This window comes from Phycodurus eques, chromosome 12 (assembly GCF_024500275.1).
Source record: "Phycodurus eques isolate BA_2022a chromosome 12, UOR_Pequ_1.1, whole genome shotgun sequence".
NCBI classification, from domain to species: Eukaryota; Metazoa; Chordata; class Actinopteri; order Syngnathiformes; family Syngnathidae; genus Phycodurus; species Phycodurus eques.
The window spans coordinates 4,711,331-4,955,123 of record NC_084536.1 but is presented as its reverse complement, the minus strand read 5'-3'; the positions used below and the strand labels follow the sequence as shown (position 1 = coordinate 4,955,123).

Sequence of the window (243,793 nt, the reverse complement as noted above, 5' to 3'; positions counted from 1 at the left end):
AGGTTTGAATGTTAAAACCTAATTAGGGTCTGAGCAATGGCCGCTTTTGTATCTGCAGAAATTATTATTATCATCACAATGAATCACATTTTCAGGGCCTAAACATGCACCAAAATGAATAAAACTATGCATGCACATTGGGCCTTGTCAAAACTTTGATAGAAATGTCTATATTTGATATTTTAAAGTTGTTATACATGATGACAAAAAATGGCTCTGTAGCGCACCATACACAGCATTATCTATGGTAGTGAGAATAAGCGGTACAGAAAATGGATGGATGTTTGACCTCGGCCTTCAAACATTGGGAGGCACGTGTAGCCGCCTTGTGACATACAAAAAGTCAGTGGAAGCCGTATCCTAAAATCAACAGGAAGTGAGCTATGATTTTTTTTTAAATGTACAATTTTGGAATATCTTTGCACATTCACAGGGGTCATACTTTTGCAAACTTGTCCTAGAGGATTCATCTAATTCACTTCAAACTTGGTCTGTACCATCTCAGGACCTGAGACATTAAAAGTTAATAAAAGCTTTTTATTTCACCATACTATATGATGAGGGCGGGGCATCAAACTTTGCATTAACCTTGATAAATAATAATATATAATAATAATAATAAAATTTGCATGAACCCTGATTGGGTGTTTTAGGCCAAGTCAGTTGTCAGATGTTTAGGCTTGTCGAGGGCTGTTCAGATTTTCAGATAATTTTCTTCGCCAAAAAAAGAGGAAATACTTAATAACTCCCATGTACATGCACCACAAAATACCAAACTTCACGTTTCATAAGAGTCATGGCCTGAAGACATTTGTATGACAATATTTTGACATACGCCACCTAGTCGTAACAAGAAATGTCATCTTTACATTTTTAATTTTGTCTGCCGAGCAAGTTGACCAGATCCACCTGAAATTTTGTCAGTAAATCCTCAAGACGTTGATCATGCTTTGTAAAAAAGAAAAGAAAAAAAAGCCGTGGCTGTCGCGGCATGGCGAATTCCTATGATTTCCCGTGACAACAAAAACTGTTGGAACTTGACTCTAGATGGTTATATCGCTTCACAATTTCACACACACTATAAGAGTCCAGACCCAAAGGCATCTATAGGGGAAAAAAAAAATCTTAGTCATAGTGCCACCTACTGGCAAAAAGAAATGACATGTTTCATACTTTGTTGTTCTCCTCCTAGCAGTTTAATCAGATCTACCTCATACTTGCTCAAAAGAGTGTTAAGGGCTTCGTGATGTGAAAACACAAAGTTTGTGAGTTTTCGCTAAATCTTGTTGCAGTGGCGATGCACTGCTCGCCGCCCTGTTCACCAACAAAACGACAGTTTTTGAGGGTCCAACACATGCATGGGAACTACTGAAACTTTGCACACACATCAAACCGGGTAAAAATAAAATCTCGTCAGATGTTGAGGCATGGTCTGAGGCCTGACCAGATGTTGACGCCACGGTTTCACCATCTGCTGCCACATTTAATCTCTGCGATATCCCATGAGTGTATTCTCCGCTGCAGCCACGATTGCTGAAACTGCCAAGGCACCTTCTCGTTCAGTGGGACGACATCTTAGTTTGTCCCGACCACACTCAAGAGAGATGCACATTTGCTAATGTGTACAATTCAATATTCATTTTTATTCACATACTGTATTCCTTTTATTACTCTGCTTAAATTATCTGCCTCACTGTTGCCTTCTTGATACAATATACATCGTTTTCTTATACTGGAAAAATTAAGAATACACACGGAGGAGGAGCACAGCTATCAAAGGTAGAACACACTTTCAGGAATTGCCAGCCTACAACTAAACGTACGCCGCCCAAAGGGTGCAATAAGGAATACCAAGGGAGCCGACATGAAACCCAGAAACACTCCCAAGCATGAAGGGGTTCGGATCCGTGCACAAGGTCAACAAAAGAGCTGAGCCTCCTGGATTTAATTGGTGTCCTCTGTTCGTCATGTCCAAACACCGAAGGTGAGCGTCACCGGGGAAGAACAACTCAAAGGTTCGTTTTCTAAAAGGTTGGCATTTAAATGAGGCACTCATACACTTTAGGTCAGCACTGACCTTATGCCTTCTCCGATGGCGGCCACGTGCACATTCCCTCAGGAGTTCCCATGGAAATGCGGGAATATCTGGCACGTCGGAAAGCTTATAATGCGCCTTTTTTTTTTTTTGCACCAGCGCCGTGCCCTCAGGGCTAACATTCATCTTCTGCTGTGTACAAGAGAGGAACCGCAATCACAGTTCCACCAACAACAAATAAAGACACCGCCGCCGCATGCTGACCACGTTGTGGTCTTCGTTCCAGCTCGAGTTTTTATTTTATTTTTTTTCAATCCGGGGATGTGTCTTGAGAGACTTCCGAGGCAAGCGTCAATGTATTAGTTGTGAGGGATGCTCCAGTACAACAGACTTGGGTGCTTTGTGTCGGGCAAAGATTAGATGTAGTATTCCTTCATGTTCTCCCGCACCGAGCCATGGGGGCGTGTCTCAGTCCTGTAGTCCATGTACACAGCGGCGGCGCCCTCCCGCTTGACGACGTCGTCACGCCGGGCCTGCCGCCGCTGATAGAGGAGGTGGGTAGTGGCGGCTAGCGCGCACACGCAGATGAAGGCTGCCGCCGTGACAACTCCTAAGAAACAGCGGGGGAGGATCCATTAGTACAAAAAAAAGATCATTAAATCAGCATTTGTGAGGCATCTTTTGCTAACATCTCATAAATAAGGGCTTGCGTGAAATGACTGCCCCCCCCCCACCACCACCCCTGCAAACGCTACCGTGGAAAGTCATTTGGGATAGCACGCTGATAAGCTGTACAAAAGGGCAGGATGTGAGGGGGGGCGGGGAAATAGCGGCGGAGGGGGATGTAATGGAAGAATGAGCAAATGTTGCCGCCACTGACGATGCTGAAAATGATTTGGAGCAGCATGGATCATTATTGATTATTGCCTCGCTTGAGAGGTCGTCACGAATCAACTCATTTCACACAATGTGCCTACGACGTTGTGATGCATGTAACGCTATCATTACCTTCACTGTTTTTTGTTTTGTTTTTTTTTCTTCAAGATAGTCATGCAAGACTTTCAGGTTAAAATTAAACATTTGGCACTATATTAGGTAATACACTGATATCATCTAATACAAGAACTGTATTCATTGTATTCATTCTTCCCTTACAAAGATAATAATGCAGACAGGTATTCTTTCAATAATTTGTTTATTATTGTGGTTGTAGTTTGCACTGACTACTTCACATTGTGATGTTTTCAAATGAACAAGGGTTGATCCGTTGGTTCTACGCTGGCCATTCGTGTCCTTTTTTGAACAATTTTAGCTGTGTAAATGCAAATGTAATAAAACATCTCAAAGCTGGGGATTTTGTCTGATTTTGTTATTTCCATTCTTTTAATATAACATAATATACTCTTTACATCTCTTGGCTTGCTTGTGGAGACTTTTGGCCAATTGAAACCTATGAACCTGCTTCTTTTTCTTTTTTTAATTACTGGATTGAACTATACAACCTTGGTAAAATGGGTTTAATTTTACACACAACGCTTGAAAATTTTAGTTTTTTTTTTTTTTTTTTTCTACCCGATCAGATAATTTATAAATTTTTGGACAAGGGAGGAGTTTCATGTTATATTTTTAGTGTCCGAAAAAGATGTTTAATGGCTTACTGCATTCCAATGGAGAAAAGGAATGATGCAATATCGATTTTATTCCGGCATATACCTTCTGCTGACCATGGAGAAGAATTTGATTTTCTTTTAATAAACAGTGGAAGAAGAAATACATGGGCCCCGGTTTGTTTGGCGTTTAGCATTCGCAAATTCACCTATTTGCAGATTCTTTATTGGAACCTAACTGTTAATCATGGAAAAAAAGGCCTGTGTGATTTTCTGTAACACAGAAACCTATGACCTATCAAGGTCTGAAAATTACATTTCATTTTTGACCCAAAATACTTTCTCGGCTTGGCTAAAAGTGCGCACAGTGACGCACTTTGGCGTCCAACATTAATTGTCCCGTCCCCTTCATATAAGAACTCGAGCTGCCCAGTAGTCGGGCGACCGGCATGAGTCTTACGTTCCCCGCTATGTAATTTCGACCACTACAGTGTACAGTTAGCTAACTAGCTATGCATACACTTCTAAAATGGCTGAATGACGAGTGCTACTGTGTTAATAAATGGTTGACTTTCCCTGAAGTATCTTTATTTTGTGGACCTACACACCAATACTAAAGCAGGTGGTGGCGGTGGAGGTGGCACAGCGGACTCGTCCGCCGCCTGTCCGTGGCGTCCACTCCGTGGAGCCTTCAGTAGCCTGTTGGCTCGCGAGCTAGCTGATGGCCAGTGGTGCTCGTCGGAGCGTAGAAAGCCCCGCCACGGCTCCGTGGGATATATTCCAGCCACCGGAGGCTTTAAGCAAGATACATTTTCGCAGCTCAAACAGGTAAGGACGTGTAGGTATAAGAACAAATTTAGACATAGCGGTACGTGAATGCGCTACGCAGTTTCGGCGCGTTCATCGGACATCCCCACAGAATTCCAGAGCTGAGAGAAAGGGCTGATTTTTCATGATTTTGAAGCCTCATTTTATATACTTGCTGATTTCAATTATTATTCTTCAATCATTCAAGTTTGGCAGGGTTGTTAGCAACACTCTTCTCTGTGGTGTGTCAAATTTACAAGACATTTATTCTCATTTGACAGGCACTGAAATGATTTGAAGGCCGTTGGTAACTGAGGCACTAAGAGAACAGTCAGAAACATATCACACGTAATGGACCCCAAAGTCCCCTTTCTCAAGAAAGCAGATGTTCAGGCCCCCCTTTAAGTTTGCCAGTGAACATCTAAATGATTCAAACAACAACAATGCAAGGAGTGGCTCAAAGAAGAAGCACGTTATGCAAAAGCTGTCTCATCTCTGAGCTTGCCAAAAAAGGGGTTTTCCACAAGTACTAATTTATGTTTTGCTTGGGCTTCAAATACCCTTTTCACTCAATAAAACAAAACAACCTTTTAAAAGTTTTATACTGCGTATTTTTGACTGATATTCTGTCTATTACCATAACCAATAAACAGCTAAAACTTTTAACTTTTAGAGTGTGCAACTTTTAAGCCTTTTAAAGTGTGCAAACGTATGCTACATGTCAACTGTATAAATAAAAAGTAACAATGCTGGAGGCACGAGGTAGTGATGGGAATACTATGCACATAAACCACTTTGGGTTCTATATTAAAAACTGTCACTTTATTGAGCAAGCAACCCAAACACTGTGGAACTTCATCTATTTATTCACTGGCGTAAAAATCCATATTTGTGTTATGGAAACCTCAGTTATGAATGGATTCTCTTCAATTTCCCCGCACGCCCAAACATGAGCGATTTCTCTGTTGACATTTGCAGTGACACTTACAAAGAAAAAGATGACGCTGTGTTGTTGTATGTGGTTAAGCACTCTCACCCTCACAGCAAAATGGAGAAAAAAATAATTACAAAACACAATAATCGAAACATTTTTAACAGATACAGTGGCACCTCAATTTAGGAACACCCCGGCTTGCGAACGGTTCTGTTTATGAATAAAATTTTAGAAGAAGTATTGCCTTGGTTTACACGCTATTTCCAGTTCCCGTATAGTCTTGGCATGGAGGCTCAGTTGTGCTTTTTCTCGTGGCTAGTAATCAGCATTCGAGCCACGTGTCACACATTGTAGGTAGCTTTTTTTTTGTAACACCTCAGTACGGTTGATAACATGGTTAATCTTTTTTTTTTTGTAATTCCTTTTATTATTCCAGTTTTTTTGCTGAGTCTCTTGTTTTATTTTTGGCAATAGTTTTAATACAGTACTGAAATGACTTAATTACACTGGCTCGTAACAGGATGTAATTTTGTCAAATGTATTTGGCCACATCAAAAAACAAAAACAAAAAAAAGCATTGACACACATTATACATTATTTTTGCATTCCACATAATACATAAGCAGCCTATCAACACTGTACATGCCATATTTACAAGTCACTACAAATATGCGCTGTGGGCGATGTCCTCGATGGGCTCTCTGGTCGGAGGAGCTACGATGTAAAAAGGAGCGAGGATCGAGTATTGTGACATTGTCTGTAATTTCCGTCGCTTGAAGTGATAAGAACACCATGACGATCGACAGTAATCGTTGGCCTGTCAAGGACGTTTAACATTATGTTTTAGTATTAACCTAGTGGAGGCATTTGGTTGTTTTAAATGCACAACTGTATTTCTCTTTTTTATATTTAATTTGACAGTAAACTTCAACCGGTAGTAGCCTTAAACAGCTTGAAGCCTTTTTTTTTTGTAGAATTGTTCACTATCTGCCAAACTGCTGCTTAATGGGAAGTGAGTTGAGTTCACTGCCAGCACATAGTGTTTGTATGGCAAGTTTGCGCTCGCAAATCAAAGCAAAAAAAAAAAATCAGCCGAATGACGGCTCATATTTTGAAAAACTCATAAGTTGGGTCACTTGTATCTTGTATCTCAAGGGACCACTGATTAGAGTGCATTTTCTATACCGGCTTGTCCTCTCTCGGTTTGTGGGTGAACGGGATGGAGCCTTTCCCAGCTGACTTTGCCCGAGAGGCGGGGTACACCCTTGACTGGTCGGCAGTCAATTTCAGGGCACATATTGACATACAACCCCGTGACCCTAGTGAGGAAAAAACGGTACAGAAAATGGATGGATGGATGGAAATTGACATCCAACCATTCACACGCACAATGACACCAATTGGCATTTCAGAGTCTTGACTTGACCCAGGAATCTGAGAAGCATATTTTTGGCATGTGGGAGGAAGCTGGAGTACCCGCAAAAAGCAGGGAGCTGAGATTCAAACGCCTCTTGAATGTGAGGCAGACGTCATAACCACTGCACAGTGCTACTAAAAAACAAAACAATGCAATGAAATACACATGGGAGAAATAAAAATGTATATTGTAACTCACTCACAAACTATGTACTCTATGTAGAAAAATAATATTACATTGAAAAATAAAAATGTAAAAATATATGACCTATTATATATATTATATATATATATATGAATACTGTATAAAAATATACTCACATCACAATGTAGAAAAATAATACATAAATAATGTATTGTATAAAAATGCAATATGATAAATTAAAGATATGACACAATACAATTAACAGTGTTAATTTTGTTGACGAAAAATGTTTGTCTTAGTCATAATCAATTACCTTTTTTTCAGACTAAAATGAGACGATGACTACATAAACATTTCCGGGAACTAAGACGATGACGAACTGTATTGACATTTGTTTTGTCAGCGAATAAAAACCAGACATAAATGCCTGCCAGAGAATCCAATGAGAACTAATTTTGTTTGAAAAGGCGGGAGAAGTGGACGAGGGAGCCAATCCGTACGACATGAGAAATTAACAGCCAGTTTGAGATTGAATCCAGCAGCCGCGAGCTGCTGTTAGCATAGAGCTACTGTACTTAATATAAATATAAAATAACTATTATATCTATGGCCGCGAGTGCATTAGAACACGTTGGGGGAAGAAGTTTTTTGCTCCTCTTCCCCTTTTTCCATTTTCATGCCACGTCTCTGGACCTCAGCTGTATGTCACTGGCAATCGGTGTCCATAGGGAGATTAAGGAAGTCGCAGCAGCTGGCAGGGAGTAACTCTCCACATCATGACAGGTGGTGAAGCGGCAGCAATGTTACGACGCTCACTGTTAAAAAGTGCTCGCAAACCACATCGGTGGGTCACTTGCAAGTTAATTTACAAACACAGGTTAAAAGGAATGAAATAAGGATCAATAGAAGCAATAAACAGACCGGTAAGGATGAGAGGAGTGCCGGGTCGTGACCACTCAAATAGCTGCTTGCAGGAAACGACTCCTTGAAAAGAGGTAGATGTTGTTCGGTTGCTGCAATATTTATGATTGTTTTAGTTGACACATCAATTATTGTATGATTATTTTATGCTACAGAAACGTAAAATAATAATAACAACATTTAGTGTGCTTTTTACAACCGCGCTCTGCCCATATTGCACGGCAGAATACCGAATTTACGTGCCATCATTACCGCTACGTCATTTGCGGTGCGCCACTAACTGGGCCAGCGTGGGAATGTATATGGTGGACACTAAATATTGAAAAAGACAGCAAGATGTTAGAGGAGCTGACAAGCTTAATCAGCATTATGTCATCTCTTGTTCTTAGTGGCTTTGGTGAAAAATACTTTTTTTTTTTTAAACAAAAAATTGTTGTGGATTGCAGGCTTAATGTTTCCGAATTGTAATTGAAGGTAGCACGGTGACAGTATGATGACAGCCGAGGGGGGTGGGGGTGCACACGGACAAAAATATTACCGCCAAAGGTGGAAACACAACGTTTCACCAGCAAACGCTTAAACACATGGCCGAATATAAGCAGGCTATGAAGACACATGAGGAGGACATGGAAAAAAGGTTGTGTTGTCCAGAGTAAAATTAAAAATAAAGTTTCAAGCCAGCATTGCTGGAGCACTCACTAGCTACACTCCTTACGTAGCAGACGGTGGCAGTATATTACTGAAGCGGTCGCGTATTGTTTGGCCAAAGACATTCAGAAAAAAAGGAGAGCTTAAAACACTTGTATTAAAAAAAAAAAAAAAAAAAAAAACTTTCTTGACAGCACAAACAGGTGTGTGTGTGTTGGTAAAGTGCCTCCACACACAGCGAACCAAAAGTACAAATCCCATCTTGGTGCTAGCCAATCAAAGGCCGAGTCGGGTGAGTTATTGTTCCATCCAATGGACACCGGAGTTTTTTGTGGACTCGATACATTTTCAATGTGGTGCTTCAAAAAATAAAGTACCGTATTTTCACGACCACAGGGCGCACCGTACTAAAAGGCGCAGTCTCAGTTACGGGGTCTATTTCTGCATTTAACACACACACAAGGCGCACCGTATTATAGGGCGCAGGCATGGTAAAACATACGCTAGTTTAAAACATACGGTAGCATGCATGCACGCTAAAACAATGTTTTTAAAAAAGCAGCGGGAGCAAAACTGAGTTCGGTTGTACTTTACTGAAGTATTTAACAATGTATTAACTTTATTTTTTGATCAATCCTCATCCACAAATCCATCAAAGTCCTCATCTTCTGTATCCGAAATGAACAGCTGGGCAAGTTCTCAATCAAACACGCCATGTTCGAGTCAGTCTCGTGGCCGTGCGAAAGCTCGAACAAGCATCCACAATCCATTCACAAACTATGGCGTAACTCGCCCGGCGCTGCCTCCTAGTCTTAATAAAGCTGTGTTCGCTTTGACTTGGCGATGTGAGTTTTCCTGCTTCCTCCACTTGCGAACCATGGATTCGTTGATCTTGAATTCTCTCGCGGCTGCTCGATTCCCATGTTCCTCCGCGTAACTGATAGCTTGCAGTTTAATCTGTGCTTCGTAAGCGTGTCTCTTCGTAGGGCACGTTTTCGGGGGTCTTTAGCCAAAGCGATGTTGTTTTGCACAATGCACACCCCGGAAATGCTCCCAGTCAGTCAAGCGGTTAAAAAAAAAAAAAGAAAACACCCCCGGCGCGGGGGCGTGGCTTTAGCGTCCTACTTCACGCACCCTCCCCTGTCCTCAGCCACGTCCGCTTTTCCTCTGTGTAAGCAGTGTCTCGGCAGGAAATGCTCCAAAAAAAAATAAAAAAAATAAAATCAAGCGGAGCGCTCATCACACAACAAAATTTATAGATGTTGGAACTCGGTGCACACATGAGGCGCGCCGCATTATAAGGCGCCCAGTCCATTTTGGAGAAAATTTAAGACTTGGAAGTGCGCCTTATGGTCGTGAAAATACGGTACACTTAAATGAGTCAATAAAAAATGCATTGCACACAAAAGTTACATTAAAATTGTACCTGAAGAGATTTGAAAACAGTGATAATATATTAATTGTATATGTATTTAACTAAGTGAAACAGAACTATATGTCATAATAATAACGATAATGCATTTGGGCCATTATCATTTTTAGAACAGTGAACTGAACTTTGACCTAGTTTCCCATCACCTTTCCAATACTATATTACATTTTAGTCAAAACACTAAAACTACATAAAAATTTGCTGTCAAAATTAACACTGCAATAAACTAATAAATGCACCAATACTGTCACGTATCGACTTTGATACCCGTCTTTGTATGGTGAGGAGACACCTCCATTCTGATAGTCAATAAAAAAAAAAAATGTTTTGAGTGAAAACATACCTGCTATGACAGCCACGTCATTGTGTGTATCACGGCCATGCTTCTTCTTTCCATTATTTGTCGTCACAGTTTGATCTGGAAAATCACCAAACACATTTCCTGAATGGACACTTATTCCATCCATCCATCCATTTTCTACCGCTTATCCGAGGTCGGGCCGCGGGGGCAATAGCTTTAGCAGGGATGCCCAGACTTCCCTCTCCCCAGCCACTTCATCCAGCTCTTCCGGGGGGATCCCGAGGCGTTCCCGGGCCAGCCGAAGGACATAGTCTCTCCAGCGTGTCCTGGGTCGTCCCCGGGGTCTCCTCCCGGTGGGATGTGCCCGGAACACCTCACCAGGGAGGCGTCCGGGAGGCATCCGAATCAGATGCCCCAGCCACCTCATCTGGCTTCTCTCGATGTGGAGGAGCAGCGGCTCTACTCTGAGCTCCTCCCGGTTGACCGAGCTTCTCACCCTATCTATCTCTAAGGGAGAGCCCGGACACCCTGCGGAGGAAACTCATTTCGGAGACTTATTATTGTGGTAAAAATGTGGCAATGTGATATGTGTATGTTTTATGGAGGGGGTGTCAGAGGGACTATGTAAGTGCACCGAGGCTCACTCATGCTGCAAATGCATCTCAGCCAGGTGTAAACACAGCCCCATGTTCATAAATCAACATGACATGAATGAAATTAGCCTCCTCCTGCTAGCTGATGCTAGAAGCTGACTCTCCGTGCAGCTGCTTGAACACAAGAGTGCATTTTAACACTGCCCAGCTCCTGAGTGTCATTTCCAACATGCATTTATCTCCTTTAGGGGGAGCCTCGCTGTATGGACAAGTGTGTATACTCATTGCAACAACACTAATAGTCCATCCATCCATCCATCCATTTTCAACACCACTTATCCTGGTTAGGGTCGCAGGGCGCTGGAGCCTATCCCAGCTGACTTGGGGCGAAAGGCGGACTACACCCTGAACTGGTCGCCAGCCAATCGCAGGGCACATATAAACACAGACAACCATTCACGCTCACTGTCACACCGTCACTGAGTGGGAACTGAACCCATGCTGCCCGCACCAAAGGCAGGTGAGTGTACCGCTACACCATCAGTGACTTAACACTAATAGTCTTAACTTGAATATGATTACAGAACCATCCATTAAAAAAAACATTACAGTGCAATGACTCTTGTATCACCTCTGTAAAAAAAACAAGAAATTCTCAATGGGGAATTGTTGTTCCTTAAGTGTAAGGTTAAAAAACATTTCATTTCATTTTCTTTTTTTAATCCAACGAAAATTCTAAAAATAGACCAAAATGTGAAAACAATGCACATTTTGTTATTCCAAAATAGAATAGAATCATCCGTACCTGTAGAACACCTCACTCATAGTGACAACATAATTTGTTTTCCATCCATCCATTTTCTGTACCACTTATCCTCACGAGAGTCACGGGTATGCTGGCACTTATCTCAGCTGACTCTGTGCGAGAGGCGGGGTATACTCTGAACTGGTCGCCAGCCAATCGCAACATAATGTATGTTTTAATTTTTTTTTACAGCTTAATTACAAATGACATATTAAGTATGTTGTAAGTATTTACAGCCTTTGCTTAATACTTTGTTGATGCACCCTGGGCAACAATCTTCTTTGTGATGCCATAAATAGAATTGGCACACCTACTGTATCTTTGGACAGTTTCACCCATTCCTTTGCAACACTTGTCAAGCTCCATCAGGTTGGATGGGGAGTGTTGTTACATAGGCATTTTCAGATATCTCCAGAAATGTTCAGTCGCATTTAAGTCTGGCTCTGCCACTCAAAAGATATTCAGGGCCCAATTTTCATGAGCTGCGTAAATCTAGCGTGGCAGGTGGCGCAACTGTGCGCCAGGGGCAGGCTAGACCGTTGTTGGTCATTTGATAGACTTGCGCAGCTCGTTAGATCTAAGAGTGGGTGGGCTATGCCGCTGTGGGCTTGTATACAGCAGACGTTGTTCACTGCCAATCAAAGTGGAACTTCTCGATCCCTTTAACTGTGGCACAATGACAGTCAGATGTCTGTGTAGACATCTCTGTGCGGAAGAGGATGAAGCGGTAGAGGACGATGCGTATTCGCAGCAATCTGTGTGAGTGGATCATTGCCACTGCTCTTGGGCGGTGTGGCAACAGAGCTGGTGACCTTAATAAATACAGAATGACGTGGTGATAACAACTGGTGTGTCCATGGACCTCAGTATCTGTCTGCCTGTTCCCCGATCAAATTTATCATATTATATGGTTAGACCAGCAGTCTACAGTCTGCCAGTATTTAGACATGGTGTGAGCAGGCATAAGTTTAGACTGACTATTTACAACCAAATTGTCACTTCTTCAGGCGCATCTCCAAGGACACACCCTTGCTGCGCCGGAATGCCCATCTTGGGCAGACTGGTCTGCCAAATTGCGCAGTATGTCTTAAACTTGCACTGAAATGAGAATCCAGTGGCATTTAGGCCCCACCACAGCTGCGATGTCTTCCCCTCAGACAAGCCCTCAAGAGTTGTCTGAAGCTTGCTTGCGTTGTCCTTCTGAAAGATGAACTCTTGCTGTGTCATGTTCTGCTCATTTCGTGCTCAGCCTTTTATTTTGACGATCCAATTCCTGTGACCAATTTCTTGTGTCTCAGCTTTACATGCCTCACTAGGACCTCATTGTTTTCACCTGTTCCCTGCTATATTTAACCAGCCTTTCACCTCAGTGCCAAATTGTCACTTGCTGTTGCGGTACTCTCTAGCCTTTTGACCGTGAACCTGTTTCTGCCCCAAGCTGTTCTCTGATCCTGCTTGCCACCTGACTGGATTTGTAAGTCATTCCTTCGTTGATTATTGACCTTTGGAATTGCATTTTTTCCATCCTGGACTATGTAAATTGACAACAGATACCTGATTACTATCTTTGGACCTGGCTTGGACATTGGTTGGGATTGCGGACTTCAAAGACTCCAATTTAGCATTGCAATCACTAAGCACCACGGTAAACTATTATTACAGTACCTGTCTCCTCCAGCTGACCTGTTATCCTCAACCCTTGCTAAAGCGCCACATCACCCTCTGCCACACCTAATTGGTTACAAGGAAGCCTCCCTCCAGTGATAGTAAGGCCTGTGAGTAAACCTAATTTGGAGACTCGTCATTTAGATTGTACTCACCTGTGCTTTCCTCTTAGGAACTCCATCCACCACTTGGGCCCCACTGGCATTAAAGAAATCTTACGCTCACACTTAGCCAATTAAAAACTTTAAATTTCTCTTGTGGTGGTGTGTTGTGCATTAGAGTCCAAACCGGTATTGTGACACTCTCCTGTCTAAGGTCAAGAGCAGGCTTTCATCCAGGATGTCTCTGTATATTGCATTCATCTCTTCCTCCATCCTGATTAGTCTCCCAGTTCTTGCTGTTGAAAAGAATTCCCACAGCATGATGCTGCCGCCACCATGGTTCACAGTACGGATGGTATTGGCCAGGTGATGAGCGGAGCATAGTTTCCTCCATAGATCAAATTTGGAATTAATGCCAAAGACTTAAATCTTTGCCTCCTCAAACCAGAGAATTTTGTCTCTCATGCTCTGAGAGCCTTGGGCAAAGTGGGCCGACATGTACCTTTCACTCAGGAGTGGCTTCCGTCTGGCCACTCGACCATAAAAGCCTAATTGTTGGATTGTTGAAGAGATGGTTGTCCTTCTGGAAAAGTTCTCCTCTTTCCACAGAGGAACGCTGGAGCTCTCACCGTGACAATCCGGTTACCTCCCGCACCAAGACGCTTCTCCCCCAATCACTTAAGTGTCGACAGGTGGGCAGCTTTCAGAAGAGTCCTCCATTCACGGATAATGAATGTGCTCATTGGCACCTTCAAAACCACAGGCATTTTTGTAAACCATTTGACAGAACTGTGCCTTGTGGAAGTTTACAAACAATTTGTTTGACTTCATGCTTGGTTGGTACAAAAAAACGGAATAACCTGTCCATAATTGTGACAGCGAAACCATGTCTTATATAGACAGGTGTGGGCCTTTTACATTTTGTCCAATCAATTGAATTTAACAAAGGTCGATTTCAATTAAACTGTCAAAAGATCCCAAGGATGATCAGCAGAAACAGGATGCACCAGAGGTCAATTTTTACCTTCATGGCTATGAATACTTACGTAGTTGCGTATGTGATGTCTCTTTTTTATGTTCGGCATTTGCAAAATCTTTTTTCATACTGTCACTATGGGTTGAACAATGAATCAATTTTCAAACAAGGCTGTAAAATAAAATGTGCAAAAAGTGAACCACTGTGAATAATTTCTGGATGTGCTTTCCATCGTCACTCACTGCATGTCAGAATATACAGTATGTTAAAAGATTAAAATAGAATGTAACTAAAATAAAAATAAATGAAATAAATGGACTTAATTAAATACCTACTATTTGTAGCTGGGCAATGAAAAATAAGCATGTCATGTTCTGAAAACTCAACGGTTGGTGTACTGGGTTGATTGTGAAAATGCAATTAAAATCCAGTCTTCAATGTCTTTTGATTGAATGTAATTAAATTATCCAACAGAAGAAAAACAAATTACCGGCCCTTTTGAAACATATTAAAGCCTGGAAAATAATAGCTCACTTGACCCAAAGAAGTCACATTATATCGTTTGATTACATTTTAATCTGTTGACCATATGCTCTGCTATTAAGTGCTAAGAACGTGTGTAAAAATAACAAACAAATTCAAAGATAAATGCTTTTCAATGCAGAGCAAAGATATGTAAAGGTATCATAGTTGTTGAACAAAACAATCAGGTTCCGATAACAAGGTCAGCGTAAATTAAATTGACTCTATGGTACAAAAAAACGGAATAACCTGTCCATAATTGTGACAGCGAAACCATTTTTTGCCCATGTTGAAATCTAAGGTACTGTTAGAAACGCATCAAATTTCAATTTCAACCAGTGTTCACACCTTGCAAAGATCGTGACGAAGAGTCGGGCAGCGCACCACAATTTGACTGGACCAACGGGCCGTGGACCGTGACCAATGAGCTTCCAGGGTTGGTTAGCGCCGCCTTCAGCAGTGCCACTTCGTTGAACTGTACCAACGAAAGGCAGCCCACGAAACCCTTTGAAGCAGCCTCTATTACCTCCTCATGGAATGCGTCTAACCCTGTGAAGATGCAGATAGTTTTTATACGTTTGGCTCAGACACGTTTGTAGCTTTTGTTTAGCACCTTGAACAACATGGAGGACTTACTGATGACTTTGCCCAGTGTCAAAGTTTTGATCAAGACGAGTTCTCCATCAAAAGATAGGGTGTATTTTCTGTGGATGTCTTGGTCCACCTGTTTGAAGAGGAAACAAAAACTACTGTATAACAAAGAAACCTATGTGTGAATACGGCGATGATGATGCAAAAGAATGAAAATAATTGAGTACTATACAGCATATCATAGCTATCCCAGACACCACGCTATGCACCGTAGTGGCTACTGACATTTGAGCAATCTGATTGGATGCTCATTGTTTCTACAGCAATGCTTTTCTGTCAATAACCTCGCCTTTTTAGTGACGAAAACATCCAATACTATGGAACCAATAGATCCTAAGGAACGTAATAGCTCACCTGACTCAAACAATATGCAGATTATTTTGTCCTTCAATTTACATTGGAACCCGTTGCGCACTGGCTGTGATATTAAGCGCTAAAAACAGTAGAGGGACTATAAGGAGAACATTTTTTGATTTTGGTGTGTATGCTTGTCTCTCTGCTGGCTAATGGATGATAATGAAGCACTGCAAGCTTTGAAGCAAGGTGCAATGAACCTAATAATTGCATTTTAGTAAACAGTCAATATTTATTCCCTTTGTCAACCGACTGTATTTTTCTAAACGCAAGAAAATTAGGAGTCATCTTTGAAAAGCATTGATTGAAAAGTATTAGCTCACCTGACCCAACTGCACGTTGCCCGTCCTTTAAGAACAAGTGGAAGGATTATAATAAGAAAATTGACTGCTCGTCTCAGCATTGTGTCCTACTATAATAGCTGGCTTATGGATGACAATAAAGTACCGCAAGTTTAGCTAGTTTACAACATTAACATCTGACCTGAGGTGCTAACTTGGCGTTTGGAGGTGCACCATGTTTACGACGACCACCATAGAAGTCACTCATGTTATCCTTGGCACATTTTGAAGCTGTAACAGCTCCATGATGTTTGGCTACTCTTTCAAAGTGAAAAACTAAACTGGCCGTCCATGCTGCCCTTAGTCAGCAGGTCATGTGACATACTTTAGTTGTCATTGCATTTTCAAAGTGTTTGGTTCCAGATGCCCCACAGCACTTTTTAAACATTTGAAAATATCTTCCCGGGGGAGTTTTTTTCCACAACACGGCCAGCCTCATTAATACCAGGCCATGAGGCCTTTGTGAAAAAGTCTCTATTTGCATAATAAAGTAATTAATCAATGCTAATGCATTCTGACAGACACCACATTGCTGCTGGAATAAAAGCATGACATTTGAACATGGGTCCACCCACACGTGGCTGCCTCACCTGTACGTAGATTTTCTCCTCCACTCTTTGGATTCGCACTCGGTGAAGTCGTCCATCTGCCAGATTAGCGGGAGCCGGGCAGAAGATGTCTGGCTTCCTGTCTGTCTGCAGGTGGTACCAGATCTGCAGACTCCCTGGACACAAGGCACGCACAACGCAAATGTGAACCCTGTGGCCCTTTTGTCTTATTTACATCACATTCACTTTCATCTGATGGAACTAACAAGTGTGATAAACAAGCAGGGTGAGGAAATAAGGCTGCAGTGCTGTAGAGATGTAGGTGTTTTTGTTAACACTGAAGACAAGTCCATCTTCAAAGAACCTAACATTTTTTAAACAGCGAAGTGCTAGAGACTTCATGGAACCTATCATTTTTGGGAAAATGAAGACGAGTTAGTCTTCAAAGAAGAAAACAAAGCATTTTCGTAGACATTGAAAAGGATTTAGTCTTTAAAGAACCCAATATATGCAATTTCGTAAACAAGGAAGATAATTTAGAGTATTCAAAGAGCGTAACATTAATTGTTTTGTGAATACTGAAGACAATTTAGTTTTAAAAGAACCCCATGTTTTTGTCAAAACAATTAAGACTACATTCCTCAAATACCATCACATACATTTTCATAAACATGACAGCCTTCAATTAATGCATGAATTTAGAGAGTTCAAAGAACCCCTGTAAGTTTTCCTAAAAACAAAAAGACAATTTACTATCTTCAAAGAATATACCATACAAGTTTTCAAAAACATTGAAGATAATTTTCTCTTCAATGAACCTAACCTAAATATTGAAGACAAGAAATTTAAATTTTTTGGAGTCTTAATACAATTTACAATACAAAAAACAATGTATGTATTTTCATAAACACTGAAGACAAGTCTTCAACAAACCTAACATAAGTTTTTTTTTGAAGATTTACAACAATTTCAGTATCATATATGACAATTTCATAATTGTAAGTCTTCAATGAAGCTAACAAAGTTTGTTGTGAACATTGAAGAGAATTTGAAATGAATGAAACACAGGTTTTTGTAAACATCCGAGCCTTCTAAGAGCCTAGTTTACGTATTTTTGTGAACACTGAAGACAATTGGCCATCGTTAAAATATGTAACATACTTATTTTTGAAAGTTTGAGGATAGTTATGGTAAGTCTTTTGTGGATGTGTCTCATTAAAAAAACATATTTGTGAAAACAATTCTTAACATGTGTTTTTGTAAACACTGAAGACGATTCAGATATTTCAACTTAACTACAAATATTTAAATGTAGTACAGAGGGCTACAAAAAACAACTCCAAAGTTGTTCCATCCCAAACGATGTAATTCTTTACGTTCTATTTGCACGTGCGAGCCAATCTGTGCACACACCGTTCCTGGCCACAATGACAGCAATGTACTGCCGGCTGAGGGTGCTGACAGACAACAGCATGGCGGGTCTCTGCGAGGTGATAAAGCTGAATGAAAAGTCCTCTCTGGCCCGACTGCTGCTGCTGCTCTCCACCTGCAAGCTTTTGTTCAGCATCACAGAGAAAGGTTCCTGGAGTGTGTAGGTCAGCGATGACTCTTTGTCGAAGGACACCGACACCTCTGTGGAAACACCACAACCACAATTCACAGGTGATTGGTAAAGAACATGTACACCGTGATAAGACTGGAGACAAAAACCAAAGCAAAACAATTTACCATAACTCCTTGTGTATAATGCACACCCATGTATAATACGCACCCCCAAAGTTGACAAAATTCTGGAAATCCCTTCTATCTATGTATAATACATTTTTAAAATGCATGATTTTGCTTCTACCCATAAGATCAAAACATGAAGTATTAACTGTATTTTGTTAGTTTTTTCAAAGAATTATTCTGAAGTTGAGCACTTTATTTGAACATGTAATAGTTTCTTTTTTATTTACTTGCTCTTATTTTGAAATTCACAACCCTACTTTTATTTACTAAAAAAACACACAGTTTGATTACCCACACAGAATTTGTAAGATGGGTACAATTCTGCGGCACGGTGGCCGACTGGTTAGAACGTCTGCCTCACAGTTCTGAGGAGCGGGGTTCAATCCCCGGTCCCGCCTGTGTGGAGTTTGCATGTTCTCCCCGTGCCTGCATGGGTTTTCTCCGGGCACTCCGGTTTCCTCCCACATCCCAAAAACATGCATGGTAGGTTAATTGACAACTCTAAATTGCCCGTAGGTGTGAATGGGAGTGCGAATGGTTGTTTGTTTGTATGTGCCCTGCGATTGGCTGGCAACCAGTTCAGGGTGTACCCCGCCTCCTGCCCGATGATAGCTGGGATAGGCTCCAGCACGCCCGCGACCCTCGTGAGGAGAAGCGGCTCAGAAAATGGATGGATGGGTGCAATTCTTTAAAGAAAAGATGAAGGGCCAGGCGAAACACATTTAATTTTAATGGGATTAAAATTAAATGGTCATCATTAAACAGAATATAACCATAAGAAATTAATGATGTCATCATTCAGTCAGCAGTCATATTTAAAAAAAAAAAGATTTCACAAATTCTGCCAGGGTATGTAAACTTATAAGCACAACTGTACATATATGCAGCCATGGGTACCCCCTGCCATATTGGAATAAAAGTGTAGGCTACACTTTTTCAGTACCACCGGGTGGCGGTGGCTTATTAAAATTAAAGTCTACAGGTTTCTCATAACCTCTAGGTGGTGATGGTATTTTGGAATGAAAGTGTAAAGCTTTTTCATAACCTCTAGATGGCTGCATACAATTATGAAATGTGAACAATACCTATGTATAATGCGCACTATGGACTTTTGACAATTTATTTTTGGGGAGAAATCCACATTATACATGAGAAATTACAGCAATTGAAGTACTTCACTACTTTCACTTTTATGCGCACCAGTAGATAATTTCATTATATGCAGGACATATTTTAAAAATATATTTTCGTAAACCTGAAGACTATTTGCACTATTGGTCAATAGATTTAACGTTTAAGAGCTTGATTTACTAAAGGTTTGTACGGGCAAAAACGGGCACAAACCTGATTGCGCAAACAAACGTGGGAGCTGACCTACTACCCGAGAACAACAAGGTTTGCGTCTGCCAAACACACTAAGTTGCTGCACAGTTTATGGTGTGTTTTTGAGGGAAGAGTATGTAAATACATGCGCAAAGTGATTTATCAAACCAGAGATGAATTATAGTGGCTCATTTTGTGTCTTTAAATAGAACGCTTGAAAAGGACACGCAAACCAGTGCGCAAAACAAAATGAGAGGCAGCGAGTACTCTGGCTCGTGCAAACATTTTTGAAATGGCCAAAAAATTATTGTGGCTTACTGTATTGTCTCTTCAGCAATGCAGTTTGAGAGTTTCTGAATAATCTACAGGCTGATTCACAGTATTCGCCAGTCACGGCCAGTCATCTCATATCTCCGTATGACAAAACTACTTTCAATTCTGAGTTCTGGTGTATCCCTCTAAATCATTTCACTGCACTGTGACAATTGGTGCTAGGCTCTCCCAGGGCGGTCTCCTGGATGTGCATTTTAAACGGAATGTTGGGCACATACATCAAATTGCCATGGATTTGAGGCAGGTTACTGCATATCAAACAAAGCATGGCTTTTATGCGGTTGCTGGCTTCCCCAAAATTACAGCATCTGAGCGATCAATTCTGTTACTCAGTAATATGTTTGCTTGCTTCTACTCGTAACACTTCCCAATTCCATCACTTCAAGCTTCATTTTGCTCTTGTAAGTACTCTCCCAAATGTTCCATGCTGAAAACCATCAAAGCTACCTAAAGCGCAAAACCCTCCTAAAGACTGGATACAAGCCGTCTTGTGTGGAAAAAAGATCACCATGGAAACTGCATTGAGCAGTGAGTAAACACGCAATTTAGCACCTGCAATTTGGGATCTTAGAAAAAGATAATCTTATTACATTATGCGCAACATGCCCACCAACAGCATGGGAATTTGTTAGAGTGAACACAAAATTAGCACCCGCTATTTGGGATCTTTATAAATCAACCTCTTGAGTGTTTTCAGACACTTTTACAAAAAATATACTCAATGAATGTAACAGTTTTCGCGAAACATTGTAAAAATTACACTATTTAGAGTCATCAAGGGAACCTAATGTAAGTGTTTTCGTAAACACTATAGAATATTTAACGAACGCATAAAAACCAAAAAAACAACACCTAATTGAAACATGGAAAGGCTTCTGCCTCCTTTATGCTCAATAGAAAATCCTTTAATTTCTATATATTCTGTTAGGACTCCTGTAGGGTTCACGTTCATTGGACTTCAACCCAACTTCATTAGGTGTGAAAATAAGAACCATCATTAACAGCTCCATTAAAGCTCTCGGTCTCATGTTCCACACATTAAATCTAAGTGTATGGTGTATGGTCTCATCTTGAAACGTTCTCGCCGGGAGCACACGACGTTCTTTTGTTCCCAACCCGACCCACCAAAAAACAATTTGTTTGCCGTAAACGACAGCGGCTGCAAATGAGAATCGAACAACTGTCGTCACGCTGTGAAGTCACACTTGATTTATATCATACTCTCCCCACAACACATGGCTTCTTCCTGTAGACATCATTGGCTTGAATGCCATATTTTCTCTCCGGGCTGGGTGACTGGACTAAGACATTTGTGCAGGACATTTCATGCATTTCAAGCTCTTACACTGTTTGAAATAAGCGTACAGGTCCATGTACTGTATGTAACTCAAGATAGAATCCATTGTAATTATGGATCTCAATTAGCTGTGCCTTTTCCACAGCCCAAAAGTTACAGTTCCCAAAATGTGGAAGTGTCAAGGGTACAAAAGCAGAGCCTTTGAGGGTAATAAGAAATATCACAGTGGTACCTACACCTCATTTTAGCAAACATCAAATAATTAATCCTGCACGATTGACAAGAGTGATTGATATAATGAAATGACTATTTGGATCTTTTGTTACTGCTATGCTGCATTTTATTACAACTGTTTGTGCTGTATGACAAGAAGGACTACTTGAATGAAGATGTAGACTTTTAACGTTAGCTTAACTTATACAAGTCAACAATTCTTGAGCAAGGCATGGTACACACCAGGCAATGATTCTCGACAAGAGACAATTCTAAACTGGTGTGTCTTTACGAGTAGCCAGACCAGCTTTAAGCCACACCTCCAGTCTTGCCTCACTGATTGGACTCCAGGTTAGCTCACACCTGACTGATTAGCTTTTGGAGAATTTGCAGCCAAGAGGTTCACTTACTTTTTTTCCCCTGTCCTGTGAATTTTTGCATGTTATTTTAAAAAATGAAAACACAATTATTAGCATGGTATTATTTTAAGCATATTCTGTTTATTCTTGTGATTTAAGATTTTCTGACCAATTTATGCATAAATTCAAATTCCAAATGGTTCACATAGTTTTTCCTTCCACTGTAAATTGTTATAAAATATATACATTATACACAATATTAGTGGTACACATGGTGGGGTAGTGGTTAGCAGGTCTACCTCACAACTCTGAGATGAGGGGTTTGAATCGCAGCTTTGTTTTTTTTTATGGAGTTTAAATGTTTTCCCTGCGTTTGTGTGAGATTTCTCCGGGTACTGCTTACTTTCAATTCCAAAAACATGCAATTGAAAACTCTAAATTGGCCATCATTGTGACTGAGTGTTAAGGTTTTTTGTCTATACAGTATCAACGGTGTATCATTTGCTGTGAGTAATGTTCTATGCCCTCTTTGCATGTGTTGTTTCTCCGCATGTGTTAAAGTAGCAGTTGTTGGAAGGTTTATATTTACCATAATATCTTTGCTAATTTCTTTTAGCCAGTCTATGTCATTTTGCATCGTATGTTAGCATTAAGCTAGCAGACCTTTATTTGACAAAGTTACATGGTTTGGTTGAACATTTTGGTGTTTAAGCATACATAATTTAATTCTCTTTTGTTTCATGTGTCAGTTTTTTAGTAGACTTCAACTTGGAGTGACAAATTAACAGCTTGAAGCAAGCATGTTTTGCATCTTATTGGAAGAATTTTGCAGGCAAGATTGAGAACATGGGCTGTAAGGAATACTGTGTTGTTTTAATAAATGTGTGTTTCAATAAGTTTAAATGTGTTATAAAGTGTATGATAGTGGTAAAACTATCTCCTTATACCGCAGATTTTCACCTAGTGTGGGTGGGTCTGGAATGTATCCCCTGCATTAAACAAGGTTTCACTGTACTGGATGTGCCTTGCGATTGACATGTGACCAGTCCAGGGTGTCAGGTGGGATAGGCTCCAGCTCACCGGCGACCCTTATTAGGGATTAAATTCGTGGTTGATTTTCATGTTATAGTTGTGGGAGAGATACTGAGGCGGTTCCTCCAAAAGTAATTATGTACTTTTTCTGAGCTTGTACTGCCTTGCAGCACTCTGTAGCCTAAATCTGATAGAGTGCAATCAGTGTATTTTTAACAGAAATGGTCCCTGGTAAAAATGTGGTCACAAGAACGCAAACATGTGCCTTTCTCAAGAGTATTCTCTTGCAAGGAGTGTGTGTATGTGTGGGGGGAATAAAAAAGCCAATGATCCGAAACAGTAAGTCGTTTAGACGAACCTACCGACCGAATCGCCAAGATAAAAGTAGCGGGTCTCGGTAGATAAAATAAATGGAGCCCAACAGTGCCGTTAAAAAAAAATAAAAAAATAAAAAAGGGGAACATGGCCGGGAGAATCTCCACACTGCAGGGAAAAAGGGGAACAAATGATTGGACTTGGCCTTCTGGAGAAATAAGAAGCTTGCCTTAATCCTTGTACGGACGATGGCAAGCGAGGACAAAAATATGTCGCGTAATGTGTTGTCAAGGTGACAACTGCACTTCATTGAATTCACTTCAATAACATGTTAGGACAAATGTTTAGACTTTTGGCTTGTCCCCACCAGAAGTATTTTTTGACTCACATAATACTCCATTCCAAATCCATATGGTTTAATATGATGTTGTTCTACCCTTTGCAACTCTAACAGCTTCAGCTCTTGTGGGAAGGCTTTCAACAAGGTTTAGGAGTGAGTTTATAGGAATTCTTCCAGGAGCATACTGTATTTGTGAGGTCACAAACTGATGTTGGATGAGAAGGCCTGGTTCACTGTCCACTTGAACTCAACCATAAGGTGTTCTGTCAGGTTTAGGGCAGGACACCGTGGAGGCCAGTCAAGTTCATTCATACCAAATTCTCTCATCCATGTCATAATGCACCTTGCTTTGGGCATTTGGTGCACAGACATGTTGGTACAGGAAGGGGTAATCCAAAAACTGTTTGACTGTCAAAAATCTCTTGGTATGCTGAAGCATTCAGAGTTCCTTTCACTGTGGCTCATGGGGTAATATTTTGGACATTTCCAACTTTGTGGCAACAGTTTAGAGATGGTCCCTTCCTGTTCCAACATGACTGTTCATCAGTGCAAAAATAAAGGTTCCTAGAAACATGGATGAGGCAGTAACAGGTTTTTATTTGGATATCGTCGCTGTCCAATAAAGATCAGATTTTTTAAAAAAATGTTGTCCAAAACACAAATTTAAAATGGTACTTTTTAGTTACAGGTTCATGGATAGCTCCAGTAGGCAGTGCTGACAGAACACAGGGGACTTTGTGGATGCGCGTTTGGTGTTCATCAAAGAGCAACAATATCAATACTGGTGCATAAGAACAAATATAGAAAATATTTTAGGAGTGTGGGAAGAGCAGCTAACAAAATATGTTTTCATTTAGATATTTTTGGTGTCCAAATTAATCAGGTATCTTCATATTTTGTGATTTATATATATATTTTTTTCCATTGTAAAGTCATGTTTTTCACTGGACAGCATATTCGTGAAAGAAAATGGGGGACATTATAGATGGACAGATTCACAACACTATGGCTACTTGATGCTGGAATATGCATTTTGTATTGTAACAGACAATTCAGACCACGATGTCATTGATAGCCTTGACTGTAATGCAGTGAATGGCGCATCACCTTGGTTACATGAGGATCCGGCGTGGGCTGACTGAGAGCAATCACATGCGTAGCCGTTGCTCTTCTCGATGCACCGTCCCCTGTTGTGGCACAGGCTGCTGGAGCCACTGCAGTACCCGGGGCACCCGGCGCTCACGCCTGGTGTTACTTTGGCCCGTTCCTCCAGGTCAAAGTTCCGCCCATTCACCATCAGGCTCCTCATGCAGCCCAAGAAGCCACGCTGCAGCGATGTCGTTCCGCCTGCGATGACAGCGATTTAGCCGCATGTCGTGATAAATTAACTGCTTAATTTTATGGTACGTTACTGTGGATTAACTTAATTAACTGCAGGAGAGTGGATCAATTCATGAATTTATTTGAAATGCTGCCTCATTATCTCGTCTTAGACTGAACCATTCTAAATCAATTGGCTTCTCACTCTGACAAATAGAAAATCTGCAGTTTTGCCCAAGTTACAGAGAACCAGCAAACTCTCCTATGAGTATCTTGGAAGAAAATTTGGACAGAAACAAGACTCAGGGATTTGGCCAAGCCTTGACTGATAGAAGTTTGACCTTTAACACCGAGACTGACTTACTGGACAAAGGCCCATGACATTTAGCACTATTCTAACTAATTGTGCATCCCAAAGAGGCTAGAGGCTCAGAGTAGCAGCAAGTGAATAGACAGCATGTGTTAAAGAAGGATTTGCATTTATCCAAAAAGGACTGACCACAGGCCATAATTATACTAGGCGTATCGAAAAGATGTTTAGTATATAGTACTTATTAAGTATGCTTTGGTCTGACTTTTAGTTTAGAATGAATTATGAAACAAAAGCATTTTTCAGTATATGGTATATGTACACAGTTAACTGATATTTAGCTTGATATTTACAGGCATGCTCAAGTACTCATAGTCGTACATAATTACAAACATTTGTACTCTTTAGATGGAATAGCCTTTGAGTGATTCTGCCCCCCTCACAAACATTGGTATGCTTGAAGTATCAAAAATGTGGATTTATGTACATTGAGAATAGAAGGGCTATAAACCCCCGTGTTGATTATGAAGTGTGGGCAGTTTTTAACTTGTACAGGGTTGTAATTTTTTTATTAGTTGCATTTCCCCTCCTGGAAGCCGTCACCTTATCGTGGTGGAGGCGGTTTGTTTGTCCCAATGATCCTAGGAGCTAAGTTGTCAGTGGCTTCACGCCCCTGGTAGGGTCACCCATGGAAAACAGGTCCTAGGTGAGGGACCTAGGACCTCAGTCCCACAATGAGGGGCATGTAGCGGACAATTCGGCCGACACACAGCCCTCCCGTGGACAACTTTGCTGATCAATCAAGTGTGGCATATTACAAGCTAAAGCTGATATAACAAGCATATAACCTTTTTGGAAAAAGTGTCACAGGTCAGAATAGTGGAAACTCGTTTTAAGGGACACCATTTATGTGCCATGTGGCTCATTTACAGCATTTACAGGATGTCATGTAAATTAGCCATGTTCTCGCATGCTGGCTTGCTCCGCTCTTGAAAACGGCCTGGGTTCAAATCCCGGCTGAAGGAGGTAAGTTGAGATACACTTTTCAAACATTTTCAAGCTTTTTTTATTTACAGTAATGTTCTCATCTACCTTCTACCTTGTGTCGACCAATCAGCTCCCTCCAGCCACTCGTGTCTTGTCGAGGGTTATTTGTATTTAGTTCCCTGATTTCTCTCAGTTCCTGTCATTGTCATAGTCGCCAGTGGTGTCGCTCAGTTATATCACTCGTCATATCTTGTTTCCAGTTTTAGGTTTATTCAAGTGTTACTTTGATGATCACTTTTGAGACTGTTTAGTTAGCTTTTTATATGATCCTTGTTTGCCTTTGATCTGAAATTAAATATAATTTTTGAGACTTCAGCCTTGCCTGCCTGCTTCCCTGCACTTGGGTCTTCCACGTTTTGCTTTGCCTTTCTTGCCTTTAAAAAAACCAAAATGTGACGGAATGAACCGACCAAACAAGGACCCAGTGGGAAAACCACGGTGTCACCCTGCACCTAACCAGTCAGCCTCGCAGTGTCCTCAGCTGGCTGACCATACCCACCCTCCTCCAGTAAGCCCCATTGATCTTTCTTCTCTGTCCTTTTCACCAGTGTCTCCCTCTTGTCCTAGCTAGTCACCATACCCTACCATTTTTACCTCCATGTTTTTTTAGATTCTGATTTTTCCGATTGTGAAGATGGCCAAATTTAGTTAACATTCTTTCTGATTCTGACACTGATTTAAATTTTTACCAGTTCCTTCCCGTTTTTCTCGCCCTCGTCAGTTTTTGTCACGTTTTCCCTTTTCCCACCACTGTGAGCCCAAGTCCTTTCCCTCTGACCTTTTAATTGGGCACCTGTTTGGCCATCTATCCGGGACTACCGCGTGCTGGCCAACGGGGGCGGCCAAGTAAAGGTCAACTTTTGTCGTCCTGTTTTTCTGCTCAATTTAATTTTTCACCAGTTTCCACACCTCCACAGTCACATCCATCCAAACCTGCCCCCAAGTCACCCCGTTCCGAGCCTTGTTCATCACCTTGTCTCATACCTCATTTTGGTGGCTTTTTCTTTGTTGTACCTTTTGGGAATATCTAGCATCTGTTTCTTTTTTTGGGGGGCGGGGGGGGGGGGGGGGGGGGGTGTCTAACTGTCATGTTCTATGTTTTGGTTTGGATTGTGTTTGGTTTTATTTCATGTTTTCCTGTGTTCCATGTTTTTCATGTCTTGTGTGCTCATTTATTCGTGTCCACCTGTTCTTGTCAACCTTATACCTTGTGTCGACCAATCAGCTCCCTCAGGCACTCGTGTCTTTTCAATTTGTTTGTATTTAGTTCCCTGGCTTCTTTCAGTTGTCAGTTCATTGTCAAGTGTCGTAGTTTCACTAGTCATGTCTTGTTTCCAGTTTTAGGTTTTTTCAAGTGTTTCTTTGTTACTCTATCAGTTTTGGGACTTTGTTTAGTTAGCTTTTTCCATGATCCTTGTTTTCCTTTGATTTGGAATTAAATATATTTTTGAGACTTCTGCCTTGCCTCCCTGCACTTGGGTCCTCCATGTATTGCTTTGCCTTCCTTGCGTTCAAAAAACCCAAAACGTGGCACTGTAGTTATTAAAAAAACAATTACAGATTCATTCAATGCAAATGTACTGTACCAAAAAGTTAAATACAACTGAACTGTACTTAAATTTACTTAAGAGTAAAAAATGTACTGTTCATGAAAAGGAAAAAAATGGACTGGACTGGATTTCTTTTTTACAAATGTTTGAACAGGCTGTTTGCATGGCTCGATGCTTCATTCTGTTTGATTGTCTCTTGTTTTCAGTGTTGCAAATTTTTTTTAAATTTAATCCAGTGACTCTTTCGTGTACTGCAAGTGGTACTTGTACCACACTTTGAGAATCACTGCTGTATGTGATGCACGGAGTGAACGATGTTTACACCATTTGAGAGAAGGCAAAACTGAGCGTTCCGCATGAATTTATGTCACGGTTTGAGAAATAAAGGAAGCAATATTAATTTGAAAATCTTTACTCGTAAATTGATTGGATCGTGGACAGGGTCATATTTTAAGACTCGGCTGTTTGTTTAAGAGGGTGAGCATACCTACAAAAAGCTGGCTGCTTAGTTTTAAGGGCAGCTGATGGTCTGCGGCAGCTGACAGGAAGCGTGCAGGAAGCTGGTCGACCTGCAGCGAGGCCTCCTTGACATTGTGCTCCGCCCTTACGTAGTGCCACTGCCTGTCATTCAGCGGGATGTGCGACTTGATAGATAGGACCACCGCGCCGCTTCCAACATCGAAGGAAAACGACACCATAGATGGAGCTGATTGGCCACAAACACGCACGCACACACACGCACGCGCACACGCACACACACACACAATAGGATGAACAAGAGTCTGATGAGTATTCTGCCCTCAACACAAAAAACGGCACAATCCACCCGCTCAGGTTTGTCGAGAAAGCTCCACTGTAATCAACAGTAAATAACACGACCACCTCCACTACAACAAACAATCCACAGCTGCACATGCTTTTGAATAGAAATGCATGATACACTTGTCATGCTGGCAGACAAGTACAAGCCTCACAGAGCCCGAGTGCATTCTTTCATTATTTACATACATTTTCATAGCAGATTGCATTACCCTCAAAGAAGGCTTCTAATATTCTAAAGCTCTCGCTGACTTTGTATGCCTTTATCGAGGTCAAATTCAAGCACTTTCAACATTTTTTACCCATTCAGCTGAGGTATATTATATATTTATACACGCACACACACATGGCATGGCATGGCATGCAAAAGTTTATTTCAGTAATTCCATTCAAAAAGTGAAACTTTCATAGATTATAGATTCCAGGCCCACAATTTAAACAATTTCAAGTATTCATTTGTTTATTTTTACATAATTTGGGCTTCCTACTCATAAAACCCACGAAATCAGGAATTCAAAATAATTAGAATACTGTGAAGAAATCACCATTTACTTCAGTTTTTGTAGGAAAAAAGAAAGAAATTAGGGTCACATTAAATCAATCATAATACTTTCAAAACGATATGTTAATCTTCAACCCTTGGTTGGGAATCCCTTTGCTTTAATCACTGCATGGATGCGCCGTAGCATTGAGGCAATCAGCCTGTGGCATTACCTGGGAGTTATGGAAGCCCAGATTTCCTTGATGCTTGCTGTCATTTCTTCTGTTTTTGGGTCTGGTGCCCCTTTTTCCTCTTGATAATACCCCATCGATTCTCAATGGGGTTCAGATCCGCCAAGTTGGCTGGCCAGTCAACCCCTATGATGGCATGGGCATCAAACCAGGTTTTGGTGCTTCGGGCGGTATGGGCAGGGGCCAGGTCCTGCTGGAAGAGGAACTCTGCATCTCCATACAGATCCTCAGCAGAAGGAATCATGAAGTCCTCAAACACTCTGGTAGACTGTTGCGGTGACCTTGGATTTAAGAAAGCAGAGTTTACCAACACCTGCACTGGACATTGCACCCCAAATCATGACTGACTATGGATATTTCACACTGGACCTCAAGCAGCTTTGGTTCTGTTCTTCACCCATCTTCCTCCAAACCCTTGGACCTTGATTCCCGAGTAATAGGCACACTTTACTTTCATCGGAAAAGAGGACCTTGCACCACTGGCCGACAGTCCAGTCTTTCTTCTCCTTGGCCCAGTTGAGACACTTCCTACGTTGGCTCAAGCTCAGAAGTGGCTTGACCTGAGGAACCCGACAGTTGTAGCCCATCTCCCGGATGCGTCTGAATGTGGTGGTTTTTGAAGGTGTGACTCCCTTCACATTCCACTCTGATAATTCGCTGAAGCCCATGGCCATCTCTTTTGCTGGTGCATCTTCTCCTGCCACATTTTGTCCTTCCATTGATATACTTGGACACAGCAGTCTGTCAACAGCCAGCCTCCTTCGCTGTGAACCTTTGTGTCTTACGCAACCTACGGAGGGTATCAATGATGGTCTTCTGGCCAGTTGTCAAGTCTGCAGTCTTCCCCATATTGAACCCAACTGAGACAATTGAACCAAACTGAAGTAATTTAATGACACTTGGGGAAACCTGTCCAGGTGCTTTGAGTTTAGTAGATGATTAGTGTGTGACACATGAATGGCCTGCAACATTTTGGCTGATTTCTTCACTATTATAATTTTTTAAATTCCTGATTTCGTGTGTTTTATGAGCTAGAAGCCCCCATTATGTAAAAATAAACAAATACATACTTAAAGTTGTTTAAATTGTGGGCCCTGTATCTATACTATATGAAAGTTTAACTTTTCAAATGGAGTTATGGAAATAAATAAACTTTTTCATGATATTCAAATGTTTTTTTTTGAAAGGGTCTGTGTGTGTGTGTGTGTGTGTGTATATGTATACAGTGGGTACGGAAAGTTTTCAGACCCCCTTAAAGTTTTCATTCTTTTTTTATATTGCAGCCATTTGTTACAATCATTGAAGTTCATTTCCCCCTCATTAATGTACACACAGCACCCCATATTGACAGAAAAAAAGCATAATTGTTAAAATTTTTGCGGATTTATTAAAAAAGAAAAACTGAAATATCACACAGCCCTAAGTATTCAGACCTTTTGCTGTGACACTCATATTTAACTTGGGTACTGTCCATTTCTTCCGATCATCCTTGAGATGGTTCCACACCTTCATTGGAGTCCAGCTGTGTTTGATTATACTGATTGGATTTAAATAGGAAAACCACACACCTGTCTCGATAAGACCTTACAGCTCACAGTACACCCTGCACTGTTATGGAGCACGACTGTTGACTTACAGGTGAGCTCCACTCTGACAACATCTTTGAGGCCCAGGCTCTCCACAAAAACTCCTGAGGGGGCGCTGGTTTTGAAGTAGAAGGAGACGTCTGAGGCGGGCTCAGGTTGTGTGGTGGGGAAATAGAGGTAAGACGACTCCTGGTAGAAAGTGGCTGCATTCCACATGGACACTGAAGTAGAAACAGACAGAAATAAATCCATATGTTGTAGATAAGTAGGGTGAGTGTAGAATGAGCACTCCGAGAACTGCCAAGTATTGAGGAGTAGCCTACTAAGGCCACAATAAAATGAAACAAAGGCACAAAAGACCCAATGTTCCAGGAATATAGTTGTAATATTGAGAGAATAATGTTTTTTTGAAAAATAGTTATATATTTTAAGCAATTTTTTTATTGAAAAAGTAGTGATATCATTAATAAAGAATTTGTAGCCAAAAGTAATATCCATTCATCCATTTTCTGACCCGCTTCTCCCCACTAGGGTCGCGGGCATGCTGCAGCCTATCCCAGCTGTCATCGGGCAGGAGGCGGGGTACACCCTGAACTGGTTGCCAGCCAATCGCAGGGCACATATAAACAAACAACCATTCGCACTCACAGTCACACCTACGGGCAATTTTTAGAGTCTCAAATCAATGCATGTTTTTGGGATGTGGGAGGAAACCGGAGTGCCCGGAGAAAACCCACGCAGGCACGGGGAGAACATGCAAACTCCACACAGGCGGGACCGGGGATTGAACCCGGGTCCTCAGAACTGTGAGGCTGACGCTCTAACCAGTCGCCCACCGTGCCGCCCAAAAGTAATATTTTCTTCTGAAAATATTATGTTATAATATTACTAGGCAGGGGAGCACGGTGAACGACTCGTTAGCACATCTGCTTCACAGTTCGGAGGACCCGAGTTCAAATCCGGCCTCACCTGTGTAGAGTTTGCATGTTTTGCCTGTGCCTGCGTGGATTTTCTCCGGATACTCCGGTTTCCTCCCACATCCCAAAAAAATGCATGGTAGGTTAATTGAAGACTCTTAAGTAGCCGTAGGTGTGAGTGTGATTGCAGATGGTTGTTTATTTGTACTCTATGTGCCCTGCGATTGGCTGGCGACCAGTTCAGGGTGTTCCCCGCCTCTCGACCAGAGTTACCTGGGTTAGGCTCCAGCATGCCCGAGACCCTAGTGAGGATAAGCGGTGTGGAAAATAGATAATATTACGACAATAAAGTCATATGTTCACCAAAATTTTGTATTATTACAAAAATAGTCATATTTTTTAACAGAATTTTTTTCCAAAAGAGTTTATTATGAGAACAAAGTATGTTCGTTTTTAGAAACAGTCGTCATGTGCACTCTTTTTTAAAATTTGCACTTTCATCATATTTTCAAGAAAAGCTCTACTAGAATGATTATTTTCTTATATATATGAGAATAACGTTATATGTAGTTAAAGAAAATGAGTTGTAACAGTTAAGTTGTACTGTACCTTTTAGAAAAAAATTCTGAAAATAAAGTCACATATACAGTATATTTTTCAGACATAATAAGATGACAATGAAGTCCTATTTTCCCAGAAATATAGCTCTATCTTTTCGAAGAGTAGTGGTCATACAAAAATATGTTTTATATTTTTTGTGTGAAAATATTATTGTGCACTAATATTATAAAAATAAAGTTCTATTTAAAAAAATATATATATTATTTTATGAGGATAATGTTGTATTTAGTTTAGAAAAGTCAAAATTTTATGAGAAAAAAATCATTTTTTAGTTATAATATTACAAGACAAAAAAATTCTTTTTTTCCCCTTAATATTTTGACTTCATTCTCAAAATATTTATTTCTCGTATGGTTATCTGAAGTGTACCAGTCGGAGGTAATGTGGCTCTAACAGAGGCCCGTAGACAAAAAGCATTACATTACAAAATAGAGTGAGCCATGATGAAAACTAGAACAAATGAGTTAGTTACTAACTTATTTGTTCTACAGTCTGTTACTTGTGACCAAGACCAAGTTTCCCGAACAGTAATTTTCCTGCCTGTAGTCAAGTCATTCATTCAGTATATGAGTGATCACCTACTGTCTCCATAACAACGTAGAGGACCGATGTGGTAGATGGCCTGTGAGCCGACTCTGCCGATATCTCCGATCACTATCTGGCTCACTGGTAGGTGGTCTTTGTAGGAGAGGACGCCAGTGTCGTTGGCCCTGTGACAGACATCGAACAAATGAGGGAATAAGCAAACATAAACAGAGGGAGGGCGGTCCCTCAGGGCCCGGACGCCTCGACGGGAACTGAGATAAAGGCTCCCATTCTTCTGCATTAGCGCAGAAGGCAGGAGTAAAGACATTAAAGCAATTCATCACAAGGGAGACAAGCGCCTTTGGAAATATGCAAACAGAGTTGAATCCAGGCTAGATTTGGAGTTTGGAGTGGATTAATGCACAAAATGCAAAGACACTTTAAGCGTTTAATATAGCGAAATTCAAATGAAGGTTTAGCTACTCCTCGCAATATTTAAAATAGTTTTAATTATTATCTTTAAGCAGTGGGTAGAGTTCAGCTTTAACGTTGAATTAATCCAAATGGGTAGCATGCATATCGTAAGCATTTACTGATATTGTTTTAAAATTTTCAGAACATCACTAAAGGAAGGTGAATCAAAACAAATCTCGAGATCACTGCGAGTCACTGAGTTTTTGGTAACATACCATATGTCTGTGTCGGCGTCACAGTTGCAGAAGTAGTTCATGTCCACACAATTCTCTTCCAGGCTGCAGGAGCATTGCTGGATTCCCGGCAGAAATCCTCCCCAGTAGCTCCGCCTCTCGCCGCGTCGGTCCAGCCACCAGGACATTGGACTGCCATCTACAGTGATATACTAGTTAGTTAGGGATCATCTAGTACTTCAGCAAAATTAAACATCTATACCAAGGTGCCTGTAACAAGCAAGCATCTAGTACTTAGGCAAAATGTAGCAATTATACCACTCAGAGAAGTCTTTCAAGAATATCCACATAAATACATCAACAATTTGTCCTGGGCATACACTATGTGAATTAAGCCTCCCCAGAAGGCTTGGCTCTTGCCATGTCAGGACCGCGGACTACCCACAACAGCGACTGACCAGACAGTCAAGGATAAGTACTCTTACAAAATCTAGCATTCATACCAAGCTTTTCCAGCATTAAAGAGGATATAATATGGAAAATTTACTTTTTATTTGCTTGTGTTCATATACAGTTGTTAATTGGTTTATGACAGTCCCAGAATATGACATTTTGAGGTTTAGCGTAGAGTGTGCTTGGGGCAAAATCTTGCATTTGTACCATGTTTTTCCAGCCTCAAGCCTCTAAATCTTGGCATACACTGAGTTATGAATTATGACAGTTTGAAACCTGATTCTGTGTCTTCTGAGTTGGAGACGATTCAAGGTTAAGTCGGGCATGCTAAGTGTGCAGCGGCAAACAAGGAATGACAGATTTCAGATGAATTTCTGGCATGTCAAAAACTTGGTCGGCCCCAACACAGATCTTACAAGTTACGCGTATACTCTTTGCATTTTCAGGACAGATCGAGGCACAAATGAAAAGGGAAGCACATTGCTTTGTTTTTAACACTGTTTTTAGCATTAGCATTTTATGTCCATAGACAGCAGAAACACTTTTTTATTTGTTTTGATAACAACTGTGTGCTGCTGACATCTACATGACATGAGTGGAACAGCAATAATGTGAACGTACAGTGGGAGCAGTCAATTCTTAGCACTCAACTGCTCCACATGGTGTGAGAACATCAGTCATTCGCCTTGACTTTCCGTTGCAGGTGATTCACTTGAAAACCACTTCTGAAATTGTGCGGTATAGAGAACGTATCTCAAAATACTGTGACTAATATGATACATTCACAATACAGTTTTACCCTGACTTGCAATTGCACCAACTTTCACCAACCTTTTCTGCGATCTGAGCCGTCGCTCGGTAAATTTTTTTGTTTTGTGATGAAAATTTGAGGTACTAGTGACCTTCATAAACGCTTGCGCTAGATAGCAAACGGACGTCACAGAATCCACCCAGTAACTCGCATGTCACACACAAATTGAGCTAGGAATACAAGCTTAGTCACAGAACTTATTGAACTTGTTAGTCAAGGTACCATTGTCGGTATTAAATTACTCTGATGCATCACGATGACATTCACTCCAATCATAATGCATCCCGATTCATTACAATTCAAGGACCAATAGCATCCAGATGGCCTATATTTCACTAACAAATTCTCTTTCTGTATTTTTTAGCTACGGAGAATTAAACTGGCAGTCATTTCCAATAATATCAGTCTGTTTGGGAGCAATCGGTCAATAACTAATTGCCCTGGGAATAACCCTTTTTCATCGCCAAAATTGATACGCTACCATGTCCTGGTGTGACGTCAGCGACAGAACAGAAATGCGCTGCATAGCTGGTTTGCTCAAAGGAATGTACTATACTATAAAGTGGCAATATTTACTCATACTTTATATATCGTTGCTGTTGGGCGGAATCTGCCCACCTCTGAAATGACCACTGTTCAGGAAAAAAAAGCCATATTGCTTGAGTTTACAAACACCTAGGAAATGAATCTGCACGCACTTACCTTGTGCGACTTGCTTTCTTCTGCTACGAAGCATCACAGCGATCAAAACAAGCCTACTCAAATGTATCTAACCTTTACATTTTCACTTATTGTCAAAAAAGAAAAAAAAAAAATCGAGACCTTTAATATAGGCGACAACTTGCCACACGGAACAAGGAACTAGGCTCTCAGTGATTTTGAGAGTTCAAGAGCATTTACAGATTTGTTCCCAAGTTATTTTAACCACTTTAAATTGTTAAATATTGCCTACAAATAACAGACGAAGTGGGGACAGACCAAGAGTATCGATTTGTGAAGCAACCAAGAACACATACTAATATAAGGAAATTTGCTGGTCATTTTGTGACGTCACCAGGCTGATGTGTCAATCAGGGATGCTATGACCTAAATGTGGGCGGGTCAAAATCTGGCTGAAATTAAACATGTAATCAGAAAAAAAGCCTAAAATTACTATTGAGTTTATTTTGGGGGGGTTATTTTCTGCAGACATCGTTTTTAAGATCAGAATATGAAATTATTTCTATGTTTACATTATTAGATAGGCCCTTTAAGGATGTGAGGCACAAGGCTGGTTTAATGACCAGCTGTATGTCTGAACTGAAGTGGCGAAGGGCATCCATTGTCATGTTGCAGCCAAGTTGTGCACTGATTCCCAGCAGACATCCCGAGCGTGACCCGGGTGTTACTTACACAAGGACAAAACGACGGTTTCAACCTTCTAAGTTTGGGCAATGGGCCAAAGATCAGCATGCTGAGTTGGAATTCAGACACCATCTGGCATATTGTTACAGTTGATCAGAATTGTCCTACTTGTTGTTGTTGTTTTTTTTTGTTTTTTTTTACCATTTTTAACTATGACCCTTATTTTTGTCACCTCAAAAATCTGAGAGGCTGCTCAAAGTGAATACAGAATGACTTTGACCTTCAGCTGTACTTTTTATATTTTGTCCATCTCAAGTTTTTCTTTTTCACATGGTTTAAATTTGGAGAAGCAAATACTGAAAATGCTTTTATCATCTCCACATTACTCAGCATGCATGCACACGGTTTATACCAATGCATTTGGACAGAAGCTATGAGATCTGGAACTATTTTAAAGTTTAAAGTCCTTCACGAGGTTCATGTGCTCTTCAAATATTAATATTTAAATGCAGCTACCAGGCTTTAAGAATAAAATCTGCTTCATTTTAACATTTTGGGTCTTGAAATCTAAATTAATCACGACTCCACAAACACAAAGATTGTGCTTAAAAAATGCTTGTGTCAGGGCTGCTGCAACAGCTAGCGATGCCTAACAAGGCCCCTGTGAATCTAACTGAAGCAAGAGCCACGGCGTAAAAAAAATGACCTTTCAGTGCCTTGTCTGCGGGGTTAAGTGCGGCGGCCTCAATCATCACTCACACACGTAAGCCTGCATTGCAAATGAAGCCGGTATGCAGGGAAAAGCCCATTAAGCCTCTTGTCACTAAACATAATCAAGTGTCACATGCTGCAGTGCTCTCTGCCCATCCAGCATGCATTAGGGCTGCATTAGGCAGCGCATTTATGTATGGCCACAAAAGTCATATTAGTCTCAGTCACACAGCGGGACTCCGACACCAGCAATTCTCTCTGAAATCACCTCTGAATAGGATGCAATGACCTATGACTAACAGTCTAATGCCTTATTAAGACCAAAATGAGAAAAAGTTCCTTTGTAAGCAATGGCAAAAGAGCAGACAATAGGAAAAGCAATCTGGGTAAGAACAACATTAGCATGCAAGCTAACGTTTGTGCTACCAAGGTTGGAAATAAAACATTCTTTATTGTCTTTAGTGTCAGCTGCCATCCTTGATTGGCCTGATTACTCTGCCAATTATTTTAAAAACATGAATCAGCACCCTGAAAACAAGAAAAGGCGACAATCAATACTTCCTGTACGAGATGTCGCGATAACCTTGGCGAGACGGCAAATTAATGAATGAGAAGCTTGATTTTGTTGAGCAAGTGCTGCTCCGTGCTCCGCTAGCAGAGCCTGTGGTGTTTATCAATGACAAAATCTCGGTGGTCGGCGCTTACAAAACCCCGAAAATACAAACTGCAAACTAATCAGTTTCATGCCTGTTGTTCTATTGGATTTGCAGCTAAAACATCGACCTTTTGGTGATGTTTGGGGAGCCCACTTTTCTGCTTACTAAATAAAACGTTCACCTCTAGCAAAAAACGTACGATGAATGGAACCTAAATACTTTGTTGTAAACATCAATGCAGGTTATAGGAAATGAGAAATTGCTCGTTCTTTCAAATTGGTTCATCTGAAAAGCCAAATAAACAAATTCAGAATGACAAATAATCTTCAAATTGTATTCTTTGATGCTTCTTTGGAGCATCAGCATTTATTTGGATGCTTGCCTAGGCCTGCTGCACACTGTGTGATGCGATCTAACCCAACTGGACTGGATCATCGCAAAAAAATGACAGTTGCTGACTTACTCCTGCACATTGAGCGATTGGATAAATGAGCGCCCTGAACAACGAGACTGTACAGGCGTTTAATGCTGCACATACAGTATATTGTACTTCACATTCATTAAACCATAAAAAGATAGAGTAATAGTTAAGGAAGAAGCTGGTGGAACCTGGGCAAGAATAAAAGCGACAGTGTAGATATTTTAAAAGCATCTCGCTCGCTCCCATTCATTTGAATTTACCCATCGTGGTATGTACCGCGCATACATTTTGGCCACAAGCTATGCTTTTTCATCCACAGGCACATTTTAAATTATAAATATAAACAAGTATTGTTGTTGCTTAAAACAACAATACTTAAAACAGCAATGTATTTTTAGCACGAGTGGAAGCTTATGTGCATTTTGATTGGCTAGGTGCAACATCGTGTAACTGTGACTCAAATTCAAACCCATCAGTTGCCAAACACAGCACACTGCATAACAGTTTAGTCTGGTTCGGCCGGGTCGTTGTGTGTGAGGGACCCTGTACTTAGTCTGTGAGAAAATGTTTTATTCCCTCAGTTTTGGATCTTTTGAAAAAATAGGCATAGAAGCGGATCAGCATAACGTCCCAGAGAAGGCCTTTTTTTAAATTTTTTTTTTTTTTTTAATTATAATACATGTATATCAAAGCAATCCTCAAATACTGTAGGACAAAAAAATGCCCTGTAGTGGCAGTGAGCAGCATAGGTGATGACATCACAAACGTTTGTTTAGCCGTTTAATAAACGCTCTGAGGCAATGCCATTGTACCTTGCTTTTCTCGCATTGTCGAATCCACTTGGGAAAAAAAGTGTTTCAACTCAATAGCCAGAGGAGGCACCTTTTGTTCTTTGATGTTAGTTTTGATATGCTACGCAATGAAGGCGCAATTAAAGGTGTCATATTTTACCAAAACATTTTTTTGTTCTCGTATTTGGGATGTATTATTGTTTCTATGGTGCCTCAGTAGACGTGATATATGAATTAAAATCATCTACGGATTCCTGAGTTCCAGACGTTTTTCTGTCGAGAGGCCTGAAATCAGGTCATTCAAATTTATCTACTTCACTAGTGAAAATCTCCGCCTACCTCTCCGCTACCGAGCCAGCGTTGTCAACATAACAAACACGTGTGCTCTCACAAGTGGGTTTTCTATACGAAGGCAACCAATCAGAGGAAAGAGGGTGGTCTTTGCCAAATATGGACAAAGCAGATACAAAACTGGGTCAAACAGAACTAGCTGTCAGAGGGGCCTTTTCTGGACACTCTAATGAAAAAAAACAAGGTGTTTTTTTAAAAATGAAATTCATACTTTTATAGTAAGTCGATGTTAGAGAGTCAACTCTGTGGAGGTCTAAATAGCCAAAATATGGGACCTTTAAGCCCAGGAAAAACAAGTGACAGAATAATAGATTTTCATATGCACAGCAATTTGGAATTTGCACAATAAGTAGAACAAAAATATGCTTGTGACGCACAATATCATTAGGGTGAATGCTTGACTCTCAGCAATACACAATAACTCTAAATATAGCAGCAGGATTTTTTATTCTAGAAGGTAATTACTTCTTCACTGTTGTCTTAATGACGACCGCATGCAATGTCAGTCATTACAGATGAGACGAAGCGAGGAACACCTGCTTCTCGAATCGTCCACAATCGAGCATTGCAACACGGACATTAAATGCCTGAACAACATCTGCATCTTAAGTGAACAGCTCAGTCTGACGGGAAAGCTGGCAGAAGGAGGTCACGTTATCCAGCCTCTTCGACTCGGGAAGCAGAGTTTGCCTGGATGCGAGCTCAGATGTTCTTGGCATAGGAAGGCATCTGTGAACCTGGCAGGCTGGTTGTAACAGCTGTTGTTGATTCTCTTTCCTGTAAATTAACGCGATAAACGTCCATAAAGTCGCTTGATGCTGTCGTAGGAAGAGTGTTTACCTGGCACAAAAAGGCTCTTTGTGTCTTCAGGTTTCAATCAAGCAAGACACAAAGACACATTTTGGAATCGCTCCAGGGGAGATTTTGAAGGGAAACATCTTTGCATACAACTAAGCGGCCGTAGTTATGGAGATACAACTTTCTCTCCTGTCTACTCTGTCAACATCGAGCTTCACAGGTCACTGTTTGTCCCAATCAAACCGAGGAAAAAGGTTTTGATTTCAGAGTAATGCAGGCTTGATTTACCTAATTTCTGAACAAAGCACTTCCTGATTGGCCTAGTGAAAGTGCTACCTGATTAAATAAGGAGAGTAATAAAGACAGTTAAATGCTTCCCTTTTGGTTGAAGGTAAAAGTACAACCCCAAGTCCAAGTTGAGACGTTGTGTTAAACATAAATAAAAACAGAATACAATGATTTGAAAATCACGTTCAACCTATATTTAATTGAATACACTACAAAGACAAGATATTTAATGTTCAAACTGATAAACTTTATTGTTTTTAGCAAATAATCATTAACTTAGAAATTTATGGCTGCAACACATTCCAAAAAAGCTGGGACAGGTGGCAAAAAAGACTGAGAAAGTTGAGGAATGCTCATCAAACACCTGTTTGGAACATCCCACAGGTGAACACGCTAATTGGGAACAGGTGGGTGCCATGATTGGGTGTTAAAGGAGCTTTCCTGAATTGCTCAGTCATTCACAAGCAAAGATGGAGGGAGGTTCACCTCTTTGTGAACAAGTGCGTGAGAAAATAGTCGAACAGTTTAAGGACAATGTTCCTCAACGTACAATTGCAAGGAACTTAGGATTTCATCATCTACGGTCCATAATATCATCAAAAGGTTCAGAGAATCTGGAGAAATCACTGCATGTAAGCGGCAAGGCCGAAAACCAACATTGAATACCGTGACCTTCGATCCCTCACTGCATCAAAAACCGACATCAATGTATAAAGGATATCACCACATGGGCTCAGGAACACTTAAGAAAACCAATATCAGTAAATACAGTTCGGCGCTACATCCGTAAGTGCAACTTGAAATTCTACTATGCAAAGCAAAAGCCATTTATCAACAACACCCAGAAACGCCGCCGGCTTCTCTGGGCCCGAGCTCATATAAGATGGACTGATGCAAAGTGGAAAAGTGTTCTGTGGTCGCCACGTCCACATTTGAAATTATTTTTGGAAATTGTGGACGTCGTGTCCTCTGGACCAAAGAGGAAGAGAACCATCCGGACTGTTATGGACGTAAAGTTCAAAAGCCAGCATCTGTGATGGTATGGGGCTGTGTTAGTGCCATTGGCATGGGTAACTTACACATCTGTGAAGGCACCATTAATGCTGAAAGGTACATACAGGTTTTGGAGAAACATATGCTGCCATTCTTTTTCATGGATGCCCCTGCTTATTTCAGCAAGACAATGCCAAACTACATTCTGCACGTGTTACAACAGCGTGGCTTCGTAGTAAAAAGTGTGTGAGTACTAGACTGGCCTGCTTGTAGTCCAGACCTGTCTGCTATTGAAAATGTGTGGCGCATTATGAAGGGTAAAATACGACAACGGAGACCCCGGACTGTTGAACAGCTGAAACTGTACATCAAGCAAGAATGGGAAAGAATTCCACCTACAAACCTTCAACAATTAGTGTCCTCAGTTCCCAAACGTTTATCGAGTTGATGTAACACAGTGGTAAACATGACCCTGTCCCAGTTTTTTTGGAACGTGCTGCAGCTATAAAATTCAAAGTTAATGATTATTTGCTAAAAAAAATAAAGTTTATCAGTTTGAACATTAAATATCTTGTCTTTGTAGTCCATCCATCCATTTTCTACCGCTTATCCGGGTCGGGTCGCGGGGGCAGTAGCTTTAGCAGGGACGCCCAGACTTCCTTCTCCCCAGCCACTTCATCCAGCTCTTCCGGAGAGATCCCGAGGCGTTAAAAAAAACGTCCCTAGAGCCAGCTTCTGTAGCCGGGGATCGGATCGCCAAGGTCCCCGCCTTCGGCCACCGCCCAGCTCACACTGCACCCGACCCCTAGGCCCCCTCCCACAGGTGGTGAGCCCATGGGAAGTTGTCTTTGTAGTGTATTAAATTAAATATAGGGTGAACAGGATGTGGAAATCATTGTACTCTGTTTTTATTTAAGTTTAACATAATGTCCCAACTTCATTGGAATTGGGGTTGTACAACTACTTGATTGATCAAATATATTTCTTCAATGGGCTCTGGAGAGTTAAGTGCTACCTGAGAAAGTTGTTTCCTGATTTGGTTACTGGGAGTTACTGTAAGTGTTTCCTGATTTGAGGCACAATTCACAAGACTGGCTTACACAGGGCCTAAGGTTTTATGTGATTGAGCTATAACTATGAAGTAAAATGTTGCTTGATTGGCCTACGGCCCTATGGGATAGAAACCAGTACCTGTTTGTACTGCAGCGATCAAAGTTCTATCTGAATGGTTTTAGAAGCTTACTCGAATAGAGGATAACTTGAAGGTTTAATTGCGAGTGATGTCTGATTTGATTAGAGGAAGTTAAGTGTTAATTCATTGGGTTACAGAAGGTTGAGTGGTTGATCCTTGGGTTATGATCGGTAACCTGGTTAGGTTAAAGGCAGTCAAATAAAATGTTACCTTATTAATTAAGTGTAAAAAGACTATGAGTAGGCTGACACAACAAATGCGCTACCTCAATGAGCTATGGTGAGTTAAGCGCCTGATTTGTTTAAAAGAAGTACAGTAAAGTGCCCTCTGATTGCATTACAAGGAGTCAGGCTTTTCCTGATTTGGTTATAGGAAATCATAATGTACTTCCTGATTTGGTTATAAAAGAAGTAGATTGCTTTGTTATTGGGTTACGGGAAGTCAGGTTCTTCCTGATTGGGTTACAGAGTGTCCAGTGCGTCCTGATTGGGTTAGACTGAGTAAGGTGCGTCCTGATTGGATAACATGAAGTCAGGTTCTTTCTGTTAGGGTGGCAGGAATTCAATGGCTACCTTATAAAGTTATAGTGACTGCTATCCTATTCTAGGGTATCAAGACAGGAATGGTACTGTATAATCAGATCAACAAAACAATCTTTACCTTTTGTGTTGAAAAGGCGGGAGCGTTTGCAGTTGTAAACCACTTCCTGTTGGCAGTGCTCCGACCTTGACACGATGGTGTGCAGTTGTTCCGGCGAGGCGCCGTAGTCGAGCACCATGATGTGAGGCCTCTGGAGTGACGAGGCTTGGACTCGGACTGCAGTAGTGCTGTTGTGGGCCAACACAGTCCACACTTTCTCCTCTACAAGAAACAAGTTTATCTGAGACCACAAATCTATTTCAAACAAATTCTCCAAATTTCCCCACTAATAAAAGGGTTGATTCTCAAGCAGGTATGTGTTCCAGAACAACAATTAAATTACTGCAGCAGGTCTGACTCACCAAGTCAGTACTATTAAATAATTAACCTTCCCTTTTTTTTTTTGTCCTGTTCGGCTGTTAAGTCAAACAGAAAGGAAGATCTGTATCCCTTTTTACTGTGTCACGGTGGACTTTTTAAGCTGCCACTGTGGTCTCTTATTTATTGAGAATTACAGTCATTCAGTCGAACAGTTTTAAGTTTTTAAAGGGGAGTGACAGAAAAAAACCAAATCAGAGTGAAAAGGTAACTAAAATATGAGGGAAAAGAAAGCATTATATAACTAGTACAATGATGACACATTGGATTCGAGTTTTGTATGGGTCAGTAGGGCTACACCCCTGTGAGGGAAGGACAGGACTGGACAGGACAGGGACAGGAGGGGAAGCATGCAGGACAGTCGTGGACCCGGCTGTACAACTGAAGTGTGGTGGAGTGGCTATGTAAATTATAAACATCTGTCAGACCAGATTGTAAGTGAGGGGATACCCAAGAAATTTGCATAGTTATAAATTATTTGTTGCAATGAGTGAGTGGCCCCACACCCACCGAATAATTCCCAGGGGTGTTTCTGCAGACACATGCAAGTGAATTGACACTGTTTTGCATGCACAATAACCATCAGAAGTGTCCTGTAATTGCTGTGCCTGCACCGCGGGGGCTGAAGAGCCCCACCCCCCACCCAATCGAAAGGGATGGAGGGGAGTTCGGGCCCAGGAGTCCACGCGAGGAGCAGCCCGGTGGACGGGACACATCCCACACAGAGGGATCCAGGGCGGTCCACTGGCCCCAGCGAGGTGCCCTGAAAACTGGCCACCGGGAGGAGGCCGCAGGGGCCCCACAGCAAACCCACCCCTCCCACCCACAACCCAATGCCCTCCAGAGATAGGTGTGTGTAGTGCATTAAAAGAAAGGGAATACACTGTTTTTTAAGCTTGCGCGCAGTGCAGCTGTGTGTTTTATAATGCTACACTTCAAATGTGATTACTCGGCTCAGTTGCACCATCTAATTCTGCCGTCCACTCACAAATTAATTGATCATACATCTTGTAACGACTACCAGCAGAGAGAGGTGTGGAGTGAACTGACAGCTGTGGTGTATATTACATTGTCTTTCGGTGAATGGTTCTCACCCAAACCCAGTCTCACGGGATGGCATATGGCTTTTTTAATCTGAGGTATACCATAGCATTTTCACATTTGTTGACAACCTCTTGAATCATTTTGGACATTGCAAATAATGATTGAGGTTTGGTTCAAAGTTTTGAACGCTATCATTCAAACAATCTGACCAATATCTTAAATGTGGGTATTGGTCCAATTGCAAAAGACTTTGATCTCCTGATTATGTTAACTGTGCTGAGTGTGCTTACAATTAATAACTGCTGCGAATGCATAATTATAGCATATAACATGTACACGTTTGAAACGTCAATTTCTATCATGTTGGGTGCTAGTCATCATGAATAGCCCTCAGAAATGTGTTTGTTTTCTCCTAAAAAGACCATCAGATCTTTATTTTCAGACTGCGCAGAATTGAAAATGCAACGTTGTTGTCTTTTTCTTATTCTCCTACAGGACTGGGTTATCTTCTTCTGTGTGTTTTTCTAATAATAATAATAAAAAAACAATTTGTAAATCATCCTGGATATATTTAGTGAATGTCACCATAAAGTGCTTTTATGGTGACATTACTCGGGCTGGAGGATGATGCTGGCTGGTAATGCAGACATATCTCAGCATCACAGACGAGGCCCATCTGTGCATTCGGTGACATTTACCATCCGTGCGAAACCTAATTAATTCCCCTCTGTACCTGTCAGCCCCCGCCTTCCACACCAAAACTAAGAAAGAAAAATAGCAAACAAGCAATATTTCCAACTAGCTGATCCTTTGTTTGTATAGTAAAATTAGACGAGGAGTCCATCTTAACTGAGCTTGCAGTACATGATGTACGCGTGTTTACTCTTCCTCACAGACAATCCCCACTCACGTCATGATTATGCATATCAGGTCGTCACGCTGAGAGCTATTTGCATCCGGGATGTATTTTGTAATTGAGGTCAAGTCGAGGGATCTCCATGTAAAGTAACACAAAAAAAAAAAAAACACGGAAGAGGCGGCAGCATCTCGTCTTTTGCGGCGATGTCTAACTGTGAAGTTTAGATGTTTTCTGGGCAGTGTCAAAAGCAAGCATTTGTGTGTTGCGCAGATCGATTCAAATATCTTGATATCCACGTTGGTATTGATAACGACTGATACTAGCATAATGAGATAGAGACTTTAGTTTCAGTTTCAGGCCTTGCAATGTAATGAAATATAGGTGAATATTTATTTACACTTCCAATTTGTTGTATTTTAGGGACATTCTGCTACATGACAGTGAATAGGGATCCCTTCAACTGCTTCTGAAGTATTTTCCCATGCTATTTGTCAAAATTCTGTTGTGGGTTTGAACAAACAAACAAAAAATAACTTTTTTTTTTTTTTTGATTTTGCAATTTGAGGATGCATCCACCTTAATCATTAGAAAGCATCAACATGGGTCTCTGCGATACTCATTTACTTTAGTATCGGATACCTGCAGTATCACACACCGCTAATTGGAATCCTGTTGTCCTCGTCACGGGAGAACTCACCTGTCATGTTACAGTACACCTGTGTGGCCCCTAGGGGTCCGCTGCCGTCCGGGTCGATGGAATAGAAGCCTGATGAGCCGCCGGTCAGCTTGTAGGCCTCGCAGGACGACTCGTAGATGGCTGCAAAGGTGGAACAATTTTCAACTCTAATAGTCACCATTAACTTTGAATGCAAAATAATACAAGGACTTTATGACCCTGTGATGTCATTTCATCGACCGTTTCCTGATGTATTTCTTCCACAGCTGTCTTTGTGCAGCACGCATAAAGAGGCCAGCTGATGAGTTTTATATATTGTACTTGGAAATGAACCATAGTTAAAGGGAAAAGTCCCACATTCAAAAACCATAAAACGCACCCACAAGCCACAATTTGCAATTATGATAATGCTCAGTTTTGTGGTACAAATCCTTTTGAGATTGTTTAAATATACTCACTCAGTGACAAGATAGTCAGTTTTGTAGCTTTTAAAACACTTTTGACATACACTGTAAATCCAATATGAATTACTTTGAAATGGGACACAAATGGCTGCCATTAGACAGCGAATATATGCTTATTGTTGTGATTGTTGATTGCTATGGTGTAGAAATACAACGCCTCGTTCTGAGAGCTTTTTCTAGTATTCACCCATTTGCTTATGCAGGTACACACTTGTTGCTGATCAAATGCACTTTAAGGCCATCAGTTTTTCTATGTAATTTGGATAATCTTTGATGTCCTCTCATTTGGTTTACATGATAAGTTTGGTGCCGGTGCGGTGATCGACTGGTTAGCACATCTGCCTCACAGTTCTGGGAACCGGGGTTCAAATCCCAGCCCCGCCTGTGTGGAGTTTGCATGTTCTCCCTGTGCCTGAGTGGGTTTTCTCCGGGCACCCACCCGAAGATAGTTGCGATACGCTCCAGCAGCCCGCGACCCTAGTGAGGATAAGCGGAAAAGAAAATGGATGGATGGATAAGTTTGGTTGGAAATGTCCAAAACGTCCTTTTTCAAGCTTTTCTAGTTGGTCTTGTTTGGCATTTGAGACGGTCGGATTTCACATTATTATGGGACATGTAAATGATCTTTGCTCTGATTGTATCGCTCATCTTCCCTAATTTAAATATGGAAAGCAGCTTCGCTCTGATTGGTCCATATCACAGTGTCTGATAGCGATGTCGCGTACTTTGATGCGTAGGTCAGACTGGTGTACAGATGGGTGTCGCCGTGGCTTCTCACAGCACAAAGACAACCCGCTGAAGAGGACTGAGGTGGAAGAAGCAAATCAATGTGGCGCAAATGAAGCGAATGTATGTTCGGTGTGTATAAATGATAAATAATGAATAATACAGCATCCCCAAATTCCTCTCCTCCAAGACAATCCATCTGCCGGTGGATTCACAGTTTCCTGACAGGCAGGACAGAGGAGGTGAGGCTGGGGGACACCACCTCATCCACACGCACCATCAGCATCGGGGCGCCCCAGGTGTGTCCTGTCTCCGCTGCTCTTCTCTTTACACGAGCGACTGCACCTCAACGCACCCAGCTGTCAAACTCCTGAAGTTTGCAGATGACACCACAGTCATCGGCCTCATCAAAGACGGTGACGAGTCTGTCTATCGACGGGAAGTGGAGCGGCTGGAGCTTTGGTGCGGCCGACAAAACCTGGAGCTGACCACGTTCAAGACTGTAGAGATGATCGTAGATTTCAGGAGGCATCCTTTACCACAAGTGCACCTCGCACTGTCCAACTGCCCTGTGTCAACCATCGAGACCTTCAAGTTCCTGGGAATTAGTCTCTCAGGACCTGAAGTGGGAGACCAAGGTCAACTCCATCCTCAAAAAGGCCCAGCAGAGGATGTACTTCCTGCGGCTTCTGACGAAGTACGGCCTGCCGCAGGCGCAGCAGCAGTCATCGAATCAGTCCTGTGTTCATCCATCACAGTTTGGTTTGGTGCTGCCACAAAAAATGACAAACTCCGACTGCAACAGACAATCAGGACTGCCGGAAAAATCGTCAGTACCCCCCCTACCCACCCTTGAGGACTTGCACGCTGCCAGAACTAAGACAAGAGCATGCAAAATCCTCTTGGACCCTCTACATCCTGGTCACCACCTCTTCCAGCTCCTTTCCTCAGGTAGACGCTATCAATCAATACAAACTAAAACAAGCAAACGTTCCAACAGCTTCTTCTCTCTTGCCATTAAATTGCTAGAGGCTACGTGACTCTCCGTAGTGTCTTTTTAATATTTTTATGTCTCAATAGTATTGTCATACTAGAGTTTCTCCAACTACCGGAGACAAATTCCTTGTGGGTTTCTGACATACTTGGCAACTAAAGAAGATTCTGATTCATTCAATTCATTAAATATTAGAAATATAAAATATTAAGTATTGTTGTAAAACACAACATAGGTATACTTATAGACTGTATTTGTACAGCTAAGACTCACTTGCTCAAACCCCGGAAATGGCGTGTGTGAAATTGGCGTTGAGCTGAGTTGGGTGGGTCGGTACCCACCACGAAGTGGGCAGGTCCTTGAATATTAATTGTCAAAACCGTGTCACACCGTCGGCGATTACAAATCTTGTCGTTTGCGAGTGGTTTTGGTATTCAAAGACTATTGCTTTCAAATCAGACAAACGGCATAATGTCAACCTGAAACCATGCCATCGACTCATTTCGACCCATGTTATGCATTACACAATGGATTGGAATAAAATGGATTCTGATGGAAGGGGCCCTTTAAAGGAGTAAAAACATTCTCAAGGAGAATGATCATACTAATACAAAATGGAACGCCGAATAGTAAGTAATGTTGATGTTCACTTGTGATGGCTTTATACTCTGCTGGGAAGCTTCAGTATCAATACAAAAATTTACATTTACAATTATTTGGCAAGGAGCTTTTTGTTTGTTGTTTGAACAAGTTGTGTCCAAAATGTTCTGAGCGGATTAAGATGAAAGCTTGTGGCTTAGAGCCAGGGAAGACTTGAGTTGAGTTTTGATGTTGATCCAGGAGTTTTCTCCTCCAAACTCGAAGGTGATGGGCAGTTTCACAAAAGAATTTTTTTTTTGTTTATTTATTTATTTTTTATTTTTAAAGTACATTTATTCAAATTGATGACTGCCAAACCTTGTGGGGAAAGCATGCTTGTGAGGAAAAAAAACCCTTATTAAAGTGTAAAGTTTTATTCTACTTGTAGCCTGAACATTAGGTACACCTGTATGAGTTCATGGTTGGCAACCAGTTCAGGGTGTACCCCGCCTCCTGGCCGATGACAGCTGGGATAGGCTCCAGCACGCCTGCGACCCTAGTGAGGAGAAGCGGCTCAGAAAATGGATGGATGGATGTATGAGTTCAAAAGCATCATAATCCATAACCTCAGCAATTCCGTGAGACATCAGCTCAGTGAGCATCGTAAAGACTAAATCGATGAGTGAGCTTTGTCGTTAGCTTTTTCTTAGTTTTTCCTTCTTGTTGTTGAGATGCCACCACAGAAGGGTAGCCAACTGGTGATGGCAATGAGAAAAAGTGTGAAGATAACCACAGAGGGCGGCATGGTGAACGACTGGTTAGAACATCTGCCTCACAGTTCTGATGTCCCGGGTTCAAATCTGGAGTTTGCATGTTCTCCCTGTGCCTGTGTGGGTTTTCTCTGGGTAGTCCGGTTTCCTCCCACATTCCAAAAACATGTATGGTAGGTTAATTGAAGACTCTAAATTGCCTGTAGGTGGGAATATGAGTGCGGATAAGCGGTATGGAAAATGGATGAATGAATAACCACAGAGCTTGCCACATCAAATCAATAATCAACTAAGAAATACAATTCATTTAATGTGAAGCTAAACGACTAGCATGAAAATTACCTGAAAATTCTTCGTTTGTTGTCTTTTCTGTATTTTCAAAGGTTGAGGAGTTAATAATTCAGTTTAGTTTCATTTTACTGTGGTTAGCTTATGTTTACACTTGTATAATATTGTCACCAAATAGCTAGTGTTCCATTTTGTTGGTTTCACTGTATGTTTATTATTGTGATTATAGAACTGCACTTCGAGCCGTTTTGGGACTTGAATCCAAAATATCAAAACCTGCAAATATTACATTCAGCGACCAAGTGCGCGGGTGTTTCTATTGTTGTGGCCAAAGAGTGCAATATTTTAGAGTCTTTGGACATACATGTTTTGGATTTTTCAAACAAAATTTTTTTTTGCCTCCAAGTGGCGTGCATTCATTTTTAGCAACGTTCATGACTTTCTCTAGCAGCTACTACTTGGAAAAGTTTTGCTTTTGGGGGTCACATGAGCCTACACTTCTTAAGCAAGCAGTAGATAAGAGTGAGGTATCAGGATTTGAAAAATGTAGTAAACTATATGTGTCTCTCAGCATGACGCTTTACTTCTTTTCACCTGTCATCCACGGTGGCCGTGCTTTTAATACATACTCATTGCTAGCTATTTTTAATTCAAGGATGCTCCCGTCTGTCATGTTTCATCAAACATAAAAAAAACAAACCAAAAAAAAAACGTGTGTTTGCTGGCATAAAAATAAGTAAATCAGTATTCTGGAGCAGTAGATACAGGCATCTGCATGGCAAATGTCAAGGTGATGATGCAGGATGTCAACAAACAAATAAATAAATTTAAAAGAAAACAACAAAAATGTCAAAAGTGTAGGGAGGTCTAATAATAATGCTATTTATTGCTTGCGTGACAAACCCACAAAGTGAGATGAGTCATCGAGCCACGGACAAGCAGGATTTCTTGCCACGTCTCGCTGATGATGGAATGACACAGCCCCCTGGAACTCAAATATACGTATTTATATACTGCTACTTCATATACATATATACAACTTAATGTGAGACAAGAGCTCAACATGTTAGTTTTTATTTCAAGGTATTTACATCTTCACCTTTTGTTTGAACCCATACATTTTTCATTTGAACCAAGGTATTAGAACATGTGGCTGACAGGTGACGTGTCCTATTAAATTTATTATTCAAAACAAATAGTGCTGAAGGTCTATGCTCACTTTCAGACTGGCGTCTGCCTCACAGTTCTGAGGACCGGGGTTCAAATCCCGGCATCGCCTGTCTGGAGTTTGCATGTTCTCCCTGTGCCTGTGTGGGTTTTCTGTGGGCACTACGGTTTCCTCCCACATCCCAAAAACATGCAGGGTAGATTTATTGAAGACTCTAAATTGCCGGTAGGTGTGAATGTGAGTGCGGACGGTTGTTTGTTTCTATGTGCCCTGCGATTGGCTGGCAACCGGTTCAGGGTGTGCCCCGCCTCCTGCCTGATGATAGCTGGGATAGGCTCCAGCACTCCCGCGACCCTTGTGAGGATAAGCGGCTCAGAAAATGGATGAATAGATGGATAGTTACAAGTGTAACCAACATGAAAACTAGAGATCTCTATGGGTTAAAAACAAGCAACTTTCACGGCTATTTACTGTATGTGAAGCAGAGAGAGGATGGTCAATCAATCAGAGTGAATGCACAAACATAGCCAATATAGCGAGTAATATGTGATGGACGTCAAATGGGTAGACCAAGAGAAACAATAGCAGCTGATGACAGAAAGCACAGTTACTACATGAGAAGATGCAAATTACTCTTTAGCAAAACGAAAAGGAAGGCCAGGCGAGAATTGACCTAAAACTATAAATTTAAAAATTCCAATGACAAAGTTTGATGAACTGAAGAGACAAAGATATTTACAAACAAATGATGGAAACGCTGATGATTTTAAAAAATAAATGCTTCTGCTCATGATTCCTATCTTACAAGTTAATGTGTAAAATGAGGTTTTGTCATGGATTTGGCTTACATTGCTTTCTCTGGGATGGGTTCCCAAAGAGCAAATTAAAGTCAGAAGTTTATATGAGATTGTAATGAAACTGATAAGAGGAATCATCTATCCTGCAGCAAGATACTGACCCAAACAGACTGCCAAAACCACAAAGGGGAAAAGTGGATGATTTTCAACTAGCCAAGTCAATCCCCAGATTTAAACCTTGTAAAGCAAGCATTTTACCCACATAAAGGAGACTGAAGGGAGTGAGACTTAAAAACAAGCTCGGAAAAGCGTCACAAAAGAATAATGTGAAAGTTGGGTGTTTTTGATGGGTTTAGCACTAACTATTATGTAAAAGTCTTATTCTACAACCCCAATTCCAATGAAATTGGGACGTTAAACATAAATAAAACAGAATACAATGATTTGCAAATCATGTTCCGCCTATATTTAATTGAATACACTACAGAGACAAGATATTTAATGTTCAAAATGATAAACTTTATTAATTTTAGCAAATAATCATTAACTCAGAATTTTATAGCTGCAACACGTTCCAAAAAAGCTGGGACAGGGTCATGTTTAGCACTGTGTTACATCACCTTTTCTTTTAACAACATTCAATAAATGTTTGGGAACTGAGGACACTAATTGTTGAAGCTTTGTAGGTGAAATTCTTTCCCCTTCTTGCTTGATGTACAGCTTCAGCTGTTCAACAGTCCGGGGTCTCCGTTGTCGTATTTTATGCTTCATAATGCGCCACACATTTTCAATGGGAGACAGGTCTGGACTGCAGAAAGGCCAGTCTAGTACCTGCACTCTTTTACGACAAAGCCATGCTGTTGTAACACGTGGAGAATGTGGTTTGGCATTGTCTTGCTGAAATAAGCGGGGGTGTCCATGAAAAAGACTTGCTTGGATGGCAGCATATGTTTCTCCAAAACCTGTATGTACCTTTCAGCAATAATGGTGCGTTCACAGATGTGTAAGTTACCCATGCCATTGGCACTAACACAGCCCCATACCATCACAGATGCTGGCTTTTGAACTTTGCGTCCGTACCAGTCCGGATGGTTCTTTTCCTCTGTGGCCCGGAGGACACGACGTCCACAATTTCCAAAAACAATTTGAAATGTGGACTTGTCAGACTGCAGAACACCTTTCCACTTTGCATCAGTCCATCTTAGATGAGCTCGGGCCCAGAGAAGCCGGCCTGCGTTTCTGGGTGTTGTTGATAAATGGCATTTGCTTTGCATAGTAGTTTCAAGTTGCACTTACGGCTGAAGTGCCAAACTGTATTTACTGACATTGGTTTTCTGAAGTGTTCCTGAGCCCATGTGGTGATATCCTTTACACATTGGTGTCGGTTTTTGATGCAGTGCCGCCTGAGGGATCGAAGATCACGGGCATTCAATGTTGGTTTTCGGCCTCGCCGCTCACATGCAGTGATTTCTCCAGATTCTCTGAACCTTTTGATGATATTATGGACCGTAGATGATAAAATCCTAAATTCCTTGCAATTATACGTTGAGGAACATTGTCCTTAAACTGTTCGACTATTTTCTCACGCACTTGTTCACAAAGAGGTGAACCTCGCCCCATCTTTGCTTGTGAATGACTGAGCAATTCAGGGAAGCTCCTTTTATACCAAATCATGGGACCCACCTGTTCCCAATTAGCATGTTCACCTGTGGGATGTTCCAAACAGGTGTTTGATGAGCATTCCTCAACTTTCTCAGTCTTTTTTACCACCTGTCCCAGCTTTTTTGGCATGTGTTGCAGCCATAAAATTCTAAGTTAATGATTATTTGCTAAAAACAATAAAGTTGATCAGTTTGAACATTAAATATCTTGTCTTTGTAGTGTATTCAATTCATTCTAGGTTGAATATGATTTGCAAATCATTGTATTCTGTTTTTATTCATGTTTAACACAACGTCCCAACTTCATTGGAATTGGGGTTGTATTTATTCTATTGTTTAAGTCTGTCCCATTAACTTTACTCACCTATAAATGTTGTGTTTTGTTGAAAATAATGCTATTTTTCTATGTTATGCAGATATAAATAAATGGTCCTAAAAGCTGCAATGGTGATCTTATGTCTCCTATTCATCTTTTGATGTCAAACCCATCTGTCACGTCTAAAAAAGCAACAAAGCAAAGCAATTGGCCTAACTGTTCTTATACCTTTGTGAAAAGTGCTGGTGGTCTGAGCAGGCAGCGACAAAGGCGGTAATAACGGTAAAAGAAAGTTAACACTTACAGTCATGACAGGTCGCTCCCGAGTATCCTGTTCCAGAGCAGTCGCAGGAGAAGGTACTCCACGTCTGTGAGCAGAGGCCGCCATGCTCGCACTTGTTGGGAACACACCTGCAACACAACAAAACCACCACCAACAGATTGGCCATTTTTGGTAACCCTCTGCTCATGTGCACCAGTAAACTAAAACAATTCGGAATTTGAGCAAAGTTAAAATATACGACTCTACAGTCGCCAAAGGATTAATTCAAAACCTCAACAAGGCCCGTTTGGAGTAGAAAACGAATAAATGCAGGAAGTTACACACTACAGCACCTATGCCATTAGAGTTAAGACCGAGGGCTCCATCTTCCTGATGAGCACAAATCAGGCATACAGCTTCTCTGCGAGCGGGTGGGTTAGACCGGGTTGTCGTAATCTTGAAGATGTGCACAGCCAGTGTATTTAATAAAAGTGGCTGTCTGCGCTGGTGGATTTGAACACTGCCGACTTCATTTGCCGCCAATCAAAGTGGCTTATTCATTCATTTCCTTGAAGTGAGGCGCAATGACGGTCTCGCATGCAGAGGTGTCAAAAGTACAGTTTTTCAGGACTTAAGTAAAAGTACTGACACTTGTACTGCAAAAAAAACAATATAAATGTACTTACCGGTAAGTAAAAAAAGAAAAGTACAAAGTAATGTGATATTTTCCAGCCCAAAAATAGAATACACATAGGGAGACCTAGATTTGTTTCAAAAATCTTTTGCCCATAGAAATATTATGGGCGGCACGGTGGACGACTGGTTAGCACATCTGCCTACAGTTTTGGGGACCCAGGTTCAAATCTGGCCTTGCCTGTGTGGAGTTTGCATGTCTTTCCCGTGCCTGCGTGGGTTTCTCCGGGTACTCCAGTTTCCTCCCACATCCCCAAAACATGCATGGTAGGTTAATTGAAGACTCTAAATTGTCCGTAGTTGTGAACGTGAATGCGAATGGTTGTTTGTTTATATGTTCCCTGTGATTGGCTGGCGACCAGTTCAGGGTGTACCCCACCTCTCACCCAGAGTCAGCTGGGATAGGCTCCAGCACGGCTGCGACCCGAGTGAGGATTAGCGTTCCGGAAAATGGATGGATGGATGAAATATGTGAATGCTTAAACGTGACTTAATTTACTGCAAGGGAGCCACACTTCAACAAGGTAGCTTTCTAGAATGCTGAGTATTGACCGTCTGTGGCAGTGGCGTATGTGAGAAAAAAATGGCTGTCTGACAATGCCCGCCATTTGTAGCTACCTGTTATATAGGAATTAAGGTCTATTGAAAAAAAAAAAAAAACCCTCATGAAACCTTTTAGCCAATGTGGCTAAAAAGTATAAAAATCTCCTAGTTAAACTTGTGTGTAGTTTTATATATATATATAATTTAATCGTGGCAGCAGAAATCTCGATAACAATTACAATTTTATTAATTGTGCAGCCCTAATATATGTATATGATAATATTAATAATGCATTCAACAAATTGATTGCTACAGTGATTAAGAGGTTTCTATGCCTGCTATAGAAATAAGTCTCTCATCCACCACACACGTTCGAGGACTCGTGTGTCTGCCTGTCTTCATGTACGCAATTCAGATTCACCAATATCACGTTAGATCCCCACACCACAACTTAGACCGTGGTATTAGCAGGTCTAGGTTTAGACGGACTTTCTGACACCATATCACTCCACCAAGTGCACCTCCAAGTGCACACCCAGCGCCCAGCTTGGCACAGACAGGTCTGCCAGTGTGCAAGCGAGTCATGCGCTTGCACGAAAATGAAGATGCATCACTGAAAATAGACCCTTGAGTTACCAAAATGTCACATGGCGGCCAAAGAACACCCCTCCGCTGCGCCAACACCAGCCAGTTTGGCAGACTCGTCTGACAGAATAGGCAAACACGTGCAGTGAGCCTTGTCCTGGCATGATATCAAGATTAGCACCATTTGCGGTCTGGCGCACGTTTCGCGCTATACGACTATAGAGCCCTGAGTGTTGTTTATACATTTATTTTTAACAGTGGTAACGTCTTTTTACACTTGTGATAATTCATAATGTTGGAAAAAATTAGGGCGGCACGGTTGTTGACTGGTTAGCACAACTGCCTCATAGTTCTGAGGACCCGGGTTCAAATCCGGGCTCGCCTGTGTGGAGTTTGCATGTTCTTCCCGTGCCTGCGTGGGTTTTCTCCGGGTACTCCGGTGTCCTTCCACATCCCAAAAACATGCACAGTAGGTTAATTGAAGATTCCAAATTGTCCGAGAGTGTGAATGTGAGTGCCAATGGTTGCTTGTCAATGTGTGCCCTGCGATTGGCTGGCGACCAGTTCAGGGTGTATCGCGCCTTTTCACCCAAATATAGCTGGAATAGGCTCCAGCACGCCCGTGACCCTAGTTAGGATAAGTGATACGGAAAATGGATGGATGACTGACTCACTGCCGGATTATGCCTTAATCATTCAAGTTAAAACTGAGTGTGTAAACATTTTACAATTAACAGTTGCAAGTTAATTATTACATTTACTAAACAGATGCTAACGTAAAAAGATGAATGAATAACGACTCGCATTAACATGTCCTTTTACTGTCCATTACTCTCAATTACTGTATATCTCTGTTAGGGATCTTCAAAGGGTGAGTAGTTTTAGATTATTTTATTTGTATTTAGCTTTGTCACAGTGGTTAACTTGACACATATATAACCACTGTGAATGTTTCTGAATGTGAATGTGCCTTAAAACATTACATGTGCAGTTAACGGTAGTAGTAGTAGTAGTAGTAGTAGTAGTAGTTAATTGTAATACAGACACATACTAGAACAGATTATCATTATTGTTGCGTTTTATGCCTTATAAATACTTGCTTCATAATTCAATAGAATACAATGTCATATCCAGATTAAACAGTTGATCAAGTACAGTGCAGGTTAAAGTTCACACTTGACATATGGTAGAATGCAAAGTTCAGAGCATATCACATCATCCAAAGTAATTACAGTTCTGATCCATATGTTGTGCAATGACTGTTAAAATGTCAGCAATTCTTGTGAACACTCTTAGATCTACTCACATTAATAAGGTAGATCACAAAAACATGTTTCTTGAAAAGTTCTTGACAATGAATCATAATTAAAAAAAAAATCTGTTTTGTTTTTTTTCAACATATCCATTTTGATGATGCAATGGTTTTCCCACTTGACTTTCGTGACAGTGACCTCAGTGGCCTCAGTGACAGTATGAATATGAGTTTCATTGGTTCTCTGCCTCCACTGTACTGTATATGTGCCCAGTCCAGGGTTTAGTCTTCCTTTCACCTATAGCCAGCTGGGATAAATTCCAGCTACGTGCAACCCTGAACAGGATAAATTATAGAAAATGGATGGCTAGATATTTTGAGGATGCAGTGGATCACTCGTTCATTCATACAGTGTCTAATAAGTTAACATGGGCTCGGCAACTTTGGTGTCAGAAACTGAAGGTTGCTTTGACCTCTCATTTTATGCTGCATAAAGCCAGTAAGGGAGATATAGTCACATGCTATTTGGGGATGCCTATGATATGCTGTGATGATTCAAACATAATGCAAATTAGAACTAGCAACATTCCAACAGCTTCTTCCCTCTTGCAATCAACCTCTTAAACAGCTAACTTACAATTCCATTGCAACATCCCGCCAATTTATTTTGTCTGAGTTTGTTGTCACATTTCAGTCGGGCCAATTATATACTACTCGTGTACTCACTGTAGTAGTCTCGCCACGCTCCACTATGTGCATATCTGTTGTTGATCAATACTGGCCACTCATGCCAGAGTAGCATCTGCACCACTTGCACACTGACTGAGGAGTATCTGCAACATTTGCACAATCAACATTGTCCCAGATTATCAATTAATTAATTCATGTGGCACAACTACTCGTCACTTTAAACCGCATACACTCCTTGAAGTCTCGGCGCCCTTTGCACAATGGTCATTGCACCGGACTATTGCGAGATTAGCAATTCGAACTGCTCTAAGTACTAGAGGACTCTGCATCTTTTTGCACAATTGTCAAAAAAAAATAAAAAATAAAATAAAAATAATTTTAAAAATTGTACCGGCATTACCAGATAACTAGCAACCCTTTATTGCTCAGTGACTGTTTTTCTCAATGTCTTTATGTCTCAAAAGTGTTCTCTGTCAATTGACTGTCTGTTGTCGTACTAGAGCGGCTCCAACTACTGGAGACAAATTCCTTGTGTGTTTTTTGGACATACTTGGAAAATAAAGATGATTCTGCTTCTTAAACTCTTTGTAAATTACCTAATTTCCTCAAATTTGGGCCTTATCTTTAAATGCCATGTCTCACACGTCAGTATTTTCTATTTACGTTTTGTAAATCTGGACAAAATCACACAATACCCATCTTTGTAAATAGCTATCAATAAAAATTTAATGTTTTATATGTTCCCATACAATCCAGAATATGCCTTTTAGCCACTACATTCAACTTTTGCCTTTTAGCCACTACATTCAACTTTTGGCTGAACTATAACTAGTCCAAATAAACAAACTAACGGATAATGTTAAACTGGCTTCCATCTTAAATTATCATTCAACAAAAACAATTTATAGTTTTAAACATTTTATGTAACTGAGGAAATCTCCCCCCAAAACACTGCTAATGTTCCTACTGGAAATGAAAGGTGAGCCCGTGAAAGCAGTTTATCGGGTTGATGTTTTCCAAATTGAAATGTTACAATCTATCTTAGTGGTTCTATACTCACTAAAGGGCATGATGTAAAATACATATCGATCTTTCTGTTATCTGGTCGCTATCTTCCTAAAGGTCAGTATATGATCTGTTAACATGTTAGCATTCAATCGATCTCCACAGGTTTCAGCACATCAGCACCTATGAGAAAATGATAAACCAGACTAAAAATAAATCTATTCCAATATGTCATTGGTTCATTTAGAAATTCATTAGGAATTCTTGTAGTTGTTATTGAAATAATAAGACTTATTTATTACTGTTCGGCTCAGTGGAACAGTGGACGACTGCCTCACAGTTCTGAGGACACAGGTTCAAATCCAGCCTCGCCTGTGGAGTTTGCACGTTCTCCCTCTGCCTGCATGGGCTTTCTCCTGGTACTCCAGTTTCCCCCCATTTGGTACCTTGATAATCCCTCATCTCATCTGGTCTTGAAAGCTAAGCAGGGTTGGTCCTGGTTAGTACTTTGATGGGAGACCACGTAGGAATACCAGGTCCTGGGGTTGGGCAGTAGGCCAATCACCTGCGCCCGTAAAAACCTACCGATTACAGAAACCGCAGTTGCGGCCTATGTGTGCCTCATGGCACTGAGAGCTCTAACTAACTAATTAACTCCAGTTTCCTCCCACATCCCCAAAAACATGCATGGTAGGTTATGTACTCTAAATTGCCCGTAGGTGTGAATGTGAATGTGCATGGTTGTCTTTTTCATATGTACCCTGCGATTGGCTGGCGACCAGTTCAGGGTGTACCCCGCCTCTTGCCCGAAGATAGCTGGGACAGGCTCCAGAACGCCCGCAACCCTAGTGAGGAGAAGCGGTATGGAAAATGAATGAATGAATGTTCAGTTCATTTGTTCTCCTGAGCATGAACTTCATTCTTTGTTTACTTGTGCTGGCCCTGACACCAAGTCCACGGGATCCCTGCTGACTATAATTTTTTATTCTCTGCTTTGGATCTCAGCCAGCAAAAGCACAATAATTCACACGATGTCCTTGTCCAGTTCTGGTAAAAGGCTGAGGCTTGTTAAAAGAATTCCTCTCACCTTGACACCACACTAGCCACTTATTCGATTTTAGCAAAAATACTTAGTCATGCATCTTCTTGATTGACACCATCTTTCGTTTTTAAAGCAGGCATCTGTAATTTCAAACAGTTTCACCCGCTTTCCGCTGAGTGAGGCGTCAGATACAGTACGACACAGCTATCCAATTGCAGCTTAATTAGAAGCTATTTCTGTCGTTGTCTTGGGAGACAGATGGATCGAGTCTGCTGTTCCCTGCAATACCCAGCATGCATTGTTGATCACAATGAAGGCAACAAACATCTGTTTAGTGTACTTAGTGAGTAAAACATAACCAAAAAAATGACTTCACTCTCTCACCGTCTGACTGTTTCAATAATTAAAAAAAAAAAAAAAAATCTAATAGGCAACACAAATGATTAATAACTTATGTGCAACAAAGGAAATAAAATTTTAACATGGCGTTTTAACATGGATCGACATAATTACGCTGAATATTGTTTTTCTGGTCCCGTTATGTTTGCTGGGATGCTCGTTGTTGTTTGACAGAATTGCAATCACACCCTTACAGGTCTCACTGTCATTGTCCATATGAGCATTAAAGTCCCCCAACACAAGTCACCAGCAGAAGTTTTCCTGCACCACCTCCAAGGATTCCAAAAAGCATGGGTACACTGAGCTACTATTTGTTGCATAGGCACAAACAACAGTCAGTACCTGAAAGCAGAGGGAGGCCACCCTCTTGTCCACTGCGATCAGCCCCAACCTACAGGCACTGGGGGCAATAAGTATGCCTACACCTGCTCGATGCCTCTTATTGGAGGCAACTCCAGTGTGAAATGGAGTTTAACCCTTCTCAAGAGGGCTGCTACCAGAGCCCAAACTGTGTGTCGAGTCAGGCCCTATTAGGTCAAGTTGGAAGTTCTCAACCTCATATACTAGCTCGGGCTTCCCTGCTAAAGAGGTGACATTCCACGTCCCTAAAGCCAGCTTCTGAACCGGGGATCAGCCGCCACCCAGCGCTACATGGGTCTGACCTCATTGGCCCCTCCCACAGGCTGGGCGTCAATGGGAAGAGCGACCCACATTACCTCTTTGAGCTGTGCCCGGCCGGGCCCCATGGGTGCAGGACTCGCCACTATGCGCTCACAATTGAGCCCCAACTCCAGGTCTGGGTCCAGGGGGGACCCTGGTAACCTGTTTCTGGGCGATGGAAAACGTCTTCAATTGTTTTTGTTCATCACAGAAGTTTTCTGTGTTGTGCTTTGTCTGGGCCCTTACCTGGGACCTGTTTGGCCCGGGTGATTCAGCTCCTAGGATCACTATGACAAATATTGCCCGTGTGGAGTTTGCATGTTCTCCCCGTGCCTGCGTGGGTTTTCTCTGGGCACTTCGGTTTCCTCCCACATCCCCCCCCAAAAAAACATGCATTAATTGGAGACTCTAAATTGCCCGTTGGCATGACTGTGAGTGCGAATGGTTGTTTGTTTCTATGTGCCCTGCCATTGGCTGGCAACCAGTTCAGGGAGTACCTCGCCTCCTGCCCGATGACAGCTGGGATAGGCTCCAGCACGCCCGTGACCCTAGTGAGGAGTAGCGGCTCAGAAAATGGATGGAAAAAAATGGATAGTTTTTGTGTGTCAAACGTGTTCTACTTTGAAAAATGACCGGATTTTCTCCGCTGCAACAGCTGCGTGTTGACACGTCAAGACTTCACAGAACGCTGTAGCAGTTCCGTTTCCGCTCCCAGCCGACTCGCTCATGGCGGCCAAGCTCAAAGAACCTATCATTTCATAAACTGATTCAGTTCATTACGGTCACTGAAAAGATTCATTATTTTGAACGAAACGCTCGCGAACGAAACAACACTAAACTGCACGTCGGTTACGTGATACGTTACTAAAAATAAGTCCGCAAACTAGCAAAAATGAGTAAAAAACAAACGTCTTTGGTGAGCTTCTTTTCAAAAGAAAAAAGGCCACCTGAGGAGCCAGAAGAAGCGCCTACCACCTCAAAGAAAAAGAAAGCTTCTTTTATCCATTATGATGAGTTGTATTTGTCATGCATTTAACATTCGTTTTTAAGCCGGTCATGTTAATTTCTTTTTGCTGTGTATATATATATGCCACACTTTGACAGCCGGTCCATGAAAAAAAAATGCTTACTCTAAACCAGTCCGTGTTGCAAAAAAGGTTGCGGAACACTGTTCTAAATGACAATATTTTTATTTGGAATTTGGGTGCCATGTTTTCAGTACTTTATAGAAAAAAACAAAAATGCTCATTTTTCACCCACATATACCAACAAACTCAAAAACTGATTTTGCAGTAGTCTCCTAATCTTTTCCAAAGTTGCATATTACGTTATAGCTGGGTAGAACTGCACTGCATCCTGCTGACAGTTGTTTCTAATGTTTTGAACCCCTCATGTAGCTGAATAAGGTCACCTAAATATTAGGAACACCTGCAGTGCAGTCAGGCACCACAGGTGGCCTCAACTGTAGCTAAAAATAAGACTTAATGGAGGAATACACAATAGTTATTTATGTTAAGTGCTGCTTTTGGCCCTCGCATTCTTAGCGCATAATGGGCCATAAACATTGCAAAAGCGTCCGTGTCCGCTTGCCGTGATTAAATCTGATTATTTCCTCACTTTTCAATCGTTAGACAGCACACATTTATTGTTATTGAGTACCTCCTTTTAGGATAAAATATACTGTGCATCTCCCACCTACAGTGGTGTTCAGAGTAACTGCTGTGTGTTAAAAAAAAAAAAAGTGAGTAAAGCTCCAAATCCTTTTTTATTTCCATACAGGCACATCATTTGGAACACTGCACATTCTATTCCAAATCAACATCCATCCATCCATTTTCTGTACCGCTTATCCTCACTAGGGTCGCGGGCGAGCTGGAGCCTATCCCAGCTATTTTCCGGCGAGAGGCAGGGTACACCCTGAACTGGTCGCCAGCCAATCGCAGGACACAAATACAACATCCAAATATTTACTTGAGTAAGACTAAGAAAGTATTCAATGAAAAAACTACTCAAGTAAAGAGTAACTTGTGAGTAACTTCTGATTATTTTTAAAAAAAAAATCAGAGCATGAACATCAAATTTAAAAAAAATAAAAAAATAATATATGGGAGTCGACACACACCTGCCACCATTTCAAATTTTAACTGCCAAAAAACCAACAACACATACGTTGGGCCCTACAGAAATGTTTTTTCAGGCGAGAGGCAGTGTACACCCTGAACTAGTCGCCAGCCAATCGCAGGGCACATATAAACAAACAACCATTCACACTCACATTCACGCCTGTGGGCAATTTAGAGTCTTCAATCAACCTACCATACATGTTTTTGGGATGTGAGAGGAAACTGGAGTACCCGGAGAAAACCCACGCAGGGATGGGGTGAACATGGAAACTCTACACAGGCGGGGCTGGGATTTGAACCCTGGTCCTCAGAACTGTGAGGCAGAAAATTATATCAAAATGTATGAAATTTCTTTCCAGATAAAAGGTTGCCATATTTTATTACATTGGCATGCTTTTTTTTTTTTTTTTTTTTTTAGGATTTAGTGTCTAACCTGAAAAATGTTTAAATGCTTGATTAATCCATCCATTCATTCGCAACACTTCTTATCCTGTTCAGGGTCACGGGGTGCTGGAGCCTATCCCAGCTGACTTTAGGCGAAAGGAGGACTACACGCTGAACTGGTCGCCAGTCAGTCGCAGGGCACATAGACACATACAACCATTCACACTCACATTCACACCGTCACTGAGTGGGAACTGAACCCATGCTGCCTGCACCAAAGTCAGGTGAGTGTACCACTACAACATCAGTGACTATACTTGATTAATGTTTATTTAACTTTTTTTTCAAAACTTGTTTTGTTCTGTTACTTTTTCACGTTCGAAATAAAGAATTTGTTAATTCATTGAATCAATCAATCAATCAATCATTGCTGCATTCCTGTGAATCACGTAACTAAAATTTTTAGTTTCTGCTTCTGTAAACTGTAAACTGGTCGACCAACTTCTGGCATTTGTAAACTGCTTTTCGTTCCATAATTCTGCTTCCTTTTTGGGTTTCAGAAACAGCATTTTTGATGTCACCTCACTCGTTCTATATTGGATTTTGGGTATTGGGCTGTTCACTCAATACGGTTAATCTTGTTGGCATCATTTGGTATTGATCTGTGACCTAGTACCGTAAGTACATGGCCGTATCCCTGATAATAGCAATACTTTTCAATAATTAAGATGGATGCATTACAAAATGGTGAATTTGTACTGCTGTCTTGTTGAAAGACCCATTTCAGGGCGCATTTCCTCTTTAGCGTAAGGCAACATGACCTTGTCAAGTATGCTGATGTATATATACTTAATTGAAGACTCTAAATTGCCCTTCGGTGTGAATGTGAGTGCCAATGGTTGTTTGTTTATATGCACCATCCAATTGGCTGGCTGACCAGTTCAGGGTGGAACCCGCTTCTCGCCCAGAGTCATCTGGAATAGGCTCCAGCAAGCCTGCAACCCTAGTGAGGATAAGCGGTATGGAAAATGAATGAATGACTGAAACAAAATATTAGTTGATTGATTCACAGGAAAACCAAATCTTTCAAGCTTTATTCAGTTTCTACAGTAGTGAAGAAAATGCAAGGACTGCTAGTTTTTTAATAGCTTGACATTTATTTTACTTTATGTTGTGTAAAAGAATAACACATTTATTTCTGTTATTCTCAATGCATTTGTATGTAAGGAAATAAATAAAACAAATATTATAATATAATAATATATATAATATATATATTGATTAACAAAGGATATCGTATCAGTTGCAGAAATATTAGCATTACATTACATTAGCAGCCAGGCTTGATTAATGCTACGTGTTTTTTAAAGATTTATTAAAAAAGAAAAATTGAAATATTACACAGCCATAAGTATTCAGAACCTTTGCTGTGACACTCATATATTTAACTCGGGTGCTGTCCATTTCTTCTGATCATCCTTGAGATGGTTCTACACCTTCATTGGAGTCCAGCTGTGTTTGATTATACTGATTGGACTTGATTAGGAAAGCCACACCCCTGTCTATATAAGACCTTACAGCACACAGTGCATGCCAGAGCAAATGAGAATCAAAAGGTCAAAGGAACTGCCTGAAGAGCTCAGAGAAAGAATTGTGGTAAGGCACAGATCTGGCCAAGGTTACAAAAACAATTCTGCTGCACTTAAGGTTCTTAAGAGCACAGTGGCCTCCGTAATCCTGAAATGGAAGACGTTTGGGTCAACCAGAACCTTTCCTAGAGCTTCCCGTCCGGCCAAACTGAGGAATTGGGGGAGAAGAGCCTTGGTGAGAGAGGTAAAGAAGAAGCCAAAGATCACTGTGGCTGTGCTCCAGGGATGCTGTCGGGAGATGGGAGAAAGTTCCAGAAAGTCAACCATCACTGCAGCCCTCCACCAGTGGCAGAGTGGCCCGACGGAAGCCTCTCCTCAGTGCAAGACACATGAAAGCCCACATGGAGTTTGCTAAAAAACACCTGAAGGACTCCAAGATGGTGAGGAATAAGATTATCTGGTCTGATGAGACCAAGATAGAAATTGTTGGCCTTAATTCTAAGTGGCATGTGTGGAGAAAACCAGGCACTGCTCATCACCTGTCCAATACAGTCCAAACAGTGAAGCATGGTGGTGGCAGCATCATGCTGTGGGTGTGTTCTTCAGCTGCAGGGACAGGGAGACTGGTTGCAATCGAAGAAAAGATGAATGCGGCCAAGTACAGGGATATCCTGGACAAGAACCTTCTCCAGAGTGCTCAGAACCTCAGACTGGGCCGAAGGTTCACTTTCAAAAATGACAATGACCCTAAGCACACAGCTAAAATACCGAAGGCGTGGCTTCAGAACAATTCAGTGACTGTTTTTGAATGGCCCAGCCAGGGCCCTGACTTAAACCCAATTGAGCATCTCTGGAAAGACCTGAAAATGGCTGCCCATCAATGTTCACCATCCAACCTGACAGAACTGGAGAGGATCTGTGAGGAGGAATGGCAGATGAAATCCCCAAATCCAGGTGTGAAAAACTTGTTGGATCATTCCCAAAAAGACTCATGGCTGTATTAGCTCAAAAGGGTGCTTCTACTAAATACTGAGCAAAGGGTCTGAATACTTATGGCTGTATGATATTTCAGTTTTTCATTTTTAATAAATCTGCAAAAATTTCAACAATTCTGGTTTTTATTCTGTCAATATGGGTTGCTGTGTGTACATTAATCTGGAAACAAAATAATTTTAATGATTTGAGCAAATGGCTGCAATATAACAAAGAGTAAAACATTTAAGGGGGTCTGAATATTTTCCGTACCCACTGTAAAACATTATAAATTACAATTGTTGTATGCAACTGTAATATTCTCATATGTATATATTTTTAAATAGCTTTAGCCATTTTCAAGCACGCTGCCATTACTCTGAACCCAACTGAATATAAAGCAATACATTTCTCATTTTTAATGGGCTCATTATTTTGAAACCTTGTATTCAAATGTCTCAGTAAATCAAAGGTATTGCTGACAGAAAAAAGGGATTTAAAAAAGTATGCGTATATTTAGTATCTGTTGGTAGTCACCGTGTCCAAAGGCAAGAAACTGGAAAGGAGCGACATTCCCCAGGGAGTTAACGAGGAGAAAAAACAGCAGCTACCAATACTCGCAGTCACATCCGGACCTTCACGAAGGTGGTCGGCCCGTCGCACCTGTTTCAGCAGCCCTGCAGCTGAGTTATCTAATGAGGGATGGCGCACTGCACGCCGGGCAGCAAGTAGCAAGCTCGTTAGCATAGACCTCTGCCAGGGAAGACTGTCACCCGCTTTTGTTGCCACTTAATTGGATGTTCCTGTCACTGCGCTTGCCGCCGCCATCGGGGAGTGTCTCACCAGTAGACTTCCAAACAGCACTCGGCACACTTTTGCTGCCATCTTGGATCATGTGTTTTCCATTTGTTAAAATCCAGTTATTTTCACACCATGGGCATTTTTTATTCACTGGTGGGGAGAGATAAGGACCAGCAAGACCTTCTCTGCTCGTATAAACTTTATGAGAAGCACTGACCTACATTTACAAGCTAAATTGTATTTCATTACTGCCGGGTGGAAAAATGTCCAAATTTGGTCAATTTCTTATTTTTTCACTAACTGATCCTTTTGGAGGTGGCATGGTGAATGACTGGTCGGAACAGCCGGCTCACAGTTCTGAGGTCTGGGATTCAAATCTGGCCTTCCTGTATGGAGTTTTCATGTTCCCTCTGTGCCTGCGTGGGTTTTCTCCAGGTGCTCCAGTTTCCTCTCTCATTCCACCATGCATGCTTGGTTAATCGAAGACTCTAAATTGTCCTTGGGTGTGAATGTGACTGTGAATGCTTGTTTGTCTATATGTGCCGTGTGATTGGCTGGCAACCATTTCAGGGTGTGCCCTGCCTCTCGCCCGAAGTCAGCTGGGATAGGCCACAGCAAATTTGGGACCCTAGTGAGGATAAGCGATGTTGAAAATGGATGGATGGATGGTCCTATTATTCAGTCCCCTCGTGATCTGTTATTTATTATTAGTATTTTTTTTTTTACAAATTAATAACCAATCTAAAGTGTTCAGAATAGTTTGAAAGCAAATCTCTTAACTCTATTGGTTACACGAGTCGGGTGTGGTGAAGGACCAAAGTGCAAAACACTGAAACACCGGAAAAGTTGGAAAAGATATTATTAATCAAATTCAGATCAACTGTGACAGGTCAATTCAAAGCAATTCACTACACAGTTGAGAGGGTTGGGCTTTGAAGAATTTGTCTTGGGCAATATGATGCAATGTTCCCTAATCCACAGATAGCAGGTCAGAAATTCTTAGATTTCACTGTTGTCTGAATCCCTGATTTACAGAGAGAAGAAATTCGGGGTGTGGTGTTTATTTTGAGTGAACAACGCACCTGGCGTCAATAAGAATGAAGGCCATTATTTTACACATTTTATATAACACAACATCAAAACGAGAGTCTACCTGTCTGTGATGGCGCACGTGTCGAAGTTAAGGTGGTTAAAGTTTCCCAGCATGCCTTGCTGCACATGACTGAGGTTCATCGGCTGACCGTTGATGGAGATGAGCTGCATGCAGCCCTGGAAGCCTGGAGACGGACAGTCAGCAACAGGACAGCCTGGAAGGAAATGACACCGTGTATGTCTTTTGAGTTTTACTACTGCTATAGACCTTTTCACCATGACATCACACGAAATTGGCAGAAGATGGAGCCTTTCACTACTAAAAAAATAAATAAAAATACAATGTCATTTGACCAAGGCAAAACAATTGAGAAAACATTATAAATTGCTTGAATGATAATTTTAGCTTTCTTCTCTACCATGGAATGTGTGACGTGTCAGCCAAAAAGAAAATGTTATGCAAGCAGTGCCGATAATTTGCATGTTAAGTTTTGGTCATAGTCCGGTCTTGTTGTGCTGTGCTTTTTTCTTTCTTTCTGCAGTGTTAGCGTGTCGCAGGGAGTGTGGCTGACCAGTCACAGAGCTGCAGCAGGGTACACCAGATTCCGATTACCACTCATCAACTCCTCCGGAAAAGCCTGTCTCAGACTCACTACTCTGCCAGAAAAGTTTTCCAAGTTTCGTAGTGCTTCCATGTGTTTCCATCCCACTTCATCTCCAGTGATTTAATATATATATATATATATATATATATATATATATATATATATAATATATATATATTATATATATATATATATATATATATATTTTTTTTTTGTGTGTGTGTGTGTGTCTTTCTCAGTTTATGCTACATGCTGCACCAGTGCTAATCCATCTGCCAGTTATTTCCTAATCAGCCTGCCTTCTACCACAGTCACCTGCTGAGAAGTTCTCCTTCCTTTCTAGTTTAACTTTTTGTGCTAAAACGGTTTGTTCCATTCAAATAAACTGCTAAAGGATTGCTTTTAGTCCTCTACTTACCTTGGGTCCACTTGTTTTGCCATTTAGCAGTCTTGTGATCTTTTATGTACTATGTACATGTACACTATGTACTAACTATGTATGACATCCACTCGATTGATCCTCTTCACCCACAGTTTCTAATGGATTACTTTTGAATGTCTTTTTTTTTAAGGATATCGGAAAAAAACTAAACCTTTTAGGAGTATTTGATGGTGTGGTTCAACGCCAAACAAGTTTTTTTCATCGTTTACAGTTCAGGTCAGTGGCATCACTCACATTCTGCCACTCGGAAGAATTTAGCCTATTGTTTACAAACAATTTGAAAAGGTCTATGAGGGGGAGAAAAGATTCATACACACCAACCTCCAAAGTAAAATCTGCCTCTCGAATCCAGAGCCGCCGACAGTTCGATCTCAGACGGCGGCTCGCTATCCACCGTCAGACGAATGAGGAAATTGCTTGTCTCCAGACTCACAGAATGCCACAATCCATCATTGACTGTGTAATCTGCAGGAGAACCAACGAAATGGCAACCAAAGAGTTATTTGTTCTGTCTTTCCACTCGATATGCTGCTCAAGGCGGCGACGAGTATACAGCAATTGATGTTGTTTCCACGGCACTCTTTTACAAGCTGATTAAATTCTGTTTGCGTGTCACCTTTCCGCTCACCTGGAGAGACCTCAGACTTAGGCCCGGAGGTGTGCAGGGTCAGCTGCAGCCGGCCGTTGTGGATGTGTATCTGCACTCTCTGGGGGCTCGGGCCAAGTGGCGCAGACAGCAGCCGCCCCTCGGCATTCCACGTGCGGAAGTGGAAGCGGGCGGAGAAGCCCCCCGTGGCAGACGCCCCCGCCACTGTTGACGGAAGTGTCAGGAAGCTGCTGTTGGAGCTCAGGAAGGTACAAGCCGCCAGCTGGGGCTGCGAGCACGAGAAGGTCACGTTGCCCTAGAGTGTGACACAGGCTCCAATTTACACCTCTTTTTAGGAGAGCATGTCTCACGTGAGATTGAATTCTATTTGTATGGAAATCAAGTTGACATGCTCGGGCACGGAGCATATGGCTACAGAACCGCGAGTGAAACCTCTCTCTCACCCAGACCGAAATAATTAAACTCAAACTGTTTCAATGCATCAGCTTCTAAGGCTTTGATACAACACCTGACATATTTAAAACATCATAAATCTGAGAATTTTTGTGGAATAGTTGTATTCCCATTTGGGAAGTCAGTTGGATTTCTCTCACCCAACAAATAATTAAACTCCAACTGTTGCAATGCATCAGCAGACAGTTGTCTGCCTTGGATGCAAAATAGGACAACTTTAAAAGATCATAAATCTAAGACTTTTTGTGGAATGTTATTATTCCCTTTTGTGAAGTCAGCTGGATACATGTCTTACTTTCACCCGGACTGAAATAATTGAACTCTATTCATTTCATCGCTTGAAGTTGTGCGACTGATGCAAAATTATGGCAGCTTTAAAACATCATAAATCTAAAACTTTTTTGTTGACTGTTCCTTTTCCCATTTAGGATGTCAGTCAGATACATGGACGATACACTGCCCGTTCAGCACATGCTACTGCACATGTGAATAGAAGCAGTAGCAAGGTAGTCTGTCTCACCATCGATATACTACCTCTTAACAAATCTCTCAAAATAACAGATCATTCAGATTTTATATATAATTTTCATAACATTATTTTCTTTTTCCCTTCTGCTGTAACCGAAATATGTTTATGTTGACCATTCAAACGGAAACGCAAACTAAATAAATGTCAAACTTTAATCTATTCTTGTAAAGCAATTCCATTTACTGAGATTATGCAAGATAAATACAACAAGAAATGTTATTATGTGGTTTACATAATATAATTGTAGAAAAAAAATAAAGTCAATGTTTCCTTTTTTCGGGGGCATGGTGACCGACTGGCTAGCACATCTGCCTCACAGTTCTGAGGACCCGGATTCAAATCCTGTTCTCGCCTGTGTGGAGTTTGCATGTTCTTCCCATTCCTGTGTGGGTTTTCTCCCGGCATTCCGGTTTCCTCCCACATCAAAAACATGCGTGGTAGGTTAATTGGCAACTCTGAATTGTCATAGGTGTGAACGTGAGCGCAAATGGTTGTTTGTTTCTATGTGCCCTGCGATTGGCTGGCGACCAGTTCAGGGTATACTCCGCCTCTCGCCCGAAGATAGCTGGGATTGGCTCCAGTATGCCCGCGACCATTGTGAGGATAAGCGGAACAGGAAATGGATGGATGGTTTCCTCCCCCCCCCCCACCCCAAGTAAAATGACCTACTGATTTTACTTTACTGGTTCCAAAAGAAACACACCAAAAAGTGAAGTTAATATTGAACAAAATGCAAATAATGGGAACCTCTAAAATATTAAGCAAGGTCAATGTTTTTTTTCTTTGTTTAGGATATCTTTCAAGCAACAACATTGACTAGCCAGCTAGTCAGCATGTTAATCGACGTTTGCATCGCAGTTAACCATAAATATGAACTTAAAATGTATGTTTTTAAAGGAAACAAGGCAAAATCTGCTGATGTAAACATTTGTTAGCCTCATAATGTGGTGTTTTTTCCACCAGGAAATTTTTGTAGCTACCAAACATAGATGAAAGGGTCTGAGCTACACGTATTAACTAATTTCCCAAGGTTCTGGAGTGGTAGATAATAGAGTAAAATCAAATTAAAGAGCTTTATGAATAATTCTTTATAATTGTCCATCAAGACTGAGCATTTTCTTTGTAAAAGTAGACTTTTTGACCCAGCTCTTGTACTCTATTCTATGAGGCTGAGTTAATTGGTATTGGTAATTCAACTCTGATCGCGTCTTTGAAACACCATCTCTTTTAAAGCTTTCACACCTCCGGATAATTTTGGAAGACGGTCTGTCCAGGCCAGCCTTTCACATCTACAACACCCCCGTCATTCCCAGGAGGTGCTAATTGGAGCCAAAAATCAATATCCTCCAAGATAGGGCGAAAAACAACAACAAAAACCCCCAGGAAACTAGGAAACTTGACCGACACATGAAATTGCCAACCTTACCAAACCAAAGAGAACAGAACAAAAACAAAATAACCATTTATTGTAATATTTACAAATTCAGGTGTATCTTAAAGACCAAGAACAACACAAGACTTAAGTCTGATGCAACCACGATCAATATTTAAATAAGCGGCCATGCTGACATAGTATAACAGTAAATAGTAGGACCACGACAGGCCTTGACTCAACTGCACATTGGGGAATGCGTCAATTAGGGAAGAGGCCTTTATTTGTACAACACAACACATTCTTTGTATAATGTAGAGAAACGTCAAGAAATTAGTCAAACTGGGAGAGATATACTGTAAATGTCACGTAGTTCCCCACAGCATAAACATGGTCAGACATAACACTACATCAGTCTGCCGAAACGGTAATCGTCATTAAAGAAGCCATCACCACATAATGTGAGATCATCTGTTCAGGGAAGTCGTTTACAACACGGGGGAAGTCTCCACACTTAGATTCAACTGAAATAATCTTTCCTTGCCTGCTGCTGTTACGGTTGTAGGGCTCATCAGAAGACTCTTTAATGACTGTGTATGAACAATAACATCTACTGTATGAACTTAGAACATTACATTTACTGTATCTGTTTAGTTTCTTTAAGGGGAAAATAGGGAGGCATTAGGTTTTTGTGAGGGCCATTCACTTGTACAAACACATTTTTGGAATAATATAAAACATTTAATCTGAGACACTGTTTACATGCCTCTGTTGGTGCTATTTTGGTTGGCAACAGTTCAAGTGAGCCTCGGCAGGTAATTCTTAAAGAGACATGTTATGCTTTTGTATTCCCAATTTCAAACAGTTCCCACTTGTCTTAATAACATGCTTTGGTCAAAATACCCCAAGGATCCAGAACATATGTGCCAAACTCCCGGCCCGCAGGCCACATCTGACCCACTACGCCATATATGCCAAACTCAGGCCCGGAGGCCAATTTTGGCCCACAATGTAATTATATTTGGCCGGCAAGACTATATCAAATGTGTATTAGAGCTGGCCTGCCACTATATAGCACATGCGCCACTAATATTACAAATCCCAGAATTCGTTGGCCCATCAGTCTAGACCTTCCCTTTCTTTTGCTATCGTTAGCAACTGTGCTACCAGTCTCCTCGGGCAAATTTACACTTCCCCTTCCCTAAAGCGGCTAAACAAAAGATGGAAAACAGTTAACTTCCAAGACAGGTGGGAGGCAGATTATCTGTTCACTAAAGTAAAAGACAGACCTGTTTGTCGTGTGCAGAGCAACGTGGCTGTAACAAAGAATATAACACAATTGAATTAATGTTTTTTTAATTTTTTTTTATGCCCTTTATCAACTCCTAGGCAGGGACTGTTAATAGTTTGAAGTTTGGCTTTTTATTGAAGGACATTCCTATTTTTTGGGGTTGTTTTGTTGTTGGCCTTTGAAAAAAGATTGACATAAAAAAGAAAGATAGTTGGAGATAGATAAATAGAAGATAGAGAGACAGAAGAATTCATGTTATCTATTTAAATACAAAACAACAAACAAATACCATTGATGTATTTTACCGCAAATTTTATTTCTCATGTGTTTATAATATTAAAGTTTGTTTATTCCAGATTCAGTCGAAGTCGATTCAGCCGAAGTCGTAGAAGAAGAAAAGGTGGAAAGTGAGTTCTTCGGCAGAAAGAGAAGAGGAAAGCACAGAGCCTAGAACTGAATGTGGGGAATTTTAATGTTGGGACTATGACAGGAAAATCTCTGGAGTTGGTTGACATGATGATTAGAGAAAGGTTGATATATTGTGTGTCCGGGAGACCAGGTGGAAAGGCAGTAAGGCTAGAAGTTTAGGGGCAGGCTTTAAATTATTTTACCATGGTGTAGATGGGAAGAGAAATGGAGTTGGGGTTATTTTAAAAGAAGAGTTGGGTAAGAATGTCTTGGAGGTGAAAAGAGTATCAGATCGAGTGATGAGGCTGAAACTTGAAATTGAGGGTGTTATGTATAATGTGATTAGTGGCTATGCTATGCTATAGGTAGGATGTGACCTAGCCGTGAAAGAGAAATTCTGGAAGGAGCTAGACGAAGTAATTCTGAGCATCCCAGACAGAGAGAGAGTCGTGATTGGTGCAGATTGTAATGGACATGTTGGTGAATGAAATAGGGGTGATGAAGAAGTGATGGGTAAGTCCGGCATCCAGGAACTTGGAGGGACAGATGGTGTTAGACTTTGCAAAAAGGATGCAAATGGCTGGAGTGAACACTTTTTTCCAGAAGAGGCGGGAACATAGGGTGACCTCCAAGAGCGGAGGTAGAAGCACGCAGGTGGATTACATCTTGTGCAGACGATGTAATCTGAAGGAGGTTACCGACTCTAAGGTTGTGGAAGGGGAGAGTGTGGCTAGACATCATAGAATGGTGGTGTGGAAGATGACTCTGGTGGTGGGGAGGAAGATTAGGAAGACAAAGGCAGAGCAGAGAACCATGTGGTGGAAGCTGAGACAGGACGAGTGTTGTGCAGCTTATCGGGAAGAGGTGAGACAGGAGGAGCTTCCAGAAGACTGGACCACTGCAGCCAGGGTGATCAGAGAGGCAGGCAGGAGAGTACTTGGTGTATCTTCTGGCAGGAAAGGAGAGAAGGAGACTTGATGGTGGAACCTCACAGTACAAGAAATCATACAAGGAAAAAGGTTAGCTAAGAAGAAGTGGGACACTGAGAGGCAAAAGCAATACATTGAGATGCGACACAGGGCAAATGTAGAGGTGGCAAAGGCCAAACAAGAGGCATATGATGACATGTATGGCAAGTTGGACGATGACATTCCTGTGGAGGTATGGAAGCATCTAGGAGAGGTGGCTGTGGAATTTTTGACCAGCTTGTTCAATAGAATTCTAGCGCATGAGAAGATGCCTGAGGAATGGAGGAAAAGTGTGCTGGTGCCCATTCTTAAGAGAGCTGTGGGAACTATAGAGGAATAAAGTTGATGAGCCACACAATTAAGTTATGGGAAATAGTTGTGGAGGCTAGACTCAGGACAGAAGTGAGTATTTGCGAGCAACAGTCTGGTTTCATGCCTAGAAAGAGTACCACAGATGCATTATTTGCCTTGAGGATGTTGATGGAAAAGTACAGAGGTCAGAAGGAGCTACATTGTGTCTTTGTCGATCTAGAGAAAGCCTATGACAGAGTACCCAGAGAGGAACTGTGGTACTGCATACGGAAGTCTGGAGTGGCAGAGAAGTGTGTTCGAATAATACAGGACATGTACGAGGGCAGCAGAACAGCGGTGAGGTGCGCTGTAGGTGTGACAGACGAATTTAAGGTGGAGGTGGGACTGCATCAGGGATCAGCCCCTTCCTGTTTGCAGTGGTGATGGATAGGCTGAGAGATGAGGTTAGACTGGAGTCCTCATGGGCCATGATGTTTGCAGATGACATTGTGATCTGCAGTGAAAGCAGGGAGCAGGTGGAGGAACAGTTAGAAAGATGGAGGCCTGCACTGGAAAGCAGAGGAATGAAGATTAGACAAAGTAAAACAGAATATATGTGCATGAATGAGAGGGGTCGTGGGGGAAGAGCGAGGCTCCAGGGAGAAGAGATAGCAAGGGTGGAGGACTTTAAATACTTGGGGTCAACCATCCAGAGCAATGGTGAGTGTGGTCAGGAAGTGAAGAAACGGGTCCAAGCAGGTTGGAACGGGTGGAGGAAGGTGTCGGGTGTGTTATGTGACAGAAGAGTCTCTGCTTGGATGAAGGGCAAAGTTTATAAAACAGTGGTGAGGCCAGCCATGATGTACGAATTAGAGACAACAGGAAGCAGAGCTGGAGGTGGCGGAAATTAAGATGATGAGGTTCGCTCTCGGAGTGACCAGGTTGGATAAAATTAAGATGATGAGGTTCGTTCTCGGAGTGACCAGGTTGGATAAAATTAGAAATGAGCTCATCAGAGGGACAGCCAAGGTTCGATGTTTTGGAGACAAAGTTAGAGAGAGCAGAGTTTGATGGTTTGGACACGTCCAGAGGAGAAATAGTGAGTATATTGGCAGAAGGATGATGAGGATGGAGCTCCCAGGCAAGAGAGCTAGAGGAAGACCAAAGAGAAGGTTGATGGATGTTGTGAGTGAAGACATGAGGGCAGTTGGTGTTTGAGAGGAGGATGCAGGAGATAAGCTTACATGGAAAAGGATCACGCGCTGTGGCGACCCCTAAAGGGACAAGCCGAAAGGAAAAGAAGTTTATTCCAGATTCAGTGTTGAAACAAAATTTAAGTTTGTTGTGATATGATAAACTTTAACGCTACATTTCTGCAGAGAAGGGAAACATGCACTTCCCAGTGATTTTTCATTAAATATTGAGTTTGGCCCGTGATGTCCCATTTTTTTATTTTGGCCCACCGTGAATTTGAGTTTGACACCCCTGCACTACGCCATTACATCCGGCCCGTGGAAACATTTGATAATTAAGTATGGAATCGGCCCTTTCAACATGCTTGAATATATAAAGGCAGGCTCTGCATTGTGGAATTTTCAGCGACACCTACTTTTCAAACTGTCAAACATATGTGTTAGACTCAGGTGCTAAAGACCTAGTCGCATGAATTAAAGTAACATTGTAAGGAGGGTGGCACATTTACCACCACCAAAAGTAGCAATAATCTAACTGTATTAGAAATAACACAACTTTACCTATTACACCATTTCTGTACAAAACACATGAAAGAGACACTGATAACTGACAAATGTGATCATTGCAACTACAGTAAAGCATGCTGGGTATACGTAAGCGTGTCTCAATATCTTTTCAAAGGGTGTAATGTGAAGCCAATGAAAGAAAGCCTACAAATCACATAGTGCAGCACGGCCCGAACGTTGTGTATCTTTGGTAGCACATTTTATGTTTGATTCTTACTTCAATAAACCAGGAACTGCAAAATGTAGCAAAATCTCGACTCTTTATTAGCCTTCCGTACTCACTCGTGGACCAATGTGAGTACCTACACTTCCTGTTTTGGTTTATCTTCGTTCATGTATGCTAGCGTATGTTTTAAGATAGCGTATGTTTTACCATGCCTGCGCCCAATAATATGGTGCGCCTTATGTATGTGTTAAATACAGAAATAGACCCCGTAACTGAGACTGCCCCTTTTAATACGGTGCGCCATATGGTCGCGAAAATACGGTACTAAAAACAGTAACGAGGTACAAGTACTTCGTTGCTTCCCACCTCTGGAGACCATCACCCCAGGTGTGCCCTCGTGCCCAGTCGCTGCTTCCTCATAGAAAGGTGTGTCAGTGGACTTGAAGAAGTCTTCGAAGGGAAACTCTCCCCACCTCCTTTTAATGTCTCAAGTTGAGGTCACCAGCTCCCCATACACACTATGGACAGTGTTGATGGTGAACTGCTACCCCTCTTAAGACGTTGGATAATAGACATGAAATTCTTCGAAGCCATCAAGAAAGTGTTCTCCAGGCCTCACCAAACTCATTCCATGCCTGAGCTTTTACCTTAGCGCTCACCAATGCTACATTCTGCTCTGCCTGCTGGTACCCATCAGCTGCCTCTGGAGTCCCACTGGCCAAAAAGGCCCGATAGGGCTCCTTTTTCTGCTTGATGGCATCCCTCACCTCCGGTGTCCCTGGGTTCGGGGATTGCCGCTATGCCAGGCATTGACCACCTTACAGCCACAGCTCCAGTCGGCTGCTTCAACAATTAAGGCACAGAACATGTCCCATTTGGGACGTGGTCGAAGTTCTGCTGGAGGTGAGAGTTGAAACTCCTTTTGACAGGGGACCCGCACAATACATTCGAGTCTGCCAAACGTGACTAGTATCTGAGCCAACACACCATCAGTTGGACAGTTGACAGTTGCACCCCTGTCGTCAACTGGGTGTCGAAGACATGCAGGCGGAAGTCTGATGATAAGACCACAAAGTCAAGTATTGAACTGTGACCTAGGGTGTCCTGGTGCCAAGTGCACGTATGGACATCTCTACGTCTGAACATAGTGTTCATTATGGACAATCCGTGAAGAGCAAAGTCCAATAACAGAACACCGCTTGGGTTCTATTCAGGGGGGCTGTTCTTTCCAATTCCAGGTCTCATTGTCATTGCCTACATGAGCATTGAAGCCCCCCAGCAGAACAAGGGAGTCCCTATCAGGACTGTTCTCCAGGACCCTGTACAGGACTCCAAGTAGGGTGGGTACTGTCAGGGAGGAGTTTGACACTCCTGATCCGGAATTTTTGGGCACTTTTCACCCTTTTATTTCCCCCGCTGAAACCAGCAAGTTTTGACGTTTGCTCCTGTGCATATGCGCCACTGCTTATCAACAATGTGTGTGCCAAAGGCAAGTAACCCTAACCATAATGACGAGGCGTGCAGCTAGCTGATGGCAACGTGTGCTTATTACACTGTTGCCAATTTAGCAACCTTTTTTTTCCATTTGATATTTTACTACAATTAAGACCACCTCCCCAGCAAATGTTTTGCAAAAAAGAGATTAGCGGCAAATCTAGCAACTTTTTCTGGCGTTATTAGAGACTTTTGGAGACTCCCTCGCAGCTGCAGTCAGAGCAGGAGCTGTTCGCCCGCTGCGTCCAGACTGCAAGTGAATGACGCTTGCATGAATCTGCTACTGTCACTCCCTCAGTATTCATAAAATTGTATTTTCACTCATGGAGGCAGAACTTAATGACAAAGCTGCTGAATTACACTTGGCAGTTAGTGTGCTGATGTGTGCATGTGAAGCATTCAGACCGCATATCGCACCCCCTGCTCCATTTTAATACATTTTGCTGAATTGTATATAATTAAGTTTACAAAAACTACATAAGTTTACATACACATACTTGACAAGTAGCATCAAGGTTGTTTTCTAACTAGTGTGTCCAAAAAAGGTCATTTGAATGACATTGATAAAACCGCAGACAATTACATGAAAAACCTTACAGAAGTGACTCTAAAATCCCTCAAGAACTGACAAAAATGACTTCATTTATCGTCCATGGAGCCAAATGAGTTAAATTTAAACCGGGGTTGTATCCTGCACAGTGCAGGCGTCATGTCCGGGACGGGCGACCGGCGGCATTGGAGTGGGCCGAGGACTTATCGGCGCCCGCAGGGCAGTGCAGAGTAGAGCAGAGCAATCACAGCTCCTTGACTCGCAATGAGATTCCCCTCCATCAACCTCAGGGAGATTGTCCCATTGAAATTCCATTATAGCTCCCATCATTGCAGCTGCTCTCTCTCTCCGCCTCCCTACTCTTGTTGTCAGCAAAGGACTTTTAATGCCCCAATCACACTTTAAAGGCCAGGGATTGGCTTGGGCGAGATGCTATGTGAGGGTTTGCACGGTCGTTACTGTCTGATTTTCGGACCCTCCAAATCGTGCCATCACGTTGGAAATGATGGGCTCTTTACTGGTCCCTCCTTCCAATTTTCTTCCCAAAATTCCTTAAGTCCAAAAATGTTCCTGTTATATCAAAAATATATGTTTGGGTAATGTGTTTATGTGAAAGTATTCAGGTTGATCAATATAAATGTTTTAAGTACCTCAAACAATAAATATGTTTTGTTCATAAATCTTGAATCTCTGGAAGCCAACCATCAAAGACAAATGATTTAATTTCTAAAAAAATAAATAAAACTAATTCAGTAATGGGGGTCTGATGAATGCTTTAAAAAATTCGACTAATCTACCAATAATAATAATAATAATAATAATAATAATATAATATGTTAATATTAATATTAATCGTATGTATATTATTTATCTGATTAAGCAAAAAGGGGTCACCCTTGTAAATCCTCAGTTTTAAAAAAAGTTCGAGTTCATTTCGTTAGCCCCAGGTTTAGTAAAATAAAAGAACAAAAATATTCAAATATTCAATATTCATTATTCAAATTCACATGCTTTTAAACAAACCATCCTAAAGTGCCTCAAAAAGGGAGCATGAAGAAAGGATTTTGAAGGAAGAGTTAAAGTGTGCATTTTTTTGAGTTGTTGTGGTCTGAATATTTTACATAAAAACAATCCTAACTAACATCCATCCATCCATCCATCCATCCATCCATTTTCTGTATCTCTTATCCTCACTTGGGTCACGGGCGTGCTGGAGCCTATCCCAGCTATCTTCGGGCGAGAGGCGGGGTACACCCTGAACCGATCGCCAGCCAATCGCAGGGCAAAAATAAACAAACAACCATTCACTCACATTCACACCTACGGGAAATTTAGAGTCTTCAATCAACCTACCATCAGAGGTGCTTAGAGTAGCCAAATATGGTACTCAAGTAAGAGTACTGTTACTTTAGAATAATATGACTCAAGAAAAAGTAAAAAGTAGTCATCAAAATATTTACTTGAGTAAGAGTAAGAAAGTATTCAATGAAAAAACTACTCAAGTAAATAGTAACTTGTGAGTGACTTCTGATTTTTTTTTTTAAATCAGAGTATGAACATCAAATAAAATAGTCTGCTGAACAGACTTATTGTTTGTGTGTGCGTGTGCGACACCATAGGGATAGTGCTAATTTTGCCATATCCACTGCCAAAACAACAGAAACATCTGCAACTGGAAGATGTTTTTTAAAGTTAGAAGTGGGCTGAAAAATCCAAGTTTGTGCAGTCACAATTTTAGAGCTGCATGATAAAGCTGTTGTTTTTTGGAGTCAGTAAAATTGACACAGTCGCGCGGCAGTTTCCCCCCAAAATGAGTCCTTTTGAGTGGCTCGCGAAAGCTACGTGCGCGATCATGTGACTGCCTTGTTCCGTCTGATTGGTGAATTGGAGTCAAATGACATTAGGGATTGGCGCAACGGGCGCCCTATGCGGAAGTCGACGATGGAGTCTAAAAGGTGACAGGCACACACAAGAATGGATAAATAAAAGTAGCGAACGGCATGTCGATCATTGTAATGGAGTAAAAGTATCGACCCTTCTTCACATAAATACTCAAGTAAAAGTAAAAAGTACGGTGCATTTAGAGTACTCTAACAAGTACAGTTTATGGAAAATGTTACTTGAGTAAATGTAACGCATTGCTACCCACTCCTGCCTACCAGGCGTGTTTTTGGGATGTGGGAGGAAACCGGAGTACCTCGAAAAAACCCACGCAGGCACGGGGAGAAGATGCAAACTCCTTACAGGCGGGGCTAGGATTTGATTTGCCCTCAGAACTGTGAGGGAGATGTGCTAGTCGTCCACCATGCCACCCCTAACTAACATTAACAATTAAAAAGTTCTTCATCACGTTTTGCCTGGCTCAACACTGAATAAAATGTTTTCATAGGCGGAGATACAATTCACATGGTCACTCACATTACATGGTCTGTTGTGTATTTCCTGTCTGCAGACACTTAAAACTGCCATGCCTGGAAAAGCTGCGTTAAAATGAGTAAATAGTAAAATTTCTTACCCAGAGAGAATCGGCTAACAGAAAAAGAATGGTCCAAGGGCAGAACTCTGGGGTACAAGTGGCTGACATTTGCAAAAAAAAAGATGTGATGAGTAAGAATGCTCGTCAAATACTAGTAGAGGTTGGCCCTAAATGCAAGTGTGTTTTTCAATCTAAAAGGATGCGTTCAATTCATTAAGTAGGTCGAATAGTAGCCACCACCATATTTTGAAAAATATTTCAAACTTACCACGCTGTGTATCTGTGGCTTGCGTCGTTTGGCCAGGTCTATGATATTGATGCCATTGTAGTAAAGGTTCTCCATGCAACCCTGGAAGTTCTTCCTGAGGAACGTGCCAGGTTTTCCAGGAAGTGGGATTCCGCCAAAGCTCAGCTGTGACATAGGTAAAGTAAAATATTATTTTTTTCAGCTATTCTTGCCTGAGGAGCAGTGGGCACCAACCATATAACGCAGCATCCAAATATTGTACCAGCCCTTTGGTCGAGGCAACTGAATGGAGATTGATATTAGCCATTTTTGGGTTGTGCGGGATGCCGGAGAAAACCCATGCATGCAAACCCAAAGTTGGGCTGTCTGAGTGGTTCAAGCCGTGCAAGTAACTCCACCACTATGAGACACCAGGGTTCAAGGGTTCAACAGAAAATACTCAGACTGTCACCATGCATGTTTAAAACACATCACTTTATACATTTTAAGCTATTTTAACCTAGTTATTACAAGTGACTTTCCCCTAAAGAGAGCTCCCAAAGCGGCGTTCCAAGAACTTAACTGAGAGCTCTGACCTCAACCCATCCGATCTCATATCGCTGAGACTGTGGAATGCAAGCCAAGCTCACTTAGATGATGCGGCTCCCTGTAAAACAAATCCCCACAGCCGTTCGGCAAACGTCTTCCGGGAAGGCTGTTCCAGCATTTGATTATTAATGGGTTGGAGTTTGTGGTCATTAAAAGGTAAGGTTTTCAGGAATTGAGCCATTACTTATGCCCGCCAGTTCTTGCGCGGCGTGCACGGTTGAAACGTCTCTTTTTAACAGTTGAGATTTTATCAGCTTTGGCCCCCTAATTAATGCTAGCTGCATGAGTTGAAAGCATTATGTCCGGCTGACTACTTTTAAAAGGAGGAGGCTTTAAAGGGATCCTGAATATGCACTCGCCTGCATGTATAATGCAGAAGGAGCATGGAGGTGTTCAATCCATACTTTATACAGTTCCTCCGCTATTAAATGTTGGGCTTTCCCCCCCCCTGCAGTCCTGGAGAGAGAATACTTCAACCACTTCTCACATGCGTGGTGTTACCAATGTTCTGCTTACGGGATAAATGCGTCAAGTGCACTCCATTTTATGAACTGATTCGGACCACTTCATGCTAATTTGCTCACCTCGTAGTCCACCTCCAGTGAGTACGCCTCCCCTTGGGTTTGGAAGTGGTGTGTGTGGGCGTCCACTGTGAGGTTGACGTGCTTGTTGAAGCGCTCCACGTGCACGGCGTGCCAATGCTGGTCGTCCAAAAGGCTGCCCACCGTGATGGCAATGCGGGGGGAGCTCAACCTCGGAGGGCTGTCGTCTGGAAAAACAGCAGGGGGTGGTGGGAGGTGGTGTCAGGTGAGTCGAACGTGTGCAAGTGGGGTCAGTTGTGTCCAGGACACCAATTCTTGAACTGTGTGTTGGCCATTGTTAGATAATGTCAAAAAAAAACACAAAAAAACCCCACTACATTTGTTGTCTTAATGACCTTTTTCACAGCAGTAAATGTGGGACGTTAGTGTTAGCATTAATTAGGGTTACATTTCATTTTTGTTTTTACAGAAAGAACTCCCTGCGGTGTTGCACTTTTGTGCAATTGATTTTTTAAATTATTTTGTTTAACCTTAAATGTGCGTTCACTCCATGCTATACAAGTATGACTATGTATATGATGGCAGCAGCAGCTCATCTGTAAGGACTTGGGCTTTGAAACAAGCAAAATGACAACTAGATTTTGGAGAGATGTGATCGTCTGCTTTCTGACTACTGTCAAAGTGCAAGGGGTGATCCCCTATAACACAAATCGAGCTAAAGAGGTTTGTGCGCCCCTTCACTCTGACACTGCTCCTTGCATGCCTGCATCTGGTGATTATAGAAACAATGATAAATCAAAAAAAGTAGTTGTGAAAGAGGTCATGCTAAATAGGGTTGAGGCAAGACAAACTATCAATACATATGGTAATTCTGTCTGTACCCGAGGTCAAGGAAAATACATATATTTCTTCTGATAGTTCTATCTATTACTGTTGTTTCTTGTTTATTTTTCTCTCCATCCTAAAAAATGTTAACTTGATAAATTGGCTTTTCATCGGACTGTAAAACCATACTGTATACATCGATTATCCATCCATCCAATTTTGACACTGCTTTTGTGAGTTGGAGTCTATCCCAGTTGACTGGGCGAAACTGATTGCCAGCCAATTGCAGTATATTGTGATTAATTTTTAATATATCATACCGATTAAAATCCCTCAACACAAAATTAAATTTAAACTCCGCTGTATACAGTATTTTGTGTTGAACACCATACAGAGATCCAGATCAGACACCGCAAGCATCCTAGGGGAGATATAAACATCAACACTAAACATAGACTGCAAAGGGGCAGACAAACAGTGCTGCACCTCTTGAACTACGGGTTGGGATCGGTGCCTTGTTCAAGGGCATCTCGACATGAGTCAGTAAGCACAAAAACATCTGACACATTTTTGTTGTCAGCAGCAGCATTCAACCAAGACCATATGGTTCCAAAGCGCCAAATCCTTACAGATGCCACTGCTGGTAAGATTTCATGATAATATCGGATTGAGAGTGAACCTGGAATTCCCATCTCTAAAATACAATAATGGACTTTTTCATTGTATAGTATTATGAAAAGAAAAAGAAAAATATAGTGCTTAAGAAATTAAATAACCAGATAGACTAATAATGTTGAAGCTCTTCAACCCAAACAAACATTTTTATTCTGAAATATTATTATTGTTATGGTTTTTCATGAATTTTCAAACGAACTGTCACAAAAAATGGGGGGAAAATTGTAAAGCACATTATTACTGATTTAGATGAGAAATTATAGTTACTGACCTGTACAACTGTAGAGAAACATTTTGAATTTCTGAGGTTGAAAGTTATGCTTCATTAATTTATGACGTCTCAAAAAAAAACCCAGTAAACTGCCTCAAATTTGGCTATAAAAAGTTGAATTCAGTTTGAAATGAACATTAAAGCACTATGTGATTCTGAATGCTATCCTTGTTTTTGTAAACAGGTTGTCAAATACATTTGTTAAGTACTGTCTGTCCAAATATCATTTTCTCATACGGTAGTGTTTTGTAGACAAAACACAAAAATGCTATGATGCTAATAAAATGTAAGATACAGTATGTTTCTCTATACTGAAAGTGGCTATATGATGAACTAAGGATTTTTAAGAGATGCAATTCTTGCTCTCAGTTTAAAGTGTTAAACCACAAAATATGCATCACCTAAGTTGAGGTAGAGGTCCAGTTTCCCCCGGTGGAGCTCCAGAGTGATGTAGTCGCCTCTCTGGCCCTCGCCGTGCAGCAAAACCCCATTGGCCTGCTGACTCTTAAAGAGCAGCGAGATGACATCTTTCACGGTGGACATCGACTTTTGGTTAAATCGATACAGCAAGGAGCTTCTGCCATCAAAGTCTGCCACGTAGGACTCTAAGATTGGACGGGGTGGGGGGTGGGTTGTGGAGGGGGGGGGGGTGGACAGAACAATGCTCGCATCATTGTGAAGGCGCAGAAAAGACGTTGAGTCCACGTACAGCCAAAATGATGTGATCTTATTTCAAAATTTGTCAGGACATTTAGTTATCTTAAAAGCTCAAAAGCAATACTAAATTAATGTAGTTCAAGATTGTGCATTTTAATGGCCAAAGTCTGAAAAAATTTTTTTTCTCTATCTTCAGTCAGAAAGAACAGTCAGGGAGGGGTTCAGGATGCCTCAGTCCAATATTAGCAATTATTCATTAATTCCTCTTCTGTACAGCTTATCCTCACTAAGGTTACAGACGTGCTGGAGCCTATCCCAGCTACCTTCGGGCGAGAAGTGGGGTTCACCATGAACAGGTCGCCAGCCAATCTCAGGGCACATATAAACAAACAACCATTCACACTCACATTCACGTCTACGGGCAATTGAGAGTCTTCAATTAATCTACCATGCATGTTTTTTGGATGTGGGAGGAAACTGCAGTGCCCGGAGAAAAGCCACGCAGGCACGGAGAGAACATGCAAACTCCATACAGGCGGGGCCGGATTTGAACTGTGAAGCAGATTTGATAACTAGTTGTCCACCGTGCCGCCATAAGAACCATTAAATTGGGTAAATATCAATTACTGTAATCCCCCATTTATCGCAGATGTTACATTCCAGGCAACCTGCACAATAGACGAAATCTGCGAAGTAGAGTACATATATTTATTTAATTATTTGTATACATATGTTAAGGGAGGCACAGTGTACAACTAGTTATCACATTTGCCTCACAGTTCAGAGGTCATGCAGTAGCAGTCCCTGTGGAAAAATAATAATAAAAATGTACGATATAAAAATCTGTGATATAACGAAGCCGCAAATAGTGAGGCACGATATGACGAGTGACGACTGTACCTGTACAGTGAAGCTGCACTATATGCAGCTCATCATTCCCACCATAGGCGTTTGTAGCCTATTTAATCCTAGCACCCCTAAAATGTGAGATTTTATTTCACTGTATGACCTTTTCAAAAAAGCTAGAGCCCCTTCCATCTCTTTCTAATTAGGCTCTGAGTGTATTAGTTGCAGGGAGCAACACGCTGCTTAAAAGTGATATACAGAGCCTATAATCACATAATCAGTGTAGTACCACGGTGTGCCGCAACATGTCAGGCACACTGAAGTTTACTGGAAGAGGTGCAGTGTAATTAAGAGACAGAAGAAGAGGTAGAGAAGGTCCACAACTACCAGCAGTCAACAGCAAAAGTTGTTATCCCTGTAAAGCAGAAAGAATATATGCCCCTGAGTATTGTTATATGCTCTGTTTGTATGTGTTGCTACATGTAGGTGTTAAAGTAGCAGTTGCTGCAGGTTTATAATTACCTCTATGTTACAAAACATTTATGCTGATTTCTGTTAGCCTGTCTATGGCTTTCTGCATTATATGTTAGCATTGAGCTAGCAGACTTTGGCAAGACAAAATCATACGCTTTGATTGAATTTTGGTCTTTAAATATAAATATACTTTTGTTTTATGTATCAGTTTTACATTAATCTTAAATTGGGAGTGACAAATAAACAGTTTTAACCAAGCATGTGTTGCCTCTTTTTTGGAGAACTGTGTGAGTGAGAGAGTCTTCTAGTTTTTGTTTTCTTAATGATTTGTTATGTGATAGTCTCCCAATTCTTAACAGTAGGAGAGTAAGCGCAGACTCTAAGGAATACTAAAGGGAAAAAAGGGTTTTAATAAGTTTCAATCGGCCTCTTTTCCTAATAAATGCATAGAAATGTTCTAACTCTGCAGATTCATGACACGTGGGTACCGTGTCAATGTTCTTTGCCCCACCATGCGTATGTTAATGAATCAGAATTCATTCTATATCACACGCTCGAGGCTGGGACCTGCAATCTGCATAAACCCCGTCCTTAACCGGAGTACCTGGAGAAAACCCACACAGGCACGGGGAGAACATGCAAACTCCACACAGGCGAGGTTGGATTTGAACCAGGGCCCTCAGAACCGTCACGCAGATGCGCTAACCAGTCGTCCACTGTGCCACCACATGATAATCATTTTTAATCAATTCCAAAGTTAAATTAGAGAATGAGGCACAAAACATACAAAAAACAATTCAACAGCAGAGAATGAGCAAACACTGAATACAATGTTAATATACATAGTAATGAATAAATATAGCAGAGTAAAGAGGAATTTGTAGTTCATAACATTTATGGAATTTGAGTTGGAAGTGAAATAACATATATGAGCCCTATGCTGACCGAAGTACAATTCAACCACACCAGCAGCGGTGTGTGCCTACTGTGAATTGATCAATTTACATCACATTTGCACATGCAGAATTACAGAAACAAAATATATATAAATCAGATTCTCGTAGGTATTATAAAGAATACCAAAGCCTTGAAAAAAGGAGGAAATTACGAATTGCGCTCTGATTGCTCTTCCTCGTTGAGCTGCCGTGCACGCAGACACCTAAATTCAGATATCCTAATTTACAAGCTCTTGAACAGAACTAGGTTAAAGGTGATGAGAAGCGTCCTTTTAATTGTTATTTAGGACAGTCAACCTATTAGCAAATTTATGGTTTGAGTTATTATTGCCAAAGTTATTATTATTGTTTTTACGAATGACTGTTGTTCCAATACGTTGTGCAACTTGGGTAAAAGGTGTGTTTGACTTATTAACGATGGCTGATCCTGCATTAATTGTGTTTACGCATGGTCTGGGGATGTTCTAAATGTGTTCTCAGAGTACAAACAAAAACAAGAATGGATATATTGATAAAGCACAGATCAGGAAAATAAAGAAATCACTGTATTTGTTTTTATTAGTAAAGTGCCTTTTTTTGGGACTTTAAGATACTGATGAACTCACCAAAAATCCACTTAGACAGATCAGTTACGTCAGATAATTTCCTATCGGAAAATTTATTTCGAAACCAGAGCAACTTGAAGGTCTACCAGCGTCACAGAACGGATTGTGTTTCACTTTTAAAGAAACGGGTCATATTTTACATTGCTTTTATTTATTTTGTGTATGTGTGTGTGCGCATGTGTGTGTGTGTTTTAATGCAAGGCAGTGTGTGTTGCTACTGTAAGTCTCAGACTAACTTTTCTCCTGTCTCCCAGAAAAACAAGCTATTTGGGTGTTAGAATGCCCGCATGGTCTACGACAGTATGGCATGTGAAAAATGATTCCAATATGCAGTAGCTGTGGGGCAAACGAATTGGTCATTATCTGTGTTAATGTTCATGTTTCCCCTGAGGCAGGAGGGGGGCATGGAGTCGCAGGACCTGCCACTTATCTCCTGAAGGGGCACAATGGCACGGAAACTAACATGACACACAAAGCGAAAAACCACTCTTCAGCGGGGGCAACTTGTTCCTCAACCGTGTGCTTTAACTCTGCAGGCCCCTTGTTTGTTTTATACCACTCCTGTTTGTTTTGTGATCTGTGAAGCACTTTGTGTAGCCTCGAGCGCTACGGTGTGCTCCATAAATACAAAGTAATGCTATGCAAGCGAGTGTGCCTGTGGCTCTCCACAGTCGGCTCTCTCCGCAGAGGAGCGAGAATGAAAAAAAAAAAAAACACACACAAAAAAAGCAACAAACATTATATATATATATATATATATATATATATATATATGTATATATATATATATATATATATATATATATATATATACTTTTTTACAAACTTAAAGACTAATCAAAGTAACTGACTAAAATACAGTTACTCCTGCTACCTGGGGAGTCCAAGTTACAACAATTAGGATGAATCAAATGAAAAACAGCACCACATGACTGCACAGGTGCTCCACTTGTTGAGTTGGAGTGCGAGCAAACGTCAATATCTTGATACAGACATCAAGTTGCTATTGCTTATCCTGTTCAGCGTTGCTTGGAAACTTGAGATTGATCACCGGGGCAAAAGGACCACATGACAGCACATGTGAACCATTTTAAGGCACTTGTGTTCTAGCCGTGGGACAAAATATTAATATACTAATACAAACATCAATTTTCTACCATTTATCCTGTTCAGGGTTGCGGGGAAGCTGGAGTCTAGCTTAGATGACTGTGGGTGGACTCCACCTCGGATTGATTGCCAAAATACATTGCAGGCTTAATACCGTACTGTTCCGACTTTCAAAATATTTTGTAAAGAAGTGAAACTGTTTTATCAAGTTTGAGCGATTATATTTACCAGCTACAATAATGAAGATAACAATTTGAAATTGAAATTCTATTGTTCATCTTTCTTTTCCTCAACTTTTTTTTTTTCCAAGTATCTTCCAATACTGAAATCGAAATATCGGTACAGTATTTTAAATTTGTAAAACTAATATGTGTTTAATGGCAGCGCAGTGGACTAGAGGATGTCTGCCTCACATGTCTGAGGTTCTGAGTTCAAATCTCTGCTGCCGCCTGTGTGGAATTTGAATGTTCTCTCCGTGCCTGGGTCCTGGTACTCAGTCGTTCTACCACATCCCCAAAACATCCAAGTCAGGTTACATCTGACTCTAAATCAGGGGTCACCAACCGTTTTAAAACTGACAGCTACTTCTTGGGTACTGATCAATGCGAATGGCTACCAGTTTCACGCACACTTCTGAAATAACAAATTTGCTCAAAATACATTACTAATAATAAATGATATTCATCTATGTAAAGACACCTATCGTGCTAATGATTTCTCACAATTACGATCAACAGTGATTTAACAAGGTTGGACACAGATAAATATCAATATATAACACTTTGAAGTCAAATCAAAAGGGATGAAAGAACAATGGGCACCACAACAGCCATATCAATAACAGTAATACATTTCTATAAATCCTTACAATTGTTTACATTTTCAAATGAACACTTCTACAACATTCGTAGTCGATGACAATGTCCCATCGCTGGTGAGCAATGTATTTTTAGATACTCATGTGGTTCTTGGGGGCTATCTGGTGTTTGCGGGCACCATGTTGGTGACCCCTGCTCTAAATTTTCCAGAGATGTGAATGCTGAGTGTAAAGGGTTTTTGTTTGTGCCCTGTGATTGACCGGCTACCAGTCCAGGGTGCTCCCCACCTCTCGGCCAAATTCAGACTTCTGCACTCCCGCGACCCTAATTGGGACAAGCGGCAGAGATGGCTATCAGGTGAATACACAAAATTTACACGCTACAGTGCTGATTCAGCATGATAAGAGTAGAGCATTTATAATTTTAATAATATAGTTGTAGTGTCACTTAAAAAGCATTTTTATGCATTCCTAGTGTTTCAAGTTCCAAAATATTTTATGGGTACTTTTAAAATGTTTGAGTTATTACATTTAAAATCTGTAATGATGAAGGTGACATGCCAGCCTTTACTTGGCCTAAATCAGACATTATGCATTTGTACACAATGTTAAACAATGTCATTAAAACCTGTCTGTGGTATAATTTCATCAGGGATGAATTATTATATTACACTCTACACACCCTATCAGGTATATGCACAAGTAACTTCTGCATTCGGCATAACAGGTGAAAACAATTCCTTCCAGCACGGGTCAATGGTCGAACATTAAGCCAGAAATCGTGGCTAAGCACCCATAGGAACTTTAAACATATACAATGTCTTTTGTGTAAAACAAGATGTCACCACTGAGTCACCAAAGATGACAATATCCGATGTTTCGGCTTCATTCGTGTTTACATACAGTATATCATAACATATTTATAGAAATAACTTTGGTCTAAAGACACCAACCATAAAGAAAACAAAATTCAGCTTCAAATCATCATGTCATCAACCTGTAGTTATGCCCATTAGCACAGCATACATAGGAAGTCCGCTAAACTGTTTTCTGGGTTTGGTCATGTGACATTCTGCATGTAGGGAATTGAGAGGGCTCCCTGTCTCAAGCAAGTGAGCCAGCTCTCATCGTGCCCCTCACACCGCAGGGCCAATGGTGAGTACAGATTTTGTTACTATGACGACTCGGGGCGGCGCTAGGGGTGGCTGCGAGCTTCGACGCACACACTAGGCCCGCAAGATAGCATGAATTCTATATTCCCTTGTAGAAGCAGTTACAGTTCGTTCATTGACACCTTTTTAGAAATAGGTCGATAACAGCTTTACTTGGTTGTTTAATATTACACTTGACAGGTTTACAGGCACTCCAGAGACCCAACTATTTGTAATCACGCAATTAAAAAGTCAATCTTTTGTAATATGTCCTCTTTATACGCAAAAACCTCTGTGTTATCACACCACAACTATCTGATGCCCACCCCTGTTGCGTTGTGTTGTTGGTCTTTGTTTGAGAACGGCCTCTGCAGTGGAGCTGACTGCGGAGTGTTCAATAATAATAATAAAAACTGTGATCTCTATGAGAAAAGCAAAGTGTTGGTGCTCACAATGAAGATGACATTTCTATTTAACAAACATCTTCCGTCACGGCGTGGTGGCTCAGACGAACACCTCATTCTCCCTTATCGTGCCTCATCGTTCATAGAGTCTACAATCGATTGATGGCGAGGCAGCATTTTGGCCATCACCTTTACATAATCCTTCTTGTGAGGAACGCCGCGCTCTGATGTGGCAAAGCGGGACGCGCATGACAATGTGACTGCAGATGAGCTCTGCTAAACTGGCCGGTCTTATTTTCCTTCGAACGCTGAAGCTGATCATCTGAAAAATACGATGGCGGCGGCAACGGAGAAACAGCGTTTATATTTGCCTAACTCTGACGGTGAAGTGTGTGTGAGGCAGCCGAATGCCATAAAACTGCTCATTGTGACATTGTCTGCCATGCTCACTGCTTTTAATTGCCCCATTTTCATGTGAATCTGTTGGAAGTGTTCCTTTTTTTAACAACTGTGGATAACTGTTATCATGTGAACTCAAGGGAGACCTCGTTAAGTACACCTACATTCATAACGGCCAAAAAGCCTTTCACAGGGATTCTAATGCTCACTTTTTGGTACTAATTTAACAATGTTGTTTGGCGTTTGCGTCAGCTATGTTGCATCAGACTGTTAAATACCCAAAATATTGGAAACAACTCCCAAAATGATCAGAATCAGAATCAGAATCATCTTTATTTGCCAAGTATGTCCAAAACACACAAGGAATTTGTCTCCGGTAGTTGGAGCCGCTCTAGTACAACAGACAGTCAATTTACAGAACATGATGTAGTGTAACTTGACACTACTACAAACTGCAACCAAAATAATAAACCTGTTGTTAAATTAATAAACCTACCCAAGACTGAGCATTATTATCTTCATAAAGGCGCAATTTTTGATACAGCTTGTGTGCGGGATCTCAATAGATACTGTAATAGGCAGTGTTGGGAAGATTACGGTGGAAATGTAGTTTGTTACAATTACAAGTTACCGAGTTGAAAATGTAATTGTAGTGTTAAATTAGTGTTAACTAATTTAATTTGATTAAATTTTGATTACTTTTCTTAATTTTGAATGAATGCATCAACAAGACCTTTCGAAAAGTGGATAAACCCACAGAATCCTTTTCAAACTAATAGATTGCACCACAGGGTGGCACTTTAAGGTCATATTTGGAAAAGTCTGTCATGCTTGAGACTATGGCAGAAAGGCACATGACCAAAGAGAGCCAATCAAAAGCGCCGGCTTCAGAAGGAGGAAGTGATATGAGAAAACAAAAAGAAAAAATCTGAGTTTTTGCACCTATTTTCCAAAATGTAACTACAATTATATGAATTTAATTACACATTCTCTCGGTAACGTAATTATTACAATTGCATTAATTTTGTAACGAAATTACATAATCTAATACCATGTAAATAGTTACTCCCTAACAATGCTAATGGTATTAGGGACTGCATATGCTGTTACACAGCAGAGGTGTGGACTCACGTCACATGACTTGTACTCGAGTCAGACTAGACTCATGAATTTGAACTCAAGAACTCCAGACTCGACTTGACAAAACGTCACCAGACCTGCAACTCGAATTGGACTTCAATAGCAATGACTCGTGATTTCACTCGGACTCGAGCCCATTGAATTGAAAATACTTGCCTCTTTCACAAAAGTATTCCAAAACAAACACGCTGCAGCTCTCTCTCTCTCTCCATAGCTCAATATGCCAGTGTTTATGTTATTACAGAAATTTCAGAATGATGTAACCATATAATCGATGTTATCAACGATATCACTCAGGTGGAAGTGTCCCACCATACTAAAGCTTAATTAGATCTTATTTCTTTGAACAGTTAACACCCTGTTGGGCATGTTCAAGTACTATATATATATATATATATGCATGCCACCACAGGCGGTCCGTGAGTAAAATGCCGACTCCTAACCGATCCGCGGTGCAAAGAAGGTTGGGGAACACTGCTTTAAGAGATTATCAATCTCCTGTCACACAGGAGACGCCTTCTGTCTAAAGCATGCCAGATATGTCAATAGCATGTGCACCTTAATGCAACGCAGAGTGAAGGAACTCGCGACACGATTTTAGAAGCACGTTTCAACTAGCTTGCTATCTCGTGACCTCGAGCAAAGATAAAATGGGAGTTTTAAAATCCAGAATTAAAAGCCAGACATTAGCATATGAACACATTCTGCCGCTCGATAAATGTTGCTAATATTACTTTTCTGTCAGCAACTAATATAAATACACCATCTCTTGTACCAAAACATGCGCTCGCATTGCTAGAAAATAAATTTGGTAAACAGATATTGACAATCTAAGAGGTGGCTGGCTTGACTTCATATTTCTAGTCGAGGCTGGCCTGACCACGGGAGAATTATTATTTTTTTTTTCCACGCTGTTAAGTGTTATAAGGTATGCCATGGTGGGCATTGTAAGGTAAATTAAATATATGGTTGAGCCTTAGAAGAGTTGTAGGTGGCGAGTGTGGGCATGTTTCTGTATGCAAAGGTGTCCCTTCACTCATTTGTGCATTTTTGCTCTCAAGTGACATAATATGTGTCTTGGCAGTGTGAACTGAAAAAAAACAAAAAACTGCATGGACTAGCTTCTGATCGAAATCAGATCTTTTACTCTTCTTAACAGTGAGTTCATCGACTATGGTACTTACTATATGAACAGCCGTAGACTTCTACTCTGAGGCCCATCCAGCCACTTGGATTCCAGCGGAGAGGGACGAATCGAAGGAAACGGGCTCTTAAAGAGTGAGAGAGCTTGTTCTGGACGACACCCTCTGAATTGACATTCCCGACAAACGTCTGTGAGAATCAGAAAGAAGACGTTAGGCTAAGGCAAATCATTAACACAAAGGATGGCAACTGTTTTCCCTATTAAAGGAGATGTTATGTTTGTTTAATTTCACAATTTAAAAGACTTCCCATTTGTAGTAATAACTGTAATTTGTCAAAACATCCCAAATGCAATACACCCTATTTAAGCCTCCTGTTATTTACTAGTTTTTTGAGGGGTTGGTCCTCTCTCATGAAAATGAGCTACTGATCATCACACCCGCTCTACTGCAGAACCAGTACCAAGAACTAGCTTTTGTCCCCATGATGAACCATTTAGGTTAATGGTCGTTATTCCTCAAATGTACCAACATTTTATGATTTTTACACCTCTAATGCATCATATTTGCAACATCTTTAAGGTGCTAGAGACCTCTAATATACCATATTTATATCATAATTAGTGATGTACACACCTCTTATGTATCATCTTTACATAATATTAAATGTTTTATACACATCTAATGTACCATATTTATGTATTAAATGTTCTAGACACTTCTATTGTCCAGTATTTACACCATATTTATTCATCTATACACCTCCATGGTACCATACTTACATCATATTTAATCTTCCATACACTTCCAATGTACCACAATAACATTATATTTAATATCTATACACCCCTAATGTAAAATATTTACATAATATTTACTGGTCTATACACCTCTAATGCAAAATATTTACATCATAGGTAGTAATCTATACACCTCTAATGTACGGTATTTAAATGTGTAATGTTCTGTGCACTTCTAATGTTCCATGTTCACATTGTATGTAATATTCTATACACCTCTAATGTGCCATGGATACATCATTTTTAACGGTCTATATACAGTTAATGTAACATATATATACACCATATTTAATGTTATATACACCTCTTTATGTACAAAATCAAACTTGAAGCACATCATGTAATGCAACCTATGATGACAACCTATGATGAAGCAGCAGAGACTGAATATGAAAAATAGAGCCAGAATATTAACCGACACCAAGGCTAACCTGAGGAAGAGGTCTTTCCTCCTGCTTTTGAACTACACACTACGATTCTATTTATAATTAAAGATAAGAATCATCATGTGGTTGGGAAATATCCTTTCATATTTGTCCGCCAGAAAAAAAAAGGCATTCTCACATCCAGTAACAAAACATGTCACAGCGCATTTGTGAAGCCAGCTCCCTACAAAGCCAAAGGGATATACTAGACAATGGAGTCTCTCCAAAGACTAATGATGCTGCTAACTGATTCTTGCCAGGTGACATATTCAATCAAAAAGGAATCATGCCGCAAAGCAAAGAGCCGCAAAGGATAAATCTTTGCTTGTGGGATTTGTGACGAGTTCACAGTCAAGACATGGACAGAGATGTTGGCGTAGTTTGCTGTCTTGGAGCAAACACAGATGCAAGCCGCCTGCGGGACGCTGCAGAGCCCTGGCACCATTAAATACGGAGGCTGCTTCACACCAGACAATCGAGGGCCCACGTGCAGCCATTAAGGGCGAGATTGGCACTTGTGCCAAGGAGGAATGAGTCTTTTCTTAAAACAGAGACCTAATATGTTAATTTGGACGGCTATACTGTAGTTCAATTTGGCAAACAGCTCCCAAAGCTTGGCTGCTCATTTCATCCTCTGTCAAAACATAAACACTTTCATAGTGCTTATCTTTTCCCCCCCAGCCCCGGCACCATTACAGTTATGACAGAGAATAAGCCGGCGTATAATATGTCTGCTTGGAAGCAGGTGAGAGCATATCAATCCCAGCAGTAAAGCCCAGCCCAGTTCAGTATTGTGCAGTTTTGTTTGTTAAAACCTGGAAATTGTATCAAAATACCGAACATGCTTTGTACCACTTTTTAGCAAGGTAGTGCATTAATGTACAGAAATAATCATCATCATCATCAGCATCATCATCATCATGACGATGACCCAGAGAACTCTTAATACCCTCTACTGTGCAAAGGGCTTCCTGTTTAAACTTTACAATGGCAAAACCAACCCCTGTGATAGAAGAAAAGAGAAAAACTAAAGACTTTTACATTTTAGGTAAAAGCGAAGGACAAAGAAGTTTTGGCCTACTCAGGAAAAAACAAGGGGGCTTAACATGGTAAACCCAACCTCAGGAAAATCCAGCTGAGAACATTCGGCCAAAGAGACCAAATCACTGAAGATGCTACAATCTCGCCACTGAGGAAAGCCTATGGATCTAATCTCTTGAGACAATCAATCAGGGTTCGGCTTCGGCTACACAACCCAATAAAGACATTGTCACTGTTGAGGCAAATGAGGGCCTTGGCATTGACTAAACCATTTGCAGCCTGAACACCAGAAGACCAACATTGGACCTTCCCTGTGGAAACCCTTTGGGGCCTAACCTATGGAGAATCACACTTCCTATAGCTGAAGAAGGCAAATACTTAGCACAGCAGAAGCAAGCAATGACTTTGCCATGAAACAAACCATCTGGAACCAAAATGCTCGCATTTAAAGCTAGGGCCTTGCCAACTGGGGAAACTCAATGAAGGCTGACCTCAGGAGAGAACGAAGCAGGGTTTCTTCAACTAAATCAACCCACATTTGGAGCCTAACCACAAGACAAAAAGCTAACTTAGGCCCTGCCAATGAGGAAGCCCTTTGGGGCCAAATCTCAAGGGACTCAAAATCAGTTCCTTTAGCTAACAGAGATGTTTGTTTGACAAAAGACATCTCCATATCTGATGTCTAAACGCCATTCATGTTTACATACTGTATATCATATCATATATGTGTAAGTCAATGATATACTGTACATGTACTTAACTTTTTTTCCAAAGATGCCAGTGATAAAGAAAGCTAAACTGTTTTCTGGGTTTGGTCACGTGATGTTCCACATAAGGTATATTGGACTCTTTGGATAAAAACACAAACAAGGCTAACGTCTGTAGAAACAAACTGGGTTATTTCCACCAAAGAAAGCAACTAAGACCAAGTCACGAGAAAAGCAAGCATGGGCCTTACCACTGAACAAAGCACTTGGAGCCTAATGTGTAGAGGAAAGGCTACTGTAGAAGCAATTTGGGCCCCAGCTTCCGTAAAGTCAGGATGAGTTCTCACCACTGCCTAAATAAGCTAAGACTCAGGCCAGGCTGAAAATAAATGAAAAAAAAGAGCACGTGAGAGTGGAAAAATCATCGTCGCAGCAGTTAGCATCTGTCCTCAGGGTCCAAAGTCATATGTCAGACGACAGCTAGGCGATAAACAACCTCATAACCTTTTTTTGTTCCAAAGGGAGTTCGAGTGCTTCGGGTCCAACTGAACTGTTTATTGTATCTTGGGTGTAGGTGTGGAACAATGACAATGATAAAAGGCAGTTGAAGAAAAGTTCAATGGGAAGAAAAAGTTTGGCCATGAAGGAATTCAAAAGATACTAGCACACATATGCATGTACCAAGTCTTTTCCAGAAGATGATGTTGCTATTTTCTTCCCCTGAATGGCTACCTTGAGAACAAACTAGTTTTTTTCTGTGGAAACATGAACACATTCACTCATTTAAACCGACCTTTAATGATTCACTAGCATGTGTTATACTGAATTTGTCATTTCACAGAAATACCACCATCTGCTCTTGCGAGTGGTTGTGTTGCGTGTGGGTGTCTTCCCAGTGGATTGGTATTAAGAACACAAAGGACATACGGAACCACATGACGACGCCCCCGTAGCGCTGATGATCACCCAATTATGACTTCTGTTCTGCCTAATCTTTTTTTTATCATTTTCCCCCCTTAATTATATTTTGTCCTCCCTTCTTTTCGTATTAAAACTCTTAAAAGTAAAACCGCAGCATCGCCCAAAACATCATAGCACTGACATGTTATGTTATCATCAAGGTGACATTTGGACCTTGAAATTGATTATTCATATTTTCATTATTTCCAATCGGAAATAATACTTTGAAATCCACACAAATGCAAGGATTGTGTTTGACCTTAAATGCTCCACTGTGGCTTATTTCCCTCCAGCAGTGCATTCGGAATACCACAATATGCTGTACGTATTTCAAAAGCCTTATTTTAAGTTTTCCCTCTAATGGTGGTTTAGTGTGAGCTACTATATAGAAGTCCTCCAGGGAAATGCATGTGCGTAGTGGTTTGACTCTGGGCAAGGTCGTGAAATCCCAGCTCCCATGCTCCCTCAAGCTCCTTTAAGTGGCCAGGGACAAGTTGGAACGTAGAATGGCGTCAGTCACAGCTAGCAGACGGGGTTCGCTCCCGGATGAATTTGTCCAAATAAATAAAAATTGGAAAACGGGACACATGAGATTTCATCCCCAGAGAAAGAGGGGAAGCTGTTAATGAGGATGCAAGCCATCCCACAGTGACACACGCACAAACAGCAATAATGAAGTCACTAAGGGGTTAAGTCTGTTTATGCACCCCAACACTGTGGAAAAAATCTTTGGCCCCCTTCAGGCTTTTTTTCCCAAGACTTTGCTGTTGCAAAGAGGCTACATGCATGGAGGAGAGAGGAACATATGGAAATACTGTAGCTGCGTTCCTTATTACTAAATTGCCTTTTGGGGACGTTTAACATACTTAAAAACACTCAAAAGTTTTAAAACTGGTGTAACCGGGCAAAATGTCTGCATTTTACCCAGGACAGTTAGAAAAATATTAGCTAGGCCACTAGTGTGTCTGATTGAAAATACAGTATGCATATTATGACTGGATGCATGAAAATCAAAGAACCTATTCGGGTCGTTTGCCATTTTGGTTCCAGGGGTCATACCTGAATGAATTCCTCCTATAGGGAATTCTGTCAATTGCCACCATCACCAACAGAGATGGGGGGGGGGGGGATCACAACTGTGCTTGTCTCAAGTCAGGCCTAGTACACAGATAAAGCCAATTAGGCAGCTTTTTTTTCCTGATTTTGCCACTTCCAAACCATGGACATCAAACTCCCGACTATTTTATGTTTTATAGGATTATTTCATCAGATTATCTTTTGGTCAGAGGTTTGGTAGGTGTGGATTTGTCATGATAATAAGGTCCAAAAGGGGTCGGGGCCGACAATCTTAAATATTTCAATATTTACGCGTGTATTTATGTGTGTGGGGGAAGCCGTCTCCCAACACCTTGAATTGTGACATGGAACAGAATGTAGCCAATCAAAGAAGTGCCCTGACTCAAGAACAAGGAAACGACCATAAATTTAAAAAAAACATCTTACCTAATGTTGTTTTTTTTGGTTGTTTGTTTTGCTTTTTCCAGAGCAAGTCCTTTTTTTACGACAACGCCATTTTACAAGGCTCCTGCCTCCAGCAACCTTCTGAAAACACTCGGCAAACATCGGTGCATATCTGGAACTGTTTCTTCTTCTTCGGTTTTGTTCGAGCACATGTGATCATGCTAGTTCTGCATTTTTTTGGGGGGGCCAATAACAATATCAATCTGATCCGATGTCAGCAATAACCATTTGTAGTATGGAATGTTAGAAAAGGTTTGATGAAGTGATATTACTCTAACAGAGAACAATAATCAGCAACAGTAGATATGAGAAAAACTGACCCATTTATTATAAACAAATGGGTTACATAAAGTACAACCCCAATTTCAATGAAGTTGGGACGTTGTGTTAAACATAAATTAAAAACAGAATACAATGATTTGCAAATCATGTTCGATCTATATTTAATTGAATACACTACAAAGACAAGATATTTAATGTTAAAACTGATAAACTTTATTGTTTTTAGCAAATAATCATTAATTTAGAATTTTATGGCCTCAACACGTTCCAAAAAAGGTGGGACAGGGTCATGTTTACCACTGTGTTACATCACCTTTTCTTTTAACAACATTCAATAAACATTTGGGAACTGAGGACACTAATTGCTGAAGCTTTGTAGGTGGAATTCTTTCCCATTCTTGCTTGATGTACAGCTTCAGCTGTTCAACAGTCCGGGGTCTCCGTTGTCGTATTTTACGCTTCATAAAGCGCCACACGTTTTCAATGGGAGAAAGGTCTGGACTGCAGTCAGAATGTGGTTTGGCATTGTCTTGCTGAAAATAAGCAGGGGCGTTGCTTGGATGGCAGCATATGTTTCGCCAAAACCTGTATGTACCTTTCAGCATTAATGGTGCCTTCACAGATGTGTTTAGTTACCCATGCCATTGGCACTAACACAGCTCCATACCATCACAGATGCTGGCTTTTGAACTTTGCGTCCGTAACAGTCCGGATGGTTCTTTTCCTCTTTGGCCTGGAGGACACGACGTCCACAATTTCCAAAAACAATTTGAAATGTGGACTCGTCGGTCCACAGAACACTTTTCCACTTTGCATCAATCCATGTTAGATGAGCTCGGGCCCAGAGAAGCCGGCCTGCGTTTCTGGGTGTTGTTGATAAATGGCTTTTGCTTTGCATAGTAGAGTTTCAGGTTGCACTTACGGATGTAGCACCAAAATGTATTTCCTGACATTGGTTTTCTGAAGTGTTCCTGAGCCCATGTGGTGATATCCTTTCCACATTGATGTCGGTTTTTGATGCAGTGCCGCCTGAGGGATCGAAGGTCAAGATCATTCAATGTTGGTTTTCGGCCTTGCCGCTTACGTGCAGTGATTTCTCCAGATTCTCTGAACCTTTTGATGATATTATGGACCGTAGATGATGAAATCCATAAATACCTTGCAATTGTACGTTGAGGAACATTGTCCTTAAACTGTTCGACTATTTTCTCACGCACTTGTTCACAAAGAGGTGAACCTCGCCCCATCTTTGCTTGTGAATGACTGAGCAATTCAGGAAAGCTCCTTTTATACCCAATCATGGCAGCCACCTGTTCCCAACTAGCCTGTTCACCTGTGGGATGTTCCAAATTAGTGTCCTCAGTTCCCAAACATTTATTTAATGTTTTTAAAAGAAAAGGTGATGTAACACAGTGTTACACATGACCCTGTCCCACCTTTTCTGAAACGTGTTGAGGCCATAAAATAAAAAAAATAAAAAAAAATAAAAAAATTATTCATTTAATGATTATTTGCTAAAAACAATAAAGTTTATCAGTTGAACATTAAATTTCTTGTCTTTGTAGAGTATTCAATTAAATATAGGTTGAACATGATTTGCAAATCATTCTGTTTTTATTTATTGTTAACACAACGTCCCAACTTCATTGGAATTGAAGTTGTAACTTTAAACATAGGAATGTACTAGAATTTAATAAAATAAGCACAATTTTTATAAGAAAATCCTGAAAAATAACATCAATAAAACCAATAATAACAAAAATATATACTTACATTGCAACATAACCACAAATTACAACAGAAGCATATTCTATATTTGAATGGATTAAATACAATTTTAAAAGTTAGAAAACCATGAAAAATAACCTCAATAAATAATTTCTACAAATTATACTTTTAAAGTGCAAAATAACAAAGTTTAATTCAGTTATTTTTTACTGTCTATATATGGTGGGAACAGCATTTGTTTTCTCCACGTGCGGTGGCAATGCATCTGGGGTATAGTTTTACTCACTGTTCCTGCTGTGCACGTCTTTTTAACTCTGAGGGACAGTCAGGTGCACACAATTGAGATACACACTTGCAGTAACAAAGAAAGTAGAAGTCACGATCGAATATTTTTAATATAACTCGTTTCTCACAGAGTTTGAACAATATATGCGTGAGAGTATTGTTATATTGCCATTGTGTATGCGTTTATACAGAGTTTGTGGACCAATATTCATTATTTTGAGAGCAATCAGTGCCGCAAGTTCTATTCTTATATTCATTAGCTCGTTAATGTTTTTCATTTATTGTGTGTAAGCTTTGAGCTTGCGATTTTTCTGAACATAAAAACAAAGAAAGACACGAAGTTTGTGATGTATTTGAACGTTCAATAGGTGTAATTCTTTTATGTGTGTTTATTTTTAGAGTGAATTTCAACTGGAGTGTCAATAAAGGACTTTAAGCAAGCAACATTCACTTGTACTTCTTGCTACTAAGTTAGCACCTCAGCAACCTGTTGTTTTGATCACGTGGGCTCGGCATGCCGTCTGGGCGCTGCTTGATAGAAGTGCTAGAGCGTGTATGGAATGGACTGCTTGTATGAAAGTGTTAAAATCAGAAATTTTATATCCAGTCCGTCCAGCACGGTGGACGACTGGTTAGCACATCCGCCTCACAGTTCTGAAGTCATGGGTTCAAATCCAGCCTCTCTGTGTGGAGTTTGCATGTTCTCCCCGTCCTCTGGGTCCTCTGGTTTCCTCCCACATTACAAAAAAACATGCATGGTAGGTTACTTGAAGACTCAAAATTGTCCGAAGGTGTGAATGGGAGTACAACTGGTTGTTTGTTTAAGTGTGCCCTGCGATTGGCTGGCGACCAATTCAGGGTGTACCCCGCCTCTCCCCCGGAGTCAGCTGAGATAGGTGCCAGCACACCCGCGAACCTAGTGAAGAGAATGGATGGATGGATGAATAGATCCAGATTTTCCAGATCCAGAAAATAGATATTTTTTTACTGACATTGGACCGATTTCCGATCTCAAAGATCGGATTGGGACACCCCTACTCAAACACACAACTTCAAAAATCATTATACATTTTGATATCTGAGTGTCAAATCAAAACTCATTTTACATTCCAAACAACGTCAGCATGTTTTAAAAATTATTTTTTTTTTTACATCTCAACATGTTTCTGTTTGCAGGATATCTTAATAATTCATGTTCATTTTACAAGGTTGTTGCATTTCCAAAATATGAGATTTGAGAGGGTTTTGTCTGCAAACAAAGCATGATTTGGCTTCATAATGATTCCACCAAGACTGGAGACCCAACTGGGCTACTTCATGCTGGCAGTCTCATTGCAACTGGAAAATGTTGTTTTTATTAATTAACTTCATTATTACGTTCATGCATTAATTTTTAAAAGCATATCTATACAAATTTACTTCATTCCAAAACCGTATTTATTCCACATACTGTTTTAACTTAAAAAACAACAACATTAAAACAGATTTATTCCATGTACTGTTTTTAACTTAAATTTACCAAGTTTTACTACTTCACTTACTCAGTTTATAACTTACACTTTCAAAGCTTATTTACATATGGGTCATTCCACTGAGGTTATACACAATTTGTGACACGTAAGAAAAATTTAAGAACTTGAATCATTTTGTTGAAAATATGTTAATAAAATTTCTTTGAAGTACACCAGTTACATTTAGGGGTTCATGGGATAAAAACATACATAGTTTACTTAATATGACCATTATTTGACCAGTGGTCGCTTGTAACACTGACTCGAGATATGAAAAGCTGTTTATTGTATGAAAACCTTGGGAATTTTTCACACAAATACTAGGGTTAGAGTAGGTTCACAAACCGATTTATGTCCAACTTGTTAATGCACTGCAAAGTATCGAGCAAAAAATTTACTTAGAGCAAATATAGATGTGTGTAACATTGACTAAAAATACAACATTGAAAATGAAGGCCCTGAATACTAACAGTTATAAGTGAATTAATTCAGTGGATAGCTGATGTCTCTACAGAAGTCAGTGTTAGTAAACGATGATACATTAAAATACAATACATAATACATACATAATACATATCTCTGTTGTTGACCAATACTGGCCACTCATGCCAAAGTAGCATCTGCTCCATTTGCACACTGACTGTGGAGTATCTGCAACATTTGCACAATCAACATTGTCACAGATTATCACGCTACTAGTCACTTTAAACTGCATACACTCCTTGAAGTCTCGGCGCCCTTTGCACAATGGTCATTGCACCGGACTATTGCAATATTAGTCGTTCGAACTGCTCTAAGTGCATCTTTTTGCACAATTGTAAAAAAAATACAAATAAAATTGTACCGGCATTACCAGATAACTAGCAACCCTTTATTGCTCAATGACTGTTTTTCTCTGTCTTTATGTTTCAAAAGTGTTCTCTGTCAATTGACTGTTTGTCAATATTATCTCTGACTATTTATGAATCAATTGATTAATCCTTCTATGATTATTTTTGGAGATTATTGCATCAGTTCCAAATAGCCGTCGTAAAATGGTCGTTGTTTGTTTACAGTTATGAAATTGAATGGCCGCTTGCTCGTAACGCGTTTTGACCGATAAGGTTACGAGCACGATGCCTATTTCTAATAAGTGCCTCTAAGAAATCTCGCAGTGGAATGTCATTAACTTCTGTTGAATGGTAGGTGCACTCTTTTAGCAGATATTGGCAAAGTGGTTGCATGATTTTGCCGATATTTTTCACACTGTGCCTATTTGCGTTGATGACTGCTAAAAGGTCACACTTCGGCGCTGGTTAAAAAACGCAAAAATGCGTTTGACATGGCTTATTGCATAATAATTGGAGGTGGAAAATTCTTGATGCAATATTATTTTATATCTACATGTTGATACCTTGCCCTGCGATTGGCTGGCGACCAGTTCAGGGTGTACCCTGCCTCTCGCCCGAAGATAGCTGAGCTCGGCTCCAGCACGCCCGCGACCCTAGTGAGGAAAAGTGGAACAGAAGATGAATGAATGAATGAATGTTGATACCTGTTTACTGACGATACTGTTGTGTGTTAATATTTGATGCCTTTAAATGTATTTTGACGTTAATAATTGCTCGTAACATTACAGCACATCCGTAGAATGACCCATATATCATTTTCAAATCGTTATGATTATCCAGTATGAAAATAGATCTGTGGCATGAGAGTCAATGCCTAATGCCCCTTTTCCATTGTACCGGTTCTACCCCCAACCAGCCCCGTGGTCGCTCCTCCATTATACTTTTTCGAGGCCGAGCGGTCACAATGGCACCGCTTTTCAGAACCTCCTCCGACCTGGTTCTTAAACGCAGGCCAAAGTGGACCGTGACGTAACTGTCATATGATTGACCAACAAGCAAGTTAAGCATCTAAAGGAGGCTGCACACCGACCAATGCCGCCGAACCGGGCTCAACTGTCGCGTAGTGTGCATGATTAGGAGACTGTTTTCATGAGTGTTTCATTCTCTCTTTGTGTAAGATGCAAGATAACAAGAAAAGCAGCTTCTGTAAGACGGCTTGAAAAACGTCTGACAAAGATTAGGTGAAGAAATAGAGGATGGCTGCAAAAGTATCGGGAGAGAGCCTTTTCAACATTCCTCCTCAAACCCTTTCCTAATATTGATACAAATTTAAAGAAGAAGCTCATTGAGGGAATGGCCAATCAGATCAATCAAATATTACTTTTAAATTGGATTTTATTTTTATCATGTTTTGAATTGTCAAATTTTTACTGTATTCATTTATAATCGAATAAGACTTTGAATGGAACCAATCTTTTCCTCGGACTGATGTTTTTTGATTGTTTCGGTTTTCATCTCAAAGGATCGGCTTGAAATATTTTATCTCATTCTATAAACATTTTTACTCCTCTTCTTGAAAGATTACTTCGGCTATAACATAAATTAAGAACAGGTCATGATTGTCTCATAAAGAACGTTGAATAATTCTAGGTCAGTAACAAGTGCAAAAGATCATTAAGAGAGGGAGCACCTTTAAAGAAGTGTGGTTAAAGTTTTGCCCGACATCTGCTATGGTTACTCTCTCGAGGCGTGGCCTAACTTAAGCGGGGCCGACGCTTAATAGCTTTATAGCTGTTAAAACCGAGGCGAATGTTTCTCGACAACAGCTTAAGCAAGCTCCCGTCGCCGTTTACGGTCCATTGAGTAATACGTAGGGATAACAGAGAGCTTTAACCCTTTAAACGGAGAGCCGGTCAGGACTCCCTTAGTACCTAAGGTGCAGGGGAGCCTGAGGTAAGCAAGATCTGACCCAAAGTTTATAAGACAGTGATGAGGCCAGTCATGATTTACGGATTAGAGACAGTGGCACGGAAGAGACAACAGGAAGCCGAGCTGGAGGTGGCAGAAATTAAGATGTTGACGTTCTCTCTAGGAGTGACCAGGGTGGATAAGATTCAAAATGAGCTCATCAAAGGGACAGCCAAGGTTAGATGTTTTGGAGACAAAGTTAGAGAGAACAAACTTTGATGGTTTGGACATGTCGAGAGGAGAGATAGTGAGTATATTGGTAGAAGGGTGATGAGGATGGAGCTGCCAGCCAAGAAAGCTAGAGGAAGAACAAAGAGAAGGTTGATAGATGTAGGGAGGGAACACATGAGGGCAGTTGGTGTTAAAGTGGAGGATGCAGGAGATAGGCTTGCATTGAAAAATATTACACGCTGTGGCGACCCCTAACGGGACAAGCCGAAAGGAAAAGAAGAAGAAGAAGAAGAAGAAGCTTTGCTGTTTACATTACACTTTAAAAAGAAAAAGATTATGGCCAATGAATAAATCTGCACCCCACCTGCTGTGGCCGACATGACACTCCCATCTGATCTGAGATGGTTATTCCTCTAATCATGACAGTGACATTCCTAGTGTGCAGCCGAATTATGACATATTATCACCTCCTTAATTTTATATTTAAAATAATAATGAAGTTTGTCAAATCATCATGCCTCAAGTTAAGTCAAGAGTCTGTAACTCCAAGTCAAGCCTCGGGTCTTTTAGTTTTTGTGAAGTCAAGTCACAGGTCATCAAAATTGTGACTCGAGTCAACTCGAGTCCAAGTAACAAAGACTCGAGTCCCCATCTCTGCTTGACGGGTGATAGTTGGGAGTTTTTAATCATAGGGTGTGGATTTATACTGTATATCATGTTCCATCACTGGTCATTGGATGATGGGAAATTCAACATTGTTTAAAGAAGTAACCATATGCCAGGACAGACTCGTCTGGGGTGTTCTTGTGTTGCAGTAGAATGCTAATGACTCATTGTTGTTAAGCGCAATAGTTTGGTGCCTGCGTTGCAGTTATTCTAACAGAGTGGTTCATTAGGTTTTTCACATTTCCCATCGGGGAGACGAGTGGAAAACACAGGCTTAATAATTACTCCAATAATAAAAAGACACAGAGGAGGAAGGAAACATTCAGCCTACCTGCCCGACATCATACTTATTCTCTTTAATTGCTTTTTTGTTTTGTTTTTACCCACAATTGAAATTGCTGCTTTTAAATGTTTTGCTGTATATGAAAAAAAGTGCTCTTCCCTTTGTACGTTTTACACAAAAACAAGGTTACTATTTGAGTCTTACTATAAATGTCATGTGTGTTCCATTCATGACAATAAAACGAATGCCAAAGAAAGACAGCATTCAGGTTTCTAATTTGACTGAATTAAAATGTTTTGCATGTTCCATGGAAATGCTATATAAGCTATTTCGAAATTATAGTGTATAGCATTTAAAAGTTCAGTGAAAACAGATGGACCTAAAACATTTCCCCAAGGACCTTAACACAAAATTGTGTCTGATTGATTGTTACTTTGGATTTAAGTTACGTCAGCATGCAAAATCATGTAGACTTATAGACAAAGGTATTGGATCACAGAGCCAACTGAAAAGTGCAGAAAATATTTGGTCGCCATGAAAAACTTCCTACAAGATTACAAAGTGTGCCTGTGGAATTACACTTGTCAAATTTTTATGAGGATCCCAAAGGTGTTTGATGGGCTTGTTCTTCCACACCAATTCATTGAAGCATGTCTTCATGCACCTTGCTTTGTGCAGTGGGGACTGAAGTAGGTCTTCCCCAAACTGCTCCTTCAAAGAACATGTTGTACAGAGATGAACAATTTTAATTAGTCTAACCAACCTACAAGTGATGAATTCACTGAGTACGATGCTCATCTCAATGCTTATGTCCTAATAATGTATCTTGTCATAAACTAATACGTCCCCTTATCAAATCTGCCCTGAATGTTTCACCTAAATGTAATAATTTTTTTTAATGTGAACTAAAATAGATTATTCATCAATTTACAGCACTATCATGCACTCAAGAGTAGTAGACAGACTGCCTTGCCTTTTGCTTTCCAGTGCCCCCCTTTGGACAAACTTATCAATCAATAAAGCAGTAAAATAGCAAATTTTCCATGTCTCTCCTTTCATATTTTTAAACTGTGCCTGGCACGTTGGCGGAAGTCTGACCTTTAACCTTTTTATGAAGCTAATTCTACACCGAGATAATTTGGCTCAGCATTTGCATGGAATAAGTGATAAGCTCGGGCGCTCTCATTAGTGCCCCGCCGTTCACTTTCTGGCTGGCAGCCTCTTTACCTTTGAGCGCCTTGCTTAAAATGCCAGACAGACGAGTTGGCGTCAGCCAAAAAGGTCTTGGGGAAACGCTACACAAGTCAGCGTGGGTGTCGGCCGGATTGCAGATAGCAAACGATGACCTGTCATTCATTTTCACTCGCATCAATCGCATATTTAACTCACACAAACTTTGGCCCGGGTTCATAAGCAACTACAAACGCTGCATAACATCCCTAATTTTCAGGACAGCGCACTCCCAGCATGCTCCCCTGAACATCAACGGTGCTGCGGTGGAGAGAGTCCGCAGCAGCAAGTTCCTGGGCGTGAACCTCCACTGAGAACTAAGTCATGGTTCCCTTCGCCATACACTCGAGCGAGGAGAAGGAGCCTTTACCCGTTTTGCCGAATGCGGAAGTAGGTTGCACATATACCAGATAGTTACTTAAAACAATGATTAAAAAAAACCAAAAACTTTTGTACTTATGATATGGTAGAGTTAATCGAGCTCAGAGAGCAAACTAAACAGTGAGCATGAGGTAGCATTTGAACAAGACCTGTACTGCTGACATCGCTGCCTCACAGTGCTGACGTTTAGGGTTCAAATTTCAACTCAGGCCCTCCTGCGTTGAGTTTTCATGCTCTCTCTGTGTTTGTGTGAGTTTTCTCTGGTTACTTAGGCTTCCTTTGTTAAGCTAATTGGAAACTCTAAATTGCAGGGGAGTGCAGATGGGGGTGGGGTTAGGTGCCATTTGTCAATTTTATTGTATTTTTTAAATGTGTGCGCGTGTGTGTAAGCCTGTCTGGGACCTTTCATCAATAAAATCTAATGTAACCGTGTTGAAAAAAAATATTAACTAATAATTTATTAAGGAATTAACAAAGTTATACCTGTTTAAATAGGACAGAGAGCATGTGAGAGGGGAGGGGCATGTTATTAGGATTCCACATAGTTTCTAGGCAGCACACGCTTCGCTCTAATATTACTGGCTCCGGGACATGCACTGCTGCATTATGATTGGCTGTTGTATCCCTGTAGAACATGCCCTTCTGCTTCCAGACGGGAAAATAAGTACCGTATTTTTCGGACTATAAGTCACAGTTTTTTCATAGTTTACAGCAACTTATATGTGAAATTTTTAACATATTATGATATAATTTCACGTTATTTTCACACTGACAACCGCAAGAGGACGCTCTAGGCCTGACGAAAGCGACGTAGAAGAGGAAGTGGCGCATTGTCTGCCTCCGGAGTTGGCGGAGTTGTTTAGAAGTGACACCGAGGAGGAAGATTTCATTGGATTTAGTGACTTGGAGTGACACTGATGGTTTGGTAAACTTGTTCGCATGTTCTTTATGCTATAGTAATTTGAATAACTGTTAACAGGCACGTTCTCAGTTCGTTGTTTTTGCGTCTGTAACGTTAGCTGAATGTGTTACGTTAGCATACCGTACACCTATTCAGCCTGTTGTTCTCGATTCTATTTTTATTTTAAATAGACTTTCAAGATGAAATGTTTGTTCTTGGATTTTATTTTGTATTTTAATCAAATACATTTCCCCCCAAAAAATGCGACTTATACTCCAGTGCGACTTATATATGTTTTTTCTTTCTTTATTATGCATTTTTTGGCTGGTTTGATTTTTACTCCGGAGCGATTTATAGTCCGGAAAATACGGTATGTGATTTAAGTGTGGCGGCGTTATGTGGCCTGCGATTGGCTGGCCACCCTAAGTGGTATGGATGGATGGACATGTTTGAGCTGCTCATCCACGAGTGAGAATCAGATTTATCAGACATAAAAGTGTAAACAGAATCAGGGCGCCATAACAAGAAAAGAAAAGATATATAAAACAGGGCAACAATGACTATTTCCCCTGCTTCCCCTCACTCATACACACAAACACAATTTTACAGCCATGAAAACTACTAAGATGCTTTTTACCATGCTACCACACGCAAGTCCGAGCTACCCTTGAATGCACCATATGCCATGGCTCACACACAAACAATCAGACCGATCAAATGTTGGATGAAAAAGCCATGTCAGTTGAGTAACTCTGATATGTTTTAATGTAGACAATGTATGACAAATAAATATGTCATGTTAGCGTTGGGAGGGAAAATGTGGAGTGAGTCGGTAATTGTGAAAAGTCGACCGGCAAGGAGATGTCTGTGTGACTCGGTGGCCCACTGCACTCCAGTCCACACCTTCCAAATCACAAGTTAGCATTTTGACTATGTCAAAGTCAAATCGGAGCCCTGATGAAAGACTGATATTGTTACCTACAGTCTATGAGCTTGCTTGCTAGCTATTTGGATGTAATAAACAAAGCCACTCACTGGTTTGCACATATTTATGGAACATTGTTTGGAAAATTTTTGATCCAAGCATCATATGTTGTTCAGAGTTTTGATTTAAGATTTTGGTGGGCCTTAGGATTTCGAATTGGGCAGACCTGGAACTTGTTGGGAATGATTGGGTTAGTGTTTGATTCCAAACATGTCAGAAAATAGGCAAATATGTAGATCACTTTTCCTAAAGTGGAAGAACATGAATGTCTTGTTTTGCTTAAAACACAAAGGTAACTTATTTGCTTAGACAGAGGACTAAGGAAATCAGAAAGTAGTCCAATTTGATGAAAAATCTGAGGATTTCAAATCTTAATTTATATTTAAAAAGTGGTTAAATTTATTTTCCATTCCTTTCCATCTTGAGACATTATTGGACAGTTAATTATCAGGTCAGTTGTAATTTAACTTAATTGTATTTTAACTTAATAGAAGTTGTGGAATGCATTTTCCTTTTATGATAATGGTTTTGTAAATTCAGTCGTGATCAGGAGTGTTATGAATGTCCATCCATCCATCCATTTTCTGAGCCGCTTCTCCTCACTAGGGTCGCGGGCGTGCTGGAGCCTATCCCAGCTATCATCGGGCAGGAGGAGGGGTATACCCTGCACTGGTTGCCAGCCAATCGCAGGGCACATACAAACAAACAACCATTCGCACTCACATTCACACCTACGGGCAATTTAGAGTTTTTCAATGAACCTACCATGCATGTTTTTGGGATGTGGGAGGAAACCGGAGTGCCCGGAGAAAACCCACGCAGGCATGGGGAGAACATGCAAACTCCACACAGGCGGGCCGGGTGATTGAACCCCAGTCCTCAGAACTGTGAGGCTGACGGTCTAAGCAGTCGCCCACCGTGCTGCCTGTTATGAATGTATTTTTTAGTTATTTTATTTACTGTCCTGCTTCATGAATGTGTCTAACTTTACACTGTCAAAAAATCTATATAAGTACAATTGAGGGCAGAGAAACAATGCTATGCTGTGGATGGAGAATGTGAGGTGGACTACCTTCTAAAATCCATCCATCCATCCATTTTCTACCGCTTATCTGAGGTCAGGTCACGGGGGGAGTAGCTTTAGTAGGGACGCCCAGACTTCCCTCTTCCCAGCCACTTCATCCAGCTCTTCCGAGGGGCTCCCGAGGCGTCCCTGGGGTCCCCTGGGGACGTGCTCGGAACACCTCACCGCGGAAGCGTCCGGGAAGCATTTGAATCAGATGCCTCAGCCACCTCAACTGGGTCCTCTCAATGTGGAGGAGCAGCAGCTCTACTCTGAGATCCTCCCGGATGACCGAGCTTCTCACCCTATCGCTAAGGGAGAGCCGGACACCCAGGGGAGGAAACTCATTTCGTCCACTTGTATCCGGGATCTTGTTCTTTCCGTCACAACCCATAGCTCGTGACCATGGGTGAGGGTAGGAACGTAGATCGACCGGTAAATCGAGACCCTCGCCTTTTGGCTTAGCTCCTTATTCACCACAACGGACCGATACAAAGTCTGCATCACTGCAGACGCTGCATCTATCCGCCTGTCGATATCCCGTTCCATTCTTCCCTCACTGGTAAACAAGACCCCAAGATACTTGAACTCCTCCACTTGGGGCAGGATATCATCCCCGACCTGGAGAGGGCACGCCACCCTTTTCCGACTGAGGACCGTGGTCTCAGATTTGGAGGTGCTGATTCTCATCCCAGTGAGAGTTGGATATCACGGGTTGATGAAGCCAACAGAACCACATCATCTGCAAAAAGCAGAGATACAATACTGAGGCCACCAAACCGGATCTCCTCTACGCCTCGCCTGCGCAGAGAAATTCTGTACATAGAAGTTATGAACAGAATCGGTGACAAAGGGCAGCCTTGGCGGAGTCCAGCCCTCACCAGAAACGAGTCTGACTTACTGCCAGCAATGCGGACCAAACTCTGACACCGCTCATACTGGGACCGAACAGCCCGTATCAGGGGGTTCGGTACCCCATACTCCCGAAGCACCCCCCGAGGACTCCCCGAGGGACACGGTCGACAGTCCACAAAACACATGTAGACTGGTTGGGCAAACTCCCATGCACCCTCGAGGACCCTGCCGAGGGTGTAGAGCTGGTCCACTGTTCCACTGCTAGGACGAAAACCACACTGCTCCTCCTGAATCTGTGATTCGACTTCCCGACGGACCCTCCTCTCCAGCACTCCTGAATAGACCTTGCCAGGGAGGCTGAGGAGTGTGATCCCCCTGTAGTTGGAACATACCCTGCGGTTTCCCTTCTTAAAAAGGGGGACCACCACCCCAGACTGTCAATCCAGAGGCACTGTCCCCGATATCCATGCGATGTTGCGGAGGCGTGTCAACCCGGACAGCCCCACAACATCCAGAGCCTTTAGGAAGTTTAGGAATCTCATCCACCCTCGGGCCTTGCCACCGAGGGGCTTTTTAACCACCTCGGTGACCTCAACCCCAGAAAGAGGAGAGCCCGCCTCAGAGACGCCAGACTCTGTTTCCTCATGGGAAGGTGTGTCGGTGGCATTGAGGAGGTCTTCGAAGTATTCTCCCCACCGACTCACAACGACCCCAGACCCCACTACAGTTTTTTATTTATTTTTTTGTCACCTTTTTTATGCCTTTGGTGTTTGCATGTCTTGTATAACATTAATACATGAAAAATCTGAAAAGAATGTGATTTTATCAAAGAAGACACACGCACACACACACAAAACACATATTCCACGAAGACACTTTTCACTCTTTCCTCACAAGGTGCACCTGTGACAGAGAAACGTGTATGTGTCAAATTTATGTCTCTGAGTTGAAAATCCGTAGCTGGCGAGGATCTTTGTGGCCAGATGAGCGACACGCTGAGAAATCGACACGAGCAGTCACAGCTTCTTGGCCAAATCATTAGCAGCGCTGATGGCAAAAAAAATACACCTGACGTGTTGCATGGTTACAATAGTCATTACCCGGTTTCGCCTCTCATAATGAAGAAGGTTCTACTTATAGCACTGTTTTGAGTGTGCGTTTATTATTATTCTGTCCTAACATTCAGATAGTTTTCCCGTGATGTAACGTACCGCCATATTGGAGGTTGACGCATTGTTCTGTTCCAGGGCTTATTGAGTGTTGTAATAGAGAAATTTTATTGATATCCAATGTAAAAAGCCTTTTGGGGGGGTGAGGGGTGATCAAGCATCCCTGAATTGAATCCCAGTAGCCCTAAAATTTGGGATATTATTTTTTTTTTACTGTATGTCCTTTTTAAACAAGCAATAAAAGTAAATAACCATGCAGTAAGAAATAATATTTTAACACAATAAAATATACATTTTTTTACACCCAATACCTCCCACTGCTCCCTGACTCAGGTCTGAGTGCCCTACAGTCTGACACAGTACCACTGTCATAAGTTTTAATTAGAATGAGAGAAGTCGGCTTTTGTGTCATGTGCATGTGTTGATAAAGCCAAAGTGCTACTAACAAGCTGAATGAATCCCCATTAACATTATGGGTTCTAGTTTCATGACTAACGCAACTCCAACGTTGCGGTTGGCGTAACTGTGCGAGGAGGCAAAATAGACCAGGTTTTGGTCATTTCGTGGACTGGTGTACCCCCAACGCATTTAAAAGTGGGACGTCCGTGGTGATATGGGCATTTTCACACTTGAATTTGTGAAAGATTGTTTTTTTGTTTTTGTTTTATTTAAATATGACTGATGACTGAAAAATTACCATCATTAATTTTTTTATGGTTATGTTTTGTTTAGTGATAATGCTTTTCTGAAATGCCTGACAGTTCAATTTGAATCCAGTTAAAATAAAATTAAATGTGTTTCCGCTGGTCCTTCATGTTTTCTTGAAAGAACAGAATTCTGCCTGTTTAATCAAACATATGAGCTGTGTTTTCTCATTTACGAAATAAAAATAGGGCTGTGAATTTCAAAATAAGAGCAAGTAAATAAAGTATAACCCTATTTCCAATGAAGTTTGGGCATTGTGTTAAACATAAATAAAAACAGAATACAATGATTTTCAAATCATGTTCAACCTATATTTAATTGAATACACTACAAAGACAAGATATTTAACGTTCAAACTGATAAACTTGATTGTTTTTAGCAAATAATCATTAACTTAGAATTTTATGGCTGCAACACGTTCCAAAAAAGCTGGGACAGGTGACAAAAAAGACTGAGAAAGTTGAGGAATGCTCATCAAACACCTGCTTGGAGCATCCCACAGGTGAACAGGCTAATTGGGAACAGAACAGGTGGGTGCTATGACTGGGTATAAAAGAAGCTTCCCTGAATTGATCAGTCAGTCACAAGCCAAGATGGAGCGAGGTTCACCTCTTTGTGAACAAGTGCGTGAGAAAATAGTCGAACAGTTTAAGGATAATGTTCCTCAACGTACAATTGCAAGGCATTTAGGGATTTCATCATCTACAGTCCATAATATCATCAAAAGGTTCAGAGAATCTGGAGAAATCACTGCATGTAAGCGGCAAGGCCGAAAACCAACATTGAATGCCCGTGACCTTCGATCCCTCAGGTGGCACTGCATCAAAAACTGTGTGTAAAGGATATCACCACATGAGCTAAGGAACACTTCAGAAAACCAATGTAAGTAAATACAGTTTGGCGCGACACCCGTAAGTGCAACTTGAAACTCTACTATGCAAAGCAAAAGCCATTTATCAACAACACCCTGAAACGCTGCCGGCTTCTCTGGGCCCGAGCTCATCTAAGATGGACTGATACAAAGTGGGAAAAGTGTTCTGTGGTCCGACGAGTCCACATTTCAAATTGTTTTTGGAAATTGTGGACGTCGTGTCCTCCGGGCCAAAGGGGAAAAGAACCATCCGGACTGACGCAAAGTTCAAAAGACGGACGCAAAGTTCAAAAGCCAGCATCTTTGATGGTATGGCGCTGTGTTCGTGCCAAGGGCATGTGTAACTTACACATCTGTGAAGGCACCATTAATGCTGAAAGGTACATAAATGTTTTGGAGAAACATATGCTGCCATCCAAGCAAAGTCTTTTTCATGGATGCCCCTCCTTATTTCAGCAAGACAATGCCAGACCACATTCTGCACCTGTTACAACAGCGTGGTTTCGTAGTAAAAGAGTGCGGGTACTAGACTGGCCTGCCTGCAGTACAGACCTGTCTCCCATTGAAAATGTGTGGCGCAATATGAAGCGTAAAATATGACAATGGAGACCCCTGACTGTTGAACAGCTGAAGCTGTACATCAAGCAAGAATTGCAAAGAATTCCACCTACAAAGCTTCAACAATTAGTGTCATCAGTTCCCAAACGTTTATTGAATGTTGTTAAAAGAAAATGTGATGAAACACTGTGGTAAACATGACCCTGTCCCAGCTTTTCTGGAACGTGTTACAGCCATAAAATTCAAAGTTAATGACTATTTGATAAAAACAATAAAGTTTATCAGTGTGAACATTAAAAATATTGTCTTTGTAGTGTATTCAATTAAATATAGGTCAAACATGATTTACAAAGGCGGCACGGTGGCCGACTGGTTAGAGCGTAAGCCTCACAGTTCTGAGGACCCGGGTTCAATCCCCGACTGTGTGGAGTTTGCATGTTCTCCCTGTGCCTGCGTGGGTTTTCTCTGGGCACTCCGGTTTCCTCCCACATCCCAAAAACATGCATTAATTGGAGACTCTAAATTGCCCGTAGGCATGACTGTGAGTGCGAATGGCTGTCTGTTTGTATGTGCCCTGCGATTGGCTGGCAACCAGTTCAGGGTGTACCCTGCCTCCTGCCCGATGACAGCTGGGATAGGCTCCAGCACGCCCGCGACCCTAGTGAGGATAAGTGGCTCAGAAAATGGATGGATGGATGGATGATTTACAAATCATTGTATTCTGTTTTTATTTATGTTTAACACAATGTCCCAATTTCATTGGAATTGGGGTTGTATTATGTGTTCAAATAAAGTGCTTAACTTCAGAATAATTGTTTGAAAAAACTTACGAAATACAGATAATACTTCATGTTTTAATCATCTGGGTAGAAGCAACATCGATGCATTGTAAAAATGTATTATACATAGGTTGAAGGGTTTTCCAGAATTTTTAGGTCAACTTTGGGGTTGCGTATTATACATAGGTTGCGCATTATACACAAGAAATAACGGTAGTCTCCCAAAAAGTGATACACTATGCTTTTTCATAAATATGGAAAATGAAACTGCATTAAAATATATATTACAGTAAAATTTATTTTGCCTGGCTGGTAACTCAGCAGCCCAAAACCTCTGATCCTAGAATCGCCCCTGGGTGAGTTTGGCTGCAACAATACAGGTAGGAAATACATTTCACTGTTTTCCATCACCAATTTTTAACCAATGCAAAAAGACTGAACATTTGTTCGGGAAAAGATGGACACCGTGGCTTTTCTGACTCAGCAGATGGTGTTATACATCATTTCCCATTTTGAAAACTGAGAAGTTGTATGAAAGAGTGGAAAATCCCATCAAATCACTGAACCCCAATTGATTGAACAGGATTCCAGATATACTGTTTATGGTATGTGAGTCAGTTCATGCATCTTTTCCTGTCTTTTTTGCACGTTTCATATTCTGAAGCGTGTAAATGGCCTCAGTTCACGCTGAAGAAAATAGCCCTGATGTTGGCATATGTCATCCAGTCTTCATTATGTTCGTCCCAGTTATGTCAAAAGCTGTTAACATGCTGGTAAATTGTTCTCTAGTGGCTTCCTTTTCTACCTGTCAATCCAATTAGCAGAGTGTGTAATTGCCCAATGGCGCCGTAGCGAAATTAGCCAAGCCTTTGTCAGACAGATCAGGTTTTGGTAAGATTTTTCTATGTTGTCAAATATGCTTTGTGGAACTGATTTGAGGTCATTGAACAATTCCTCTTACAGATGGGACCTGCCATTAACCGTGCTATACAGCGCTGCTAGTACAACAGATCCTAGATCCAAAAATTCCATATATATGATACACAAGTGTGACACTGTACAGTTCTACTATCAATATTTTATGTGTAACAGAAATAACATAGATCAAATAGAAACACTGTCATAGCCATAGATAGATACTGTGGATATCAAATGAGATACCAAAGATGTCAGATGAAGGTACCATAAAAACAAAGATGTCAAATGAAGAGATCATAGATTTGGTATTCAGAAGTGTGGCATCGATATTTGATGCTGGTTTATCAATACTTTATCAGAACACATAACAAATACACAATATTCTAATCACTGACCTCTGTGCCATCAGCATGGCGATATCGTCTCCACGCTCGGCCCGTGTCGCTGTAGAGAAGCATGTATGTGCTGACCCAGTCCCAGCTGTCGTAGCATCCCTGCGTGGCCACCGCTGTCACCTCCATCTGCTCCCTGAGGTCCAACTGGAACCACGGCTCCTTGTCGCTCGCCACCGGAGACCAGCCGCCGGCCCCTAACGGTAAAAATCAATGGCAACATTGATTTGGGCAACTCTTGTGGTTTGAATCTGAGTCACTGCTAGAATTGTGTTGCAGTTGTGTCACGTTCTCATGTGTGGGAGCTGGGAAGTCGGGTGGAAGGTTCAAATGGTTTGATACAACTCAGTGAGCCGTTAAAAGAAATGTGACGAACTTTGAACTCAGCTATCTGAAACGTCTGGCGTCAGATGTCCTTAGAAATCCAGCATGTTCTTCCTTTCAGGTTAAAGGCATAAATAAAAAATATTTATTTATTTTCCACATATTAAAGAACCTTAGACACTAGCTACTTCAAAGGCTTTATATATCGATCCATTTTTTTTAATACTCATTATAACTCATTAAGGTTGCGGGTGAGCAGGAGCCTATCCAAGCTGACTTGGCTTGTGGGAGGGAACACCCTTGACTGATCAGAGCATAAACCCTTCAATGTGTACCTCAAATACATGTATTTGGAATGTGGGAGGACTAGAAGAAAATCTATGCAACCACAGGTAGAACACGCAATTTCCAAGATTTTAATCAGGAACTGCTCGACTGTGAGGCAGATGTTTTAACCACTAATCTACACTACATTATTTTAGGGATGAAATAACATAATACAAATGTTTAAATATGAACTAAGTAACTAACTAACTAACTAACCTTCCCCTGAAATGTTAGTGAATTAATGGCAAAACTACATTGTACTGGAAGGCATGAGCTTGTGGATGGAGCGAGGTTCACGTCAATGCATGTCTTCAAAGAAAATGTTTCACTACGGAGGAAGAAGGCGGAGACATGAAGGGACAATTTAATGTTTAAACATCTTTAAAAAACAACAACACAACAACAGCCGAAGTACCAGCTGGTCTCAGCACAGACACTCACCGTCTCTCCTGTGCAACTTCGCGTGGTGGGCGGCGTAGCTGACTGACGACTGCGACGAGCTCTGAAAGGACGAGCGCGGCAGTGTGGACACCAAAGGGCCGTTGCAATTATCTGTCGGGGAACAACAACAAGAGAGTGACAACAGTGACTTTTATTTTTAGTCGCATGTAAACAATGCAAATGAGCTGGGATGGAATTAATGAGATGCAAAAAAAAAATTCTTAATTTGGCTGTATTAGAATAACCCTTTGAAATTTTTTCACTTGCATATTCACATACATAAACTGCATCACACTGAGATTTTACTCATGCTCAATGATGCCCTCATTCTTCGGTGACCATCTTTGTTTTGGTTTTGGTCAACATCAACAATGACCGATACAGTGGTACCTTAATTTCAAGTTGTTCGAGTTACGAACAGTCGCTTGGTCGATGTTTTGCCTCGTGTTGTGACCCAAAATTTCATTTGGGAAACTGAATGTTACAGTCATCAATGCACTTTCAGCCGTTTATTAAATGGGACAAACGGTACAATACACAAACACAAAATGAAAACACTCTCAAGAGGCATTGAGGATAAGCTCACATTGAACAAACTGGCCAACCCGTTCATTATGCCCTCTAAAGGCACACATAAACACACACAAACGCTACAGCGTGTGTGTGTGTCTGTGTGTGTTTGTGTGTCTGTGTGTGATTCTGTTAGACAATTGGCTTTATTACATTTTATGAAACTATTTTATCTACATTCTCTTTTACTATATTTTGTGTTCATATTTATATATTACAATAAAGTCTTATGTTTGTTATTAAAAACACAACAAAAATGTGTCGTGTTTTTTGCCAGGGCTGGAATGGATTAATGGCATTTCAATTCATTTGAATGAAAAAAAGTAAATCATTAAAATTTAAAAAGTAAATTGTTTTTAATATTGATAGTCACCTTTTTAAAACTTGTATACAAGAAAGTTACAATGTTAATTTAAAACCCATTACAACATACTGTAAAACAAAATAAAAATTCAAAAAACCAAAAACAAAAAAATTGGCCGATTTTGTTTTTTTTTTAAAATGATTTTTCTCTCTGTTGCAAATTTAATCAAAAACTAAAGGACAAAGTATGGTACTACAGTCAAATATTTTGTCTGTAATTTATATACTAATTGTTGTAAGCGTAAAGAGACTAAAAAATACGTTATTTTATATTTTTTAAATTACTCAGCCGATTAATCAATTATTGGAATTTTGTTTTGCCAAATATAGGAATCGGCATCGGCCTAAAGAGAAAATCAATATCGATCCCTGTTTAAAACATCACCTGTAAAATTTGTTTTAGAATGGCAACAGATTGACACTGGAACAGATTAGTTCCCTAAAGTTACACGAGGAAAAAAATGCTAGGACTTTCCAAACCAGCATTCTGAAATACATTGTGTTCAAATCTTATACACTGTTATTGATTTTTGCATCCATGCATCAAACTTCAGTGTTGAGCAGGACTGTTTGCCCTGACTTGGACTCATCCACTTTGCTGCATGAGGGTAGAAAATGCAGGAAGTTGTGAGCTGTGGGATGAGTCGGTGCAAAGTGTGTCTTTACCTGTCGGCGTTGCAGCTTTGAAAGCGAGGATTAGAGAAAATAACAAGGCTGCTTCACTTATCCAGCTCTCAGATGCTTCAAACAGTCTATTAACCCATGCAGTGACCCTTCAAACGAGACACAAAACGCTCCCTCTGAGTATGTGCGTGTGTGTGAGTGTGCACATCAGCGTCCCATGTTGCAATGCAACATGCGGGAGCTGATTCAGTCTCGCCATCCAAACCTGTCAATCGCACCCCCTTTTCCCCCCCTCCCTTACTTCTGCCCTCCCTCCCTCCATCCCTCCCTCCCTATCTCCCTCCCTCCCTCGCTTCTTGCTTCCTACATCCCCCACCCCGCCACAATGAGAGTAGCCAGTCGAACAACAGCAGCCACTTCCCAGCTTGGATTAACTGAGTTGTTGCATTCAGGCCCAGAATGAGAGAGTGTAATGAAAACTGGCGCCAGTTTGATTACAATCATCGCTCCATCACTGTGCGTCTCAGAGGCCTTTGCCTCCAGGCTACAAAAAGCCGTATTAGTCTTGGTCAAGTTCGTTTATTTATTTCTTTTCTCCCGGCAACAGGCCGTCCATCTGATGAACGATGCTGACAGAATGTGCTCCCTTGCATTTTGGAGCGTCCCACCGCATTCCGACTGACCCGGTTTGATTGCACTCGCACGCCGAGAGATTTCTCCGCTAATCCTGATTTCCAAGTGTGACTAAAATGGATCAAGCCGTCTTATCCCGGGACTCAAATGGTTGGCGGGGCGGCAACTGCACTCACAGATGTTCATTGGAGGGAGGGGGGGAATGAGAGCGCTGGCATGGCATCTTGACACAGCACAGCTGGGGTTATTATGCAAGCACTGGGCTGGTAATCTGTCAAAAGTATCCCAGGTCCCACTTTTGATCCCCTTGCTGGATGAGCCTCCATCGTCTTATCTTGCTTTCCATTTGTTTTCATTCACAACACTTCACCGTAAAGACTTGGCTGAGCTTCATGTTTGTTCTGCTATGGATTAGGGTTATTATACCTTAAAGAGGAGATTGTACTGTATGCACGGTGGCCGAGACCTGTCACAACAGGACATTAAAACTCACATCACAGCGACATTAAGGTACAACCGAAGTGAGCACGGGACTCCCTCCGACTGTATAATTCATAGTGTCAAAATCATGGCCCCTGGGTCCAGATCCGGCCCGCCACATAATTTAATGTGGGCCGCGAAAGCAAATCATATGCTTCAATTTCATGTCTCTTGCTAAAATACCAAAATTGCAGATTGTCTTCACTTTTAATAACGTTGAGCTATTGCAAGCATTTCTTTGCGAGCAATCCCCCTTCTCAAATAAATAAAACAATTTTGAGAAAACAATTATTAACTGGCCTCTGATTTCAAAATTAGTTATCCATCAATTTGTTGTGTATATGTAATAATAACAGGCAAACATATAGTACATTCATGTGGGTTCACAATAGGGATGTTTGATACCACTTTTTTGAGACCGATACCAGTACAAGTATTCACTCTTGAGTGCTCACTGATACAGAGTAACTGATACCAATACCACTTGTACTTTTGATACATAAAATTTCAATTAACACAATGACAGATAATTGTGAGCAAAGATCTTTCTTTCTTACTGATGCATATAATGATTCACCGATATGTCAAACCGCATTGTAGCAGCAACTACTTGCGTGGTGGACTTACTCGATGTCAGGTTTGTTTGCCTTAAGTAGTGGTGGCTGGTATCAGCAGCCTTCACAAGTACCCAATACCTTAAATTAAGACCTAGTATAGGTTATAGGCTAACCCTAACCCTCCCTTGGCCACCGTCATAACGAACCTCAGAGAGAAACCATAACTACGATGTAAATGTTAAATGGACTGCACTTATATAGCGCTTTATCTACACTACCACAGTGTCCAAAGCGTTTTACAAAGTCTCAAGTTCACCCATTCATACACCAATGAGCGACGACTGCCACGCAAGGCGCTGCCAGGCCCACTGGGAGGAAGTAAGGGTTCAGTGTGTTGCCGAAGCACAGTTGGACATGCAGACAGTCGCAACCGGGAGAAACCCCACGCTGGGAGGGGGAGAACATGCAAATGCCACACAGGCGACAGGCGAGGCCAGATTTGAACCCAGGTCCTCAGAACTGTGAGGCAGATGTCTTAACCAGTCGTCCACGGTTCCCCTGTTCTTTACTTCATTCATAAAAATTAAAAACAGTGGGTGAAATTTCATGAATGCATCTTTGGATAAATTGTTTTGCAATAATAATTAGGGTGTTATACATCATTTCCTGTTTTTTATTTTGTATTATTATTCCATATTTAATGTCTTTGTATTCCAGCTTGAGTGATTTATTTTTTTGTTTGTTTGTTTTCAGATATCCATTGTTAAAATGCTTTCTAAAATATTTTATTATAATAATACAATCAAAATATGTTGAATATCGTTTAATGTTTTGAAATGTGTTTCTTTAGGTCTTGGTGATATGGGTATAGTGAGGTATTTAGTTACAATGCCAACTTTAATTTTATCCTTATTAAAGACAAAGGGATGCCCATTGGTCCGTCAGCAATATGAGTCTCCGGTAACCCGGAACGAATTATACAGCCGGAGGGAGCGGGAGCTCACTTCCGGTGTGCGTTAATGTCTCTATGTTGTGGACTAATGTCGTGACCTTGTGGCATTTGCATTTCCATTCTGTGTTAACGTCATTGTGTTGTGGCGTTTGCAATTGTCGTGACCTGTCTTGGCCACCGTAAGTATGTCTTCGACAAGTTAATATTGTTCCCAGTTGTTTTAATAAAATATATGAGACATGCTTCTTGGTCAAACTAACCCGAGGATCTAGAATTAGTTATCACTCTCTTCTTACAGTCCTTTTCAAATCAGACGTTTTTGGGGAGCCGTGCTGTCTCATGCAAACGAGCTACCGCTCCACGTAACATGCTTTAATCAAAATAACGCAAGGATCAGGAATTATATTACACCGTTCACCCTCTCTTTACAGCCTTTTTAAAATCAGATGGGATTGGGAGGTACTGTCCTGCTTAACACACACTTCTTTTTTTATCCTCTTTTTACAGCCCTCTTGAAGGCTGGGCCAGTCCAGGAAAATGAGCCACTACTATGTGCGACATGCTTTGATTAAAATAACCCAAGGACCAAGAATTACAGCACAGTGTTCACCCTCTTTTTACAGCCTTGTTGTAATCAGATGTTTTTTGGCGGTCATTTTTCCTTTTATTTTTTCTTTACAGACATGACAACGTCACACAATTGTGCATACCTTTAAAACAAAAAACACCATGAACATTGGATTATAGATGACAACACAAATGTTTAAATGACTCAGTTGGAAAAGAACATGTCTAGTATGTTTTCTATGAGTTTCAGCCATCCTCTGCCCATTTCTTATGGTTACTACATTTGGAAATTCGAACCATCAGGATTTGTCAACAAGGTGGTGGGTCTGGTGCTGATTGAACATTTAGGAAAACGATACCATTCCCAAAACAATTAATTTAAGTCTGGGGGGGGGGGGGGTGCACAGGGAGGCCAAGCACAGCGTTAAGGGACCACTGACCACCCCCTAGAACCGCCACTGTCGCAGATATGCAATAATTGTAGGTAAATGAGAGTGATCGCACGTGTTGGCAGTTGGAAACAAAGAAGTGAGGATGAGTGATTGTGACACAGAGATACACTTAATTGGTTAGACAATGCCATACTTTCCTCACTTTTACTTCTACACCTGTAAATTCACTGCTTCCCAATACCTTTGTCCACATTAGTGTACAGCATCATGTACATTCTGTACGAAAATCCTCAAACAGGTATCTAAAACAACAATCAGAGCTAATCTGGAGTGGAGTTCCTCAGGGAAATATTTCCGGTCTACATAAATCAAGTTTGATTGCGCCTTGTCCTTGAAAGGACATAATTAAAACTCCATTTATTCCACTTTTCACTTCCTGCATGTGTCCCAATACCTTTGTCCACATAGGGTACTGGCATAGAGTGCTATAGGCAAGGTTATTTGCATAACACATTTCAATTTCAAAGGCAACTCAGTGTGCTTTACATAAATGAAATAAAAGAGCAAAATAAGACAAGTGAAATTAAATATTTAAAATAACTATACATAATTAACTGAAGTACGTAGCACAGAAAATAATCTAAAACTATAATGCAATGGGGCAAAAAAATCTGATTAAGACTGTTATTATAAAATATGAATAAACCTACAGTACGGTGAGAATAAAGGTTCAATCATGAAAGGATTATTTTCTAAGTTTTGGGTAAACCAAAGTTTATGTTATTTTCCAGAAAAACAGTGAAATCGCACATTTCCAACTTCTGACCAGGAAACATGCATTGGATTGTCGCTAAAAGTCCGTTTCAATATTTGTACCTTGATGTCAGAAATGCAAAAATCGGCTGTAACACTGCACATTAAAAAGACATATGCAAAATATTTATCTGTATTATTAGTAACACTGTACTACATATCATTCATCACAAGAGGTTCTGCATGGAAGTTGGTGTATAAATGTGATGCAAAATTGTCAAAGTATGACATTATTATGAAAAGCAGATTTGGAAAATGATCAGCTTTTACAAAAAGGTCACTAACAAAACAAAATAAAATAAAATAAATAGCATCTTATCACAGTCGGCAGCCATGTTTTTGTTTTGTTGATTAGAAGGCTTTGAAGTCAACCCTCATAAGCTGCAGACTTCCGAGCAGCCTGAATGAAATGCAGCATGCATTGGCAGTTGATTCAAGTCTTGTGCTGTATCAGGTCTAATAAATGCTGCTTGAACGTGTTTAGTTTGCACTTGGGGCTCCCTGAGCCAAACTGAGTCAATAGATCTTTCTTTCTTTTTATTCTTTACACATACCAGTGATGTCTCCTGGGCCTAAACCGTTTAGTGATTGGTGGACTAGTGTTAACACTTTAACTTTATGTATTGTTTAACTAACTGGTAGCCAGTGAGAAGACTAAGAAGTGGAGTGCACCGCAGCTTCTTCTTCTTTTCCTTTCGGCTTGTCTCGTGAGGGTCGCCACAGCGTGTCATCCTTTTTTATGTCAGCCTATCTCCTGCATCCTCCTCTCTAACACCAACTGCCCTCGTTTCTTCCCTCATTACATCCAACAACTTTCTCTTTGGTTTTCCTCTAGCTCTCTTGCCTGGCAGATCCATCTTCATCACACTTCTACCAATATACTCACTATCTCTCCTCTGGACATGTCCAAACCATCGAAGTCTGCTCTCTCTAACTTAGTCTCCAAAACATCTAATGTTGGCTGTTCCTCTGATGAGCTCATTTCTAATTTTATCCAACCTGGCCACTCCGAGAGCGAACCTCAGCATCTTCAATTCCGCCACCTCCAGCTCTGCTTCCTGTTGTATTTTCAGTGCCACTGTCTCTAATCCATACATCATGGCTGGCCTCACCACTGTTTTATAAACTTTGCCCTTCATCCTAGCAGAGACTCTTCTGTCACAAAACACACCTGACACCTTCCTCCACCCGTTCAAACCTGCTTTGACCCATTTCTTCACTTCCTTACCACACTCACCATTGCTCTGGACTGTTGACCTCAAGTAGTTGAAGTCCTCCACCCTTGCTATCGCTTCTCCCTGTAGCCTCACTCTTCCTTCTCCACCCCTCTTATTCATGCACGTATATTATGTTTTACTTCAGCTAATCTTCATTCCTCTCCTTTCCAGTGCATGCCTCCATCTTTCTAACTGTTCCTCCACCTGCTCCCTGTTTTCACTGCAGATCACAATGTCATCCGCAAACATCATAGTCCACGGGGATTCCAATCTAACCTCATCTGTCAGCCTATCCATCACCACTGCAGACAGGAAGGGGCTCAGGGGTGATCCCTGTTGCAGTTCCACCTGCACCTTAAATTCTTCTGTCACACCTACAGCGCACCTCACCACTGTTCTGCTGCTCATACATGTTCTGTATTATTCTATTATTCTAATTCTCTTCTTTGCCACTCCAGACTTCTGCATGCAGTACCACAGTTCCTTTTTGGGTACTCTGTCATAGGCTTTCTCTCGATCTACAAAGACACAATGTAGCTCCTTCTGATCTTCTCTGTACTTTTCCATCAACATCCTCAAGGCAAATAATGCATCTGTGGTACTCTTTCAAGGCATGAAACCATGCTTTTGCTCGCCACACATCTACTATTCACATCTGTCCTGAGTCTAACCTCTGCTACTATTTCCCATAACTTCATTGTGTGACTCATTAACTTTATTCCTCTATAGTTCCCACAGCTCTGCACAGCACCCTTGTTCTTAAAAATGGGCACCAGCACACCTTTCCTCCATTCCTCAGACATTCTCACCCGCTAGAATACTATTGACAAGCTGGTCAAAAACTCCACAGCCACGTCTCCAAGATGTGTCCATACCTCCACAGGTATGTCAACAGGACCAACTTCCTTTCCATTTTTCATCCTCTTTAATGCCTTTCTAACTTCCCCCATACTAATCAATGCCACTTCCTGGTCCACCACACTTGCCTCTTCTACTCTTCATTGTCTCTCATTTTCCTCATTCATCAACTCCTCAAAGTATTCTTTCCATCTATCCAGCACACTACTGACACCAGTCAACACATATCCATCTCTATCCTTAATTATCATAACCTGCTGCACATCCTTCCCATCTCTATCCTTGTGTCTGGCCAACCTGTAGAAATCTTTTTCTCCTGACCAGCCAAAGGAAATTACGTCACTTTGTCCTTATATAGTGGGGGAGGGAACTAACCCTAACCCTAAGGACAAATAGCCATCTATAATATTGTACTTTAGAAAAACAGAGTAATAGAAAGTAAAGAATTAAAGAGCTTGCGCATTGTGATTTGATACTGCGATAAATGTAATTGTCCTGTTCCTTCTGGTGTGCTTGCCTTGGCCAACGTGAGGCCAAGAATAAGAAGAATAGACTTCTTCTACTATTACTACAGTACGTGACTTAGTAAGATGCTGTAATATTAGTAATTTTTTTAGGGGTTAAAGAACATATTCATGTGACTATTGTCCGTATTATTTAACTATGTGTTTCTTATTTTATATTCCTTGCTTCGAAAAACACGACTATCGATACTAACCGTTAGCATCAGCATGTCAATGCCATTTTCCATTATACAGTGTCTGAAATAAGTATTTAACATTTCACCATTTTTCTCATTAAATATATATCCAAAGGTGCTATTGAAATGAAAATTTCACCAGATGTTGGGAACAACCCAAGTAATCCATACATACAAAGAAAATGGAACAAATAAGCTCAGAAATTAAGTTGTGTGTAATAATGTGAAATGACACAGGGAAAAAGTATTAGTTTCATCTCTAGTGTCGAACCATCAGCACAGTTGAGTCCCTTCTAATCTGTCTGTATTTAAGGCTTTCAGAATCAGATTCACAAGTAAGTAGTTAAGTCAGTAAATTGCAAGATGCCTTGTATTTCTTGAATTCTGTGTTGCACCCTTTGTCACAGAAAAGTCTCTAAGTAGAAGTTGTGGCAAACAAAAATAAAAAGCCAATTGTCGGACAGGCGGGGACCTTTTCCACATGTTCGTGTTTGAAGTTGCTTAAAATTGTTATGTCTCACATGGCTCCTTTGCAGCATCAAACTATCCCGGTTGGAAAATCACAGACAAAAGAACAAATAGCAGCATTCCGTCTTTCTTGGCTCATGAATGATGCAATAATCCAATGTGGGGTAAAAACAGTATGATGATGTATTTTAGAACTATAATTTTAGTGCCAATTGGTCAGTACACCACTGATCACTGCAGTCACTGTGTATGCTGCTTTTGCTTATTTTTCTTGATAGTCAACATAAACAGTGAATATTTTTTATGATTAACAGCAGTGACATTGGCGTCTAAAATAATATAGATTTTATTTAACAAATCCCCAAGTTGACAACAGTATTTTTGTGTGTACAAAATTACTTCAAATATACCGGTAGTGTTCCAAATGCCCAACAGTTACGTTAAAGAAGTCTGAAACAACAACGCTAGTATTTTTGTCAGGAGCTAACTTGAGATTAAAAACATAAATGAGTAAATAAATGCTATTTCAACCAGAAAGAAATCTCCTCTGCTTGATATAATCTTAATAATTCTCTCATCTTCATTACTGTACTTCCAAGTTCTTGGATAGTTTCTGCCTGTAGCTCATTTGAGGATGCAATTTTTTGCATCCCAAAGAACCTCTGTAACCTTGCATATCTTTCTTTTAAGGATGGCCGACAGGTTCTCCATCAGATTAAGGTCAGGGGATGATGATAATTTTTTTCTCCCTTCATATCCATTGCAGCTAAAGCTTAAATTTGATCTTTTGCAGTGTTGAATGGTACGTTGTCTTGCATAAGAATTATTTTACTGCGGAAGGCACGGTTCTGGTTCTATGGCAGGGAAGCATCAGTTAGAAACATATTTTGCAGAGGTCGCCTTCAGGCACCCTAAACTTCACTTTCCATTTTTCCATCACTCGGTGACAACCTTGCTGAGGTTGTGGGATTTTTGGGAATTGGTGACCATCCACCAACCTACAATAACTCCATCCATGTCCAGTTTCCGCTTTGAATCACACAACATAATTACCAGTATGATGATTTTCTTTAAATGTCTATTGTTTTTATTCCATTCACAGAGCATAGGAACACTGCACTCTTCAACAGCTTTTTCGACATTGTGCGTAAAATTTGTTGCTTGCTTCGTAATGTAGAACAACATACTTAAGCAATTTTCTTAAATTATAGTAATCTGGAAAAATAATGATCTAACTTGTCTGAGATTGATATCAGCGATATAAACTGACAAGAGAAACAAAATACAAAAACTTCCCCAGAAAAATCAAAACTGAAATGTTTACTGTATTTATTTTAAATCCTACATGCATAACAATTTGGAGCAGAGTTTAGCTGAAATGAATCAACAGCACTTTCCATCAAGATATGATCAATCAACAGTCAATTCCACACAATCAAATAGAATTATTAACCCAAACTAACCTTTTACGCTAACCCCAAACCTAAGCCTTAAAGGACCGATAGTGTCCAGATGTTCCATATTTCCGTAACAAGTTCTCTTTATGTATTTTATTCCTCAGAAAATGAAACTGGCAGTCTTTTTCAATATTATGAATCTGTTTTGGAGCAATCGGTAAAAAAACTAAACAGACCTCTTACTTGACTTTCCAAACACTGCTTTGTTTAGTTGGTATTATTGCTTATATTGCTATCATTTACAGTTGCACTGTCACATGGACACAACAGCACACAAATTATGTTCAATCACTAATTTAATACGGTGTCATCAATTAAAATGTTATGAACAAGCCATCTAGACGTCCTCATCACAAGCTTCGCTCTAGCCAAGCTATCACATACCATTGCAGACTCACAGTAAAAAAAAACACTCATTTATTACAGTGTCATTGATTAAAATGATAAGAACATGGCACCAGGCAGCCATAGCCATCAAAGTCCGCCGAAGTCACACAGCGCCACCACTATACAAAAAGCCTTTAAAAGCAATCACCTGTGTCACATCATCCACCCAAACTCATTTTCAAAGGTCTAGATTTAGTGCCATGAGATATAGAATCAATACAACAATGAGCTGACAAAATCAGATGTATTAGGTAGAAATGAATCCGCAAGCACTAACCTCAGTTGGCTATCTTCCTTCTGCAACGAGGCATTTCAACAATCAATTTTAAGTAAACAAGCCTACTCAAATGTACTACTATCACTAATTTCACTCGTTAATGTCTAAAAAACAACATCCAGACTTTCAAAAACATAGGTACAAATTACACCGCAGAACACGTACTAGTTAAAGGAGAAAATGTCCTTGTGCCTCTGTCCCTGAAGTCAGCAGGCTCATGCACAATTTCGACCCAAATGTGGTCGGGCCAAAATGTGGCTATAATATATATATACATCATCAGAAAACAAGCCTAAAATTACTCCAAAGTCTATTGAAGGGGGGAATTATTTCTGCAGACATTGTTTTGAAGTCCAGAACTATGGAATAAGTGCCAATGTTCACAGAATTGAAGAGGTCATGGTTGTAGCTCACTCATTGGTTTTACAGGTAACAAAGCCTTGGCAGAGTTATGAGTTTGTTTGCATTCATCTATTCTTTTACGTGGCAGCCGCTGTGTGCAAAGCACAGTAGAAACACTTTCGGGCTTTATGTAGGTTTTGCATTTTAAGCAACGACCCACTCAATTCCCTTAATTGAGGTGGCCATGACGTGTTTGTGAGCAGTCAGTCACGGAGCGGGGATATTCATCTTGAACGCTCTTGCCACTGCGTTGCCCTGAGTGCTCCCTTCTTGTTGCCCACATAGAGTGAACATTTAAAGCTCCCAATCAGATAAACATGCTTCTTCGCCAGATAGAAGGAAGCAGCCGTTTTCACATAGGTATCAAGTCTCCAGAAACATACTTTGAGTGTATCAAAAAAAGAAAACTAAAAATAGAGACGCGCTACTCGTGGGGAGCGGGCTAATCCTGTGGATCAATTCTGTGTCTTAAATGCACAGGTGCGCCCATAAACTTAGCTTCAAGGCATTTTTCACCACCATCCTTTATTGAACCAGGAAAATAACAATAACCTCTAAGTGACCCACAGATATGCTTTTTCCTTTTCTCTTTTTTTCCTTTTTCCTTTTGCATCGCATTACACACTCCGGGAGACATTCAGCAGTGCAATGTGAGTGAAACAAACACCGCTTAAATTGGAGACGTTTTACATGTTCTCATAATGGTTTCAGTCAAGGTTTTATCGGGCATACTTTTCTCTAAAGCCTATGAAAATGATCGTTTCTCATAATTACGGCCCCTTAAAGTCTCCTTTTCCTGGGCATACATTCTTCCACCAATGAACAGGTTGTGTGTACAGCAGCTGAAATAAGTATTTAACACATTACCATTTTTCTCAGTAAATATACTTTTAAAGGTGCTATTGACCCGAAAATTTCTCCAGATGTTGGGAACAACCCCGTGCCTGCGTGAGTTTCCTTCCTTCCACATGGATGGTAGGTTTATTGAAGACTCTAAATTGCCCCTCGGTGTGGTAAGTGAGTGCGGATGGTTGTTTGTTTATATGTGCCCTCCGATTGGCTGGCGACCAGTTCAGGGTGTGCCCCGCCTCCCGCCCGAAGATAGCTGGGATAGACTCCAGCACGCCTGGGACCCTAGTGAGGAGAAGCGGCTCAGAAAATGGATGGATGGATGGACATTCATAACACTCCTGATCACGACTGAATTTACAAAACCATTATCATAAAAGGAAAATGTATTCCACAACTTTTATTAAGTTAAAATACAATGAAGTTAAATCACAACTGACCTGATAATTAACTGTCCAATAATGTCTCAAGATGGAAAGGAAGGGAAAAGGAATTTAACCACTTGTGAGGATAAGCGGTACAAAAAATGGATGGATGGATGTTGTCACAAGGAAAACCGTGAGTAATGTGGTCCGCCACCATGGCCTGTATGCAAGCTCGTCACACAAGACCCCATTGCTGAAAGAAAAAAACATGTCCAAGCTCGTTTAAGGTTTGCTGAACAACATATGGACAAGCCAGTTAAATACTGGGAGAATACAGTCTGGTCAGATGAGAGCAAAATTGAAGTTGTTTGGATGCCATAATGCACACCACGTTTGGAAGAGAAATGGCACTGCACATCACCCTAAAAACACCATACCAACAGTGAAGTTTGGCGGTGGGAACATGATGGTGTGGGGCTGCTTTTCAGCAAATGGTACTGGTAAACTTCACATTATTGACGGAAGGATGAATGGGTAAATGTACCAAGACATTCTTGACAAAGATATGCTGCCATCTACAAAGATGATGAAAATGAAATGAGGGTGTACATTTCAGCAGGATAATGATCCAAAACATGCTGCCAAGGAAACTCTCAATTGGTTTCAAAAAAATAAAATGAAGCTGCCCAGCCAATCACCTGACTTGAATGGTTCGACATAGAGATGAAAGTAATACTTTTCCCCTGTGTCATTTCACACACCAGTTCAGGGTGTTCCTCGCCTCCTGCCCGATGATAGCTGGGATAGGCTCCAGCACGCCCGCGACCCTAGTGAGGAGAAGCGGCTCAGAAAATGGATGGATGGATATATATATAGTGAGGATAAGCAATATGGAAAATGGATGAATGGAGATATATATGCGTGTGTGTGTGAAGCTAAAATAAGGTACCTTGGAGAAACTGAACAGCTTCTAAAACTCTAAAGCTTTCTTGTTTCTGTTGAGTACCTGACTTCCTGTCATGTTTTTGGATTCTTTTCTTTGGCGTCTTAGTTTGTTTCGCCACACTGAACGGCCTTTTTTGTCGCAACTAGATTAAATGGACCATGTTTTTCTCAACCTTTTGTCTGCTTTCAGACCACATCAGACCTCCGTGTCACTTCATCCATTACCGACAACAATCTGAACACCTTAAAAGTGCTCCTTATAGGAGGGTACAACTTAATCTAAAATAACACAGTGGGATGCAGACCTCTTGGAAGGCCGAACAATCTTAAAGTGTATCTGCCCCGGATCCAGATTATGATAAAAAGGTTCAATGATTAGCATGCATGCAATGTAGTTTCAATTGTGTCATATTATCAATGTAATAGCCACTTTTGCCAAGTATTCCTAATAAACGCCTCCTTGCACAATTAGAACACAATAGAGAAATCCACTACAAATGATCCACAGACTAAAAACAAAAGTCCATGACACTCTCGGTCACGCTAGGTACGTGTCATATAATCATCGCATAATGCAATTGCTTCTCTCAGCAGTTATTAATGATAACCGCTACATTGCACAATAGAAATAAACAAAACGATTAGAAATAATCCACAGAGTCAAACAAAAGTCCATTGAATCCTTGATCTTAAACCATAAGATCCTGTGTTTGCTAATACAGTGGTCCCCTGAATTGAGTTTAATACGCTACGTGCAGGCGGCACGGTGGCCGACTCGTTAGAGCGTCAGCCTCACAGTTCTGAGGACCCGGGTTCAATCCCCGGCCCCACCTGTGTGGAGTTTGCATGTTCTCCCCGTGCCTGCGTGGGCTTTCTCCGGACACTCCGGTTTCCCCCCACATCCCAATAACATGCATGAATTGGAGACTCTAAATTGCCCGTAGGCATGACTGTGAGTGCGAATGGTTGTTTGTTCCTATGTGCCCTGCAATTGGCTGGCAACCAGTTAAGGGTGTACCCCGCCTCCTGCCCGATGACAGCTGGGATAGGCTCCAGCACCCCCGCGACCCTAGTGAGGAGAAGCGGCTCAGAAAATGGATTGATACGCAACGTGCAACCATTTGGCAAAACAGGTAATAGCACTTCGGCCTCGCTCGGGTGAGTGGGGAAGGGGACCATTTCAAGGGACCCATAGGAACTTTAAATGTCTACAATATCTTTTTTTTTAACACAAGATGTCACCACAGCGCCAACAAAGATGCCGATGTTTTGGCTTCGTTCGTGTTTACATAAATCATACCATATAAATGAATGATATACATGTATTTAACGTTAGTCCGAAGGCACCAGCCATAAAGAAAACACCATTTTAGCAAGTTTGGCTTCGAACAATTATGTCATCAATCGTAGTTATGCTCGTTAGCATAGCATAATGATATGTGCCTTTAAAGGGTGTGGCCTGCTAACTGACATTAGGTACATGACTTAGTGTGAACGTTTAGCCATGAGGTTTGGTTTAGCTGCTTGCGAGTGTTTACATTCGTGTGTTTGACTCTGTTATGTTCAATAAACAGCTAAAAGTGCATCAGCACCTTTTTTTCCACTTCACATTACTTCCTCGTAACGAAGATTTGGACTGGTGACACAAACCCAAAAATAACTCGAACTCATATGTTGGTGCACTTGTAAATTAAGGTCCCAGTACCACTGGCAATGTCCTATCAAGACCTCTCAAGACTTGATTATCTGACCTCACTTGTAGTAATCAAGATACCGATGAAAACGTCTCACCTGGCTCATCTAAACTACAATAAGCAAGCGTCACCGTGCTTGCGCTCAGTGGGCCGCCAACCACAGCATCAATAATATCAAAGGGCACAGCAACAGTATCGCATAGCACGGCAGCCCCCGTACTCTCACGTGCTATCGATAAAGGCTTACTTGATACTTTGCGTGAACTATCAGGCTTCGTTGTCGAGTGACCTCTGTTCGAGCGAGCCAGCTAAGGTATCAGCTGACAATTAGCGGCAGAATTCAAGGAAGCACTCCGGCGTCAATACAACTTCTTTGAGAAATACCACCCGTTCAGCTGTCGCGATTCATTTCTCCTAGAGCCGATTCCGCCTGTGACAGGACTGAGCATTCTGGAAAGCCTGCGGGATATTTGACTGAAGTACCAAACAGCTTATAAGCGACTGTGTGCGTCTGCCAAAAGAATTCCAGGATGTTCCGCACATCTTGTGATAGTTTTGACAAATTGCAGCGAGGAAGGTGGGTCTGCTAGGGGAGAACAGGGTGATGATTAGCTGCAAAAAAGCAGATGTAGCATTCGTCGAGGCATGTTATCTCAGTGTACTGTAAATACATTTTAATGAGGGTGCTAATGAGGAAAAGATGTGCAGGTCATTTCATTACATAGATCGGCATCTAAGAAAAGAGCTGTATCAATGAAACTGACAAGAAATGTAAGGTTGTTTCATACAACAGAAGTGTACTTCTAAAATGCCCTGTATATTGAAAGTAAAAAATTTACTTTCCATCCATCCAACCATCCATCCATTTTCTGTCCTGCTTATCCTCACTAGGGTCGTAGGCGTGCTGGAGCCTATCCCAGCTATCTTCGGGCGAGAGGCGGTGTACACCCTGAACTGGTTGCCAGCCAATCGCAGGGCACATACAGTATAAACAAACAACCATTCACACTCACATTCACACCTACGGACAATTTAAAGTCTTCAATCAACCTACCACGCATGTTTTTGGGATGTGGGAGGAAACCCGGAGAACACTCACGCAGGCATGGAGGGAACATGCAAACTCCACACAGGCAGGGCCGGGATTTGAACCCCTGTCCTCAGAACTTTGAGGCAGATGTGCTAACTAGTCGTACACCGTGCTGCCAAATGTACTTTAAAGTGTAACTGTAATATTATACATAGTTTGAACATTAACACTAAGCTTAAATATAGGCAAAAAAAAAATCACTGCGACGATAGGGGTGGGACAATCAATTTCATGATATAGTGTGGTTTTTTTCCCCTCTAAAAATACAGCATCACTAGAACTGCATTAAACATCAATATCCTAATGTACTATATACTGTACATTGTTCCTTTGCTATATTGTGGTTCACCTATTGCAGATTTAGTGCATTGTGGAACATGTGGTTGCTACGTCGCGGATTTCATCTATTTTGGGGGTGGTTCGGAACCTAACCCCCGTGATAAATGAGAGATTGTTGGACCAATTATACTTCCAAACAAATCACACTCATAAAAAATTTATGCAATTATGAAAAACAGCACTTCAAATGTGTAAATATGTCACAGATTTCTGCAGCACTGAAGCTATATCCATAATCTTGACCTGAAAGTTTCCTTTCATGTAAAAATAACTTACTAATTTGTGCAGCGAATGATAATGTGTGATCAAAAGAGCGACTGTACAAAATGTCTAATCATGTGTAAATGATGCGGATTTTCACAACAATGACTTTGGTGTGGATATTAAATTAGGGATGCACCCAGTGAAAATTAAATCAGGGATGCATTAAATTAAATTTCAATTATGAATGGCAGTTGATCTGCCGTAACCAGCCTTGTAACAGCCGCATTCTACCTTTCGAGATACGTAATCAATAAGATCCTCGGGCAGTCACCGAAACTTGGAAGATTTAAATTAATCTTGTTCACATTCGATTACGCCTGCTATCATAACAGATTGATTGTTATGCAAAAGAGGAAAAGGTACAGATGTTCACTACTTTCTCCATGTATTACCACTGCTACAGCTTCACTTCTGGACAGTAAGATTAACAAAACATTTAATCCATCATATTTCCACCAATAATTGGCAAGGATAGGGTTTATTTAATTTTCAATTGGAGATGGGGGTAGCTGTCTTTTAGGGTGATGTATAAAGAATGTAAAACAAACTATGTTAGTGTATTACGATTTATTTCAAGAGAAAGTGTTTTAAAGGTCCTATATTTTGGCTATTTAGACCTCCATAGAGTGACTCTCTAACATGGATTTACTGTAATATAAAAGTGTCAATTTCATTTAAAAAAACACCTTGGTTTTGTCATACAAGTGTCCAGAAAAGGTCCCTCTGACAGCTACTTCTGTTTGACCCAGCTTTGTATCCGCTTTGTCCATATTTGGCTAAGACCACCCCCTTTCCTCTGATTGGTTGCCTCCATGTAGAAGACCCACTTGTGAGAGGACACGTGTTTGTAATGTTGATAGCGCTGGCTCGGGAGCGGAAAGGGAAGGCGCAGATCTTCGCTTGGGATTTAGATAAGCTTAAGAAATTCGAATGACCTGATTTCAGGCCTCTGGGCAGAAAAACCTCTGGAACTCAGGAATGTGTGGACCATTTTCATTCATATTTCACATTTTTACTGAGGCACCGTAGAGACAATATTAAATCCCTAATACTAGAAAAAGTTGGTTTGGCAAAATAGGTATTATCCCTTTTAAATAAAAATAAGACTTACAGTACTTTGGTGCGGGAAGCGTGAGTTCAGTTCCCACTCAACGACGGTGTGAATGTGAGTGCGAATGATTGTCCGTGTCTATATGTACCCTGCGACTGACTGGCGACTAGTTCGGGGTGTAGTCTGCCTTTCGCCCGAAGTCAGCTGGGATAGGCTCCAGTGCCCCGCGACCCTAACCAGGATAAGCGGTGCTGCCAGTGGATGGATGGATGGACTTAAGTATGGAGGAAGTGAACAAAACGCGAAATAATTACACTGTTTCGAATTGTAAGGCATACATTTGTTTTGTTTATTTTCCTGAATAGGCAACGTGACAAATTAACAGAGTAATTTCCAACAAATTAAAATCTTTATCATTAACAATTATATTAGCTTCCATAATAATCAGGAGTTTATTGAACAGAACTACGATTATGATGACAGTATTGTGTGAGTAAAGCTACTTCAACTATAGTGTTCCAAATTATTATGCACAACAAGAGTATACAGTATATTTTGAAATACTCCAAATAGTCTTCCAAATCATAAGCAGAACAACAGCAAAAAAAACCACACACACAAAAAAAAAACAAAATGAGCTGTTAAGACCTCGAAATGTTTTTCTTTTTCTTTTTTACAATCCATAAAGGTCTTGTTTTTCTTAAACAAATGCCATTTCGACAAAAAAACATCTTTACCAATTACATTACGTGTTAACGCAGGAACCCCTCTTTGGTGCAAGTTTCTATTTGACGGTATACTGCCACAAGGTACAGTATATAGCTGTTAACCCTCATACTGTAGAGCAGGGGTGTCAAACTCTTTTTTGTCTCGGGCCACATTGTAGTTATGATTTCCCTCAGAGGGCCGTTAGAACAGTACCCATCCATTCATTTTCTGAGCCGCTTCTCCTCACTAGGGTCGCGGGCATGCTGGAGCCTATCCCAGCTATCATCGGGCAGGAGGCGGGTTACACCCTGAACTGGTTGCCAGCCAATCGCAGGGCACATACAAACAAACAACCATTCGCACTCACATTCACACCTACGGGCAATTTAGAGTTGTCAATTAACCTACCACGCATGTTTTTGGGATGTGGGGGGAAACCGGAGTGCCCGGAGAAAACCCACGCAGACACGGGGAGAACATACAAACTCCACAAAGGCGGGGCCAGGGATTGAACCCCGGTCCTCAGAACTGTGAGGCAGACGCGCTAACCAGCCGGCCACGGTGCTTGTGCAATGTTTAATCATCACCAAAACATTATTACCCTTACTTAACAAATTGAGGCATAACTAGTTTTGAAATCAGAAGACAATGATAATAGTTTGTTTAAGTTACTGTAGAAGAAGGTTTTGGTAGCAGAAAAATGCAATATCTCAACATTATTGGTTATTATTATGACAATTTGGAATTTGGGTACAAATTTTAGCAAAAATCACGGAAGTTGACGAGCATGATTTGCTTTCGCCGCCCACATAAAATGATGTGGCGGGCCGCATCTGGCCCCCGGGCCTTGAGTTTGACACCTATGCTGTAGCGTTTCCTTTTAAAGATGCTTCACAGGTTCTCAATAGGGTTGAGGTCAGGGGAAGGCGTTGGGTTTTTCTCATTTTCTACCCGTAGCAGCTAAAGCTTTAGTGGTATCTTTTGGATTGTGAGTTAATGCATCTTGCATGACAAATATTTTACAGCGGAAGGCACGGTTCTTGTTTTTATACAATGGCAGTAAACAGTTAATTTGAAACAAAAATTGTTAATGGTCTTACCATCTTACTCCATATTATTTTAGCCCAAATAATCACTCCAGTACCTACATCTAAAACTCTACCTAGCTGGACTGTCAAAAGTAGCACTGCATTCGTCAATGTATAAAACTGTTTGCAAAAAACCTTCCTGTATTTCTGAGTGCACTCATAAAGTTTCTCCTCATGGGATTGGTTGGGGGTGGCCAAAACCCAGCTTTAAGCCTAACTGTGAACCTTTGGAGGATCCATGCATTGAGAGGTTCTGGGACACCAGAGACACCAGCAGCTTCAAATACCGGTACCTGCCTGCTACTCATCTGTGGCCTCTTCTATACAATGCATTTTCCTGACACAAAATTATGTTAATGTGCCTTTTTAAGCAAGAATGATTGCTCTGAGTCACCCACAAATTATTTAACAGTTGTTGTTTTTTTCATTCCTTTTCCAAGGCATTTGATTATTCTACCCTTTTTATCAGCAGAAAGATCCTTCTTTTCCCCCATTATACATAATACATGCATATATACGCGTCTGCGATTTCTCTAAATAGACACAAGAAACAACACATGGAAAAACTAAAACCCAAAAGTCTATTTCAGTTCAATCTTACATATATGAATAATAATTTTAATTCACAGTGTAATTTAAAGTGGATGCACCCAAGAGTGACCACAGCTCAGAATGCCAATTGCCATTTTCACATAACGTAAGATAATCTTTAATACTATACAGGAGTTTATTTACAACATGTAGTACATCTCTACACCTGAAGTGGTTTGAGAGACTGATTGATGGGTGCTGCTGATTTGGTAAGCAAACAAGTTCAAATGGGCTCAGCCATTCATGTATTAATGTCTGTGTATGAATGATAATGTCGCTAAATGCTGATAATTGCAGTTCATTTGAAGTGAAGGTAGAATTCCAAACAAAGGAACTGTTATGAAGAAATATAGAGAAACAGCATGATGACAGACAGAACTGGGTGGAACAACGAAGTGGTGTAGCTCCACGGAACATAAGGATATTTAACATTGAGGTCTTCACAATTTGACCATTTTGGACAAAAATTTGAAATTTTGAACTATATTCACCAAGCTAATCAAGCATAAAAAATTGTTCATATGTTCAAGTAAATAAACATTTTTATATTGCAGTCAAACTTGGTCTCATCAGACCAGAGAATCTTATTTCTCACCATCTTGGAGTCCTTGCAGTGTTTTTTTGCAAACTCCATGTGGGCTTTCATGTGTCTTGCAATGAGGAGAGGCTTCCGTCGGGCCACTCTGCCATAAAGCCCGACTGGTGGAGGCTGCAGTGATGGTTGACTTTCTCGAACTTTCTCCCATCTCCCGACTGCATCTCTGGAGCCCAGCCAGAGTGCTCTTTGGGTTCTTCTTTACCTCTCTCACCAAGGCTCTTCTCCCCCGATTGCTCAGTTTGGCCGGACGGCCAGCTCTAGGAAGGGTTCTGGTCGTCCCAAATGTCTTCCATTTCAGGATTATGGAGGCCACTGTGCTCTTAAGAACCATAAGTGCAGCAGAATTTTTTTTTTAACCTTGGCCAGATCTGTGCTTTGCCACAATTCTGTCTCTGAGCTCTTCAGGCAGTTCCTTTGACCTCATGATTCTCATTTGCTCTGAGATGCACTGTAAAAATAAATGAGTGTCACAGCAAAGGGTCTGAATACTTATGGCTGTGTGATATTTCAGTTTTTCTTTTTTCATAAATCTGCAAAAAAATCAACAATTCTGTTTTTCTGTCAATATGGGGTGCTGTGTGTACATTAATGAGGAAAAAAATGAACTTAAATGCTTCTAGCAAATGGCTGCAATATAAGAAAAAGTGAAAAATTTAAAGGAGTCTGAATACTCTCCGTCCCCACTGTATGACGAGGATCACGGTCGCCATGTAAACGGCCACTAATCAATACAACCGTCATGACTGACGCAAGAGCCGTTGAGTTTGCGTCATTCAGAGGACATTATTTTGCTAAATAAATGATTATTTTGCAATCAAAACCATTCCTAAATATTTTAGCTGGATTATATAAGGAAATCATAAGTCATGGAAAGTAGTGACAACCAAATATTAATTATTTTGTTCAATAAATGTTAAGAAGAGAGTCAGTAAAATAAATGTTTGTAATATCATCCATCCATCCATTTTCTGAGCCACTTACCCTCACAAGTGGCGCGGGAGCACTGGAGCCTATCCCAGCTATCATCGGGCAGGAGGCAGGGTACACCCTGATCTGGTTGCCAGCCAATTGCAGGGCACATACAAACAAACAACCATTCGCACTTACAGTCACACCTATGGGGAATTTAGAGTCTTCAATTAACCTACCAAGCATGTTTTTGGGATATGGGAGGAAACTGGAGTGCCCGGAGAAAACCCAAGCAGGCACGGGGAGAACATGCAAACTCCACACTCCTCAGAATTGTGCGGCAGACGCGCTAACCAGACAGTCACTGTGCCGTTTGTAATATCAGTTTTTAAAAAATAACTAAAAAAAACCAGCAATTTCAATTGCAATTGTGACATAAACATTGCATTGTGTGGTGGTCTAATGCATTTGTTAAGCACTGTACTTTTTTTTTTTTTTTTAACAGAGTGCTGATTTATCTTTCTCAGCCCTTCATTGTATATTTCAAACAATCACTAATCAGAACAATATTTGTAGTATATTATTACTTTTACCAAGAGCCGTAAAATAACCCACCACTATTTGTATTGCCAGTTAAGACTGCAGTGTTTGCGCAGTGTTAACTTAAATGTCTTGACGACGTTCTGCCCCACAAACAGAAATCAATTTCCACTTCAATGGACAGTAACGGGAGAAATTATTGATTGACTACATAGTCTAATAACTCTCTGGCTCCTCGTCAATTACAGTAAAGGTCAGTCCAATAGGGTGTTAATGATCTGCTGCTCTGTCAGACGCTGATCTATGCACTGCTGCTCTCTTTTCACTGTATTTTTGTAAAGCCCCCCAAATTGGAGAGTTGGCACAAAGAGGACGTGACGCATGTTCAACCCACCACCTACCACCCTCATCACTCCTTCCTGTGTTGTTTTGCAGCCGGTAACTCTGAGGGCAGCTCTTTGGAGCATTGTGACGATTCATCACAGCGGAGACGTGTCAGACGCCATCACCACTCACATTTGAGAAGCAGCCGGCTGTCATAAATGAACGAGTAGCGGTCACTTCCATGCCAAATTCAGTCTCCTTAGCCGGAGTCATGTTCCTGTCCACACATCAGCGATGGGCCAACACATCACTGATGTCATATCACATAACATGTGATGTCACATTGGGAGTATTCATAGATGGACCTTTGAGATTTGCCAGTGACAAGAAAGGTCAAAAAAGGCCAAAGCAACCTTATTTTTATGTTTGCTGGCTGAAGCAGAACTTTGCCTTTTTTTGCCTCTACCCCAAATAGAAACCCTCTTATTTTCCCCTCAGGAGAAATAATCGTTCAAAGTATAATTATCTCTTTTCCGAGACACACATACGGACATTCAAGCACGTAAACAGTCCATCAGATAAATCAGAAGAGGACATATGCTATTTTTCCCCCCACAATTTGAACCAGTTACCAGGTGTTTTCATAACATTTTGGGGTATTTTGTCAAAATACCAAAGGGATTAAAAGTTATCGAACACATTTTTGCCTCGCTTTTTTTAAGGGGGCAGTACTGTCTCATGCAAATTAACCCCTGCTCAGCCTGCCCCATACATAGTATGGCCAATGCTGAGTATGGTTTACATTACCATGGCGAGTAGCACGGAGCACTGAATCTAAAAATGCAAGTGTGAACTGTGAAGCGCACTCCAGCCCCCATTAAGACAGCACAAGTAGAGTGAGCACTTTATCACCAAACTGCTAAATTACACTTATCAATTAGTGTGCGGATCCATCTACAGTGGATATGAAAAGTCTACACACCTCTGTTCAAATGCCTGGTTTTGGTGATATGAAAAAATTAGATAAAGAAAAATCCTTTCAAAACTTTTTCCACCATTAATGTGACTTAAAACTTGTACAACTCAAATGAGAAGATAATATGGTTGCACAAGTGTGCCTCGTAAATGTATTAACCCAAAATGAAGTTAAACTGTTCTAGTAGGAGCGGCACAGTGGATGACTAGTTAGCACATCTGCCTCACAGTTCTGAGGATCTGAGTTCAAATCCGGCCTCACCTGTGTGGAGTTTGCATGTTCTCCCCGTGCCTGTGTGGGTTTTCTCCGGGTACTCTGGTTTCCTCCCACATTCCAAAAATATGCATGGTATGTTAACTGAAGACTCTAAATATGTGTGAATGTGAATGGTTGTTTGTTTGTAAGCGCCCTGCAATTGGGTGTACAGGGTGTACCCTGGCTGTCGCCCAGAGTCAGCTGAGATAGTCGCAGACCGTAGTGAGAATAAGCAGTACAGAAAATGGATGGATGGATGTTCTAGTAGGCTTTTCCTCTTATTTTCTTTGTCACATCTTACAGCACAAGCCATGGTCCACAGAAAGCTTTCACAGCATCAGATATATTTTATTGTTCAAAGGTATCAGTTAGGAGAAGGATATTCAACAATTTCCAAGGTATTAAATACAGCAGACAAACAACAGTGACTTAACCAAGAAATGGATTGGCGTGATTGAAGGAATTGCAGGAATTTCTGGCAAGTATTGGTAACAACCTCCTTTTTTCATCATATGGGGTTAAAGGGTAGGGTGGAAAGACTTATCTCACAAAGAAAAACATCCAAGCCCGGCTGCATTTTGCAAAAACACACTTGAAATCTCCCAAACGCATTTGGGAAAATGTGTTATGGTCCAATGAAACCAATGTTGAACTTTTTACTTTTCATAATTCCAAAAGCTATGTTTGGTGCAAACACAACACTGCTCATCACCAATAGAGCCCTATACTTACAGTGAAGCATGCTGGTGGTAGCATCACACTTTGGGGCTGTTTTTCCTTCAGGTGGAAGTGGGGCCTTAGTCAAGGTGGAAGGACTTATGAAGAGTTCCAAATACCAATCAGTGTTTGGACAAAATATTTCTTGCTGCTGCTAGAAAGCCAGCCTACTTGAACAGCTAAACTTTATTTTGGGTTAATACATTTCGAGTTTGTTTGGGGTGGCAGTAGCTCATTCTATGAGGACTAGGGCTTTGGAGTTAAAGGAGAAGGGTTCAAGTTCCACTGCAGACAACAAATATGTAAAAATGGCTAGTTAACTTGGCTAGCTAAACTAATTGTTGGAGAAAGGGGAGTCTGATTGCGTCCTACTCTTGAGGTGCCCTTGAGCAAGGATTCATCCCCACCAGCCCATCTCAAGTGGTGCAGCACTCTTTGCAAAGCTCTCACTCAGAGTCCCTCCTTTTATGCCTGCATGTGAGAGCCAGTGCTCAAATGAAGTAAAGTGAAGCGAGAGAGAGAACTAAATGGGACAAGAGACGTCTGGGGGGGATCCCGAATGCCTCAGGATCCCCCCCAGAAAAGCTGGACATATTGGCTGGATAGAGGAAAGTCTAGGCTTTCCTGCCTAAGACGATGCCTCTGACTGGATAATCAGAGGAAAATAGATGGATGGTTGTGTGGTGACCCACAAGGAAGAGACATTCACCAGAGACCTTTACCTTTAGGAGAGCGGCAGTAGTTACATAGGTTTCCGGATTCAAAGAGGGCTGTCTGTTGTTGTTTCAGTTAATTTTGATGTGGAGAGTAAGGAAACACGACTTGCTTTTGTCTTTTCCTCTTATTATTTAATGCACCTCCACAATTGGTGACCCTGATGTGATTAATAATGCCAGAACGCAATGGTGACAACAACGAACCCTCAGTGCCCACACAGAGCAGGGCTAACGGAGCAGCTAATGTCAGTGCTAGCATCTATACTGCAACGGTCAAGCTGCCAGATTTTAGGTAGCACAACCCATGAACGTAGTTTCAGCACATCACGACCCAGTTCCAGCTAAGAGGAACAACGCAAGATGGTACTAAATACTTCCATGTGGTGGCAGCATTTGATGCCTCGACAAAAGCTAGAGCAATGGCACTGCTGGAGGCTCCACCAGCTGTTGGCAAGTACGACAGCAGACTGCTTGCTGTCCCTCCACGGCCTCGGCGATGGCAAATTGTCCAAATTGAAGGAAAGGATGCTCACTGTGCTGGGCTCGGCTGATCCCTCATTTGCTTTCGCCAACATTTACCTGAATCAGCCTCTCCCCCTTCTCCTCCTCCAAAGACTACTTTGTACTTGCTGCGGAGGCAGATAGGATTTTCCTTGCCAACCGACAAGAGTTTGTCCATGAGCTACTTTTCAACCAGGACACCTGGGTCCCGCTGCCACCCCAGGAGGACACTACAGACAAGCCACAGCAGCAGTGACGCCCAGCCATCAACGTGACGATGGGTTGTGTTACTACCATGGCATATTTGGGGCCAAGGCAAAGCAGCATCGCAAACTTTGCAGTTTCGAAGCCCAGGGAAACACCAGGGCCGGCGCCCATTAGCAGCTGTGGATTCTGGCCATGGCTGCAAGCTGTTGTTTATTACCGACTCCATATCCAGCCGGCGTCTCCTGATACACTTCAGTGCTCATTGCAGCATCCTGTTGCCATAGCCAGTGGACACAGTGGTGGGCAGACAAGCGCCGCTAATGCCATGTCCATATATACCTACAGCACCAGATACAGTATGTGGAGGTGTCTTTTGGTGGACGCTATTTCGGCTGGGACTTTGTTATGGTTGCTGTATCTAAGCCATGCTGCTAGTGGATGTTATGAACTGCCGCCTGATCGATGCTGTCTCTTTTGCTTCGTACCCCTGCAGGCTTGGAGGGGATGGAGAACCCTGCCAGTCAAACACGCCCACCACCGGGGACCCGTATCAACACCTTCTCGCTGACTTCCCCGTCCTCACCACACCCACATTCTCTGCAGCTGTGGCTCAGCATGGTGTGGCATACCACATCACTACTGCAGGCCCCTGGGTCTATGCTCGTGCTTGGTGCCTCAACTCAGCCAAGCTGGTGATCGCCAAGGACGAGTTTGCCACCATGGAACGCCTTGGCATTGTGTGTCACTTGAACAACTCATGGGCTTCCCCGCTGCACATGGTGACCAAGGCTAATGGCGGTTGGTGGCCATGTGGTGATTCCCACCTCCTAAACAACGCCACAACCTCCGACTGGTATCGCATCCAACACATAAAGGACTTCTTCCATCTTTACCAAGGTGGACCTGGTTCGCGGCTACCATCAGGTACTGGTACACCCACAGGATGTGCCCAAGACAGTGGTCATCCCACCCTTTGGCCTTTTTGAATTTCTCCATATGCCTTTGGCCCTCAAGGGGGAAGCACAGACATTTCAGCGCCTGATGGACTGCTGCATGACACGCCATTCTTACTCCACTATGCTGGTGGGGGCCAAGTTCCTCTGGCTGGCCTCAAAAGGGAAGGCAGGACATGGGCTGCCTCCTTCGTGGTGTGCCAGCATGCCAAGGTACAATGTCTTACCACGGCCCCTTTGGCATCGTTTCTAGTGCCCGAGAGGTGTTTCAACCATGTGAATGTGGACCTGGTGGGACCCCTGCCTCCCTTCCGGGGGTTCACTCACCTCCTCACCATGGTGGACAGGAAAACCAAAAGGTAGCCAGAAGTTGTTCCCCTGTCGTCTACTACCTCAACAGAGATGGCCCAGGTATTCATCGCATCTAGAGTTGCACGGTTTGGCACATTGGTTGACCTTACCTCCGACAGGGGGCCACAGTTCACCTCGGAGCTCTGGACGAAAATCGCTTAGGGTCTGGGTGTGAAGATTCACTGCAATACAGCATACAACTCACGAAGCTGTATGAAGAGTTTCATCACTCTATGAAAGCCGCTCTAAATCCGCTCTACCCCCAAGGAGGACCTCCAGACATCAGCTGCAGACTGGTTTTTATGGTCAGCCACTATGCGTGCCCGGGAAGTTCCTCTCGGATGCTGCAGCCCCCTGGTCTGCCATCCCTCATCAGGCTGTGTCTTGGGGGGTTGCCGACACATTTGTCCCCATCTCGACATCTCACCATTGCCTGCCCAAGTCCTATGTGCTCGTGGATCTACCGTCAGCCAAGTACGTCTTCATCCGCCACGACTGCCATTGGAGCCTGCTGCAGCTCACCCTATGAGGGCCCGCTCCATGTCTGGAGGCAAAGAACTATCTGGTGGACATGGGAGGTAAATCAGAGCAGATCATGGTGGACTACTCCAAGTCTGCTCATGTGGACGTTGATGTGCCACTGCAGCTGGCCCTTCCCCCATGGCGGGGGCACCCGCCTGCTGCCGGCAAGGGCTCTAGTCTCATTATTTACTGCACCTCCACAATTGGATTATTCATAAAGTTAGTTTGTATGATTACGGACTGCCACTTGTAAAAGTCACTCCCCATCTGCACTACACTATATAAAGAAAAATGGTATAGTGGATCAATGACCTAACCTATATGTCATTATGTCATTAGATTGTAATTTTTTAACTTTTTAGAGTAACTTTGTAATGTACCTTTGTAATCTCGTAATTCATAATCTTCGTAAAATTATGTAACGATGATCGTTACATAATCTTGTAATGTAACTTCATACTGTAACTTCGTAATGTAACTCCGTAACGTAACTTCGTAACGTATAACTTCGTAATGTAACTTTGTAACCTAACTTCATAACGGAACTTTGTAACAGAATTTTGTTACAGAACTTTGTAACAATATTACTGTAAATGGTAAATGGAGGGCACTTCTATAGCGCTTTCTCTACACAATCACGGTGCTCAAAGCCCTTTACGGAGGCTCACATTCACCCATTCGTGCATTCAGGGTTCATAGCCCAAGAACACTTAGACAGCGGACAGTTAGAGCCGGGATACAAACCCCTGATCCTTGGTCACTGACGGCCCACTCCAGCAACTAAGCTACAGTTTGTAGACAGTAATATGTAATGTAAAGTCATTATGTAACGTGGTAAGGTATTGTTGTGAATTAACTTCGTACCAAAACGTCGCATCATAGCAACATAATTTAACTTTGTTACAGAACAGTGCAAAGTAACTTTGCAACGTAACTCCGGAACGTAATTGTATTATGTTTCTTCGCAACTTAACTTCCTGCCTGTATATACAATAAATGGCTGAAATGTGAAAAAAGTGGCTAAAAGTGTAATTATACATAATTATTATGCCACAGCACTATTACTCTTTTAATCTCACACATCCCCTGCAGGGCACTCGTGTACCACAGTTTGAGAATCTCTGCCCCAGAGAGCATGCACAAAGCTGCCAACGACAAGATTACAATTTCAAATTAGATTACATCGTGGGCGTTGTGTTGGTATTTTTCACAAATGCAGAGCTTGTTAGAAATGGTGTGAACAGTGATTCTCCTCAGAGAAATTGACCTCAGGAAAATTGGCAATCCATCCATCATATCTTTGCAGAATTTGTATGAAAATATCCTCTACAAATACAACATGTGGCCAAGCAATGTGTTGTTTGGAGGGCCATTGTTCCCTCCAACAGGACACTTCCAGGTATGAAAACTAATGACACCAGGGAATTGTGGGAAACAAGGGATTGTTTTCAGGAAACAAACAAGTGCAAATAATCAGATCCTTCCAGCCTTGTCTGGTGGAGGCAGACTGGGTCGAACTAGTTAGCTGCCTGCAATATAAACATGGAGGCACACAAACTGGGAAGCTACAACGATGTTAATTGTCATTAAAAGAAAGTATCTCCACATAACTTGGGGTCATATTTATACTGCAAAGGGATCTTGACAGGTATGATTACCAATGTTTTTATTGTTTGTTTCCAAAAAGTCGTTTGCATCACAATGTTGCAAATTACTGGACGTGTTGGTTAAAATAATATATTACTGTATAACAATATAACTCAAGTGAAAAGGGAGTTTTGAAAAAGGTCTATTATGTAGAAATTCATAAAAACTGCAAGAAGTGGGGAAGGACAGAACTACTAAGTTGTGTAGTTCTTAAACATGGACACACACACCACATTGTGGAACGTCTACTGCAGGTGTATCAAACTCATTTTTGTCGCCGGCCACATTGTTGGTATGGTCACTGGTACAGAGGGCTGTAATGACTGTGAAACCATATAAATGTTTAATCACCTGAATATTGTATTATATATACACAACAAAATGATGAATAACTAGTTTTCAAATCAGAAGTCAAGGATAATAGTTTGTTTAACTAGTGTTCAAGTTTCTGTAAAAAGGGGTCTGGTAACCAAAAAAATGCTTGCAATATCTCAATGGTATTATTTGTTACAAATTACAATGTGAAAATGTAACTACACTATTGATGTACTATGTGCTGTACTAATCTATTATTTGTCCTGTTAATTATATGTGGACCTAAAGAAGATTAGCAAAATGCTACGGTACAGGCTAAAGAGGATGTCGGCAGCGGCTCCTGCTTGAGACAGTCAGTATTTTACCCAACATACTTTGCCAACGACAAAAGAATAGTCAATATCCAAAGTAATTTAGCATTTGATCACCAGCACTTGCTGAAATTGCTACAGTATCTTCAAGTGATTTTGAATTCGTACCTACGAAGGTTGCTGCTGAGCTAACTAAGCTGGCTAACTTTAAACAACAAAAAATGGCAGGGTGCACTCGAGCCATCTCATTTTCCAGGTCACCCTGAGAGGGAGACAGATTTACTTAAATCTTCACAGAAAACAAGGATAATAATCGGAATATCACATCCATATAGTTTTTTATTGTGTCCGAATTCAATAAACGTGTGATTTTAAAGGCCGAAAACACTTTTTGCAGTCATATTTGCACTGTAACAAGCATAAGGAACATTTTCATCTTTTTCAAAACTTCAAATAAACACTAATGTAACAGATAACGTTAATGAAACTCATCCTATAAGAATCTGAAAAGTATTCCTATAGACATCATTGCCTCCGGTCAAATAGGTCCGTCTGTGTTCTTTTCATCGTTGTCGTTCACCAGTCACTTTCACATTTTGCAGTCAGAGTTGCGCTGACACAACCGTTCTTCGGCAATGTGTCTTCATTAATCGACAACAAAAAGGGCTACCAAAATTAGCAGAAACAGTTACTAGTACATAAAATGCACTACCGGTGCATAAGTAGCTATGTGGCTCCTTTGAAACCGGTACCTGTGTAACAGGAGCAAGCTAGCTTTTTGGATGTACGTTAAGAAACCTCACAATCCAATCCTTAAAGAGGGAACTGGCCGCTGAGCTGGCGACCCGGGCTTTTAGCTTTAGTGGTCAGAGTTCTTGTCTCGCAATGCAAGACACAGCTTGCATTGCTGTGTTGGATCGATGGAGGGTTCAATTGGGGGGTGTGCAGAAAGGTTTCACCGGCAACACCTGATTGGTCAACTATCCCCACACCCTAAACACCAAGTACTGTATGTTTCATAAAAATAAGAAGACGATGCTTATGGTATTACGTGCACATGTCTGGCTGATGCCTTTGTGTGGGCCAATGTCACACTGAGTTCAAATTGATCCCGTGGGCTCGATGAAATTGCTGCGAAATTGCCAGAAGTGGCCCGCGGGCCAGGAGCTTGACATGTCTGGTCTACTGGAAGACAAATCGTTGTTCAAGTTCGTCTTTATATATTTATAGGGAAGCAGTTTACAACATGTAATTAGTCTCCACTGTTAATGTAACCTGGGACATATGGCAGTTTTGCTTAGAAACTGTGTTCAAATGGGGTCAGCACTTAACTCTTTAAAATGTGTATGTGAACAAATAAGATATTTACACTTTTGCTTTTTGCTAAGAGGGAAAAGGGGAGAAATACCAGAAGGAGGAGTTTATTTGTGGCACCTTTAAACCGAGACACTCTTTTCGAGTCAGGGCCACGATATGAGAAAATTCAGTGCGAGGGGAATCAAGCAAGATAGTGAGCAAAGTATGACCACCTCCGCTACCATAGCTGGTTCTATTGCTCTTCTATGCTCCGGGTAGAAACTGCTAACATGGAGAACAGTTACAGCCGTGCACATGGTAGGTGCTGTGTGTCTATTACAAATGACCGGCACGCAGGTTTGTTGTGCATTTCAGTTTTGTGGAAGACCTGCATATTGTTTTCGTCCAGTCTTGACATAGTACATCTATTGTTAAAGTTCAATTTCAGTCAGCCTGACTCAGTAATTTTTTGTTTTTTTTGGTAAACGTACCAATTGGCACAAGGTCAAACTAATTCATGTTACCATCATAAAGCTAACTTTTCATCAGTCAAACGATGCAGGCTTTGGTTGAAAACAAGCTTACATAACTCTGCTGACTTGTGACTGCAGTCTTCCGACTTACATTTAAACACCCACACGATTGCATCATTGGGATGCTGATGATATTTGTTTGCTGGAAAACATTAATTCTTCCCAATATCTATGCATCCATTTTCAACACTGCTTATCCTCATTAGAGTTTGCTGGAACCTATCCCATACAGGGCATGCAGAGGGGGGTGTCGGTGAGGAAAGGGGGCATAAGAATGATTTTTTTTTTTTTTTTTTTAACAACAGTAATATGTATGGAATGTATCTTTTAAAAGACTTGACGTTTGCTTCCAAAAGGTACAGTACAGAGCAAAAGTCCAGCACTGACTAGGTCGTAATTAACTATTCGGCCAATATTTTCCGGAAAATAGGCCACATAAAGTGGCACAGAACTGTAATCATGTATGACGTCACATGGAACGTCAGTTCAGCAAGCATGACAAATGTAACTATTATGGTGCTTTCCTTTTTCATTGCCTTTTTTTGCAGTGCTTATGGAAGAGGAATATATACACGAAAAGTGGCGCAACGAGGTGACGTTAGAAAATTGAGCTACAAGGTGACGCTACAATGGGATGCTAAAATGTGATGTTACGTTTTGACATCACAATGTGGTTTTATCATGTGGTATTACAATGTCACATCGCAATGGCCATAATGATGTGGCGTTATGATGTTGCGTTACGATGTGGTGCTAGATGCCATGCTATGAGTGTTACAATATGTCACACTATGAGTATCATATTGGCGTGACAATAGAAATGTATACCACTAAGTTACACCACAAAGTTAAACCACAGAATCACACTACAAAGTTACACTAGCAAGTTACACTACAAAATTTACAAAGTTATAATGCAGTTAGTAGACCCACATTCAAATCACTTTATTATACTCACCATTGTCACCATATCATGTGCATCACTCATTATCAAAGCATGTAGACCGTTATGTCATTATTTTTAACAATGTTTAACTTCTTTTTACACTTGCGTGACAATTGAGAATTTACAAAGATGCCTGACATTGTTAATTACGCCTTTGCCATTATTACATATAATAACATCGGTTAAGTTACTCAACAGATTACCTGTGAAGTTAATAAAGGTTTTTGTGTTGGCAAATCTTGGATCTGTGTACAGATTGACAGATAGAGACATTTGTTTTCAGATTCATATCATTTAAATGTTTCCCAGTATAAGAAAAATAGCACATTTTCAACTACTACTGTATAATGATTTAAATGTTTTTAATTTTTGCAACATGACCGGAAACTACACACACACACACACACCTACAGACTTTGAACATAACCCTTTTGACAGAAGTAATAAAGGTTTTATTGTTTTTTGCAGCCATTGTATGGAGGAGCGGATTCATTTTTATGGTGTGTTTTAGAGCCTGTACTTTACTGTGCTGTGTATTTATTGATCCAATTTCTCACACCAAGGTTATGCTTTATTTAAAAGAAAGCTCATTTGGCACAGTTTTCTATGACGTTTCTGAGCACTGTTTGTTTTAATGGCAAGGAAGTGTTTACCTGGCTCTATGGGATTCATTATTTTCTCCTGGATCGATGTGTAAATGGCTGAAATGAGAAAAAGAGCCTAACCAATGAAATAGAGCTTCGTTTCGGAGAAGGGAAGAAAAGGACATAGTCATGCAGGCAGGATAAATAAAAGCGGGAAACAATGGGGCATTGCCGCGGGAGCATCATTAGGCCAACCAATAACAGTAACCTTCTGCAACGTTTGTGGCCACTCAGCAGTTCAGCCTGCACATTGACTCTCACATGCAGCCTTAATGACCCTCCCACCCCCCACACACACAGAAACTCCCCCAAGCCCCCTTAACACATGCATTGCAGCGCAACACGCATGCATTGCACTGGGTGTATTTTGACTTGCACCTGTTTCCCCATCATCGTCATCATCAGCTCCCCCAGCACGATTAAAATAACTTATGTGCTCCTATTGAGGTCTCTAAAGTTGAGCTCCTGCTGCTGCGGCATCAGTCTCCATGCTGGATGACGCTCTGACCACAACGACACTATATCCAACATCAAAGAACAATTTTGTGGCTTTGGGAATGAGGTGTAAGTCACAGATGAACCCTTTCCTCACACCCTTCTTAATGATAATCAATTACTCACAGTTGTTGGCAGCAGACGCTCCACGGAAGGCGCAGAAAGTCACGCAGAAGGCAAGCATGTGAGCCAGCCCGATCATCTTTCCTTGTTCTTCTGTTGTCTTCCCCTTCTTTGAAATGTTATTTTATCCTCCGCGAGTTGGCGAGCGTTTGGCGAGGAGGAGCAGAGAGGCTCCTCATCTTCCTCTGTCCACGGAGAGAAGGGGTGTGACGTTGGAGAGCAAACCGCTCCCACGACGACGACAGGCTGCGCACTCCTCCCCTTCCTCCACAACAACGACGGCGATGTGAGGCAGCCAACATCCGCTCTCACTCACTTACTCACTCACTCAACAGCATCCCTGCATCTCTCTCCTCTCCCGCCTCCATCCTCCTCATGCCTCCTCCCACCATAAAAAAACCCACCCACCTGGAGGAGGGGGTTATGCCTGCCTGCAGCACATACTTTTTTTTTTTTTGTAGACCCTCAATTTGAAATAGATGGATATTGTAGATAGTTAGCATGGATACCACCACAACTCTCAGATCAACCATATACTATACAATCACATTTATCGATATGCAATATGCTGTATATCATATAACATACATAGCTACCGTAGATAGAATGGTATTGGACAGTGATAATATAGATACAGTATCTGATTCTGATTTAGAAATACTGTATACTGTAATGATAACAATGATAGATCATAGAAAGATTAATGCTATAGATACCACAGATGCCATAGATCGATATCATTATCAAATAAATAAATACTTTAATAAATGATGTGATACAATTAATTGATCGATTGATAGATGACAGATACCACAGATACCATACAGATACATAGATCAATATTTGATGCTTGTTTATCGATACTGTATCATAATACTGGATATAACAATGTTATAGATTAATAGCAAAGATAGGTTCATGGATTAATAGTTTAGATATGTACTTGTATATAGTTGAAAACAGCTGCATACATACACTATAAAAAGACTTTTTCTCTGTCTGACATGAAATTAGACTAAGCTTTCCTTGTTTTATGTCAATTACCAACATTTTACATCAATTACCCGCATTTTTAGTATTTGCTAAATGCCAGAATAATGAGATAATGATTTTTTAAGGCAAATTTTCATTACTTTGTTGAAAGTTCGAAGTTTACATACAATAAGATTGCTATGCCTTTAACCAATTTGGGCAAACCCAGATGCTGATGTCATTTATTTGGAAGCTTTTGATTTGTTTCTTGACAGCATTTGAGTAAATTGGAGACACACCTGTGGATGTATTTGAACTAAGCACACTTGAAACACACAGCTTCTTTGTAAAACATCATCCATCCATCCATCCATTTTCTGAGCCGCTTCTCCTCACTAGGGTCACGGGCATGCTGGAGCCTATCCCAGCTATCATCAGGCAGGAGGCGGGGCACACCCTGAACTGGTTGCCAGCCAATCGCAGGGCACATACAAACAAACAACCACTCACAGTCACACCTACGGGCAATTTAGAGTCTCCAATTAATGCATGTTTTGGGGATGTGGGAGGAAACCAGAGTGCCCGGATAAAACCCATGCAGGCACGGGGAGAACATGCAAACTCCACACAGGCGGGGCCTAGGATTGAAACCCGGTCCTCAGAACTGTGAGGCTGACGCTCTAACCAGTCGGGCACCGTGCCGCGTGGCGCATTATGAAGCGTAAAATACGACAACGGAGACCCCGGACTGTTGAACAGCTGAAACTGGTTGCCAGCCAATCGCAGGGCACATACAAACAAACAATCATTCGCACTCACGTTCACACCTACGGGCAATTTAGAGTTTTCAATTAACCTACCATGCATGTTTTTGGGATGTGGGAGGAAACCCGAGTGCCCGGAGAAAACCCACGCAGGCACGGGGAGAACATGCAAACTCCACACAGGCGGGGCCTGGGATCGAACCCCCGTCCTCAGTACTGTGAGGCTGACGCTCTAACCAGTCGTCCACAGTGCCGCCTGCGTAGAAATTATTTGTTTTTTTTTTCATTCCTCCCGTAAAACTCTAGGGCTTGGCACTCCCGATGGTCGTCGCTGTAAAACATCATGGGAAAGTAAAAAGAAATCAACCAAGAAATCAGGAAGAGAACTGGACCTGGACAAGTCTGGTTCATCCTTGGGTGCAATTTCCAGATGCCTGAGGTGCCATGTTCATAATATAAACACCATGGGAATGCCTAGCCGTCATACTACTCAGGAAGGAGATGGGTTTTGTGTGTTCCAGAGATAAACGCGCTTTTGTCCAAAATGTGCATATCAACCCAAGACCAAAAGCGAAAGACCTCGTAAAGATGCTGGCTGGAGCCGGTAAGAGTGTGTCATTATCCACAGTTGAAACAAGTGCTGTGCAGACATGGGCTGAAAAGCCACTCTGCCAGGAAGAAGGCATTACTCCAACAGAAACCCAAGAGAAAAGTCAGATTACATCAGCCAGAAAGTTGAACCTTGAGCGGATATGGGTCTCCCAAATGGACAATGACCCGAAGTATACTGGCAAACTGGTTACAAAGTGGCTGAAGGATAACAAAGTCAATGTTTTGGAGTGGCCATCGCAAAGTCTTGATCTCAGTCCTATTGAAAATTTATGGACAGACCTGGAAAGGCATGTGTGAGCAAGGTGGCCTACAAACTTGACTCAGTTACAACAGTTCCGTCAGGAGGAATGAGCCCAAATTTAACTATTGTGAGAAGCTTGTGGAAGGATATCCAAAACATCATTCAGTTTAAAGACAATGGTAACAAATACTGATGTATGGTAACTTCTGATTTGAACATTACCATGAACATTGTCTTAAAAAAAAAATACTTCTCATTGTTCTAGCCTTTAGCAAACACATCATTTTGGTAATTCAATTGACCTAAAACAGGAAAAGTTTAGTCTAATTTCATGTCAGACAGTGGGAAAAAATAGCCTTGTCTTTTCATATATTGTATGTAAACATCTGGTTTCAATTGTAAAAGTGTAACATCAGAAAGCAATAATATCAGTACATTATTTGAGTTGTTGGCTTTTTTATTTATTTTCTTTTTTTAAAACCTGACCTGTTCAGCTGCAGGGCCATGCAGAATGGTGGAATTCTATGCCTTTTTTGCTGGAACAGTTTCGCTGTGCAACAGCGGAATTTGAAGTACTCCCTCTGCTTATCTTTTCTTTTTTTTTTTATTATTATTTTGATGTTTATTGAGAATGCAGCCGGACAGAAAAAGGTTTCAGGGGACAGAAAGAGGGACAGAACGGACAAGGGGAATTGAGGTGAACCACAGCAGAACAATAGTTAGAAAGTCTATATATTTGACCCCAAGTACAGCAGTCAAATCGTGTTCTTATTCGTGGATGGGAGGGAGGACATGCAACAACTAACCAATAGGATAAGATGAGAGAAGAGGGTAGGGCAGGACAAGGCAGTGCTGTTGATGAGTGGTGCGGTGGGATGCTTTTATAGTGTCTACACACATGTAAGAACCTGTGACTTGATATCTGAATATAACCTGTGTTATTATTAGTTGTCCCAGCATAAACAATTCAAGCCTATAGCGTGTCAAAGTCAGCTGGGATAGGCTCCAGCACACTGCGACCCTGAACAGGGTAAGCGGTATTGAGAATGGATGGATGACTGAATCCTTTATTGCTTTATTTTGTTCTCATGAGCTCATCACATTGAGCCACTGAGAAGATTGGTGGGATGGCTGCTCCACCACAAGATGGTAGATTCTGCTAAACCAAACTGGATAGTGAAATTAAGTTTCAAGTTTATTTGTCTCATGCTTAATAATATAGAAGAAGAAGAAATGGTACAGTGGACCCTGCTATTCGCAAGGGATATGGACTGAGCCCATGCGAGAATAGACTTCTGCTAGCTAGTCTGCGCAAACATTAAGAACTCGTCATGTCACAATGTCTGAACCCGGTGCTTTCCTTGCGTTGACTCTGCAGTATGGCTCGTACACACTGAGAAAAGTGCAAATTATTTAATGCATTTATCAATAGCATTAAATTCTATTGTTTTAAATATCTGCTACTTGTGTATGTATATGGTATATTGTGTATGTATATGGTAATTTTAATTTTAATTAGGAAAAGAAAATGGTAAACAAATGTACAAGCAGTCATTAAAATTACATTAACATACTGTATCACTCATCAAGTGGTACAGGCAATGGATGGACGGCGATACCGTATACAACATATGTATCAAAAAAAGATAAAAGATAAAAATTATACTAATATTTATGGACACTGTTATGAAACAGATAACATTGTGATGCAATGAATACCACAGATATCTATGATAGATCGATACCATAGATGTCATAGATCGGTAGCTAGATCAGAACCATCAGAATCATCTTCATTTGCCAAGTATGTCCAAAAAACACACAAGGAATTTGTCTCCGGTAATTGGAGCCGCTTTCGTACGACAACAGACAGTCAATTGACAGAAAACACTTTTGGGACATAAAGACATTGACAAAAAAACAGTCACTGAGCAATAATGGGTTGCTAGTTATCTGGTAATGGCGGTACATTTTTTTTCTTTTTTTTTTTGTGTTGTGACAATTGTCAATGTCTTTATGTCTCAAAAGTGTTCTCTGTTAATTGACTGTCTGTTGTCGTACTAAAGCGGCTCCAACTACCGGAGACAAATTCCTTGTGTGTTTTTTGGACATACTTGGCAAATAAAGATGATTCTGTTTCTGATACCAAAGTAATCAATGCATTGGAAGGAAACCATGTTTTCATATTGCACATTTAGAATGAAATTAATAATGTTTTAAAACCTGGTGCAAGAAAAAGCTGACATAAGCACCATGAAGTGTGATACAACAAAAAAATGTTGTCCCGTCCAATGAGATAGCTAGATAAAGAGCTGTATAAGAATTATATACTTCAAAAATATAATAATCACTTTTAATGGAAACTGTCATAGGCATTAATTTAACAATATGTTTAGTATTATTGTGCACCTGTAGTTTTCAGTTCAAGAATGTTTTTGTAGAGCCTAACTGTTACCTAGAGGTGTTTAATGGGTATTGCTGGAATTACTATTGTGTATATCTGTGGCGTGTGTGTGCCTGTCTGTCTGTCTGTCTGTCGAGACTGCCTGTCTGTGCGTCCATCTGTCTATCTGTCCGTGCGGCCGTCTGTCTGCCTGTCTGTTTGTCTCTCAGCAGGCAGGTTAAGAACACATCTTGGTCTTTGTGGTTGCTTCGTTGGCATGTACTGTTTAAATAATTGATACTCAACATGGTTGCCTGTGAAATAAAACAAAACCACATTTTCAGCACAGTTAAAAACATGCTGCTAGTTGACGAGTTTCTCTGGTTCTTTTCATGCTAGTGATAAGCCATATGCTTATGCCCAGGTATGTTGAAATTCTCACAAAAAAAATTCAAAAATAGTTTCTTCCACACAAAAGGCTTTGTGTTGAGTATCAATTATTTAAACAGTACATGCCAACGAAACAACCACAACTTCTTGGAACGATCCATGAAGTCAGTGGAACAAGGTGAGGGCAAGCAAAATTCCAAAATCTAACAGCAACAGCAAAACTCCATCCAACAAATCCGCAACATGTCGACACAGTTTGTTTCCTTATAAACACAATTTGGCGCGGCACATCCAAAGGACACACTTCCAGTATCAGTCACATGAATTTTTTTTTTCTTAAAGCCATACACTCACCAATACGGAATTTCACTCTTGTGCGCTCGCCACAGTGCTGACGCACCAGTGTTGTTCGTCCCATCACTAGAAAATTCCACACAGGAAACAAGCAAACAAAACAGGATATGACATTTGAAGCTGCTCTACTCTGTCTACTCTTTTCCTATATCTCTGGTAATTTACTGGTTACCTGTCCACTGTTAACACAGTTTCTAGTTGACTACCATTGAAGCGTATCAGTCAAAGATTCTCTCATTCTTGGCTCACTACTCTGTTTTTTACAGAATTGCCGCTAGCTCCCAAGCTGCTAGGCTCTCCAGCTGCTAACCTCTCCAGCTGCTAGCCCTTCCAGCTGCTGGGCACCCCAGCCTCTTCAGACAAGCAGAACACCAGTGAAAACGATATACAGGTAGGGTTGACTGACACAAAACAACCAAACTCTCGGTGGACCCTCGCTAAACATCTGTTCATCAAAGTAAATAAATACTTACGATGGATTGTTACCTAATGCCAGCAATCTCACAAAAAGCACTCTGTGACCAAGGGAAGCCCCCTCTTGTAAGTTGTAGCACTGGGCTGACTAGTAGACCCCATCCATACGGAAACGTGTGTAAGTGTATCCAAAAAGGTTTATTATCATTTCGATGGTTACTCCACTGGACGACTGGTTAGAGCATCTGCCTCACAGTTCTGATGACCGGGGTTCAATCCCCGGCCCCGCCTGTGTGGAGTTTGCATGTTCTTCCCGTGCCTGCGTGGGTTTTTTCCGGGCACTCCAGTTTCCTCCCATATCCCAAAAACATGCATGGTAGGTTGATTGACAACTCTAAATTGCCCGTAGGTGTGAATGTGAGTGCGAATGGTTGTTTGTATGTGCCCTGCGATTGGCTGGCAACCAGTTCAGGGTGTGCCCCGCCTCCTGCCCGATGATAGCTGGGATAGGCTCCAGCACACCCGCAACCCTCGTGAGGAGAAGTGGCTCAGAAAATGGATGGATGGATGTTTACTCGACACGGAGCTAGCGTTTAGGGAGCCTGAATAGTATCATTTTTGGTATTGCGTCCCAGAGTGAGTACATTTGAAAATGATGCCCTTGCGTTCCCGTGTGTAAAACACATCTTTACTGACGATGACATGGTAGTCCCAGTTCTCGCGAAACAGTACGCTAACACTGCCAACATGAAAAACAATGGGGGCCCTCAGTGTCGAGTGTTCTTTACCTTGGCAGTGATCTGGACTTTCGTTCTGAAGCAAAAGGTCTATCCTGTCAGTCCACACAAATATCTCCTTCCTTCCTCTTTTTCGCATTTTGGTGACTTCCTGTGGCAGTGTTACAGCGCCACTTCAGGCCTGGTATATATTACTACAACCTTTCAGCATCTTTGTTTGGACACACACATTTCTCCAAACAATTTCGTGTTCACGGGGGGGAAAAAAAAAAGCCCAAAACAAATACGATCAGATCCGTTTCTGTGCAGATATCGCCATAGACACAGCAAACATGATCACTAACAGCACTCGGGCATTGAACTGCAACTACAACTACTGCAAAACTATTTTTTTTCACTTCATCTGATCGGCAGTCTATCTGAAGCTCGTTTGTAACTCAAATTTTGGCACGCAACACAATGCAAAAAAAAATAAATCTACCAAACAAAGTCTTGTACTCCCCAAAACACGTGAGTTGGGGCACTCGTAAGTCAAGGGACTTCAGTACTATACATATATCGATTCAACACAGCCAAAATGGCTTGAAAAAAAGTGAATGGCACAAAGTGCTCCTTGGATCTTTTAAGGGTTTTCATGATGAGAGACTGCTACAAAATAGTTGCGCAACGGACTCTTCTTTACATGTGAATTGTGCCACTCTATTCCCTGAGGCCAACTCTGTGTTTCTATGGCAATGTCTCCCTCCACGTAAAAAATGGAATTTGTCTTTCCTGGAGAAAAGCCTCGGTCGACTTTGGCAAGCTCATTGGTTACTGTCCTGTAAACCTGTAAAGACGCAACTCTGTGTGAGGCTGTGTCCTCACCCTTGGCAGGGTGGCTACAGTATGCCTTGTTTAGGTTGCCAGGTTTGCTCCCAATGTGCGTTGTCTCGTTCTCTTTAAAAGATATTTTAATTCCCCTCATCTCTGCCTTTCTCACTTTCCCCAGGCAGCCAAGCAAAAGAGTTGATGCCAAGAGAAGGAGATGAGGAAGCATGCCAAGAAAAATCCTAACAAATGTGAGAATTAAGACATGGGGCCAGCACTTTTGTTGGGCCAATCAGAAGTTGATTGAGTCATGTTCCCATTCCAACATAGTCCAGCAGTCATGTGACATCAAGAAGACTTCTCGTCCATGAAAATTTTTCTGCGTTGGCTGCATCGCTGCACTGCAAGTGTTCCCTTCCAGAAATGTGAACGGACAACACCTGAATGGTTCCCTGCATGACATGTTGGACTGCACGACAGCAATCTCCTGAGATTGGAAACACAGCTGGACTCGGCATTCAATGCTGTCTGACCACAGAAATTATGAAGGATATCACCTGAAGGCTATATAGTAATCGCCTGAAAATTGTTGTATAAAATTGATTGGTCCACTAATGCTATATTTGGTCACAACCAATATGTACAGTATTTTGTCACTTGAAAGCTATATTTGAGCGCAGTAATCGTGTAATTTGTTACTTGAATGCCATACATATTTAAACACAATCATTTTGTATTTTTTTCACCTAAGTGGTAAATATGACCCCATCAAAAAATTTCACCTGAAATTGGTGCATTTCAGAATCAGTATCATCTTTATTTGCCAAGTATGTCCAAAAAACACACGAGGAATTTGTCTCCGGTAGTTGGAGCCGCTCTAGTACGACAACAGGCAGTCAACTGACAGAGAACACTTTTGAGACATAAAGACAATAAAGACATAAAGAGCAATAAAGGGTTGCTAGTTATCTGGCAATGCCGGTACAATTTTTTTTTTTTTTTTACAATTGTGCAAAAAGATACAGAGTCCTCTAGCACTTAGAGCAGTTTGAATGACTAATCACGCAATAGTCCGGTGCAATGACCATTGTGCAAAGGGCGTCGAGACTTCAAAGAGTGTATGCATTTTAAAGTGAGTAGTGCGATAATCTCGGACAATGTAATTGTACAAATGTTGCAGATACTTCTCAGTCAGTGTGCAAATGGGGCAGATGCTACTCTGGCATGAGTGGCCAGTATTGGTTAACAACAGATATGCAAATAATGCAGCGTGGCGAGACTACTACAGTAAGTGCACGAGTAGTATATAATTGGCCCAACAGAAATGTTACAACAAACTCAGACAAAAAAAAAAAAAATAATTGGCAGCATGTTGCAATAGAATTGTAGGTTAGCTGTTTAAGAAGTTGATTGCAAGAGGGAAGAAGCTGTTGGAATGTCTGCTAGTTCTAGTTTGAATTGATCGGTAGCGCCTACCTGAGGGAAGGAGCTGGAAGAGCCGGTGACCGGGATGTCGAGGGTCCGAGAGGATTTTGCACCGCTCTTGTCTTAGTTCTAGCAGCGTGCAAGTCCTCAAGGGTGGGTCGGGGGTACCGACAATCCTTTCAGCAGTCCCATGTTGACTTCGTCATCCTCGGTAGGAAAACTGCAGGGGGTCCAGCAGGGGACCTGTGGCGCTCTTGAGGTGGTCCAGCAGGAGACGTTCATAGGACTTCATGACCACAGATGTCAAGGCGACAGGCCTGTAGTCATTTAGACCCGAGATTGTAGGTTTGTTGGGGACTGGAATGATGGTGGAGCATTTGAAACAGGATTGTACTTCGCACAGTTCCAGAGATCTATTGAAGATCTGTGTGAAGACTGGAGCGAGCTGGTCTGGGCAGACTTTGAGGCAGGATGGGGACACAAGGTCTGGGCCTGCTGCTTTGTTAATCTTTTGTTGTTTGAAGATGCGTCTCACATCCTATTCGTGGATGGTTAACGCAGAAGTCAGAGGTGTGATTGTGGTCGGTGGTCCGGCTGGGTGGGTGTGGTGTGTGAAAGTGTCCTTTTCAAATCTACAGTAGAAGGTATTGAAGTCGTTGGCTAGTGTGCTATTGTTGTCAGCTTGTAATTGGTCAGCGATTGGAATGCATGCCAGACTGATTTAGAGTCGTTAGCGCTAAACTGTTTTTCCAACTTTGCTGCATAGTTCCTCTTTGCAATGTTAATTTCTTTTGTCAGCAGGTTTCTAGCTCGATTATACAGGGCCCTGTCCCCGCTTTGATATGTGTCCTCCTTAGCTTGGTGAAGTTGCTTAAGTTTGGCAGTGACCCACGGCTTGCTGTTATTGAATGTGCGAAATGACTTTGTTGATACACAAACCTCTTCACAGAAACTGATATAGGATGTGACATTGTCTGTATATTCATCCAGGGTGCCAGGTGAATTTTCAAAGAGACTCCTGTCTGTGCAGCTTTGAAGTTCTATCTTTGCTTCATTGGTCCACTTTTTCAGTTTTCACTGTAGGCTTCGCGGATTTGAGTTCTTGCCTGTATGTCGGTGTTAAGTGAATTAAGCAGTGATTGGACGAGCCCAGGGCTGCACGAGGTTTGGCACGGTATGCATTATTTAGCGAAGTATAGCGGGGGTCTAAAATGTTATTTTCCCTGGTGGGACAGTCGATGTGCTGCTTGTTTTTAGGGAGTTTGTGGTTGAGTTTAGCTTTGTTAAAGTCCCCGACAATAATGAGGGGTGAGTCCGGGTGTTTTTTTTCAATTTTGTTTAATTGTTCCGCGACCACTGGGTGTGCCGCGTTCATGTTAGCTTGAGGCGGAATGTAGACACCAGTCAGAATGAATGATGCGAACTCGCGAGGCAAGTAGAATGGCTTACAGTTCAAAAACAGCGACTCCAAATGCGGGCTGCAGTGTGTGCTAAGCTCCGTGACGTCCGTACACCATTTTTCATTGATATAAAAGCATAAACTTTGCCATTCAATCCTAATTCAAAAACCATGACTGCATGACTGGGAGATATTTACTTTACTAAAGCTGTTGTATAACAGAAGTCAACATCTAAATGTACAATTCAAAACTATATTACATTGATGATGTCAGGCAGAGCCACCCCTGCATCATGAGGTGTAAAAAATAAATAAAAATTAACTAAAATTCTTTTCAGTTTTAGCTCTCTGGTCAATGCTTTATATTGATTTTTTAATCCAATTATGTCCATGATTTTAAGTCAAAATCGTGAAAGTTGTTAATTTCCTGTTGAAATACACAGGCAAGATGTGGCAGTGTGGCTGAGCCTCACCTCAGATTGTGTAATCCTTCACAGTGTTGCGGAGGCTTGTAATTTGTAAGTGCCTCTTTCTGTCTTTCTTCATGCCTCCAATATAAAGCTTTCAGACACTTTTAAATATGCACTTGAATTACCCATATTGGCTAATATATTTAATATTTGTGTGTGATTATTGACTCGGGAAAGGTGTCAATTCTGGTCTTGTTGGACCTCAGTGCGGCTTTTGATGCGGTAGATCATAATATAGTGCTGAACAGGTTGGAAACCCTGGGTAGGACTAAATAGAACAGTCCTTAAATGGTTCCTCCTATCTGGAAAAAAAGTTATTTTCTAAACATTGGAAGTGTTCAATCTCATCGAATGACAATGACCTATGGGGTCCCTAAGGGGTCAGTTCTTGGAATCCTCCTGTTCAGCCTGTATATGCTACCCTTGGGTCAAATTCTTCAGAATTTTTATTTTGACTATCATAGCTATGCAGATGACACAGAGTTATATCTAGCAGTGTCTCCAGATGACTACAGTTCAATTGTCTTGTGTCACTGTCTAAAACAGATAACTGGATGAGCCAAAATTTTCTTCAATTAAACTGGATGAGGCAAAATTTTTATAATAAGATTATTGTTTTTGGCAAAAAAGAAAAGAGGATTGCTGTAAGTAAATACCTGGAGTCACTGTCTTTAACCATTTTAGCGCCATAATAGAGATATTTATTAGTTTCACAGCTTTCAGGGGCAGTTTGAATGATTAAAATTGCACTAAGTAGCGAGGAGTTACAGTAATTTGAAATACACATCATTTTCCCCATCATCCCCATCATTTTAAAAGGGTTAAAAACGAAAGACCAAGTCCGAAACCTTGGTGGACTAATAGATTCCAACCTGACTTTCAACAGTCATATCAAATCAATTAGTAAAACTGCCTCCTACCATCTGAAGAACATATCTAGAGTGAAGGCTTGCTTGTGCCAAGCAGACCAGGAGAAGCTCATCCATGCTTTTATCTCAAGTAGACTTGACTATTGTAATGGTCTTCTGACTGGACTCCCCAAAAAAGAGCATCAAACAGCTGCAGCTCATTCAGAATTACTCCAATTCTAGGTATTTACACTGGCTTCCAATCATCTTTAGAATAGATTTTAAAGTTCTGCTGCTGGTCAATAAATCACTAAATGGCTTAGGTCCTGAATACATGAAAGAAATGCTAATGGAATATAAACCCAGTATGGCTCTGAGATCGACAGACTCAGGTCAACGAGTGGAGCACAGAGTCCAAAGCAAACATGGTGAAGCAGCATTTCTCTATTATGCTGCTCACAAATGGAATAAGTTGCCTACGGAAGTGACATCAGCCCAAAGTGTACATGTTTTTAAGTCCAGGTTAAAAACCTTATTTTTTCTCATGCTTTTGAGAGCATTTCCACTTTTAAATTATATTTCTTATACTGTGCGCTGTTTTAATTGTACAATTATTTTTGGTTTCTCTTTGTTTTAAATGCTTATAAGCTGTTTTTTCTTTATTTGTTTTTAAATCCTTTTAATCGTGTAAAGCACATTGAGTTACCTTGTGTATGAAATGCGCTATATAAATACATTTGCTTTGCTTTGCTTTTAGTTTTGCTGATTGCATAAAACAGCACATAAACGCATGAGCTTAGCCAAACAGTAAACATGGGCAATTGCCTGCGGCCCATAGTTTTGCAGGGGGCCCAAAACGTCTTGTTAAATGACTAATAAATGTTTCTTTGTTTTAAAGCAATTGTTTTACTTTTAGTGACCTGCTTAAAAACATAAAAATAAAGCTCCTGCAATGGAATTTTCCATCTTACAGGCCATGCAGACTTGATTCAGGAAGTTGGTAAAAACTTGTTGGCGAGGTTGTGAGGAAAAGGAAGTGGCAGCTGCAGTCCATCCTTCCAGCCATCCATTTTCTGTACCACATAGCCTCATTAGGGTCATGGGGCTGCTGGAGCCTATCCCAGCTATCTTCGGGGTAGGCAGGGTACGCCCTGAACTGGTCGCCAGCCATGGATTCTAAAATTTTGCTCCAAATAAAAGCTAACATGGAAAATATTGTATGTAGCTTTAATAATTTCTCAAAACTGAATTACTTTTCTAAACAGCATCTAATCAGTAAAGAAAGACCAACGCCAGAGCTTAAACATCTGCTTCAAACATCACATCAGTTTATCAGTTTTTAATTTCTGTCTGCTAATTTACTGGCAAATACGCCACTCTGTTTGGCTGAAAAACTCTTAAGTCTCATTCATATGTCAGTGCTTCAACCAGCCATGAACCTCACCGCACGTTATTTCTCTAAAATTGAAATTCAAAACGACCGTAAGGCATGAAATCACACTGAACCAGTTTCTCTCATGAGAGCTCAGTTCAGTGAGCATCAAAGAATTATCTTTTGTGTTCTGCTTTTTCTTTGAAAAAGGAGTAGTTAACAAGGACTGTTAAAAGAAAATGTGCATATTGCATATTTTCCATCACATGGGTTTAACATGCTTTTGACAAAACTGAGACTCGCATGTACAGTATGTGACATTGCATGCATGAGTTAAACACATTACATATAATATACGTATGTCTGGATTTTTTTCACAGATGTTACTCCCAAAGCTTTGAAGAAGACTCCCGTGTTGTTTCTTGTCCATACAAGTAAATATAAATATTTCATCTGTCAGCGCACTATGACTTCTTTAACACATATTGAAGTAAGTAAGTAAGTAAGATGTGTTTCCTCTTTAAGATATCACAGTAATTGTAATTGGACAGAAGCTGTTTTAGCAACAGGGACAATTGGAACATATCCCTGTAAATGGCAACACAACCTGCAGAAACTTTTGGCAACTTTAAGTAGACACCCCTCCCCCTCGCCCTGGTTGCTCACACTAGTCGAGCAATGTTGGACTTTTCAAGGTGGTCTGTGATCTGTGATCTTAAATCAGACTCCATTATTATGAGATCTCCATCTTCTCTTTCTTTGTGTGTGTGCATGCAGAGTAGGGGGCAGCGGAGAACATGTGCAATGCTAATTAGCTTTAATACCGACGAGGAGCAAGCCAAACTGTATTTTCATGCGATCTGTTGTACGGACGTCATTCAGAGCTTAAATGTAAATATGTAATTGTATCATATAGTCCAGCGCTGACAGTTTGTTTGAGCCTGATTGTATATGAAGCGAGTCGGGCTTTGTTTATGATTAATCCTCTTTCAACTGCATGCTTGTGTTGCAGCAAATGAAAAAAAAAAAAAGGGAGATATTTGTGCTGATTTTACAGTTAATTTAGGCTTAACTTTAAATCATTGATTGCATTTTGCATACCTTCTTTTACATCCATCCATTTTCTGTACTGCTTATCCTCACTAGGGTCGCCGGTGTGCTGGAGCCTATTCCAGCTATGTTTGGGCGAGAAGCACGGTACATCCTGAACTGGTCGCCAGCCAATCGCAGGGCACATATAAACAAACAACCATTCACACTCACATTCACACCTAAGGGCAATTTAGAGTCTTCAATCAACCAACCATGCATGTTTTGGGGATGTGGGAGGAAACCGGAGTACCCGGAGAAAACCAACGCAGGCACGGGGAAAACATGCAAAATCCACACAGGCGGGGCTGGGATTTGAACCCCGGTCCTCAGAACTGTGAGGCAGATGTGCTAACCAGTCGTGCCTCTTACATATTTCCTCAAATGGTGGCTAGAGGTGTCTGTTTACTCAAGTGCAAAGAGTACCAGGTGTTTAACTTTGAATTAAGGCCACAAAGTATTAAAATTTTCAACCAATGGTTTCTGGAAAAATAGGTCTCAAAAGGATTAACTCCCAAAGGTCCATTTTCTTTAACTTTTTTGTTTGTTTGTTCTTTTCTCTGATGGCAACACAGACGAGCACCAGTGATGGAAGAGACGAAAAGTGTGTTGATAACGATAGAACCAGGAATGGTGCATATGGCTGCTCAGTTCCTTATGAGTGATACAATGCTATGAACAAGTATTTTCATCCATCCATCCATCCTTTTTCTTCGGCTTATCCTCACCGGAAACGAATCCGACATACTGCCGGGAATGTGGACCAAACTCTGACACTGTTCGTACAGGGACCCAACAGCCCGTATCAGTGGGTTCGGTACCCCATAGTCCCGAAGAACCCCCCAAAGGACTCCCCGAGGGACACAGTTGAACGCCTTCTCCAAGTCCACAAAACACATGTAGACAGTTTGGGTTAACTCCCATGCACCCTCGAGGACCCTGCTGAGGGTGTAGATCTGGTCCACTGTTCTATGGCCAGGAAGAAACCCACACTGGTCCTCCTGAAGCTGAGATTTGACTTCCCGATGGACCCACCTCACCAGCACCCCGAATAGACCTTACCAGGGAGGCTGAGGAGTGTGATCCCCCTGTAGTTGGAACACACCCTCCTTCTTAAAAAGGGGGACCACCACCCCTGTCTACCAACCGAGAGGCCCTGTCCCTGATGTCCACGCGATGTTGCAGAGGCGTATCAACCAAGACAGCCCTACAACATCCAGAGCCTTTAGGAACTCAGGTCGAATCTCATCCACCCCTGGGGCCTTGCCACCAAGGAGCTTTTTAAACATCTCGGTGACCTCAACCCCACAGGTAGGAGAGCCCGCCTCAGAGACCCCAGACTCTACTTCCTTATGGGAAGATGTGTCAGTGGAATTAAGGAGGTCTTTGAAGTATTCTCCCCACCGACTCATAATGTCCCGAGTTGAGGTCAGCAGTGCCCCATCCTCACTATACACAGTGTTGATGGTGCACTGCTTCCCCCTCCTGAGACGCCGGATAGTAAGACCAGAATTTTCTTGAAGCCGTCTGGAAGTCATTCTCCATGGCCTCACTGAACTCCTCCCAGGTTTTTGCCACAGTGACCAACAAAGCTGCATTCCGGTTGGCCAGCCGGTACTCATCAGCTGCCTCAGGAGTCAAAAGGGCCAAAAAGGCTTGATAAGACTCCTTCAGCTTGATGGCATCCCTCACCATTGGTGTCCACCAACGGGTTCGGGGATTTCCGCCACGACAGGCACCGACCACCTTACGGCCACAGCTCCGGTCGGCCGCCTCAGCAATGGAGGCGCGGAACATGGTCCACTCGGACTCAATGTCCCCCACCTCTCCCGGAACATGAGCAAAGTTCTGTCGGAGGTCGTATGGTGTCTCGAATAATTCATAATATTAATTATGTCATTGTCTATTCTTTGCACCTGGGTGGTGCTTTGCACCCTCTCTCTCCCCTCCCCTCTCTCTTTCCAGCACCTTTATAAAGCTGCGAACCTGTCACCAATCAGCCCTCATCACCACTTGCATATAAGCCTGCCTGATCCCGGAAATCCTCGCCAAAGCATTGCAGCTTCTTCAAGCGGTACCACGGCCCACCTGCCTCACGTAAGCCACATTATTCCTCGTTCCCTTTTTGACTCCTGTGTCTCTCCTCATTCTCAGTGTTCCTGATCCACGTCATTCCTGCCGCCAAGCCAGCCACCTGTCCTCACCACTGCCTGCCACCTGTCCTTGGCACTGCCTGCCAACCCACCTAGGACCACCTCCATTACCTTTCCTACATAAACCGTTCATCATAATCTATCTGCCTCCGCCTGCTCTTGGGTCCAGCTCCTCTCCATACGTGACAGAATACTTTGGCCATTATGGACCCAGCAGCCCCGGAGGCGCTTAAGACTCACCCTCCAACGCACCCACATAGGAAGACATTAAAAGATTCTCCAAGAAATCCTCTCTACACTCCCTCACGCAACAAGTATCCCTCCTTTCCTCGAAGATGCAATCCGAACTTCCTCCTGTAAGTACTCCTTCCGAGCCCACAGCCACCCCGCTTCCCGTACAAAGAACCTCATTTTAGGTGCATGTAGCCAGTTTCTACTTAATTGTTCACTCGTTTTCAATCTTCAACCGTACAGTTATCCCACCGAACAATCCAAGGTAACATATGTCACTAACCTCCTCCACGGCAAAGCAGCTAAATGGTCCACTTCCTTATGACACAACTCCTCCCCAGCACTCCATTCATTCGATTCCTTTTCTGCTGAACTCAGTATTCGATCACCCCGTTCAGGGAAAAGAAGCCACCCACCGTCTCCTTATGCTCACCAGGGCCCTAGTTCCGTAGCAGCATATTCCATCGAGTTCCGGATCCTTGTGGGCGAATGTGGGTGGGATGACGCAGCGCTTAGGGGGATTTTTCTTCACGGTCTTCCTGAGCAACTCAAAGACGAGCTTACTGCCCAGGATGAGCCCTCCTCTCTCTCGAGGCTCTAATAGCATTCACCGCCTCTATAACAGACTACGAGAGAGAGCACGAGAGAGGGGAGTCGCTGCTCACTCCCACCGTGACCTCCGCATCGGTAGCATCTCACCCACCTCCTGCACCGTCGACTGCCTCTTCGTCGCCCCCCACAGCACCTCAGGAACAGATGCAAATCGGTAACATCCGACTAGATCCCCAGGAACGTCAGCGTCGTGTCATCCAGTGGCTGTGCATTTACTGTGGTCAATCAGGTCATTTCATTGCCACTTGCCCCTGCGACCAAAAGACCAGGCTCGCCATGGTCTGAGAGCACCGGTGTTGATGTGATGTGATTTCTGTCTAGTGCTCTGAATGTCTCTGAATCTTTTTTTATTTATTTTATCCATCCATCCATTTTATGAGCCGCTTCTCCTCACGAGGGTTGCGGGCGTGCTGGAGCCTATCCCAGCTGTCATCGGGCAGAAGGCGGGGTACACCCTGAACTGGTTGCCAGCCAATCGCAGGGCACATACAAACAAACAACCATTCGCACTCACATTCACACCTACGGGCAATTTAGAGTCTCCAATTAATGCATGTTTTTGGGATGTGGGAGGAAACCGGAGTGCCCGGAGAAAACCCACGCAGGCACGGGGAGAACATGCAAACTCCACACAGGCGGGACCGGGGATTGAACCCGGGTCCTCAGAACTGTGAGGCTGACGCTCTAACCGGTCGACCACTGTGCCGCTATTTATTTAATTTATTTATTTATGTATTTATTTTGGCAGTTTCTCGGCATGGTGGACGACTGGTTAGCGCATCTGCCTCACAGTTCTGGGGACCAGGGTTCAAATCCAGGCCCCGTCTGTGTGGAGTTTGCATGTTCTCGCCGTGCCTGGGTGGGTTTTCTCAGGGCACTGCGGTTTCCTCCCATATCCCAAAAACAATGTAGGTTAATTGAACTCTAAATTGCCCCTAGGTGTGAATGTGATTGCGAATGGTTGTTAGTTTATATGTGCCCTGCGATTGGCTGGCAACCGGTTCAGGGTGTACCCCGCCTCCTGCCCGAATTTTTCCAGACTGAACAATGTCAATTACTTCATTTCTCATCTGTTCTTGAATTTCTTTGGCTTGTGGCATTTTGTTACAGCTTTTTGAGATTTTTTTGGCCAACTTCATTTTGTCAAACAAGTGCTATTTCAGTGATTTCTTGATTGAACAGGTCTAGAGGTAATTAGGCTTGGTTGTGGTCAATCAAAATGAACTCAGCTTTCCCAAAAATCTGATTACCCACAGTTATATCATGTTGGAATTTAATTAATTACTTTTTCACACAGGGCCAGGTAGCTATGAATAGTTTTTTTTCCCTTAATAAATCACATCACCATTTAAAAACTGCATTTTATGTTTACCAGGGTTATCTTTGTTTGATATTTACATTTGTTTGATTATTTTAAAGTGGGGGAAGTGGGGAAGCTATACAAACAACAACAAAAAAAAAACGGGGCGAATACTTTTTCACAACGCTGTACAGTGGTACATTCACGTCTGAGTTTAATTCATTCCATGACCATGAGTGTAACTCAATTTACTTGTACATGTCAAATCAGTATTCACCTTTCAAATTAACTGAAATAACAATCTGTACTAGCCCCCTAAAAAAACTAAAAAAATTGTTACGTATTTAATAAAGAAAAATAGCCCTGTATTGTATAAAAAGACAATAAAACAAATTAAATTTCACTTTGTGAAGAAATAATGTAGCATGTACAGTGTGCAGGTTCTTCGCCCCATTCACTGTTATTTCCTTCCCTGAGGTGTGTGGGGGTCAGAGAGACAGCTGACCCCTCCTTCTGATGCAGGGAGACATGCTGCCATGGGGGACATGACAGACTGACCTGCCCGACAGCCATGATGGATCCGCTGGAGGCTGACGGGACTTCTCTGGCTGACATCCAGGAGCCGCCACCAGCTTCAAGTGCAGTAGAGCTTCACACATCGTGAATGTCACTTCATGGCTTAACACAACAGTTTCCTGATGGAGGCAGATGGCCACTGTACCTCAGAGTCAGGTCCTGGTGAATTTGTTGGGCTTCTCTTACATAGACTGCAAGGTGCTGGATGCTGAATGGTGAGCATGAAAACGCACACTGAGCGCACTTAGGACAAATCAGTAGCAGTGCTATCGTGACTGACCCTTACTGTGTGATCAATTGATGACTGCGTGAAGAAAGAAAGGAAGCCAGTCAAGGACAGTACAGTGAGATCATGCAGGAAATTGGAATGCATTCTACAACGTACATCAAATCACAGCTAGTCAAAGAATGCATGCAGACTGAAGTCATCAAATAATTCCAATAGGCACCTGCACCAAGGATGAACTGAAAGAGAAAAAAAAATCAGCAAGCATCATATCATGGATTGCTTGTCTGTTTGTTAGTAAGGAGGCTACTTTTAACAGGAGATGACATGACTGCTCCTTCATATGCAGCAATTCTCAACCAGTGTGCACAGTACATTAGTGTACCATCTTCAGGTGTGCTGCGGGAGATTATCATATTTTACTTAATTGCTCATGAAAATAATTTATTTCCAATAAATAATATATCTTTATTCATCTATTTATGCCGGTGAGACATAGTGACAGACAGAACAAATAAATGTTCTTCTATTAGATGGCATGGCAGTTCATACAGTAAAAAATATAGTAGTAGGATAAAATATATTTTTTGCTTGGTTAAAGAGCAATAATGAATACACGAGAAAATTAGACATTTCGCTAAATAATGAACGACCAATCGGTTTCCTCTTTTAGGATTTATCTTGCCCAACATTATAAAAAATAGACACAAAAGGAATGAAGACGCTGGTTTCTTTTTCTCATGAGGAGGGCGCATGGGAGATTGTTCAGATTACAGCCTCTCAACACGCTCTAAACAACCTCTCCCGTCGCTCCTGCATTTATTTGAAAATAGGGAGGTTTCTAAGTTTACAAGACATAACGTACTAAGCTACAAGACACAACACACTAAGGGTAGGGTTTCAAGGTGAAAACATGGCACCAACACCTGCCACGTCCCGGCCACGTCCTTCTCTCAGATGATTCCTGCTGAGTCATCTTCTTGAAGGCGAGACATCTTTCTTTCTAAAAATTGTCCATAATACTAATGCAAGCTACAATGCAAAATACTAATGCAAGCTAAGCAAATAAATGATAACTTCTAAAATATATCTAACAATAATCAACAGTATTTTTCTTAAATTCACATTGTGCATACAGCAGGAAGCTGCATTTTCTTGTCTACAAACATTTGTAGTGAGGCAATTTCAAACAGAAATATAAATACATTTCAGTTTAAACTTGGCATTTCTTGTGCGTGTCAAAAACATAAGGCATTAATTCAAAAAAAGAGGACCACAAGTTTGTCATCTTGTTATAAAAAATGTATCCAACTGTGGTATCTCAGTCGGAAGACTGAGGGGCACTACGTGAAGCTATTACATCAAAACGAGGCGAATAAGAAAACAACACGAAGAAGAATGTAGTTTCATGTCGAATAGATGCTAGCTGTCTGCTGATGAATCAGTGATAATGTTAGTTCTTCAAACAGATTGTTGGTGGAAAAGTTGGTGTCTTGGTTGTTAATCATTTTTCAAGGATTTAGGATATGAATGGTTCAATGGAGAATGTCCAGGACTTTTCAAGGTTGATAGAGTCAGTCATTGCAGCTGTTTTAAAAGCTGATGGAACAAGGACACTGATGAGAGAAGAAAAGATTAAATTGATGATGATGGACGACAAGGAGGCTTTGACAAGGTGGGTGGGCATAGAATCAAACTGACAGGTGGAAGGATTGGATTTTTTTAATGAGATGTTGAATGTCAGATATACTGTTGTGAATGTTGGAAATCAGAGAATGTAGAGGAATGTGGCCTAATAAATGCAGAGTGCGATAGGTTGGATGTGAAGAGATTGACAGAGGCCATTGGTAGATGGTTTCAGCTTTGCTGTTGAAGAATGTGATGACGTGATTGCATATTGGTGGAAAATAGGCTCAGGTGGTCTAAATATGGTGTTGATAGCAGAGAACAGAGTTTTGGTGTTTCCACCGCTGGATCTAATGAGGTTGGCATAGTAGTCAGATTTGGTTGCAGCAGGGGCATCCATATATAGAGGAAGGTGAAGTCACAGTTTTTATGGATGGTAATGTGTGTTTTATTATATAGGCCTTCCAAGCAGTGACCTTCAGCATTGAAGTTCCACACTCCTTGTGTAAACCAGAGGGTGCAGTGCCACAAAAAAATTAGAAGAATATTGAGAATTTATTTATTGTTGGTTGGTTGACAGCAAGTGTGTTGCTAGGCGAAGGCCACCGATTACAGTATATGCACTTTTTTTATTATTCTGCTAAGAGGAGTAATTATCATTGTCAGCATCGGACTAGCTTCTTGCACCATGCCTAATAATTGCATATAGCTACCTGTACCTACCTGTAAACAAATTCTAGCAGGTATAATGTTTTGAGTCAACTTGTTTATTAGCCGTTCTGCTGTTTAACTCATGACTAATCGTCGATTGGGGGGAATTTTCTGCAGTTTAATGTGACTGACGATAAGATCTGTGTGATTGACTGGCGAGTTGGGGTAGCCAACAAATTGATAGGGGTGCCAACCCCTGGCCACCCCCTGATGGTGGCCCGGGGCGCAACAGGGGAACAGAGGGGAGGGTCGCGGATGTCGCGGGCAGGTCACAAATACATGAATGAATGGGAAACACTGCAGTGGATGGGACACACTAACAACTGCTGAGAAATTCCATCCATCCATCCATTTTCTGAGCCGTTTCTTCTCTCTAGGGTCGCGGGCGTGCTGGAGCCTATCCCAGCTATCATCAGGCAGGAGGCGGGGAATACACCCTGAACTGGTTGTCAGCCAATCGCAGGGCACATACAAACAAACAACCATTCGCACTCACAGTCACACCTACGGGCAATTTAGAGTTGTCAATTAACCTGCATGTTTTTTGGGATGTGGGAGGAAACCGGAGTGCCCAGAGAAAACCCACGCAGGCACGGGGAGAATATGCAAACTCCACACAGGAGGGGCCGGATTTGAACCCGGGCCCTCAGAACTATGAGGCAGATGTGCTAACCAGACGTCCACCGTGCCACTGAAGTGCAATTTCATTTGTAAATATTGGATGACTGGTTTCCGTGGAAACAGACAATATGTCAAAGTGAGTTGACTCATCCTGCTATTTTTGTCCTCATTCTTATTCTCACTTTGTAGAAAATAAGAACTTTTGTATGGGGCCAGCAAAAATTGATACATTTACAAATGAATCGGGTCAGAGAGTAATAAAACTCAAAGTGAGCAATTATCACCCCTGATAATGCAACACAAATTCACCACTTTCCATCGCTTTATTGATGTTTGGGGGCTGATGTTCACATTTCATTATTATTGGAAAAGCAATTTACAGCAGGAAGACGAGCTCACAAAAATGCTTTTGTTTGCCTTGAAAAGCAACATAATCCTTCAGTTCATTTGACTTTGCCGAGCTCATCAGCCAAATGACGAAACAACACACTTAGCTTTCATGCGGTTTGACCTTGAGTGACCAGGAAGAATGCAAAAAATGGTTCATGCCTTCACTCCAATCAGAAGCCTCAATTGTACCGAATGAATACATTATTCATGCTCGCTCTTGATGAAACACCCTTTGAGATGTTGGCCGCGCCAACACGAGAAAAAGAAAAGAAAGAGAGTGACACATCACATATTCTGCCGGGCTCTGCTGGATTTGAGTGTATTAAGAGTTTAATTTAAAATTCTTTTCTTTGCTGAAATAATAATTAAAAAAAAGAAAGAAAGATGCAACCTCTGGCTGACATGGAATTGCATTGGAGTCCTTGCTTTTCTCGGCCTAAAAACAGCAGAAAAGAAGGGACCCAATACAGACTTAATGTGCAGGCATTACCTAAAAACTAAAGATGTAACAGTATGAAAATTCCAAATAATAATAATAATAATAATAATAAATGCATTACAGTTTCATTGTTCTTTGCAAGGCATTCAAAGTGCTTTAAAATTGCACACATTCATTCACATTCATTCCACAGTCACACCCTAGTGGTGGTAAGCTACTTGAAGCCACAGCTGCCATTTGACAGTCTAAGTGTGGCTGCCATTCTGCGCCGAGGGCCCCTCCGACCACCATTAAACATAAAACCACATCCAACTGCATTCATTCATGAGAAAATGTGGCATATCACCATTCTAGTGACGATATGTATCGTATCCCAATAATGGTAAAGTAAACACACACACACACACACACACAGACACACACACACCTACACACAAATTAGAAACAAGCACGGAAAGCAAGCAACGAGTTGTATTTGCATTACAAAAATGTAAAATCAGGAACCACGTATACTTGCAAATTTTGAAGAGAGTGAACAGATTGTAATTGTAAACAGCTACAATCGAAATTACATTTTATGCCACAAATTTATTTCATCACGAACTATTACTTACATTTCTGGACGAATTAGTCTTAAAATGTGTTCTGAGCTTCATTTAAATCATGGATAAACAAACAGACTCTGCCTCAATTAATAAAACACAAACAATTATGTTTTCAATATTTTTATTGAACTCCGGTTTTCTCCCACATCCCAAAAACATGCATGGTAGTTTAATTAAAGACTCTACATTGCCCGTAGGTATGAATGTGAGTGTGAATGGTTGTTTGTTTATATGTGCCCTGCGACTAGCTGGCGACCAGTTTCAGGTTGTACCACGCCTCTTGCCCGAGGTTGGCTGGTTTCAGCACGCACACCCTATAGGTTTCAGCACCCGATAGGTTTCAGCACGCACACCCTATTGAGGATAAGCGGTATGGAAAATGGATGTATTGATATTTTTATTGAAAATAACGTAACATTCACAGGACAGGGAGGAAAAAAAATAAGTGAACCCCTGGTTCACCCTCCTTTGTCAGCAATAACCTCAATCAAACGTTTCATGTAGTTGCAGATCAGTAGACATTAAGAATATGGCTATTTCTGACCATTTTTGTGTATTCTTTGAATTACAATACAAATTCTTCCAAAAGTTCAGACAACCTCTGTCTATTAAGAAAAGGTACATAAATGAGAGTACTGCCACTAAGTTTATGGAGACCATAGCTGTGCCACAAACTGTGAATGCTGAGACAGTTGATGAACTTTTGGATAATTTAACCCGGAAAATGTCAAATGTCATTAATGCTGTGACTACTATTAAAACTAAGACAATCTTGAGGCGACCAAGAACACCGTGGAGGAGCACAATGATGGTAAGGACTTCGAAATCAAAGTGTAGGAATGCAGAACGTAAGTGGAGAACAACTAAACTCCAAATTGACTATGACCTCTACAGACAAAGTATTTGTAATTTTAACCAAGAGTTAGTCAGTGCTAGACAGCAACACTTTTCTGAAATCATCAGTAAGAACTTTAACAATACTTGCACTCTGTTTGTTGTGGTTGACAAGCTAACAACCCCCCGAATCAGATAGCTCCAGAACTCCTAACATCAGATACATGCAATGAATTAGCTTGTTATTTTTGTGAAAAAAATATGGTCCATCAGGTTTAATATCCGCACAAATCAGCAAAATGATAAAATTATACTACATCTGAAGCCACCCAGGAAAAACTCTATTACGATGTCAGAATTTGATACAGTTGACCAAAAAACTGGAGACAAAACGGTTCAGCAGCTGCAACCATCAACGAGCTGTCTTGACTCCATCTGACTTTTTCAAAGCTATTGCAAAGTCTGTGCTAGCTGATTTGCACCAAATAATCAATTGCTCACTTCAGTCCGGTGAGTTTCCTAAAGCGCTTCAAGTAGCTGCCATTAAGCCTCTGCTAAAAAATAGAACGCTGGATGCTTCCATGTTAGCAAGCAAGCAAGAGACCCATCTCAAATCTCCCTTTTATAGCCAAGATTGTGGAGAGAGTTATTTTTAATCCCCTCAGCAATTTCTTGAACTTAAATTGACTTTTTGACAATCAATACTGACTCGGGAAAGGTGTCAATTCTGGTCTTGTTGGACCTCAGTGTGGCTTTTGATACGGTAGATCATAATATACTGCTGATCAGGTTGGAAACGTGGGTAGGACTAAATGGAACAGTCCTTAAATGGTTCAGGTCCTACCTGGAGGAAAGGAGTTATTTTGTAACCATTGGAAGTGTTCAACTCATTGAATTGCAATGACCTATGGGGTATCTCAAGGGTCAGTTCATGGACCCCTCCTGTTCAGCCTGTATATGCTACGCTTGGGTTAAATTCTTCAGAACTTTAAATTTGACTACCATAGCTATGCAGATCACACACAGTTATATCTAGCAGTGTCTCCAGATGACTACAGTTCAATTGAGGTGTTGTGTCAATGTCTGAAGGAGATAAATAACTCGATGAGCCAAAATTTTATTCAATTAAACCACAACAAAAATGAGGTAATTGTTTTTTGCAATAAATAAAAGAGAATTGCTGTTAGTAAATCCCTGGAGTCACTCTCTTTAAAAACCAAAGACCAAGTCCAAAACCTTGGTGTTCTGATAGATCCCGACCTGACTTTCAACAGTCATATCAAATCAATTACTAAAACTGCCTTCTACCATTTAAAGAAGATATCCAGAGTGAAGGCTTGCATGTGTCAAGCAGACCACGAGAACCTCATCCATGCTTTTATCTCAAGTAGACTTGACTATTGTTATGGTCTTCTGACTGGACTCCCAAAAAAGAGAATTAAACAGCTGCAGCTCATTCAGAATGCTGCGGCTCGGGTTCTGACCAGAACAAAGAGGTCAGAGCATATTACTCCAATTCTAAAGTCTTTACACTGGCTTCCAATCAGCTTTAGAATAGATTTTAAAGTTCTGCTACTGGTCTATAAAACACTAAACGGTTTAGGTCCTGAATACATGAATGAAATGCTAATGGAATATAAACCCAGTAGGTTTCTGAGATCAACAGACTCGGGTCAAATAGTGGAGCACAGTCCAAAGCAAACATGGTAAAGCAGCATTTAGCTATTATGCTACACACAAATGGAATAAGTTGCCAACAGAAGTGATGTCAGCCCCAAGTCTGCATGTTTTTAAGTTCCTTGGCTGCTTTTTAGAGCATTTCCACTTTTAAATGATATTTCTTATACTGTATGCTGTTTTAATTGTACTTTTATTTTATTTTTTTTCCTCTTTGATTTAAATGTTTATAAGCTGTTTCCCCCCTTTGTTTTTAAATGCTTTTCATCATATAAAGCACAATGAGTTACCTTGTGTATGAAATGTGCTATATAAATAAATTTGCTTTGCTTTGCTTTGCTTAGCATCATACGTGCACAGCATAAATTCAGGACCATTCCTCTTTACAAAATACTTTAAGTTCAGCAAGATTCCTGGGATGTCTGGTTTGAATATTTCTCTTGTGATCATGCCACAGCATCTCAAGCTGGTCGAGGTCAGGGCTTTATATGTAAACTTCTATAAAGCTGGAAAATGTTACAAAAGTATCTCTAAAAGTATTACTGTTAATCAGTCCATGGTGAGACAAATTGTCTATGAATGGAAAAAGTTCAAAACTATGTCTTCTTTTCCAAGAAATGGCCATCCTGTAAAGATGAATGCAAGAGCAAACCAACGAATGCTCAAAGAGGTAAATAAAAGTGTATTCGCTGAAGAGTTGTGTATAAATTCTGTGGACAGATGAAACCAAAGTTGAGTTGTTTGGGAGGAACACATAACACCATGTGTGGAAGAAAAATGGCACAGCACACCAACATCAAAACTTCATCCAAACTGTGAAGCATGGTGGAGGGAACGTCATGGTGTGGGCGTGTTTTGCCGGACAGCTTGCTATCATCAATAGAAAAATGAATGCACAAGTTTATCAAGATATTTTGCAGTAAAACATGAGGCCATCGGTCCAACAGTTGAAGCTTAAAATAGGATGGGTGTTGCAACAGGACAATGATGCAAAACACAGAAGCAAATCAACAACAGAATGGCTTCAGAAGAAGAAAATATGTGTTCTGGGGTGGTCCAGTCAGAGTCCTGACCTCAACCCGATTGAGATGCTGTGGCATGACCTCAAGATAGCTATTCACACCAGACATCCAGGAATCTTCCTGAACGAGGTTTCAAAGGGGAGTGACAGAAAAAAAGGGGAGGACAGAGAAGAATAAACAATAAAAGACGGGACACTAGCTATAAGAAAAATAACAAGCAAATCATTATATGCATACCTCAATGTCACATTGGATGCGAGTATTGTATGGAGCATTAGTGCTACAAAACAGGCCAATGTTGTATAGTACAGGACAAGGACAGGAGTGGAAGAGACTAGGACAAAGGTAATTGACACTGGAGTGTGGTGGGAGAGGCTATGTAAATTCTAAACATCTATGGAAACGGATTGCAAGTGAGGGGACATCCCAAGAAGTTTGCAAGGTCATAAGAGTAATTTATAACGATTCGGGTGTGGCCCCGCACCAAGCAATTGAGTCCCAGGGTTGTGTTCCTGAGGACACATGCAAGTGAATTGACACCTTCTTGCATGCACAATAAGCGTCAGAGGTGTTGCTGTGCCAGGACAATGTGGGCCGGAGGACCCCACCCTACCAAGCCGAGAAGGGGGGGGCGCTGGTGACCCGCACCTGGTGGACAGGAGTGCAGGCTCAACAGGGGGACGATAAGGGGGAGCAACCTGGAGAGCAGCCAAGGGATCCAAGAGGGGGCCCCCATTCTCAGCAGCCATCCAGAGGTTATTGCTACCAAAGAAGGGTCAACCAGTTATTATTAAATCCAAGGGTTCCCTTTTTTTCCTCCCTGTCTTGTGAATGTTTGTTATTTTCAATAAAAACATAATTGTTTGTGTGGTATTAGTTTAAGCACACTTTTTATTCCTGTGATCAGATGAAGATCATAATACATCTTACATTCGACTTTAAAGGGTTCAAAAATAACTAACTAACTAAAAACCTGCATTGGTTTACTGACAGTTTTGGGTAGTGATCACAGAAAATGACTCAAAACATTGCCTTTTTTAATATAAATTCTTTATGAATATTTCAAAACAGATCTGGCTTTCAAATCCTACTTTTGGCATGGAATTAAAAGTTAATTTTTTTTTTTTTGCATGTAAAAAACCCCTGCATCCATCCATTTTCTATACCGCATATCCCAGTTGACTTCGGACAAAAGGCAGACTACACCCACGACTGGCTGCCAGTCAATCACAGGATGTATACAGTATAGAGACAGACAACAACTCACACCGTCACTGCGTGGGAACAGAACCCAAACTGCTTGTGCATAAGTCAGGCAATTGAACCACAATCACTACACTGTCAGTGACTCAAAACCAGCATGAAAATCCGCTGGAAAAAAGTCCTTGATTTTCAGTTGCACAATTAAATTGTGGTAAACTGATGTAAGTTCCACCTCTTTTCCTCAAAATATAAAATAATATTTGTAAGTTTAACATATGTAATCATGTGCAACCAATGTACATGTTCAAATTAAGTACATTCTAAGGATTTATTTCAGTGTATCTGCCAGCAGAAAAGATACCCAGAAGTGCTTTAATGAACCAAAATCTACAATTTGTAGATTCAAAATTATCTATTTTGCCACAGAAACGCTACATGTATTTGTGCATAGAAAACCAAGACCTGTTTGTTTTCATAACAATGCTTTGTTGAGCCACATCATTGGGACCAAAATAGGTTCTATTTGGTCATGAAATTGTATATTTTGATGTTAAAAATTCTATATTTAGAAAGAAAGGTGCTATAGTTTGGCAATGATAATTGTCCCTTTTCCACACAAAAAAGTAAGTAAAATGTGTATAATAATAAACCCTTTTTAAGTTAATTAAAAAAATAAAAAATTATTTAAATCAAACTTGCATATGTAAGTGTACTTACACGAGTGGATGTAATTGTAAGGCTGGTGGCAAAAACAAAGCTGCTGAGTGTTGTTGTTATGAAGTCCTTGTCAATTTGGTGAGAGGGCATTTATTGTGCAGCCACACAGAATTAGTCATTCTCTTTGCACTTTAGCTTTAGATCTAAAAAAATAAATAAATGCCTTATCTCTACCATGAAACAATAAAAGTCCACACAAAAATGCCTTTTAAAGGCAAATAGACCAAGAGGCTGAAAAATGCAAAGGCGGCATTTCTCAAAGAAAAAGTGAGGAATAGTTTTAGCAGGGAATACTTTTTATACTTTATGTATGGCTGCTGTAGCGTTTATTGGGAGACATCAAATTGTGCGTAATTTTAGAAGAAAACGATGAGTTGGAAGCGTCATGTTGTGGAACCCGTCACTTCCGGGTTATCCATCCATCCATCCATTTTCTGAGACGCGCTCCTCACTAGCGTCGCGGGCGTGCTGGAGCCAATCCCAGCTGTCATCGGGCAGGAGGCGGGGTACACCCTGAACTGGTTGCCAGCCAATCGCAGGGCACATACAAACAAACAACCATTCGCACTCACAGTCACACCTATGGGCAATTTAGAGTCTCCAATTAATGCATGTTTTTGGGATGTGGGAGGAAACCGGAGATGTAGCCACCATAAGATGGTGGTTGCCACCATCTTATCGGATGGTGGCTACATTCTAGGAACTTTGAGTTCTAGACTTTCTAGAGGTTACGTTCCGAGCCCAAACACACATATAATCAATGCAAGTGGTTAATTTTATATAAAATTTAGTAATAAAAAGGGGTTTCTACAGGATAAAACACAGACAAACACAAAACAAACAAGATATCTACAAACACTGGCGAAGGAAGAGATTTGTGACGTGAGATGAGCAGAATGGGCGTGGAGTGAATGCAAATAGCTGAGGACTCCTGCTCTCGTTAATATAAACCCAAACATGCACTAATCCATACTTTTAGTAGACCGCAATGTTGGATTTACGTGTCTGGAACACGTTTGAGGCAGGCGAGTCAGGCTCCCAAGTGTTCGGCCGGCCCGGTCCACACCGGTAACAGGTGGATTCGACGGGAGGAAGGAATGGAAAAACAGGAGCAGCGTTGCGTCCGCCTCTGTTCCCTCAGACTGAGTTTGGGTCCCCAAGCAGGGTGGCTCGGAGCGCTTGCAGTAAGCTGCAGCCGAGGATCATCCGATGTGTCCTTGCAATCTTGGGTGAGGTGGGTGTCCTGCCTGGCGCGGTCGTCGGTGAGTTGGTCGGAGTGACCAAAAAGGCTTCTGCACCAAAACTCCGAAAACTCCGGCGCCTTTTATGGCCAGAGCGGGTCAAACGGTTCCACCCTCCTTTTCTATCACCTTTGCGAACACCGAGGGGCTGGACTGCCTTTTGGTGTTATTTTTCCATTCTTGGATTATTTTGTGGTTTAAAACCAGTGGAATAAAATATTAATTATTGGGTTTAAGATAACGAGACCATTTTCCTCACCCTGCAATGGTCCACGCTCATCCTCTTTCATACCTGTAATGACTGTTTCAAATATTATGTGGTGTCGAGAACATTACGATTTTCATGTGACATTTGTGGCGTGGGGTGAGACATTCCATCTGGTTCAGTTAACAACAGATTTGACGTTAGACATTCAAGTTTGCAGCAATAAAGTCAATAGTGGCGTTCATGTAAAGTTCTCAAAATATTGACTCCCAGTCGAGTCAGAGACTGTCTTATGAACCCCTGTCTGTAGTGTCGTTCCATCGCCCGTAGGTGTTGCTGTTGCCTGTTCCAACTCCCAAGCAGCAGCTCTCAGCAGGGTGGCGGTGTCGCTGCGGGTCCAATCCTTCGACTGGCGGGGAGTTAATTAACTTAGCGTTCGGGGACGAACCCAGCGTCCGTGGGTCTCCCCTTTGAAGTCTCAGGCAGACGTGATTCAGTTAGCGTCGGCATGGCAATGCAAATGTCTGTGTCTTGTTGAAGATAGCCTATTGTGTTAATCAGTTTAGAGTCTGCGTGTGACTCTGGGGTTACAGTCTACCTCGGCGGGGAGCGGCGGTAATGTGAGGCTGGGGTGCTGGGTGGCATCTTTTGCGTGGCATGTCTGCTACACTGCGTTACCACAGACTTCATAGATGGATGAGCCAATACATGCAGAGAGGCTATGTGTTGGCCTTTATTGTGGCACCTCAAAGCTACAATGTGCATTCGTGTCTTTAACGAGCTTTATCAATCACACAAAAGCAACGTTAAAGTACAATATTTAGCCTTTTTGGGTCGGTGGTTGGGTGCGGGGGGTGGGGATGGGGGGAGACTATATGTCTGGAGTTGATCAGATAGGCACCACCGAGTGCAATAGATAAAATGAATGTAATGTCAATGTGTGTAAACACAGTATTTTATGACTATAAAAACTTAACATTTTGGAGCAAAAGATCGATATTGTATTACCAAACATAATAGGCCTCAAAATACACCAAACTCCTATTGTGAAAAGTAAATGATTGCAATGTTTTCCATATATATATATAAATTTAAAAAAAAAATATATATATATATATGGCTCCAGACCCTTCCAAAAAAAATTTATATCATGGAAAAAAACATTTATTTCCATAATTCTGTTTTTTTTCCCCATAATTCTGTTCAAAAAGTTAAACTTTAATAGATTATAGATTCAGGCCCCACAATTTCAAGAATTTATTTGTTAAGTCCGACATAATTTGGGCTTCCAGCTGATAAAACCCATGAAATCAGGAATTCAAAACATTTGAAAACTGTGAAGAAATTACCATTTACTTCTCAGTTTTTGTAGAAAAAAAAAGAAAAATTGGGGTCACATGAAATCAATCATGTTCCCTGCGACTGACTGGCGACCAGTTCAGGTTACAGTCTGCCTTTCACCCAAAGTCAGCTATGATAGGGTCTAGCGACCTGTGACCAGGATAAGCGGTGTTGAAAATGGATGGATGGATGAAATCAATCAAAGTATGGTACTTTCAAAACGATATGTTAATCTCCAATACTTGGTTGGGAATCCCTTTGCTTCAATCACTACCTCAATGCACCGTGGCATTGAAGCAATCAGGCTATGGCATTGCCTGGGAGCTATGGAAGCCCGGATTTCCTTGATGCATGTTCTTCTTTGTTTTTGGGTATGGTGCGCCTTATTTTCCTCTTATAATACCCCATAGATTCTCAATGGGGTTTAGGTCCGGCGAGTTAGCTGGCCAGTCAAGCATTATGATGGGATGGGCATCAAACCAGGTTTTGGTGCTTCTGGCAGTATGGGCAGGGGCCAAGTCCTGCTGGAAGATGAAATCTGCATCTCCATACAGATCCTCAGCAGAAGGAATCACAACGTCCTCTAAAACATTGTTGTTGACTGCTGCGGTGACCTTGGATTTAAGAAAGCAGAGTTTACCAACACCTGCATTGGACATTGGACCCCAAATCATGACTGACTGTGGATATTTAACACTGGACCTCAAGCAGCTTGGGTTCTGTTCTTCACCCGTCTTCCTCGAAACCCTTGGACCTTGATTGATGAATGAAAGGCACACTTTACTTTCATCGGAAAAGAGGACCTTGCACCACTGGCCAACAGTCCAGTCCTTCTTCTCCTTGGCCCAGTTCAGACACTTCCTACGTTGGCTCAGGCTCAGAAGCGGCTTGAACCGAGGAACCCGACAGTTGTAGCCCATTTTCGGGATGCGTCTAAATGTGGTGGTTTTTGAAGCTGTGACTCTCGCCTCATTCCACTCTTTCTGATCTCTCCTATATTCTTGAATCTTCTCTGTTTGATAATCCGCTGAATAATCCGCTTTTTGAATGGAATTATGGAACTAAATAAACTTTTCTATGATATTATGATAGGGTGAGAAGCTTGGTCATCCGGGAGGAGTAGAGCCGCTGCTCCTCTGCATTGAGAGGAACCATATGAGGTGGCTCGGACATCTGATTAGGATGCCTCCTGGATGCCTCCCCGGTGAGGTGTTCCGGGCACGTCCCACCGGGAGGAGACCCCGGGGACGACCCAGGACCCGTTGGAGAGAGTATGTCTCCCGGCTGGCCTGGGATTGTCTCGGGATCGCCCCAGAAGAGCTGGACAAAGTGGCTGGGGAGAGGGAAGTCTGGGCTTCCCTGCTGAGGCTGCTGCCCCCGTGACCCGACCTCAGATAAGCGGAGGAAAATGGATGGATGGGTGGATGATTTTCTAATTTTTAAAAATGTTTTGGAAAGGTTAATCAAAAAAGTATTTAATACGCCACCAATTGTGCAAGTTCTCCCACTTAAAAAGATGAGCGATGCCTGTAATTTTTATCATAGGTATATCTCACCTATGAGAAACAAAATGAGGGGAAAAAAACGGAAAATCACATTGTCTGATTTTTAAAGAATTTATTAGCAAATTATGGTGCAAAATAAGTATTTCAGACATGCAAACACAAAGGCATGAAAAATGTGAAAATTGTAAAAAAAAACATTGTTGGGGGGGGACTGGGGAGAATTTTTTTTATTTTAACATAAATTAAGCAATCTGGAAGACTCCGACTAGTACAATAAGGCAAAATAAACAAACCTTGTGAATGACCTGGAGAGAGCTGGGACCAAATTAACAAAGGCTACCATCAGTAACACACTACACCACCAGGGACTCAAGCCTGTGCGGAGTTTGCATGTTCTCCCCGTGCCTGCGTGGGTTTGCAGAAGCACTCCGGTTTCCTCCCACATCCCAAAAACATGCATTAATTGGAGACCCTAAATTGCCCGTAGGTGTGAGTGCGAATGGTTGTTTGTTTGTATGTGCCCTGAGATTGGCTGGCAACCAGTTCAGGGTGTACCCTGCCTCTTGCCCGGTGACAGCTGGGATAGGCTCCAGCACGCCCGTGACCCTAGTGAGGAGAAGCGGCTTAGAAAATGGATGGATGGATGGACCAGGACGACTGATCCGTGTAACGGAAATAATGAATGCAGCCATGTTTCGTGAGATTTTGAGTGAAAACCTCCTTTCATCAGCAAGGGCATTAAAGATGAAACGTGGCTGGATCTTTCAGCATGACAGTGATCCCAAACACACTGCCCGGGCAATGAAGGAGTGGCTTCGTAAGAAGCATTTCAAGGTCCTGGAGTGGCCAAGCCAGTCTCGAAACATCACTGCTCTAGAGGAGATCTGCAGGGAGGAATGGGCCAAAATACCAGCAACAGTGTGTGAAAACCTTGTGAAGACTTACAGAAAACGTTTGACCTCTGTCATTGGGTATATATGTAAAGGGTATATAACAACGTATTGATATGAACTTTTGTTATTGACCAAATACTTATTTTCCACCAAATTTGCTAATAAATTCTTTAAAAATCAGACAATGTGATTTTCTGGATTTTTTTCCCCGAATTTTGTCTCTCATCGGTGAGGTATACCTATAATGAAAATTACAGGCCTCTCTCATCTTTTTAAGTGGGAGAACTTGCACAATTGGTGGTTGACGAAATACTTTTTTGCCCCACTGTATATATACACATATATATAAACAACGCTTTGTCAAGATCTTTTTAATTAAAATACTTGGGACTGTCTGACTGACTCGCTTTGGCTTTAATGCAAAAAACTTGTGTGACCAGAGTAGGGTATTTTTATTGTGAAAGATAATACTGACTGGAATAATTCAGCCCCATGCTTATCTGTTTGATGGATGATTATATAGCACTTCACTATGTTAATTACAGGGCATTACTCAAGAAACGTATAAATCTTGCGGTCCCTCCAATAGTGGTAAGACTTATTGTATATTGTGGTATAGATTCCAGACCTAATGTGTCAAGTACTGGTCAATTGTATCCTGCCTTTTCACAGTGTCAAATAGGGATAGACAAAGAAGCATTTTGTCTCCTCTGTAATTTAGTCTATGTTGATAAACTTTCAGAATTTCAGGTGTAAAGTTGGAGGCAAGAAAATGAATCATTTCCTGTATGCTGATAATCTTGTTGTCTTTTCTCCATCCAGCAAAAGACAGCAGTGCCTTGTTGAATGTGAATGAATTTAATATGGCCATGAGTAAGATATTGAGTATAATAACAAGAAAACTATTTGTATGGTAATGACGCCAATAACTTTTAGGCACAGTATTAAACCAGTTATCGTGATGATTCTGTTCTCTGTTGTGTCACTGAGTAGAAATACCTTGGCGAGTACACATAATGTACCTTGGTGTTATGTCCGATGACCGATCAAACGATTAGGACATAGGTAGATTGATGCAAGCACGTTATGCAAAAGGAAATGCGTTGGTCAGGCAACTTAGGTGCTGCTCTGAAACCGTTACGGTTAAAATATTTAAAGCTGTTGCACACAACTGTATTCTTCTCATCCATGGTCATGTTGTAAGTATGCTACAGACACTGTATGGCGACATTAGAGTTATAGACAACAATTACTTCAGAAAACATTGTTACTTGCCGAGTCATTGTAACGCTCGTTGGATGTTATGATGCTTTATCCCTGAATGATATTTTACACAAGTGCATGTCTGCTGTTTTATACTGAGTGGAATTCTCTCAGAACAGTTTGGTGAAGGCGGATTTAGGGCATGCTATTATAAATCCCTATTCATAAGACTATCATATATTATTATTTAGTTATTGTTGTTTTACACGGTGCAGGTTTTTAAAATTTTATTTCATATTTTTTATTGTGTAACATCTCTAATGTGGTGGGCCATGCATTCGGTACCTGGGATTTCAGTGGACCAGACTTAATCTACCTCTAAATACCACTACTATCATGTCATAATCACAGACACCATCAACATTATACAAAACACAATAAAACAGCATGCATCTGTGCCACGCACATCATCGGTGGAGCATTCCAGGGGGGCCTCCAAATCAACAGGCATTCCCTTATACATTTCCCCAGGCAATTGCCCAAAAACGTTGACATTCCCCGGCCTCCTATCCCCATTGACGATCGGGTTTCTGGTTTTCGAGGGGCATCAAAAATACAGTAAATCCGGCCCCGGGCAGCAAGTGAGCTTTGCATGCCACTGCGCACAATGCACGCATTGCGTGGCACAATGTACCTCCTCCACAAACACACACACACACACACGCACACACCCCGCTGACCTAATGACCACAACAACTGACCGATAGGTTGATTCAGTATGGCAACAGAAAGAGAAACGTCTGGTTACTTACTTCCCCCTTGTAATTGGAGGTGCTATTGAGGGCGTATAGTGACTATGAAAATGTATTCTTGGGGGAAAAAAAAGAAAAAAGAATTGAGTACTGTGGCGGAGAATGAATGCGAAGCAGCATGGGAGCAATCTGATGCATGAGTGAATGCATAAGTTTGAATGCAAGACTATTTGATTCACTGACTAATTCAACCGCTCTTCGAATCGTAACATACAGGTGAAAAGATATTGTATTGAATTACTTCTGATTTTCATCTATATGAAAGCTGACATCTGAGAAGCGTACTTGGAAGTCATTAAAAGTAAAATGTGAAAAACATTATTCAGATATGCAAAGGCATATTTTGCTCAGCATAGATAGGAACCGCTTAGAATTTATTCATACTGACATATTTACATTTTAACCATTGATTAAGTTAATATTAATTCAATACTCAACACATTTATATTCAACATATTTTTATTTAAATATTATTGTCATTGATTCATGCAGCAAAATGTAACATCCATATGAATTAAATGAAAAGGTCTATCCCCTAAAACCGTTTTCTTACTGGCTGCATTTTCACTAAACATCAGAATGATTTAAAAAAAAAAATCATAATGATAAACATAGGAAGTATTTCAAACACCCCAGTTGCACAGCAAAGCACATCACAAAAGCCATACAGACCTACCATTCTGCATGGCCATGCAGCTGAACAGAGCAGGTTAAGAGGAAAAAAAAAACAAAAAAATAAAAAAAAAACAAGGGGGGCGGTGATGGACTGGTTAGCACATCTGTGTCACAGTTCTGAGGACCTGGGTTAAAATCTGGCCTTGCCTGTGTGGAGTTTGCATGCTCTCCCCATGTCTGCGTAGGTTTTCTCCGGGTACTCCGGTTTCCTCCCACATCTCAAAAACATGCATGGTAGGTTAACTGAAGACTCTAAATTGCCCGGAGGTGTGAATTTGAGTGCAAATGGTTGTTTGTTTATACAGCGGCTGAAATAAGTATTTAACACGCCACCATTTTTCCCACGCAATATATTTCCAGAGGTGCTATTGACATGAAACCTAAGTAATCCATACATACAAAGAAAGTAGAACAAATAAGATCAGAAATTAAGTAGCGTGTAATTATGTGAAATGACACAGGGAAAAAGTATTGAACACACAAACTGGTATTTATTTAATACTTTGGACAAAAGGCTTTGTTGACAATGACAGGTTCAAGATGCCTCATGTATGGAGAAACTAGTTGCATGCATTGCTCTGGTTTGGATTTTTTTTTCTTCGAAACCAATTGAGCGTTCCCTTGGCAGTATGATTTGGATCATTATCCTGCTGAAATGTTCACCCTTGTTTAATTTTCATCATCCTTGTAAATGGCAGCAGATTTTGGTACATTTGCCCATTCATCCTTCCTTCAATAATGTGACGTTTACCAGTACCATTTGCTGAAAAGCAGCCCCAAACCATCATGTTCCCACCTCCAAACTTCACTGTTGGCATGGTGATTTAGGGTGATGTGCAGTGCCATTTCTCCTCAAACGTGGTGTGCGTTATGGCAACCAAATAGTTCAATTTTGCTCTCATCAGACCAGACTAAATTCTCCTAGTATTTAAATGGTTGTCCAAATGTTGTTCAGCAAACCTTAAACGAGCTTTGACATGCTTTTTTTTTTTCTTCCCAGCAATGGGGTCTTGCATAGCGAGCGTGCATACAGGCCATGGCAGCGGAGTAAAATTACTCACTGTTTTCCTTGTGACAACAATACCTGCTAATTCCAGGCCTTTTCAAAGCTTTCCACAGGTGGTTCTTGGCTTTTGGACAACTCTTCTGATTATTCTTTGCACTCCTCTGTCAGAAATCTTGCGAGGAGGACCTGATTGAGGCAAATTTATGGTGGTATGATCGGCTTTCCGCTTCTGTATTATGGTCCCAACCGTGCTCACTGTAACATTCAGAAGCTTAGATATGCGCCTGTAACCAATGCTATCATTATGTTTTGCAAAAATTTGTTTGAGATGGTCTTGAGACAGCTCTCTGCTCTTACCCATCATGAGCTGTGTCTTGACTCACACCTTGGCAATGAGACCTTTTTGTAGACCATCAATTAGGACAGAACCAGCTGATATTCATTTGCACTGACAAGGGGCTGGATTGCTGTTTGATTATTGATAGATTTTAGGTGTTGACGTGGCTTTCCATGCCTTTTTGCACCTCCCTTCATGTGTTGAATACTTTTCCCCTCTCATTTACACACAACTTAATTTCTGAGGTTATTTGTTCTTCTTTCTTTGTATGTATGGATTACTTGGGTTGTTGACCCATTGGTGTCTATAACACATTTGGAAATATATTTTGTGAGAAAAATTGTGACGTGTTAAATACTTATTTCAGCCGCTGTATGTGCCCTGCGATTGGCTGGCGACCATTTCAGGGTGTACACCGCATCTCACCCGAAGATAGCTGGGATAGGCTCCACCACGCCACCAACCCTAGTGAGGATAAACGGTACAGAAAATGAATGATTGAATGAATGAACACAAACTAACCAGGTAGCAGCAGGTTGCATGAAAACTCAGGGGAAGTTCACCCTCAGATGAGGGAAAGCCTGATTATTCCGTTCCAAAGAGCTGGGGAAGAGGAATTCCGACTCAGTCACTGCGGTAACTGAGGTTCGGAAATGGTCTCCCAGCGCACTCCCTTCTCTCCGAACCTTCGGAATCTCAGCTTGTTGTTGAAGTGTGCCGTTCGGTTATTCAGAGTGCCACAGTCTGGGAGTGCCGAAGCGCATTCCCTGCGCTTTGACTGAGGAGACAGAGCGGCCGGAGCAGCAAGCAGGACGAGATGTTTACAGGCAGAACAGACCCATTCAATATGGCGAACGCACTGACGAATCCCTGCCAATGGCCAATACGCTTGTTCGTAAATTTATAGAAAATGGCGTCTGCTCTGCCTCTCTGAAGACTGCACTCTTACAGCGTAGTGAGAGTGTCAGATTGGATATTCGAACGTACCCTAAATCAAAATAATATGCTGGTATTCCCTAGTTAACTAAAAACGTTAACTAAAAATTAGTTAACTAGTTAACTAAAAAAACTATTGCTTTTCATACTCATTCAACATGGCGGGTTTGTGCTGAGATTCGTGCAAATTTTGAGCAACGATGTGTCCTCCGGTAAGAAAAGTTACTGTCACAGTGAAACAGCCGTTATGGTGTAAGAAAAATTGTTCCACAGGTTTGTAAGTGATTGATGAAGAAATAATTTATCTAAACATATTCTTTTTTCTCAAATCATAACCCGACAAGCATTTATCAAGAATCTCAAAAACTTTTTTGCATTTGTTAAGTCGATTTTCCTAAAAATGGGATGAAATGTATTTTTTCATTTGATCTATTTTGTATTCATTTCTGTTAGAAGTGTTTTTATTGAAGTTAATTTAGCTTAATTCTAAGCTAAATTCTTACATTTTAAAATAAGAATAAATAATTTTATTTGTGAAATAAACCATTTCACATTTTTAGTCACCATTATTTACGTTTTATTCATTTATAAAATTAAATAATTAGTTTTAGATTTTATATTTATTGTCAATAAAATAAATTAAGTAGTATTTTACTTTTAGTGTTTTATTAACATTCATCCACCCATCCATTTTCAACACTGCTTATCCTGGTTAGGGTCACAGGACGCTGGAGCCTATCCCAGCTGACTTCGGGCGAAAGGCGGACTACACCCTGAACTGGTCGCCAGTCAGTCGCAGGGCACATATAGACACAGACAACCATTCGCACTCACATTCACACCGTCACTGAGTGGGAACTGAACCCACACTGCCTGCACCAAAGTCAGGCGTGTGTACCACTACACCATCAGTGACTGTTTTGTTAATGTCACTAAACAAATTTTACATATACATTTACAATTTTAAAATTTCAATAATCGCTTCATTAATAATCATGAAACTAATTAGAAATAAGAACATTTTAAAATGGTAATGGATAATTTTGGTGTTTAGTTTTCACATAATCTGATTCCTGGCATACATCCCTGGAGCAGTTCAGAATCAATATTCATCTAATGACATGACAAGAACAAATTTAAATAAAATACATCATACTTACCAGAGATGTGTATCATAACATTTATGAATGTGTGTAGTTAGCTACCGACATGCTAGCCCAACTTGTCTGTTTCGCTCTGATCAACCAATCAGAGGAAGGAAAAATGCTGGCATCATTGAGAGCCAGCTTGCTGGCTTTATGAGGACAAATTTGAAATGTGATTGGTTAAGAAACAGTCCCACTGCTAATATAGATTAAATTACATCAGTCAGCACTACGAATTCTGAAGGCCCTTATCAGATAAGATTAACATGGCAGCACATAGACACTGACATCTGATTGTGCAAAAAAAAAAAAAAAGAAAAACCTCTTTGTAAATGTACTGGAAGGAGTGCCACCAAGAGAAACACTGAACAATGAAGAGAATCAACCGTTGGGAATAAATTAATACAATTTCATTTAACAAATACTCGAATTTAGATTGTAAATCTAAGTCAGTTTCTGATAGTGTTTAGGCCAGCAGAGTTCTTGCTGGCCCGGATCGTTTACCAATGCTTCTATGAACCATGAGTTTGTACTAAATCATTTAACTGAACAGCTTCAAGCGATTGAGCACGAAAAACAGCTATGGCGTTTAAGGACGATTTGTTGCACAAAGTGAGCGCTGACAAAAAAAAAACCTTGCTAACGTTTGTCCTTTGAATTTGGCCGTTTTATAAGAGATTACTTAAAATATATGCTGTTCTTCTTTGAAAAAAAAATTAGGTATCAAGACAATAGCATGACAATAAGCGTTATATTCAGTTAAGTGAGCCAACAATAGTGACTGCAGCATGAATGTACTCCTCCTTCATGAGCCTGCGGAGGAAGAAAAGGAGAGGAAATGGAGGAGCCTTCATAAAAAGACGGGCCTGATGGCCGATGGGCTCCACATGGCTGGCACCAGACGAGACGCAAGTCACGTCTTGGCGGCCTGCTGGCAGCTCTGAAGGCCTCGAAACAACACACGCGTAATCACGATGAGCTTTCATCTGTCACCATGAATGTATGCCCTTGAGGGGCGGTTTTATCGCAACGGTGATGGGTCCATATGTGAGAAAGGGTCCATAATTCAGGGCGATACTGTAGATCATTTTTCCAAGCGAGAGTTGTCACCTTTCCAGTCTGTCTGGACGGAAGTGTAAACCACAGAGGGCTGGTTGTATTTGGTTGTAAAGTGCTGGAAATAATATCTTGGGTTTGAATCCTTCCTTTAGTAAAACAACAACAACAAATGTCTATCTTAAAATCCACCATGAACTAAGTGTGTGTGTGTAAATTGACAGGCCAATCTTTTTATTATGATGTTTACATTGTGCAGGATGTGGATTGGGAGACACACTACATTGATTACAATGTGTGTTAATGTGAATGGACAGTCATTAACATTATACTGTATTTGTGTATCGTAATGGAAATGAAGATTTTAACAATCTGTGTTTATGGGTTATTTTCATATAATTTGATCTATAATAGTAAAGACATAGCCCCCTGAATTTATTTTTGAAAATCAATCCATCCATCCATCTATCCATTTTCTTCCGCTTATCCAAGGTCGGGTCGCGGAGGCAGTAGCTTTTTTTTAAGAAGAAGAAGAACCATCTTTTATTGTCATGAACATGCATGCATGCACACGAAATGTGTTCTCTGCATTTAACCCATCAAAGTGAACACACACAAATGTTAGTGGAACACACTGGAGCAGGGGGCAGCTGAAGCACCCGGGGAACATTTTGGGGTATCAGTGTCTTGCTCAAGGACACCACAGCCATGAGTCTGGGGGATGTTGGCAGATGGTCCAGTCGGGGTCTTGAACCTAGGTCCCCCACAGTGGCAGGTGATGAGTTTAACCATTGGGCCACGGCTTGCAGGGATTACCAGACTTCCGTCTCCCCAGCGACTTGATCCAGCTCTTCCGGGGGGATCCCGAGGCATTCCGAGGCTAGCTGGGAGACATAGTCTCGACAGCGGATCCTGGGTCGTCCCGGGGTATCCTCCCAGTGGGACATGCCCAGAACACCTCACCAGGGAGGCATCCGAATCAAATCCCTCAGCCACCTCATCTGGCTCCTCTCAATGTGGAGGAGCAGCGTCTTGACTCTGAGCTCCTCCTGGATGACTGAACTTCTCACCCTATCTCTAAGGGAGAGCTCGGACACCCTGCGGAGGAAACTTATTTCGGACGGCTGTATCCGGGATCTGGCTATTTCGGTCACGACCCACAGCTCGTGACCGTAGGTGAGGGTAGGAATGTAGATTGACCGGTAAATTGAGAACTTCCCCTTTCGGCTTAGCTCCTTCTTTACCACAACGGACCGATACATAGTCCGCATCATTGCAGACGCTGCCCCGATCCACGTGTCGATCTCCCGTTCCATTCTTCCCTCACTTGTGAACAAGACCCCAAGATACTTAAACTCCTCCACTTGGGGCAGGATCTCATCCCTGACCCGGAGAGGGCACTCCACCCTTTTCAGACTGAGGACCATGGTCTCAGATTTGGAGGTGCTGATTTTCATCCCGACCGCTTCACACTCGGCTGTCAGAGCTGGAGATCATGGCTTGATGAAGCCAACAGAACCAGGTAATCTGCAAAAATCAGAGATCCAATACTGAGGCCACCAAACCTGACACCCTCTACGCCTCGGCTATGCCTAGAAATTCTGTCCATAAAAGTTATAAACAGAATCAGTGAGAAAGGGCAGCCTTGGCGGAGTCCAACCTCCACCAGAAACAAATCCAATTTACTGCCGGCAATGCGGCCCAAACTCTGACACTGGTCGTACAGGGACCGAACAGCCCGTATCATGGGTTTCGGAACCCCATACTCCCGAAGCACCCCCACAGGACTCCACGAGGGACACGGTCGAACGCCTTCTCCAAATCTACAAAACACATGTAGACTGGTTGGGCGAACTCCCATGCACCCTCGGGAACCCTACTGAGGGTGTAGCGCTGTTCCACTGTTCCACGGCCAGGATGAAAACCACACTGCTCGACCTTAATCCGAGATTCGACTTCCCGACGGACCCTCCTCTCCAGCACCCCTGAATGGACGTTACCAGGGAGGCTGAGGAATGTGAGCCCCCTGTAGTTGGAACACACCACTCTGGTCCACCTTCTTAAAAAGGGGGACCACCACCCTAGTTTGCCAATCCAGAGGTACTGTCCCCGATGTCCACGCGATGAGTCCCATAGGCCAAAAAAGGCCCGATAGGACTCCTTCTTCAGTTTAATGGCATCCCTCACCGTTGGTGTCCCCCAACGAGTACGGGGATTGCCGCCACGACAGGCACCGACCACCTTACGGCCACAGCTCCGGTGAACCGCCTCAGCAATGGAGGTGCAGAACATTGTCCATTCAGACTCATTGTCCGCCGGCACCCCCGGAACATGAGTAGTTATGTTGGCGGTGGGAGTTGAAACAAATCAAAGCTGAGAACAATAGCACACTAGCCAACGACTTCAATACCTTCTACTGCAGATTTGAAAAGGACACTTTCACACCCCACAACTACCCAGCCACATCACCAACCACTATCACACCACCGACGTCTGCGTTAACCATCCGCGAACAGGATGTGAGACGCATCTTCAAACAGCAAAAGATTAACAACAGATTAACAGAGATTAACAGTCTTCACACAGATCTTCAATAGATCTCTGGAACTGTGCGAAGTACCATCCTGTTTCAAACACTCCACCATCATTCCAGTCCCCAAGAAACCTACAATCTCAGGTTTAAATGACTACAGTCCTGTCACCTTGACATCTGCGGTCATGAAGTCCTTTGAATGTCTCATGCTGGACCACCTCAAGAGCGTCAGAGGTCCCCTGCTGGACCCCCTGCAGTTTGCCTACCGAGCGAACAGTTCTGCGGATGATGCAGTCAATATGGGACTGCACTTCATCTTAGAACACTTCGACAGTGCAGGGACCTACCCGAGGATCCTGTTCATGGACTTAAGCTCAGCATTCAACACCATTATCCCTGAACTCCTTTCCTCCAAGCTTCTCCAGCTCAGCGTCTCACCTGCCATCTGCCAGTGGATTTACAGCTTCCTGATGGGCAGCACACAGCAGGTGAGGCTGGGGGAGGCACCACATCCACACGCAGGTTGTGTCCGCTCTCCGCTGCTCCTCTCTCTCTACAAGAACGACTGCACCTCAACGCCTGCTCGGTGCCTCTCACCATGGGCAACTCCAGTGTGGAAGAGAGTCCAACCCCTCTCGAGAGGACTGGTTCCGACTAAATCTAGTCGGAACTTCACGACCTCACACACCAGCTCGGGCTCCTTCCAGACAGGTGACAGTCAACGTCCCTAGAGCCAGCTTCTATAGCCGGGGATCAGCTCGCCAAGGTCCCGGTCTTTGGCCACTGCCCAGATCACACTGCACTCGACCCCTATGGCCCCGCCTACAGGTGGTGAGCCCATGGGAAGGGGGACCCACGTTACCCTTTCAGGCTGTGCCCAGCCGGTCCGGTGACCCACATCCGGGCAAGGGAAACCTAAATCCATATATATTTTTCATCATAGAGATCTTTTAGCCATGCTTTGTCTGGTCCCTCACCTAGGACCTGTTTGCCATGGGTGATTAATGCAGCCCTTTGGGGGACACAAACTGTAGGCTCATCCCAAGCCTGGATAAATGCAGAGGGTTGCGTCAGGAAGGGCATCCAGCTTAAAACTTTGCCAAACAAATATGAGCGTTTGTCGAAAGAATCCCATACCGGATCGGTCGTGGCCCGAGTTAACAACGTCTGCCCCCGGCACTGTTAACCTGTAGGGCGCCACTGGAAATTCAGCTCCTGTGGGTCGAAGATGAAGAAGAGGTGGAAACCGGGTTCTTAGGCAGAAAGAGAAGAGGAAAGCACAGAGCCTAGAACTGAATGTGGGGACTTTGAATGTTGGGACAATGACAGGAAAATCTCGGGAGTTGGTTGAAATGAAGATTAGGAGAAAGGGCGGTATATTGTGTTTCCAGGAGACCAGGTGGAAAGGCAGTAAGGCTAGAAGTTTAGGAGCTGGGTTTAAATTATTTGACTTTGGTGTAGATGGGAAGACAAATGGAGTAAGCAAAGCAAATTTATTTATATAGGGCATTTCATACACAAGGTAAATCAATGTGCTTTGCATGATTAAAAGCATTTAAAAACAAAGAAAAACAGCTTATAAACATTTAAAACAAAGAGAAAACTAAAATAAAATAAAAATACAATTAAAACAGCGTACAGTGCAAGAAATATAATTTAAAACTGGAAATGCTCTAAAAAGCAATGGGGAAAAAATAGGTTTTTAACCTGGACTTAAAAACAGGCACACTTGGGGCTGACGTCACTTCTCTTGGCAACTTATTCCATTTGTGTGCAGCATAATTGTCACGTTTGGAGAGGAGCTGGACCCAACAGCAGGCGGAGGCAGATAGATTATGATGTACAGTTTATTTAGGAAGGTAATGCTTGGTGGCAGGAATGACGTGGATCAGGAACACGGGGGAATACTGGAAACGAGGAGACACAGGAGTCAAAAAGGGAAACAACGTACAGTGTGGCTTACGTGAGGTAAGTGGGCCGTGGTACCGCTGGAATAACCTACAATACTTTGGCGAGCATTTCCGGGAACAGGTCGGCTTATACGTAGGTGGTGACGAGGGCTGATTGGAGACAGGTGTGCAGCTTGAGGAAGGTGCTGAAAAAGAGAGGGGAGGGAGAGAGAGAGGGCGCAAAGTACCATCCAGGCTCCATAAACGGTACTGCAGGGCAGTACACGCCAATAATAGCTAGATCCTGCTTCAACATGTTTGCTTTGGACTCTGTGCTCCACTATTTGACCTGAGTCTGTCGATCTCAGAGGGTTTATATTCCATTAACATTTCATTCATGTATTCAGGACCTAAACCATTTATTGATATATAGACCAGTAGCAGAACTTTAAACTCTATTCTATACCTGACAGGAAGCCAGTGTAAAGACTTTAGAATTGGAGTAACATGCTCTGACCTCTTTGTTGTGGTCAGAACCTGAGCTGCAGGATTCTGAATGAGCTGCAGCTGTTTAATGCTCTTTTTAGGGAGTCCAGTCAGAAGACCATTACAATAGTCAAGTCTACTTGAGATAAAAGCATGGATGAGCTTCTCCTGGTCTGCTTGACACATGCAAGCCTTCACTCTGGATATCTTCTTTAAATGGTAGAAGGCAGTTTTAGTAATTTATTTGATATGACTGTTGGTTGAAAGTCAGGTCGGAATCTATCAGAACACAAAGGTTTCGGACTTGGTCTTTGGTTTTTAAAGAGAGTGACTGCAGGTATTTACTAACAGAAATCCTCTTTTCTTTATATACAGGCTGAACAGGAGGGGTCCAAGAACTGACCCTTGAGGGACCCCATAGGTCATAGCCATTCGATGAGATTGAACACTTCCAATGGTTACAAAATAACTCCAGAGAAACAAAGTCCTGAATCTCAAGACAATGTACAGGACAGAGTCCGACCAAAGATAAAGAAAGAGTTTCAGGACACAAAGCAGAGATACCCAAGTCCTGAATCTCAAGACGATGTCCAGCGCAGACCAAGGGCACAGAGATAGTACCAGGATACAAAGCAGAGAAACACAAGTATTGAATATCAAGACAGCATCCAGGACAAACCAAAGCTACAGAGATTTTCAGGACAGAAAGCAGAGAAACACAAGTGCTGAATCTCAAGACAATGTACAGGACAGAGACAGACCAACGCTACAGAAGGGGTTTCAGGACACAAAGCAAAGTAACCTAAGTCCTGAATCACAAGACAATATGAAGGACATACCAAAGATACAGAAAGAAGAAATAGAGTTTAAGAGCTCTATTTTCGGGTGCAAATGCCAGCTGATTCAGATTTTCGCGCAAGGCTGGCTGCACGTTTGCCAGTGTGGCAGACCAGTCTGTTCCAAGCCGTGCGTTCTGGTGAAGTCAGGTTGTGTCCTTGAAGATGCACCCGGTGGAGTGACAATTTTGTGGTCTAAACTTAGGCTTGTTCAGACCACGCCTAAATACTGGTGCAAGGTAGACGACTGCAACGCAATTTTGGTTTGCAAGTAGACAGATACTGAGGTTCGCGGATATACAGTATTTAAGTCGGCAGTGGTTATCACCAGCTCATTCAGTATGGGTACCTGCTCACATTGTCTGTTGCTACACTGGCCAAGAGCAATGACAATTCTCCACTCAGGCATGGATCACTGCAATAACACATCGTCCTCTTGCACACAGCGATGTCTCAGTCGACATTGTCTTTGCGCAACATTTAAAGGGAATGAAGAGGCGCTTTGATTGGTGTCGGCTGTAAACACACACATACAGTGGTCGAGTCCACCCGCTATTGGATCCACCAGGCTGCGCTGGTCTATGAAAATTAACAATGACAGTCGAACCTGCCCCTGGCGCACAGTTGTGCCGTCCACCGCGATGGATTTACCCCGGTCACAAAAACTGGGCCCGGAATTTTTAATCTTTGATTCGAGCCCTTAGCAAGCGGAAACAGGTAATTTTCTTTGGGATAATAAAAAGGCAGTTGTATTTACTTCGCTGTATTTTGCCCTGATCTTGGAACAGATGTTGTTCATTTGTATTTAGTGTTCATGGTGTTGATGAGTGCACACAGTGTGTGATTATACCAATCTGCAAATAAAGTGAAGCACCCATCTGAGAATGTCTCACCTGTTCATTCAGCTGAGGCACAGCTACATTTTGTTTGTCAGGGAAGATTGGTGTCTGTCGATTGATGTATTAGCTGTTTTAGGTATTTAATCTGTTACACTTAACATCAGTCAAAAGGCCCGAAAAAAATCAGTACATTTGCCTTTAATGCTGAGCTGAGGTACTAATGTCGACACTCACAGCAACCTTAAATAATTCACTCCCGTGACTCATTTAATGCAGCACTTTCGCCACAATCCTGCAGGAAAGACTTTCAACCTTGCAGGTTCATTTGCATAATTTGATAACGCTCTGTCTCTTATTGACACTTACCATATTGGAAGCTAATTGTCTGGACACTGTCACTAGAAACGCGGTACTTCTAATTGTGCATTAATGAGAACCTGCTGCATCCGCTGACCCTTCTTCAACAGGCTGGTGCAACTCTGGAGGTGTGCTGGATTAAAATATTTCATCGGCAACATCTGCCACCGAGTTGCAGAGTCCCTTTCAAATCTGACTCCTGGCAGCTGCATGCTCTAAAAATAAACCTCGCCTGTTCCCGCACTGGTAGATTGTCATATCACTACCCCTTCCCATAACAATTAATCAAGTGTAACTGAGCCGCCCTAAAATGATGTTTGCCTCTCCCCAGATATCAGAGAGTCTGACGCTATTAAGAGGAAATTGCATTTGAGAAATGGCTGTATGTGAGTGCTTCCTGAGAGTCACACCAGGTTTGTTGTTTCTGGCTCAAACATATTGTGCAAACACATGCCGGCATCATTCTTAATGGATGGAGAAAATAGGCAGATTAATTCATGTGTGCAGCTAGTTTGTCATCAATCTGCCGAGAGCAGGAAAGCTTGATACTCGATAACATTTCAATCAATGAAGGGGACAACGCTAACAAAGTCAGATGATTGTTTAGAAAGGTAAAAGGCAATATTGGATGGAGTATAAATTTTTGAGAGTCCAAGTATTTTTCTTATTCACATACCAGGGTCGTTCTTAGTCTTTGACATGTCTGAAAAAAAATTAGCAATGCAGCTGGGGTTCACATTTCATTTCGGAACACTGAAACTAATTGCGCCAAAAATAAAAGAACATCAGAAGGAATAAATCACACAACGGTGGTGGTGAGTGGGCTGCAACGAACTCTTTAGTACCCAATCAAGAAGATTTACTAACCTTAGAAAAGCATTATTTTCACTTTGGCGCTGCTAAAAGTGCAATTTAAGTGTTTGTAATGTAATGCATAATAGACAAAGCATTTCATCATAATAGAGCAGCAAACACTTCAAGATCACTCAAAACTCATTATTCCCATTTTCTGAATTTCATTTTACCCGCACAAGATCAACTGGAACCAAACTCTCTGTGACCCTTCATAGGATAAGAAGTTATTATTGAAAAATGGATGGAAAGATGGACAATTTAAAGCAATTAACCTACCATGCATGTTTTTGGAATGTAGAAGGAAACCAGAGCAGCTGGAAAAAACCCACTTTGGAAAATCGAGTGCATGAAAACTCCCCACAGGAAGGCCGGATTTGACCCTGAGACCTCAGAATAGTGAGGTAGATGAGCTAACCAGTTGGCCACCTTCCCGCTCTTTATGCTGTTCAATAAATTCCACATACATTTTATGTTGCATTTATGATGCTTTAGTCCTATGTTTTATGAATTATCTATATAGTGTCTTTTTCTTCTTGCAAGTTTTCTACAATCCCTTTGACATCCAAAACATTTTTACTTTTGTTTTTCACCGTATTGTTTAATTTGACAATTTTTTATCATATAATATTTTGAATAACTTTAGAAATTCATTATATGCTTTATCAGTGTCAGTTTTATTATATATAATATCCCAATTTTATTCTAGTACCTCGTTATTGAGTGATTCCATAGCCTCCTCGTTCTTAACCCTTCTGTACATAGGTACTGTATCTTGCCTTGCTTGATATGTAACTTAAAAGAGCAACCATAAAATACCTTGGCAACAAGTAAAATAATAATATTAAAATAATAGCAATAAAAACAATAAATAAAAACAAACACCTTCTGTTCCAGCTGTTAGTTTAGTTTGGTTTATTTAACAGGGGCCATGCACAACATAACTGCTGTATACACAGTACATAGCTAATTTGCAATACAAAAGAAACAGTTAAAAAAAAAACTGTTTCCAAACAGTAGGCCTACATCACATTAAAAAAAAAAAACTGTACAAAAATATACACCACATACTCTGTGTGCGCCTTGGCTTCTTAGGCAGTAGTGTGGACACATGGATATACACTTACATCAAGATAAAAAGAGTAGAAGAAGACAGTGGCAATATAACTAATTTTTACTGATTCGGAAGAATAAATGTGTCTGAGTATTGTCATATTACCTATCTGTATCTGTTACTACAGCATTTGTGTGTGAGTATTAGTTATTTGAAGGTAAATCTCCCTACCCCCACATGATGTCTAATGCTGATTTTTGGTATTGGTCAATACGATTTTACAGTGAATGCTAGCATTAAGCTGGTGATGTTTAAAAAACAAACTATGTCTTGTATTCAAATATATCCATCCATCCATCCATTTTCTGAGCCGCTTCTCCTCACACTGGAGCCTATCCCAGCTGTCATCGGGCAGGAGGCGGGGTACACCCTGAACTGGTTGCCAGCCAATCGCAGGGCACATACAAAGAAACAACCATTGGCACTCACAGTCACACCTAGGGACAATTTCGAATCTCCAATTAATGCATGTTTTTGGGATGTGGGAGGAAACCGGAGTGCCTGGAGAAAACCCACGCAGGCACGGGGAGAACATGCAAACTCTACACAGGCGGGGTCAGGGATTGAACCTGGGTCCTCAGAACTGTGAGGCTGACGCTCTAACCAGTCGGCCACGTATTCAAATATATAATGTGTGTAATTATTCTTGTTGTGCTTAGCTTTAAACTCCAACTCGAGCGTCAATAAACAGTTTAAAGCACGGTTATGTAGAGCAGAAAAACATACGACACATGCTTGCTGCAGGCAACAGGTGAATTCAGGGTAGTTTTACAATGCAGGAACTTGCATACGCACACTGCGCCATTCGGCACATTCATTTTTTTTATTCGATTATAATGTTTTTATGATCGTGAGAAGCCAAAATCGAAATCGGAATTACATTTTAATAAATCGTCCAGCAATAATTGTTGTTGCTGTTTGTGGGCATCCTTTTGATAACTGCCGCTACCAATATCGGGACCGTATCAAAATAGAGCAGGCCTGGAGAATAGTGATCGAGAAAGTTGGCATGTCTCGTAAGTATATTTATGTTACTTGTTTTTCAGCTGTCGGTTTTACTTTACTGTGAACCAGTGACGTGGTGCGAATTAAGCAGATTCACGTTTGATGTGTACACAACTCTCGCGATCAAACTCGCACAAGTAACGCAAGGTCAAAGATAGCTTTGCGTTTGGTGTGAACCTAGCACAGTTTCAGGCAGCACCTTTGCATAGCTTGCCGGGCAGCCATGGCTCAATGGTTAAGATCATCGCCTGCCACCGTGGGGGACCAAGGTTCAAGACCCTGACTGGACCATCCGCCAACATTCCCTGGACTCACGGCTGTGGTGTCCTTGAGCAAGACACTGATACCCCGAAATGCTCCCTGGGGGCTTCAGCTGCCCCCTGCTCCAGTGTGTTCCACTAACATGTGTATGTGTTCACTGTGATGCATAAATGCAGAGTACAAATTTCATGTGCATGCATGCATGTTCATGACAATAAAAGGTGATTCTTCATTCTTCTGCACACCTGTAGATAGATTGATATTAACTTGATATTTGGAAGTTTGGTCATGGAATGAATTAAAATTGTGTGCAACAATTCCTCGTGTTTTTTGCTATTTGCAGCCAGGCTTGGGTTAATTGTACTGTATATAATGCATGGATGGATGAACAGATGGACTCATGTACAGTTGCATAAATGGAAAGACAATTGGATTGGCAGACTGTTGGATGCTGATGATTGATTGCTGGATGAATAGACCCAGTGATGGACAACAAATAGATTAATAAATCGGACAATAGATAGACAGATAGACATGGCTCAATGGATGGCTGACAGATTATGTATAATTGGGTGCAAATAAACAGATGCATTGATGGACAAAGAAATTAAAAGACATAAATTGATGGATAACAACGAAATCTGTGATGAGTAACAAATGTTTTCCTCTAATAACCTGCCTCCATTGGTGAGTTGGATAGATAGAAATCAAAGCGCAACATGTGACTCTAAAGTACAATTACCCTTCCCTCCGTTGGAATCTCCACACTCAGGGGAAGAAAGGTGGCACGTTGGAGTTCAGGAAAAATAAAGTATATTCCGACAGTGACGGTAATTGAACTGCATCGACACAGCTGTGAAATAATAGGTCAAAGATTGCCGGCTCATGGGCGGGATGCGGGAAAATTGTCTGTTAATGCATGGAGGTGTCTTGGCAGTCAGCAACATTTCGGCAAAATGGGTTTGCTGCGCCTTCTCGGAAGGCAAATCTATGAAGTAGCTACTTGGGCATTAAGAAAATCCATTTACAATGATTGAAGCTATCCAGTTGAAACTGCAGCAGTCAATCAGTCTTTTCACTCTCAAGGGCTAGTACATCTTGCATATATTTAAAAAGAGAGGCAATCTCTGTGCGAATACAAAAATATTCTCTCGCCATTATGCCAACAGAATATTAAATCCTTGATTTGGCGTCACAGGGGACTGAGCCAGCGACAGCGGGGGTTTCAAATCACATGAAATTGTGCATGCATTTGCTTTTTCAGCATGCGCGTGATTACCTAATCGTATCTCCTAATAAGAGATACCTCCCACACAAAGACACTGCTTGATTATTGGAAACGCTCTCTCTAGGTCGACTCTTTCCAGTATCATATAATTGGGAATATCCATCCATCCATTTTCTGAGCCGCTTCTCCTCACGAGGGTCGCGGGCGTGCTGGAGCCTATCCCAGCTGTCATCGGGCAGGAGGCGGGGTACACCCTGAACTGGTTGCCAGCCAATCGCAGGGCACATAGAAACAAACAACCATTCGCACTCAGAGTCATGCCTACGGGCAATTTAGAGTCTCCAATTAATGCATGTTTTTGGGATGTGGGAGGAAACCGGAGTGCCCGGAGAAAACCCACGCAGGCAGGGGAAGAACATGCAAACTCCACACAGGCGGGACCGGGGATTGAACCCCGCTCCTCAGAACTGTGAGGCTGACGCTCTAACCAGTCGTCCACCGTGCCGCCTAATTGGGAATATGCCATAATTTTTATTCATGCTCAGTACAATTTGAGTGTGTTATCAGTTTTCATATTAGTGTTGTCCAATTACTACATTGTTTCCATGTGCCAGGAAATAAAACAAAATCGCGTAATAGATTGAATAAAATACAAAAAAGCATCTAGCATTACAACGGATTTCAAGGCAGATTCTTTCCATTTCAGCAGACTTTTGATGTTTTACCCTTTTTAACAGTAATGAGGAATCTCAAACTGAATTGACCTTTTAATAGCCAAATTCAAGCTAACTCACAGAGGTTCTCTTAGAAGTCTGAAATTTTTCAAGCACATTTTTGAAACGCTCAAACAAAATGCTATACTTAAAGTAGAATATTTATGTAAAACAATAATAATTATACTCTAGCATTTAACGTGTAATTTAGGTTAGAGTTTCTTCATAGTACATTATTTACCATTGCAGAAACAAACAAACAAAAAAAATTGGGTAGTTATTAATGCTTTTAATTCAGGGTACCTGTAGCATTTACCTTGTACTGAAGGCAGGTGTCATTCGTTTGTTAGCAAATACATGTAAGAACGGCAGACAAATCACTGTTTTAGTCTTATTTAATCATGTTAACCAGAATCGGATCAGCAGACTGGTCTGCGCCAAGCTGGGTGTTCAGGCGCAGCAAGGGGGTGTCCTTGGACCTGCACCTCGTGGAGTGACAATTTGGTGAAAGTCAGTTTAAACTTAGGCCAGCTCAGACCACAAAAAACTGCCGGTACAGCTAGTCTCATGTGATTTTTGTGTTTTTCATCAGGGCACAGGCAGATAGATACTAAGTGCGCGGACATATTTATGTCGCAAGAGGTTATCACCAGATCAGTCTGAATTTAATAAGGGGACCCGCTCACACTGTCTGTTGCCACACCGGCCAAGAGAATTGCTGCGATTATGCAGAGATGTCTCCGTCAAGACCGTTTAAAGGAAATGCGATGAGTCGCTTTCATTGGTGGAAAATTAAGTTGGCTTTAAAGGTACATACAGTGGCAAAGTACACCCACTCTCGGATCCGCAGGGCTGTGCTGGTCCAGTAAATTATCACCACTGTTTTACTTTTTATTTGATCCCGCCCCTCGTTTGATTGGGTGGGGTCCTCAGCACAGCAATTACAGAACACTTCTGTCAGTCTTTGTGCATGTAAAACGGTGTCAATTTACTTGCATGTATCCACAGGCACACACCCCTAGGACTCTTTCACTGGATGTGGGCTCATCATTGTTTTAAAATGTCTCTTGCGCACAGTTGCGCTGCCCGCCGTGCCAGATTTACGCTGGTCATGAAAATAAGGCCCAAAGTGTCGGCAGTATATAGATGAGAATATAAATGGTCTCATCATAGTAATGAGTCTCAATAAACATCAAGTGGACTCATTTTCATCAGACAGCAATGCTACTTTACCATATATACAATAGTTAATGTCACCACACAATTCATTTGTTTTGATTCACCAGTTGACCAGGTCTTTCTCAGATATTTCCAGAAACAATTAGTTTTTTAAAATTGACCTAGAAAGTACTTTGTATCGGGCCCAGTTTCATGTCTGGTCAGACATTGTAAGTTGTGTTGTGTACAACCCCAATTCCAATGAAGTTGGGACGTTGTGTTAAACATAAATAAAAACAGAATACAATGATTTTCAAATCATGGTCAACCTATATTAAATTGAATACATTAGAAAGACAAGATATTTAATGTTCAAACAGATAAACTTTATTGTTTTAAGCAAATAAATATTAACTTAGAGTTTTATGGGTGCAACACGTTCCAGAAAAGCTGGGACAGGTGGCAAAAAAGACTGAGAAAGTTGAGGAATGCTCATCAAACACCTGTTTGGAACATCCCACAGGTGAACAGGAAATTGGGAACAGGTGGGAGCCATGATTGGGTATAAAAGGAGTTTCCCTGAATTGCTGAGTCATTCACAAGCAAAGATGGAGGGAGGTTCACCTCTTTGTGAACAAGTGCATGAGAAAATAGTCGAACAGTTTAAGGACAATGTTCCTCAATCCCTTAAGGGATTTCATCATCTACGGTCCATAATATCATCAAAAGGTTCAGAGAATCTGGAGAAATCACTGCATGTAAGCGGCAAGGCCGAAAACCAACATTGAATGCCCGTGACCTTCGATCCCTCAGGCGGCACTGCATCAAAAACCGATATCAATGTGTAAAGGATATCACCATATGGGCTCAGGAATACTTCAGAAAACCAATGTCAGTAAATACAGTTCGGCGCTACATCCGTAAGTGCAACTTGAAACTCTATTATGCAAAGCAAGAGCCATTTATCAACAACACCAGAAATGCCGCTGGCTTCTCATCTAAGATGGACTGATGCAAAGTGGGAAAGTGTTCTGTGATCCACATTTCAAATTGTTTTTGGGAAATTGTGGACGTCGTGTCCTCTGGGCCAAAGAGGAAAAGAACCATCCGGGCTGTTATGGACGCAAAGTTCAAAAGCCAGCATCTGTGATGGTATGGGGCTGTGTTAGTGCCAATGGCATGGGTAACTTACACATCTGTGAAGGCATCATTAATACTGACAGGTACATCCAGGTTTTGGAGAAACATATGCTGCCATCCAAGCAACGTCTTTTTCATGGACGTCCCTGCTTATTTCAGCAAGACAATACCAAACCACATTCTGCACGTGTTGCAACAGCGTGGCTTCGTAGTAAAAGAGTGCGAGTACTAGACTGGCCTGCCTGTAGTCCAGACCTGTCTCCCATTGAAAATGTGTGCCACATTATGAAGTGTGAAATATGACAACAGAGACCCCGGAATGTTGAACAGCTGAATCTGCATTTGTGTCGCTGCAGTGGTTGTTTACTACTTCAGCTGTTCTGACTCACCGTGATCTAGATTACCAATTTTTTGTAGAAATTGACACCTTTGATACAGGAGTAGGGGTGCCAGCCAACCCCAGTCAATCAGAAGCAGTTTAATGGAGTGTAATTATGATGCTTGGAATAGAAAGCTATTGGCCATCATTCTTGCACTACAGGAATAAGGGCACTGACCAGATAAATGGTGCTGTTCCATGTTTACAGTGATTACAAGAACCTTGCCTGTATTAATTTGACTAGAAGACTTAATTCCCATCAGCCACATTGGGATCTATTCTTGACAGTTCTAATTTTTCTATTACTACTGACCAGGCTCACAGAACCAAAAGAGAGACACCCTTTCCAGGATCTACAGCAGTTTACGTCCTGAAGTGCTGCAACAGGGACAGGTTGAAGCTGGGGTCTAAATAAGGACATTAGAGAATTCATTGCTGCCGGCTCTGTCTATCCCTCTCATTTCCCCCCAGTTGGTCTTCTACAACCACTTTCCATCCCTTCCCAACCTTGGTCCCATATTGCCCCGGATTTTATTACCGGTCTTCCTTTTTCATGCACCAACTCAATCCTCCACAATATGGTAGACATTGTTTCCATGGTGGCCCACTTCATAGCCCTTCCGAAGTTGCATTCTGCCTTGGAGACGGCTAAATTCCTTGTGAACGACATTTTTCGCATCTATTACATTCCCTTCTACTTGATTTCGGACAAGCAAGAATCGGAAAGAATTCCACCTACAAAGCTTAAACAATTAGTGTCCTCAGTTCCCAAACATTTATTGAATGTTGTTAAAAGAAAAGGTGATGTAACACAGTGCTAAACATGACCCTGTTCCAGCTTTTTTGGAACGTGTTGCAGCCATAAAATTCTAAGTTAATGATTATTTGCTAAAAACAATAAAGTTTATCAGTTTGAACATTAAATATCTTGTCTTGGGGTTGTACTATTATTTTTCTCTTTGTTTTAATTGTTTATAAGCTTTTTTTTCCTAGTTTTTAAATGTTACTGGTCGATGGATCGATTTATTAATAGTGTATGAGAATGATGCATGAGTATTGAACACTGAATTTGTTCATTCATATTTTGCAATTTGATGATGCAGTCACTTTGATTATGAAAAAGTTGTGACAATAGTGGCCCTGTACTGTATTTACTTTTTGGATTGATACAAAATCTATATATTCCATATTTCACACCTTTTAACCTTTCTCTTAATAGTTTTACACCTTTTAATAGGTGTCTCTTAATATTTCACACCTTTTAACCTTTCTCTTAATAGTGCATGTAGTATGATTGTTACACTAATAACACACTTTGGTTCAGGTGTGATACCCGTTAAACTAAAATAAAATTTTCGTATGACTATAGACACCACCTGGGATCCAGCACAAACAAAGTTGATTCTTTTTGCTGCAATACGTGAGAACACTTAATGAGTTGTCTCTAATTGGAATGAAGTTTTACATGGCTGCAATGTGGTTTAACCAACACAATTTTTTTTAAGCAACCCTTCTAATTATTCAGGGGGTGTTTATAGCACTGTAATTTGCAGATACTGATACGCATAAAACATTTCACACAGCCAGCGATAAGTCTCTTGCTTTAATTAAATTCCTCGGAAAAACTCCCTCAGGAGCCTCCAGCGTATGCATGCAAAACAATGGTAAGGAAGCATGGCCAGCTGAGCATGACAACATTGTAATAGCCTTGATAGGGAGAGAAAGAAATTGCCTGTTTTATAATTTTATTGTATTTACATTTACAGGAAACAATAAATGTGAAGCATGTTTTGTGGTGAATTGCCTCAATCAGTTATGTTTTGGCCTTATTGAATTCCAGTTAGTAGAAGCATAAAGACAGTGCATTAGCACATTATTCATAACCTCTTTGTTTTTTTCCCTTTTCTTGCAGCCATAGACCTAAATTATAATTTTATTACCTCATAATAAAAATGAGTAAAAGCAAAATGCCAGAATTGAGCAAAAAAAAAAAAATGTATTGGATTGTCTCTGACTCTTCCGTTTTCATCATTATAATGCATTTGTTGAAGAAACTTATTCTATGACTAAAATAAAATAAAAATAAAAATAATAAATCAGCAACATTAAGTGCATCATTATTTTGGTAAGAAACTTCAAGTCGCAGGTCGAATGTAATATTTAACTTTGCTATACTATTTCTGGAGATTGCATTTTAAATTCTCGAGAACATTTCAAAGGGCACTTTGAAGAAAAATAAAAAAATATATAAAGATATTGGTGAATAAGGCCCATTGCATTATTTTAGTTAAAGAAATTTCAGTTGAAAACACTACATTCGAATGTGATATTTCACTCTTTATTCTAATGTGTTTCAGAGTTATTTTGAATCATATATGTGAATTGCTGCCTCCACCAATTCAAGTGCTTTCATTTTCTTTTTAAAAGCTAAGGGCGCTCACATTTTTCCCACAGTCGGGCTCTGCTTCGGCTAGAAAGCGCAAGAAGCCAGCCGCTGCAAACAATCACCACAGAGTGAGGTGGAAAAGGAGATGGCATGCCGGATCCAGCCCACCGGTTGTCAATTTAACGGAAGTCGGGCTCGCCATTGGCCCAACGGTATGTGGGGAAATATGAAGGCTGGCTCATTTGCATGAGACAGAGGGCCCTAAAACGGCTTGAATTTTGCAGGAAAGTACAAACAATGTTATTTATCTTTGAGGTATTTTCATGAAAGCACATCAGATACATGTTAAGACACCCTGGGAGCTGTTGTAAATTGTGAAAAAAAATGCATAACGTCTCCTTTATTAAAACTCAAGAATCTGGCCAATTGAGGGCAGTGTTATTTTAGGTGATTGAATGTGACAATTTAACATTTTAAGAACATTTCTAAGAACACATTTAAGAAAATTCTTATGAGCTTTTCATTTTCTAATTGCTTTTTTTTTTTTCAAAATCTACTTTTTGCTTGGACTATAATTCAAACAGCATTGATTAAAAAACGTTTTTAGCATTAAAAACAATACACTCTCAATGCACTCTGCTTTGTGATGAAACCGTCAACCATAATTCAGATAAATTCCCAGTTTGATTCAATCCATGAGAAAATTAAAGGTCGAACTTAAAGGACAAAGTCTGTCCACCTTATGAAAAAGTGTTATGAAGAGACTAGTCTGGAAGTTTTAGATTAACATGCGTATAAAAAGGTTTTAGGCCTTCCATAAATAAATAATAGGGGGATGATGTCCTTTTCTACTTAATTGGATCAGTAATTGCGACATTCACATTGACAAAAATAGCGCGTGACAGCACTGAGCTCCAGCTAACCTTCCCCGGCGCCCTCCGCGCATCCGGCGTTGAACATGGCGGATGAAAGAGAAGCTGACAAGCGTCGCTCTCGTAATTGAGATTCATGGAGATTCATTCAGCCTTGACCTGAACAACAAGGAAATCCTCTGCAGCGTGAAGACACTTTTGTTTCATCCCCTCTCAGAAAGTTAGCAGGAAATATGACACCGCTTATTTATTCTCATTTCCACATCAGTTGTATGCGTTCATTTTGTATAGCCATACATTCTAGGGTAAAGCAGAGGGTTGGGATAAAGTCACATTTGTTCAAGATTAATTGAAAATAGAAACTCTTTTACAGCTTTACATGAGAACCCTTTTGTATCTTATATTGTATCTGCTGTTTTCCATTTATTGTTATGGATAGGACCCAAAAATGCACGACTCCAAAACAAATGGACAGTTTCAAAAAGAGAGGTTTAATATACGGGCAGAGGTCGGTACACAGGCAGGCAATCCAAAAAAGGCAACAGTATCCAAAAACGTGAGGCAAAAAGGCGAGGTCGATAATCGGAACAGGCTCTAGTCTTACTGTGAGTCTTTGACGTGGAAACAAGGAATGCTGGAACGCTACGACAAGGTACAACGAACTGGCGATGAGAAAGAGTGAGACATGAGGTTAAATGCAAGGGGTAATTAGGGTGAACGAGGCACAGGTGGTGAAGATGCTCTCTGGAGCAGGTGTGGATGAAACAGGGGGAAGACAAGAACCGGAACACACACCCATGACAGTACACCCACCCCCCCCTTAACGGCCGGCCCCAGACGGCCCCGGAGCCCCTGGATGCGCAACGTGGAAGTCCTGAGTGAGCGAGTCATCCACGTTAAACGCAGACGGCACCCAGAGGGGACTCCCGGGTTGGCTTGAGCAGGCTGACGTGAAAAGCAGGGTGGACCCGCTTCGACCTTGGGAGCCTAAGCTTCACGGTGACAGAGTTGATGATCTTTGTGATGGGGAAGGGCCCAACGAACCTGGGAGTGAGCTTCCGGGACTCCACCCGGAGTGGAATATGCTTGGTGGAGACCCAAACCCGCTGACCCACTTTGCAGTCCGGGGCCGGTGTCCTCCGACGGTTTTTTAGGACCGTCCCTGGCCCAGCAGCAGCTGGCAGGCTCGCTCCAAGGTCCTCCTGCAGCGTCTCACCAAGGTCAATGCCGCTGCAACCGTGGACTCTGGGGCTATGGCAGGAAATAGAGATGGTTGGTAACTATGCACAACGTGAAAGGGTGATAGACCAGTGGATGCAGAGAGGAGGGAATTGTGAGAGAATTCAACCCAAATCAGTTTCTGAGACCAGGATCGTGACTCCTGTGAAGTGAGACATCGGAGCCCAGTGTCCAGGTCCTGGTTCAGCATTTCGGTTTGGCCGTTAGTTTCAGGGTGACACCCAGATGACAGACTGATGTTAGCACCTAAAAGATTGCAAAACTCCTTCAAAAATTGTGAAATGAATTGGGGACCCCTATTGGATACCACATTCTTGGGGAAAACATGGAACTTGAATACCTGGTGTGTCATTAACTCGGCAGTGTCTTTAGCTGAGGGGAGCTTCGGGAGTGCAATGAAGTGTGCCATTTTAGAGAAACTGTCCACGACTGTGAGAATTGTGGTATTTCCTTTCGAGGCCGGTAATCCCGTCACAAAATCTACAGAGATGTCTGACCAACGATGTTGTGGTATTGGCAGGGGTCGCAACTCCCCAGAAGGGGGAGTTGCGACTTACGAGAGGACTTGTTAGCTGAGGAGGGTTTTCAATTATCTGATCAAAGACTTACGAGAGGACTTGTTAACTGAGGAGGGTTTTCAATTATCTGATCAAAGATAAGGAAGCTGGAAGTGTTTTTTTAGAACTTCTCGCACAAAGACTTGAGTTGGTGGCCTAATATGTCTTCTCATTTCGTGATTTAGCAACTGAGTGAATTTGATAACATTCTCAGGTGAAGGACAAGCTGGCCTCGCAGGATGAGACCTCCAGTGTGGAGAAACTAATTGGACTGGAACCTGAACAGTCCAGTTGCAATCTATTCAATGACCTGGATGAATGAGAATATTCACAAGCATAATCGGACTAGCAATCAGATTGGACAATCGTCCATGGGAATTTAAGGAGCTAAGATGTCAACCATCTGTCGCATCTTCATCGTGACCCAATGACTGTCATGGTTAACGTAGCCAGCAATCCTCTTTGCTCTAGAGAGTGGTCCCTCCAGCAGTAGATGAACCTAGCAGCTTGGCAGTACATGTCTAACTCAAGGTCCCAGGTTTCTGGGTTTTGCCAACTTCTACAGGTGATTAATCTGTAAAAACAGTGTTAAGGTGGAACCTCCACAAAAGCTTCTTTTGTTTGGACCTCAGAAGCTGAATCTGCCTTTGTGTCGCTTCATTGGTTGTTTACTACTTCAGCTGTTCTGACTCACCGTGATCTAGATTACCAATTTTTTCGTAGAAGTTGACACCTTTGATACAGGAGTGGGGGTGCGAGCCAACCCCAGTCAATCAGAAGTAGTTTAACGGAGTGTAATTATAATTATGATGCTTGGAATAGAAAGCTACTGGCCATCATTCTTGCACTACAGGAATAAAGGCACTGGCTAGATAAATGGTGCAGTCGTTCTGTTCTATGTTTACAGTGACTACAAGAACATTGCCTGTATTAATTTAACTAGAAGACTTAATTCCAATCAGCCACATTGCGATCTATTCTTGACAGTTCTAATTTTTCTATTACTACCGACCATTACTACTATATATTACTACTACTACCTTTCCAGGATCTACAGCAGTTTTCTAAATAACTAACTTTTTCTCCATGTGGATTTACATCCTGAAGTGCTACAACAGGGACATAGGTTGAAGCTGGGGTCTAAATAAGGACATTAAAGGATTCATTGCTGCCGGCTCTGTCTATGCCTCTCATTTTCCCCCAGTTGGTCTTCTACAACCACTTCCCATCCCTTCCCACCCTTGTTCCCATATTGCCCTGGATTTTATTACCACTCTTTCTTTGTCACGTAGCAACTCAATCCTCCTCAACATGGTAGACATTGTTTCCATATGTGTAATGCTGCACATGGGACATGCAATTGGCTAGGTAACGAAGAAGCTGGGGCTAAGATTCATTGGTCCCTTTAAAATCAACTCTCTCATTAGCCCACCTACCATGAAGCTCAAGCTGCCGCCATCTCTCAGGATCCACTCGATGTTCCACATTTCTCTGGTCAAGCCAGTCTCCACCATCCCGCTTAGGTTCTTTGTTAGTGCCTCCTCCTCTTCTGCATGTCGTCAATGGTCAGCCAGTTTACACAGTGAGTTCAAATTTAGATTCTACAAGGAGGGGCAGGGGGATGCAGTACATGGTAACTAGGAGGGTTGTGGTCCTTAGGGACATTGATGGGTCTCCTGCTACTGGATCCTTAATCCATCCCTCATCTGTAACTTTCACTCCCTCTATCCGCAATTCCTCATTAAAACTTGAGTGTTTTATTGTTTTTAAGTATTAACAGTAGTTGACTTATGCTAATAGATTTCTATTATTTATTATGGGAAAAACCTTAGCTATTTTCCAACCATCCATCCATTTTCTGTACCGCTTTATCCTCACAAGGGTCGCAGGACGTGCTGGAGCATATCCCAGCTATCTTCGGGCGAGAGGCAGGGTACACCCTGAACTTGTCGCCAGCCAATCGCAGGGCACATGCTGTATAAACAAACAACCATTCGCGCACACATTCACACTTATGGGCAATTTTTAGTCTTCAATCAACCTACCATGCATGGTTTTGAGATAGGGGAGGAAACCGGAGTACCTGGATAAAACCCACCCAGGCATGGTGAGAACATGCAAACTCCACACAGGTGGGGCCAGGTTTGAACCCCGGACCTCAGAACTGTGAGGCAGATGTGCCAGTCGTCTAACGTGCCGCCTAGCTATTTTCCCATTCTTATGAATCAAGTGATTTTTGTGTTGTATTGGTATATTTTTATAATGAATCTAAATGAAATTATCTTGTCGTAAAATAGTACCATAGAACTGCTTTCCATAAAACTGAGAGTCATTTGTCTTAATGTGGTTACATTATTGAACCAAATGTTACCGGGATGTTTTGAAAGGACTTCAAGCCACAGAGAAAAGCGGGACGACATGGTTATCTTGCGATCAACCGGCACGTGGACGTGTTATCACTGTGATCTGAGGCGCATATAGAGATTAGCGGTGATACATTACTCTGATTTATCATCACTTTCATTTTCAGGAAGGAAAATCACTGTCAAATGTAAGACCAAAGGCCACATGACCGTTCTCACAAGTCACCATCAGATAGTCGAGGCCACAGGTAAGTCCTTTGTCTTGAAACAAATTATGCTTATCTCTGTGGAAACAAATATCTCATCATTGACAGAGAACAATAAAAACAAGGTAAAAATATATACATACTTGTTTACATATAATTTTCTTGTCATGATCTGTTGGTTATTTTTTGTTGACTTTGTTTCCATTACTGTAGATTTAAATAGTTTTGTTTCATCTTATGTAATTTTTTATGTGTCCCTTGTTCATGTTTTGTCAACTTGTAAGGTTTTCACTTTTGTAACAGCCTGAATAAAGGGAGATGAAATGACCACTCAGACAACAATGTTTCTTCTCCGGAAGCTCTACCGAGAATGAGACATTGCGCCGAGATCTTCCTCCTCTGTCTTTAGCAGGCATAAACAGTCAATCACCGATCACTTTTCTCAAAAAGGCTAAACTAGCAGATCACAAACCTGACATTTTGTACAGGTATAGACAAGTATTTTTAAACAGTGTTCACCATATTTAAACATAAATACGTTTTTAACATCTTCTAGAGCGCAAATCTTTTAACATTTCCCACAAGTCTCAAAGTCCAACATTCATCTACATGAGTTTTACCTATTCATGAATTACTGACTATTGAATTATTTTATGATTTATCATATATGACTAATCTATCACACAATCCCCTGCAAAATTAGATGTCATTCCGACATCACAATATTTACCTAAGATTTACCTCGTACCTTCTAATTGTCTTAATTGTCTCCTGGGAGTAATAACCCTATAGTAACTGATGCTAGCTTTGCGCTAAACATGAATGGTCCTCCACTACGTTAATTAAAGTATTAGTACACCGGCATACAGTAAGGCTGGTAAATTTGGAATGGATTTGTCAACACTGTCAGAGGCTGAAGTTCTCTATATGGTAAGTGCTTGTACTGGTTAGGCATTCTGTTGGTGTGTGCTGCACTATAGCATGTTGGATTTCCGAGCAGGTCATAGGTGAAGATTTTTGGAGGTCGTCTTTCCATGACTTGTTAAGTCACATCTTTGTTCTCTTTCATGTCCACCAGAATCTGACTGTGGGAACATTGCAACCTCATCCCGTATCTCTTCCACTGCTACATCATGACAATGATTTTCCTCTTCCAACAGCACATCCTCCTGCTGTATCTCAGCTCGTCAGTGTTCAGAGCTGGTGTCTCTTGGTTACTGTCCTCTCGTATGTTATATTCACTAGTTCTGTCTTAACTAGGCACTTGAAGCTCTACTACTGGCCTGTAGTAGTACACACAATACTCTTCGTCATTGTCTCCCTCTCAATCTGTGTTTTCAGTTGGTGTCATCTTCTTTCGTTTGGATTCTGTCTTTGGCTGGATCTCCAACGGTAATTGATCACATGGTAATAGCAAGTTTCGGTGCTAGATTCTTGATCTTCCTCTGCCCTGTTCAGGTTTAATTTCATAGACAGGGTTGTTCTCTCCAACCTGTTGGATCTCAATATGAATATCCTCTTCCCAGTGATTTCTGAGCTTTCCAGGGCCTCCTCGAGGTGTCAAATTTCGAACAAGGACACAATCGCCAGTATACAAAACAGATGTCCTCACTTTGCTATCATAGTGTCTTTTACCTCTCTCAGTTGACAGTTGACAGTTCACATTCTCTTGTAGTATGTCATTCGCTTCCTGCATTTCTCTTTTCCATCTCTCCATGTATGTTCGGTGGTCTGTCTTCCCTGCCTCAGTCGTGAAACCAAATAAGACGTCGACAAGTAGTCTTGGGGACCTTCCGAATAACAGGTAGAAAGGAGAGAAACCTGTGACCTTGCAACGTGTGCTGTTATATGCATAGATCAATTTATTCAATGATTCTTTCTGATTTGTCTTCTGTTTGTCGGTGAGTGTTCTTAACATTTGAAGCAACGTCCGGTTGAAGTGTTCAACTTGTCCATTTCCTTGTGGGTGATGTGCTGTTGTTCGCGATCCAAGTACACCACAGTTTCTTTTTAACTGGGTAAAGAGTTGATTCTCAAATTCGCCACCTTGATCATGATATATCCGTGCTGGTAGTCCAAACTTGAGGGCAAAATCATCAAATATCCGATCAGCTACTGTTTTGGCAGACTTGGAGGTCGTTGCATAAGCCGGTGCAAAACGGGTGAAGTGATCAACGATTAGAAAAAGAAGAAGAATCACCTTTTATTGTCATGAAAATGGATGCATGTATGCACACGAAATTTGTGCTCTGCATTTAACCCATCACAATGAACACATACACGTTAGTGGAACACACTGGAGCAGGGGGCAGCTGAAGCCCCCGGGGAGCATTTTGGGGTATCAGTGTCTTGCTCAAGGACACCACAGCTGTGAGTCCAGGGGATGCTGGTGGGTGGTCCAGTCAGGGTCTTGAACCTAGGTCCTCCACAGTGGCAGGCGATGATCTTAACCATTGGGCCACGGCTGCCAGTATATATTCGTATTCACCTTTACATTTGTCGAAGTGGAGCAAATCAATCGACAAGTTCAAAGGGTTGTGTTGTGATGATACTGGTAAGTGGTGCCCATGTCTCTTTGCATGTCTTGTTTCAAGCAGGTACCTCGGTACCTAAGTCCTCGCCACATAATGTTCAATTTCGTTTTGCATGTAAGGCCAAAAATAATCGCTATCTGATCAGTGATGTTGTTCGATTAATACCTTGATGGCCCATTTCATCATGCAACTCTTTCAGTACTATGGTTTTATGCTGCTCAGGTAATACAAATTGGGTTTTGTTTGTTGTTGTTCTTCTGAAAATGCCATTTTCATCAATATGAAGTCTTTCCCACTCATGTAGCAAACATTTGCTGTGCAAACTTAGGGTTTTAAAGCCTTATCCTGATGGTTTCTTGTTTTCTAGTTTGAACTGGAGCAATGTCTTTATTATTTTGTTGAGCTTGTTTGATCGCACCCATTGAAAAAGGCTTTTGTGTTTCTTCATTAACTTCTGAACATTGTAGAGAAGTGAATACTGGACAAATCCAGGTTGAACTGGAGTCTTGAGTCTCAACATCTTGGGTTGTCGCTGCCACACAATCTGATGAAAGCTCTACTATGCACTCTTCCATCATCTCTTCAATATCGACAGGCATACTTGACAGACTGTCGGCGTCCACATTCTCTTTACCTGGCCGATACCGAATGGTAAAATGGAAATCAGCAAGTTCTGCTACCCATCTACATCCAGTTCCATTGGGTTTAGCACTTGACAGGACATAAGTAAGTGGATTATTGTCAGTAAAGACAGTATAGGTTGGTGCATAGTACAAATAGTCAAATTTTTCTGTGATGGCCCATTTTAACGCAAGAAATTCCAACTTTCCAGAGTGGAGATGATTATTTCGCTCAGCGGCAGTTAGTGTGCGGGAACCATATGCTATCACACGGAGTTTGCCATCTTGTCGCTGGTATAAAACTGCTCCGAGGCCTTGATTTTTTGGCATCTGTGTGAAGGATAAATGGTTGTGAAAAGTCTGGGAATCCAAGGACTGGAGGCTCAACCAGACAGTCTATCAATCGCTCCAAGATGAGCTTATGATCTTCAGTCCACTCAATCGGTTTATGTGATGGTACCCCTTTTCCTTTTCCTGTTAAATGTCTTCCGTTTGTCCTGTTTTCTGGCACATTGTTGTCCTCTGTTGTCCCTTTTAGCAAGTCATACAGTGGCCCTGCTAGGCATGAGAAATTCTGTATGTATTGTCTATAATAGCTTAACAAGCCCATGATAGCTCGAAGCTCTTCTACATTGGCTGGTTTCTTGTCTTTCAAAGCTCTCGCACCAACTGTGTCAGCTGGGTCAATGTTGGTACCCTCAGCTGAGACAATTCTTCCCAGATAGCGGCCCTCACATTTGAATAGTTCACATTTGCTGAGTTTTAATTTGACTCTGTATTTTCTCAAAGCAGCACGGTGGACGACTGGTTAGCGCGTCTGCCTCACAGTTCTGAGGACCGGGGTTCAATCCCCGGCCCCGCCTGTGTGGAGTTTACATGTTCTCCCCGTGCCTGCGTGGGTTTTCACTACGGTTTCCTCCCACATCCCAAAAACATGCGTGGTAGGTTAATTGACAACTCTAAATTGCCCGTAGGTGTGAATGTGTGTGCGAATGGTTGGTTGTTTGTATATGCCCTGCGATTGGTTGGCAACCAGTTCAGGGTGTACCCCGCCTCCTGACCGATGATAGCTGGGATAGGCTCCAGCACGCCCGCGACCCTAGTGAGGAGAAGCGGCTCAGACAATGGATGGATGGATGGATGGATTTTCTCAACAGCTGGAGCACTTTTCTGACATGAATGACATGTCTTCCGAAGGACTGATTATACACTAGCGTGTCATCCAAGTAGGGGATGCAGATGTTGTCCCTTACTTCCTCCAGACACTCCTCCATACAACGTTGAAAAGCTGCGGGTGCATTCATTAGCCCGAATGGAATTCTTATCCATTCATAGACACCCCATAGAGTCACAAATGCCGTCAAATGCCTGCTGTCTTCATCAATAAAACCTTGGTGGGCGGTCTTTCCTTGGTCTAATAAAGAAAACCATGAGTGGCCACCAAGACTGTCAAGGATGTCCTGCACTCGAGGAATTGGTTGTCTATCCGGATGAGTCTTCTTGTTTTAGTTCTCTGTAATCAATACAAAGACGCAAACTTCCATCTCTTTTTCTGGCACAGACAATTGGTGAGGCATAGGGTGAGCTGGATTTCTTCACCCTACCTTGTGCAATAAGATTGTCCAGGTATTCTTTCATTTCTTTGTATAAAGGCTTCAGTATTGACAGGTAAGCGTGTGCGACTGGATCCATATCTTTCAACGAGATGCTCAACTTCAGTTTCTCAATTTGCCCGATGTCATCATCTGATTTGGAAAAAGAGGACCACTCTTCACGAAGCAGCTTCTGCACCTCATCTATCTCTGCTTCCATCAGATGGCTTAGATCAATTGGTGGATTCCATGAGCATTCTGTAACTCCTTCAACTTCTACATTTACTTCACTCACTAAAATTGGGGGCAAATTATTAAGTTCCTTCAAAATGGAAGTTGGATACACACCTTGTATTTGCTGTACTGTGCCCACAACAGTTCTTCCTGATAACTCAATGTTATGATCAGTTGGGTTTTGCACATCAAGAACAATGTAAGGTGAAACACCTCTTCTGATAGTTACCAAAGTCTCACAAAATTCAAGGCCTTCAGCCCACTGTGGAATTTCGAAGAGAAATGTAGTGTTCGTTTTTAATGGCCCTATTTGCACTTTACAGTCAATCCGAACAGATGTGTGTTTGAGAACAACGACTCTCTTTTGATGTCCTCACAACATAGTTGTGCGACTGTTCTGTGGTCACAACGTCGATGAAGGCTGGAACGCGTTCTTTTTCAAGACTGGGAAAAGCTGCCTTTAAGGTATCATGGAACTGCTCTTTTCTTGCAGCATCCAGTTGCTCTACGGTGCATGTTTTTATTATTTGCTCAATGACATTGTAACCAAGGATGGGCTGTGTAAGTCTTTCGTCTTTCATCACTAACATGGGGACGACAAGTTCTTCCAAGTTAGCACCTTCTGTAGCTAGTCCACAAGTAACTTCAATGAAACCCCTTATATGGCATACTTTGTCCATGAGCAGCTGTAATTTTCAAATCATCAGGTGTGTCTAGAAGTTCAGAGACATCTCTAAATTGTTCTCTTGTCAAATGCCTTCTTTTCCACCTTTCATCAACAATATAGACTTGAGAACCTGTATCCCACAGTGAAATAGTCTTGTGGCCTTGTATGTAGCACTCAACAATACATCATTTTCCGACCAGGGCAACAAGACGAGATTGCTTGTCCTCTTCCTTGGGGCGGGTGTCCTTTTTCTTCAGACGGAAATGCTGACTACATTGTTTCTTGTGTATCAGCCAATGTTGAAATTGACAAATTTTTGAACAGTAAGAGTATTTTTTACAAGAGGCACATTTTCTGAGTCTTTGATCTGTCTCAGCAATACCACAATGGGAGCAAAACTGGTGGGACTCTGTTGCTGGCCACTCCCTGTCCCGTGGGAGTAACCCTCTTCCATTTCAAGGACTGTCATTGTTTTGCCTGGTTATCCTTACTCTGCAACCGGCGAGAAAGTGCTCAGCGCTGCCACATCTGTAGCAGTGGTTGCAATATTCACTTCCATTTTGTTGGCAGCCAATACATTTTCTCGTGTGTGAGCGAGTTGTTATGGGATATTGGTGCTGTGGAGTAAACCTCTGTTGATATATGGATGTGTCTCCTCTTCGTTTTTATTTATTTATTTATTTTTGTCCTGTTCGGCTGTTAGGTCAAGAACAATGGAAGATCTGTATCCCTTTTATGCCGGAACAGTTTTACTGTGTCACAGTGAAGTTTTTAAGCTTCCGCTGTGGTTTCTTACTATTACAATTGAAGTTTATTGAGAATCCGAGTCGATCAGTCAAACAGAACAAAGTTTCTAGAGGGGAGAGAGAAACAAAGACAAAAGACAAAGCACTAATTGTACACAGGATGAGAGAAGTAAGTCATTACATTATCGCCCCACACGCCCCCCCGGCCCGGAACATGGGCAAGTCACCATCACACCAGAAGATCCCCACTCCATGCATGTGTCCTCTCACCATGCAAACCAATCGCATCAAGAAAGATAGAAAGTGCGGCCTGCCACAGGAGTAGCTGAGGCAGTTCTACACAGCGGTCATCGAATCAGTCCTGTGTTCTTCCATCACAGTCTGGTTTGGTGCTGCTAAAAAAAGGACAAACTCCGACTGCAACGGACAATCAAAACTGCTGAAAGCATTGTCGGTACCCTCCTACCCACCCTTGAGGACTTGCACGCTGCCAGAACTAAGACAAGAGCATGCAAACTCCTCTCGGACCCTCCACATCCCGGTCACCAGCTCTTCCGGCTCCTTCCCTCAGGTAGGCGCTACCGATCAATGCAAACTAGAACTAGCAGACATTCCAACAGCTTCTTCCCTCTTGCGATCAACTTCTTAAACACCTAACCTACAATTCCATTGCACCATGGTGGACATTTTTTGTGTTTTTGTCTTGAGTTTGTTGTCACAATTCTGTCATGCCAATTATATATTACTCGTACACTCACTGTACTAGTCTCACCACGCTGCACTATTTGCATATCTGTTGTTAACCAATACTGGCCACTCATGCCAGAGTAGCATCGGCTCCATTTGCACACTGACTGAGGAGTATCTGCAACATTTGCGCAATCAATATTGTCCCAGATTATCGCACTACTCGCTTGAAATCTCGGCGCCCTTTGCACAATGGTCATTGCACCGGACTATTGCAATATTAGTCTTTGGATCTGCTCTAAGTGCTAGAGGACTCTGCATCTTTTTGCACAATTGTCAAAAAAAATAAAAATAAATAAAATGTACCGGCATTACCAGATAACTAGCAACCCTTGATTGCTCAGTGACTGTTTTTCTCAATGTCTTTTTGTCTCAAAAGTGTTCTCTGTCAATTGACTGTCTGTTGTCGTACCAGAGCGGCTCAAATTACCGGAGACAAATTCCTTGTGTGTTTTTTGGACATACTTGGCAAATAAAGATGATTCTGATTCTGATATATTAGATGGAGAGAAGCCCATTTTATGCATAGTGTACTGAGTAAAGTGTGTTCTATGGAGCACTTTATATTGTATAAACTGTAGATTTGTGTTTTTTGTCATTCTAAATGTATTGTTACAAATCTGTATCCAGTTGCTACGGTCAGCAGACATGGAAAGGTCTTCTTTCCATTTGGTGATTGGTAAATGCATTGATTTCGTACAAGAAATTAATTCATAAACTTTTGAGCGATTTCTTTTACTTTGCAGAAGAAGATTCACTATTTGCTTGACAAACTCCGGCAGTTCGAGGGTGCTCTGGAGTGTAGGTATTCATTTTTTTATTGCTGCTTTTAATTTATTGGATTGAAGAAAGTTTCTGCCTGTTATTTAGAATTCTTGGAACAGATAATCACGTGTCCTAAAACATTATTGTTAAATAGTTGTTGTAGGTGGTTAATTCCATGTTGTTCGCATGTACTAAAATGAAGGGGTATATTATTAATTTCGAAATCTGGATTATGACAGATTGGGAGAGCATACTAGGAGCTAAATGAGATCCTGTAGATTCTAAACTTTGCCACCAAGCCGTTAAGGTGGATGCGATTATTGGATTTTTGATACATTTATGGCATTTACGAAAGAAATAAGTAGAAATTAATGGGAGTTTTGGGAGTGCGATGTTGTTGCAGTCTATTTGTTCCAATTCTAGCCAAGAATCACACTCGTCATTGTGGTGCAACCATTTGATGAAGTATTGTAATTGGCTAGCTCAATAATAGTGTTTAAAGTTGGGAACATTTAGGCCTCGCTCCTGTTTACTTTTCTGAAGAGGGGATAGACTGATTCTATTTTTCTTATTTTTTGAATAAAAATGTATTACAGCCGAATCTAAGGTTTGTAACAATTTAAATGTGGGCTTAAATGGAATAATTGAAAATAAATAATTTATTTGAGGTAAGGTTTTCATTTTTATTGTAGCTATTCTTCCCAGTAATGGTAGGCAGGTTATTCTAGGGTCTTAAATCAGATGAGATTTTGTCCAGAAGTGGTGTGTAATTTCGATTAGTTAGCTGTGTGAGTTTTGATGCAATATTGATACCTAAACACTTAATTTTTCCGATAGGAATTGGGTAATCTGGGATTTGATCTGCAGGTGTCCATGAGTTTGCTGTTATTGAGAGTATTTTTGATTTTATTTATTAATATTATTATTTTATTTAATTTGTCCAGTTAAGAGTAGTCTGATATTTGTGAAATTGTTTTAATGAGATTGAAGACTGCTTGAAGAGAATACTTGGGTTCCTGTAAGTAAAGAAGAATATCATCAGCATATAGATTGATTGTATGTTCTGTCACTCGTGAGCAGATACCTTTAATATTAGCATTCTGACGTATAACGACAGCAAGACGTTCGATGAATATTGCAAATAGCTTTGGTGAGAGTGGACATCCTTGTCTGGTTCCTCTTTGTAATGTAAAACTTTGTGAAGTAATCATATTTGTGGTGACTGTCGCTTTTGGCGAATAGTATAATGTTGCTATCCAATGTATAAAGGAATCCCCAAAGACAAATTTGCATAGTACTGCAAACAGGAAAGCCCAGTTAACTTTATCGAAAGCTTTCTCTGTATCAAGTGACATGATGATTGCGTTTAGATTTTTACGTTGTGACATGCTTATTAAATTTAACAGACATCTGACATTATTTGTGGAACTTCTACCTTTAATGAAGCCTGTCTGGTCATAGTGTATTATCGACGGGAGTACCTTTTCACGTCTCGCTGCGAGGGCTTTCGAGATAATCTTGATATCTACAAAAATCAGTGATAAGGGCCGATAATTAGCCGGGAGAGGGGGGTCTTCACCTGACTTTAGTAATAACTTAATTCAGGATGTGTTCATATGACTACTAATTCTACCTTTATTGTTTATCTCCTTGACTGTTCTGAAAAATAGAGGTGCTTGTATTGGCCAAAAATGTTTAATGAATTCAACGGAGATTGCCTCCGGGCCAGGCGCCCGTCCCGATTGCATATTTTTTTTAATGCAGTATGTAATTCTGTGATGGTTAAAGGAACATCAAGGCTGTCTTTAATTTGTGTATTTAATTGAGTGCTGTTTAGATCCTTAATAAAAGTTTTCAATTTCTTTTTGGTCTGTGTTGTTCAAACATGCATATAAGCTGCTATAAAAATTTCATTTATTTCTAGCGGTGACTGTCTACAGTTGCCGTTTGAATTTTTAATGGCTGTAATTAATTACTTTTCTTTATTGCGCTGAAGTTGGTTCGCAAGGAATTTTCCCGATTTATTATTATACTCAAAGTTAGTGTATCTTAACTATTGTTGTAGAAAATCTGTTCTTTTTGGTAAGATAACGTCTAATTGATGTTTTGCCTTTTGAAGTTGGTTTCTATGCATATCTGTCGGATTAATTGCATATTCTTCTGTGAGGTGTTAAATTTTTTCCTCAATTCCATTTTCCAATTTTTTTTTTTTTCTTATACGAAGAATATGATATGAGTCGACCTCTCAAAACAGCTTTCCTGGTTTCCCACAACAGAGATGGAGATATGGTTGGGGAGTCGTTGAATTTCAGAAACTCATCCGATTCCTCCCTCACGAAAGAATCAAAATCCGGGTCCTTCAATAGGGATGGGTTGAAGCGCCATGTTGGTGGGTGTCCCAAATTTGATTAAACTTTTAGATTGAGAGGAATTGGTGTGTGGTCGCTGATGATTATTTGATGTATTTTGGGAATAATTCTTTGAGCTGCCGAATTGTTTGAAAGAAAGAAATCTATTCTTGAGAAAGAGCGGTGAACTGACAAGGAAAATGTGTATTCTCTTTTTGTACGGTTTTTCAGCCTCCATATCTCAACGAGACCAAAGTCATCCATATACTGCTCTAGTATATTGGAGCATTGTGGCTGATTGCTATTTTTGAGATTTGAGCGATGTATTAGGGGATTTAGCGAAAGGTTAAAATCACCTCCCATAATAACTGTAGAATTGGGTGGCAGGTTTTTGTGAAAAGAGCATGTGAAAAAAGGATGGATCATCTTTATTTGGAGTGTATCATTGACAATTGTGTAATATATATATATATATATATATATATATATATATATATATATATATATATATTTATATATATACATATATATATATATATATATTGTAACCTGTATAATTATATATCGGCCTTCTGGGTCTGCTACTCTACTATTTATTGTAAAAGTAGTCTTTTATGGACTAGTATTGAGACTCTTTGTCTACAGTTATAAGAGGCAGAGTGAAATTAGAGTCTGGCTCTGTCCGGCGCTGACGTAACACTAGCCAAACAGCCTGTTCATTCGGCATTGTGTGCTATTGTTCCATGCTGTTGTTCCCTTCCTTGAATATTTGTTGTCGTATGATTTAGCGATTTCACAATGGTTTATTGTGTGGCATTTGGTTGTACAAATGGTGCAGGCAGTGGCAAGAATTTATTTGGCTTTCCAAGTGAAAAAGGAATATGTGACAAGTGGATAGGGAAAGTCAATCGACAGGGGATGAAACGTGCCCAGCTACGGGTGCCAAGGAAGTATTCCAAACTCTGTGCTGATCACTTCGAACCGGCGTGTTTTGAGAAAGACTTAGCAGAAAGCATTGCTTACACATGTAGTTAGGCAGAGGCTGAAATCAGCTGCGGTGCTATTTTTCCTATGGCCATCGGGACCTCAACCGCCAGCAAAAGAACTCAATCTCGCAGCCGCCATGATGCAGCGGCAAAGCGGCGCAGACAAGAGGTGAGGATTTCCTTGTATAACCCCAATTCCATTGAAGTTGGGACGTTGTGTGAAACATAAATAAAAACAGAATACAATGATTTGCAAATCATGTTCAACCTATATTTAATTGAAGACACTACAAAGGCAATATTTTTAATGTTCAAACTGATCAAATTTATTGTTTTTAGCAAATAATAACGAACTTGGAATTGTATGGCTGCAACACATTCCAAAGAAGCTGGGACAGGGTCATGTTTACCACTGTGTTACATCACCTTTTCTTTTAACAACATTCAATAAACATTTGGGAACTGAGGACACTAATTGTTGAAGCTTTGTAGGTGGAATTATTTCCCATTCTTGCTTGATGTACAGCTTCAGCTGTTCAACAGTCCGGGGTCTACGTTGTCATATTTTACGCTTCATAATGCGCCACACATTTTCAATGGGAGACAGGTCTGGACTGCAGGCAGGCCAGTCTAGTACCCGCACTCTTTTACTACAAAGCCACACTGTTGTAACACGTGCAGAATGTCATTTGGCATTGTCTTGCTGAAATAAGCAGGGGCGTCCATGAAAAAGACGTTGCTTGGATGGCAGCATAAGTTTCTCCAAAACCTGTATGTACTTTTCAGCATTAATGGTGCCTTCACAGATGTGTAAGTTACCTTTGCCATTGGCACTAACACAGCTCCATAGCATCACAGATGCTGGCTTTTGAACTTTGCGTTCATAACAGTCCGGATGGTTCTTTTCATCTTTGGAGACACAGCGTCTACAGTTTCCAAAAACAATTTGAAACTTGGACTCGTGGATAAAAAAACTTGGATAAATGGCTTTTGCTTTGCATAGTAGAGTTTCAAGTTGCACTTACGGATGTAGCGCCGAACTGTATTTACTGACATTGGTTTTCTGAAATGTTCCTGAGCCCATGTGATGATATCCTTTACACATTGATGTCAGTTTTTGATGCAGTGCCGCCTGAAGGATCGAAGGTCACGGGCATTCAATGTTGGTTTTTGACCTTGCTGCTTACATGGAGGGATTTCTCCATATTCTCTGAACCTTTTGATGATACTATGGACCGCAGATGATGAAATCTCTAAATTCCTTGCAATTGTACGTTAAGGAACATTGTTCTTAAACTGTTCGACTATTTTCTCATGCTTCACGAAGAGGTGACCCTCGCCCCATCTTTGCTTGTGAATAACTCAGCAATTCAGGGAAGCTGCCCAATCATGGCACCCACCTGTTCCCAATTAGACTGTTCACCTGTGAGATGTTCCAAACAGGTGTTTGATGAGCATTCCTCAACTTTCTCAGTCTTTTTTGCCACCTGTCCCTGCTTTTTTGAAACGTTTTGCAGCCATAAAATTCTAAGTTAATGATTATTTGCTAAAAACAATAAAGTTTATCAGTTTGAACATTAAATGTCTTCTCTTTGCAGTGTAGTCAAATATAGGTTGAACATGATTTGCAAATCATTGTATTCTGTTTTTATTTATGTTTAACACAACGTCCAAACTTCATTGGAATTGGGGTTGTCTATACCTACAACTCTATTATGGTTATTATGCACTGGGCAGTAGGAATAAAAGACCTAAACAGTACTGTCATCTTTACTTTTCCCTATATGACAAGCCAACAGACACGGCCTGTTCTAAAGCTACTCAAGTGAGGGACACACAATATATAGGAATACTGCATACTATGTAAAAGCTTGTGCATGTCACTGAAACATATATGAATATATAATACAAAAATATTATATATTAACCCTGGGGTGCCAATATTTCTAGCCATGACTGTATAAAAAGACATGATTATTTCCCCTCAACTGCCTGACACCATGAGCGTGCCTGTTAGATTTTATTGTAACAAAAGAAAGGACCTTTGCCACTGGTTTGACGTTTGGCATGTCGCAAAAGGTAATCTTACCTCTACTTTTATGTCACTTTTATGATTGCCCATGCACTGCTACTTGGCTGCCCGTTTTTGTCACTGTCAAGTTCCAACCTCGTGATTGGCACAAACATGTATGGTTTGACGATGCCAAGTTCAGTTGGGTGCTCCTGTCTGTCGAAATCCTCCTCCTCCGCATATTCCAACACGTTGCTCGCCATTGTATAGAGCAGGGGTGGGCAAACATTTTAGTTCAGGGGCCACATTGGCATTTAAAATTTGACAGGCGGGCCAAGCCAGGACCAGATGCTTACATATCAAATAATACTTTCAATGGGAACAGTGTTGTTTTGTTGATCATGTTTTTTTGCCAGTGCATCAAAGTCTGGTGTTAATTGTGTTGTTGTGTCAATTCTCAGAACACATCTGAGGTGTTCATCACTGAGCTGGGATCTGTAGGATGTTTTGTTGGTGTTCAGTACGCAAAACTCTGTTCACACACATATGTAGACCAAAACACCACCAGCATCCTCTGTGCCATCTTCCGGATTTTGTGAAATTTGTCTGTGCTTAATGAAGCATAAAACTCATCCAGTTTGAAAGTTGAACTTCTCTTTTAAGATCAATCAGTTCCATCTGCAGCTCCCGTGGCGCTGTTTCAGGGTTTTCTGTTACTGAATTTTGGATGGCAGTTTGTCAGATAAAGGTGTTTTACTGAGCCTGCAAACTTGATTTTAACCGCTGAGCCGTAGCCATCAGTTCCTGTGTTGATTGGCTGTTAGCATAATCAGCATGCTTGGTAGAAAAGTGATGGCTGATGTTATATTCCTCTAAAACCGCAATGGTTTCTTAACAAATTAGACATACAGCCTTTGACCGGACTTCATTGAAAAAGTATTTAGTATTCTATATTAAACACTCGGCACTCACTGTCGACTTTTCTTTTCTTTGGCCCACTCATGTTTGAAGAAGGGTTCAGAGCAGTTGCAGAGTAAAAACAGAACAGCCAAAGTCAAGTCAATGTATCACTGTACCTATGCTACCTACTGCGTAGTTTAAATCTATTCTTGCAACAAAAAAAGGCTGTTAAAAAAATAAATAAATAAATAAACAAATTCCAATTTTGCAAAAACTTGTACAACGCTGGAAATCTGGAAGGAGTAAAAGCTTCCAAGAGAGTGAGGAATCCTTGTGTTCCAGCATTGCTAGCTAAAATTAACAAAAGACCAAAAAATAGAAACGTTGCCGCAAAAATCTGCATTGCCAGTCGTGTCAAAACGGCAAACGAAATCATGGACCGTAAGCTGCCAAATGCCCATCACAGTCATACGTTTTCCCTTTCTATCTTTTTTATTGCCTTCTTGTAATGCCATCATTGGTTAGAAAACCTAGATAACCATTCAAAATAAGCGGAAATTGCAGCTCACATAAATGTTTTACGATGTTTTGATTAATCAGCAAGTCAGGTTTTACAACATGAGAGTCATCCTTTGCAGCAGCCATTGCCAGAATTCACTAATTTGCCCAAAATGGCATTCTGCAAAATAGGGCAGCTAGCATCACAGTTCTACACGAGCAGCCCTTGCCTAAATGGATGAAAATTGCATCTCTTTTTTTAAAAAAAAAAAAAGGTTTTTGTTCCCAGACATTTCTGGGGCACGTTAAATTCATCCTTTTGCATTCTAGTGGGTCGAAGGCACTGCTAGCTTTGTCCATAAAAAAGCAAACTAGGGCACAGGTGGAGACAGGCTTAAGCAATGAGACGTGGAATGTGGGGTGAATTTTTAAGGACTAGAAGTTTTAATTGGATGGAAGTAGGGTTGATAATTTTTGGTAATGGGAAAAGGACCAATGAATCACTGCGTGAGCTAATGGGACTCAAGTTTCTAATGCAGAGGGTTGCGTTAGGAAGGGCATCCGGCTTAAAACTTTGCCAAACAAATATGAGCGTTCATCTAAAGAATTCCATACCGCATCGGTCGTGGCCCGGGTTAACAACGTCCGCCCCCGGCATCATTAACTTGCAGGGCGCCGGTGGAAATTCAGCTACTGTGGGTCGAAGACAAAGGAGAGGTGGAAAGCGGGTTCTTCGGCAGAAAGAGAAGAGGAAAGCACAGCGCCTAGAACTGAATGTGGGGACTTTGAATGTTGGGACTATGACAGGAAGATCTCGGGAGTTGGTTGATGATGAGGCGAAAGCTTACTAACATTGGTTGCGAGCTTGTTATCATTATTGCTGTCTTTGTCTGGGTCGTGCGTGTGCATGTATGTGTTGATGGCTACTGCTCTTGTTTAACGTTTTAAATATGACTAAAATGTTACCACATATTTTTCTAGTGATATCTTTGTCAGTGCGACTGTTTAATATGAAGAAGATATAACGAATCACAGCCAGTCCTAGTATGACCTAACTAGCTATGCCTTAAGATTGTCAGTGCCAATGTGGCAAGTGCTTAACAGTCTAGCTCCGTGGTTTGTCTCCCCATCCGTGGAAGTGGGTTTGAACCCAAGATTGGCTGTTCCTTGCTAAACACTGCTGGTCCATAGTTTTCTTTGTTTTTTAAGGTTGTTGTTAAAGCGAACAATTTTTTTGCTTTGTGGCTCCATCAGACAGTTGCTTTGTGTGCTAAACACTGTAAGAATCTGTGGGCATGGGTAGATTCAAAGGGTAGAAATGCCTCATAATTTGAATCCCATGTAACCTATGTACTACATGCTGCTCAAAACAACCCCATGACAAGCATCAATATGTCACAGTGAAGAACAAAACAGTAAAATTGATGTATGAAGCAAAAGCAATTAGTCCGCTCTGATCCCAGTTGATGAGCTTGGTGTATGCCCACATAATGAAAATACTAACCACTATTTGGCACATAATATATTGGATTTTGATAAAAGGCTGTGTGTGCGGCTTAAATTTCGATGAATGCTAGTGTACATTGAAAAGAGTCGGCCTGCCGAGGGTTTGGTGGGTAGACGAAAGTGGGATGCCAATAAAATAATTGGCTTGTTATCTTCAAAGGTGACCAAATGGGAAGACGAGAAGAAAGACGATTTTGCTTTTGTTCATCGACCGCACTGAGCCTAAGCTTTACATGCCAATGAAGCACCAACATGCTCGTTGTCAATGGCACACTATTTGCATTTCAGCCATGCTAGCCAAAGACACGATTGCATCCCCCATAAACCAGGACAGTGCATGTAGAAAAACAAGAAATAAAAACAATGATGAAAAAAAAACTATAAAAAAGGAGGGGACACATTTGTTGACAGTCCATGGAATATAAATACAGAGTGAACTTTAAAGGGCAGCATGTAAACAGTATGGATCTTTGTAGGCAAAAAGAATAAATGTAACTGTCAGAAAAGGCTGCAGAGATTCCTCATATTTTCATGAAATATTGTCGTGTAATAAAGGCGGCTGTGCATTTGTGGTGGTTATGTACTACATATAATTGGTAGCAATTGTATGAAGTATACTTCAATCTCCAGCCAAAGTTAGAATAACAAGAAGGAAAGTCAACTGAAGACTACAGTGTGCTCCAAATTATTATATATATGGGATTTAAGTGAAATGAAATGAAATAATTTGAAGTTGTTGTCAAATACATAATTAAATAATAAATCTCATACATGTTTGATAAGTAGTTTTCCAGGTCATTAGTTAGAGTTCATCCATCCATCCAATTTCTTTCCCGCTTATCATCACAAGGGTCGTGGGAGTGCTGGAGCCTATCACAGCTATCATCGGGTGGGAGGCGGGGTACACCCAGAACCGGTCGCCATCCAATCGCAGGGCACATATAAACAAACAACCATTTGCACTCACATTCAGACCTACAGGCAATTTAGAGTCTTCAATCAACCTACTACGCATGTTTTTGGGATGTGGGAGGAAACCGGAGTGCCTGGAGAAAACACACCCAGGCACGGGGAGAACATGCAAACTCCACACATGAGGGGCCGGGATTTGAACCCCGGTCCTCAGAACTGTGAGGCAGATGTGCTAACCAGTCAGTCAATGTGCTGCCGTCATTAGAGTTAAATTATCAAATTAAAGGGACATTTACTTAAGGTGGTTTTGAGGCAAATCAGTTTCAAAAGAGGATCTTTGTGCTGATGAAGATCTTGGAATTTTCTAATGCCTTGTGAAAGTAATGGAAACATTGAATATTTGTAGACAATCATTGTACTGTTAATAAGAATCCTCGAAGGATTCAGAGCGCAAATGAGTTCACACATTTAAAGGCGTATTAAGCTTTCTGCCAGGCAAATGCATCATGTTTATGTAGTCTCCAGATTCCCAAGAATGTTTCAATGCAGGCTCCTACAAAGGCTTGTAGTAACGCATAAAGCGAAATTTTGGCCACCCCTAACCAGTCTCATAAGGAGAAACATTCACAGTGGACTCAGAAACATATGAAGAGATTTTCCAATTGTTGTTTCACTGATGCCTGTTGTGGTACTTTGGATGGTCCAGATGGATGGAGGCCTGGATGGATGGAGGATGTCCACCATTTATCGACAAGGCTGCGACATGAGCAAGGAGGAAGTGGAGTGATGCTTTGGGCTGGAATAATGGAGACTGAGATGATAGGCCCATTTAGGGTGCCTGAATGTGTTAAAATGACCTCTGCAAAATATGTGGCATTTTAACTGACCATTTACAGCCATAAAATACCTCTAAAGCTTTAGCTGCTAAGCTTATACAGCATAGGGAGAAAAATTAATGGTGTGGCCAGCATCACCTGACCTCAAACCTTTTGAAAACCTGTAGAACATCCTTAAAAGAAAGACTTATGAGGGTGCAGTATAACTCTGGAAGACGATTATTGCATCTTCAATTGAGATACAGGCAAAAAAATATCCATGGACTTACAAAGTTCGAAGGATGAAAGAGTTGTTGAGGTAATATCAAAGATGGGCTCCTACTGTATGTTAAAGGGGGAGATTGCAAATATATATATATTTAAAAAAAAAACACTTCTTGTCATTATATATCATTTACACTTGAGACTATGTGAGTCCCAGGATGCACATGTCACGGAAACAATGAGTTGAAGCCAGGGACCAATGAGTCCCTGGAACTTCATTACAGAATACAGATACAGTAATCCTCCGCTATATCGCATTTCTTGCTTCGCGGTCCCGCTATATTGCTGATTTTTATTAGAGTTGTGACTCTATTTTTATGCTGTTGTACAATATTTTTGTGTTATCCATTGCTTTTGCTCTCTCTCAATATATTATATGTGTTTAGGCCTGTCACAATATGTGTGGTTTTTTCTTCCGAAAAACCTTGTTGGCCATCGATAGAATTTTTTTTTATTGGCCATCAGATAGTTACAGTACTGCGCCACAAGACACGTCACAAGGCTAAAAATAAACGAGCGTTTGGATTCATACGGGACGAAGACGCAGAGTTAAATGCCTTGTGTGGAGCCGACCAATGACGTCATTGATCGGATCAGCGAATTATGACATGAAAGCCGATCGGCATAAAATGCTAATTATCAGCCGATACCGATCACACCGATCAGATTGGCGTAAAGTCTACTGTGCACAGAGAGAACAAATATTTTTTAAAAACAAAAGTTAACCCCACAGATTTTGATAGCTGAGTTTTAGAGGTTCGAAGTAGCTAAAAATGGCAATGAAGTTGGCTAGCACATGCGTAAGTAATGAACTTGTGCTAACACTGACATTTAAATTCACCCTGAAATACAATTGAAAATGAAGATCTGTTTTTTTCAATCAAATCAAATTAATCAATTTCATTTTCATTTTAAACATCCATCCACTTCTGCTTATCTGGGACTATCCAGACACTTCGTCCAGCTTTTCTGGGGGGGATCCCAAGGCGTTTACAGTGCACCGTCAAGAAGAATGCATGCTGGTGTTCCTGTCCGCTCAACCACTTTATCACTCCAGGGACATTGAATGCATCTTCATCCTCACTTGTTCCATCTGGAGAAATTCTAAATTAAGACTGTGAGACACAAAAACAAAGAGATGTGATATTACTTGATGGTAGGTTGATGGAGTTGTTAGTTGACCAATGAAAACTGTTCAAACAAACCGAGGCTTGAAGCCGGGACCATTCACCATGAATTTTTTTGACACATAGTGGACTGTTTGCTAATTCTCACAGCAGAAGAAGCAGACTGGGGAAGACTACACTGGAAGCTATCCCAAGATGGAAGTTGAAGAATATTACATTGTAGGCTTCGGAATTATCCATTTTTAATACCTTCTTATCTGTTTGCCATTTTACCACGGCATACTATTTATGTTTCTAATTGTAATCATTTCAAAAATTAATACACATACACACACATATACATTATACATATATATATATATATATATATATATATATATATATATATATATATATATATATATATATATATATATCCTAATGCTTGTGTTCCTTCAAACCTAAATTATTTCAGAGGGGAAAACATTTGATATAAATACAAACTTTATATTGAAATAAACCCTCAGATTTTAGAAAGGAAAACTATCTGTAATTATTTTCTTTTTGTTAACAAAAAAACTGGCTAACTTTATAAGTAGACCTAGTTGTTTAATGCCATTCCCAGTTGAAGTTTACTTTCAAACAACAACCCCAATTCCAATGAAGTTGGGATGTTGTGTTAAACATAAATGAAAACAGAATACAATGATTTGCAAATCATGTTTTACCTATATTTAATTTAATACACTACAAAGACGAGATATTTATTGTTCAGACTGATTAACTTTATTGTTTTTAGCAAATAATCATTAACTTATAATTTTATGGCTGCAACACGTTCCAAAAAAGCTGGGATAGGGTCATGTTTACCACTGTGTTACATCAGCTTTTCTTTTAACAACATTCAACAAACATTTGGGAACTGAGGACACTAAAAAGCATAATGTTACAACATCACTTCTTCCTAGTACAGCATAGACAACATATACGATAGATACATTTCCTTAAGGTGATCAAAAATGTAATCTTGCATTCTTAATGTTGGCTCTGCTGCTCAGTGTGACGGGAAAAAATAAAATAAATCACACTTGGCGGCATTAGCTGTCACTCAAAACAAATTAGCCAATGAGGACGCATTTCACATGAAGCCCACCCACACAAGAGGTGTGTGCCAAAAGTCAGAGAAAAAAACAGAAACGTAAAACTGAACCTGTAAATGAAAAGAACTGAAACGTAAGCGAAAAAAACAAAATGTAAGCGAAAAAAAAAAGAACCATAAAGGGAAAAAAATGGAAGTGAAAAGAACAGAAACGCAAAAGTCATCATCGCGTTTGCGATTTGAAAAGTTTTTTGGGGAATCTTTTTGACACAAATCTGATTCCATGCACTATGCTAACTACTGTATAAATTCAGCCTGATAGATACAAGCATTACGTTTTGTAGTGTTCACCCGCTATTCGTGGGCATTGGACCTTGCAATAGCCTTGCCACAAATAGTGAACATTTTTATTAATTCACACCCCCCCCCTACCCCCACCCAAACGGTTTATAATTGGTTACAGATGCCAGAAGATGGTGGCAAAAACAAAATACGTTTGTATTAGATGGCTATAGTCTGAGCATAAAAACAGCAAATAGGTGAGTTTTATACAAATAATGAAGGATAGTTTCCAGTATAAATCCACAAGTCGGTGAAAAGCAGGGCAAATTGTCATTGCTCTGTCCTTGCATGAATTCTGAGTGACAGGGCATGTAACACTTATACGATTGTGCGTTGGTGAAAGAGAAGGCCTCACTAAAATTCTAACGCGTGTCCAAAATATTCATTTTTCCTCTTATTATTATTCTGCAGCTGCTTTTAAGCCCTCAAATCACTCAGTGGATTTAAACTCAATCAAGCCCCCACTTCGAGAGGGCCGCAGACACTGCTATGCATTTGTGTGAGTTAGCATTTAGAGCGCTGATAATGATGCAGTGTGAAATTAAAGCACATCTCCAGTCCGCTGGAGAGGCTGTGGTTTTGTGTCACCATCGATACAAAACTAGGCCTTTTTTTTTTAATAACTTCGGGTTCATGGAGCGAAAATCTCTTTGTGAAATGGCAGCGACTCTTCCTGCAGTACAAAATGTTGCCTACAGGGGGCCTCAGTTTAGTTCATTATTCGCCAGATTAACACTGCTGGTCCAAGTGACCAATTCCTATTCAAAGACTATATTTACATGTTTGAGAAAGGCTGGAAGTTAGTGAAAAGGTGGCGTACGTCCAGCTCAACCACCAATGGTACACTTTTTATGAGATATTTTACTTATTGCGGCAGGATCGAAGGATGCACGTACTTGGATCAAACAAGTCTTTATTTTTTGACTGCCAACAAATACTGCTCAACAAAACACTATTGCGCCAAACTCAACATGAGCACCAAAACAGTTTTCACACGCCCGCACCTGCCTGCCTGATGGGTGAGTGCCATCGTCCTAGTGTCCGCCACACAAAAGTAATGCGGTGTACCTGCACACCCACAGACTCTGCCAAGGCCGACCAGAGTTCTGACACAAACTGGGGTCTTCTGTCTCTCTGAGGTGATGTCCGACAGCATGCCAAAACGTGAAACCCCTGCCGATATAAACGCATAGGCTACGTCCACAGAGGTTGTGGAGGACAGGGGAACTGCTTCTGGCCACCTTGTTGTACGATCCACCATAGCGAGCGGATGTGTAAAACCCTATGAAGGAGAGTCCACGTGGTTAAACCTGCTATACGGAACTGGAAAAGGTTCAAGGATTGGTTTAGTGTGCCAGTGGACCTTGGTGCGAGGACACACCACGCACGTAGCCTCCCAACCTCTAACGTCCTTGCGCAGTCTAAAATAGACAAACTTGGCTTTAAACACACCGACTGCTACATTTTGTCACCGGACAACTATAAAGGGATGTTTGTCTATTTTGTGGCTGAATTACAGTGGAACCTCGGAATTCGAACGACTCGCACAAATCGGACTTCGACCCAAAAATCAGAGTAAAAAATGCCTCCGAGTTCGACCAAATTCTCGAAGACCGAACACCTGAGCAAAGCCGAACGCACGTTGAACGGGTAGCTGAGATGAGCCACTTCCCATTTCGAGTCAGGGAGTCATTGCATGAACACTCTCATCACATTTGCGAGTGCTTCTCAAGATTATTATTATTCTTTCCCAGTACAATTTTCTTCGCCATGGGTCCCAAGAAAGACAGCAGTGCTACCAGCAGCAAAGAAAAAAGGAAAGTGGTGCGAACCGCAGTGGATTTAAGGAAGGAGATAATCGCTAAGTATGAAAATGGTGTGCATGTTACAGATCTTGCTAACCAGTATCGTATGGGTAAGTCGACAATTGCGACAATCCTAAAGAATAAAGACATAATAAAGGCAGCTAGTGTTGCCAAAGGAGTGACTAGCGTTACAAAGCAAAGGCCACAGATAATAGAAGAAATGGAGAAGCTACTTTTGATATTTCCATCCATTTTCTGAGCCGCTTCTCCTCACTAGGGTCACGGGCGTGCTGGAGCCTATCCCAGCTGTCATCGGGCAGGAGGTGGGGTACACCCTGAACTGGTTGCCAGCCAATCACAGGGCACATACAAACAGACAACCATTCGCACTCACAGCCACACCTACGGGCATTTTAGAGTCTCCAATTTATGCATGTTTTTGGGATGTGGGAGAAAACCCATGCAGGTACGGGGAGAACATGCAAACTCCGCACAGTCGGGGCTGGGGATTGAACCCGGGTCCTCAGAACTGTGAGGCTGACGCTCTAACCAGTCGTCCACCGTGCCGCCACTTTTGGTATTTATCAAAGAAAAAGAGTTAGCGGGGGACAGTATCAGTGAGGCTATTATTCGTGGAAAAACCTTACAAATTTACGACGATCTCCTTCCACCTTCCCTCCCTCCACTGATGCCATCACACTGCAACCAAAAAGGTAAATGATCCACATTTAAGTTGATTTAAAAAAAAATGTTTAAATAGTTAAAATAGTTAATTCACTGTATTTGGAGGTTGGGAACGGATTAAACTCATTTAAATTATTTCCTATGGGAAATAACTTCACAAAAACGAATTATGTTCGAATTCCGAGGTTCCACTGTATTTGAAAAAATTACAACAGGGAGCGACCCTTACGCTGGCTGGTGAATTTGTGTACAAAGCGCTCCAACATCTCATATATACGCGCCAAATTTGCACTTTGCAATCATACCTTGAGAGAATGTGATCATTAAGCACACTTATGCAAATGAAGGTGGTGGAAAGAAGGCGCAAGGGGATGTGCGGCAGCATAATCAGGCATGTAAGGTCACCAGAAATGATGGAACAGCAATTCTGCCTCTCCCCCTCCCCCTCTCCCTCCATGGGACGACAGCGCGCCACCTGGCTCATCGATCATCGCTGGAAGTGCAGAGAGGCTGAGAGCTGCCAATAAACAAACAAACTATCTATCTACCTATCTATCTATATATATATATATATATATATATATATATATATATATATATATATATATATATATATAGTGCAGATAAGCTGAGAGCTGTGAATAAACAAACAAACTATATTTTATATATATATATATAATAAAAATAGAGCAAAGTCCTCCAGAGATGGAAGAAGAGAGACGCTGGGTTTCCTCATCACATGTCAGCTGTAAACACTGTGCTCATTTGTTATAATGGACTGTAACGGTTTTGTGTTGCCATGGATACCAACATCCTCATTCGTAGGCTTATTCTAATTTAAATGATGAGTTTGTATCCATGCGTCAATAATGTTCTATTTACATGTCAGAAAACATAATTCTATTGACGGCCACTGACCAATGTTAAGAGGGTAAAGTTGTATTTTTAACAAAAATGAATACATTCTTTACATTATGGGGATGAAGTTTTTTATTTATTTATCAAATTCTATGAGAATAAAGTATTGTTAAAGTGTATGATATTACAAAAAAAATGTATGAGGGAAAAAAAAGTCTTGACCAGTCCATGCTGTAGTCCGCCTTTCGCGACCCTGCACAGGATAAGCGGTGTTGAAAATGGATGGATGGATGATTGTGAATTTCAAAATTTCTCTAAAATAGATTGAGAAAATAAAATGTAGAAAATGAAATGCAACTATTTTGTTACATGTTGATTTTTATTTTATTTGACCTTGTTGTAATATTTGAATTTATCGTCTTGAAAAAGCTTTATTGAGCTTTATTCTTGTAAGATAAAAAAAAAAAGTCACAGCGTTGCAAGAATGAAGTTGTATTTTGCAGTTCATATTTTGCGGATAACAGTGTAATATTGAGAGAAACTTAACAAACGTATCTGCCTTTTTTCATGAAAAAAATTGTAATTCTATTGACGTAAAATTATAAATTTATAGAACCATAAATTCAACATTCAACATTTTTCTTGAAAGAGACAGCAAGTTTATTCTCAAAATGTATTGTATTTTCTTTTCAATGTGGCCTTTGTATACTTCCTGCTCCTGAATGCCATTTGGTTCCTTCGTTTTCAATAACAGTGTGTCCTCTTTTCTGAGTGCTGTTAAGAAGTTATCTTCTTAAGTGCTATTAAACCCCAAAAGACGAAAAGGAAAAAACACAGGACAGATGGCGTCGAGTAATTTGTTGTACATACTGTTGCACAGTGCCCCCAGAACTCTGAGCCGTCTAGTGCCATTGATATACATTTTATTTATATATAATAAATACACAAACTCTCAGGAACATTTTTAGCATTTTTAGACAGCAAAAATCGATCTCCTTCTGTAATTGATTGTTGATTTTTGCTTTATTATTCCCCCGTTGCTCAATTCACCAATGTTACTGTTTCATTTATACAAATGATTTTCCATGGGCTTCTGACTGGCTAACATGGCCTAGACCAGTGATACCGAAATGGGATCAGAAAGAACCTACATGGTCTTTTCTGGAGAAAGACAGATAAACTTGAGGTGAGAGGACTTTTTGTGTTTTTAATGTCAATTTATATATATTCAGCTCCTCAGTATTTTACTTCTGGCTTTAACACAATGGGTTTATAGCAAAACAATTGTTCGCCTTAAAAAGTGTGAAGACACACCTACAGTTAAGATTGTTATTAGCTAGCTAATTAGCTAGCTAATTTGTTTCTTCAATGCTCACATGGGCAATGACAGTGAGACCTGGAAGGGCGTGATTGGGAGGAACGGCCCCCCCCCGATCAGAACCCGAGCGGTGTTCTGTTATTGGACTTCTGTGCTCGTCACGGATTGTCCATAACGAACACCATGTTCAAGCATAAGGGTGTCCACACGTGCACTTGGCTACACGTGCACTTGGCACCAGGACACCCTAGGTCGCAATTTTCATCATAGGGGTCTTTTAGCTGTGCTTTGTCTGCAAGCAATCCAAATATTCAAATAAAGTACAACAAATAAGATCAGAAATTAAGAAAAAAAACGTGCAGTCGTTACTTGTCACCATAAAATAGTCCTAATGGTGGCATATGCACAGTCAAAACAACAACAAAAACATCTT

At 41.3% G+C, this 243,793-nt stretch overlaps 1 protein-coding gene across 1 annotated transcript; it reads right to left on the bottom strand.

Moving 5' to 3' along the window:
* Positions 1-1,509: 1,509 nt before the first annotated feature.
* On the bottom strand, positions 1,510-154,221 carry LOC133410850 (contactin-associated protein-like 5). The gene is made up of 24 exons (XM_061692422.1): positions 153,998-154,221; positions 119,415-119,525; positions 118,326-118,519; positions 94,380-94,527; positions 85,041-85,244; positions 82,911-83,095; positions 81,760-81,903; positions 69,755-70,028; positions 69,448-69,591; positions 68,141-68,294; positions 54,292-54,398; positions 46,246-46,365; positions 43,289-43,489; positions 33,862-34,018; positions 33,230-33,357; positions 31,160-31,330; positions 28,460-28,678; positions 24,853-25,092; positions 18,216-18,434; positions 16,845-16,978; positions 15,545-15,632; positions 15,257-15,457; positions 10,289-10,363; positions 1,510-2,645 (listed from the first exon to the last, which is right to left on the bottom strand). Exons 1-24 carry the CDS (start codon positions 154,071-154,073, stop codon positions 2,452-2,454), a joined length of 3,888 nt encoding a protein of 1,295 aa, XP_061548406.1. The 5' UTR covers positions 154,074-154,221; the 3' UTR covers positions 1,510-2,451.
* Between the last annotated feature and the right edge of the window lie 89,572 nt (positions 154,222-243,793).

Bases quoted from the DNA above. Each gene is read 5' to 3' on its own strand.
- LOC133410850 (XM_061692422.1), bottom strand. From the start codon at position 154,073: ATGATCGGGCTGGCTCACATGCTTGCCTTCTGCGTGACTTTCTGCGCC. The intron at 54,399-68,140 runs GTAGACTCTCGT...GTTGTGTTGCAG, and splicing joins ACGTGCGCCATCACAGACAG to GTGTGTTCCCAACAAGTGCG. The intron at 33,358-33,861 runs GTATGTTACCAA...TGTCTGTCACAG, and splicing joins GACGCCGACACAGACATATG to GGCCAACGACACTGGCGTCC.